General features: G+C 40.9%; 8 protein-coding genes, 1 long non-coding RNA gene and 1 pseudogene across 25 annotated transcripts in view; 6 read left to right on the top strand and 4 right to left on the bottom strand.

Annotated features, from left to right (window-relative positions):
• LOC117469973 (arachidonate 12-lipoxygenase, 12R-type-like) overlaps positions 1-1,511 on the top strand; it is a 2,881-nt gene extending 1,370 nt beyond the window's left edge. The window contains exons 2-4 of the mRNA XM_034114470.1: positions 808-980; positions 1,133-1,276; positions 1,401-1,511. Coding sequence (XP_033970361.1) covers positions 828-980; positions 1,133-1,276; positions 1,401-1,511 — 408 coding nt within the window. The 5' untranslated portion in view covers positions 808-827. The remainder of the gene's footprint in view (positions 1-807; positions 981-1,132; positions 1,277-1,400) is intronic.
• Positions 1,512-2,619: 1,108 nt separating this feature from the next.
• On the top strand, positions 2,620-3,160 carry LOC117470063. Its single transcript, XR_004554648.1, has 3 exons — positions 2,620-2,727; positions 2,843-2,964; positions 3,091-3,160. It is a non-coding gene; the product is annotated as an uncharacterized LOC117470063 (long non-coding RNA).
• Positions 3,161-30,336: 27,176 nt separating this feature from the next.
• LOC117469971 (putative nuclease HARBI1) lies at positions 30,337-31,473 on the bottom strand. Its single transcript, XM_034114469.1, has one exon. The coding sequence runs from the start codon at positions 31,471-31,473 to the stop codon at positions 30,337-30,339; it is 1,137 nt and encodes a 378-aa protein (XP_033970360.1).
• Positions 31,474-34,484: 3,011 nt separating this feature from the next.
• Positions 34,485-50,988, top strand: LOC117470086 (hydroperoxide isomerase ALOXE3-like). Of its 3 annotated transcripts, XM_034114627.1 has the most exons (16): positions 34,485-34,707; positions 38,465-38,544; positions 41,920-42,081; positions 42,650-42,854; positions 42,975-43,056; positions 43,154-43,276; positions 43,428-43,531; positions 43,878-44,050; positions 44,204-44,347; positions 44,475-44,678; positions 48,091-48,177; positions 48,331-48,497; positions 48,613-48,734; positions 48,862-48,962; positions 49,103-49,273; positions 49,373-50,988. In XM_034114627.1, the coding sequence occupies exons 2-16, from the start codon at positions 38,512-38,514 to the stop codon at positions 49,550-49,552; spliced, it is 2,058 nt and encodes a 685-aa protein (XP_033970518.1). In that variant the 5' UTR covers positions 34,485-34,707; positions 38,465-38,511; the 3' UTR covers positions 49,553-50,988. The 3 variants fall into 3 exon arrangements, with proteins under 3 accessions (XP_033970518.1, XP_033970519.1, XP_033970520.1); XM_034114628.1 differs by lacking the exon at positions 38,465-38,544; XM_034114629.1 differs by lacking the exons at positions 34,485-34,707; positions 38,465-38,544 and having other exon boundaries at positions 41,999-42,081; positions 42,654-42,854.
• Positions 50,989-79,428: 28,440 nt separating this feature from the next.
• LOC117469970 lies at positions 79,429-83,140 on the bottom strand (annotated as a pseudogene).
• Positions 83,141-89,609: 6,469 nt separating this feature from the next.
• sh3bgr (SH3 domain binding glutamate-rich protein) lies at positions 89,610-107,844 on the top strand. Of its 13 annotated transcripts, XM_034114415.1 has the most exons (10): positions 89,610-89,893; positions 94,244-94,429; positions 94,885-94,965; positions 96,092-96,175; positions 98,383-98,544; positions 99,098-99,133; positions 100,364-100,390; positions 101,848-101,874; positions 104,385-104,446; positions 107,219-107,844. In XM_034114415.1, exons 1-9 carry the CDS (start codon positions 89,849-89,851, stop codon positions 104,400-104,402), a joined length of 666 nt encoding a protein of 221 aa, XP_033970306.1. In that variant the 5' UTR covers positions 89,610-89,848; the 3' UTR covers positions 104,403-104,446; positions 107,219-107,844. The 13 variants fall into 13 exon arrangements, with proteins under 13 accessions (XP_033970306.1, XP_033970309.1, XP_033970308.1 ...); XM_034114418.1 differs by lacking the exon at positions 100,364-100,390; XM_034114417.1 differs by lacking the exon at positions 100,364-100,390 and having other exon boundaries at positions 98,383-98,559.
• Positions 107,845-109,025: 1,181 nt separating this feature from the next.
• On the top strand, positions 109,026-128,424 carry igsf5b (immunoglobulin superfamily, member 5b). Its single transcript, XM_034114588.1, has 10 exons — positions 109,026-109,111; positions 110,368-110,463; positions 112,520-112,834; positions 115,987-116,114; positions 118,532-118,697; positions 119,710-119,841; positions 124,123-124,150; positions 125,364-125,452; positions 126,282-126,349; positions 127,815-128,424. The coding sequence occupies exons 2-10, from the start codon at positions 110,415-110,417 to the stop codon at positions 127,923-127,925; spliced, it is 1,086 nt and encodes a 361-aa protein (XP_033970479.1). The 5' UTR covers positions 109,026-109,111; positions 110,368-110,414; the 3' UTR covers positions 127,926-128,424.
• Positions 128,425-154,980: 26,556 nt separating this feature from the next.
• Positions 154,981-212,101, top strand: pcp4b (Purkinje cell protein 4b). The gene is made up of 3 exons (XM_034114413.1): positions 154,981-155,180; positions 198,688-198,739; positions 211,464-212,101. The coding sequence occupies exons 1-3, from the start codon at positions 155,172-155,174 to the stop codon at positions 211,592-211,594; spliced, it is 192 nt and encodes a 63-aa protein (XP_033970304.1). The 5' UTR covers positions 154,981-155,171; the 3' UTR covers positions 211,595-212,101.
• LOC117469934 (cytochrome P450 4B1-like) lies at positions 166,344-170,220 on the bottom strand. Its single transcript, XM_034114412.1, has 10 exons — positions 170,175-170,220; positions 169,941-170,068; positions 169,571-169,695; positions 169,324-169,478; positions 169,059-169,165; positions 168,200-168,390; positions 167,985-168,118; positions 167,651-167,715; positions 166,956-167,038; positions 166,344-166,638 (listed from the first exon to the last, which is right to left on the bottom strand). The coding sequence occupies exons 1-10, from the start codon at positions 170,203-170,205 to the stop codon at positions 166,467-166,469; spliced, it is 1,191 nt and encodes a 396-aa protein (XP_033970303.1). The 5' UTR covers positions 170,206-170,220; the 3' UTR covers positions 166,344-166,466.
• Positions 212,102-236,618: 24,517 nt separating the features above from the next.
• Positions 236,619-288,358, bottom strand: part of dscamb (Down syndrome cell adhesion molecule b) — a 148,033-nt gene continuing 96,293 nt past the window's right edge. The window contains exons 11-33 of one of the 3 annotated variants that reach the window (XM_034114646.1): positions 286,852-287,031; positions 275,399-275,595; positions 274,248-274,344; positions 272,848-272,976; positions 271,825-271,992; positions 269,525-269,595; positions 268,938-269,181; positions 267,527-267,673; positions 264,678-264,833; positions 263,906-264,039; positions 263,594-263,747; positions 262,352-262,469; positions 260,425-260,591; positions 260,042-260,140; positions 256,619-256,807; positions 254,978-255,275; positions 251,500-251,669; positions 250,476-250,506; positions 250,120-250,235; positions 249,291-249,440; positions 246,346-246,546; positions 245,564-245,866; positions 236,619-237,889 (exon numbers count right to left, since the gene is read on the bottom strand). In XM_034114646.1, coding sequence (XP_033970537.1) covers positions 237,384-237,889; positions 245,564-245,866; positions 246,346-246,546; positions 249,291-249,440; positions 250,120-250,235; positions 250,476-250,506; positions 251,500-251,669; positions 254,978-255,275; positions 256,619-256,807; positions 260,042-260,140; positions 260,425-260,591; positions 262,352-262,469; positions 263,594-263,747; positions 263,906-264,039; positions 264,678-264,833; positions 267,527-267,673; positions 268,938-269,181; positions 269,525-269,595; positions 271,825-271,992; positions 272,848-272,976; positions 274,248-274,344; positions 275,399-275,595; positions 286,852-287,031 — 4,025 coding nt within the window. In that variant the 3' untranslated portion in view covers positions 236,619-237,383. Of the gene's footprint in view, positions 237,890-245,563; positions 245,867-246,345; positions 246,547-249,290; positions 249,441-250,119; positions 250,236-250,475; positions 250,507-251,499; positions 251,678-254,977; positions 255,276-256,618; positions 256,808-260,041; positions 260,141-260,424; positions 260,592-262,351; positions 262,470-263,593; positions 263,748-263,905; positions 264,040-264,677; positions 264,834-267,526; positions 267,674-268,937; positions 269,182-269,524; positions 269,596-271,824; positions 271,993-272,847; positions 272,977-274,247; positions 274,345-275,398; positions 275,596-286,851; positions 287,032-288,358 lie in introns of those variants that run through there. The other 2 variants (XR_004554649.1, XR_004554650.1) reach the window with 2 other exon arrangements.

Below are 288,358 nucleotides of genomic sequence, written 5' to 3'. Positions count from 1 at the left end.
GCAGACAGGTGTAGACATAACTCCAAACACCAGAGAGGACTGACATCAGTAACAGTGATAAGTCCGCTCTTATCACTGTTACATTTAATATGAAAAATATACATTGTTCATATGGGAAGATTAACAATAATATGTGATGCCTTTTAGTCTACAAGTCTACTCTTTTTCTTATTGCACTGCACCTTTGCGGCTGTGACACCTGTAAATGTCCCAGTTGCGGGACAAATAAAGGATTTCTGATTCTGTTGGAACATCATTAAATTAATAGTACGTGATTAATGTACAATTACAGTATGTGCTTGCTGTTGTTATTCCAAAGGGAACATTCCCATGGCTAAATGCCATAAAAAACAGCCTCCGGGCTGAATGAATCGGTTCCAGACGTTCCGATAGCATGACCTACATTCTCGTTGAAGCATTGAAGACACAAAAAAAAAATTCTGGTTTAAAAAGACAACAATGTCAGGTATTTTCTTTTTATCCCATTAACCAGTTGTCACTGTAACTCACCCCATCTATGTCATGGTTTCATAACAACAGATAGATATTCAGTAGATGTTTTTCCTGTTCTGTAAAATGTTTTGTTTTCTACAAAGTATTTCAGCAAAAGTTAAAATTATTTAAATACCTGACCAACATTCTTGCTTTACAGTCAATGACAATGATGATTATGTTGAACCTGAAACACCCAACAACATTTTAGATAAATGATATTATATTATTTATTAAATGTACCAATTGTTATTCGTTTTAAACCAAATATATAATTATTTTATATTTTGTATATATCAATTGCTATTCTTCCAGAGTATGTTGCAGACCACTGGATGGAAGATGACTGTTATGGATATCAGTTCCTGAATGAACTCAACCCCGGTGTTATAAAGCGCTGCTCAGAGCTTCCCACAAACTTCCCGGTCACAGAGGAAATGGAGAAGCCGTTCCTGGAAGAGGGAAGCTCTCTGCAGAAGGAAATGGAGGTATGAGTGAAGATTAACTTTAAATGGATGGTAATCTTTGTTTCAGAATCACGATTTGTCCATTTACCATCCCTCTGTCATACTTCCTTGACTTATTACAATTCTGCAATACCTCTCGATGTCTTAAACACTTCTTTCTGATGTCTTTCCAGAAAGGCAACATGTTCCTTTATGACCAGAAGAAGATGGATGGAATTCCCCCTGCAGCCTATAATGGTGAACCTCTGCACGTGACTGCTGGTCTCTGTTTGCTCAACGTGAACCCAGAAAACAAACTGATGCCAATTGCAATACAGGTACTGTAAAATCAATTTAAAAGCCAGCATGTAATGTTATGGGTCTTTACCATGGTCAGTCTATGGAAAACCGTCTTTGAGGTATCGTAAAGGGAGGGTTAATCCATTTCTTATCAATTTCCAGTTGAATCAACAACCATCTGAGAAGAACCCCATCTTCCTGCCCAGTGATCCAGAAACGGACTGGCTGCTAGCCAAGATGTTCATTAAAAATGCAGATTGCATGGATCACTAAACAGTCCATCACCTCATGAGAACTCACTGTCTGGCAGAGGTTTTCGCTCTTGCAGCTCTCCGCAGCTTCCCTGTGATTCACCCAATTTACAAGGTATAAGTACTCCACACAACAGAGGTAGTGCAGGTTTTTTGTATTCCCTTGTTCTGAAATAATGCTTATAATTGGTATTGATTGATTTTCAGGTATATTATGTCTATAATAGAGATGGTTGAAAGAAAAGCTGAGACAGGACATTTGTAAAATAAAAAGAGGAATGCTTGCAAACAAGTTTCCTTGATTAAACCCCATTACTTTGGAAGGTTGAATGCAAAGTATGTGACTATGCTGAGATTAACGTAACACAACATGTGAATTCCAAAGGAAACTACAGTACTCTAAGAAAGGCCCTTTTGAAACGCTTGCCAGATGCCAGAAGTGCAAACAGGTTGTGGCTGGGGTGAGAGGTATCCGTGAAGATGTTGCACACATCTAAAACACATCTTTTGAAGCATGAAACACAACTTTCATGTGTGTATTACATGTGTGTCTCACTGTTTTTGTATCTTTGATTGTACTTGAAGATCGTTTTGTTATTTGTCATTCACTGTTTTTTTGGTTACTTACTTTTCATAGATCATCTGTGGATATGGTTTTATGAACCATTATTTTTGCATGTATTGAAGATGTCAAACTTTTAATACAAACATTGTAATTGATTTCAGTTGTGTTTGCTTATAGGTTCCTTCAGTTACACTGATGATGTTCTGCCTGTTGTCTGCTGAATCAAGCATCTTACTTGGACTTTTATATTTGTTTCCTATGTCTGTTCAGCTGCTGTTTCCCCACTTCCGGCACACTCTTCACATAAACATTAGAGCCCGCCTACATTAGGACCTGATGGGGCTCTCACTAATGTAAGGCTTTTTAAAATTGATATATTTATTACAATTATAAATCAAATCAAATGCATAATACACCTTGCAGCTTAGATTAGGCCGTTTTGGATGGTTTCTAATTTGATGTCAATAAACGTGTCTGATGGTATATGTGTATTTTTGATTTGTTAGAGTTCACTTGGATTTGATGGAGTAATTGAGCTCATGAGAAGGGATCTCTCTGAAATGACCTACAGCTCTCTCTGTCTGCCGGAAAACATCGCTGCACGAGGACTGGAGTCTATCCCCAACTTTTACTACAGAGATGATGGCCTGAAGCTGTGGAACATCATCCAAAGGTTTTACCTATTCATAAATATTGTGACTGTCCACAGTGATTCATTGTACAAACACCATTAGAGACTTTCTCAGGCACTCATATTATTAAAACTACAACTGTTTTGTGTATACCAGCTTTGTGAAGGCAGTAGTGGAGCACTAGTATCCCTCAGACTGTGAGGTGCATAGAGACACTGAGCTGCAGGACTGGATCAGTGAGGTCTTCACACATGGCTTCTTAGGAAACAAAGCATCAGGTATTTTTCCCATATTCTGAAGTCATTTGTAAATATAAGACATATTATAATAGTATATTTGAATGCACATAGTGATTGACAATATAAACCCATTATGTGGTTATGAACATATTGTGCTGCCAACAGGGTTTCCAGCAGCCTTTCATACTGTCGAGGAAGTGGTCAAGTTCACAACCATGGTGGTCTTCACAACGACCGTTCAACATGCTGCCGTAAACAGTGGGCAGGTAAAGAGTTGGGGCATTAGAAAATGTACAGATGTAGCACTCCAGATAGGACTCCAGCTTACAGCTTCCTGCCTAAGACCTGCCTAAGACCAACGTCTGGGAATGTTAAGCCCTCCCACTATTTTCCAAGAGGGCATTGCCAGATTTTCAATTTCAGGATTTAACCAGGAGATGGCGCTTCATTCACAAATACAGAAAGACAACTTTTCATGGACTTTCAGTTGTGTTTTGAAGAGCATTTGAACACATCAATATTTTAGATCAAATAAAGTATATCTAATCTTGTAATTCAATAATATATAGTCTTTATATATTAAATAATCATAATAATAATGTAAATGTTTACATTACACTTCTTTATTTGTTATGCTCATACTTTTACCTTTACAATCGTTTGCTTTAATATGCAGTATATTTTTTGTTTGCTTCCTCCTGCTCCCTTTCGGACACATACTGTATGATTTATTATTATTATGAATATGAAGATATTATTAAGATAAGATAAGATAAGATGTTACTTTATCGATTGAACATTTTAGTTTAGAATGTGCTGTCCCACGGTAATTCAGAAGGCTCACAGGTCACATTCCGACCATTATTTAAAACAATAAGTGCTTTCACACTGTCTACAGTTTGATTTGTATAGAGGGAGCTGTGGCTGAATGGCCGGCGATTAGGTGTGGCACATTTATCATTAGGTGATCAGAGCTGCCTGCCTGCCGGCAGATTTCATTTAAAAAACAGGTCTGATTTTAAGACTATTTCTGCGCTCATAAAGAATGATAAGAATAAGAATAATGCGTATTGAACTGGTTTCATTAATTAGTGAGTTTATTTAAGGTAATTAGGTAGAAGCCCTTTTTTATCAGTAACGAATTTAGCAGTTGAACATAAAAGTCAACTAACTGAGTGTCACTTGCAATGACAGTGTTGTGTTTTTATTTTATGAGCCTTTTACATTAAAAATGGTTGTTGAATATATAAATATTATTATGAATATGGATAAATACTAGGCTATTTATTATAAACGTTAGTCCTTAACAACTATCACTGTGTATATCACCATTCTAAATAAATAAGTAATTAGATACCTACCATTACTGCGCTCAAGATAAAAGACCTTTGAAATGTCATATATGAGCTATCGTCCCGCTGTTTTTAGATAAGAATGAACTATTAACAATAGTATTGTAGTGCAGAGAGATAGGAGTCGGAGGCGGTGCATCGAAGGTGCAAAAGGTAACTTTATTGAGCAGCAGAAAAGCACATGTTGCTAGCTTACAGTCCGGGAAGCATACACGTCTCAAATATCCATACAAAAATATTTTGTTATTTTATTTTATTTTAAATAAAATGAAGGACATTATTGAAGTATTCGATGTTCTCGCGCCCAGGAGAGGAGCTTAGAATGAAGAGACTAATGGAGTCTCCGAAAAGGTTCAAATTGGTTGAGTTTAATTAAGTAACGTGGTTAAAGAACAAGCATGGGTAAGGAGAGACAAAGCCGGTGATGTCTTCAGGGTAGGCTGCAGCGAAGAAAAGAGAGCGAGCTGTCCTCTGTCATCCGTTTTTATCCACGTCTCGTTGTCTACCGCTGTGCAGATAGTGGGCCATCCTCCTCGGTCTTCGATGTTCGACATCGCGTAAAACAGAGGACTTCAACATTCTGTATTCCCTGCCTACTTCCTCAAGCCTTTTCTCCTCCTTATCTCTTTCATGACTTTCTATTTAATACCTTATAAACAGCTGTAATCGTTAGTTTAAAACATTGTTCGCGGCATGCTGACCGGATATGAAGGATTTTCAGAATAAAAGCTTGGCATTGAGACTTTGAGAACTTCCGGGTTTTTTCACAATAAAACAGCTTTTAAAACTGACGATATATTTTAGACTAATTATGCTATTAAACATTGATTTTAATTTCTAACAATCCCTCCTTTCACACCTTTTAAGGTGTGAACACAATACTGAAATTAATGAGTTCTTCATCTGTAAACATTGATTTTAAATTTCTAACAATCCCTCCTTTCACACCTTTTAAGGTGTGAACACAATACTGAAATTAATGAGTTCTTCATCTGAACTTTGCATAGTACATAACTCATATCAAAAACATACAATCAGAATGGAATGGTTTAAATAACCGTCATTAAAATACAAAAAATACAACAAATAAAAAAAATATTTTGGCTGGTCTTCAATCATAAAAGTTTTCTTTGTGCATAACTTCTAGTGTTAACATTCAATATCATGAATAGCACCACTTAGCTTGGTATCAGAACATTTCTTACTCCCTCTTTTCACAGAAATCCTTCTCATACTACATTCAGTGTTAAGGCACTTGTTTTTACAAAGTATAAAAGAAACAAACTTTTTTTTTAGAATAGTAAAAAGTAAATAAAAAATACACCATCTTGGAATAGTATAAAGTAATAAAGAATACACCATCTTGGAATAGTATAGTAAATTGCATTGATTCCCTTCATATTAGCATTGTAGCTGGTTCTTCCTTCAAATGATTTTATCATTTGAAGTATCACATCATTTGGACATTCTTTGAACAATCTCATCATTTATCATCCATATCATTTAACATCATTTACACACTGTTATCATTTTCATCAATATCTGTATATGGGTTGGGTCTTCTTGTTCTGCTAGCAATTGAAACTGTTCCCTTATGAGAAATGTACCCTCCCCCCTTTCATACTTTTTAAAGTACGGACTAATTACCTCCAGCATGTTCCCCTAACAGTGGGACTCTGTGTATTTCAGACCTCCAGGGCGGAGACCGTGAAAATCACCCTCCCTCTGCCCGCTCACAGACCCCCAAAGTACGGACTAATTACCTCCAGCATGTTCCCCTAACAGTGGGACTCTGTGTATTTCAGACCTACAGGGCGGAGACTGTGAAAATCACCTCCCTCTGCCCGCTCACAGACCCCCAAAGTACGGACTAATTACCTCCAGCATGTTCCCCTAACAGTGGGACTCTGTGTATTTCAGACCTCCAGGGCGGAGACCGTGAAAATCACCTCCCTCTGCCCGCTCACAGACCCCCAAAGTACGGACTAATTACCTCCAGCATGTTCCCCTAACAGTGGGACTCTGTGTATTTCAGACCTCCAGGGCGGAGACCGTGAAAATCACCTCCCTCTGCCCGCTCACAGACCCCCAAAGTACGGACTAATTACCTCCAGCATGTTCCCCTAACAGTGGGACTCTGTGTATTTCAGACCTCCAGGGCGGAGACCGTGAAAATCACCTCCCTCTGCCCGCTCACAGACCCCCAAAGTACGGACTAATTACCTCCAGCATGTTCCCCTAACAGTGGGACTCTGTGTATTTCAGACCTCCAGGGCGGAGACCGTGAAAATCACCTCCCTCTGCCCGCTCACAGAGCCCCCAAGGACGGACTAGAGACCTCCAGCAGCAGTCCCCAACAGTGGGACTCTGCACCTCCAGGAGAGACCAGGGGGAAATCACCTCTCTCTGCCCGCTCACAGAGCCCCCAAGGACGGACTAGGGACCTCCAGCAGCAGTCCCCAACAGTGGGACTCTGCACCTCCAGGAGAGACCAGGGGGAAATCACCTCTCTCTGCCCGCTCACAGAGCCCCGAAGGACGGACTCATGACCACCAGCATGTCCCCATAACAGTGGCACCTCCATAACCTTGCACTCACTTCACTTGTCTCACACACACCCAGGGGGGTGAAAGAGGACACATTGGAGCACACATTGACCCAGCAGTAAGTGCTTGAAACGTGGGTAAAGGTGTGTTAAACTGTGGGGTAACATGTTTCAAATAACAGCACGGTGCTGCTTGTTGGCAGGCTGACTCAGTTCACTTGTCTCACACACACCCAGGGGGGGAAAGATAACACTTGTACCCAGGAATAAGTGTTTGAAAGGCGGGGAAAAGTTGTTTAAAATAGGCTGATATCTCCAGGGCGCATCACCAAAAATGTACAAGCCAGGGAAGATGCCTGAATCCCGGATACTTTAGGTCTGTCACTTAGGGTGACCGCACCACTCCGACGCTCCCGAGAGTGGACGTCCATTGTTTGTAAGGCACCTAAGAGGGATAAGGGAATGCTCTGGTTTTTGGACAAAATTAACATGGGATCACTCCTGTCACCGGACGTACTTCGTCTCACTGGAATAGTAACGGTCATAGTGAATATAAAATCGTCCCCATGTATCCGGCCAATGACGGGAGAGTTTTGAAAGAGACAAAACACTGTTCCATACATTTAAAAACACTTAAACAATTAAACAATGTTTACCTGCCAACAAGCAGCAGTGTGCTGTCATTTCAAACATGTTACCCCACTGTTTAACACAGTTTTACCTGTGTTTTGAAGACTCTTTCCTGGGTCAATGTGTCCTCTTTCTCCCCCCCTGGGTGTGTGTGAGACAAGTCAAGTGAGTCAGCCTGCCAACCAGCAGCAGTGTGCTGTCATTTCAAACATGTTACCCCACTGTTTAACACAGTTTTACCTGTGTTTTGAAGACTCTTTCCTGGGTCAATGTGTCCTCTTTCTCCCCCCCTGGGTGTGTGTGAGACAAGTCAAGTGAGTCAGGCTGCCAACAAGCAGCAGTGTGCTGTCATTTCAAACATGTTACCCCACTGTTTAACACAGTTTTACCTGTGTTTTGAAGACTCTTTCCTGGGTCAATGTGTCCTCTTTCTCCCCCCCTGGGTGTGTGTGAGACAAGTCAAGTGAGTCAGGCTGCCAACAAGCAGCAGTGTGCTGTCATTTCAAACATGTTACCCCACTGTTTAACACAGTTTTACCTGTGTTTTGAAGACTCTTTCCTGGGTCAATGTGTCCTCTTTCTCCCCCCCTGGGTGTGTGTGAGACAAGTCAAGTGAGTCAGGCTGCCAACAAGCAGCAGTGTGCTGTCATTTCAAACATGTTACCCCACTGTTTAACACAGTTTTACCTGTGTTTTGAAGACTCTTTCCTGGGTCAATGTGTCCTCTTTCTCCCCCCCTGGGTGTGTGTGAGACAAGTCAAGTGAGTCAGGCTGCCAACAAGCAGCAGTGTGCTGTCATTTCAAACATGTTACCCCACTGTTTAACACAGTTTTACCTGTGTTTTGAAGACTCTTTCCTGGGTCAATGTGTCCTCTTTCTCCCCCCCTGGGTGTGTGTGAGACAAGTCAAGTGAGTCAGGCCTGCCAACAAGCAGCAGTGTGCTGTCATTTCAAACATGTTACCCCACTGTTTAACACAGTTTTACCTGTGTTTTGAAGACTCTTTCCTGGGTCAATGTGTCCTCTTTCTCCCCCCCTGGGTGTGTGTGAGACAAGTCAAGTGAGTCAGGCTGCCAACAAGCAGCAGTGTGCTGTCATTTCAAACATGTTACCCCACTGTTTAACACAGTTTTACCTGTGTTTTGAAGACTCTTTCCTGGGTCAATGTGTCCTCTTTCTCCCCCCCTGGGTGTGTGTGAGACAAGTCAAGTGAGTCAGGCTGCCAACAAGCAGCAGTGTGCTGTCATTTCAAACATGTTACCCCACTGTTTAACACAGTTTTACCTGTGTTTTGAAGACTCTTTCCTGGGTCATTGTGTGCTCACCAGGGGCACGAGAATACCCTCCACAGAAGGGGTCGTGGTTCCGTGAAGAAGGCCGAATTTGGGTGCTCATAGGCAGCCTGCTGCAGAGTCATTTTCAGGCTCCTCTCCACAATTGTCCCCCTAAAATGATTTAAAATCATTATTTTTGCATTTAAATGCATTTATTCTATCATTTATATGGTTCCCCAACACAATGCACATAGTCTGGAGCTCACTGGGGTCCTGCATATAATTTAATCAGGCGTTTTAACACTTTTTCCCATGAAAATGATTTTTAATCACTATCATGGGGCTATGAAAATAAAATTCCGGGTAATGCAGAGCACAAGTGCACCTTTTACTATTTAAATGTATTTGTATTATATATATTTGGGCTAGAAAGGTGACCTCTCTGGGTGATTTAGTCAGTTTATGGAGCTTAGCCCACAAATCCTGGATGATCCAGGCCGAATTTGGGTGCTCATAGGCGGCCTGCCAGGCGCCCCCACCCGTGGAAAGCAAAAAAAATTGAAGAAAACGCTTAATTATAACTTAAAATAATCAAAAATGAAGTTTTGAAAAATTGTCAAAAAAATGACAGAGTGCCAACGGGAGAAGGGGCCAGACTATTGGCGCTTCAGGCCGATTTTTCCCCTTCTCCGATGGTTGGTACAACGGAGAAGGGGAAAAAGTCCCTGGGCTTCATTTCCACTTCTCTGTTAAAAAGATTCATCCATACTTTTCAAACTACCGTCTGCACGAAATCGGAAACCCAGTTTTTGGGTGCACTCAGAAAAATAACGGCTGTTGCAAATCATGGAAGAATGTATCCGCTCACCAAGCACTTTGAGTGGGCCTAATTTTGTGGCCTCAAGGACCCCCCAGCCTGGTTCTCTCAATACTTAAAGTTTGACATGGAGGAATGCGAGGGCACTTTGCAGGTGACTCTACCCGATTATGAGACACTATTTTGGGGACGTATTTTTTACATTTCTCTGGTTCTCCAAATAGTTTAAGTTCGACATTTTGAGCCATGGAGGAATGCGAGGGCACTTTGCAGGTGACTCTACCCGATTTTGAGACACTATTTTGGGGCGTATTTTTTACATTTCTCTGGTTCTCCAAATAGTTTAAGTTCGACATTTTGAGCCATGGAGGAATGCGAGGGCACTTTCCAGGTGACTCTACCCGATTTTGAGGCACTATTTTGGGGTATAATTTTTACATTTTGACCCCTTTGCCCGGTTATCACCAAAGTTGAGTTGGATGATTTCGACCATGGAGGAATGTCAGGGGAGTCCGCGGGGGACTCCTGCGGGGTCATGAGGCACTATTTTGGGGTACAATTTTTACATTTTGACCCCTTTTCCCGGTTCTCACCAAAGTTGAGTTGGATGATTTCGACCATGGAGGAATGTCAGGGGAGTCCGCGGGGGACTCCTGCGGGGTCATGAGGCACTATTTTCGGACACTTTTTTCCCATTTTCCCCCCTTTTGCCTGGTTCTTTTTATTTTTATTTTTTTTCCTGTTTTGGCCCGTTTGACCCGGTTCCTTCTGCCGGGGGCACTGCCCGGTCCCGGGTGCCCCCCCCAGGGCTCGCGTACAGCCGTTTCACCCCCCACATTGACGGATTTTGACCCCTTTGCCCGGTTCTCACCAAAGTTGAGTGTGATGATTGCTGAGTCATGATGCACTATTTTGGGGTACATTTCCCCCATTATCAACACGGACTAGAGATGTCTCGGAGATGGCTCGGAGCCCACACCCTGGTTCTATGTAACCCTGGAGGAATGTCACATGAGTCGACAGGGGACTGCTGCTGGCTAATGAAGGACTATTTTGGGGTACATTTCCCCCATTATCAACACGGACTAGAGATGTCTCGGAGATGGCTTGGAGCCCACACCCTGGTTCTATGTAACCCTGGAGGAATGTCACATGAGTCGACAGGGGACTGCTGCTGGCTAATGAAGGACTATTTTGGGGTACATTTCCCCCATTATCAACACGGACTAGAGATGTCTCGGAGATGGCTCGGAGCCCACACCCTGGTTCTATGTAACCCTGGAGGAATGTCACATGAGTCGACAGGGGACTGCTGCTGGCTAATGAAGGACTATTTTGGGGTACTTTTTTTTCATTTTCACCCAAATTTCCCTGGATGAAATATTTTTTAGTTTTTTTAGTTTTTAGCCCAGTTTTGGCCACAGCGTTGCCTGGAGGATAGGACCGAGATATGACAGACTCTCTGGCCGCCTCACAAGTCACTATTGTCGGACACTTTCTTTGCTTTACCCCGGTTCTATCACTCTTTCCTCCTTTGACCATACAACCCGTTTCCTGCTGGGGTGGTGCCTGGTTCCGGGGTACCCCAAACCCTCTCATGGTCGGGGCACCATGTATTGATGCATCGGACCCAATGTTGCCATCACCAGCCCCGCGTTGGTGCGGAAGTGGGACCATCTGACCCGGTGGTAACCCAATACTTCCCTTCGTCCATGCACCATGAATTGATGCATCGGACCCAGTGTCGCAACCACCGCTCACGCTAACGCATATAAACGGAGAACTATAACATAATTTTGATCAAAATCATTATGTGTGTTTCAGGAAGGATGTCATCTGAATGCCCGGTGTGCAGACTCTTCTATCTGGCATTGAACAAACACCTTAAGCACAAGCATGCAGTGCGGAACTTGGAGGAGAGGGGAATCCTCCTGAAAATAGCCAGTGGAAGGATAAATGTTCGGACCAAACCCTGTCCCATCGCTGGGTGTTCGTACGCTGGGAAGAGACTGGACCGTCATGTAAAACATGACCACCCTGAGTTGTCCCGACATAAGGCACATCAGGTCATGGCAAGGCTGAAGCATAGTGTGGCACTGCAGTTGCTCCATGACCTCCGTGAGACTAACCCCATCATTGGAATGGCTACATCATTGGATATAGACAATGAGGAGGAATACCCCGGGCACCCTCCACCCTTCTCCCCACATACCGAGTGTGACAACGAGGACTGCAGGCAGGTGATGCTGGAAAATGTGGCATTGAGGGCTCAGAAGGATGCCCTCAATGATGAGGTGAAGACCCTGCGCTCCAGGCTGAAAAAGGAGCTAAAACCCAGGAAGCAGAGTGCTGCTGTTCTTGAGGAAGAGGACGAATGTATACGATTTAAGGGCCTGGCAATCCCAAATACCTCCGGCATAAACACAGTAGCCTCAGGCAGCAATACCCCTGTGAAGAGCCCGGTGAAGACTGTCATGCAGTCCCCAGTAACCTCCGGTAGCGAGACCCCTGTGAGGAGCCCGGTGAAGACTGTCATGCTTGCAGTAGCCTCCGGTGGGAAGAGACCGGTCAAGAACCCTGTGAAGAGCCCAATGAAGACTGTCATGCTTGCAGTAGCCTCCGGTGGAAAGAGACCGGTCAAGAACCCTGTGAAGAGCCCAGTGAAGACTGTCATATTACCAGTTTCCTCCGGTAGCGAGACCCCTGAGAAGAGCCCGGTGAAGACTGTCATGTTTGCAGTAGCCTCCAGTAGCGAGACCCCTGTGAAGACCCCGGTGAAGACTGTCATGTTTGCAGTAGCCTCCGGTAGCGAGACCCCTGTGAAGACCCCGGTGGAAACTGTCATGTTTGCAGTAGCCTCCGGTAGCGAGACCCCTGTGAAGACCCCGGTGGAAACTGTCATGTTTGCAGTAGCCTCCGGTAGCGAGACCCCTGTGAAGACCCCGGTGGAAACTGTCATGTTTGCAGTAGCCTCCGGTAGCGAGACCCCTGTGAAGACCCCGGTGGAAACTGTCATGTTTGCAGTAGCCTCCGGTAGCGAGACCCCTGTATGCCGGAAGACCCGTGCCTCTAAGCTGGCTAATGACTTGCCCTCTCCCTCAAATTACTGGTCCACTGGGTGTGGACGGGGGAATACCATGCGTGAAATCACGTTGCCTAGAAGCATGGAGGCGTACCTTCAGACATACTTGGATCACTGTTTGGGTGTCGCTCCGACAGTAAAACAGAAAGACAATGTTGTGTCGAAGATCAGCCGGATAAAGAACTTCATAGTATACATGGCCCATGGTGTTAACCGCCTGTCAGACTGGCTGTTCCTAAGAAACATGAAGATGATCCGTGGCTGGAGCGAGTATATTGTAAAGCCGGGCCGGGCAGTCACAACATCAGAGTTCTTCCTGAAGAATGTGCACCAGTTCATGGGGTACATGTCTGAGTCAAAGCCCCGGGGGTGCAAGCTCACCCAGTCTGATATGACCCACATAATGAGAGAGGTGAAAGCCAACATGAAACACTTGAATAAGGCAGTCACTCTACATCAGTTTAAGGTGAAGAGGAACAAACTGGATCGTCTGCCGAGCCAGGCGGAGCTTCTCGCCGCCATGGCGGCCGCTGAGAAGCGCATCCCGGAGCTCCTCGACCTGATGGCCGGCACGCCGACCTCAACCACCCAGAAGCTTCTCTATGGCTATCTCACCCTCCATTGGAGCCTCCTGTATGGCCACCGTACGGGCGTGTACGCAAACATGAAAAACAGTGAGGTCTTAGAGGCAGCCATAAGGGGAACTGCTGAGGGCTACATCATCCATGTGCAGGATCACAAGACGGCCAAGACATATGGCGAAGCACAGCTGGCGCTTACAGTAGAGGAGTTTAGCTGGGTCATGCGGTGGATGGGGATTAAAGAGGCATTGCTGGGTCCTCAGAATGAATTCTTCCTTTTCACAAGGGGGAATCGGGCCTCCAAGAACCTGAACGCTCACTTGAAGAGGGCATGGGCTGATGCTGGGCTAGAAACAGCCGTCACCTTCACAATCCTGCGCACTGCCCTGGCTGACAATATCAAGCATCACCAAGATCCAGAAAGCCGGTCGATTCTCGCCAGGTTTATGTGTCACGACGTAACCACGGCGGACCGGTTCTACGCGAATGCGCCAGGTATAAAGGAGGCATTGAGAATCCGCTCCATGTTCAGGGCGTCATCAGATGCGGCAGCAGCTGCATCATCATCAGAAGGATGTCTACCGCTGTCAGATGGGGAGACCTCCGAAGAGGGCTGCTATAACAGTACAGCTCTATCATCTTCACCTGATGGGTCATTGGAGCGGCAGCAGCAGCGGAAGCGGAAGCGGGAGGGAAAGAGGCCAATGAAGTCGGGACCGGGGCTGGTTGACACTCCTGATGATGGGGCAGGGGCCGTGGACTCAACCTGTTTGCCCTGGTGCACCGTGAGAATTAGACGCCTAATTTGGTCCCCTGAATCCCGCTAAACATTGTGAATATGTATACCGTGTATATAATTATTATTATAATCCTGTGTATACATTTTGTAAATAGTACAATATCTCCAGGGCGCATAACTGCACTTTACAAGCCAGGAAAGGTGCCAGAATCCTGGGCATACATTTTGTTAATAGTGCAACACCTCCAGGGCGCATAACTGCACTTTAAAACGTAGGTTAAGAAATTTAGTAGTACTGTTATAGTAGCAGTAGTACGTGTAAATAGTTTATGTTTTAGCCTCTCTGTACTGTCAACTGTGTTTTTTGTTCAAATAAAATAAAAAAAAAAAAAAAAACAATAACCTTGATGATTACCAGGGGCAGAAAAAGTGCCACTTTCCATCAGCACCGGGGAGGCACTCTCCTTGGTGCTGAACCCTGTGATGAGCGCTCAAGTGTTGGCGGAGGAGGTGTAAGCCAGAGGAGGGTGAACAAAAGTTAAAGTGTTTGAACCTCCAGCCCAGAAGGGGGGGTGATGCCGTGAAGAAAGCCGAATATGGATGCTGATGGGCGGACACAGAAGCACCATAAAACCACCCCCTTGTAAGGTCACCAGGGGCACGAGAATACCCTCCAGCCAGAAGGGGGGGTGATGCCGTGAAGAAGGCCGAATATGGATGCTGATGGGCGGACACAGAAGCACCATAAAACCACCCCCTTGTAAGGTCACCAGGGGCACGAGAATACCCTCCACAGAAGGGGGGGTGATGCCGTGAAGAAGGCCCAATATGGATGCTGATGGGCGGACACAGAAGCACCATAAAACCACCCCCTTGTAAGGTCACCAGGGGCACGAGAATACCCTCCACAGAAGGGGGGGTGATGCCGTGAAGAAGGCCCAATATGGATGCTGATGGGCGGACACAGAAGCACCATAAAACCACCCCCTTGTAAGGTCACCAGGGGCACGAGGTTCTGGTGGGTGTGAATACCTGTGTTTAGTCCGTGGGGGAGTGCTTAACTGTGGGGGCCCGGGGACTCAGGGTGTGCAAGGTTATGGAGGTCCCACTGTTAGGGGCCCATGCTGGAGGTAATTAGTCCGTCCTTGGGGCTCTGTGAGCGGGCAAAAAGAGGTGATTTCCCCCTGGTCTCTGCTGGAGGTGCAGAGTCCCACTGTTAGGGGCCCATGCTGGAGGTAATTAGTCCGTCCTTCGGGGCTCTGTGAGCGGGCAATGAGAGGTGATTTTCCCGGTCTCCGCCCTGGAGGTGTGAAATAAACAGAGTCCCCCTGTTAGGGACTGGTGCTGGAGGTCTCTAGTCCGTCCTTCGGTGCTCTGTGAGCGGGCAAAAAGAGGTGATTTCCCCCTGGTCTCTGCTGGAGGTGCAGAGTCCCACTGTTAGGGGCCCATGCTGGAGGTAATTAGTCCGTCCTTGGGGCTCTGTGAGCGGGCAGAGAGAGGTGATTTCCCCCTGGTCTCTGCTGGAGCTGTGAAAGAAACAGAGTCCCACTGTTATGGGGACATGCTGGAGGTAATTAGTCCGTCCTTGGGGCTCTGTGAGGGGGCAGAGAGAGGTGATTTTCCCCTGGTCTCTGCTGGAGCTGTGAAAGAAACAGAGTCCCACTGTTATGGGGACATGCTGGAGGTAATTAGTCCGTCCTTGGGGCTCTGTGAGGGGGCAGAGAGAGGTGATTTCCCCCTGGTCTCTGCTGGAGGTGCAGAGTCCCACTGTTAGGGGCCCATGCTGGAGGTAATTAGTCCGTCCTTGGGGCTCTGTGAGCGGGCAGAGAGAGGTGATTTTCCCGGTCTCCGCCCTGGAGGTGTGAAATAAACAGAGTCCCCCTGTTAGGGACTGGTGCTGGAGGTCTCTAGTCCGTCCTTCGGTGCTCTGTGAGCGGGCAAAAAGAGGTGATTTCCCCCTGGTCTCTGCTGGAGGTGCAGAGTCCCACTGTTAGGGGCCCATGCTGGAGGTAATTAGTCCGTCCTTGGGGCTCTGTGAGGGGGCAGAGAGAGGTGATTTTCCCCTGGTCTCTGCTGGAGCTGTGAAAGAAACAGAGTCCCACTGTTATGGGGACATGCTGGAGGTAATTAGTCCGTCCTTGGGGCTCTGTGAGGGGGCAGAGAGAGGTGATTTCCCCCTGGTCTCTCCTGGAGGTGTGAAATAAACAGAGTGCTACATTTTGTAAATAGTGCAATATCTCCAGGGCGCATAACTGCACTTTACAAGCCAGAAATAATGTTTAAATGGTCGGGGAAAGTATTTTTAAATGTCTGGAAGAGAGTTTTAGACAGTCATTTTGCACGAAATCATTTAACATAGACGCTCTCCTGAAAATGCACAGAATATGTGCTTTTTCAGGAGACCGTCAATGTTAAATGATTTCGTGCAAAATGACTGGCTAAAACCTCGGAATAAGTGTTTGAAAAGCGGGGAAAAGTTGTTTAAAATAGTCTGATACCTCCAGGGCGCATCACCAAAAATGTACAAGCCAGGGAAGATGCCTGAATCCCGGATACTTTAGGTCTGTCACTTAGGGTGACCGCACCACTCCGACGCTCCCGAGAGTGGACGTCCATTGTTTGTAAGGCACCTAAGAGGGAGAAGGGGAAAAATCGGCCCTGAAGCGCCAATAGTCTGGCCCCTTCTCCCGTTGGCACTCTGTCATTTTTTTGACAATTTTTCAAAACTTTCATTTTTGATTATTTTAAGTTATAATTAAGCGTTTTCTTCAATTTTTTTTGCTTTCCACGGGTGGGGGCGCCTGGCAGGCCGCCTATGAGCACCCAAATTCGGCCTGGATCATCCAGGATTTGTGGGCTAAGCTCCATAAACTGACTAAATCACCCAGAGAGGTCACCTTTCTAGCCCAAATATATATAATACAAATACATTTAAATAGTAAAAGGTGCACTTGTGCTCTGCATTACCCGGAATTTTATTTTCATAGCCCCATGATAGTGATTAAAAATCATTTTCATGGGAAAAAGTGTTAAAAACGCCTGATTAAATTATATGCAGGACCCCAGTGAGCTCCAGACTATGTGCATTGTGTTGGGGAACCATATAAATGATAGAATAAATGCATTTAAATGCAAAAATAATGATTTTAAATCATTTTAGGGGGACAATTGTGGAGAGGAGCCTGAAAATGACTCTGCAGCAGGCTGCCTATGAGCACCCAAATTCGGCCTTCTTCACGGAACCACGACCCCTTCTGTGGAGGGTATTCTCGTGCCCCTGGTGAGCACACAATGACCCAGGAAAGAGTCTTCAAAACACAGGTAAAACTGTGTTAAACAGTGGGGTAACATGTTTGAAATGACAGCACACTGCTGCTTGTTGGCAGGCCTGACTCACTTGACTTGTCTCACACACACCCAGGGGGGGAGAAAGAGGACACATTGACCCAGGAAAGAGTCTTCAAAACACAGGTAAAACTGTGTTAAACAGTGGGGTAACATGTTTCAAATGACAGCACACTGCTGCTTGTTGGCAGGCTGACTCAGTTCACTTGTCTCACACACACCCAGGGGGAAGAAAGAGGACACATTGGAGCACACATTGACCCAGCAGTAAGTCCTCAAAACGTGGGTAAAGCTGTGTCAAACAGTGGGGTAACATGTTTCAAATGACAGCACGGTGCTGCTTGTTGGCAGGCTGACTCACTTCACATGTCTCACACACACCCAGGGGGGAAATATAACACTTGTACCCAGGAATAAGTGTTTGAAAGGCGGGGAAAAGTTGTTTAAAATAGTCTGGTACCTCCAGGGCGCATAACTGCACTTTACAAGCCAGAAATAATGTTTAAATGGTCGGGGAAAGTATTTTTAAATGTCTGGAAGAGAGTTTTAGCCAGTCATTTTGCACGAAATCATTTAACATTGACGGTCTCCTGAAAAAGCACATATTCTGTGCATTTTCAGGAGAGCGTCAATGTTAAATGATTTCGTGCAAAATGACTGTCTAAAACTCCGGAATAAGTGTTTGAAAGGCGGGGAAAAGTTGTTTAAAATAGGCTGATACCTCCAGGACGCATAACATGGGTAAAAAGTGTGTTAAAAGGTCGGGGAACATGTTTCAAATGACAGCAGACTGGTGGTTGTTAGCAGGCTGGCTCAGTTCACTTGTCTCACACACACTATAGTAAAAAGTATTATTTGGAGTCTTAGCTTCAGGCATAGAATGTTTTCTAACAGAAAAACATCGGCCATAATGTCCCTGTACCCGCACCGCACTATAACAGTGCTGCCTGCGGTTCATCACTCTCACCTGCGCACTCCCACTAGCCTCCTCCCTAACGGGAGCTGTAGCTGGGGCGGCGAATGGGGAACTTGTACAGTCATCAACATGTGCAAGTGTATTGTGGAAACAAAGGACACTCAGACTTGGATACAGATCAACACCATCTTTATTTTAAAAGTTTTGACAGAGATCTGGGCATTAAATAGACAGATAACTCCGCGAAGATGGAGTTCCCCACCCGGGTGCTCTGCTGTTGCGGAGCCTGCCTCGGTTGGGCAGCCCCTCCCCGTGATTGCCGGTATGCCGGTGCCACGGGGTGGGCCGTAGAGGTGGAGGGCGCTGCAGCTAAGGGACCCCCGTGCCGGCGCCTCTCCCTCCGCTTCACTGTCGTACTACGCTCCCTCCGCTGCATGGCATGCAAGGGGGGCACGTAGCGGAGCCTGAGGAGGAGCCAGCGATAGCATGCGGCTAAGCTGGACTCTCTCCTCCTCTAGGCGGCTGACTGGGTGACCGAGGAGACCGACCCAAAGAGCCCCTCCGTGGACACGGGGGCTCCGAGGAGATCTCTCGGTCCTTTTTTAGATAGGGCCGTGAGCCCTGGCCACACGTGACGAGACGCCACTGTGGCCAGGGAAATCATCCGCCCTGCTGCGGTGGCCACGCCATAAATCAGATTACTCATCTGACTAACAGCGTGGTCCGAATAATCGCTCTCGTCCTGAGACGGGAGGGCGGGGGCGTCTGCCTGAGGGTGATCAGGAAGACGCCAACACGCCAAGATTATCGGGGCCTTCGTTTTAAATGGCTGCTGCCATGTCGCCTCCACACACCGCCATACCTCTGGCAGCTGGGGCGAAACGAAGGTCGGCTGCGCCGGATGCACCGGGCCATAAACCCCCGATCTCAGGCGGTTTACAGGCCTCGGTGGGCAGCGGTGGGGGGAGCGGTAAACCTACAAGCTCCGCCGCCAGAGTCATCACCGCTGGGAAATCCATCCGCACAGAGCTGAGAGTTGGACCTCCGGATAGCGAGGCGTCCTCGTCGTCGATCATCGGAACCGGGGCCGTCTGGCCCCACGGCAGGGAGAACCGGAACGATGTCCCCTCGCTTCCCGAATTGCCCATGTCAACGACGTCGAGATCCAGCTCCTCCGACGACTCCTGCGGGGCAATCTTCTCCAGGAAGTGCTGCCCACGATGCTCCCTCGTGCGCCGCGGGATCGCCTGACAGGCCGAGCACGCCGACGTCGAGCCCATACCGTTCATCGCGTGGTCGGGCCCCAAACACGTGAAGCAGAGGGGGTGCGGATCGACTCCTGAAATCAGGTTCGGACAATTCGGGCAGGTCCTATGGTCCAGCCATACTCTCTCTCTATTACTTTCACTTCAATACGTCTTACGTCTTCTGTGGAATCACTTCCGCTTAGCTGAAGAGAACAAGGATAGCAGTCAGGAGGCGAGGCCTCCTTTTATACGGTGTGATGCGCGCGCATTCAGGTAGGCCCGCCCTGGGCCGGCTACGTCTATAGAAGTCTCAGTGGGAGAATGCACGCGGGATAAGGTAGTACCCATAGAGTCCAGTAGAGGGCGGAGCCTGTGAGAGATATAACAATATCTTTGCAACTGAAGATAACGAAACTGTTTTTGTTGGGTTTCGTTTGGGTTAATCGAACCATTAATAAAGTCTGGTCAGTGTAACTTCAGTCATATATCAGTGGATGAAGTGTGTAACATGAATGTTACCTTGTGCTTTCAATAAAAAATATCAATGCTTTACTAAATGTGGTTTTCATTTCATATCAATTAGAATATGATAATTTACTCAAGTTTGGTTAAGCTTATTTGAGGTTGTTGTAGGCTACTTGTGTATTTCCATTTTATGCAACATTAAACTAGTACACCACTATGGCAGATATTGTTCTTATTAACTCCATTACAGTTGTTTGACATCATGACGTACATTGCAGGTTCAGATTATTAATAAAAATATAAATCAACATATATCCGAGGATGTATACCCAGCAGTTTTTTTACTTTAACAACTAATACATTTAAGTTATAAACACATTAATCAACAATAGTTATAGATTTATTGCAACCAGAATTATGGAGATAATTTAGTGTTTTTGTTTGTTTGATTTGCACATTTGTACACAAGCTACCTCTCTTAGTATCTCGACAGCTTTCCACTTTCCAGAACAATAGTGCAAATATTTGATTTGATGATTTTGATTACTCTGCAAGAGTATACTGTACGTAGTTCTTTGTTACATCCAGATTTCATGTAAATAATGTTCTATATCGTAACGTATAATCTTAATCTTAATATCGTACTTAAAAAAAAAATGTGTTATCTCTTCTTTAAAGGGGACCTATCATGCAAAATGCACTTTTGAACGTCTTTTATAAATGAATATGTGTCCCCGGTGTTCCAGGGAACTCACCAAGTGTGAGAAAACACAACCCTGTCTATTTTCCTCCATACCCAAATCTCTAAAAAAGGGGCTGCAATGGATCTGATAAAAACTGATCCAGATTTGAACACTTCTATGTCGTCACAGAAGTGGCGCTACGGCTATTGGGCCAACTCTCCACCTATCAGGGGAATGTGGGGTTGGGCCACGGCCGGCCATTGCCGCTCGAAAGTGCTGGAGACGCTGTAGTACATATGCCAGGCCTGTAAGTGGCGCTGTAGTCTGCCACAAAAGCAGTGAAGAAGACTTCCCGCCCATAGTTACCATGGTTACCCTTCTGTTTATTCTCCGCTGTGGCTTTTTTTCTCCCTCCCCGAGGCAAGCGTTTGCTCCCGCTGCTTTAATTCAATGCAATCCCTCCCCGTCGAGGCAAGCACTGTAATTCTCTCCAGTTAGTCCACCAGCAGATGACAAACACCTAAAAAAGGACCACAGGATTACATCTTATTCTTTTAAACTAACAGGGAAACGAGGGAGACGTAGCAAACATTACCAATCTATGCAGAATGTGTTGGATGTCAGCCGTCTGACTGTTTACTGCGGAACTACTGTAACACAAACCACTACACTGAGTCTGAGAATATATTTTATAACAGGAAATATTGCAGTATATTTACATATACTGGGAGATTACTTATGCATGATACGCCAACGTTTTGTTAGCACTCAGTTAGCATAGCATTAGCTTTCTTACCTCTCTCCGGATGCCTCTACAGTTGTCATTAAACCTGTAGATCTGAAGGTGCTGAATCCCCCATTTGTAACCTTCACTTGGGCCTCCGAATAATTAATATTTTTAAATACATTTAATTGGCAGACAGGTGTAGACATAACTCCAAACACCAGAGAGGACTGACATCAGTAACAGTGATAAGTCCGCTCTTATCACTGTTACATTTAATATGAAAAATATACATTGTTCATATGGGAAGATTAACATTAATATGTGATGCCTTTTAGTCTACAAGTCTACTCTTTTTCTTATTGCACTGCACCTTTGCGGCTGTGACACCTGTAAATGTCCCAGTTGCGGGACAAATAAAGGATTTCTGATTCTGTTGGAACATCATTAAATTAATAGTACGTGATTAATGTACAATTACAGTATGTGCTTGCTGTTGTTATTCCAAAGGGAACATTCCCATGGCTAAATGCCATAAAAAACAGCCTCCGGGCTGAATGAATCGGTTCCAGACGTTCCGATAGCATGACCTACATTCTCGTTGAAGCATTGAAGACAGAAAAAAAAAAATGTTGGTTTAAAAAGACAGCAATGTCAGGTATTTTCTTTTTATGCCATTAACCAGTTGTCACTGTAACTCACCCCATCTATGTCATGGTTTCATAACAACAGATAGATATTCAGTAGATGTTTTTCCTGTTCTGTAAAATGTTTTGTTTTCTAGAAAGTATTTCAGCAAAAGTTAAAATTATTTAAATACCTGACCAACATTCTTGCTTTACAGTCCATGACAATGATGATTATGTTGAACCTGAAACACCCAACAACATTTTAGATAAATTATATTATATTATTTATTAAATGTACCAATTGTTATTCGTATTAAACCGAATATATAATTATGTTATATTTTTAATATATCAATTGCTATTCTTCCAGAGTATGTTGCAGACCACTGGATGGAAGATGACTTTTATGGATATCAGTTCCTGAATGGAGTCAACCCCAGTGTTATAAAGCGCTGCTCAGAGCTTCCCACAAACTTCCCAGTCACAGAGGAAATGGTGAAGCCGTTCCTGGAAGAGGGAAGCTCTCTGCAGAAGGAAATGGAGGTATGAGTGAAGATTAACTTTAAATGGATGGTAATCTTTGTTTCAGAATCAGGATTTGTCCATTTACCATCCCTCTGTCATACTTCCTTGACTTATTACAATTCTGCGATACCTCTCGATGTTTTAAACACTTCTTTCTGTTGTCTTTCCAGAAAGGCAATATGTTCCTTTATGACCAGAAGAAGATGGATGGAATTCCCCCTGCAGCCTATAATGGTGAACCTCTGCACGTGACTGCTGGTCTCTGTTTGCTCAACGTGAACCCAGAAAACAAACTGATGCCAATTGCAATACAGGTACTGTAAAATCAATTTAAAAGCCAGCATGTAATGTTATGGGTCTTTACCATGGTCAGTCTATGGAAAACCATCTTTGAGGTATCGTAAAGGGAGAGTTAGTAATCAATTTCTTATCAATTTCCAGGTGAATCAACAACCATCTGAGAAGAACCCCATCTTCCTGCCCAGTGATCCAGAAACTGACTGGCTGCTAGCCAAGATGTTCATTAAAAATGCAGATTGCATGGATCACGAATCAGTCCATCACCTCATGAGAACTCACTTTCTGGCAAAGGTTTTCGCTCTTGCACCTCTCCGCAGCTTCCCTGTGATTCACCCAATTTACAAGGTATAAGTACTCCACACAACAGAGGTAGTGCAGGTTTTTTGTATTCCCTTGTTCTGAAATAATGCTTATAATTTGTATTGATTGATTTTCAGGTATATTATGTCTATAATAGAGATGGTTGATAGAAAAGCTGAGACAGGACATTTTCAAAATAAAAAGAGGAATGCTTGCAAACAAGTTTCCTTGATTAAACCCCATTACTTTGCAAGGTTGAATGCAAAGTATGTGACTATGCTGAGATTAACGTAACACAACATGTGAATTCCAAAGGAAACTACAGTACTCTAAGAAAGGCCCTTTTGAAACGCTTGCCAGAGGCCAGAAGTGCAAACAGGTTGTGGCTGGGGTGAGAGGTATCCGTGAAGATGTTGCACACATCTAAAACACATCTTTTGAAGCATGAAACGGGGGGTTACGTATTGTAACCCTAGTTATATAAACACAGGCGGAGCCCTCTACTGGACTCTATGGGTACTACTCTCTATCATGCTGTGCGTGCTTTCACCTACTGAATTTACGTAAACGTAGCCGGCCAATCGGGGCGAGCCTACCTGAATGCGCGCGCAGGCCCACAGTATATAAGGCGGCTCCAGCCGCCGCCCCACTATCGTATACACTCTTCAGCGAGCGGACTAGGAAAGACAGGGCCTCCAGGTAGAGGGCTCCGCCTGTGTTTATATAACTAGGGTTACAATACGTAACCCCCCGTTATATCTCTCACAGGCTCCGCCCTCTACTGGACTCTATGGGTACAGTGGGCGGAGCCCCGATGTATAAACGCCCCTGTCGTCCAACAACATCGACCCACCACACCGTCCCTGACCGGCTTTTGGCTAATATCCACTGCATCCCCACTTCCTCCCATCCGGTTGTAACCGTGGAGAAGTCGGGGCCGCAACTTGGATAAGGCACACTCACACACGCTTACCTCGTGTAGAGTGTGCATGGAAAAAATTGTGCGGAGACTCCGTCTGGAGCCTACCGCGCACCATGTTCCCCAGGTCCTCAGGAGCATGGGAAAACATAAGTGCACCACATCCCCCACACTCACACACGCTCCGTGTAGAGTGGGCATGGACAATAGTGAGGAAGGCTCTCCCAGCCTGCCCATGGGCAGGCGGGGAGAGTCCTCCAGCCCTGTATGGGGCTGATTGTACACCATGTCTCCCGAGTCCCTCAGGAGCATGGGAAAACACAAGTGTTTTATGTCCAGGGGGGGGGGTCAGATACCTGCTGACCCACAGCCACCCCCCTCTCACCAGTCATGCGTTGCCTCGGCAAGCACCGACGACGAGAAGGAGCCAGACATGTCCAGGGGATAACATTTTATGAAGGGGCCTGGCGTAGACCAAGACGCCGCCGTGCATATATCTTCTACACTCACGCCGCTGAATAAGGCTGTTGACACAGCCACAGCCCGTGTAGAATGTGCACGGACCCCAGTGGGGAGGGCTCTCCCCGCCCGTCCATAGGCATGTGTAATGCACCTGCATAGCCATCCTGTTAGGCGCTTCTTTGAGAGGGCTTTTCCAGCCACACCATCCCCAAAGCACACAAACAGTTGAAAAATGAAAATTGGCATCAACAGCACGAAAACCGGTTGCAACCATGTTGTCAAAGTAGCAGAAAAAGAGCCGATGTGATGTACTGCCCGCTTGTTTGTTTGAGAGCTTGAACAACAACTGACAAGTGAAGAAATGCATGGATGAAATGTTGATGTGTGGTTCAGTTGCCTCTATATGCATTGAATAAAAACTGATGATTATTTGCGATGCATTTATGTGAAGCAGTATTTTATTGGTGTTGCTGGTTAAGATAAGTATGATGTAACTATTTTATAGACTAATATGTAGCTTTATCAATAATGCCGTGCCACATTTTATAAGCTATTTGTTTTGAATGTAAAGTAGTGAAGTGGGAGTTTAAACTAACAGAGATTTCATAAGTAGAGCTACTTCCTTAGGCCCGGGCAGCCGAAAATATGTTTTGTGTGCACAATTTTGGGCCTTTGGGGACTCCGTAGAATCACCGCAGACAATTACATTTCAGGAAGTTACTTTGGAGGTTCCACATGAAACATAAAACAATAAAGGACATCATACATTATATTTACAAGATACATTTACATAGTTATAGACATTTACAAGTGCCCATAGTATCAACGAGCATTTCATTTAGCCTAGTTTTAAAAACATGCAGAGGAATGAGATTGCTCAGTTTCAATTCTTGCTGAAGATTGTTCCAAGCAAGTGGAGCTGCGCACATAAAAGCTGTCTTACCTAAGACAGTCCTTGCTCTTGGCACATGCATACTATAGGACAGTAAACCAACAATATCCTTTAAAACTGGAGAGATTAAAAAATATGGATGAATAAATAAATGTTAACTGATAAAATAAGATATAATTGAACCAGCAAAAATCTTGCCTAGGGCAGCAAATTGGTCAGAACCGGCCCTGGTGTCATCCCCACAGCACCCCCCATTTGAAACATGTTCCCACGGCTATGTTTTCATATTTAAGTTTGTAGCAAGTGGAGGGCTGCTGGCAGGCCCGGACTGGCCATCGGGAGGGCCGGGAGGTTTCCCGATGGCCTAGCGATTTTTTTTTTTTTAATGTAGGCTATTGTGAACGCAACGCTGCGCAAATGTGGGTTTTGCCTCACACAGGGTGACTGTCTGTCTACATGATGTGGCATCTGTTTCATATGGGTGTTTCCATAGATCTAGTCTCTTTATTTCCCCCTCAAAATGCACCAGATTGATGCATTTAACTCCAAAATTAAAAAAATATCTTACCAGGGATTTGAGGTCCACCCCCAAAATATGTTCACATGGATAGGTTCTCAAATACATTTGCAATTTTTAAATAGTAACGCGTGTGTGTGTGTGTGTGTGTGTGTGTGTGTGTGTGTGTGTGTGTGTGTGTGTGTGTGTGTGTGTGTGTGTGTGTGTGTGTGTGGTGTGTGTGTGTGTGTGTGTGTGTGTGTGTGTGTGTGTGTGTGTGTGCAATGGAAGACACTGTTCTCTCAAAAACATTGATAAGAGTAAAGGGGGTAAACTGTGACATGTAAAGAAACGATTTTCACTAACACTGGTACTTCATATTTCTACCAGATGTAAAGTTTTACATACATCAAAATGTAACTGAAAGTATCTTAGTAACACCAAAACAGCAAGAAATCTGTAAAGTAATCAAAAGAAAACTGCAATGTTTCACTGAAAAAGTGTTAAAAATCACAAACTGCCATTAAGGAAACCCCATTCCTTACAAAGTACGTCATATCCTAACAGATGTCAATTTTTACATACATCAAAATGTAACTGAAAGTATCTTAGTAAACACAAACAAATCATTGATGTTAACAAATACTGGATTGTCTTACTGAAAAAGTGTTAAAAATCACAAGCTAACCATTTAGTCACATTCTTAGGCCCCGGCTCCACGAGGACGGAAACTGGTTGAATCCGCATATTTCTCATGCGTATAGCCCTCTAAGCTCCACGACGCCGTAAGGGAAACGTAGAAACAGACCCCGCAAACGACAACGGGTCCAAAGGTGGATAGATCTGGGAACTGAGCGCTCTGGGGGGTCCAACGGGGCCGTGGAGTCGCCTATACGGTCATTCGTTTTCATAGCCCCGCCTCTCCCTGCCTCTCCCCTGCGGGGTTGCTATCGTGCTCCAGTCGCTACTGACCATGCTACAGTTCTTTGTGCAACATCTACAGGAGCTCCTCCTTGAATTCAGATTATTTATCTTTATCTCGATATGGACATAAACGCGAGTGAAGTCTAATCTGACAGGACGGAGACACGCAGCTCCTGCCGCTGTGATGCAGCGGGAGCAAAACACACACTTCAAGTCAGATCATCACCCTTAGCTATTTTAATTACCTCTCAAACTACCTAAACTAGTTATAAATATGTTCATTTTTACTGTCGGGTCACTCATTACAGGATCAGCTGCTGCATGAGACAGACACTGACGCTGTGAGAAGAGAGGAAAAAGAGACAGGCTCCGTGTTTATTTGATGATTATATATCATTATATCGTCGTTATTCATTTGTTTTAAAGCTCAATAAATAACAATGAAGACCTTTGACCGGCACTTTTATAATTTTGTCCGGAAGATTTAAACTTTAACACACGCTGACCGGCGAAAAACTCTGCCCGGTTCTGTCGGCCCCCACCGCGGAGAATACACAGAAGTGCAGCCATGACAACCATTCTTCTTCGCTGCTTTTGTGGAGGAAGTTGCTGCTTTTGTGGAGGAAGTTACAGCGCCACGTACAGGTTCGGCATATGTACTGCAGCTTTTCCAGCGTTTGGATGTAAACGGAGCCGTCTCGTGGAGCTTGACACAATCCGGTGTATATTGCGTGGGGACGGAAGGTTTTTTGCGGTTGCATTTGCGTTACTCCGATGCGTTTTGCCGTATTTGTCCTCGTGGAGCCGGGGCCTTAAAGAACATATATTCAGACAAAGCACTTATTATAAGCGTATCTTATGATCGCGTGCTGCAGTGGAAAAGCACCATTACAGTACCTTGGTGAGAGAATAAAGCAAAAATCAGTAAATGTATCAAAAAAACGACCTTGTTTCACTGCCTTAGGCCCCGGCTCCACGAGGACGAAAACGGCAAAACGCATCGGAGTAACGCAAATGCAACCGCAAAAAACCTTCCGTCCCCACGCAATATACACCGGATTGAGTCAAGCTCCACGAGACGGCTCCGTTTACATCCAAACGCTGTAAAAGCTGCAGTACATATGCCGAACCTGTACGTGGCGCTGTAACTTCATCCACCAAAAGCAGCGAGTATAAGATCCCCCCCGGATGTGTAAGGCACAAACAAACAAACAAACAAACACACAAGGTGGAAGATGGCTGATGTTTGTGCAAGAAAGGAGGTCTTTTCGTGGACTGATGATGAGGTAGAACTTCTACTTCGGGTCACATTAGTGTACAAAACTTCACTAATACAGGACAATGTTGACTGGGAGTCCTGCAAGTTGAAGTATAGCGATATAGACAACTTATTTCAGGCGCAGTATCCGAGGACCGACACAGGGAAGGATTTCCCTCACAGCGTGGGGGCCATTACAAAGGCCCAGCTTGCCGCCAAGCTTAAACAAATCCGCATAAAGTACAGGCATGCGGTGGACACGAAGCGTCGGAGTGGCCAAGGACGTGTTGTGCACATGTTTTTTGAGCTGTGTGAAGAGGTCTGGGGTGGCTCGCCTGCAACGTGCTCCCTTCGCTCGGGCATCGAGACGGTGGACCTGGAAGCGTCGTCTTCCGGACCAAGCTCACCACGGAGTTTGGAGTGTTCCAACGATTCGCCACCGCCAGAGTTGAGCGAATCCAGCTGAAGTCTGCCAGCTGCTGCAGTTGTACAGCATCGCAGGAATCTGCTCCAGGTATGTTCATGATTTCAAGCTTAACGGACTTGCTACATACTACGATACAGTACCTTCCACAGAAAAACTGAACACGTTTAAGCTTTGTAAAAGTAGAATGTATTGAGAGCTGTTGTATTTGTAAAAGTAGAAGCTATTGCACAACATGCCTTTGGTCTTATGTGATCTGGTGGTCCTATTGTGTAATAATAAAAAAATGCTCTGGTTTATTCAAGGTGCAGCTGAACGGCCATAGAAGTGACCGCTTGAAAAAAAAACTTCCTGTTGACCATGCCGTGCAGGAAGACCTCAAACTCAAAAGGAGGATGATGGAGCAAAATCAGACCCGCATCGCAGAAAACTTTGTTCAGATGAATGCCAATATTCGGGAGGGCTTTTCCCTGATGAGGGAATTCATGCATGCTCAACCCCACAGCAGCATTGGTGGACAATTACAGGAACAGTCACCGTACCTGTATAGAGGGCCACAGCCTGGCTACACACCAAGCCCCTCTGCACCACAACGGCACACGAGGACCCCTGACCCCACACGGCAACCATCCCAGTATTCATACAGCCAGTCACTCTTTGAAGACGACTGTTGAAGCACAGAGCTTCAGTTTTTGTTGCACTTTATATGTATATAAAGAAAGTCTGGAAGTGGGTGCAGCAAATGTAACTTTTTTTATTCCAGTGAATATTTTTTGTTGCCAGTCAAGGTGTTCTATTCCTTGTTTTACTGTGAACATGAGGACTGTTAAAGCACAGAGCTTCAGTTTTTGTCCAGTTAAAGTCTGGAAGTGTTTTTAACTTGTTATTCCAGTGAATTTTTTTTGTTGCCAGTCAAGGTGTTATATTCCTTGTTTCACTGTGAACATGTGGACTGAAAGCATTTAACTTTTTATTCCATAAATGTACATATATATCATTATAGCTCTTGCAACTCTGCTTAATAAAAAACATTGCAAAATAACAGTCTTGTCTCTCATGTCAATGTACTCCAATAGCACTCTTCACTGTCTTTCCCTCATTACAGTCAGTGAGATATCTATTGCTGGCCAAGTTGACTGATAAAGCAGTGAGCTTCAGTTTGTGGCGTAGTAAGCCAGTTGTTTAACCCATAAGAACCCGGACCCGTTTCTACTTTTGGGAACATTGAGAACATAATTAAGACATATATAGACCATATTTCTGATAAATAACCCCGCCTAGTGTCATATAACTCATAACTTCAATAATGAGGATGCGTTTTTGGTTTAAATAGGTTAGAACATTGTTTGAACTGAAGAATAAAGGATATATTAACTAAATGTAATTGAATCAGCTAAATGAACTGAGCAGATCATAATCATATTTCTAATATGTATAATATGTCACTCCGGGTTTCCTGTGAAAGTCAGGGTGGAACATCAGTGTAACTTTACAGAACATTAAAGTTCATGTGACACCGTGCCACGTTGGTTCCTTATGGGAAAGTATAAATATACATATGATAATTAAGACATCTATATACTATATTTCTGATAAATAACCCCCCCTAGTGTCAAATATCGGAAATGTCACATGTTGCACTTTTAGTTCAAAGAAAGTCTGGAAGTGGTTGCAGGCAATTTTATTTTAAATTTCACACTTTGAACATTGGAGAATCACATATTTTGTTGCTTAATGTTACATACATTAAGAAGTACTAAGTAAAAACAAAAAAAAATGGTCACTGAAGGAGCTGCACAGTGAATGTAACAAATAATGTTTATCAGATGTTAACACAGTAACCTTCCAAAAAAAAAAAATACAGTCTGTCTTTTATGTAGTCCTACGGGTCAATGTAAGCCGTAAGCACTCTCCTCACTCTCTTTCCCTCCCCCTCATTACAGTCAGTGATACCTATTGCTCTGTGTGGGAGGCTGTAAATCCCTTTCACCTTGCATTGTTCCCAACACAGACTGAACATCCACAGCCTCCTTACTGGCCTCACAAAAATTGTGGAGGACAAAGCAGGAATAAATGACAGGTCAACCAAGTTTATGTCCATAGGCCTTCTAAGTGCAGCAAATCTGTTCTTGAGGCGACCAAAAGCACACTCAATGACCATACGTGCCCTACACAAAGTTAGCCCAAAGTACTGTTCCTGAACTGTGGAGCCACCGGTTGCATATTCCTTCATCAGGTACGGCAGCAGCGGGTAGGCAGGATCACCAAGAAGATAAATTGGTATGGCCTCCTCCTCGTCCACAATCTGTTTTCTCAGAGCAGGGATCTTTCCAGTTTTCAAGTACATGTTTACCTTTGAGTTAGCAAACACCCGTGCATCATGCACACTCCCAGGCCACTTTACCACGACATCCATGAATCGGTACTTGTAATCACAGACGGCCTGTACATTAAGGGAATGTCTGCCTTTCCTGTTGATGTAGTCAGTGGGGTTGTTAGATGGCTGCTTGATTTCGATGTGGGTTCCGTCCACTGCTCCTAAACATTGGGGCATGTGATGAGCATGATCGAAGCCCTCAACCAGATCCGCGGTCTCGGGCTCAGTATAAGGCAGCTTGATATATTTTGGACCCAGGTGGATTGAGATCGCTCTGCACGTCTGCCTAATAATGCGGGACAAAGTCTGGCGCGAAACACCGAAGGCGTTAGCAGTCTTCCGCATCCTTCCCCCATCGCTCAGGTAATACAGTACTAACGCAACCCTTTTCAGTGGATCAATTGGTGCCCTCATGGTTGTTGTTTGCCTTTCAATATATGGGCACAGTTCTTCGGTCAGGGCGACGACAGAGGCTCTGGACATGCGGAAGTTCTCCCTCCATTCCTCATCCACGACAACGCCATTGACAAAATTGTCCCACCAACTGCTGCTTCTGCCCGGTCTTACCCAAAACCTTCTCCTGGTTGCCCTTCGGGTTATTCCCCGCGGTACTCTTAGCAACATGTAGATCATGTTCTCCATGTCCTGTTGTTGCTGATGGATGAGCTCCTGTAGATGTTGCACAAAGAACTGTAGCATGGTCAGTAGCGACTGGAGCACGATAGCAACCCTGCGATCCGCCATTGTTGTTGTTAACGAAACACATCAGCAATGATGCGGGGTACGCGGAGAGGTGGGAAGAGGTGGGAAGAGGTGGGGAGAGGTGCAGAGAGGCGGGGCTATGAAAACGAATGACCGTATAGGCGACTCCACGGCCCCGTTGGACCCCCCAGAGCGCTCCGTTCCCAGATCTATCCACCTTTGGACCCGTTGTCGTTTGCGGGGTCTGTTTCTACGTTTCCCTTACGGCCTCGTGGAGCTTAGAGGGCTATACGCATGAGAAATATGCGGATTCAACCCGTTTTCGTCCTCGTGGAGCCGGGGCCTTAAAATCACAAACTGCCATTTAGAGTCACAGTTTGTGTGTGGGTGTGTTTTTTTGTGTTTGTGTGTGTGTTAGTGTGTGTTGCATGTGTTTTGTGGAGGCGGGACTAAGGTTTATGAGGGTCATAAATCACTCTCTTTGTGTAGTACTTAATCTCATTTTGACAAACAGTTGTCTTTCAACTACAGTCATGCAACGATTCATTCAGCCCGCAGGCTGTTTCTCATGGCATTTATATTACCATGGGAAAGTTCACTTTGGAATAACAACGGCAAGAATGTTTCTCTACATTTAATTAATTAATTTGTATTTTATGAAGGATCATTATTGCCGTGATTGCTCTATTAATTTAATTAAATCAGAATCAGAAATCCTTTATCTGTCCCGCAACTGGGACATTTACAGGTGTTACAGCCGCAAAGGTGCAGTGCAATAAGAAAAAGAGTAGACTTGTAGACTAGCCTGTTAAGCCCCAAGCCTGTTTTTCAGGTCTCAGGCTCGAAAATAAACTTTCCACAACAACTGACAATAACTTCATTTCTAAAAGGGGTAAATTAATAATCTTTTTTCTCAAAGTAATGATAAACCTGTGAGTTGGATGTAGAAAAGTCAGAATCAATATAGATGTTTTTTATTTAAAAAAAAATTCAGATTGAACCAACACATTCTCACTCCCAACTCGGCCTATGTTGACGTCAGGGTCCCTGTCGTCACTTTCCAACGCAAGGGGGGGCCCTTTAGCGTGGAGTTTCAACTATCAGGGAGTCCCATTGACTTGCATAGAGCTCCCTGAACGTTGGTAATAGACGAGTTGGGATCGCGGCGAAATGCTCTCCGCAGATCGATTCTCACAGCGTTTATCAACCTTTTTCTTACTCAATATCAAGCCACACTTATTGTGTTTACTTCTTTATTTTAATTGAATAATTTCTGGCTTTTGTTGCTGTCAGTTAGCGGGAGAGTACGGGGCTCAGAATACTGAAATCTGTATTGTTTCATCGTTTTTTCCTTCGAATTTTGTATTATTTTCTAAACCACACGCTGTTACGCCGCCTACACACGGCGGCGTGCGTTGCCACTTGGCGGTGGGCGTGTCTTGATACTTGTACATTTTGTATTTCTCTGTTATAGACCACACATACATATAGTCCAGGGCTGCCATCTTTAGAGTTCAGCTTGGAGTGAGATGACAATATTCGATTTTGGTACACTGATTAATTTTGTTGCTATTAATTGTGTATTGCACCTATTCCATTAACCTTTACTCTTTTCAGTGAAAATATTATATTTTGTACTGTTGATATGTGTCTATGAACTGTTCATGCTTATCTTTATAGTTGAATGTATTTTAATTACACTTAGACCTGTTTACATCCTACTATCTCGCAACTATAGCCTGTTGTGAATAAAGTTTAATTTCATTTACACCCAGTCTCTGTGGCCTGAAATCGACTATGGAGGATACATCAGTGTACCCTCGGTTAAAGCTCCTCCAGAGAGACTCCTCTCTCCTCTCTCTCCCCTCTATCCCCTCTCTACTCTCTCCTCTACATCAGTGTACCCTCGGTAATAGCTCCTCCAGAGAGACTCCTCTCTCCTCTCCCCTCTAAATCAGTGTATCCTCGGTTACGGCTCCTCCAGAGAGCCTCTGCGATAATCGATCCTTGACGAGCCTTTAGAGACATTTGTTTTCCTTCGAGGCAGCGCGCCGACATCCGTTTCCGGGTCGCTGCCGGAGGACCGAGGAGTCGAGGACGCAAGCATTTGAGAAATGACAAACAGCTCATTTCGGAGCACGTCGCCTTGACGCCGGGACGACCGGCGACCCTCCCCGACAGGCGCACAGACGCGAAGGCCCGCCCACAACTGCGTGCACGTCTGTGACCGCAGTTTTAATTTGGATTACTCTGCAAGAGTATACCGTAGTATTTTGGTCCATCCAGATTACATGTAAATAATTTTCTATATCGTAATTTATAATCTTAATCTTAATGTAGTACTTTTAAAAACAAATGTTTATCTCCTTTAACTGTGTTTTCAGTAACTCACCCAATACAGTCAGAGGAGTAGCCTTAACTTTTTCACTTTAAAAGTATATTTTTCTTGATTCATATGGACAGATGTTCTTGATTCATATGGAAAGATGTCAATAACATGTGCTTGCCTTTTTTATTCGATGTGTAATTCTACTCTTTTTCCTTCTGCACTGTAACTTGGCTGCTGTAACACCCGTAAATGTCCCAGTTGTGGGACACATAAAGGATTTCTGATTCTGTTAGAACATCATTAAAGGTGGGGTAGGTAAGTTTGAGAAACCGGCTCGAGATACACTTTTTGTCATATTCCATGGAATGCTCTTAACATCCCGATAGCAATGAATATCTTAAGTGCTTTGACAAAAAATCCATTAAAAAATGTCATCTGTGGAAGCCGTAGTACGTAGCCCGGCTTAAATAACTGGATGGCCTACCTGCCTGTCAGCCTTCCATCTGTGCACAAACTTATCGTGTGCCCTCATTGGTCATGTGCGCGTTCGTGTGTGTTGGAGGAGGGGCTCTGTAAGGAAGTGGCAGATTTTTTCCGGCTGTGTATTTTCAAATTCTAGCTCACTCAAGCTGGTTTCTCCAAAATTACCTACCCCACCTTTAAATTAATAGTATGTAATTGATGTACAATTACAACAGCAATGTGCTTGCTGTTGTTATTCCAAAGTGAACTTTCCCATGGGAATCTAAATGCCATCAAAAAAAGCCTCCGGGCTGAATGAATCGGTTCCTATAAAACCAGACGTTCCTAGAGCATGACCTACATTCTCGTGGAGGCAGCAACAGGTAAGAAGCTCTTTGTTCCAGTTAGACCCATAAAAAGAATACTAAAAGGATTTGCAAATAATTCGTTTAGAGTTATTATGTTTTTGTTTTGCATTGATTTGAGAAATGCAGTGAAAGTCAAGTGAAGAGAGTGAAAGGTAAATTACTGCTAAAAGGATGTTCTCTTTTATTTTGTTGATGTCATTTATAAGGGTAAACTATCAGAGTCGGCGGAGTTACTTGTACAATGTTACCCATTGCAATTATTTCATAACAAAATACACTATACAGTACATGTACTACTTGCTGAATGTAACCTCATTACTTTCTGTCAGTTTTGGATTAACTCAATATCCAATGCAATGCAAATAAATCCAAGAGAAAAAATGTAAAACTAAGATGTGTTAGGTTCGCTCACCAGCAAAGTGTTGCTTTAACTGCACGCCTTCCTGCTTGGGCCGACACTTGAAGTGTGTGTGTGTGTGTGTGTGTGTGTGTGTGTGTGGTGTGTGTGTGTGTGTGTGGTGTGTGTGTGTGTGTGTGTGTAGTGTGTGTGTGTGTGTGTGTGTGTGTGTGTGTGTGTGTGTGTGTGTGTGTGTGTGTGTGTGTGTAGTGTGTGGTGTGTGTGTGTGGTGTGTGTGTGTGTGTGTGTGGTGTGTGTGTGTGTGTGTGTGTGTGTGGTGTGTGTGTGTGTGTGTGTGTGTGTGTGTGTGTGTGTGTGTGTGTGTGTGTGTGTGTGTGTGGTGTGTGTGTGTGTGTGTGTGTGTGTGTGTGTGTGTGTGTGTGTGTGTGTGTGTGTAGTGTGTGTGTTGTGTGTGGTGTGTGTGTGTGTTGTGTGTGTGTGTGTGGTGTGTGTTGTGTGTGTGTGTGTGGGACCATGGGGACACTGTTCTCTCAAAAACATTGATAAGAGTAAAGGGGTAAACTGTGACATGTAAAGAAACGATTTTTCACTAACACTGGTACTTCATATTTTCTACCAGATGTAAAGTTTTACATACATCAAAATGTAACTGAAAGTATCTTAGTAACACCAAAACAGCAAGAAATCTGTAAAGTAATCAAAAGAAACCTGCAATGTTTCACTGAAAAAGTGTTAAAAATCACAAACTGCCATTAAGGAAACCCCATTCCTTACAAAGTACTTCATATCCTAACAGATGTCAATTTTTACATACATCAAAATGTAACTGAAAGTATCTTAGTAAACACAAACAAATCATTGATGTTAACAAATACTGGATTGTCTTACTGAAAAAGTGTTAAAAATCACAAGCTAACCATTTAGAGTCACATTCTTAAAGAACATATATTCAGACAAAGCACTTATTATAAGCGTATCTTATGATCGCGTGCTGCAGTGGAAAAGCACCATTACAGTACCTTGGTGAGAGAATTAAGCAAAAATCAGTAAATGTATCAAAAAAACGACCTTGTTTCACTGCCTTAAAATCACAAACTGCCATTTAGAGTCACAGTTTGTGTGTGGGTGTGTTTTTTTGTGTTTGTGTGTGTGTTAGTGTGTGTTGCATGTGTTTTGTGGAGGCGGGACTAAGGTTTATGAGGGTCATAAATCACTCTCTTTGTGTAGTACTTAATCTCATTTTGACAAACAGTTGTCTTTCAACTACAGTCATGCAACGATTCATTCAGCCCGCAGGCTGTTTCTCATGGCATTTATATTACCATGGGAAAGTTCACTTTGGAATAACAACGGCAAGAATTTTTCTCTACATTTAATTAATTAATTTGTATTTTATGAAGGATCATTATTGCCGTGATTGCTCTATTAATTTAATGATATTCCAACAGAATCAGAAATCCTTTATCTGTCCCGCAACTGGGACATTTACAGGTGTTACAGCCGCAAAGGTGCAGTGCAATAAGAAAAAGAGTAGACTTGTAGACTAGCCTGTTAAGCCCCAAGCCTGTTTTTCAGGTCTCAGGCTCGAAAATGACCTTTCCACAACAACTGACAATAACTTCATTTCTAAAAGGGGTAAATTAATAATCTTTTTTCTCAAAGTAATGATAAACCTGTGAGTTGGATGTAGAAAAGTCAGAATCAATATAGATGTTTTTTATTTTAAAGAAAATTCAGATTGAACCAACACATTCTCACTCCCAACTCGGCCTATGTTGACGTCAGGGTCCCTGTCGTCACTTTCCAACGCAAGGGGGGGCCCTTTAGCGTGGAGTTTCAACTATCAGGGAGTCCCATTGACTTGCATAGAGCTCCCTGAACGTTGGTAATAGACGAGTTGGGATCGCGGCGAAATGCTCTCCGCAGATCGATTCTCACAGCGTTTATCAACCTTTTTCTTACTCAATTTAGCACATTTTAACATTATTATATGCTTACCTTTAACCTTTGTGTGCTGTTTGGGTCTGTGGGACCCGTTTTCAGTGTTTACTAAAAGAACATGTATGCAATCTAATTATTTTAACCTGCTTTATTTGGGGGTGGTCCTCACCTCCTCTAGGGGGGTCCTCACCTCCTCTAGGGGGGTCCTCACCTCCTCTAGGGGCATGCTCCCCCGGGAAGATTATTTTTAAATGTTGAAGTGAAATGCATCAATCTGGAGCACTTTGAGCACAACATGAATTTATGGATACAGCTCTCAACACTCAGATGAAAGGGAGCTGTATACTTTTCAAAAATCCAAACATCTTTAGAATATGATTACAACCAATAACACATAATTTAAACTTGTTTATTCTTATCTTATGTTACCTAGTTAGCATTCTTTCTTTTTATTTATGCTTATGTTACTAATCACTCCCCTTTCAAATACAATATAGTACACATTGAATGATTTCTTACTTTATCTATATTAAATAGATAAAGGTGTGCTCTCTCTCTCTCTCTCTCTCTCTCTCTCTGTCTCTCTCTCTCTGTCTCGCTCGCTCGCTCGCTCGCTCGCTCGCTCTCAGAGGCTGTGTGCTCCTCCGTGGCGATGACGGCTTGCGTTAAAAAATAATAATAAACATATTTGTAAAGTGGGGGGACACAAACGGGATTTCGAAAAGAGCGGGGGACATTTCCCCCCTGTCCCAGGTGGTAATTAATATATATGCAAGTTGCAACACACAGAGTAACACTCTGCCCCTCATGTGTTGTATAGGCTGGCATGATAGGCTGTTCAATGGGGCTGATGTGTTGTGTAGATTCTGCCAGAAGGAAAATCAGCGGGGAGGTGCCACATTGCTTTTCTTCCCGACTGCAACGCTGGTCCCGCAAATCAAGCAAGAACGTGATTGGTCGATATTCATTGTGGGGGTGGGGGGAGGAGGGATAGAGTTGTAGTAAGTATAGAGTTCGCTATGATTTAGGTTTCGTTTAAGCATAGGGTAGATTCTTTTAATTACATTTCCTTTTTTGTTTTGTGTATTTTATACATTTTGGATTTGCTTGGCAAGCTATTTTCAGAACATGCCCTGCGGGCGACTCACGTTGCCCCTGCGGGCGACTAAGTGCCCGCGGGCACCGTGTTGGCTACCCCTGAACTGAACTCTGGGGCTAACTCCCTCTATCATTTGTTCTTACTTTGGCCATCTTGATTTAAACTAGTTTGTTTATTTTGTTCTAGTTAATTGATTATTTTGTTTGACTGAACCTTTTCTCTTGTGATTTGTTTTATTTTAAGTGTCTATACAAGTTTTTATCATCTTTTGTTCATGAGAACATATTTGATATTGTGTTTGTTTGTTTGTTTGTTATTTGATTTACGTATTTTGCCCCCATTAACTGCGTTTCCCTCTTTGTTTCCCAACGTAGGTACTGAGAGCTGAAGCTGGTGGTTTTCTTCCCTTCTTTTGTGTGTGATGTGCTCCCCCGTCGACCCTATCTCCCCACTGGTAAGCCTCAGCCCCTAATTCATTTTTCCCTTTCTGTTACAGCCCTGTGTGACTGTTTTAAACTGCATTTTAACAATTGACTTGTGCTTAATAAAATTGTATATTTTTGATAAATTGAAACCACGTCTCCTGTGCCCTGTACTACGAAGCCGTTTTTTTTTCCGGTTAGCGAAGGTAACTTCAGGGTTAACTCAGGGTTTCCGGTCCTACGACGCTGGTTCACTTCTTACCGGGGTAGATCTCCATGGTAACTTATGCTGAACACCAAACCTGCTCCAGAGTTCCAGATAAGAGATCAACTCAGTGAAAGCACCGCCTGCTGACCAATCAGAGCTCAGTGTGCGGAGTTTAAAGCGATCAATTCATATTACAGGATAAAATAAATACAGTTTAAACTGCCGTATGCAGGAAAGAGGTCTGGCAAAAATCACCTACTGTGTGAACATGAACATTTACGGTATAGAATATCACCTCCCATCTTCAGAGCAATCTGACTATTATTACATTAGCGTTAAGAAAGCTTACTTAAATATCTGCCACAACATAAGTAACCGGAGCAAAGTAACATTACGTACAGTCCGCGACACTGTGAGTGCAGACATCGATGTGTCCCATTATCATTCATATCAGATCATATCACATCATAATGTATCATATATTTCCTTATCTGAGTCAGCTTCTCGAGCCGTATCTGGCCGTGCAACACTTACATTGTCACATACTCAGTGGCGTTTTTATATGTACAAAAGTGGTGGGGCACAAAAAAATTAGATGTCTATATATAAGCTTCTGCAGTGACGTGCAGTGAGGTTCATGGCTGGTGAGGCACTGGCACTGACTCTTCAGGTTTACAAATATTATATTTTGACCTAAACCAAAATATAATATTATTTTCAAAAGCTTTTTTTGTCTGATGCTTCGATTAATTTTAAACAGACAGTTCAACAAAAGGATACCCAAAAAATGTAATTTTATCATTTAAATATTGAATTGTTCTCTCTTAGTAAGATCCCATTTTCAATAAAATTGCGGTCTTACCTTGACTTGAAGATGAAGTCCATTTTCCTATCCTTCTGGACAAAAATTTCTATAACTTTTTTGTAAAAGTCCTCCTTATCTTCTTGTAGTTTCAAAAGTCTATCATAAATCTAATCCATAGATTTATGATAAAAAAATTATAAAAGTAGGGTAGACATGTGGATATTATCCGGCTAATCAAAACGTGCATTTATCTAACAGGTACGTTTCCCACAGATCTTATTTCGAGCTATTTTCTAAAATCCTCTGGAGAAATCTCATTGCTTTTTTGTGCTTACTTCCTGGTTTTAGGACGCGCCACTGCAGCTCTCTCGTCTCCTCTTCACACAGCACACTTTTCGCGGCACACGTACTTACAGCCAATCAGCTCTGAATGATTTGAGATGACGTATGGTGGGGATGGCAGCTCTGTGCCCCTCTGGTCATTATTTTTTTGCCACACACATTACATTACAAAATACTCTGAGCATGCGCAGTGAAGTTTTTACAGTCACCGTTCACTTCACAGCGAGAGGAAGGGGCATAATCAGGTTTTGTCCCACATGGCTCTAAACAGCTCAATAGGCACACACTGTGACTGTAGACACACTAATTAGAAGAACACAGACTAAAACAGCAATGTACAGACGAATCAGATGATTAAACATGATCTTAAAATATATTTTATATATTTTTTTATTTATTTTTTTGCATTTTTGTAATCATTATTTGTAATACTTTCTGCTGACACTAGGTGGGGCTGTGCCCCACCTGCCCCTAATGACCAGTCGCCACTGCACATACTGTATGCAGAAGTATTATTTAAAACAACACATTAAGTTGAAGAAACACTCGAGTCAAATGTAATTAAAGTCAGATCCACTCGTGTCTTAGACGGGCCAGTGATATCATAAAACTGTTAATGTACGCCAGGGGCGTCGCCTGGACCTGAAAACATTCGGGGCTTAGCCCACAGTGGCAGCGACACTACAGTGGCATTTTTTACTGCAACACTCCCCACACGCACACACACAGTACACCCGCGACTGTTACAATGAAGGCTCGATAATCAGCTCACGGCATATAGGCAGGGGTAAAGTGGTTTTATGAGTGGGGGGCGGACCTAACCTCCTCTAGGGGGGTCCGGGGGGATGCTCTCCCGGGAAGATTTGTTTTTAAATATTGAAGTTAAATGCATCAATCTGGTGCACTTTGAGAGCAAAATGAAGAGATCTATGGATACCTCTCTCAACACCCATATGAAGCAGAACTGTAAACAGATGTACTTTTTCTTCATGGATATTTTACTAATCACTCCCCTTTTAAACTCTATTCTTGTTTTACTGCCATATAGTATTTCATAACTGTTTTTCCTTTATTCTCTTATTTTTTTTATAACTATAAGCCCCGGATGCCCAGGCCAGGCGACGCCACTGATGTACGCATTCAACCAGCTGTTCTTCCTGCACCTTGCAGGTGCAACTATGTTGCTTTTATCCTGGATAAAGTGTTTAAGTCATGGATGTTTAAAGTTTAACTTATTCGTATTTGTCTAACGTGATAGTTTACTTTTCATTCAGGAAGTATGACGCTGCGCTGTCAGTACACTTGTCCCTGTTTGTGATTGGTCAAATGTTGATAACCCCGCCCCTTTCACGTGAACGCGCTCTCAGCCGGAAAGAGAAACCCTGGGTTGATTTACCGAGTTGATAACCAGCGTCGTAGGACCGCTTAGCGAGATGTCGTTTGTTAGGGTTAGTTAAGCCGGGTAACTCAAACATATCCAGGGTCTGTTGAACTGGCTTCGTAGTACAGGGCACTGCTCCATTAGTATTCGAACCTGTGTGTCCTATCTATAACAGAAAACCTGTTCATATTTCCTTGGGTGAAACTCCCAAGGTGGCTTGTCGGAATTGTGAATGGTGTAATCAGTGGCGATCCTAGAGTCGGTGGGGGCCCTAGGCAAACATTGCCCCTCGAACCAGCTTTTCATCACCACGCACAGCTAACAGCAAAACTTTGGGCCCCCTTCTGGTCCGGGGCCCCAAGCAGTTGCCTGCCTTGCCTGTTCACAAGGAGTGCCCCTGGGTGTAATCAAACCAACTTTAAACAAATACATTCACCTATCCTCCCCACTGCGGCTACTGCCACAATAATAAGGTTTTTGGATGCCTGTGGACAAATATTTAGAGTTTCAGAAAACATGTTTTGGGTAAATGCATTGTATCCAACTTCAAATGTTTTCATGAAAGAAGGTTCACAATGCACAGGCAATGTCAGCATTGTTTTGTTTTGCTGCGTATTGGAGCCTTCATTCTGTAAATTAAGAGACTCAAATGTGTTTATTTTTCCAAACAGTCTCCACAGGTGACCATGGCTGAGTACAAGCTAGAGATAACAACGGGTGATCTGCAATATGCAGGAACATCGGACTACATTTATGTCACCTTATTTGGAACTGAGGGGCAGAGTGAGCGAACTTTGATGGACAACTATGGCTTCGACTTTCAAACAGGGGCAGTAAGTGAAACCCAGTTAAACATCTGCACTTGTCTGTACATAACAGATTGCATCATCAAGTAAGCACTTTAGATTTTAAGTCATAATTTAGTGCAAGACTTAGCGCAAATGTATACCACACTAGTTCAACACCTGTAAAATACCGTAAACCCATATTGATCTTTACTACAGTAAGCCACATTTTTGTAATGAGTCGCCAAATCCTTTAACGTGTGATCTATGTGACGTTAACTGCTATAACTCTTATACTCTCAATGTGAAACACTGATATAAACACAATCTAATGGCCTTTTACATTTATGGTACAGTCAAATGATACATTTAACTTTAGTGGTGAGAGTGAGAGGACTCATTTGAAATAAGCCACTATTATAAAAGAAAAAACCTTAATATTAACAGACTGGGCTCTGGTATTCTATACTGTACATTTCAACCCAGCCAGTTGACGTAATGGGCTATCATCACATGTAATACAATGCTGACCACTTTAAAAAGATAATCTGGTTTTGGCTGAGGCTTCTAATAATCTGTATCATAATATAATAATTATTCTTATTCTTATTCCAAGCCAGGGAGCTACACCTTGAAAACCAGTTTTTCTCTGGGCAAACTTCTGCTGGTTAAGGTTGAGAAGGACCAGTATTTATGTCTCCCAGAGGATGAGTGGTACTTCTCCAAAATGGTGGTGACGACTCCAGAAGGAGATGTTATTCTTTACCCCTGTTACAGATGGATTGGCAGGGGAGAAATGGTGGAGCTGAGAGGAGGGAGAGGTCTGCATCAATGTCCCCAAATAACTGATTAATATAGATATTATTATTGTCAGTTTTTTTACATCTTGTTGGCTTTGTACATTTAAATTTGACTGCTATAATGTTCTTTTCATGTCTCAGCAATGAAAGCTTTTGAGGATGATCACCCCCTGTTGATTGACCACCGGAAGAAAGAGCTGATGCTCAAAAAGAGCTTGTTCCTGTAAGTTTCCATGTGTGCAGTAGAGCTGCCGTTTGTCGCCAAAGTTTATCTGGAGAAATGTCTTTGTGCTTTTGGGTAACTTTGTTTGTTTTATTAGATGGAAGAGTATGGGTGAAGGACTACCCCATTTCAACAGTTTCAATGACGTGTCTGAGCTCCCAGCTGAAATCAGCTACTCCGATTCCAGAACAGCTGACATCAATTACTCAAGAAAAAAAATGTGGGTCAATATATGTCATTAAATGTGTATATATTTATTATTATATAGCTCTATTCTTTAGATTTCTATATATTGAGGGAAAGGGTAAATTGCCATTCATTTCTGTATGTTGTTTATTCCTGTGTTCTAATTATTCCTTGTTTTACTTCAGTGCTATTGAACTCAAGGTTAAGGGGCTGCTAGGATCTACTGCAGAATGGGAGAGCATTGAAGACATAAAAAAAATATTCTGTTTTAAAAAGACAACAATATCAGGTATTTTCTTTTTATCCCAGTAACCAGTTGTCAGTGTAACTCACCCCATCTATGTCATGGTTTCATAACAACTGATAGATATTCAGTAGATGTTTTTCCTGTTCTGTAAAATGTTTTGTTTTCTACAAAGTTAAGTATTTCTGTAAAAGTTAAAATTATTTAAATACCTGACCAACATTCTTGCTTTACAGTCAATGACAATGATGATTTTGTTGAACCTGAAACCCCTAAAAACATTTTAGATAAATGATATTATATTATTTATTAAATGTACCAATTGTTATTCTTATTAAACCCAATATATAATTATGTTATATTTTGTATATATCAATTGCTATTCTTCCAGAGTATGTTGCAGACCACTGGATGGAAGATGACTTTTATGGATATCAGTTCCTGAATGGAGTCAACCCCGGTGTTATAAAGCGCTGCTCAGAGCTTCCCACAAACTTCCCGGTCACAGAGGAAATGGTGAAGCCGTTCCTGGAAGAGGGAAGCTCTCTGCAGAAGGAAATGGAGGTATGAGTGAAGATTAACTTTAAATGGATAATAATCTTTGTTTTCAGAATCACGATGTGTCCATTTACCATCCCTCTGTCATACTTCCTTGACTTATTACAATTCTGCGATACCTCTCGATGTTTTAAACACTTCTTTCTGATGTCTTTCCAGAAAGGCAATATGTTCCTTTATGACCAGAAGAAGATGGATGGAATTCCCCCTGCAGCCTATAATGGTGAACCTCTGCACGTGACTGCTGGTCTCTGTTTGCTCAACGTGAACCCAGAAAACAAACTGATGCCAATTGCAATACAGGTACTGTAAAATCAATTTAAAAGCCAGCATGTAATGTTATGGGTCTTTACCATGGTCAGTCTATGGAAAACCGTCTTTGAGGTATCTTAAAGGGAGAGTTAATAATCAATTTCTTATCAATTTCCAGTTGAATCAACAACCATCTGAGAAGAACCCCATCTTCCTGCCCAGTGATCCAGAAACTGACTGGCTGCTAGCCAAGATGTTCATAAAAAATGCAGATTCCATGGATCACGGATCAGTCCATCACTTCATGAGAATTCACCTTCTGGCAGAGGTTTTCGCTCTTGCAGCTCTCCGCAGCTTCCCTGTGATTCACCCAATGTACAAGGTATAAGTACTCCACACAACAGAGGTAGTGCAGGTTTTTTGTATTCCCTTGTTCTGAAATAATGCTTATCATTTTTATTGATTGATTTTCAGGTACTATAATAGAGATGGTTGATAGTAAAGCTGAGACATTTTCAAAATAAAAAGAGAAATGCTTGCAAACAAGTTCCCTTGATTAAACCCAATGACTTTGCGAGGTTGAATGCAACGTATGTGACAATGCTGAGATTAACGTAACACAACATGTGAATTCCAAAGGAAACTACTGTACTCTAAGAAATACCTTTTTGAAATGCTTGCCAGAGGCCAGAAGTGCAAACAGGTTATGGCTGGGGTGAGAGGTATCTGTAAAGATGTTGCACACATCTAAAACACATCTTTTGAAACATGAAACAAGGGGTTACTTATGGTAACCCTTGTTATATAAACACAGGCGGATCCCTCTACTGGACTCTATGGGTACTTCCCCTTGATCCTATCATGCAAGCATTCATCCACTGAGACTTTCTAGGCGTAGCCGGCCCCGGGGCGGGCCTACCTGAATGCCCGAGCATCTCACCGTATAAAAGGAGGCCTCGCCTCCTGACTGTCATCTTACACTTCTCTTCAGCAAGCAGCATAGGACAGACAGGGCCCCTGAGTAGAGGGCTCCGCCTGTGTTTATATAACAAGGGTTACCATACGTAACCCCTCGTTATATCTCTCACAGGCTCCGCCCTCTACTGGACTCTATGGGTACAGTGGGCGGAGCCCCGATGTATACACGCGCTGTCGTCCCACAACAACACTGTTCCATCTCACTGTTTCTGACCGGCTTTCTGGTTAGCAGCCGCTGCGCCTCACTCACCTCTCCCTCGGTCGTAACCGTGGAGAAAATTGAGGCTGCGGCTGACAGAGCACACCCTGACGCGCTTACCCCGCGGAGGTGTGCTATGACGTGGAGGACTCCCCCCCCCCCCCCCCCCCCCATGCCCTTAAGCAGGGGGAAAGAGTCCTCCAGCCCCTATGGGCCCATGTAAGCGCATTACGCCCGGGGAGGGGGTCAGATGCCCACTGACCCACAGCCCCCCTCCCTCCTCACCAGTCCTGCGTTGCCCCAGCAAGCACAGACGATGAAAAGGAGCCAGACATGTCCAAGAGATAAAACTTTATGAAGGGGCCTGGCGTTGACCAAGACGCCGCCGTGCATATGTCCTCCACACTCACTCCGTTAAATAAAGAGGTGATCCGGGGACCCCAGAACCGGAGGTTGCCCTCCACTGAGGGCGGGATGGTCACCAGACACCGTTTGTGTCTCTTGAGATCTAAACGCAGGCTGGAGAACCACCTCTGCAGGCGGCGCATATGCAGTAACCCCAGCGGGACCACAATGTGAGCAGCCGCCATGAGACCCAGGGTCTGCATGATAGTCAAAGCTGTCACTGTTGCCCCCTGTCGCAGTCTGCAAACTGCCCGAAGCAAGGATGCCTGTCTGCTCTCTGACAGGGTGGCGCGTAGCCTGCCTGCATCGAGCACCACTCCCAAATACAACGCCTGTTGGTGAGGTATGGGGGAGCTTTTCTTCCAATTGATCGCAAAACCCAACTTGGTTAGGTGTAGGATCAATTGGGCTGTGTAAAACATTGCCCGTTCCCTGGACCTGGCCATAACTATGAGGTCGTCCAGATAAAAGAAAACTCTCATGCCACGGCCGCGCTGCGGCTGGAGCGCTGTGGCCACACATTTGCTGAACGTGCGTGGGGACAGGGAGTAGCCGAACGGTAGTCTGCTGTACTCGTAGGCCACCCCCTGGAAGGCAACACGCAAATACTTTCTGTGTTTAGGAGCAATCTCGACATGAAAGTAAGCGTCCTTCAGGTCGATGGTTGTAAACCAATCGCCTGGCTGCGCCAGTCCCAGTAACTGTTTTATAGTAAACATCCGGAATTTTCTGCGTGCAATGTGGAGATTCAGACTGCGAAGATCCAGAATGGGCCTGAATTTGCCTGTCTTTTTGGGAACCAGGAAGTACAGGGAATAATGCCCCCCCCCCTCTCTGTCTTGCGTGCGCACAGCAGACACTGCCTGTTTTTGCACCAAGGCCTGAAACTCTGCTGAGAGAAAACCTATCTCCCCTTGGGATGATAGCTTTGCCTCTCTTATGCCTGTGAACAGAGGAGGGATGCTGCAAAACTGGAGTGAATAACCCAGTCTCAGCGTCCTGTCCATCCACTCCGTTAACACGCAGTTGCGCTTCCATTCCCCATAACACTGTGTTAGAGGATGTGCAATCAGCTGTGGGGCCCCAGCGATAAAGCTGTGGTACTCTCTGGCAACCTGTCCCGCCGCAAAACTCCCCGCGAAGGGAAGCTCTGCCCATGGGGGGTCGACACAGAAAGGGCCGACTCTCTAATGAGGACCTTGAACACACCGCGGCGCGCTCTCATGGGAGCCCGCGCTCCGCCATGATGCTTTCACCCAAACAGTGAAATGCATCAAACTGAGTTTTTACACTCTGCGTTAAATGTTTTCTAACCCTGCTACGCCGGCAATAATGTCCCTGTACCCGTATAGCACAGTTTATCACTCTCACCCGCGCATGAAAGGGCGCGGGTGAGACACTCCGTGTCCGAGTGGTCCTGCACTCTGAGGATTCCGGCCCATGTCGCCACCGGAGCCTTCGTTCTCAGTGGCTGTCGCCAAGTGGCCTCCACACACCGCCAGATGTCTGGCAGGGGGGGTTGAAACGAAGAAGCCCTGACGTAGGTGGCTCACCGGCCTCGGTGGCAGCGGTGGGGGGAGCGGCAAGCCTGCACGCTCCGCCGCCATAGTCATCACTCAGTCCTGTTGCGCAGACCTGTGCTGCTGGCCTTCCTGGCGGTCGCCGGGAACATCAGACGACGAGGTGTCGCCATCGTCGTCCCTCTCCCCGACGAGCGGACCCGCCCGGTTCGCTGGTATGGCGAACACGAAGGGCACTCCTTCCTCGAGGTCCTCCATCTCCACCACGTCGAGCTCTGGGTCCCTAGAAAGTCTCAGTGGATGAATGCTTGCATGATAGGATCAAGGGGAAGTACCCATAGAGTCCAGTAGAGGGCGGAGCCTGTGAGAGATATAACACAACTTTAATGTGTGTATTACATGTGTGTCTCACTGTTTTTGTATATTTGATTGTACTTGAAGATCGTTTTGTTATTTGTCATTCACTGTTTTTTTGGTTACTTACTTTTCACAGATCGTCTGAGGAAACTGGTTTTATGAACCATTATTTTTGTATGTATTGAAGAAATCAAACTTTTAATACAAAAATTGTAATTGATTTCAGTTGTGTTTGCTTATAGGTTCCTTCAGTTACCCTGGTGATGTTCTGCCTGTTGTCTGCTGAATCAAGCATCTTATTTGGACTTTTATTTATTTTTTCTCTGTCTGTTCAGCTGCTGTTTCCTCACTTCCGGCACACTCTTTACCCAAACATTAAAGCCCGCCTAACTCTATTCGGACCTGATGGTGTTTTAAGTAAGGTAAGGCTTTTTAAAATTGATATATTTATTACAATTATAAATAAAATAAAATTCATACCACACCTTGCAGCTTAGATTAGGCCGTTTTGGATGGTTTTTAATTTGATGTCAATAAATGTGTCTGATGGTATATGTGTATTTTTGATTTGTTAGAGTTCACTTGGACTTGATGGAATACATGAGCTCATGAGAAGGGATCTCTCTGAAATGACCTACAGCTCTCTCTGTCTGCCGGAGAACATCGCTGCACGAGGACTGGAGTCTATCCCCAACTTTTACTACAGAGATGATGGCCTGAAGCTGTGGAACATCATCCAAAGGTTTTACCTATTCATAGATATTGTGACTGTCCACAGTGATTCATTGTACAAACACCATTAGAGACTTTCTCAGGCACTCATATTATTAAAAATACAACTGTTTTGTGTATACCAGCTTTGTGAAGGCAGTAGTGGAGCACTATTATCCCTCAGACTGTGAGGTGCATAGAGACACTGAGCTGCAGGACTGGATCAGTGAGGTCTTCACACATGGCTTCTTAGGAGACAAAGCGTCAGGTATTTGTCCCATATTCTGAAGTCATTTGTAAATATAAAACATATTATAATAGTATATTTGAATGCACATAGTGATTGACAATAATAAACCCATGATGTGGTTATGAACATATTGTGCTGCCAACAGGGTTTCCAGCAGCCTTTCATACTGTCGAGGAAGTGGTCAAGTTCACAACCATGGTGGTCTTCACAACGACGGTTCAACATGCTGCCGTACACAGTGGGCAGGTAAATAGTTTAAGTTTAGCAGACCAGCCAACTGCTTTCGTTTCCTTTACAATAACCATTTAGTTTGCAGGACATTAGCTGAGCATTACAATGGAGTAAATGTTGCCTTTTCTTCTATAATGTTTTTTTCCATAATTTAGTATGACTACAGCTCCTGGGGCCCCAACGGCACGTTCCTTCTGCGCAAACCTCCTCCGACCACCAAGGGGCAGTCAAGCATGAAGACGGTCCTGGAGACCCTCCCGAATGTTGGCGAGACAGTCAGATTAGCAGCGTTGTTTTGGTTGTTTTCAGACAGATACTCAGACTATGTAAGTTTGGCGTCATAAATACTTACAGAGGATGTCCTATCCTGATGTTTTCTTCTTTTTTACCACAAACTTTCCTTTCTGATTTTATCCTTCTGGCAGATTCCCTTGGGAACATACCCAGAGGAACGATTTGATGAGCCTGAGCCTAAGCAGATGATAAAGGACTTCCAAGCAGCATTGTCGTGCCTCAGTGAAGCAATAACAACAAGAAACGCACATCTTGAACTACCCTACTCATACCTGGACCCTGCGGAGATAGAGAACAGCGTTTCTATTTAAGCAGATCTGCGATTGTATCCATGTATTTCTCATCACCTATTTTACATTCTGGGAGGTCAGTTAGACTTTTGATATAATACATACTGTATAAAAGCTGGGGCAGATAGATGAGGTGTAATGGATAATTCATTAGCAGGGACCACGCCAAAAAAGTGTGATGTTTGTAGGTTTATTGCAAGAAGTAACAAATGAATTGATATGGAGGGGGTGATGAGATATTCTGGTCTGGGAGGACGTGCTATGGGAGACTTAGAGTGGGGGTTCCGTCTCCGGCATGATCTGCTCGGGCTGATTACGGGCCCCCAGACAATTCCTAGAATTAGACATTTTAAAATATACACAAGTTAAATATGAATGGTGACAGGCAGAGGATGTTGGGAAGTAGGGATCAAGGGATGTAGGGATGTAGGGATGAAGGCATGAGGGAAGGGAGGGATGAAGGGATGTTGTGTGGCGCAGTGGATTAGTGCTTTGGTGTTCGGATCAGGGGAGCACAGGTTCAAACCCCACTGCAGTCAGCATGTCGTTGTGTCCCTGGGCAAGACACTTCACCCCAAATTGCTCCTGTGGGGATTGCCCACAGTATCTAGTATGTAAGTCGCTTTGGATAAAAGCGTCTAACAAGTAACATGTAATGTAATGTAATGTTGGGATGAAGGGATGTAGGAATTTGGGATGAGGGAAGGGAGGGATAAAGGGATGAAGGGATGTCTGGATGACGGGATGTATGGATTGAGGGATGAATGGATGTAGAGGTGTATCGCTCAGTAGGAGGTAGAAGGGGAACCGTATGGGTAGATGGTAGGGGGAGGGTGGGTTGAGAGGATGGAGACAAGCTATGGCCGGATGTTTGGCCGGGAATAATTAGAGATGGCCGTGATTAGAGACGGGGTTGGGCATGCTCCTGAACCTAGGTTAACAAGTTAACTTCATTTAGTAAGGTGTTGCTCTGGCCCCTATTTATCGATTACAGGCAAATTGATAACAAAATAGGGTGAATGTTTTCTTTTTTCTCTCTGTGTATTTTGTTGTCTCAGACCTTCTTAACCACTTAAGCCCGATTGCCCCCGCCGGCGGGAAGAAACTCAGCTATAAGTAATGTTTTATTTTTAGACGGAAACTATAATTTAAATGTTTTCACTATGTTCAATCTGAATTGACTTTAAAATAAAAACATCTATATTGATTCTGACACTTCTACAGCCAACTCACAAGTGTATAATTGCTTTGAGAAAAAAGTTTATTAATTTACTTTTAGAAGTTAAGATATAGTCATTTGTTCTGGGCATGTCATTTTCGAGCCTGAGGCCTGAAAAACAGGCTCAGGGTTTAACAGGTTAATGTATATTGAATGCAGCTACTGTGTGTTTAACGTTAGTGAAGGTTCCTCTTTCTTTTTCTCTATTAGCAATTAATAAAAAAGCTATTTAACTTCTGCTTGTCTTTAAAATCATTTTACTCAAACACATACCTATACAGTACATAGTAAAACCAGAGACACTGAAAATGCTGCAGTGGTCTCCAGAGCTGTATGTAGATCTACTGTGAGTTCTATTTGTCGGGTTCACTTTGATTTCGCTGATGTTTGATGCACTTTTATTCTGACAGAGTGGGACTTCATTCTTTCTACCTCCTCTTTGATGCAAACCACACTTTTCAAAACACAGTCCGAGTAATTTTAGACTACACCATACAGTCAATATCCCTTTCTCATTTCTCATTTTTCGACTCCTCGCCTCGCGTCTTAGTCCTGCCCAAAGGAGATGCGATCGGTGGAGTCGAGGAGGGAAATCGAGGAGAGACGAGTGGAAATAACAGGCGTTTAAATAAATTAGAAATCCTGTCCTTTAAGCGGTCATTTTAAAGCGACGTCCATTAAAGATGAAAGGAGGCACAGCAACAGTCAGTCTGATGGGCATAACCATGTTCACCAAAATGTATATATTTACTTTCAATTCATTCACAATGTGGTATAGTGAGACAACAACAGGCTGCAGATTTGGATATATATATATATATATATGATTTCAGAATCAAACGAGTATCAGAGCACTCATAATAACGTGATACTATCAGAGACTGGATATATTTCCCTCACCTCTCTCTGGTCGCTACAAAGGGGAAAACGTAATTACGGGCCAAACGTTTTATTTACAATTATTAACAGTAAGCAGGGGAAACCAACCAACTGAGACCTGTCACATGCACACACACGCACCGACAGCATATCTCAGGCTACAGCTGTTGTGTATTTTATTATGTGAAGTACTAGTGTCTTCCAATTGTTTTTAATTTTATTTCCTACCTATTTAGGGTTAAAAAAACTAAACAAAAAAAAACATCTTGCAATTTAGACTTTTTAAATGTAATTTTAAATGTTACAGTATGTCCACTGTAGAGGACGTCAAGACCATATAAGTGTGAAAAGACAGCCATAATTAACAGATAAACTATGTAACATATTATGCTTATAACGTGATATTAATTCAAGAATACATTCACCTTTATTTAAACAATAAATAAGTAATTGTTCTGAACATTGCTGTATATTTGATCACTATAAAACTAGGTTTTACCTCAATATCAAATGCAATGAAACACATGAGCACATACTACAGTTTAAAAAAGCAGAAATAAAATCTAAGTTTACCGTTTTAGTTTAATACATACAGTTAAGCTCACACACACTATTATACAAACATATAGGTTCAACAAATGAACCAAAGAAAGTGAAAACCATTGTCGAGACGAAAGTCAATATTAAAATAAGGATAATGATATCAGATAAAAACATTGAAGGGCAAATTCTAAATCTGGCTCCAGTCCAGCAGGTGGTGACAGGGAGCCTAAAATCTGTGGTTCCACTACTAGAGATGGCAAATCCGGATCCTTTTACGGACTCAGGGTCTTCTGAGTCAGTCATTGAAAAGATCCGGATCATACGAGTCATTTGAGTCATTTGAGTCAGCATCACCAAGACCGTAGAAATCCTATCGGTGAAACCGAAAAGTTGTTGCATTTCACGAGCATATTATTATTCCATATATTTGAATATATATATATATTTGTATATATATATATATACAAATATAATAATAATATAATAATATATATATATATAATATCTGCATGTATATTTTCTATTTCGACATGTATATTTTATATTTTATATTTTATTTTATTTTTCTTTCTATTCTTGTATATTTTGTAGTTTTGTTTTATTGTAAAATGCCTTTTATGCTGCTGTAACAACAATTTCCCAATTTGGGATCAATAAAGTACTATCTATCTATCTATTAAACTGACGTTATATTAACCTCCGCTACACAGTGTATTTTGCTTTAATAAAAAATGTTGATCACAAAAAAAAGGGTTATTTTGCGATTTGGCAAATCTGAGTCTGCTGTTGACTCGTGCATGAGGACGAGTCTGCTGGATCTCCGGATCAGCTGCTATATACGGCTCCGAGTCCGCACGAGTCTGGATTTGCGAATCTGAGTCTGCTGTGGACTCGTGCATGACGACGAGTCTGCTGGATCTCTGGATCTGCTGCTATATGGTTACGGCTCCGAGTCCGCACGAGTCTGATCCGCTGTGTGTTGCAGCGAGTCAGGATTTGCGAATCTGCGAATCTGCGAGTCTGCTGTTGACTCGTGCATAATATAGCGCGGGAGCCGGGTGCTGGAGGAGGGGCTATGCTTGTGCACATGACGAGTATGGATCTCTGGATCTGCTATGCTATTACGGTTAGGAGCCGTCGGCTCCTCTGAGTCCCCACGAGTCTGCAGGAAGTTTCACTGATCCGCGTCCCCTCCCCTGAGCCAAACGATAACTTCTGGCAGGCAGCTATCCTGTATACTTGCTAAAGGGTAGGCAGATGGACTGGGGTACGTTGTAATGTGATTTTACATGTTATAAAGAGAGTAGCGAGTGACGCAATTTATAGTTTTAATTTGTACGTCACACCAAGTGTGGGACTCAAGGACTCGGGTTAATGGAGAGGGGAGACTCGTCACGACCAGCTCATTTCTAGGATCCGGGTTAATGATCCGGATGAATCAGGACTCGCCCATCTCTATCCACTACAGATGTGGCTCAAAGTAGAGCAAAGAGTCACGTATATAATGAGCCTGATGCAAAGCACCTGGAGATGCACAGCACACTCTCAGCAGAGGACAAAAGGAGAAACAATTCACTGTGAGTGGCAGAAAGGAGAGGATTGACTGGAAAGGATTCACCCAGAGACACTGCTGGTTTTCAACCTAAAACGTCTGAATGAGCAACATGGAAGCTAAATGAAGCTGCATGGAGCTAAAAGAACTCTACAGTATCTCAAATAAAAAGGAAAGACTCAAGACTGAGTTGTCCCGTGTGTCCTTTGGAGTGAACCAGGCCTTTTTTCAAGTTTAGGCAGGAGTCAATCAACCAAACCCAATCAGAACTTGACAACCATAAAGCAGATTTAGGTCGTAGGCGTACAGATTAACACTTGAAGTAGAGCGGTGAAGTGACGCGTCCTAAAACCCAGAAGTAAGCTGCGCATGGGTTCCCTACATCCATGGGCCGTTTCTCAATCGCGAGGATGCTGGCTTGGTAGCACAGCCGAGCCGAGCGTCTTGCTTCAGAAGCAAGGCAAGAATACTTCCTGGCATTCGGAAAACAAAGAGTGGAACAGGCTAGCAAGTGTGGAGGTGTGCGTCATATGAGAGGCCCCGCCTTACATCTTCCGCCACAGATTTGGGGAAATTGGTCCATGCGCAAAGCATTGTGGGGATTTTAAGGACGCGAAGTCTACCCATGTGCAGCCTCGAATTTCCCCCAAACCAAGGACGCGGCCTCGGTGGAATTCCAAGTATGCTGGAGATTGGAACAGTCCTTCGGCGGCACTCGATGACGTAGCATCCTTGCAATATTGGCTATATATATAAGCCAATATTCTCGCGATTGAGAAACGGCCATGGTTCCCCCGACAAAAAAGCAATGGGATTTCTCCATAGGATTTTGGAAAATAGTTCGAAATAAGGTCTGTGGAAAACTAACCTGTTTATAATTTTCTAATCATAAATCTATCGATTAGATTTATGATTAGCTTACTTCCGGGTTTTAGGACGCGTCACTGCCACACTCTAGCCTACAGAACAGTACAGTTTACAGAGAAGAAATACAATCTGACCCCTTAGATTTTTTCTTACATGGGTTGTTTTTTCCCCCCCTAATTTGCAGTTACATGTAATTTGTTACTCCCCAAGCCAGTAAACTAATAGGCTATGCCTTTTACTCACATGCCTATAATCTTGTAATCCAATTTTATTTCACAAGTCTACAAAGTGTCAGCTTGCAGAAAATAAAATTACTGATATTGTGGTGTTACCTTTATTATTTGTGCAGTCAAAACTCACCCAATCATCAGCAGCAGTTTTGGTCATGGATTGTACAGGACCCACCATCAGTCCATCAGGTAAAACAACCACATCATGTAAACATAATTATTATTATCATTAATATTGTTACCAGTTTAAAATGTTCACTTAAAGGGGACCTATCATGCTAAATGCACTTTTGTACGTCTTTTATACATGAATATGTGTCCCCGGTGTTCCAGGGAACTCACCAAGTGTCAGAAAACACAACCCTCTCTATTTTCCTCCATACCCAAATCTCTAAAAAAGGGGCTGCAACGGATCTGATAAAAACTGATCCAGATTTGAACACTGTCCTGACGTCAGGACAGTGGCGCTACGGCTATTGGGCCAACTCCACCAATCAGGAGGAGACAGCCACGGCCATTGCCGTTCGAAAGCGCTGGAGACGCTGTAGTACATATGCCAGGCCTGTAGATGGTGCTGTTCTCACAGAATCAGCCCTTGCAAAAACAGAGCTAACATTTTTCAAATTGAGCGAAATGAGGCATGGCTAAAATGCATGATCTGTTTGGTATTTTGAAAAGAAAAAAGTATAAATATGCCTTATATAGGTATGGTCCTACACTATATTATTCAAATATAGCATGATAGGTCCACTTTAAAGGGAAATAGTAAAATGGTATTTTTTTATTTTCTACACATCAATAAAAAAAAAGTTTAATTTGTATTTTGCTAAATAAGCGTGAATATGCAACCCAAGTCTATAAATAACAACTTTATCACAAAATAATTGCATTGTTAAATGTGATCGAACAGAGAGTATTTGCAAACAATAATGTTTCCTATATTGTTGGGAATTTTAGAGATATATTTATATTTCTGTATTTTTATCTGGACCCAAATATTGTCGTGGCGCATTTTGACCCAAACTGAACCAAAAGGTGCAAAATGTGAACATGGTAAAAGGGTTCGATCAGAGAGTCAAACAAGCTTTCTGATGGGCAGCAGGTCGATAGAAAGGCAGGGGCGCCCCCTCCTGGGTGCTTTAGCAAAGGCTTAAATCCCTGAAGATTTCTCATTTCTCTAATTCCCCTCCTCGACTCCTATCCTCGTGTCTTAGTCCCGCCCACAGGAGATGCGAGCGGAGGAGTCGAGGAGGGGAACCGAGGAGAGAGGAGTGGAAGCAGCAGGCGTTTAGAGTAATGAGAAATCCTCTCCTCTGAACGGTCATTTTAAAGAGACGTCCATTAATGATGACAGGAGGCGGCAGACGCATGCTGATTTGACAGCAACTGCATGTCGTCATCGTCCCACACAAACAAACTAGTAGGAGTTGATGTTTTGGCTGTTCCGGGATCGGCCGGAAGAAGGAAGTGAAGTTGGAGACGCGTGGCAGAAAGTTCACAGAGAATCGGAAATTCGGATACATACAGAAACGGTAGCATTGGACTGTTATTTTGGCGGATTTGCATAAACTGTACATTGAGTGTTTCATCATGTCAACCAGCTCAGATGGTAGCCAAAGACACAATATGGAATGGATGATAGCCAAAGCTGCGAAGAAGAAAAGATCTTTGAGAGACAGAGATAGTTCAGTAAGAGCTCGAAGTTGGTCGGATTGGTCGGGTGAAGCAGACGAGGCTAAGCAAAACAAAAAATCAAGAGTCAGTCAAAATGACAGTCAAGCAATGTTGAATAAAGAAATAGAACACGAGTGGAAAGTGGTAATAGAATTAAATCAGGATGGTGGGCATTACCACCCGATTAAACTTACCAAAGCAATTGAAAAAGAGATTGGAAAAATTAAATTTGCTAAATTCATGAACAATAAGCGGGTATTGATACATGCCAATAACAAACAGCAGCAGGAAAAGATTCTGGGAATGAACTCACTGAATGGGGAGAAAATGAAGGCGCATGTTCCAGGAGCAATGGCGAAACTGAGAGGAGTAATCTCAGGAGTACCATTGGACATGTCAATGGAAGATGTGAAAAGTGAATTAAAAGGAGGCAAAATAGTCACAAGGCTTAAAAGCAAACGGGATGGTACACTCAAAGAAACATTATCAGTTCTCATTCAGTTTGAGAGAATCTTACCTAAGGCAGTACAAATGGGATATTTGAACTTCATGGTTAGGGAGTACATCCCCAAACCTCTCAGGTGCTACGCATGTCAACGAATGGGGCACACAGCGCAGCAGTGTAAAGGACAGCTAAGGTGTGCGAGATGCGGAGGAAAACATGAGTATGGAAAATGTGAAAAGGATGCAAAGGTTAAATGTTGTAACTGCGGAGGAGATCACAGTGCTGCGTTTGGAGGTTGTGAAGTGCAGAGAGAGGCCAGAGAGGTGCAGAGAGTTAAGATTACAAACAAAGTTTCATACGCAGAAGCAATAAAGAAAGTAAGGGGAACAGTAACAATCAATAAGAACCCTAGTGGAATGGAGCAGAGCATTACAATACAAAATGTCAGGAACACACCAAAAAGTAATCTTCAAATCCAACCCCACAGCGCCACCAAGAGTAAAGAGGATGATGATGTTTTAGGAGTGAAAAAGGTGAATTTTGTGGTATTTATATGCCATACTGTAAATGTTGCATTGCAGTTAAAAAAGAAAAGTGATAGAATCAAAGCCATTGTGGAGGCAGCTGGAAAATTCCTTGACATGAAAGATATTAAAGCAGATCAGATACATGCAATGCTAACTATAAATGGAGCTGGGGAAAATGAAAATCAGGATGAGGGTTAGATCCTTAATCATGGTGCTGCACATACTACAGTGGAACGCAAGAAGCCTCATAGCTAATGGTCAAGAATTCAAGAAATATATATATGATCTAGAGGTAGTCCCTGAGGTAATATGTGTGCAAGAAACCTGGTTACGACCTCAATTAGACTTTGTCATTCCAGGATTTAGCTGTATAAGGCATGATAGAGATAATAATCAAAATGGTGGAGGGTGTGCCACATTTCTCAAAGATGGTGTGGCATATAGGGAGGTGCAATCTCCTGATGATATAGAGTGTATTATAGTGGAAATCTGCAACCCTAGGAAACAAGATAACATTAGGATAATCAATTTATACAACCCATGTAAAAATCTAACCACTGATATATTTAAAGAAATAGCAGGCAATAAACATAGGAAGGAAGTTTGGTGTGGTGATTTCAATGCACACAACAGTCTATGGGGCAGCAACCATACAGACAGTAACGGAAATATAGTGGAAGAAATGCTGGAGGAAAGAACACTAGTAGGCCTTAATGATGGACATGGCACAAGAGTAGATGTACACAGGGGGAAAGTTTCATGCCTGGATCTGACATTAGTGTCAAACTGTTTGGTTCATACATGCGAATGGTTTGTTTTGAATAAATCCACAGTAGGAAGTGACCATTATCCAGTGCTTACTAAAATGAATACTAATGTATATATACAGGAAGGAGGTGCAATAACCAGGTGGTGCTTTGCTAAAGCTGATTGGGGGAAATTTAGGATATGGTGTGAGGAGTCGGTACACCTGCTAACATCAGAGGGAAGCATAGAGGTCATTACAAGCCAAATAACGCAACATATTCTAAATGCAGCAGAGAACAGTATACCCAAAACAACAACCAAGGGTAGGAAGAAAGTGGTGCCATGGTGGAATGAGGAATGCAGCAGGGCTATTAAAGAGCGAAATAATGCATTTAGAGAATTAAAGAAAAACATGACACAAAATAATGTTATAGAGTTTCAAAGGAAAAGGGCAGCTGCTCGAAGGACAATCAAATACACAAAAAAAAGAACATGGAGAGAATTTTGTTCTACCATTGGCAGAGGAGTAAAATTAGGTGATGTCTGGTCCATGTTTAAGCGGATGAGTGGGAAAAGGAAATCCATTAAAATTCCAGCTTTGGTTGATGGGGAGAGGCTGGCAGTGACAGATAAAGAGAAGGCAGACATGTTAGGAAGGACACTTGCAGCAGTACATAGCGGGGAACATCTCAGTGATATTCATAGGCAGCAAAAACAGCAGTTACTAGCAGAGAATGAAAACGTGAAGGAGAAGAGACAGGATAATAGGTCAGCTCTTGATGTGGAATTTACAATGTCAGAACTCAAAATAGCCTTACAAGGTACAGGTTATACAGCCCCAGGACAAGACCAGCTATGTTATGCTATGTTTAGACAGTTGCCTATGGAAACTATGACAATGGTGCTGAGTCTTTTCAATAAAATCTGGAGAGAAGGAGATATGCCAAGTTTGTGGAAAACAGCAGTCGTGCTACCATTCAATAAGCCAGGGAAAGATACAGCTAACCCTAGTAACTACAGACCAATAGCTCTTACATCACACCTATGTAAATGGATGGAAAAGATCATTGTCCGTAGGCTCTCACATGTACTGGAGCAGAAAGGGCTGCTGAGTAGTTTTCAGAGCGGATTTCGTAAAGGGCGGTCCACAATAGATGCTTTAGTAAGAGTGAGTAATGATGTGGAAAAAACATTGAAAATGAAAGAGATAATGGCAATAGTGTACTTTGACATTGAAAAGGCGTATGACTGTATGTGGAGGGATGGGTTACTGATCAAATTGAGTAGAATGGGTATTGGAGGGAGAATGTACAATTGGGTAAGGGCCTTTTTAACAGACAGGACATTTAGAGTAAAGGTTGGAGCAGATATTTCCAACTATTTTGAAATAGAAAATGGTATCCCCCAAGGGAGTGCAGTCAGTCCAATATTATTTAACATCATGATCAATGATATATTTACATGTTTAGACACATGCATTCAATCGGCTCTATACGCAGATGATGGGGCTATTTGGATGAGGGGAAGAAATGCCCCATACGTAATGGAGAATATAGCTAGAGCGATTAAAAAAGTGGAGAGGTGGTCATATAACTGGGGATTCAAAATGTCAGAAAGCAAGTCATGCTACATGGTATTCACAAACAAACGCAAGATTGATGGCCAACAGCTAACACTATATGATCGTCCAATGACAAAGGTGAATGAGTTCAAATACCTAGGACTGTGGTTTGATAGCAAATATACATGGAAAATGCATATTAAACAAGTGGAAACAAAATGCAAAAAAGTATTAAATTTATTGCGAGCTGTAGCTGGATGCAACTGGGGCGCAGACAAACAAGCATTAATAGACATTTACAGATCAATTATGAGGTCCACAATAGACTATGGTTGTATAGTGTATGGAGCAGCAGCAAAAACATCGCTTTTAAAAATTGATAGAATACAATATAAAGCATTGCGGTTGTGTATTGGAGCGATAAAGTCATCCCCTATCAATGCAGTTCTGATAGAAGCAGGAGAGACACCTCTGGAGATCAGAAGAGAGAAACTTGCTCTGTCATACTGGGTCAGGCTACAAGGAAGTGGAGAAGGAAATATTTCAAACAGAATATTACAGGATTGCTGGGAATATGCAAAATTCCAGGGACGTGGGTTTGGCTGGACGAGTAAGGAGAGAACGAGGGCATATGGAGTGGACAATATCACGTTTGCTAAAGCAACCCCATTTAGCAGTGTTCCCCCATGGCTTTTCCCAGAAGCTAAAATAGATATGAGTATTGTAGAAAGGAAAAAAGAGTGGCAAGTAAATGAAGTGGGAATTAAAACAAGTATGTATCTGAATGAAAAGTATTACAATTGCCTACAAATTTACACAGATGGTTCTAAGAACAAGGAAGAGTGTGTTGGAATTGGTATATACATCCCAGAATTTAAAATATCTATTGCAAAAAGAGCGTCTGATCAATTATCAGTGTACACAGCAGAAATGCTGGCAGTAATAATAGGATTACAGTGGGTTGAAGAGGTCAGACCAGATAGGGTGGTGATGTGCACAGATTCATTGTCCATATTACAAAGCATACAATCAACAACAACTGCCAGAGAAGACATTCTCATAGAACTGAATCATAGCCTGTTAAGACTGCACAGAGGCGGCATAGATCTGCAGTTCTGCTGGGTGCCTGCACATGAGGGGGTGAAAGGGAACGAGTGTGCTGATAAATTAGCAAAAAGTGCACTACAAAAGGAAATAACATTACCAGTTCAACTTGGAAAAGGAGAAGGAAAAGCAGTAATTAAGAAGAAAGGGATGGAGATCTGGCAGAAAAGGTGGGAGAAAGACCAGAAAGGCAAAGAATATCACAAAGTACAAAAGACAATTACAATTCATATTTATAAAGAAAGAAACAGAAGGGAGGAAATCACGATCGCTAGACTCAGAATAAATCACACAGCATTGAATGGTACGCTGTATGTCATGGGGAAAAGTGACAGTGACAAGTGTGGGAACTGTGGAGTAAAAGAAGATGTAGAACATATCTTGATACATTGTGACATATATAAAGCGGAAAGAGAAAAACTAAAGGCTAAAGTTTTAGAGGCAGAGAGGGAATGGAGTGTGGTTGGTATTTTGGGAACAAAAGGAGAGGGAGTAAGAGCTACCAGAAAGGCACTGTTTACATTCTTGAGTGAAACTGGGGTAGGAAAAATAATTTAACATTAGGTCAAGAAAGAACATAGATTTTTATTTTTGTTTTATTTATTTCATGTTTTGTTTTTTGTTTTTTGTTGATTTATTTATTTATTTTGATTAGATCATAGGTTAAAGAGTTGGTATGATATGATGATTCATACTCATGTACAGTAGGTGGCGGTATGGACCTTTTAAGTTGTTTGCAATCCGCCAAAAAACGAAGAGAAGAAGAAGAAGAAGAAGAAGAATCTGCGTTGCTGCCTCTGTCTGTTGATTCTGTCGCTGAGTATCAAAGAGAAAGCATTCATCAGGTGCTTCGAAACGGAAAATTAAAAAGAAACGAGAGGAAAATACAGCACCAGAGTCAGGTATGTGTGTGAGCATTTAAAACTATTTTAAATTGAAATAATTCTGCATGTACACTACAAGTAGTCTAGTTGCTTAATCCGTATGTCCCGTCTCTCGGCACTACACCAGCTACATTAGCTAACGTTAGTTAAATTAGCTATGTTAGTTCCCTCGTGTATGAGTGTATAACCGGTCCGCAGCTTTGTGAACATTCAATTTCGAAGATTTTCGATGTTACAGTCAACTGAAGTCGACCCAAAACAGCCAAAAATAGCGGACCTTTAGATCGCTAACATTTTAGCATAAGTCAATGGAGTTTAACATAGCGAAAACTAGCCCCACGGCTAACGGACATTTTCTGACTGTTGACGATGATGAGCTAGTTAAGTAATGTAACCACAGTTAGTCTATGTGTTGTAAATTCCCCTTGTTCTCCTTGATCTGCATTATATCGTTCGTGTTTTAGTCAGGCACATTTAGGGACAGCTAATGTAGTGCAGCTATGGGTCCTCGAGCTGGTTACATCCATGGGTTACACATGTGCGTTCAGGACAGGAGATTATTGCGCATCGTCACATGCATAATTACCATCGTCACAGAGAGAATGCGTTCGTGAAGAATGTGAGCATATATGCAGATCTTTAGTGTTGGTAATGTTATAAGATTGTATGCATAGTGTCCTGCTCAGTCAGTGTGTTAATGAGTCTTGATGTCCCGTTTTTAGTTGCTATGTTGTTCAGGAATTGAGCTAATGCTAGCTAGTTAGCTAAGTTAAGCTATTCAGATGAGATGCTAATTTAGCTTTTATTAGCCGTGTGTTTGCAACGTGTCTAATGTGTTTTAGCAACAATTAGTATTGCTGTTGCTTATTATTAATAACCATAGTCTGGTTAGTTATTGTAATTTGAACCTTATTTCTATTTCTGTGTATTTTGCAGAAACCATTCATTCATTCTCTACTCTACGTTATCATTATCATCATACTCATCAACCCATTCAACATCCTGTATGTGATTCCACATCAAGCATGATGTATTCTGTGTTGATGATCAGAACCAAGCTAATATAAAGTCCAAAGACTGTACTTCCTGTCTCCGTGTCAACTCTCTAACCGGAGTGCTGTTTTGAATAAAACGGCTCCAGCACAAACATCACAAAACACATAAGATTCCCCAATACTATGTGTTCTGATGTTAGTAACTATGTAGGCTAACATTAGTTAGGCTATGTGTTGTGGACTAATGCATTCAAGTTAGTTCACATTTTAGTTGTTATTGCCCCTGCTGACAATTGTGTGGATAATATGTAGCCTACAGTCAATGGCATTTCACATTTTGCTCTCCAGTGTATGTTATTTTAATGTTGACCCATAATACTATATATCTATATATTTTACAGGAGCATTGTTGAAATTCATAGGTCGAACTAAGCCTGCAGAACCACAAGTCAAGAGGACAGAGGAGCCAGATCGCAGTGGTGAGGAACGCACTGTCATTTAATTTCACTGTAATTTTACTTTTCACATATCACTTTATTCACTATTCAGCTTAGTTATCCTTGCCATGAAGGAATGAATGGATGAATGTTCTATATTATTTTAATGACAGATTGAACCACAGCAATATTGTTTTAGAGATGTTATATGTTTAACTGCTATGCCTGTCATCTCTGCTCTGTGTCAATGTGTTGTCTCCTGGGTTCTGTAGTGCCTGGAGTCTGTCTTTTTATTTTTTTCCTCCCAAACCCCATCCCCTCAGGACGCCTTTTGCCTCCTGTCAGGTCATCATTGTAATAAGAATTTGTTCTTAATTGATTTTCCTGCCTAAATAAAGGTTCTACTACTATTTATTCAGTTATTTTATTACTGGTACTGCTAATTGCATTATGCGTATTGTTGTATATTGTATATACGTATGTATTTACTACTACTACTTACAAAATCGAGGGTTGTAGCTTTGTGTCAGTACATATTTCAGGGTTTTTCTATGCCTTTGTTAATCTAAATTCTAATACTCATAGTCGACTACCACTCCTGCCGATGCCGAGGCCCAGTTCTCCCTTCCCACCACCCCAGGCTCATTGTGCTAGGTAAAACTCTCATTCAATAAAAGTAGTCTTTTAAAGGTGGGGTAGGTAATTTTGGAGAAACCAGCTCGAGTGCGCTAGAATTTGAAAATACGCACATGACCAATGAGGGCACGAGATAAGTTTGTGCACAGATGGAAGGCTGACAGGCAGGTAGGCCATCCAGTTATTTTAGCCGGGCCGGCTCAGATGATTGGTCGTGCTTTTTACAGTACTACAGCTTCCACAGATGATATTTTTTTATGGATTTTTTGTCAAAGCACTTCAGATATTCATTGCTATCGGGATGTTAAGAGCATTCCATGGAATATAACAAAAAGTGTATCTCGAGCCGGTTTCTCAAACATACCTACCCCACCTTTAAAGATGAATGCAATTACAAAAAGTTTTAAACAGAACTGTTACAGATGCAGATGCTTGGTCCAAATTCCATAAAATATACCAACCAGTAGCGCCACACTCAGACGAAAATGTACAAAGCCTATTCTTCCACTATTTGTATTCCCACATTATTCACCAAGCCAGCCCATGCTTTAATATAGATATTATGGATATTGTTATAATTCCTGCTGTCTTTTGTGAACTTCTAATTATTTGTAATTGTTCTGTTCCACAGATGCTGTAGTAAACCACCATCCAGGGACCAAGACATCAGATATAAGAACATCCATTAACACAAGAATTTGTGAGTAAAGGCACGAAAAAAACAAGATTGACGATCAAATAGGGTACAAGACTGTTTTTTTGGCCCTGTTCCGGACCTTGTTTTAATGAGTGATCAGCTCATGTTTAAAGTTGTCACCAGGTGAAACAAAAAACAAGATTGTTAAATAGGATAACAGACTGCTCTTTTTGGCCCTGTATGAAATAACAATGCATCATTTATTAACTATACCTATACAAAATGTAATACATTTTCCCTTCATTATGTAATAACACCTCCTTTTGTAATAATTTGCCCATTATGTAGTAAACAAGTTCAATGCAAATATGTAATACATGTCGCCACATTTTGAAATATATTATTACATATTGCTGTGGTTATTACAAAATGAGTTGCAAACAATAACATTACAACTGTTTATTTATTTATTCAACCATGAATCATCCTTACTCATAATTTAAAAATACTTCAGTAGAATATCTTTCATTGGCCAAAACTAGATCAAGTGTTACCATATTCATTAGCCAACATGTATATCAACATCAATTTTGGGATATATTTACAGTTTGGTTATGGTTACATAATGAATATTACAGTTTTTTTAAAAGGGCAACTCACGCATTTTGTAATAACCATTGCAAAATGTAATAATTTATTACAAAATGCAGGGACATTTATTTTATATTGCGTTCAGGCTGTTACAGAATGCAGCAGATTATTACAAAATGTGGGTTTTATTACATAATTACATAAAAATGTTCTTGAGCCATGACATAATGTGTTGTTTATAGGCCTTTTCTTTTATTCGTTCCTTGTCCTTCTTTTAATGAGTATTTTGATAACTGTTACACATTGATAGAACAAAACAGATTAAGCTTCTCATTATTCAGACTCAGCTCTCAGCGCTTAAGCTTCTTTTAAATGTTGATAAAACCAAGGTAATGCTCTTTTCAAAAACTAAAAAGACACCAGAGCCTGTTTTAGATATTGTAATTACGCAAGGAATAAAACTTGAAGTGGTTGCCTGTTACAAATACCTTGGTATCTGGCTTGATGATTGTCTCACTTTTAAACTTCATGTCAATAACCTGCTTAAAAAACTGAGGGTGAGGCTAGGTTTCTTCTACAGGAACAAGTCCTGTTTCTCGCTTGAGGCCAGAAAAAGGCTCTGTGACCTTTTTACCTGTACTGGACTATGGTGATCTGATCTTTATGAATGCACCTGCCCATTACCTGATCAAGTTAGATGCCGCCTATCACAGTGCACTGAGATTTGTGACAAACTGTAAAGTATTAACCCATCACCGTACCCTGTATGCAAGGGCAGGTTTGCCTTCACTAACTGTACGGAGGCTCAGTCACTGGTACATTTTTATATAAAAAGCCATGTTAGGGAAACTTCGTTCCTACATCTGCTCCCTGATCTCACGGCGAATTGTAAGTGGCTACTGCCTGAGATCGAATGCTGTGGTTTTATTAAATGTGCCAACTGCTGGGACTGTCTTAGGGAAGATAGCATTTAGATGCGCAGCTCCGCTAACTTGGAACAGTCTGAGCAATTTGGTTCCACTAAATGTTTTTAAAGCAAGGATAGATATTATCCAATCGGAAACTGTTGGAACCTGTAAATGTTACTAGCTATGTAAACTGTAGTCACTGTAAATATGCTGTATGATGTCCTTTTTTGTTTTTCTGTTATGTTTATATGTATTCATGTGGAACCTACTTGCAGCAGGTCACCCTTGAAAAAGAGATCAATGATCTCAATGGGATTCACCTGCATAAATAAAGGTTTGAAATTAAATGAAAGATTTTTTTTATCAGAACATGCATTTCTCCTCATTGTGAACATATATTGCACTCATGTTCAGAATATATGGTACGTACATGGTCTTTTATAAATCTGAATATATATATTGCATACATGTCCCCATATAATTGTGAATATATAGCGCATACATGTCCCCATATAATTGTGAATATATATAGTACATGTCCCCATATAATTGTGAATATATTCTACATACATGTCCCCATATAAATCTGAATATATAGCGCATACATGTCCCCATATAATTGTGAATATATATAGTACATGTCCCCATATAATTGTGAATATATTCTACATATATGTCCCCATATAAAACTGAATATATAGTACATACATGTCCCCATATATTTGTGAATATATATAGTACATGTCCCCATATAAATGTTAATATATAGTAAATGTATGTTCACATATATACACAACCAATATATTATATATATTTACATATATTACTCAATATATGGAAAGCGGCAATTACTGATGTATTATCCCATATATTACAATATATTATCACAATATATTATTCAATATATATATATATTGTAATATATTAACACAATATATTATTCTATATATCTTCAATATATTTTCAATATATTTTGTAGATATGAATAAATATGTTTTTCATGTTGATTATTAATCAGTATCACTTGGTGTAGCCAACAGCAAGATTTCCTTTATTAAATCTTTTCAATTAACCAGTAAATCAGAAAACAAAATAATGCAATATATTGACAGTTAATATATGGGGAAATATATTTTCTTTGCGTAAGGCAAGCTAACAAGCTACCGAGCAGACAGGAACAAAGATAACGGGGGAAAGAAGACTCGCGGCGGCGGTGTGTGTGTGTGTACATCAGTGACGCTTGGTGCAGAGACACTGTTGTTGTTAGCCAACACTGCTCGCCACTGGTGGAATTTATGGTTCTAAAATGCCGTCCTTTTTACCTGCCGAGGGAGTTTACAGCAATTCTTGTGGTGGCTGTTTACCTCCCGCCTAACCCCAGTAGCGAGGGTAAAGAGGAGGCACTCGGTGAACTGTACAGAGCCATGAGTGAGCAACAGACAGCTGGAGACTTCAACCACGCTAAGTTAAAAACTGTGCTGCCTAAAATATATCGGACTACAAACAACCGCCACAGACCTGTGACAGTAATACCTCCCTGCTCAACAACCTCAACGGCTTCTTTGCACGTTTTGAAGCACAGAACAACACACCTGCGCAGAAAACCATCCCCCCCCCACCGACGACCGGGCTTTGCGTCTTTCACCAGCCAGTGTGAGGAGCACACTGCTGAGGATTAACCCCCGCAAGGCTGCAGGACCTGACAAAATTCCTGGTCGTGTGCTGAAGGACTGCGCGGAAGAGCTCACAGATGTCCTCACAGACATTTTTAACATCTCCCTTGTTACCTCGTGTTTCAAGGAAACCACCATCATTCCAGTGCCAAAGAAGTCATCTCCATTCGGCTTCAACGACTACCGCCCCGTCGCACTAACTTCCACCATCATGAAGTGCTTCGAAAGGCTGGTCATGAAGCAGATGAAATCCACCCCCCCCCCTATCGCTGGACCCGTTTCAGTTTGCCTACCGAGCTAAACGGTCCACAGAGGATGCAATCTCCTCCGCTCTCCACCCAGCCCTCACACACCTGGACACTAATGGCGCATTTCCACTAAACGGCCTCGCTCGGTATGGCTAGGCCTCGTTAGGACTGGCTCACTTTATGGCGCATTTCCATTACAGTTTAGGAACTGGGGTAGTATCTATAGTAACGCAGTGTAGGCGGAGCCGTGACGTCATCTTCAATGAGAACCCCAGAAAAACAACACAGCCGTTAGCTGTTAGCACTCGAGAGCTCACAGCTCCTCATATATGTTCAGAAACTAGACAAAAGTTAAACAAGTACAAACCACAGACTGCCTGTGTCATGGCGAATACAGTCGCTGGTTTATTTATGTCTGTATAGGCCGTTGTTGTGAGTGTGGACAGTCGGAGCATATACTGCGTTAGCTTAGCCAATCTCCATTTAGAAAACACGCATTTTAAAAGGTTTTTCGCCTGCCGTCTGTCTGCAGACTTGTCAAAGCATTAATTCATGGTTTTTACTAACCGGTATCAGTATGTTGTTACTTCGGCATCATTTTGAAACGTGTATTACAATTAAATCACGGTCAAATATGTCCATCTTGTTGTAGTTGTAGCCCCCTTGCCAGCGGTTTAGCATACTCAGCCCGACTCAGCCTCGTTGTCTCTGGCCCTAGAACCACGATTTTATGAGGCCAGAAAAACTGTGAATTAGGACCCGCCGGCCGGTACTAGGCCAAGTGGAAACGCAACCAAAAACGGGCCGCTGAACTCTCTCCCCTCCCTCCCTCCCCCTCTCTGACATCTCTCCCCTGAACTCTCCACCCTGCCTCCGACCTTTCTCCCCTGCCCCAAATGGTCCTGGACTCTGGATTTTTTTTAAATATTGAAGTTGAAAGCATCAAAATCTGGTGCACTTTGAGAGCAAAATTAAGAGATCTATGGATACATCTCTCAACACCCATATGAAACAGAACTGTAAACAGATTTTTCTTTATGGATATTTTACAAATCACTCCCCTTTTAAACTGTAGCCTATTCTTGTTTTGTCATATAGTATTCCATAACTGTTTTTCATTTATTCTCTCTGGCTGTCCATCTCATAATATTCACATAGAAACTAGCTGTCAATAGGAATATCATTCAGAAGAATTATAATTTCATTCAAAAATCTGTCACAAAAAGAGGTTACACATTTAAATTCAGGTGTTGTTATGGCAACATCAGTGGCCAAACAGCCACATTTACTGCTGCAAATACGTTCAAACATGCTGTCGACACGTAAAGCAGTGGCAACTATGCCACGATTTCAGCTGACTTTTTCTCAGAAATACTGTCACATAACATCCATATATTTCAGTGCTAGGTTGATGCTTAGCTAAGCTAACTATGAAACACTTTAACTGACAGGACTCCGGATCAACTGTGTACTGTAATGGCGCGTTTCCACTACAGCGCGGAGCACGGTTTAAGAGGGCTGTGACGTCAGCGGCCCGTCTTTGGTTGCGTTTCCACTTGGCCTAGTACCGGCCGGCGGGTCCTAATTCACAGTTTTTCTGGCCTCATAAAATCGCGGGTCTAGGGCCAGAGACAACGAGGCTGAGTCGGGCTGAGTATGCTAAACTAGAGAGAGCATTGCTGGCAAGGGGGCTACAACTACAACAAGATGGACATATTTGACCGTGATTTAATTGTAATACACGTTTCAAAATGATGCCGAAGTAACAACATACTGATACCGGTTAGTAAAAACCATGAATTAATGCTTTGTCAAGTCTGCAGACAGACGGCAGGGGAAAAACCTTTTAAAATGTTTGTTTTCTAAATGGAGATTGGCTAAGCTAACGCAGTATATGCTCCGACCGTCCACACTCACAACAACGGCCTATACAGACATAAATAAAGCAGCGACTGTATTCACCATGACACAGGCAGTCTGTGGTTTGTACTTGTTTAACTTTTGTCTAGTTTCTGAACATATATGAGGAGCTGTGAGCTCTGAGTGCTAACAGCTAACGGCTGTGTTGTTTTTCTGAGGTTCTCTGAAGATCACGTCACGGCTCCGCCTACACTGCGTTACTATAGATACTGCCCCAGTTCCTAAACTGTAATGGAAATGCGCCATAAAGTGAGCCAGTCCTAACGAGGCCCAGCCATACCGAGCGGGGCCGAGCGAGGCCGTGTAGTGGAAACGCGCCATAAGGTAGCTTCTAGCTTCATGTCGAACATTAAGTTAACATTTCCCAGAGAGCTTTCTTTGAAATCACCAGGTAACGTTAAAAAACATAACATTTAGATTGTATGACAAAGTGTTTATTTAATATATCTGGCTAGATATAGCTACTTGCTAACGGTTTAGCTTACCCCCGCGATTCAAAGTAACGTCAACGTAGCTGTAATTTATGCTTTGCTTACATTTTCGCATAACTTGGAAGTTTACTGACACTTATGGCGCGTTTCCACTACAGCGCGGAGCACGGTTTAAGAGGGCTGTGACGTCAGCGGCCCGTTTTTGGTTGCGTTTCCACTTGGCCTAGTACCGGCTAGCGGGTCCTAATTCACAGTTTTTCTGGCCTCATAAAATCGTGGTTCTAGGGCCAGGGACAACCAGGCTGAGTGTGTGACGTCAACACTCTCGACTGCCGATCGGTCCTAGAGAATCGTCACAATCGGCGCGCGATATAATCCCTAGCGTCGCATATATATAGCGAAGCTTGCAGCTTTTTTATAAACAGCATTTTTGTTAACAGAGGAGCTACAACAATGGCAAAGAAAAGCACACCATGGTCGGTCGAGGAAGTGACAACGTTCCTCCATTATATTCAACCTGGTCTCACCAGAATGCGTGACTCCACCACGACTCCTTAACACCGCAGTGCGTGGTGGAGTCACGAACTTTGCTACATTTACGTGTCGGCACAACCCCAATGTAAAGTGAATGAGGCTCCTTTGTCGTGGTGCACACACGCATTTCTACAACGTCCCGCAGTGAGCTTTTATTCTATAAAACGTTTTTAAAATCTACTTTATAGCTTGTAGTAACTCACGGGAGGCTTCTTTTATTTTATTTGTATTCATAATAAAAAAAAAAATTTCGTCAGAATGTATTATGGTGCATTATTCACATTTACACATTTACATTTATTTTAGTTACTTTACAGATTTGGATTAATGATGTGAAATATAAACAACCCTTAAATCAGACTTTAGTTACACCTGAGTAAAATTCAGTGAAGGTGATTGTCAAGTGCCAACAATCAGGCGAGATATTGGGTAGTGGGTGCTTGAGAAGGCTAAATATTTATCTGCAGATCCCTATAAAGTATATTCATTACTCGTTATTCTCTACTAATAGTTAATTAAAAACTGTATATAATGGCTATTTTGCACATCCCTTTCAAGATTTTCTAAGGTTCATTGACATATCATATACACAACTACGGTGTAGTTATGCAATGAATGAAAAACTTGGGTCACAGGTTCATCAACAGTGCATTACAAGACATCTATCGATATCTGTGTACCTCCACCATTAAACATATTCTGCACATTTCTTATACTATCTACATACATCTTATAAGAGTATAATTAATATGTATAATATCAGTTAAAATAAGTGCTTCAACATAGTTAACATTGCAGGAAAGTTCCAAAACAAACCATGCAATATATTTAAGCAATAGCTCACGACAGGCCATGGTATATGCTCATTATATCACAGCTAAGGGGCGTGGTTCGGCCCGACGCGAAGCGGAGGGTCGACAACCCCCTTAGCTGTGATATAATGAGCATATATCACGGCCTGAAGTGAGCTATTGCTTTTATAAAACGGTTACCAAGTGTGGCAATATGAAAGAAAAATACACACTCTAATTTAAATAGTTTTTATTAGTAAATAATGATGTTCAAAATAAAATAGTCCCTCTGTTGCCTTCTGCACGAAACATAGTGCGAGGTGGTTGCTATGCAACAACACTAACAACAGCTAGCGAACATATTAGACAGAGAGCGTTGATCCATTATTTGGCTATTTATTTACATTAATGTGTATGTTGCCGTTTATTGTGCACCCACTGAAAAACTGTCCAGCATCAGTAGCATGGCTTACGTGGTTACTTGTATAGGCTGAGGTTGTTCTAGGCTGTTGCTTGGCGTGGCGAGAATATTGCTCCACTTTCTCCGGTCCCCGAGATTCTGCTTCCAGTAGCTCTGGAGAGAGCTTTCGCACCTGTGGCCACTAACGGTCATAATTTCTCTGCTTTGTTTCAAGACCCGCATCAGAAAGCTTTTGAATGGTGATACTTTTCCAGTTGGTCGACCTGCTCTTCACGTCGCTCTACATGTCGTCGTTTAGGTGCTTTTTGTTCTGGAGATAGGCACTCCTCAATCCACTCCTCCATAGTAAGACCCCCCCGGAGGTCGAAGTTAATCTTAAATGTTTTTGCGGACCTTTTTGATTACAGATTTGAAAACATCGTTGCTCGCTTTAAAAGTAGCACAATTCATTATGTCAAACCTTGGAAAGTATCTAAATATCCCTGCCCTAATGCCAAAGGAACTGCACACTGAATATGTTTTTGATGTCTATGTCTGGACCGTTGCGTAAAAAGGAGGGTTTCTGCCCCGTTACTTCTCCGCTGCTTTCTTGTTCCAGTTTGAAAAGCAAACTGCAGGCAGTTTGCTTTTCAGCCCAACTGTATACTGTTTATCTCAGACGCGGAGGGATACTGACTTGTTGTGAAAAGTAACTTACAATTCTACCCGTGGTATACGCTCAGTATACCACGGCTAAGAACCAATCAGATTGCTTGATTTTACTTGTCCGTTTTATAATAGACGTTAAGTACTTTGTCAGGCTTAATATCTGTAGATACCCCCAAAGCTTTTTTCTTATTTAAAAGAAGACCTTAACCTAAAGTATTCTTTAATGTTTAAATAAAGCCTTATTAGTTTGTCTGTTTTGCACATCCTCCTATCAGGCAATAAACTGTTTTATTGTAGAGATCACTTACAGTATCTTCTTGATATTTTCTATTCTATATTATTTATATCATTGACCTTCCACTTTCCCACTATATTAAGAGTATGTACTCTTAATATTTAAATGTTTTCATCAAATATGACACATTCAAAAGTGCTTTACAAAAATGAAAGACATTAAGAAAAAGGCATTTTAAAACAGTCATTAAAAAGCAACACAATCTACCTGCATTGCAATCACTCTAAACGTGTAATAACGTGCTTTAACCAGTAGGAGGTGCGGGTTAAAAAGCTGTCAAGTTTACAGTGTTAACAAAATAAAATATACTGCTGTTTCTGGTTTAGTTTACGACGGATATATTCTGTTATTGTTTTGATATTTGTAACACAAAAGCGATGTAAAAAACCCCACAGCAACACAGAAAAGATGGTCTTAACATGACCCAGCGGTCGAGTAGTTAATAAAAAACAATAATATCAAAACAAATTATTACTACTAACTTTATTGTGAAATTAAAACCGAACGGTAAAAGAATAGTTTCCGGTCTATTCTGAGTCCCGATCTCTGTAGATAAATAAAGAACTACGACAGATGTGTAATGTTTAATGCAGCCAAACCATTCATTACAATGCATTCATGTGATGACTTTCAAAGAGTAAGCATATTGTGCCTCCTATGTACAAGGTTAACATTGAAAGTGACGATGATATGTCCCAATGCGTCTCAATGTACATGTTACTCCAGCTGCATATCAGTTTACTCCACTCAAATGGCGCAAAACTCGCGTTCCATGGACAGACGTGTAATACACTCAAATTAGATGGAGCTCTAGACTAATTTATAAAATGTGTAAAAAATGTTGTTAACACTCTGGGTGTGTGAGACGAGTGAACCAAAACGTAAAACCTCCGCAATTAAAACAGTTTAATCGAGTTTGAGCACTAATATACCCATGTTTTGAACACTTTAGCGGGGTAAATGTGTTATCTTTTCACCCTGGTCCTGAATTAAAACAGGTCCCCCGACTTTAAACACTAATGTGCCCATGATTCAGACACTTATTCATGGATAAATGTGTTATCTTTTCACCCTGGTCCTGAATTAAAACAGTTCCCCCGACTTTAAACACTAATGTGCCCATGATTCAGACACTTATTCATGGGTCAATGTGTTCTCTTTCCCCCCCTGGGTGTGTGTGAGACAAGTGAACAGAGTCAGCCTGCAAACAAGCAGCAGTCTGCTGTCATTTGAAACATGTTCCCCGACTTTTTAACACACTTTTACCCACGTTTTGAGCACTTATTCCTGGGTCAATGTGTTCTCTTTCCCCCCTGGGTGTGTGTATGTCTGCCTGGAAGTGTGATATGCTACTTAAAGCAGTGATTCTGCTGTTTTTAGTTTATTGTACATTTAATAAATTAAATATGATTAATATGTACATTGTTCTGTCTATACTGACACGTTTATGTCCATAACTCCGTATGTTTATGTCGTCCAATGTCTAAAAACGACAATAACAAGTTAATTAAAACATTTTGGCCGCTCATAGGCGGCCTGCCATGCACACCTTGAGTCCCCGGGCCCCCTGACTTAAGCACACTGCCTTGGACAAAACCCCATGTGCATAACTGCCAGACAAGCGTGCCCTTGGTAACCTAAAAATATGAAAAGTGTCTGAGTGTCAGGAGTCCGCAGTTGGATGCTTAAGGGCGGACGGTAGATCACCACAAAATCCACCCCTTGTTAGTCTTACCAGGGGCACGAGATTCTGGAGGGTGTGAATATCTGGGTTTAGTCCGTGGGGGAGTGCTTAACTGCGGGGGCCCGGGGACTCACGGTGTGCAAGGTTATGGAGGTGCCACTGTTAGGGGGACATGTTGGTGGTCATTAGTCCGTCCTTCGGGGCTCTGTGAGCGGGCAAAGAGAGGTGGTTTTCCCGGTCTCCGCCCTGGAGGTGTGAAATAAACAGAGTCCCACTGTTAGGGACTGGTGCTGGAGGTCTCTAGTCCGTCCTTCAGGGCTCTGTGAGCGGGCAAAGAGACAAAGAGAGGTGGTTTTCCCGGTCTCCGCCCTGGAGGTGTGAAATAAACAGAGTCCCACTGTTAGGGACTGGTGCTGGAGGTCTCTAGTCCGTCCTTCGGGGCTCTGTGAGCGGGCAAAGAGAGGTGGTTTTTCCCGGTCTCCGCCCTGGAGGTGTGAAATAAACAGAGTCCCACTGTTAGGGACTGGTGCTGGAGGTCTCTAGTCCGTCCTTCGGGGCTCTGTGAGCGGGCAAAGAGAGGTGGTTTTCCCGGTCTCCGCCCTGGAGGTGTGAAATAAACAGAGTCCCACTGTTAGGGACTGGTGCTGGAGGTCTCTAGTCCGTCCTTCGGGGCTCTGTGAGCGGGCAGAGAGAGGTGGATTTCCCCCTTGTCTCTCCTGGAGGTGTGAAATAAACAGAGTCCCACTGTTAGGGACACCTCTTGGAGGTCTCTAGGCCGTCCTCATGATGTGTCCTGGGTCTCTGAGACCCTGCTAACAGCAGTGAGTCTGCTGCCTGCATTTAAACAGATTCACCAGTTTATAATATTACTTTAGCCCTGATCAGAGCCCTGTTTTCTGGGTAAGACAGCGAGGTGCTGTACCCTGGGTCTCTGGGTCAATGGGTCTCTGAGACCCTGCTAAAAGCAGTGAGTCTGCTGCCTGCATTTAAACAGATTCACCAATTTATAACATTACTTTAGCCCTGATCAGAGCCCTGTTTTCTGGGTAAGACAGTGAGGTGCTGTACCCTGGGTCTCTGGGTCTATGGGTCTCTGAGACCCTGCTAACAGCAGTGATTCTGCTGTTTTTAGCTCATTGTACATTTAACTAATTAAATATTATGAATATGTACATTATCCCGTCTATACTGACACATTTATGTCCATAACTCTGTATGTTTATTGAGTCCAATGTACACCGTCTAAAAACGACAATTGTGACTGAATTAAAACAGTTTGACAGCATTTTAACACTCATGTAGCCATGTTTGCAGCCCTGTTCCCTGGGTAACAATTGAATTACCCTCTCCTGTTGAATTAAAACATTTCCCACGGCTTTAAACACTAATATACCCATGATTCAGACAATTATTCCTGGGTAAATGTGTTATCTTTTCACCCTGGTCCTGAATTAAAACAGTTCCCCCGACTTTAAACACTAATGTACCCATATTTTGCCCACTTATTACTGGGTTAATATCTCATCTTTTCCCCCTGGGTGTGTGTGGCACCATCTGGTGGAACATTTGTGAATTACACTAAAATCCAAAACTTTAATGTTTTATATCTTAGCGAAATAATGGTTTAATGAACCCAATGTAATGATCATTTATGATTCTGCAGATGTTGTCTACACGTGTATCACAACGGCTTATTTTTAGAGTGATTTGGAAAACTCGGTTAGCGAGGTTTATTTTTGTCAATATGAGATGCAATGTTTTCATGTCCCATGTACATATCTGTACATATGGCCTCACGCACTACCAACATATACTAACGGGGAGATATGCTGTCGGTGCGTAGGTGCGTGTGTGCATGTGACAGGTCTCAGTTGGTTGGTTTCCCCTGCTTACTGTTAATAATTGTAAATAAAACGTTTGGCCCGTAATTACGTTTTCCCCTTTGTAGCGACCAGAGAGAGGTGAGGGAAATATATCCAGTCTCTGATAGTATTACGTTATTATGAATGCTCTGATACTCGTTTGATTCTGAAATCATATATATATATCCAAATCTGCAGCCTGTTGTTGTCTCATTATACCACATTGTGAATGAATTGAAAGTAAATATATACATTTTGATTTTGGTGAACATAGTTATGCCCATCAGACTGACTGTTGCTGTGCCTCCTTTTATCTTTAATGGACGTCGCTTTAAAATGACCGCTCAAAGGACAGGATTTCTAATTTATTTAAACGCCTGTAATTTCCACTCCTCTCTCCTCGATTTCCCTCCTCGACTCCACCGATCGCATCTCCTGTGGGCAGGACTAATGCCCCTTTCACACCAACGCAACTCCGGTTCAAGCTCCGTGCTAGAGCTTTTCTGGTTCAGAACCGGTTCTTCGGTTTAGCGCCAGCTCTTTTCACACCGCTCAGAGCCCGACTGGTGCTGCCGCTGCTGCGTCATGACGTCACAGTTTACGTCGCTGAGTTTCTCCCCAACGCCGGAGCTCACCTCACAACAACAACGGGCCGGGGACTGCGTTGCTTTTAATCATACGAAGCCAGATTAAATTAAATAACGACTTCTCCAACCTTATACTTTTCTCCAGAGTGCCGTGGTTCATTGTTTATTAATGTGTTTCAGCGGCATTTACCGACCGCTGCAGTGCTGGCCGGCTGCTCTTCAACGGGAGTGTATTCTCCCGTTAGCTCCGGGTTAGCTCACACGGCTCTAAAGTATTCACTGTCTGACTGTCACACAAGCAGCTGATACATATCCCCAGTTCCCCTTAAGTGAATGTGTGTCAGTCTGAATTGACGCTGTTTGGTGTCAGTCTGAATTGACGCTGTTTGGCATCACAACGCTGTTATGAAAGTTTCTCTGGTATAACATGGGTGATGTTAGCATAGCAACCGAAGCTAAACTGACTACTTGCTAAGCAGTTTTCTACAGGCACTTTTTACCGACGTATTTTTCATTATGATTCTACTTGTGATAGTCGGACATGACAACCTGTGCAGCCCATGTATTGATTCCATCCGATAGCTGCTATAATAACAAACAAAACGTCTGCCTGCTCTCCACAATGATCAATAACAGCGAACGGATGGTCAAAGTAAGGTACAAATAAACAGAATCACACGTTAGTGTTGCCTGACTTTATAAAGTGTGTTTTTTTTAACAAGTGTGTGGTTGCGTTCTAGTCACTTTGCTCAGCACTACTGCTTGTTACAACTTTTATTTGCCGTACTCGCCTTAAGTGTTAGCTCAGGTTAATCTCGCCCTCCTCCGACGTAAGCGTGACGTATGCGGTTCTTGCTTCTAGACGGACAACTTTTTGGTGCTCGAAACGAACCGGATTCCGGAGCTATGACGCTGCTCCGCTGCGGTGTGAACAGGAAAACCCGGTGCTTTTCAAGCACCAGCACCGAACCGGCCCTGAAACACCGTTGGTGTGAAAGGGGTATAAGACGCGAGGCGAGGAGTCGAGGAGGGGGAAAATGAGAAATGAGAAAGGGATATTGACTGTATGGTGTAGTGTAAAATTACTCGGACTGTGTTTTGAAAAGTGTGGTTTGCATCAAAGAGGAGGTAGAAAGAATGAAGTCCCACTCTGTCAGAATAAAAGTGCATCAAACATCAGCGAAATCAAAGTGAACTCGACAAATAGAACTCACAGTAGATCTACATACAGCTCTGGAGACCACTGCAGCATTTTCAGTGTCTCTGGTTTTACTATGTACTGTATAGGTATGTGTTTGAGTAAAATGATTTTAAAGACAAGCAGAAGTTAAATAGCTTTTTTATTAATTGCTAATAGAGAAAAAGAAAGAGGAACCTTCACTAACGTTAAACACACAGTAGCTGCATTCAATATCCATTAACCTGTTAAACCCTGAGCCTGTTTTTCAGGCCTCAGGCTCGAAAATGACATGCCCAGAACAAATGACTATATCTTAACTTCTAAAAGGGGTAAATTAATAATCTTTTTTCTCAAAGCAATTATACACTTGTGAGTTGGCTGTAGAAGTCAGAATCAATATAGATGTTTTTATTTTAAAGTAAATTCAGATTGAACATAGTAAAAAAAAGTAAATTATAGTTTCCGTCTAAAAATAAAACATTACTTATAGCTGAGTTTCTTCCCGCCGGCGGGGGCAATCGGGCTTAAGTGGTTAAGAAGGTCTGAGACAACAAAATACACAGAAAGAAAAAATAAAATATCTCTAATTATTCCCGGCCAAACATCCGGCCATAGCTTGTCTCCATCCTCTCAACCCACCCTCCCCCTACCATCTACCCATACGGTTCCCCTTCTACCTCATACTGAGCGATACACCTCTACATCCATTCATCCCTTAATCCTTACATCCCGTCATCCAGATATCCCTTCATCCATTCATCCCTCCCTTCCCTCATCCCAACATCCCGTCATCCCAACATCCCTTCATCCCTACATCCCTTCATCCCTCCGTTCCCTCATGCCTTCATCCCTACATCCCAACATCTTCTGCCTGTCACCATTCATATTTAACTTTCATATTTTAAAATGTCTAATTCTAGGAATTATCTGGGGGCCCGTAATCAGCCCGAGCAGATCATGCCGGAGACGGAACCCCCACTCTGAGTCTCCCACAGCACGTCCTCCCAGACCAGAATATCTCATCACCCCCTCCATATCAATTAATTTGTTACTTCGTGCAATAAAACTACAAACATCACACTTTTTTGGCGTGGTCCCTGCTAATGAATTATCCATTACACCTCATCTATCTGCCCCAGCTTTCATACAGTATGTATTATATCAAAAGTATAATTGACCTCCTAGCATGTAAAATAGGTGATGAGAAATACATGGATACAATCGCAGATCTGCTTAAATAGAAACACTGTTCTCTATCTCCGCAGGGTCCAGGTATGAGTAGGGTAGTTCAAGATGTGAGTTTCTTGTTGTTATTGCTTCACTGAGGTACGACAATGCTGCTTGGAATTCCTTTATCATCTGCTTAGGCTCAGGCTCATCAAATCGTTGCTCTGGGTATGTTCCCAAGGGAATCTGCCAGAAGGATGAAATCAGGAAACAAAGTTTGTGGTAAAAAGAACAAAACATCAGGATAGGACATCCTTCTGTAAGTATTTATGACGCCAAATTTACATAGTCTGCGTATCTGTCTGAAAGCAACCAAGTAAATGCTGCTAATCTGACTGTATCGCCAACATTCGGGAGGGTCTCCAGGACCGTCTTCATGCTTGACTGTCCCTTGGTGGTTGGAGGAGGTTTGCGCAGACGGAGCGTGCCGTTGGGGGCCCAGGAACTGTAGTCATACTAAATTATGAAAAAAAACATTATAGAAAAAAAGGCAACCTTTACTCCATTGTAATGCTCAGCTAATGTCCTGCAAACACAATGGTTATTGTAAAGGAAACGAAAGCAGTTGGCTGGTCTGCTAAACTTATACTTGATCAATACATATTCTAATGCCCCAACTCTACCTGCCCACTGTTTACGGCAGCATGTTGAACCGTCGTTGTGAAGACCACCATGGTTGTGAACTTGACCACTTCCTCGACAGTATGAAAGGCTGCTGGAAACCCTGTTGGCAGCACAATATGTTCATAACCACATCATGGGTTTATTATTGTCAATCACTATGTGTATTAAAATATACTATTATAATATGTTTTATATTTACAAATGACTTCAGAATATGGGAAAAATACCTGATGCTTTGTTTCCTAAGAAGCCATGTGTGAAGACCTCACTGATCCAGTCCTGCAGCTCAGTGTCTCTATGCACCTCACAGTCTGAGGGATAATAGTGCTCCACTACTGCCTTCACAAAGCTGGTAAACACAAAACAGTTGTATTTTTAATAATATGAGTGCCTGAGAAAGTCTCTAATGGTTTTTGTACAATGAATCACTGTGGACAGTCACAATATCTATGAATAGGTAAAACCTTTGGATGATGTTCCACAGCTTCAGGCCATCATCTCTGTAGTAAAAGTTGGGGATAGACTCCAGTCCTCGTGCAGCGATGTTCTCCGGCAGACAGAGAGAGCTGTAGGTCATTTCAGAGAGATCCCTTCTCATGAGCTCCATTAGTCCATCAAGTCCAAGTGAACTCTAACAAATCAAAAATACACATATACCATCAGACACATTAATTGACATCAAATTAGAAACCATCCAAAACGGCCTAATCTAAGCTGCAAGGTGTGGTATGAATTTTATTTTATTTATAGTTGTAATAAATATATCAATTTTAAAAAGCCTTACCTTACTTAAAGACCCATCAGGTCCTAGAAGTAGGCGGGCTCTAATGTTTATGTGAAGAGTGTGCCGGAAGTGAGGAAACAGCAGCTGAACAGACAGAGAAAAAATAAATAAAAGTCCAAATAAGATGCTTGATTCAGCAGACAACAGGCAGAACATCATCAGTGTAACTGAAGGAACCTATAAGCAAACACAACTGAAATAAATTACAATTTTTGTATTAAAAGTTTGACTTCTTCAATACATACAAAAATAATGGTTCATAAAACCATATCCACAGACGATCTATGAAAAGTAAGTAACCAAAAAAACAGTGAATGACAAATAACAAAACAATCTTCAAGTACAATCAAATATACAAAAACAGTGAGACACACATGTAATACACACATGAAAGTTGTGTTTCATGCTTCAAAAGATGTGTTTTAGATGTGTGCAACATCTTCACGGATACCTCTCACCCCAGCCACAACCTGTTTGCACTTCTGGCATCTGGCAAGCGTTTCAAAAAGGCCTTTCTTAGAGTACTGTAGTTTCCTTTGGAATTCACATGTTGTGTTACGTTAATCTCAGCATAGTCACATACTTTGCATTCAACCTCGCAAAGTAATGGGGTTTAATCAAGGAAACTTGTTTGCAAGCATTCCTCTTTTTATTGTGAAAATGTCCTGTCTCAGCTTTACTACCAACCATCTCTAGTATAGACATAATGTACCATAAAATCAATCAATACAAATTATAAGCATTATTTCAGAACAAGGGAATACAAAAACCTGCACTACCTCTGTTGTGTGGAGTACTTATACCTTGTACATTGGGTGAATCACAGGGAAGCTGCGGAGAGCTGCAAGAGCGAAAACCTCTGCCAGAAAGTGAGTTCTCATGAGGTGATGGACTGATTAGTGATCCATGCAATCTGCATTTTTAATGAACATCTTGGCTAGCAGCCAGTCAGTTTCTGGATCACTGGGCAGGAAGATGGGGTTCATCTCAGATGGTTGTTGATTCAACTGGAAATTGATAAGAAATTGATTACTAACTCTCCCTTTACGATACCTCAAAGACGGTTTTCCATAGACTGACCATGGTAAAGACCCATAACATTACATGCTGGCTTTTAAATAGATTTTACAGTACCTGTATTGCAATTGGCATCAGTTTGTTTTCTGGGTTCACATTGAGCAAACAGAGACCAGCAGTCACATGCAGAGGTTCACCATTATAGGCTGCGGGGGGAATTCCATCCATCTTCTTCTGGTCATAAAGGAACATGTTGCCTTTCTGGAAAGACATCAGAAAGAAGTGTTTAAAACATCGAGAGGTATCGCAGAATTGTAATAAGTCAAGGAAGTATGACAGAGGGATGGTAAATGGACAAATCGTGATTCAGAAACAAAGATTACCATCCATTTAAAGTTAATCTTCATTCATACCTCCATTTCCTTCTGCAGAGAGCTTCCCTCTTCCAGGAACGGCTTCACCATTTCCTCTGTGACCGGGAAGTTTGTGGGAAGCTCTGAGCAGCGCTTTATAACACCGGGGTTGACTCCATTCAGGAACTGATATCCATAAAAGTCATCTTCCATCCAGTGGTCTGCAACATTTTATTATATTATGATACAGATTATTAGAAGCCTCAGCCAAAACCAGATTATCTTTTCAAAGTGGTCAGCATTGTATTACATGTGATGATAGCCCATTACGTCAACTGGCTGGGTTGATATTTACAGTATAGAATACCAGAGCCCAGTTTGTGAACATTAAGGTTTTTTCTTTTACAATAGTGGCTTATTTCAAATGAGTCCTCTCACTCTGACCACTAATTTGACGTGAACCATAAATGTAAAAGGCCATTAGATTGTGTTTATATCAGTGTTGCACATTGAGAGTAAGAGTTATATAGATCACACGTTAAAGGATTTGGCGACTCATTACAAAAATGTGGCTTACTGTATTACAGATCAATATAGGTTTAAGGTATTTTAAAGGTGTTGAACTAGTGTGGTATGCATTTGCGCAAAGTCTTGCACTAAATTATGACTTAAAATCGAAAGGGCTTACTTGATGATGCAATCTGTTATGTACAGACAAGTGCAGATGTTTAACTGGGTTTCACTTACTGCCCCTGTTTGAAAGTCGAAGCCATAGTTGTCCATCAAAGTTCGCTCACTCTGCCCCTCAGTTCCAAATAAGGTGACATAAATGTAGTCCGATGTTCCTGCATATTCCACGTCACCCGTTGTTATCTCTAGCTTGTACTCAGCCATGGTCACCTGTGGATACTGTTTGGAAAAATAAACTCATTTGAGTCTCTTGATTTACAGAATGAAGGCTCCAATACGCAGCAAAACAAAACAATGCTGACATTGCCTGTGCATTGTGAACCTTCTTTCATGAAAACATTTTAAGTTGGATACAACACATTTACCCCAAACATTTTTTTTTCTGAAACTCGAAATATTTGTCCACAGGCATCCAAAAACCTTATTATTGTGGCAGTAGCCGCAGAGGGGAGGATAGCTGAATGTATTTGTTTAAAGTTGGTTTGATTACACCCAGGGGCGCTCCTTGCGAACAGGCAAGGCAGGCAACTGCTTGGGGCCCCGGACCAGAAGGGGGCCATTAAGAAGGTCCACAGCAACGACAACATGAAACACCCTTTAATTTACAGCAACGACATGTCGGGAAACCCCCTCAAGGCGGCCCCATGCATAGAGCGCCGTAAAATGCTGCTTCTCATCTTAAGTTTTGCTGTCGGCTGTGTGTGGTGATGAAAAGCTGGTTCGAGGGGCCCCCCCGTGAATGTTTGCCTAGGGCACCCTCCAATAAGCAAGGCAAAGCAGGGCTAAGTATCAATATGCTGGCAAATTGCAGAACCTTTCCTGAAGCGAGCAATGTTGGTGTATAGGCTACTGCCTGAATAAGCTTAATGAAAGACAGGTTTTCCTGTAAATTAAATCATGTAAAATTCTTAATATGTTATTTTCTAAGGTCACATTGTTCTGTTGTCTTGCATAATACACTTCAGTAAAAAAACATCTTAGTTTTAAAAAATGTCTCTTGGATTTATTTGCATTGCATTGGATATTGAGTTAATCCAAAACTGACAGAAAGTAATCAGGTTACATGTACTGTATAGTGTATTTTGTTATGAAATAATTGCAATGGGTAACATTGTACAAGTAACTCCCCCAACTCTGATAGTTTACCATTATAAATGACATCAACAAAAATAAAGAGAACATCCTTTTAGCAGTAATTTAGATTTCACTCTCTTCACTTGACTTTCACTGCATTTCTCAAATCAATGCAAAACAAAAACATTACAACTCTAAACGAATCATTTGCAAATCCTTTTAGTATTCTTTGTATGGGTCTAACTGGAACAAAGAGCTTCTTACCTGTTGCTGCCTCTACGAGCTATCATGCTGTCGGAACGTCTGGTTTTATAGGAACCGATTAATTCAGCCCGGAGGCTGTTTTTTATGGCATTTAGCCATGGGGAAGTTCCCTTTGGAATAACAACAGCAAGCACATACTGTAATTTTACATTAATTACTATTAATTTAATGATGTTCCAACAGAATCAGACATCCTTTATTTGTCCCACAACTGGGACATGTACAGGTGTTACAGCTGCAAAGGTGCAGTGCAAAAAGAAAAAGACTTGTAGACTAGTAGAAAAGGCATCACATATTAATGTTAATCTTCCCATATGGACAATATGGGATATCAACAGCGCCCTCTGCGACTGGATCCTGAACTTCCTGACAGGCAGACCCCAGGCAGTGCGGGTGGGAAACATCACATCCTCCACCCTGATTCTTAACACCGGTGCCCCTCAAGGCTGCGTGCTCAGCCCTCTCCTCTACTCCCTGTTCACCCACGACTGCGTGGCCACACACAGCTCCAACACCATCGTGAAGTTTGCTGATGACACGACCGTCATCGGCCAGATCACAGACGATGACGAGACGGCATACAGAGAGGAGGTCGAAAACCTGACATCTTGGTGCCAGGAGAACAACCTCCATCTCAACATCAGCAAAACAAAGGAGCTGATTGTGGATTACAGGAAGCAGCAGGGAGAGGGACACGCCCCCATCGCCATCAATGGGACTACGGTGGAGAGAGTCAAAAGCTTCAGGTTCCTTGGGGTCCACATCACTGAGGACCTGACATGGTCTCTTCACACCACCACCATCACCAAGAAAGCTCGACAGCGGCTCTTCTTCCTCCGCAGGCTGAGGAGGTTCAAAATGGATTCCAGGATACTCTGCAACTTCTACAGGTGCACGATAGAGAGTATCCTCACTGGCAGCATGACGGCCTGGTACGGCAGCTGCACCGACCTCGATCGTAAGGCTTTACAGAGGGTGGTGAAAACTGCACAGCACATCACCAGGACGGAGCTGCCATCCATGGAGGACCTTTACTCCCAGCGGCTCAGGAAGAAATCACTACGGATTATCAAAGACCCCCATCACCCCAGCCACAAACTGTTCTTTCTGTTGCCGTCTGGCAGACGTTACCGCAGCATCCGGGCAAGGACAAGAAGATTCGGAGACAGTTTCTTCCCGCGGGCAGTGAGACTGTTAAACAATTGAACTGTTGAAACAACATCAAACATTCAACTGCTACTCAGTAGTATGTATCTAATACCTAATATATATATATCATTCCAATAACTTGTATATAGACTCATACTGCACTATTCCACATCATAACTTTATTTCATTTTTATAACTATTACTATTTTTGTATTGCTCTTGCTCTTATTGTTATTATGTTATGTTATTATGTTGCATTGTTGGAGAAGCCTGTGACATAAGATTTTCAACTGCATAATTACTCTGTAGCTATGTCAGATTGACAATAAAGAACCTTGAACCTTGAACCTTGAACCTTGAATATATATTTTTCTTTAAGAAAGAGAGGGGACTTATCACTGTTACTGATGTCAGTCCTCTCTGGTGTTTGGAGTTATGTCTACACCTGTCTGCAAATTAAATGTATTTAAGTATTCTGAGGCCCAAGTGAAGGTTACAAATGGGGGATTCAGCACCTTCAGATCTACAGGTTTAATGACAACTGTCGAGGCATCCGGGGAGAGGTAAGAAAGCTAATGCTATGCTAACTGAGTGCTAACAAAACGTTGGCATATCATGCACAAGTAATCTCCCAGTATATGTAAATATACTGTTTAAATTATATTCTCAGTGTAGTAGTTTGTGTTACTGTAGTTCCGCAGTAAACAGTCAGACGGCTGACATCCAACACATTCAGTTGGCAGGGTTGCCAACTTTGGGTACCTGGCTGGAGTGAGATTTTGATATCATAGGTTTAATTACACATATGCGCACTAAATGACTGCTATCGTGTCAGTAGCGGGACCTTAGCATATATATAGGATATATATACAATATATACAAATACACAATATTGGACACAGACTATAAAGGGCACAAAGTTTCATTCACTAATTAAAGTCAAACACATGTTTGTTTTCACTGTTTTATTGTGTGCATAGGCCTGTCGCGATAATCAATTAATTGACTTATCGTACGATAAACAAAAAATGAACTCGATAAATTGCCATTTACATGAGGATGTGACAGTTTGAAAGGATGTACTTGAATTATTATTATATATTATCATTATGTCAGTGGTCTAAAATGGTCATACAACGGTGCCGACAATATTTATCGCAATCATTTCCGGGAAAATGTATCCAACAAAATTAATTATCGTGAGAGGCCTATACATGAAACACACACACACAAACAAATCTACAGACTTACTCCAAACTGCCAAATATATTAATTAACACACTCTCACTCTCATATACTCTTTGACTCTATTTTGGCCTAGTAGAACAATAAGCAGCAGACTTTTACTTTTTTATCATTTCTACTGGATCTTAGATCTGCGCATGCGCAATACGGGTCGGGGATTGACCAACCGGTTCCCACTGCTCTGCTGTCTGTTAACTTTGTTAAGAGTGGTGGGGGCGGGTCATGGGGGCGGGGAGGGAGCGGGGAGGGAGCGGGGAGGGAGCGGGGAGGGAGCGGGGAGGGAGCGGGGAGGGAGCGGGAGGGAGCGGGGAGGGAGCGGGGAGGGAGCGGGGAGGGAGCGGATCGACAGCTTGAGCAGCTGTCAACTCAACATTGAAAATAACCAACCAAAAACGATCGCCGGTTCATCTTGTTTTTGGCGTGAGAATAGTTTGGGCAGCGTGAGAGCGTGAGATTGAGAGTGAAAGCGTGTGTCACACGCCAGATGCGTGAGAGTTGGCAACCCTGCTATTGGTAATGTTTGCTACGTCTCCCTCGTTTCCCTGTTAGTTTAAAATAATTATATGTAATCCTGTGGTTCTTTTTTTTGTTTTGTTCGTTGGTCATTGGATTGGCTGTTAAAGCCAGCGTCATAGCAGTGCCTTCTGGCCATGATTAAAACGATTAAAGTGAAAAAGTTGCAGCTACTCCGCTAACTTTACAGGTTAAGTTAATAGGTTGTGGTCTCTATCCTCCAAAGATGGTCGACTTTACGTTTATGACGTCACATTCCCGTCTACATTGCCTACTAGATGTATTTCCTGTTTTGTCCTCACAGAATGAGTAGAGGATACTTTTATTTTGTTCCATTTTTACACTGTATAAATATAAACAACTATGCTATCATAGTAATACCATGGTTGCGGTCGAATACTCCAAAAAAACAGCTCCTAAGTTCTAACCCTATCGTCTATTCCTTGACCTCTGAGTGAAACGTCACGGGGTTAAGGGATAGTGGATAGGAGAATTCAAAAGGATTTAGGAGAAGAGACTGCGGTACTTTAGAGAATCCGACTGCACTTTCACTATCCAACGTGTTTATGATGCGCCAGCGGAGGTCATAAATGTGCGCCTGCTGCTGTGGGGAAACTATGGAAACTACAGTTTTCTATACAGCGGACTACAACATGGATGTTTAATAAGAACGAGGGACTACTGTAAACTCATCTAGAGACTCTGCACCGTGCTCTGATGATGTTGTTTTATGCTTTATGAACGGGGACAACAGAGAAACATATTCTTCATGACCAAAGTTGGAATTGAAATAAAAAAGGAAAGTGAAACTTATGCTCGTCACCCTCTCCCTCCGGTCCACATTAATACAAATGATCCCAATACGTATGATTGTATGAAAAGACCTTAAAATCAATACAAATGTATTTATTATAAACGTTAGTCCTTAACATCTATCACTGTGTATATCACCATTCAAACATCTTTTAAAAGTTGAACAAACCCCACACAGCTCAGTAAAGACTGTGAAATGTTGACTTTATTTGATCATTTCAGTAAAAACTAACGTTCATATTTCTCTTTTTGATTATAATACTGATGAACGTTCAAAACAAAGCACTTTGGCAACTTACCACATACGTTTTAAAATGCTTAATAAGCACCATAACTTTCATGATATCATTTCTCGTTCATAATCGGTTGTTTCCGTGAACGGCCGACTGTTGTGTGACGGCAAATGCGGCGGCCGCAAGGCATTGTGGGGCAGCATTTTCTCCTCTCCTTTCGGTTAGGGAGGTCCAGTGGTTCCTAGGCTAAAGGAGGTTATAAAGGAAGTTTGAAACCTCCTTTCCTTTTAATTTAGAGAATTCGAACGGCACTTATCATGGCTGCCACTGAGGGACTTCCGGGTCATTTCACTCCGTTAGGAAGGTTCCTAAGCTAAATGGACTATTCGACCGCAACCCATCTCTTTTATCTTCTCCACCTTTCTTCACTCCAGGTAATCAACAGCTAATCAGTACCTGCTGGTGCACCTCACACTGACTGCTGATTGGATCCCCTCACCCTCAGCTAGCCTATCAGCAGCCAGATCCACTCATAAAGGAAGCAATCCAGGAAGTCTTATCTTTCTCAGACCTGGGCCTGCTGCTGACTCCAGAGCCGCTCTTAACTTTCTTATATTTGTTGATTCTTCTGTGAATCTTGGTTGGTTTGGTGATTCCTTAGTGAATCTTGTTACATGTTAAATGTGTGTGTGGTAGGAGGTTGAAGATTTAGGTAATCTTTGGGTACCTGCTACATTTCACCACATCAATTACATTTAGACAGACTAGGTCATTAGATTGTTGCCACCCCCTGTATTGGTTTTGTTAACATAGTAGATCAGATAGTGAGAGCTTTTTATTTGTTTTGTTTCAAAGGATACATTCAGATATAGGCCTTGTTTTGTGTCTTTTAATTTGGCATAATCTCCTTTTGTCTCCTCTTCCCCCTCACTTAAAGAACCTTTGTTGGCATTTTTCATTAATAAAGAATAAAAACACTAGTTTACTTTTATTCTGTCTCTCATTGTATAGGTTGTTGTGTTAGTGTCTCCATTTTCCCCTAGACCCTTTTTTGAGACGTAACACACTGTTTAATACAGGCAGACAAACGCCAATCTAAGCAGCCCCAGTGATTTTTGAAGGTGAAGACCTTACACAGAGGTCACAAATGTTTAGTAACTACGTCAACTAGCCTAAAAAAAGGGGTGCTCTCTTGTTGTGTACAATTTGCACATTTAAAAAAAAGTATTCTACGCAGGCTAACGCAATGTTTTTCCCACTCAACTGTCCTGAGTTTCTGCGTTAGGAAACCAAAGCCTGACAGCCTATAGTGCTGGTCAGTGGTCTATTTCTGTCCATATATGCACTGAGCCCGGAGCTAATAAAACCTCCGTGCCCTGCTCCGACAGACAGCTGCACAGCCCAATCGGTGTGTGCTGCTGCGCCCCTAGGGGCCAACCCGCCAATCCCGCACTAATGGAGCCTGCAGACCAAAATAGCCCCCCAGCAGTGTATGTGTTTATGTGGTGTGTGTGTCTTAGTACTGTGTCCTGGGTGAGCTCTAATAATAGAGGCCCGCCTGCTCCTTTAAGAGCCTACTTGTTGCATATAGCCCGACTCCACAAACTACATTTGAACAAAAATGGTTATCAAAGTTTTCCTCGCCTCTTCGTCGGGATCCACTGCGGTGAGTACTCCTGCAACACGACACATTTCTCATTTAAATTAACTTTCCTGTGTGTAAACCGATCAGGACTTTCCTTTTTAAATGCGCGAAACCTTGAAATGAATGTCACTTGCCTTTTGATTTTGCATGCGTAATTTGGATGTTTACGATGGTGAGTTTTCCCCTGGCAGTGTTTTAATAGTGGATTTTAATTAGCGAGTCGATGTGATTCACATGTGGAGCTTTCGAGAACTCCCTTCACGTCCCCCGATATAGAAACGCTTCACGCCACCACCCGGTGTAGCGTGGGAATTTACCCCGTTCAGAAATAACCTTTTAACACTATTTGGCAACTCATTTACCTTGGAGAAAGTGTTTTAAAAGAGGTATGTGTGATAAACACAGCATGCAGGGAGGGGGCGAATTTAACTTCTTGATCTACTTTTGGCAAAGCTAAATAAGCAGTTTGAAGCAGGGGTGCCATGGTGGCCCAGTTAGCTCGCAGTGTTGTCTTACAGCTGATTGAGCTGGGTGTTATCCTCTGAGTCGATTTTGTTTAGCATGTCCTAATTTTGGCTGTCTTCCATGCAGAGTATCCTGGCACAGATGCAAGGTCCTCATTTGATTAGATTATAAACTTTATTGTCATTGCACATCAGAATCAGGTTTATTGCCAAGTAGGTTCACACATAAGAGGAATTCCTTTGTGTATATGGTGCATACATGAACACAGTTAAAGAAGATACATTGAAATAAAAACAAACTATTGTAAAATTAAAATATAGATAAATATTTACATGAAATATAGATATATAGAGAAGTATAGTATAATATAATAAAACACTCAGAGAAACAAAATAAAATGTGCATTATTGTTACGAGAAAGTGGAAAGCTGTGCAGATATTAAAAGGGGTAGCTTTGTATACAAATGTGCAAAATATTCGGAGGGTTGTGCTGGATTGACAGTATATATGTGAAATAAATAAAAACAAGTTGCATGAGGTTGCAGTATATTCACATTGATAACAGTTGTTGCAAGTGTGAGGCAAAGAACAGATATTTCTTTTTAAAATATGACATTAATATATGTACTGTTAAGGTGCAGGGTTTAGCCTTGTAAACGTTACATAAAGTTGTTATCAGAGGTGGAAGAAGTTATTAGATGTCTTACTTAAGTAAAAGTAACAATACTTTATTGTAAAAGTACTTTGTTACAAGTAAACGTTTAATTTAAAATGTCACTTAAGTGAATATACACAAGTATCAGCATCATTCAGCATTTTTCAAAGTTTATCAAGTGAGTTTTAATGCAACATCTGAAAAGTCGCTAAAGCTTTTCAATAATTTTAGTGGAGTAAAAGTAAAAAGTAGCATTAAATACTTAAGAAAGTACAGGTACCTGCGTAAATGTACTGCGTACCCTCCACCACTAGTTGTATTTAATATTAAAACAGATGTAATAAATATTTCCAAAAGCAGTGGGAGGTCCCTGAGTGTGAGGCGCTGTGAGGACATGTTTTCATCACAGCAGCATGTAAACAAGATGCACAAGAAATAAGCTGTTATTATTGAGGAATCTGATTGTTTTCGCATTTTAAATTTAAGACTAATATGTCAGAAAATAGAGAAAAACAGACAATCATTATTTATATATGAGTCCAAATTGACGTCTTTATTTTTATTTCCTACAAAATGTCCAATCTGCAGTGATGTACTTGGCAGATATGCTTGATAAACTACTTTCACGACTTATCAATTATATAAGTAATTCCTTTCTGGTTAAAGCTCCCATGTCATGCTTTTCCGGTTATTACCCGTCCCTTTGTGTGTTATGAAGGTTTTTATGCATGTAAACGGTGTGCAGAGTCAAAACCCTCAAAGTACACCCTGTAGCGAGTAAAACTCTAACACAGAAAATACCTCCCCAAAACGCCTCGTTGGAGATACGTCACTGCCCATTTGAGTCTTCCATTTAGTTCTGGGTACGGCCTGATGTCATGCGGTACCCGGAACGAAATTGACCAATCCCGAAGAGCTATGGCCACACCCAGCGGCGCTGGCCGCACCCTCTGCCAGCCTAACATTTACTGTTGGAAGCTCTGGTTCAGTTCACAATCGATCCAGTCATGCCACTGCCAAGGACCTGTTTCCTGAAATGTGAGGAGAAATCTGAGCTGTTTGTCCTACCGACGGAAGAACCACGACGAAGTCAGTGGTTGAAATTTCTTTTTAACACTGTTCCTTCAGAGGTTCGAAGAACCGGCATTTCACAGACGAAAGCTTCCAAAACATTGCCCAGTTTGAGGCCGGATATGCACAGCTTGTTTGGACCGTTTGGAGCAGGGGAAGATTCGGGTACACAACCTGTAAGTTTGCATTGTTATTTGTGTATTTATCAAACAAGACTGTTTAAATGTGTAAACTGTTGGACTGCTAAGCCATTGACACAGTGCTAACTGTGCTAACTAAGTTGCTAGCGTTTCCATATATCAACTCTAATATCAGCAGATGGCCTTGCATACATGTATCTCATAGCAGGAGAATGTCTGCATTCACACACAAAATACCTATTGACAGTATACTCCGGGTGATTTGCCGTGCGGTCAGTCGCGAAACGTAATTACATTATAGCTGGCGTAGCGTGTATGCTACCGATCTAACCGACGGAGCTAGACCTAGGTTTGGTCGGAAAAACATTTTTGTTATGCTACGTTGCTAGCGTTTAAATATATCAACTACAATGTCAGCAGATGGCCTTACATGTTTGTCATGGCAGGAGAATGTCTGCAGTCACACACACGAAATACTCATACAGTATACTCCGGGTGATTTACCGTACATTGTGACAGCACATGTACATAGTGCATGTATAGCTAACGAGGCTAGCTGTATGCTAGCGCAAAACAATGTATTCATGCAAGTTACAATGTATGACCGAACGTAGCAGAATACCCGTATAAGATTGCAATTATAAACACGTTATTGCTAGCCTAATATGAACCACTAGCTTTTGTTCATAGTAGTTTTATTACACTACATTATAGTTGCCGTTCCTCCGAGCTAGCGTTCATATCGTGTTAGCTACCAAAGTAAACAATAAAGCTAGGTTAGCATATTAGCTGGCAAGCTGTTCATTAGATAGATCCACACTCCTAACACAACTACTACTAACGAATCTAAAACAACTAAGTTTCTCTAATATTTTGTGATTTGCATTTGATTTCGTCCAGCCAGATCCTGGCGGACAATACATGACGGGGACGGGACTACTACTACTGAGGCCTCGTCCTAAAAGGCACCGGCTGCGCCCAGGCAAGATGCGGGGAGGAATGGATGATATACCGTGTGTATATATGTATATTTATGTTCATTTTGTACATTTCTAAAAATAAAGTTTAATGGAAATACTTAGTAGGCCTATCCTTTCTTCCCTGAATTATTTGCTCCTATAACATATCATTCATATATAGCAAACCATGATTTGATTTCTCATCAAACAGTAGTAGTTTATTACAGGTAAAAATAACTTACTCTTTGTTATGACCGGCTCGTAGGCCACAACGGAAAGACAAGGAGACATACACAAGTTTACAAAACCACGGCACATTTATTGTGGTAAATGCAGAGATAGGTGGTCGAGGGGAGAGAATCGCCGAGCCGCTTTGGAGAGAGACGGGCCGCTGGGCTTAATAGCACCTCGGCTACGGAGGTGTCCGTGATCGCGCTGATTAGCCTCTTCAGCTCCACCCCACCGTAAGACCTGCAACACACCTGCACAAAGGCCCTGGGGCCGTCACACTCTTCTATAACAACAGTTGTAGGTACAGTTCGGTTAGTTAGCGTATAAAATATACGGCTGTACCGACGCCATTATAAGACTGATGTTCCCCGAAAAAAGTGGGCGGAGCCTCTCTGGTGGTTGACTAATCAGAACAGAGTGGCCGAGCTGACCAATCGGAGCACACTAGGCTCACAGGGAGGGGGGGGCAAGAGCTCCAACGAGTCGTTTAGTGGAGAGAGTGAATACTGCTGAATACACATACTTGACAGAGATGCTGTATGCGAAACCAATGTGAGTTTGGAAAATTGCACAGTATAAATCTATTTTAGTATACCTCAACAATGTAATTATGATCAGTGGAAATGGCCATGACATGGGCCCTTTAATACACTAATTGATTGAGGCCTTGTTTATGTTTATTTGGTGGGACAGGGGACCATGGGAAGCGTCATATTTTAATGATGCTCACAAGAAACACAAGAAAATCCCAATTTTCACATTTTTAAAAGATAACTAATTCAGTATTTTTCTTTCTGTGCAATCTTTACATTTTCTTGAAGTTTATGTTGTTGATTTGTTTGCCTCCCAGATCAAGAAGAAGCAGCAGGATGTGGTGGGATTCCTGGAGGCTCTTAAAGTGGAGTACGCTCAGCTGGACATCGCCTGCAGCGAGGAGAACCGCATGTGGATGAGGCAGAACGTCCCGCAGGAGAAGAAGCCCTCCAACGGCATCCCCCTGCCCCCCCAGATCTTCAATGAGGAGGGATACTGCGGGGTGAGTACACACCCTCAGTGCAAACACTCACCTTTATTAACCAGTGTTTGGCCCTTGAGAATAGTAAAGGGCCATTATCGAAGGACTCTTTTCTAGTTAAAATACCGAATTTACATTATATGCCACCATTCCACTGTACAGACCTGCAAGTGCACATGATTAGTTAGTAAGAAAATATCAAATTAAATATGCCCTATTATGCTCTTTTTTTTTAGGTCCATATTTGTTGTGTGTCTCTACTGTGACATGTTCCCATACTTTAATGTTCAAAATGCTCTTTATTTTTCTCATTTTCACCCTCTGTCTGAAACCAGAGCCTGATTGGTTAGCCGGTCAGCTCTGTTGTGATTGGTCGACAGCTTAGAGGTGTCTCGCCCCTGTCATGTACAATGTGTTGTAGCACTAGCCAATAGAAGCGTGAGTGTTACATAATGATGTCACTTTTTTTCTTGCAGGACTATGAGACGTTCTTCGATGCCAAGGAAGACAACGCTGTGTTTGCCTTCCTGGGGCTGCCCCCTCCCCCCGGCTCAAAGGTTGGAAATGTTTTCTGTTTTCTACTGTGGACAAAAAGAAACTGACTTGTAACCAAAATAATTGTATTTCCTTCCCCTTCAAGCCAAGCTGTGAATCTACGATATTGGGACAGCATCAACTGTATATTATGTCGTAAATCAAAGAGCTAATATATTGACATTTTGCCGGTTAATCTCGATTCTGGAATAGCTTCCTGCAAAACGTCTGTGCATGCAAGTCAGTTTGTAAAGATACGTCTTTAGGAGTTTAAATACTTTGGCCAAAATTCAATAAAATCAATAAAACTGTGCCATCAAAATAATTAATTGTTCAAGCAATCATCAGAGTATTAAACAACTTTGACTCCCTGTAATGGGCTTAAAATATAAAAAAGGGTAACTGTTAACAGACATGCCCATAGACATGACTGGGCTTCTGAAATGGTACAATGAATGGGCTCTCCCCAAATCTACTTTACTCATATCATCATGCTCTCTTTTGTAACCTTTTAAGATGTTGAAATCGATACAAGACGGAGCCTTTTATTTCAAATAAACAATTTAAATGTGACAATATAGAGTGGTGCAGCGATGACATATTTCTGTAGTCCGACCCGACACTTAGCATCTCCCTGGTTCCCTCAATAGAAAGCCATTGGGATTTTTCCATTGGATTTTGGACCATTCCGGCAATAATCTCTGTGACAAACAATCGTTTATGATACTTATACGTTTTGTTCAGCAGGGTATCTCCACAAATTAACACCACTTTATGATTTTTTTTAAGTAAAAAGCTAACGCTAGACTATAAAGGAACTACAGCACGGTCACATGACTTCACTTCACCACCGCTAAGCTAAAGGCGGCTAATGTTGGATGTGATGAGGTTTAGTCGTCTCATTTAGTCACTTGTTAGCCACAGACCTTATTTTAAGATAACAACCAAAAACACATTCAGAAAAACATTTGCTTCCAGGCGAGGGAACCAAAAGTGGGAAAATGCCAAGGCATCTCCGGATATTACGACTCATTCCTGCACCACTCTATTGGGAGTTGAACAGATATTGGCTCGGGATCTAAACTGTCATTTCAAGCCCTCCCTCTGTATGACACACACATGTTAAACTTGACTGTTTTATTAACACAGGAAGCAGATCAGGCCGGCATTGTGCAGAACGGGACCCACGCTGAGGAGACTAATGCAGAGAACGGGAACGTTGATGACTCAATAGTAATGCCGTCGTTTCTTTATTCCCCCAGCATTCTGTGTTTCTACTCCCTGTATTATCTTTCCTCTTCATTCAGAGTAACTCGACTTGAACATTGACTCCTCATTCCTCCACTCTGTCGTCACTCTGACTAACCTTTTTGTGTTTTGCATGAGTGACACTTTTCCTAATAACACAACATACAGAGTTGTCATTATAACACTGTGACATGCATTGTTGTGTTCGGACTGTCACAGAGGTGTGAGGCGTCATGTTCCTACAAGTTCAGTACGTTTGATTTGCATTCATTATTTTGGTTTATTCGATGCATACATTTGTTGTGTGTTTTTATACTTCTTGATTCCAGTGACTTTCTAACAATTTCCCTCCAAAAAGAAAATCCCTGCTGGTTTACCTCACTACAGATGACACGCACTTTAGCCATACTTTGAAAATATACTTCATTCACTTTCTGCATGTCCAGGATCAAATCAAATCAAATCAAATCAAGTTTTATTTATAAAGCACATTTAAAAGGGATTTTTGGTCGAGCCAAAGTGCTGTACATGTAATAAAAACACATTACTACAATCACAATAAAAGACAATAAATTACAACAGATATATATATAAAAAGATTAATTAAAAAAAACACAAGGAAAAGTCAGGTGTCATGCTCCGCTCTAACTAGAAGGCCAGGGAGAAGGAGTGTGTTTTTAGTGTAGATTTAAAAAACCCTAGGGTCTGGGCCGACCTCACATCTAGGGGCAGAGTGTTCCAGAGCCTAGGGCCAGGATTCCTCATAAGCATGATTTTCTTTTCTCCTTTGTCATTTAAAGTAACTGGTGTTTAGCACGTGAATAGCATAAAAGACAACTGAATATTTCTGCTTAGTTGAACCTGTGATCTGCCTTTTTTGATATCCTACAGGGTCTAACGCAGTGCTGCATGAACAAGCTGAGTTCATTTACGTTGTCTTTCCTTTCCAGCAAGAGTAAATACTATAGCTAGCATACTAGTCACTTAGCTTAGCACAAAGACTGGTAACAAAAACCATCCAAAGATAACAAAATATGCCCTTCAGCCCCATTATCTCTTTGACAGAATGAAGGGATGATATTGTTAACCCTTAGATGCATAAGTTGGTATTTTTGGACCCGGTGAGGTGGTTTTCTTGAAGTATAGAATATAGAATAGGGAGGGATGAAACCCTCTTTAATGGTCACACATGCAGAGCACACAGCACACACAGTGAAATTTGGCCTCTGCTTTTAACCCATCCTAGTACAAGGAGTCTAGTACTAGGAGCAGTGGGCAGCTATTGTACAGCGCCCGGGGAGCAATGGGAGTGGGGGGGAAGGGGGGTGTCCGGTGCCTTGCTCAAGGGCACCACGGCAGGGCAGGAGGTGAACTGGGACCTCTCCAAGTAGAAGTCCACACTCCATATTTAGGTCTGGTCGGGGACTTGAACCAGCGACCCTACGGCTCCCAGTCCAAGCCCCTACTGACTGAGCCACTGCCGGACTAAAAGGTTGTCAGAAGTAATTTGTAATTACATTTTTTGTATCATTTCATATTCCAGCTATTCCTCAAAAAACATGTTTTGGATATCATGCCATTCAAATTTTAAATGTACATTTTAAGAAATTGTAGTTTTTGTATTACTACCCCAATGCATGCATGCGGGTCAAAAATGACCCGCATGCATTTTCTATGGAATCCTATGGGAAAACGTTTTTTTTGAAAATGTAAAAAAAAATGTCTAAAATTATAAATAGTGAAAAATTAAATATAAAATATTTCTAGTGTGAACCAAAATATAATACTAAATATTATACAAGTGATTTTTCTTAACCAAAATGACAAAAATGGCATAAAAACACATATTATTCTAATACGGGTCCTTTTTGACCCACTTATGGAAGAGTGTAGGGTCCAGTCACTCGTGCATCTAAGGGTTAAGCATGCCTGATTCTCACCTGTCACAAAAGGTGTCTTTCATTCACAATGCATCATTCAAAACTTTGATTTTCCTAAAGAAAGTATTCACTCATCTCCACCTTTTAAACTGCTGCTACTTCTTCCCCTCCTTCATTTCCCCCCAGGATTGCCTAACACCCACCGTTGATGTTTTTAAACCTTTCCTCTTTGTGCTGTAAAAGCAGTACCTGAACAACCATGCCAATAATATTTCTTTAATTATTACATTATATGTTTTACCTCACAATAAGGAGGTTCCAGTGGAGGAGCGAAATGGGAATTCACACTCCGATGAGGAGCAGGCAGCTGGTGAGGAGGAGGAGGGTGAGGAGGAGCTAGCAGAAGAGGATGAAGTCATGGAGGAAGACGAGGACATGGCTGAGGAAGAGGAGGCGGTGGAAGAAACAGACGAGGTCACGGAAGAAACAGTAATTGCCTCTCAACTACAATCCAACCCTCCGTTTCCCCTTGAATGTTTTTTGAGTTGAATGTCTTCTCCTTCACCTTCCCATCATTCCTGGAATGCTCTTTTTCCTTCCTTAAGCACCTTCAATCTCCCTTTTTAATGTTTCCTTCTCTTCCATTTAAGGGTTTGCCTCCTTTTTTGAGTGTCTGTTGTCTTCGTACTGCATTTTCCCGTCAAGTCATCCCTCTGGATTCAGTTATTTCCTAAATACAAATGTCCTGTTCCCTGTGTATTCAGCACCATTGGACATGTAACCTCTTCATTGCATTTCTTTTATTTCCCTCCACGTGTGATTTTATTTTGCTGATGTTACCTCTTGTCTTCCATCCCGCATATCCAATGAATTCTAAATGTCCTGTTTAAAGGGTGTCCCACTCTGTTTGGTTCAATAAGCCTGATCTGTGGATGCTGTTGTGTTTCCGTATGAATATACAGATTGTGTAATGTATTTAGTATTAACGATGCACAGTCTCTAATACTATCTTCTCTTCTGTTAGCAGGCCCCCGCAGAGGAGGAGGAAGAAGAAGAAGAACAGGTACGTTTATCAAACACTTATATCTGCTTGCCAGTGATCTGAAAATATTTGGAATAATGCTAACCAACATGAACTTGTGTGTCTATTAACTGTCAATTATTCTTTTAAAATGCTTACATGAAAGCTGTGTGGTATTGCAAAGTAGAATTTGTGGTTTTAACTCAAACACACAGTACTTTTTTCCTAATACTGTTGTGAGTTAGCCACAATGCTAACCCCTAAAATCCAGTGTGTTGGACAGAAGATGATGTGACTCGAATAACTGTGCACTGTACTTGCAATGCATAACTTCTAATGTTATCTGTTCAACGTCAGTGGGGTATTTTTCTTATATCTGCATCTCTTCAAGTACTTGAATGTTTGAAAAAACTATTTTTGTACTATTTAGTTTCTTCTTAAAACTAATCTTTTCCTCTTCAGCCGTGGGGATGCATGTCATGATCGTCAAACAAATTCAGCAGCCTTACACCACTGAGAGTAACAATGTATAAAAAAGGAGACATTTTGGAAGTGACATTATTCACTCGCAAGATGTAGGGACAAGGGGATGTTGGGAGTGAGGGAAGAGGTTCGAGGGGATGTATGGAGGTTGGGATGAAGGATGTTTGGGAGGGATGCAGGGAGGGAATGTTTATGGGAGTGAGGGATGTTTCAGACACAGTCTCCACCTTCTTCTTCCCGTTGCTGCATGTAAATAATGGCATGTTTCTTCAGTTTGTGTTCCAGTCCATTGAAACCACCTGACTCACTTCACATCAGTTTCAGACGTCCTTCTGCTGGTCTTCACAGCAGTCTTGTTCCTCATGCACGCACCTTACAACATGTTTTAACCCTATTCTTTGCCCTTTTTTTGCTCCATCTCTCGGTTTGCTCCCTCCAGGAGGAAGAGGATTTGCAATCAGAGGTAACATTGCGTCGGTGACCGCCTCCGTGTAGCCTTCATCAGTGTGGGTTTGATGGAGATCAGGGAAGGCTGCTCTGCTGTTCATTCATCTTTAAACTCACTTCATCTTTCTTCATCCCTCTACTCCATGTTTGTTTCCCTCTTTTTCTGCTAACATCCTCGTCCTCATTTCTTCCCAGTTTCTGTAGCTGCTTCCTGACAACTATCCCCATATAGTTTCCATTTCCATTTTTAATCAGAAGACCTTTTATTTTGCATGCCAGTGGTGCTCTTTTGCTCCCTTGCTCCCAATACTAGCTGACCTGCTATCTGTTATTCATTTCTAGGAGGAAGAAGAGCTACTACAGCTTGAGGTAGATTTACGCGTTGTTTTCTTTACCTACCCCTCTCAGTTTCCTTTTCTTGCTTTCTTTGCCACCCCCCTCAAACATTCCTATCACATTTGTATTTCACACTAGTACACAGTAGACCTAACAAAGAGTAAAGAGTCAAATAAAGTGCAAAGACGAAGACAACACTGTTGGCCATACTGAGAGGATTTGCTTGCTGCTTAAGTGTGTATTGTCTTTTTGTCCATTCACATATGCAGTGATGATTAAAGTATGACCACCAGTGCTTGTCAAGAAGCTTTTTTTAAAGACTTAATTATGTAATATACTGAATAACGTAAAGTCACATAGTCCGATTCTAGTATGTGTGCAATTAAATTACAGTATGTTCCCAAGGGTGGACGCTCTTCTGCATCCCTGTTTGCATTCACACAAGCACATCACACAAGAATGTAATTTCCACTTCCCTTTCTTTAAACAATCTTTTTGACCCACGCAGTCACTGAAATCTCGCTAAACAGCATCCTGATGAGAGAATATTGATATACAATTCTTTAGTTATCACATTTTCCTCACTGAAATACATTTTATAAGAAGCAGTGTGTGCTTAGTGGACTTTTTATAACAAGTGCAATATAACATTGTACAGGCTGCTTCTGAAACCAACCGATGCAGTTGCCTGCTAACAGGGTTGGGAGGGTTACTTTAAAGATATAAGCGTTACAATTACTAGTTACCTGTACAAAAATGTAGTTTAAGTATCAAGATATAAAAGTGATTTAACCTGATTACTTTTGGATTGTATCAAATGCAAAGTGAATAAATACAAGAGAAAATAAATATAAAAAATATATTTTGATTCTATTGGCTAGCGCTTCAGCACATTGTACGTGATAGGCTAAGGGGCGGGACATCGCTAAGCGGTTGACCAATCACAAGAGAGCCAGGCAGCTAACCAATCATAGCCTGCTGCAACACAGGCAGTATGAGAAAAATAATAAACATGTCACGTTAGAGGAACAAAATACTAATATGTAGGGCCCCTTGAACTCTGGGTTATCTCCCTCAGTTCAGACTTCACTAGATCCTAGGATTTACAAAAAAAGACATCTGCTTTTCTGAGACATTCCAGCCGCTGCCTGATCTTCTGAATGCTTCCCTGCTGTGCTTTGTCTTCTTTCCTCTATCTTTCCCATCTATTTTGTCCAACCTCTTTTTCAGGCGCAAGACGAACAAGCCACTGAGGTAGTTTGTGGTGTCGTTCCCACTCTCCTTCTTTTGTCTTCCTCTGTGTGCTGCATGGACCATTATTTATCCATTTGTAGATGCCTGATGATGTGCAGCATGATACATACGACAATACTTGGTGGATTTAGTGTAGAATCCAAAAAATGTGGGTCGATATACAGACCATTATTGCGTTTATCTTCACTCATTATTTGTTAAACTCACTAAGTCCCACATGCTTTGATCCTCTATAGGAAGAAGAAGAAGCTGAAGTACAAGAGGTATATTTGACCAACCATGATTTGTGTGTTGTAAACCATTTGAAGATTTGTATGCATGATCTAATTGCATACAAACATTTTGACGGTCTCCTTCCAAGGACAAATTGTGTGTGATGCATTCCAGAGCACATTATGGGATTGTGACTCAGCTCTAAATTTCACTGTTGAGCGTTACTTCAAATATGGCACCATGAAACATTTGTTTGTTAGTTCAGTGTTGTTGGAATTTCTTCTCAGTGTGCCAGCACATTTTGTTGTTGTGATGTCTTGGAGCAGGTGGACAGATTTGTTATTGTTGTCTAACTCTGCCTATGAGCCCCCAAGCATAATGTTGACATGTTTGGTTATGTTGCACGGAGGGGACACTCTGACCTACGGAAGACGATTAGGGCCACATTGTTGTAGTTGCCAGCGATTCTCTCACTAGTTTAGCATACTCGGTTGTTGCCCCGGAAAGAACCTCGATTTTGGAGAGCCAGAAAACTGTGAAAAAGTACCCGCTAGCCGGAACTACGCTTAGTGGAAACGCAACCAAAAAAGTTTAAATGTAAAAAAAAAATCTGATTCTGAGAAAAAAGTCGATTTCTGAGAAAAAACTTGAGTTTTGAGAGGAAAGTTGAATTCGGGTTAGTTAATAATAATTAAAAATAATGCACGTCACCCTAATCCTCTTCCGCATTGACCTGACAGGGGGACACGCATTCTTCTGTTTTTTTAAGTAGTCATGTCTTTTGTATCTTTTTACCAAGAGCACTATGAAATAAGTGCATGTGACATGTTCTATAGAAGATGGAAGAGATTAAGTATTTCTTGATATTAAGAAAGACTTGGAGGAAAAACGTACAGTTACATCAGATGGGAGTGTATCGATGTCCCCAGGGTGCTATATCCCCCAGTTCAATAACCTGTTAGTATGCCCAGTGATGGAAAAAGTCAAAGTACCTATACCAACTTTTACAATACTTTGGTTAAAGTCCTGCATTCAAAATCTTACTTAAGTAAAAGTACATAAATATTAGCATCTAAATATACTTACCATAAGTACTTATTTCAGAATAATATGAAAGGACTGGATCGTGATTATTGATGCATTAATGAGTTGATCCCAGTTTGTAAAGGCGGAGCTACTTTTAATTTTTTTTTACTTTATATACTGCTGCTGGATATCTGAACCTATAATTAATCTAAATGTATTAGTTTGTATAAGCTAATAATCTGAGTCTGTCCTCAAAATTGTACTTGCGTACAGTCCTTGAGTAAATGTTGATAAGTCTAATTGCTAAATAAATTGCTCAGAAATGTTTTTGTCAAGGTCATGGGTTCTAGAAAAGGATCAATGTAATCCATTACTCCCCAAATCTGCTGACAGTGTTCGGCCCTCACTATTTAAAGTAGTAGGATTGGATGTTTACTTCAAGATGGCAGTCATCAAACTGACCTGGTGTATAAGGTGCATCACTTTAAGCACCACTCCTGTGTCACCTCAGGATAAACAGAACACTTGAGGTCATTACTTTAATTAATTCCCCCGCTGTTGTTGACACCGCACCTCTCTCGGGGTTCTTCTTCCACATTTTTAACCCCCCCGTCGCTATAAACACTAACATGTGAAGTCCTTTCGCCCTCCTGTTGCTGCACATGACTTCAAACAACCTCCTTCTAGTTCTAGAACTACTACTACTTCTCTCCTTTTTTAATTTTTAAACGTGGCCAAGGAAGAAAACTTGAAACACCGGTAGTACAGAGTGGCGCAGTAATGTGTCCAAAAACATGGTAATGAGTCAGCATTTACCACTTCCTGTCCCCTGGTGTGGAAGTCAATGGTTTTCTGGATGTGTTTTTGGTTGTTAGCCTCAAATAAGGTATGTGGAAACGCAAGCAGAAGAGATTTTAACATTTTGTCCTACGACACAAAATAATAAAATCTGAATTTGCTTCAAATTGACAAACTACAGTACTAAAATGCTCTTCAGTATAAAAACTGAATATCAAAAGAACCATCATGTAAAACTGGGAAAGGTCTATTAAAAAGTATTTTGATACTTAAAGTGCATTTAGCTGATAATAAAGTATTTACTTTATATTATTCTGAAATAAGCCATTCTGCACAACGAGTATTTTTACTTTTGGTACTTTAAGTATAATTTCATGCCAGTACTTTTACTCAAGTAAACAATCAAACTACTTCTTCCACCTCTGGACACACTGTTGTTTTTTTAATAACAGAGGAACGCTGCTTTGCTTTTTTATACCATCTGTCTGAGGAATCATGGTTTTATTTGTGCAACAAACTAAGCAGATCTAACTGTAATCTTTTTTCCCTAAATCCACTAAGCTTAAAGTCCGCCCAGTGGATCCATGTCATGGAGACAATGAGGCTGATTTTTTCTTTTTGCAACCTAGTGCCAAAATCACATAGCAACTGGACAAAAACCAACTCAAAACACACAGATATTCATTGTTTCCATGTAAGAATTTGTTGTTGATGTATCATTATTTATTTTTTACAGGAGGAAGAGGCTGAGTAGTTGACACCAGGGGGCGTCATCGATGTTAAAATGTTAATATCCAGGTACAAATCTACACTCTTCCTTTGATTCTGTGTTTTCTCTACCACTGGAGGGCAGTAAAACATCATGTGAATATGCAGTAAACACCACCACAACATGAGAAGTTCCCTTTTTATATTTGGCATTTATATAACCAGATTAATTAAACTGTTTTTGTGCCTCTGTGACCTTCTGAATAATAACACACAACCTCTCTGCTTTATCTACATTGTATACTGCGCCTTTGAAGCTGCATTCATATCAATGTAATGTTCTTGCCTTTATATATAAAGATGCATAAATCTCAAACGCTAACCTCGCTTCACCTTAGGGTTTGTTTTCATGCACTCTGAGGTTTTCAGTCTGAGGAAATAAAATAATGCGGCAGTGGATTTCAAAGGGACCCTTCACTAATGGCTGCATCTGCAAACAGAATACTAGGGATCATCTGTGAGGCCAAAAAACTGAAAAACATCCACAATTTCCATTTTCTTTTTGTTCCTCTGAGGCGGTGATGATAATCCTAATCTTCAAAGGATGTGCTGGGTAGGAGGGTAACTTTGAGAACCTATTCTGTTTTAATTACTAGTTACCTGTAAACAAAATGTAATCAGTAACCTAACCTACTTTTAAGAGGCCTTATTTAGCTTTTTGGGGTTTTCCCTCTCCTGTATGTGTGTTATGTAGTGTGTTATATACGCCTAAAACGCCTCCATTGGACTCCTTTGTTTACTTCCGGAACATAGTGACATCACTATGGAACATCTTGCTTCTATTGGCTAGCGCTCCAACACTACAGAATTAAAAAAAAAAAAGAAACAAATGAACCAAAGAAAGTGAAAACCATGAAGCAGATTCAGGCAGTAGGCGTATAGATTCACACTTAAAGGTCCCATGTCATGGCCATTTCTACTGATCATAATTCCATTATTGAGGTATACTAGAATAGATTTAAATTGTGCAATTTTCCAAAATCACATTGGTTTCTCATACATCTCTGTATAGTATGTGTATTCACCGGTATTCACTCTCTGTCCTAAACGGCTTGTTGGAGCTCCTGCCCCCCCTCCCTGTGAGCCCAATAGCCGCGTTCACACCAAGTACTTTGCCGTACTCAGTGCCGGCACTCAGTGCCCCGGCACTTATTACCCCAGGGCACTTAGTACAGATCGCGTTCACACCGGAATAAATTCCCTGAGGGAAGATTACGCAAATGAGCCGCTGACGTCACTTCGTCTTCTTCTGCTTTGGGTTTACTGGCAGGCCGCAAACAACTTCACGGCGTATACTGCCACCCGGCATATACTGCCACCGGGAGTCCCCGGCCGGAAGTCCCCGGAGTTGGGGACTGGCTTCAGTAGAAGCTGCTGGGACTCCCAGCAGCTTCTACTGAAGCCTTCCGAGTAAATCGCCAGAACGCCGACACCTCCTCATCTCCACCTCTCCCATGTTTTATTTTGTGTTGCCATAAGTTAGTCTCTCTGCGTTTGTGCGCTGGGCGAATGCTAATGCTAATAATGCTAATGCGAGGATAATAAAATGGCGGCTCTACAAAACATTTCAGAGTTTTACGGGGCGTGGTTTGCAATTCGCCCAGCCAATCAGAACTGGGGCACTTTTTTCCCCCAGGAAAGCACCTGCTCTCAGCAGGCACTAAAAATGGGGGTAAAAGTTCCCGAGATTAAGTGCTCTTTTTGGTGTGAACGCGACATAAGGGGTACTAACGGAACTAAACGCGAAAAGTACGGTGAAAAGTACTGCGGTGTGAACGCGCCTATTGTGCTCTGATTGGTCGGGACGTTGCGAGGCTCGTTGCTGCGATCTGCTGCGACGAGCGGACAGGTTTCCGGGTCGGCGATACAGCGAAACTCATCCTGAGCACACACAAACACTCACAGCCGAAGTAAAAACAATAAGTGTGGCTTGATATTAAGTAAGAAAAAGGTTTATAACGCTGTGAGAATGGGTCTGCGGAGAGCATTTCTCCGCCATCCCAACTCGTCTATTACCAACGTTCAGGGAGCTCTATGCAAGTCAATGGGGACTCCAGGTTAGTTAGCCAAGGGATCCTGGTGTGTGAGGTGCTCCGCAGATTGGTCCATTTGGGCCAATCCGGTCATTTGTTGTTGATTTGGGTGTTCACACGTCACAGAACCCAGGAAGAAAACAATGGAAAATTAGAAATCTCCAACAAGGCGTTCTGGGGCAGCATAGACAGGTATTTTCTGTGTTAGAGTTTTACTCCCTACAGGGTGTACTTTGAGGGTTTGTGACTCTGCAGACCGTTTACATGCATAAAAACCTTCATAACACACAAGGTGGATGGGTAATAACCGGAAAAGCATGACATGGGCCCTTTAAAATATAAAATATTAGCCTACAGAAAACACTAAACGCTCTTTTAGTTATTTTATTAACATTGTAAAATTGCTAATCCACCATTTTAAGATGTGTAACGGTAATCTGATTACATCTTTTTTTTAAGCAACTGTAAGGGAAATCACTCTCCTTTATTTTGTATCCAGACTATCCCTTTACATCCAATCCATTACTCCAGAAGCCTGTATACGACGCTATGAATTAAGATCCACAGAGTGAGCTTTGATGAAATGCTCGTCTTCTCCCTCACTTGGTAGCTTCCTCCAGACCCTGCGAGCCCCTGTCACGCAGCGTTAGAGGAAGCTGCTAAGTGAGCCTCATGTGCCTCCGGAGCACGTTGGGTGGCACAGGCTCAGCGGTGGTGGCGGCTGCCTCAACTGGGAAATATGTGACCTTGTTTCTTTTTTTTGTTTCAGCCCGAAGGAGCCGTCTCTCCCTGACCCTTTGACGCTTGACCCCCCTCCACCCGTCCCCAAGGACCCCACTGGAAACTGATGGCCATGTGTTTGAAGGCGCCAAGTCAAAAGCTAAAGTCCTGATACGCATATCTCGTTCCCTTTTGACTGCAATGTTGACTTAATTTTTATATTTTGCCTTTTGAGACGTACTGTAATGAAAATGCACAGAGTAGCCAAGTGGTGTCGAGTAGCTTTTGTAAAATGCTATTCAGTTATTTTGGTAAAAATCAAACTTATTTCTCGTATTTCTCGTTTTCTAACAGAGAAGAAGTGGCCTTTACAAAAAATCTTGGCATAGCTTAGATGGTTTTGCCCCACTTCAGATTCAAACTCGCGCTCTAGTGTGTTCTGATCTTTTATCAGTAGTTTTACCAATGTCGTGGATCCTTCGATCAAGTGAATGTACAAATTCAAGACTTCCTAAAGGCCACATGAGGAAAAAATACGCACATACTGCACCACCACTATAGTTGCGTCTGCCAATACTGCTGTCTAATCAATGCACTTTGTTGAATAAGGAGTGAACCATGTGACTAAGACTTGCATGCAATGGAAAATGCAATAAAGTAAACTGGTAAAAACGACTATTTTGTTTTATTTTAAACTCTTTTGTTGGCATATTTATAGATCAGATTGTGCAGTGTCAGAAGTGCTGAGGCAAACAGGAAAACACCAATAAATGCCTCGTCCCAAGAGATGCTTGGAAAAGGAGAGGGGGATGTAAGATACCATAGAAATATGTTTTTCACAGCATTGTAGGTATTTCAAAGTGAATGTGTTGTTACGTGATAAATATACAATAGACTGTTACCAAGAATGAAAAGGAATGTGTTCTTTATTTTCAGCCAAGAGTTCAGAAGCCAAGACTTTGGTGAAACTGTACTTATTATTGCAGGAATTTGGTCGAAAACCAAAGTATAGGACAAAATACAAATTTGTTTCAATATTGGGTCAACATTTTTTACGGTAATCTAGTTGCCAGGGTGCTTCAGTCAATACTACAAATATCAGCCGCATTGCCAGAGATAATGGAATAGTCTGGATATCAAGAAAGTCTGTTGCACATTTCTTAGAAATACACTTATTTTTCAAAACATTTCATTAAAAAAAGCCAGAAATACTGTCAAAGTCATTTGGGTTTATCCGAACACGATTGCATTTCATAACCATCCACATTTTTGGAGATATTTCCATCTTGGCAAACTGATTTGCCAATTCAATATTTTCTTATTCATTCCATTAGCACCGCAAACGAGGTATGATATAGTATTATATGTATCGTTGTATATCCATCGGGCTGATGAGAATTTTATTATTGCATGAAGTTTTTCAAGCACCAAAGTATACAGTATACAACAAGTATACAAATGTCAACTGCATGGCTAGAGCTAAAGAAAAAGTCAGTAAGCAAAGTCGAAGAATAAAATATTTCATAAAAAAAGCCAAAGATACTGACAATTAGGGTTTATCCTCTGGTGAACATGAATGAATTCCTAACCGTCCAAAAGATATTTTCTTCTAGACAATATTGCCAAGCTGCTAGTGTGACTAAAGTTATCAAAGCATGTCATCCTTCTAAAAGATATTCTGTATTTCTGCTGTTTTTATCCTCCTGTGTCCAAACCCATTTCTTTGTAGAGGGTGGAGGTCTGCTTGTAAAGCCCCCTGGGAAATGGAGCCTTACGAGGGGCATTGTTTGCACTCTGAGTCACTCTGTATTTCCATGTGTGTGAAGCACCGGGCAAAGTTCCCTCTGAGTTTCGGGTAATATTTAACAGGAAAGTTTTGGGAAAGCATGAGGAAGGAGCAGCATCGTTGACATGTATCCACGGGTTGTGACACCAGACTGAGGTGAGTCACACCATCACAGTGGGACTTATGGTTATTATTTCACTAAACTTGGGTAATTTATTCAGGATATGATGCTTTCTGCTGTGTGTCGAAAGAAACTGCATGCTGCAAGATATTTATATACAAGATGTCAGGGATTTGACGTAATGATACTCTGACATGAGAAGTTTCACCTGTATTCAAAATTACAATTTGTAGTAAGATTTCCTTAGTTTACTGTCCTATCAAGGCAATTTTCATTTTGACAAAAAGGGTGGGAATTTATGTAAGCTATTATTTTCCAATTTCACTCCTGTGTACAAATATCAAGCATTTGACTGTGACAGTCACCTTTCATTTGAAAAACAAGATATCACATTTTGTTTATAGAGTGGTGCAGAAACAAGTCCTAAAACCCGGAAATAATTATGCTTTTTTACATGTTCCTGATTGGTCTTAATGGTTGTTGTTTTTTGAATGTATTTTTGGTTTTGAGTCTGAAATAAGGTCTGAAGCTGAAGAGATTTTATTGTCATTTCAATTCACTTATAGCTTACAGTAGCATTAGCTTTTTATTTCTGGCAGTTGTGGTGCCAATATTATTATCTTGTGATTAGTTTAGCTCAGAATGAATTCAAATCTTACAATATATGTTTTTTTCCACACTGTCCTCAGCTTTCTTTAGGAGACACTTCACCAAGAACACATTTTATTTCCAGGATATGAATATATATTTAACACTTTATATACGTTTTTTAAAAGGCTACAGCTATGCTAACAGCTCTGTAAACTTAAATGCAATTTGGAGAGACTTCACTTGAGTATTTAATTTTCGGTATTCAGTTTAAAATGTACTTTTTACTACATGTATTTTATTGTTTTGCTTTGAAGATTATGAATGAAACTAAACATAATCCACTTATAATTAAACGTGTATTATTATAGGTTAGGATAAACTTTATTGCAATATCTCACGTTATTTGTAAAGGCTCTTTCTTTAGCTTATGCCTCATTTAATTGATGAACACTGTATAATGTTCATTATATATATGAAAAATATAATAATAATAATAATATTTAGAAATTGGCCACCCTGCTGGAGAATGTCTACTTTTGGCCCTTTAAGTATATTGTTATGCTAATACTTCATTTATTTGATTTGAGAACAATTCTGACTGCAGGACTTTTACTTGCAACAGATGGTTTTACACTGCTTTTCTTAATTCAATTACTTTGTATACCTCCGGCTGAGAATAACTAAATTATTTTTGTTTCAGGTCCATGCAGCATTGAACAATGGATTGACTCGACAGACTGATTAAACATGGACTTCTTTTGTCTGTTACTGCTCCTCCTCTCATGCAGCATTCAAGGTGAGAGTTCAGCTCAGAACAAACAGCAGCTTGTTTGAGTGTCGGTGTGTCACAGCGGACAGTAATGTGCATGTTCGGCTACATCTAGTACATGCTGTGCTTTGTGGCAGCACGTTTTAAAATAAACCCACCCTCTGATTAGAGCCATGTGTGCCTATCTGCACTATATAATTAATTTTCTTCCAAATGGCGGCCTATCTAGTTAACAGTAAGATGTAGCCAGTGGTAAGGGGACTCATGGTCCCAATAGGAGCATGCATTATGCTCATTAGACTGCAATTCTCTGATTGCAAAGAAAATAAATCTCCGTATAGGATGTCCTAGATATTTCTCAGGCCTAATTTCCCAAACGGATGCATAATTTATGATTTGCATGCTGAATGTGAAAGGTAACACAGTTATACATCACCTCACTGTGGTGTAAACATCCACCCGAGTGCAGTGATGCAGGTGTGTGCATGTGTGTGTCGTTGAGGAGTAGGCCCTCACAGTAGTGCATAGTGCTTTTTCTCATGGAGACTTTTTCTATTTTAGCTCTAATCATGTTGTCCTTGTGGCTTTATCAAACTGCAGGGTAGCATAACCTGCAGAATAATGCCTCGCATGCTGCCCACAGTTACAGATTCATTTACACACTCCTATTTTTGTTGGAATTTCTTCCCTAAATCCTGTTCGCCCTCATTCATGCACCCGGGCAAATCACCCGTCTCCATCTGGACAGCCTCAGTAAGAAAGAGATTTAGGTATTGGGCTGTCAATGTCTTTCTTTGTCTCTTTATCCTCCAAGGCTTTATTTCTTCTTTCTTTCTTTCTTTCTTTCTTTCTTCTCTTTCCTCTTTCTCTTTTCATTTTACTCAATGTCTCGAATACACTTGGTCCTCTAACATGGAAAGGTTTAAATGTTAAAACCATTTATGACGAAAAATAACACCTCATATTCACTATGTTCCAACCCCTTAAAACATTAACTCACAATCTAATAAAACAAAGCAAGTATAGCCGCCATTTTGTTCTGGTTGAATACTTCCTTGCTCATTCTCAATGATATGTATAGGTTTCCTTAGACAAACATCACAGGACATTTCAACTCGGATTTCAAGAATGTACTGTACATGCTCTTTGCATACACTGTTAAAAATGTCTCGTAGTGTAAAAAACTGGCAATTCTGTAAAAAATACAATACAAATATAAATGACAGAACAATATGTACAATTTAATTTGTACTTAAAAGTTATTTATAATGTAATGTTTCACATTGAGAGTAATAATCAAATGTCATAATATTGCAACTCTAAAATGCATCTATTACAATTTTAATATCATTTATTTTGAGATAATATTTGAAGAAGTCAGCTTACTTTGCTAAATGTGCACACCGATGCTAATGTCACTTGAGAGAACTGCAGCATGTGACTGTTGTTAAACTGCTTACATTCAGAATATAGGTCACTTGGGTTTCCCTTACTACTGCTGGTTTTCAATAGAGAGGATTTGTATATATCGCCAGCTTCTTAATCATGATTGGCCTCATATTATTTTGTTATGTGTATGGTCTTTTCAAAGGGAGAATATTGTGGAATACAATAACAACTAACCTACAATCTGTTTTTGCTGGCTGCCTCGGTCAGGAAAACATGGGATTCAGCAAGACATTTAGATTTGGCTCCCCTTTGTCTCATGCAGGCTAATTTGGCTGAACAGCACCCCATCTGAGTATCTCTGTATCTCCGACCACAGCTTGCAAACTACTTTTAAAAAGGGGCGCCATATTTTTTCTGCAATCAAATCAGAGCAGATTGGTTTTAGACAGAGGGTGAAAAGAAAAAATAAAGATCTTTTTGAACATTAAAGCATGGAGACATGTCACAGTAGACGCACAACAGTACATACTAATATGAACCTGAAAACAAGATTTTTTTTAAATATATTTGTCTCCACTACTCAAACTCTCACCAAGAAAGCAAATCAGCGCATCAGCTGATGACTTGATTTGTTTTGTTCCACATTGAAAATAAATGTGTTTAACATCTGTTTTTGATTTGGACACTTTATCAGTTGGAGCTGCGATGAAGCTGTCTCCAGAAGCGCTGACCGTCCTGCGGGGGGGGGACGCGCGGTTCACCTGCACTCCCTCCAAGACCAAGTGGACCGTCATGGTGTGGTTGCTGGACGGCACGGCGGTGCTCACCATCTCCAAGGAGTTTGGCGTCCTGCCGTCCGTCCACCCTAACGTGACGGCAGAGAAAGGCAGCGTCTCATCAGGAGACAGCTGGGTGTTTGTGCTGAAGAACACTGAGAGGCGCAACCAGGGACAACTGACCTGTGACCTCCAGGGCAGCGACAGGAGAACCGCCAGCCTGTTTGTACAAGGTATGTGTGTGTGTCAGAGTGTGTGCATGTGTTTGTAACATTGTTTTGTAGCAGTAATACAGAAAGTTAGTGTTTACTTCGGCTGCAGAGAATGTCAAAGGCCTATCTGCAAATGGGAAGTCTCAATTGCAAACTGAGAGATCAGAAACACACTGATTTAACCTTGACGAGACAAAAAGAAGCGTAAAAAAAGAAGGGACTAAGCAAAAATAATGTAGCTGCTTTCATTTTGCATACCCCCACATTGCTGTCTCTGAAACACAAAGAGACAGAGAGCATTTCCCCCCAGTGTTCAAAACGCTTATCTTAATTAAAGTGCCTATATTTTAATTTTCTTTGAAGAGGGGATTCAAGAGTGAGGGTTTTCTGTAAAAGCAAGTGAACAAGTGCCATCTATCGAGGGTGAAAAATCATCTACTGGGTTGTGTGGATGAGTACAGATGCTCAGACATGTTTGTTGATTCCTCTCTGTGACATTGTTTATGACCGCGGGGAGATATAAATACCAGGTGGAAAGCTGGGGACTCCTCGACAGTCAGACTGGTCTGCAGAGCAGGATTTACACACTGCAGCTGAAGCCAGTCACCCTTCTTCTCCTCTCTGTTGCTGGAGAGTCCAGGCTTGATAAGAATCAGTCATTCTCTGCAGTGCTGTTCGTGTTAATATCTCAAGCTTGAGAGCTCTGCAGCATTTTGACACACTTGGGACTCCCTGGTAACCAATACCATTTATTTGTAATACAAATAAATATAGGTGCACCAGATTGATTTATATATATTTTGTAAGAAAAAAAATGTATGCATTTCCCCCCCAAAATTGAATTAAATATCAATATTCTTTTGTTTTGTATAAAGATGATGCGCTTATATAGCTATATGAGTGAAGATAATACAGTACATGCTTTGAACTTCTAGATAAAGCTACTGTATGCAATTTTCTAAGCAGACCGGAGGGCATGCAGCATATGATAGATCGCTCATAACATTCAAAAGATAATCGACATAGACTCTAGATAAAGACTTGACTTTTACTTTATAAAAACGACTTGTAAGCATCTTTGGGTTTAAAGGGGCCCTATAATGTTCATATCTGTGTTTTGTGTCTCTACTGTGACATGTTTGTAAGCTTCAATGTTCTTTTTTTTTTACAAAAGCTACAGCACCTAATTTCACTCTCTGTCTGAAACCAGAGCCCAGTCTGCTCTGATTGGTTAGCTGGCCGGCTCTGTTGTGATCGGTCAACCCCTTAGAGATGTCCCGCCCCTTAGCCTACCACGTACAATATGTTTTGAGTGATAGCCAATAGAAGCACAAGTGTTACATATTGATGTCACTATGTTACGGAAGTAAACAAAGGAGTCAATGGAATATATAAAACAACCCAAAAAACTGAATAGGGCTTCTTTCTGTGTTCTTATTTGCTGATGAGAGGGGAAGTCCAACTTTTTTAAGGAGAGCAGAGAAAGATGTTTGCATGTTTGACCTCATAAAAGGAATGATCAAAGATAGGGACCCATCCCCACTCACTCTGATACGTTTTGTACAGCCTTTTTGTTCAAAGATTGCCATGTTTGGACTCTTTTGACCTTCAGCTTATTTCCACCTGTACAAACCTAACTCAGCAAAAATCAAATCTGCGTGGAAACATCCTCTCTGCAAAAAAGCAAAGGGAAACAAAAACCAATGACCCATCACCTCCAATATATTACGCAGAGAGCCTCCATCGCTGCCAACGCCACAAATCCCCACTGACATATGCAGCCATTAACAGTACTGCATGGTGAATCAGGCCCTCGAGTCTGGACGCACAGGATCACTATGGCCTGACACAGCCTTTGAATTAATTGTGCATCCTGGCACGCCCAGTTAACAGTCAGCAACTCTGCCTGTGATTTGTGTACTGCAGCTTCAGATATACTGCTGGAGCGGAGCCACAAATCCACCGCCGCCTGGCTGCCTCTGCATGCTATCGTCAACACTCCCTGCTTTAATTGTCCAGTATGAGGATGATGTAAATATGACAACACACTCCTGCCTGCTTATTCCTCTCACTCTCTTGCACATTCAATTGACTAAATCAATACGGTTGTACGCACTGTTGAGCAGGTTCTGCAGTGAAGGCTGCAGAAAAGGAGAAGTGTTCAATAAAACTCAAAGAGCGAACATGCCTGTGATGTTTGGTCCGTAGAGGCATAGCGCCCTCCTCATTGGAGTGAATTCACTCCCACACACACAGGCCATGGGTTATCATGCAAACAAGAGTTCTGCAAACAGACATATAAAAGTCTCAATGCAGCAAGTTCCCCTGCAGAAAGTATCAGAGTTATCTGAGGACTCCCTGCCTCTTAAGGACTGCAACAGCAGCTGAAAGTCTTTTCCCTACAGTGATCAACCAACCTTACGAAACCTTATTTCAGGGATCACTTAAATTGGAGCTTAGGGAGAGAGTGCTGATGGCGTTCCTTTCTCTCTATTCAGACGTATCAATCTGCCATGATCGCCCAGAGCTGCTCATCAGTCAATGCAAATGAGGCCCGCCAACCTTTACCCAACAGCTCTGAGTTCACTCTTCCTAGAATTGGACGGTACGATGTTTATGACACCAAAATCAGGCATCAAATAAAAGCTCCTGGAGAAAAGGGACAGCCAATAATGCGTACAAAACATCTGAGGATTTGAACCTAAATCAACACAGACATGTCATCCGCTTAGACAAAGCACCGGAGCTTCTGTAATTATCTTTCTGTCTGTAGCAATTGTCTGTTGCATCTACCGACTTTCGTTCTGCCACACAATAGACTTCACATATGAGATACTATATCTCCCGAGGCCTTAAGTGGCTTATTTGGCTGGCAGGGAAGGAGATGAAGGGGAGAAGAGAGAAGCATTCGTCAGGCAATTGAGACTTGGAGACATGCGATCAATCACCCGGGACGAATGAAATCCGTCTCTTGTAATCGAGCAGGCCATCTGGAGAGGTGTTGCTCATCTTTGGGTACAGAAATATGCATGCAAATAACAGAAAAACATAGATTCCTAACAGCTGTAGGTATACATAAACCTTTAAGGTACATACATATTCATACATGCAAGCACATGCACATGCAAGAACAAATTTACAAGTGTGTAAATGTACTTCTCTTCTGATTGCAGAAAAGGGCAGCGTGAAAGTGATCGGGGACTCTACGCTGGTTTTCAAGGGTCAGTCAGTTCTGTTTGGATGCCACGCTGCGGGATGGTACCCTCTACCCACTCTGCAATGGCATGTGAATAACAAAACAGTGAGTACACGCATCCTCCTCAGTACTGTCTGTCTGAGAACTAACCACAGTATTTCATATTAGAGAACAGCATCAATGTTGCTAATGCAAAGACACACAATTTATTGTGATATTGTAGAAGTGGTGAGCTAAATCAACATGCTAATCCCATTAAATAAAGCGCTAGCAAAGCAGCGGGTGGACGTGTTGAGCTTAAATGCCCAACAGATTGATTAAGAAATAACTAATCAACATACAGTAGGTGTGATGGACCCACACTCTAAAGTAGAAGTTAGTGGGTTTTACTAATATTAGACGTGATGAGAGCGAGCCATTACATAAAGCCCGAACATTTCTGTGGCAGCGTTAGTTAGCTAGCAGTCTTTCTCCTGTAATTGTACATAAGCCAGGCTAACAGGAAACCCCTGAACAAAACTTAAATGTCTTAAAGGGGACCTATCATGCAAAATGCACTTTTGTACGTCTTTTATACATGAATATGTGTCCCCGGTGTTCCAGGGAACTCACCAAGTGTCAGAAAACACAACCCTCTCCATTTTCCTCCATACCCAAATCTCTAAAAAAGGGGCTGCAACGGATCTGATAAAAACTGATCCAGATTTGAACACTGTCCTGACGTCAGGACGGTGGCGCTACGGCTATTGGGCCAACTCCACCAATCAGGAGGAGACCACCACGGCCATTGCCGTTCGAAAGCGCTGGAGACGCTGTAGTACATATGCCAGGCCAGTAGATGGTGCTGTTCTCACAGAATCAACCCTTGCACAAACAGAGCTATAAATTGTCAAATTGAGCAAAATGAGGCATGGCTGAAATGCATGATCTGTTTGGTATTTTGAAAAAAAAAAAGTATAAATATGCCTTATATAGGTATGGTCCTACACTATATTATTCAAATACAGCATGATAGGTCCACTTTAAACTTCTGTCAACTTGAACTTAAATGTTATGTATAATATGTTAAATGAAAAAACGTTGTGGTGAAGTAGGTCTAAAAAAGTAATACAAATGTAATAATATAGTATGTCGAAAACATTATTAAAATGTTGTAGTATAGTAAGTCAATAAAAGTCATAATATAGTTGAATGTTATGTTGAAATGTTGTTTCATAGTCAATACAAAGTCAGAGAAAATGCCATACTCTTGTCGGTCCAAAAAAAAGAAAGACACAAGAACTTCCATCTTTGACAAAACACATACGTTTATTAACACAAGTAAAGGGTGAAACATTCAAGGAAAAGGAACATGAGATAAAAGCTTCTATTCAACCACAGATAATGGTTCATAGTGCATTTGGATTACAGTATTACAAGAGACAGTTTTTTTTTGCCAATTTCTAAATTAAATAACATCACAGACCTCTTTGTGAACATTTGTACTCAAACCACTTTCATTTTAAGTGCCCCTGTAAATAAGTACATGCTGTAATTGTGTGCCTGTGCAGAGCCAGATAAGGTGCATTATAATTTTCAGGCTTTCCGTTTCTCTTCCACACCCTTTAGGAAACTGTCCTCTGCTTTTACAGGGGTCAAAACAACATCAAGTTATTACCATTTATTACATCTGAAAAAGACACCCTGCTGTCAAATGTTCTCAAGTGTAATTGTTTGGTTCTAATGGTATTAAGCCTCATTACACTGGTGGGAACTACAGCCGGTGAATGCACCGTTCAATTGTCTGGATACAAATCTGAAAACAGATGAAACAGATGTGACATCTCCGGGGAGCTCCGCCTTTTTAAAACTCAGCAATTTAACTAAAACATGGTCGCAGCCAAAGATGGAAGACAGATTATTTACTTCAGTAAAAGTAGCAGTAGTTTTTTTTCAAAATCCTGCGCATCAATCAATCAATTAATGTTTATTTATATAGCCCAATATCACAAATGTTACATTTGTCTCAGTGGACTTCACAGTTTGTACAGAATATCAGTATGACAATACGACACCCTCTGTCCTTAGACCCTCACATCGTGCAAGGAAAAACTTCCAGAGAAAAACCCACAGTTTAAAGGGGAACATGGGAGAAACCTCAGGGAGAGCAACAGAGGAGGGATCCCTCTCCCAGGACGGACAGACGTGCAATAGATGCCGTGTGTAAATCGAAGAGATAATACATGTGTTGTCAAGTTGATGAAGATGTATTTCATTTGCATGTGTGTTTTTATATTTGAAGCTGCAGTACGTTTCACCTAATGGAATTGTTTTGGGCCGTTTGTACCTGTCGACAACCATAGAAAGCACTATGTATACAACGTACTTAAAAAAAACACAAAAAAAAACATTTGTTTTATATTTTCCCTTTTGGTCTTATACAGTTTTTTTCACAGAATAACAGATAAATCCTGTCTAGTTAGATGTCCACCATCCAAATGAATAAACAGAATACAAATAAACCAATTATCTCTCTCTCTAAGGTGAGCCGGGGTGATTACAACATCAGCAGTGAAGAGTCGGGGGAGAGCCTCTTCACTGTGAGCAGTAACCTCAGTGTTACAGCAGCAAAGAGCTCTTATGTGGATTGTCTGGCCTCTGTGTCTGCACTCCAAACCCCACTGAGGAGCAGCTTCCGCCTGACAGTGGGTGAGAGGACGCATTCATGTGTTTTTCATTAAATAATAACACAACATATTTTCTCCGTCCTTGCTTCAGGGTTTGAAGGGTTTGTTATAATTGAAATCCGTTACAGGTACCATTTAAAACAAATCAAACCAACTCTGAGTATCACAATATAAAAATAATGTAACCTGATTATATATCAATAAGATGTTTTGTTTTACTTAAAGAGGCCCTATTATGCTTTTGGGGCTTTTCCCTTTCCTGTAGTGTGTGTTCTATAGGTTTGTATGCATGTAAATGGTCTGCAAAGGCTAAAATCCCTGTGTTTCTCTCCCCCCCCCACACCCCCACCGTGACATCACTATGTAACACTCACACGCTCCAACACATTGTACGTGACAGACTAAGGGGCGGGACATCTCTAAGCGGTCGACTAATCACAACACCATCGAATGCAATGCAAATAAATAAAAGAAAATATAAATATCAATGCATTTGATATTGAGGTAATCCAAAAGTAACAAAAAGTAATCAAGTCACATTACTTTTATATTGTGATACTCAGACCAGGGATTACATTTTTTACACGTAACTAGTATTAGTACAGTACATTTTTAAAGTAACCCTCCCAACCCTTTAAATAACATAAATATACAGTGAAGAGTCTCTCTTTGCTCCGTCCTAGTTTGGTTCTCTGTCTCTTCATTTTCACTTTGTTCTTTCCCCCTGTGAAGCATTATTATTGAAGAATAGACTGGAACAGAAAGAAGCCCCCAGATCAAAAACTGCATGAGTTTGCATCAAAGAGCCTCAAATACAAATGCATTATCATCTTATTAATGTTCCATTTGTAATTCTTGTTTTACATTTTTCTTATTTAAATCTACTCTGCAAAAACCCTCATGCACACCACTTCAAATGGAAAGCAAATTGAACAAGGCTTTCTTTACACTGTGTCTGCATCTCTGTGATTGGATTGCAGAGTAACAACACTGCTTCAGCGTTTCTTTAACCCACATGTGACTTCCTCTCTTAGTGGCAGAGGTGGTGCAGCTTGAGGACGGCTGCACGGTGCCTCTGGCAGCGATGGCCTCCCTCTCTGCGATTCTGCTGCTCCTCCTGCTCTGCATCTGCACTGTCCTCTGCTATAGACACAGGAGACAAGCAAGTATGCACTTCTCTTTTACTTCAATTGGTAAAAAAAAAGACAAGACATCACCTCCCCCCACACTTTTTCCAGTTGATTAAAGTATAATGAAGAAAATGGGGCGGTAACACGCTGAGACTCCGCACTACCCCTCGATGGCCTTCACCAAGGGCACGCAGTATATTTTGTGACAGAGGAAGAACATTAGTTGTCAGCACAGAGTATTTGTTCTTCATTTGAAACAGCAGCAGCACAAAGGTTAGAGAAGTGTGTGTACTGCGTGACTTCAGGGTGTGAAATCAAAGGAAAACTAGGACAATTCCAACAGAAGGGCAAAAACTTTTAACCTTAAAACCCACAGGAAACTCAACTCTTTCGAAAGAAATGTGCAAATATATTTCAAAGTTCAAGGTTCAAGGCTTGTATTAGTCATACGTACATAGCAGTGTAGTTATGACGATGAAAATCTTAGGTCACAGTCTCCTCCAACAGTGCAACACAATAAAAACAGAAAAACAGAACAAATAGTTCAAGTAAATACAAAAAGAAACATAGTAAAATTGTGAAATTGTGAAAAAGTGCAATAAGAGTCTATATACAAGTGATTGGAAAATGATATATTAGATAAATAATTTGTAAATTGCAGCCAGATTAATGTTATGGAGTTTGGGAGTTTGGGGCTTGGCGAGTAACAGATTACATGTAGCAGAATTACGTTATCCGGATACATGAAAAGGTAACTGTATTCCCTTATAGTTAAATAAAAGAAGACATGCATTCAACCATGAAGAAACAAACTCGAGTACAAGAATCCTGCAGGTTCACATCCTATCTATAAACCCAACAGGATGAAGTGCTGCTGCATTAGCTTCACTTTGGAAGTGCTACTTACGGAACAGATATACTTTTCTTTTTTATTTGGCCAAAGTGCATTGGAAACAGGAGAATCGTTTGTCTGCAACGGAAGATGTGTAGACTTTCTGCTGTCCTGAAATCAATGTGGAGCTCGTTCCACCATTTTGGGGCCAGGATAGCAAACGGGCCTGTTTTAATTAAGGGGTATGAGTCCCTCTTCGCAGCGAGGGAGTGGCACGCTGATTGGCTGATGAAGATTGAAGTGCACGTGCGGTTTAACCATGTCCTGGATGTAGGAAGGACCAGATCCATCGACAGCATGATAGGCCAGTACCAGTGTCTTGAAGTGGATTTGGGCAGTCAGAGAAGGGAGCAGAGGAGCGGTGCATTGTGGGAAAACGTATGGAGGTTGAAGACCAGTCGGGCTGCTGGTTTCTCGATGAGTTTCTGATGTTGCAGAGAGTGTATCTGCCGAAGTGAGTTGTTGCAGCGATGTTAAAAGTGAAGGACAGTTGGTCAGCTAGCGTCACGCCCAGATTCCTTGAAGTCTGAGTCAGGGAAACAACTGAGGTGCCGATGTTAATAGAAATGTCATGGATAGGAGAGTCCTTACTTTGAAGGAAAAGCAGTTCAGTCTTTTTGCTGAAAATATGTTTTATTAGCAGGCTTCCAATTTTCCAATACATTTTAAAATAAAGAGCGGTATATTAGATAACATATGCACACATTGCGACACTTCTCAAAACACAGAGAGAAATGTGTCTCGAGTGAAACCAGGGATAATATTATCTTATTTTAAAAAGCATTTGCAAGTAAATGTTTTGTATTCTGTTTTGTAGTCCACTATTTGGAATAGGCAGGTAAAAACGTTCAATTAGACCGTTATTGTGAGTAAAGGGGATGGTCATAGGTTTATATCTAAAGTCTGTTCCGATAACGGGCATTGAGATGTGCAGATGAGGTGACCGTTGTTTGGTGGGACGTGGCGACCTTGATCAAGCAATCAACCTGTTTACTAAAAGGATTACAGATGCTGGTACACTCGCTGATACTGTACCTCGGGGAACTTGAGGTCCTGACTCACAGTGGGATCCTGCCAGATGAGTCCGTATGTTAACCGTAAAACATTTAGCTTTTGGCCACGGCTTATTTTCTTTAATTTAAAAAGTCTACTGTGTAGGATTCTGTGGTGAGGTCACAGATTGCATCCAATTGAATGTCCATCAATTATGAAACTGTGGCCTTGAGGTAACATATGACATAGGCCCTCCCTACAGAGTTCTGACCTACGTAGAAACATGCCGGTTCAATATGGCAGAATTGTTATAAGAGGACACTCTCTCTATTTAGATATGTAGATAGATAGATAGATAGATAGATAGATAGATAGATAGATAGATAGATAGATAGATAGATAGATAGATAGATAGACAGACAGACAGACAGACAGACAGACAGACAGACAGACAGACAGACAGACAGACAGACAGACAGACAGACAGACAGACAGACAGACAGGACGACAGACAGACAGACAGACAGACAGGACAGACAGACAGACAGACAGACAGACAGACAGGCAGACAGACAGACAGACAGACAGACAGACAGACAGACAGACAGACAGACAGACAGACAGACAGACAGACAGACAGACAGACAGACAGACAGACAGACAGACAGACAGACAGACAGACAGCAGACAGACAGACAGACAGACAGACAGACAGACAGACAGACAGACAGACAGACAGACAGACAGACAGACAGACAGACAGACAGACAGACAGACAGACAGACAGACAGACAGACAGACAGACAGACAGACAGACAGACAGACAGACAGACAGACAGACAGACAGACAGACAGACAGACAGACAGACAGACAGACAGACAGACAGACAGGACAGACAGACAGACAGACAGACAGACAGACAGACAGACAGACAGACAGACAGACAGACAGACAGACAGACAGACAGACAGACAGACAGACAGACAGACAGACAGACAGACAGACAGACAGACAGACAGAACAGACAGACAGACAGACAGACAGACAGACAGACAGACAGACAGACAGACAGACAGACAGACAGACAGACAGACAGACAGACAGACAGACAGACAGACAGACAGACAGACAGACAGACAGACAGACAGACAGACAGGACAGACAGACAGACAGACAGACAGACAGACAGACAGACAGGACAGACAGACAGACAGACAGACAGACCGACAGACAGACAGGACAGACAGACAGACAGACAGACAGACAGACAGACAGACAGACAGACAGACAGACAGACAGACAGACAGACAGACAGACAGACAGACAGACAGACAGACAGACAGACAGACAGGACAGACAGACAGGACAGACAGACAGACAGACAGACAGACAGACAGACAGACAGACAGACAGACAGACAGACAGACAGACAGACAGACAGACAGACAGGACAGACAGACAGACAGACAGACAGACAGACAGACAGACAGACAGACAGACAGACAGACAGACAGACAGACAGACAGACAGACAGACAGACAGACAGACAGATAGACAGACAGATAGATAGATAGATAGTCGTAGCGCTAAAGTTGTGTGACGTTGTAAAACAGTCTGGCCAGGGAAGAAGAATCTCCAAAGGGGATCGTTGTTCTGTAGCACGAGGAGGCGGAGGAGGCCTGTTTGTGCACGATAACAAAAAAGTGGCCCTAAGTCTCACATTTGGAAGTCAATGTAATCCCCATGACTGATGCAGGACCATTGCGAATCATGGCACTGGTTTAGAGCTAAGGGATTATCATAAAGCAGGTGTGACCTTTCTCCCGCGGCGGCTGGTTCTGCACCTGAGACGTCTGATTCTTCGTCTAAATTAACTTCACGAGGATGTTTCACATGTTAGAGGATGTGACATGCCTCCTAGCCACTAAGCTATTCTTTGAGGAATCCACCTCAATGGGGAGAAATGTATGCTTTGTAATTATTGGGGAAAAGAGGGATCTTATAAAGTCACCCTCAAAGTCTTTGGCCAGCATGACAGCAGGGATTTAAAATATAATGACTAAGGCAATTCCTCTCGCTGCAAAGGAGCAGTTTATACGTCTCCTGAGGCGTGTGCACCATCTGCACCATTGTTATATTGTTGTGTGTTTTCACCGCGGCCAGGAGGATCTTTGGCAAAGCTGTGCGACAAAACTCATTAATACTCAACTCCAGCTTTCTCTGTTGAATTGAAAACTGACTGGAGGCGATGATATTAGTGAAGGATCCAAAACTAATAAACAGAGGGACATTTACAGCTTTCATATTGGTGCAGACGCAGTGAGCAAGCACAATGGTTTTGTGGTCAATGTACTGAGAATAATAAAGTTAAAGCTGCTCACGGCTCGTAATAGTTCTTTAAAGTTAATGCCTCATGTTTTTTACCTTTCAGAGCAGAGCCCACAGGAGGCGGCAATAAGGTAAGATTTAAGAGCTCTGCTTCTTCTGCTTTACGAGGCTGTTTTTAAAACAAAGAAAACATTGGATTTTCTCCACATTTCAAACTAACAAAAATAACTTTAAGATCAATTGTGACCTGAGGAGAAAGCAGCTGCCTATAATCTGTGAAAGAGTCAGAGAATCACATCTGTAATGAGCTCCATTTTTATTCTTCAAATAAGGGAATATGCAGGTTGAAGTAATCGATTACATGTAATAGGATTATGTAATTAGGATTTTAAGAAAGGAATCTTTACTCCCTTACAGTTACATAAAAAAAGAACTAATCGGATTACATTTTTAAAGAATGGTGATTACTGGCAGGTTCCACATTTTAAAATATAGATTAATATATTATAGGTAGACGTACTGCCTGAATATTTTTAAACTATACATATCATTTAAAAGGAGACATTTTTTATACTAAATATTTTGGTTTCTTCTTATAAGATCACATTGTTCTGTTGTCTTACACAGAGTATTTTGTATTTAGTGTCTCTACTGTGACATGTCTCCATGCTTTAATGTTCAAAAAGCTCTTTATTGTTCTCATACTGCCTGCACCTCTTTTCACCCTCTGTCTGAAACCAGAGCCCAGTCTGCTCTGATTGGTTAGCTGGCTGGCTCTGTTGTGATTGGTCAACCGCTTAAAGATGTCCCGCCCCTTAGACTATCACATGTGATCCATAGTGATGTCACTATGTTCCGGAAGTAAACAAAGAAATCCAATGGAGGTTATATTTCTTCTGTATTTTGTAACTTAGAAGAGGTTTCTGATTTGTTTTACATGCAACTAGTAATTGTAATGGATTACATTTCAATAGTATAGTAATGAATGGGCTCTTATTGTTCCTCATTATAAAAGAAAATTGAAGACATGAGTTTGCAATAATCATTACATTTTTTAACAGCTTAATTAAGATTCCGATTTTCCTCGGCTCATTTAAGAAGCAGATATATTATGCCATATTTGTCTAGGCAGCTGAGACACATTTTATAGCTTCCCCTCTAATAACATTCACTGAAAAATGATGATGTACATTTTTTTTATCCATCAAATCACTTTATGACGAAAACAACGCAGAGGCGCCTGATATACTGAAGCTTTGTGAGAAAATAAAATGGTCTGCCTCTGCGTATCTCAGCTAAATGTTTAAATCCTTTCAATTGGACCGCTCATCTGGCCATTTGCAGGTTTGGCCAATCAGTGAGCGGGAGAAGCTTGGTTGCTGAGGCGACAGGGGGGAAGGTCAACCTGGGATACTCGAGTGAGGGCCCCACAGGTGAGAGAGGGAATCATTGCAACCGTCAATTTCAATTTATCACAATGGTTGTAGTCGAATAGTAAAAAATGATCAGCTCGTATGTCTTTTCCTAACCACTATACCTTAGCCTCAGGGTCAGGGGGTTGAGAAAAGAAGTGAACAAGAATATATCAGGGTTGCGGACAAATTGTAGTTATTTCTCAGTAAATGTCCTATGGTGGCCGACAGGGGCAAACACTTACACATAAGGGGAAACTCGCTGCACATTTAAAAATGCAAAAATATAAAAAGACAAATGTGCCAAAACAGATGCAAATAAAGAAACATCTCCACCAACTTGACAACACATGCGCAGCATTTAGGAAACATTCACCAACTTGTATGATGATGAAAAATGCGTAGCGTTTACTTAAAGTGCTGCATAAACAAAATGCTGCACTTACAAAGAACTGCAAGAAGCTCAAAACACAACGGAAACTATGGGACACTAAAAAGTGATGCACACAGCTGGGACTGGAGCGCTTGTTTACTTTCGGGATTATAAAGTTGACCTATATGTCAAAGAGTTGACCGCATCCCAGGACTAACAGTAACAAAATGCTTTAAGGAACTACTTGCAAATGGTCAGTTGAGCAGCCACAAACCCCATTATATGTAGGATTAAAAATCTATCAAATCATATTTAGATATGTTTTAACTCAGACAGAAACAAAAGATGGATTTAGACCCAGGATGCTGAGTTTACTTGACTTCTGAGCCATTACAATGCTTATTTCCTACTATTTAGCTGCTTAACATCCGAATTGTGAGATCAAATCTGGATAAATTGCTGTTTCTCCCCCTGCAGACCCAGCTTACAGCGAGCTAAACCTGGAAACTCGTAGGCAGCAGCAGGACTTTGTCAGCGTTCTCAAGGTAAAAGTAGGTGGGAGGGCAGAGAGAGTGAGAAAGAAATAAAAAGTCACAGAAAGACATCCTAAAGGTCCACTGCAGCAGAAAAATGTTAATTCTGCAGTTGGATTTTCTGCCACCTCCTCCTGTGTTGAGAAGGAAATGCTTTACTGTTGCACCACCGCTGGCCTCCCGTCCTGCTCCCTGACAGGAATGTAGAATATAATGCTTTTTGGCACTTCATTGCACTATTTTTAGCATTCGGGACTCTGTCTCCATCCTAAATTGAGGCCTCACTGAGACGCACTAACAGTTATTAATGTTTTGTCTGTCAATGCTCCTCTTGCCCTGTCATTATTCTAGCTTGTCAAAGATGATGAGCTTAGGGCGGCAGTGGTTCAGTCTGTAGGGGATTGGACTTTGGACCGAAGGGTCACCGGTTCACGTCCCGATCAGACCAAACAATACGGAGTGTGGACTGGTACTGGAGAGGAGCCAGTTCACCTCCTGGGCCACTGCCGAAGTGCCCTTGAGCAAGGCACCTAACCCCCAACAGCTCACTGGCGCCGGCTAGACTGGCTGCCTCCGCTCTGACCTCTCAGCTGCATGTGCATGTGTGCATATAACTGTGTGTGTATTTGTATATATATGTGCATGATGTAAAAAGTGTGTACTGTGTGTATAAACCTGTACCTGTATAAAAAAGCATGTGTGTATACGACAGAGTGGAAACTGAATTTGGGACATGTCTCCATGCTTTAATGTTCAAAAAGCTCTTAATATTTTCATACTGCCTGAGCTGCAGCACCTCTTTTCACCCTCTGTCTGAAACCAGAGCCCAGTCTGCTCTGATTGGTTAGCTGGCCGGCTCTGTTGTGATTGGTCAACCAAGATGTCCCGACCCTTAGCCTATCACCTACAATGTGTTGGTGCGCTAGCCAATAGATGCATGAGTGTTATATGATGTCACTACCTTAAGTTAACAAAGGAGTCCAATGGAGGCGTTTCAGGCAGTTCATTTGCCCCTTGCGTTTTCCTTTGACTGCCTACAGCTGCAAATCCTGAAATCAACAAATACATTGTATTGATTCCGGATACCAAACTGTGTTGCTATCTTTCGTAATTTACTGGTATCAAATACTAATAAATGGAGGTACTGGTTTAGGTTGCCTGTTTTCCAATTACATCTGCTGTTGCTGTTGAGGTCACAAGTTGAGCTCTGATTCACTGTCTGTGCAGTAATGACTCTGAGTTTGGTAATAGGACGATTACCTTATCTGCAGGTAATAAATGTGTCACTTACTTCCTTCTGCGGGGGGGATTGTACACAGCACTATTAGGAAACACAAAATCTTCCACAGTGTCACTGCAGCTCTTTTGTAGGAGAAAGGTTTAAGTACAGGAATCTATATGATTGTCGACGATATGCAACGCTGCAGAAAATGGCCTGTTTTACTGTCACTAAAGGTGAATGTAATGGTGTGTTCAGGTCCCCGATGCGGTGTCCTCCAGCAGCCGCTCTCTGCACGACGACAGCCAGGCACAGGTGTGTCTCTCAGAGGAAACCGCCAAGAACGTCAGGAGAATAACCACAGTTTAATATGTTTACTATTATATTACATGATATAAAAATAATGTATACTTTTGTTCTTAAGTGGACCACTAACAAGTATTTGTTCGGTGTAATGTTTTATGTTTTTTTTATAAAGCTAAAGGCTAATGTTATGTGCCTTTAAATGTGTACAGCACAATTATTTTTGAAGTTACATTTGAACAAACTACTAACGATAAGCTGATGCACAGTTCAACTGACAAAAGAAAAGGTTGCTTGGTCTCCTAACCTAAATATTATAAATATATATATTTGTGTTTGTCTGCTTTAAAATGTAATGGATTGTCCCTCACTATGCAAATGCACCTCTGTTATTATATATCCCTGTGTTAATGTATATAGTGTATTGTATAAAATGTTAAAACATGCATATCAACCATAAAAAAAGGGGATAATGACAACAGAGAGGTTTTTTTTTCATACTGCAGATCCTTTGTAACTGGTAAAATATAACAATTATCTACTGAATAAAGAATTTCAAAACATTTATTATTATTTGTTTACCTTTAGCATGTAATGTATCTTTAAACATTTTAAACAGTTTTTTGGAATAAACACAAAACACTTTTAAATGTCCTTAAGGCTATATTAGGTTGCATTTCAAGAAAAAAATGCAAGCTTATTTGAACTTTGGTCTTGGTTTTGCAGCTTTATGGTTAATATTTAAAGCAATTCAGTTAATTGCTGGAATCTGATATTGCTGTAAGATGATCAAACATTTTCTAGATGAACGTAAATATTTAATTTGAAGGTCATATTATCTGTAGAGTTCCATTATCAAACTGTGGCTGCGCACAGGGCAACTTTTGTGTTTACTTGATTCATTTCGGATACAAAACCGTGCAAAGGTGACCGGTGAAAGCAGATAGATATTGATGATAAAGTTGATGCTATCCCCCAAAGATGGCTGCACTGCTGTTCCCATTCCTTTTTTGTCACTTGTGTTTCTCTCGATACTACTGACCGGCAGTGGCGGCTGGTGGAAAATATTTTAGGTGGGGCTGTGGAAATGGTGATCAAACAATACTAGAGGGGTCCGGGGGGATGCTCCCCCGGTAATCTTTTTGGAGAAAAGACCCCTTAAATCATGACTTCTGGTGATGTTAGAGGGGGGGAGAAGGACAATTTGAGGCTTAAAAATATGAGAAGACTGATCAATACCTCCATAACTTCAGTGTGGTTAGCTATGAATCTTCCAAAACTTCCAAACACCTTGTCCTGGACATAGTTTCTACAGCATAAACTGTGCAACAGTACAGTAGGCCCACACAAACTGCAGAACACCGGGGCTTTGGGAACACTGATTTAATTCCCATTTAACCTGTTAAGGGGCTTTTTTCCCCCGTTTTTTTTCTCACGAAACTGTGTCTCAGGGCTTCTTAAAATGTAATAAACTATTCATGTGTCCTACTCAGAGGAAACGCATCTAACTGATGATATGAACCATGTTTACCGAAACAAAACACAAGTCTCACAAGAAGCGTCTAAATGAGCCCTGAGCGAAAAAATGCTAACGCACTCTAGGTATAAATCAATCGATATACTTATCGGATATGCACAAACAAGCTTACAAGCTGAGATTCCACATATTCTAGAAATATAAGTATCATCACTGAGCGATCAGAACTCGCGACAGGGGAAGCAAATACAGACATCACACGATGTAGCTTTAGGTAGCAAAACATGGAGATATGCTCACCTTTTGCAGAATAACAATTCTGATCAAAAACGAGAAAAACGCAGCTGAAGGTTAATCCATAAATTAATCCAATGTGTCTGTCACTTTGAAAAATGATTGATGATCCATAATTCCATTTTTATGTCAAAAACGGAGTTTTCATTAGCTGCTAAATGGTAGCTTCCAGAGTGTATGACAGCTTCCTGTTTTGTCTCCTTGGATACGAGTCCAAACAACTCACAGACTGCACCGGGCGCTCACGTAGGAGCCCTGTGAGCATCATATTTGACGACGCTGATTGGCTGAAATTATGTTTTCGCGGCATAGTTTACACGTTACAGATAGCAACAGTCAGCTGCTAGTGGCTGCTGCTGCACTGGTTGAGGGCTCCTTTCTTAGCGCCCAGACGAGAGAAGGTACACGGGCAAGGCCAGGCAGGAAACATGTGACTTATCAGTAACTTTAGACATCGTAACACAATTTTAAACGAGATTTTATTGTAGATTATACATGTTACTGATACCAATTATATAATATTTACCTTGTTCATTAAAAAAAAAAATAAAAAAAAAAATATTTTTTAAAATATATTTTTTATTTTTATTTTTATTTTTATTTTTATTTTTTAATATGGGAAGAGGTGGGGCGGCGCCCCTAGCGCCCCTATGGACCGGCCGCCACTGCTGACCGGTAAGGTTTGATGTTCCTTTCTTCCACACAAAGTGTTTGCTGAAGTAGATTAATATTAAATAAATAACATGTTTCTGTTACATGTAAATGTGTCTCTGCACTGAAATCATGATCACTAAGAAAAGAGTCTTCCTCCTACAATACTTCATCATTATCAGAGTCGGCCATCATTTGGATCTAATCCTGTTTCCAGGGAAGCCATAATCCAAGATATGCCTCTTTTTCCATTTCATATGTGGAGCTCAATTAATTCCCCAGTAATGGAAATGAAATGGTTATAAATTACAGTATAAAAATGTAAAGCCTGGAGAGTGTAAATTATCACGGCGCTGCAATGAGAGCGATGTGATGGTGAGGCTCTCCGCAGTTACGCATGGAATAACAGATTTATCTCTGCGGGAAGTGGGTGACATAAGATTTGCATTTTATTATAGTAAAGGACGGAGGGGAGTAGGGTGGTGGAGATGAAGGTATATGAATCTGCCAGACACTATAGTTTCACTGTTATAAAATATGACATGCCTATTGCTGTGGTCCACAGAAGAAAAGAAAGGAGATACACATGAATTGTTTTACACATTTCTCTGGTCCCAGTATCATTCAATTGTTTACCACAGTGGGTTATAATCATTGTTTGATAATGTCACAGCTTCTCCTGGATAAGGCTATAGGACTCTTTTAGCATTTCCACATCATTTGTTACCTCCCATAACTGCACTGACACAAGCTTTGAAAACAGAAATGAGAAATCATGCAATTGTCAGCTTGTGTTTTGTTGCATTGGTTTTCATTTCTGTGAAAGACACTGCAAATTCTGATTGGGCCTTTTAGCTTCAGACGTGATTTATCTCTGCTGGCAACCTGAATAAGAAAAAGCTGAAAATGACTACAAGCCAATAAGAAAAATGGCATGGTGGCTAAGTCTCTGCAAATACAAACGCTACTGGAACTAATGCAGTCATTTGCAGTGTGAAGTTTTATAATTTAATTTAAAAATGTCTTAATTAACCAGTGCAGCTAAAATATAGTCTATGCCATGCTAGCTGTATTGTGAGGCTGTGCTTTGGACTAAATGCTAACATCAGCATGCTAAGACGTTTTAGCACTAAACACAAAGTACAGCTGAGGCTCATGGACATTGTATTGGTTTTGCAGGAATTTGGATATATTCTTACCTATTGGACAAATTAAAATTCATACTTAGGAGGACATAAATGTGACCATTCACCATGAGCCTGAGTCTTCCTCATGTCTTCATCATGAGCCTGAGTCTTCATCATGTCTTCACCATGAGCCTGAGTCTTCATCATGTCTTCATCATGAGCCTGACTCTTCATCATGTCTTCACCATGAGCCTGAGTCTTCATCATGTCTTCACCATGAGCCTGAGTCTTCATCATGTCTTCACCATGAGCCTGAGTCTTCATCATGTCTTCGCCATGAGCCTGAGTCTTCATCATGTCTTCACCATGAGCCTGAGTCTTCATCATGTCTTCACCATGAGCCTGAGTCTTCATCATGTCTTCACCATGAGCCTGAGTCTTCATCATGTCTTCACCTTGAGCCTGAGTCTTCATTGTGAGGGAAACTTCTGAAGCAATTGGAAACAGGACTCAGAGAGACACGAGGAGAGCTGGAACTTTGATGGCAAACACTGATGGTTTATTTGGAGCTTGGGCCGAAGAATTCACAAGACATGTCATGAGCCACGAGTTGACCACACGGTTGAGATGCCAAATAAATTCTGAAGAACTCTTCTGTAGTTCGAGGTTTTAACTAGTTTGGAGTGTAATAATCAACATTCTTCATCAGCGAGACTAAACAAATATGGACCCTGAATCTAACTAGAGCTGTCGTCCATAGAAAAGAATGTGCGCCAGCCGCCAGGGAACCTACGTTCCAGAAAAGAAGGGCCTCTAGATGTCCCTGAACAGTAAACTACCTCATGTCAGCTTGTGCTCGGTTATAAGCTGGCAACAACAATGCGCCCAAGCTGCCCCTCCTTAAGAGAGACAGCAGCAATACCCAAGGCCGTAGACCTATGCCATGGGAAAGGAGACAGTGAAAGGAGAACATTATGAACTGTGTCAAACGTTGAATACACCTAAGCACATTTTTTTAAATAAATATGTATTTATTTTTCTTCTAATATGGTGCAACTGTCATAACAATTTTTTTTCCTGGGATCAATAAAGTATTTTGATTATTTATCAAATTGATTTATCATAGTGGGGCTGGACAAAAAGGTGTGTACACCATTTAATGGAAAACCAACTAATTATTTTTGACATATTTCGTTTTTGACCAAAATGGTTTAATAGACGCACCAAAAGACACTATTGTTCCCGACAAGCCTCGACACTGATGCCACTGTTCACAGGGCTTTCACACTGAATACTTATCACAGCACCCTTCAAATGTGAGGCTATGTTTTTTCTGACACTGCTTCAATGCCAGCTCTCTTTTGGATGGATTTCCAGCATTTTTCAGAGAGAGACAAATAAAGATTTGAAGGAACAGAATAGAAGACATATACAAAAAGGTTGACATTTAACTATAATCTTCCCTTGACTCGTCAGTTATGTAGCAACAGCATGCATGCTTGCATTATTGAAAATGGCATGCTGACATGGTTTCCTGCTATTCTCTGCCACCAGATGGCTGACACAGATCTTCACTTTGCAAATCACATCTCGCCAGTGACTGTGAGGAGGAAAGTGTTTGTCCTCCCTCTCCCCCGCTACGCTTTCATCGCCGCTGCCTTCTGTTTTTCTCGCACGAAACGCCTGGCATTGGAGCGGCTGGCTATTAAATAAATGAGGTTTCCTCCAGTGGGCCTGACAAAGACAGGCCTATTACATGACCTGTTTTAGTGTTTTGTTTTCCAGCTTAACCTTAACCCTCCCCAGGGCTTACTGAGGGCCCTCCATGGGGGTCAGTTACACAAAATGCTGCGCTCATATCCTCTGGAGGCATTTAAAGCTAGGACAGGGTTACTTTAAAATAGTACTCCGTTACAAGTACTAGTAACCTGTAAAAATATGTAATCAGTAACCTAATCTGACTATCACAATATAAAAGTAATGATTACTTTCTGTTCACTGAGACTTGTTTCTCTTTGAGACTCGTGAAGTGGTATAATGTGTGCAAATGCTTTGTATTATATCATTCTGTATTTTCAAATGTTTTGTAAACCTGCTAGTAATCCGCACATTTTAGAAATGTAACAGTAATCTGATTACATCTTTTCTAATATAACTGTAACATAATTCAGAAATGCCTCCATTTTACTTCTTTGTTGACTTCCGGAACATAGTGACATCACTATGGACCACTCGCTCTTCTATTGGCTAGCGCTCCAACACATTGTACGTGAGCATTTTGAACATTAAAGCATGGAGACATGACACCGAATACAACTCTGAAACTGAACATGAGCAGAATAAGGCCTCTTTAAAGGTGGGGTAGGTAATTTTGGAGAAACCAGCTCGAGTGTGCTAGAATTTGAAAATACACAGCCGGAAAAAATCTGCCACTTCCTTACAGAGCCCCTCCTCCAACACACACGACCAATGAGGGCACGAGATAAGTTTGTGCACATATGGAAGGCTGACAGGCAGGTAGGCCATCCAGTTATTTTCGGCTAAAATAACTGGTCGTGCTTTTTACAGTACTACGGCTTCCACAGATGAAATTTGTTTATGGATTTTTTGTCAAAGCACTTAAGATATTCATTGCTATCGGGATGTTAAGAGCATTCCATGGAATATAACAAAAAGTGTGTCTCGAGCCGGTTTCTCAAACTTACCTACCCCACCTTTAAGTGAAAAATACCAAATAATACATTTAAAACAGCAGGTAAGGCCTAGAATGATGCACAATAAGCTCATCATCTTTGACAAGCTAGAATAATGACAGGGCAAGAGGAGCATTGACAGACACAAAATTAATTACTGTGTGTCTCAGTGAAGCCTCAATTTAGGATGGAGACACCTAAAGTGCCCCCGAATGCTAAAAATAGTGCCATGAAGTGCCAAAAAGCATTTTATTCTACATTCCTGTCAGAGAGCATGATGGGAGGCCAGCGGTGGTGCAACAGTAAAGCATTTCCTTCTCAACACAGGGCCGACCAGCTAACCAATCAGAGCAGACTGGGCTCTGGTTTCAGACAGAGGGTGAAAAGAGGTGCTACTACACAGGCAGTATGAGAAAAATAAAGACCTTTTTGAACATTAAAGCATTGAGACATGTCACAGTAGAGGTACAAAATACAAATATTAACCTAAAAATGAACATAATACAGTATGTCTTCTTTAAAAATGCTGATTACATGCCGTAACATGTTCTCCAATACTCCCCAAGCCTGCATTGTAAAAAGCTCCCTCACTCCTTCACCCTCCTAGCTGTAGCTACCAGTCGCTTCTCCTCTGTTCCCCCTGTCTGTCTCGAGCTGATCTCCTCATCACGTCATGGCGTGACTCGTTTACTCTGCACATGCTCAGTCTCCAGTGCAGCTCCAGCTCCAAGACTCTTACGTCGACGTGCAAACTTCTCCAGTCTGCAAGGGACCAGCTGTCAGTACGGCGGGTATCTCCGTACTCATTGCATGCATCACAGAAAATTACCGAGTGGAACACCACCATCAGGGAGGAGGGAGAGGAGTCTGCTGCTAGGGTGCGCCTCCCCAGATTCCCCAACAACTTTTTCTGATGGCAATTAGCAAGAAGCCACTGTACTCTTTTTTTTTTTGGTGTATGGATAAATATATGGAATCCTTGGCTAATGGCCCTCTGGAGTGTAGCATGATGTCTCCAGTGGCTTGTTATATTCTGCTTTCCACTTCCTGTTCGTCATGGTCTATTAGCAGTCCATTCACTGAGCTGGTGTAGGAAGGGAAGAGCAGAGAAAGGACATTAAAACCACACGTTTACAAATATCTGAGCATCCACTGTGTGTTGCTTTTTTGTCAGGTTTCCAAAGTATTGCAATATTCTGTATTTTGTTATTAAGTGCATTTCTCCATCTCCCAATACTCCCCTCCCTTGTCTGTTGCACATAGCTGGTCATTAGTTCCCATTGAAGAGGTACATGTTTAGACACAGCTCAAAAATAAGTCTTTAACACAGCTAGCAAAACCTACTTTAAAAGGCTTATTTTGCTAGTTTGAGATGTGGTAATGTGATCGTCCTTTGTCTTCAACCTTTACATACACGGGGCCACACAGACAGTTCCTGCTCCAACATGAATATGATAATTGAAAATAGGAGAGCACTTAATCATCTGCTTTATAAATATGTATTCATGCACAGCAGACCCCTGTGACACGTTACGTGAACTTTACTTGAATTAAACGGGCACTCTCTGCACTGGTCAGGGCAAATTAAAAGGTCCGTGTTTTGTTTGGGCTCTGGAGGGCAAGCGCTGATATAGCACCGCTGATGTATAACTTAACACATCCCCTCATTATTAAATGCTTTCAAGAGCATCGTTCCACGGGGCTCCCGCTAAATTAAAGGCATTGGAAAGTGACTCTGTGCCACTGTATTATGTGTCGAGGGCCATTACCGGCAACTGAGGCAAAACTCCTTGACCTTGTTAGCATATGAAGGCTAGGGCAATAACGGATTACATGTTACAGGATTACGTTATCAGGATTCCCTTACAGATACAACAAAAAATGGGGATTACTAGCAGGATAACAATGTTACAAAACATTTTACACAACTGTAAATTGTAAATAGAGCTGAGACTTTCTATGACCAATTGCTGAATGTCTTGACAAGTCCATTCTTTTCTATATCAACACATCTAAGAGTGCATTATCGCAATAGGAAAGCTGTGTTCAAATACAGTGGTGCAGTGATGACGTATTGATGTAGGCTGACCTGAAAGTTAGCATCAACAAGGGCTCCCTCACCAAAATCCAATGGGATTTCTCCATTGGATTTTAGGTTATTGCAGAAAATAAGATGTGTGTAAAACAAACGTTTATGATACTAACACGTTTTGCTCAGCAGGATAATCTCCACATGTTGACACCACTTTATGATTTTTGAAGTAAAAAGATAAAGTTAGACGATAAAGGAACTACAGCAGGTCACATGACTTCACGTCCCAACTGCTTAGCTAAAGGCGGCTAATGTTGGGCATGATGATGTTTATACGTGTCATTCAGACACTTGTTAGCAACCGCCATTTTTTTTATTCTCCAGTGGGGTATTTACTGACGTATTTTGTGACATAGACCAAAACGTTAAAATCTCTTCAGCTTGTGTTAACCAAAGACCTTATTTCAGGCAAACAACCAAAACACAGTCAGAAAACCATTGACTTCATGGTACATGTAAGGAATTGGAAGTGGTCAAATGCAAACTAATTTCTGGGTTTTAGGAGTCATTCCTCCACAACTGTATTGTCATCAATTTTTAAGTTTGTCAGTAGTCGTTTTAACCTTTGGTAGAGTTGATTACAGCAGTAAGAGTTAGCATATCTCTTACAAGAAGTTTCACTGCAGTTTGATTACCTAATTTAGATCAATGCTCATACTGTCTTTGTTGTGCCTAATTAATTATGACTTCAGCTTTCTAGGGGAACTGATACCAGTGCTGATCAGGCTCATACTCTTAATGGACAGAGTCCTCGAGTGACTCCCAAAGCGACTCTGCTGAAACTCTTCTTCATGTGTCCCGACCTGCCCATCTGTCACGTCCGGGGCTTAAGATGGCAACGACTCTGGCATCGAGGGGGCAGCAGTCAGCGCTTCTGCAGACCACATCCCCTGATAGCACTGTCCTGATGAATGATACCCACCTGTCACTGAATGGGCACCCAAAGAAGACTTACGCACCGTCTCTTGTAATAGAAAGCACTTCTCGTAAAATCCAGTACTGACTCATTGCTCAATCTGACAACCTGTACAGTGGGCTGCTGAAGCAATACCCGCTGAAACACAGGGGCTTCATCTCTGCCACAACTTATGAAAACTGCTTAATATGATAATACTGTTAATTATACCAAGATAAAAATGGTTGGAAACGTGTTATGAGTGATCCTTGCCTGCAAGCCACCTCGGAGCAAGTTATCTCGAAGAGCATCTTAAATATTCAAAGAACTTCTTCCCAAGGAACATCAGATACTTCCTATTTGTACCAGGGCATCTAAATCTCTGTCTCTATCTACCTAGCTATCTTTGCCGCTGAGCTTTCGTCTTATCTTCATGTTTGAGGGAGTTTCGATCGCTCGGTGGGATCTCTGGGAGATGAAGGGTACTTTAAAACTCTGTTTGAGAGAAACTCACCTCAGGCTCAGGGAGGAAAGCTGCCCACACATCATCTGCTTTACACCTCAAAATAGATGGAGAAAAAAATCAATGGTTTCTTATAAACATATCCACACACACACACACACACACACACACACACACACACACACACACACACACACACACGCATACGCACACACACACACACGCACACGCACACGCACACGCACACGCACACACACACACACACACACACACACACACACACACACACACACACACACACACACACACACAGCTTTTTCTTGAAATTCTGCCTGATAATGGATGCAACTGATTGATGGCCATGCATATCTTTTACAAATAATTAGTGACATGATATGAATATGACAACAAAAAAGTTTTTGGCTGGATGATTATACATATCTGTTGCATGTTTGGCCTTCAAACTGCTGTGTCAGGTGAGGATGTGAGTGGAGGATGTAGCTGGTCCTGTAAGAGGCTTTCAGTTCATCACTACATGCTAGTACAGCTTAGTCCACTGCAGCATTTTATCAAACGACACAGCTGTCATTTTTGGATGATCCCCTTGTACGCCCTCTGCCTGGACATCACATCCCAAAATGAAATGTTTCCACATCTTACAGAAGAGTTCACACAAACTCTTGGTTCTTGAGAATCCTGTAGGCAGGCTTGGTAGAGTTACTTAAAGGGGCCCTATTATACTAATGTTCATGTTTGTATTTATATGTTGTGCCTCTACTGAAACATGTCTCCATGTTTTAATGTTCAAAAAGCTCTTTATTTTTCTTATACTGCCTGTGCTGCAGCACCTCTTTTCACCCTCTGTCTGAAACCAGAGCCCAGTCTGTTCCGATTGGTTAGCTGACCGGCTCTTTCTGTGATTGGTCAATGCTTAGAGATGTCCTGCCCCTTGTCCTATCACGTACAATGTGAGGAAGGCTAGCTCTGTAGTTGGAGTACAACTGGACAATCTGGAGGAGGTGGCAGAGGGGAGGACGAGGAGGAAGCTCGACAGTATCCTAGAGAACCCCTCCCACCCACTCCATGCAGAGCTAGTGAAGATGAGAAGTACGTTCAGCCACAGACTCATCCCTCCACGACACAGCACCAAGCGCCTCGGACAGTCCTTTGTGCCTGTAGCTATCAGGCTGCACAACAAGGGGTCAATAATGTGAAACTATTACTGGACATAAATACACACTGTTTCCACAACCCATATTAATATATCTAATATGTAATATGTGACTCTATATGTATGTCCATTTTAATTTTAATTTTAATTTATTAGTTTATATGACCAAATATGTATATATGCTCATTTTCATTTTTATTTGTATTTTATTCATTTCTTATTTCATAGTTTCTCATTATTATTATTTTTATTTGTATCTTTGATCTTATTTTTGATTTTATTATTCTGTGTGAATCTGTGCTATCCTGTTTTTCACTCTTACCCTGTTGCTGTTTGAACTACTGAAAGGTCCATCTTATCTTATCTTATTGACTATCAGAATTAGAATCAGAAACAGGTTTATTACCAGGTAGGTTTACACGTACGAGAAATTTGACTTGGTGTCGTGGTGCATAAAAACAAGAATTAAAAACACAGATAGAGAACTAGAAAAATATTAAAAATAATAAAAAATATTGTAAAATATAACAGAATTTACATTGCAATGGAATGGAATAGAAGGAATAAAATATGGAATAAAAATCAGCAGTAATACAAAATATTGTTATACATTGTGTGCATTAATGTAATGCATAGAGTCTGCATTGTGGCTGAGGTGAGCCGTGTTCTGCCCTATGTTCTGGAAGTAAACAAAGGAGTCCAACGGAGGTGTTTCAGGCAGGCGGGTAGTGTGTGGGTGAGAAACTACTACTACTACTACTTGCACAAAAACCTATATAACACAGTACAGGATAGGAAAACCCTCAAAAAGCCCAATAGGGCCTCTTTAAAATTATCATCATGTAGCTTAAAGAAATGTTCTGCATGTAAAAAATAAATGTAATGGAATAAAACTCACACGTTGACTGCATAAATCTATAACACAATATCCAATATCCAGCTCACCCTTAGGCAAATGCTTCACAGATTTAAGCAAGTTTGTTAAACAAGTGTTTGTCAAAAGCGGTAAGAATGAAAAATGTGCCAACTTTAAACAAATAAGGCTGCCATTGCTATTTTCCGACCTGCCATCAGTTGTGCAGGGAATACATTTGTCATTTTGCTGTCATTGATCGGTGCGTTACAGAGAAATGCTCAATTGCCTCCTAACAGCCCAGAGCACAGGGCAGTCAATGCACGTAAGAGAAAACAAGAAAAACACAATAATGCAGAGAGGAGAGGAGGGAAAGAAAAATGTCTCATTGATTTCTATAAGGAAAATATGGGTTTGTTCAGAAATATTGAATTTCACGTCTTAAGAAAATGATTTGTCTGAAACACTTAAGTAAAAGTAGCAATAGTTTATTGTGAAAATAGATTATTTAATTGGTCAAATAGTCTAAGAAAAATCAGAATTTTTTTTTAAATATGCCGACCACGACATCATAGTATATAATGTTAAATATGTTTGTATATTCTACTATTTTGTCCTGCAATACATTTCCCCATGTTCAATAAAACCATTAAGACACTGCCCTCATTAATGCTGCCTTAGTCACCACAGAGGCAGTGATGTGTGTTTGGGTCTCTAATTGCATCTTCGCTGCTAAAACAACTAATGATATCTTCATGGTTTATACTTGGTTTTCTTATCTCTCAAGCAACAAACACGCTTTTTGGGCCTCACACTTTCGCTTAAATTCAAATATATGATATCAACAGACATGAGTTTATCTCCCACACTCCTAATCACCGATCAAAGGGGTCGTTCTAAGGAACCCCACTATCCCCAAAGATATGGTGAAATAGTAAAGTAATGCCATAGAGGGCAAACAGTTGACATTAATTTAAAATAACTCTTAAGTCAAATATGTCCCCTGAGTGTACTTGTGTGAATGAGGAGTTATTAATAGGTTTCCAAGCTAATGGGTATTGAGAGGCCTTCAGTAACGTCCCCTCATGCTCTGCCAGAGCCCTTTGTGCTCGAGTTCAGTTGCTCTTCTGCTTCGTTTAGCAATTTCATGTCTCATAAAACACAGCTTCCAGTGATCTTCAGAACCAGTCTCCAATAATGTCGTCAGGAAGTTTGGAGGCTGTGTAGCAATTAAACACTGACTCATCGTGGCTGCTGCTTTATTTGCTGCTGAGTATACAAGCTCTCCTTGAGGGCTACAATTCATTGACATAGAGTTGTGCAGGAATGAGTCCTAAAACCAGAAAATGAGTTAGCCCTTGAAGTCAACGTTTTTTTTAATGTGTTTTCGGTTTTAGCCTGACATAAGGTATTTGGTTAACACAAGGGGAAGAGATTTTACAACATCAAATACATCAGTAAATACCCCACTGGTGAATTTAAAAATGGCGGTTGCTAACAAGTATCTAAAATAAGACGACTAAACGTCATCACGCCCAACATTAGCCGCCTTTAGCTTAGCGGTGGTGAAGTGAAGTCATGTGACCGTGCTGTAGTTCCTTTATAGCCTAAGGTTAGCTTCTCACTTCAAAAATCATAAAGTGGTGTGAGCATGTGGAGATTGTCCTGCATGCTAAACAAAACGTGTAAGTATCATAATTGGTTTGTTTGCCACAGAGATTATTTTCTGCAATAATTGAAAATCCAATGATGAAAACCCATTGGCTTTTTGTCGGCCTACAAAGATACGTCATCACTGCACCACTGTCAGTATCTACAGCTTCTCTGTGTTTCCCGTGAAAGCCGAGGACAGTGGGAAACAACATGATTGCACACCTCATCCCAGTATTTCATTCTTGAGTTTACAGTTTTTATGTGAAGGAAATGAAAGTCAACAATGAATCCTTTATCCAAGGACCACCGAGCCAGCAGGCTGTTTTTTCTCTGCCCTCTCAAGCAGAATAAAGGGTGCACTAACCCGACCCGAGTGTTTGTTTATCTCCAAATAAAACCCTCTGATGTGTCACTGTACTTTCTGATTTAACCTGGCATTTCCAGACTCTGAGTTTTTATTATTTATTTGTTCCAGCGTACAGCTTCCTCTGCCTGTTTACTGTTTGTACTGTATTTGTTTTACAGAGTTGCTGTTTTGTGTGCAGAATGACGAGGTGATAAAAACACTTTAGCGTAATGGAACAGCTGCTTTTAACAGCTCCATAAATGCGATCCCTGTAATGTAAAAAGGCGTTTAAAGGCTCCTGGCATCAAAGTGTAGCACAAATAATGTAGTGTTTTGTAGAATTTGACATTGTTACAGCTCTTTATTGTGACACAAATCTCTCTTTGATATGTTTATGTATCTCTTGAACAGGATGATTGCATACATATGGCAATTAGACTCGAGCTGATCTTCTTCAAGGCACCAGCCTCTGCTTCCATCTCACTTTGTGCCAGCCAAACTGTTATTATATTCATATCAACAGCCATGAAGCAGAGAAGTCATTAATGAAATAAAAATAGGTTTTTGTGGTTATTAAAGAAATATTAGACAAGTCATTCATTGTGTAGTCCTAAGAAGAGCTCTAATGTTGGAGTTATCAAATTGTTAATTTACACGTTGATCAAAGTGACGTCATGTCAGGAAAACATTCATAGTTTTACTTTCTTCAAAGCTAATTCATCCATCCAAGCAATTCATCTTTTAGACAAATTGCTGATTGGTTTGATTCATCTACAAAATGTTGCAGATCCATCCAATATAATGTGATTCAGTGCTTTGATTTTATTTACATATTCCCGTGCATGTAGCTTCCCTTCTGCTGTCATGATACAAAAAGAACTCCCTGCAATACCTCATATCGACTTTGCAATCTAATAACAATTCAAATATCCATAATCTGCCATTGACATACATGATGAGAGGTATTGCTTTCAGATGGATTCAATTACCATTAATGTGTTTCTGACTGATATGAATAAGAAGCAGTTATGCAAATATTCCCAAATGGATGTGCAGGTGCTGACAGTGCACATTGGTTCTGCCCTGCTGCCCTTGTAATACAGTTGGTATTGATCCCATGAGCAGACAAGGAAAGACATATTGAATCCAGAGCTCAACAGGACCCAAAACAACGCTAAATTCACTTTTAGTCGGTGAGTTTGAGTTAATTCACGCTCTCTCAGTGAAGCAACTGGCACATGAAGACAGGCTATCATCACTTTCCTCTGACTGGCAGCAGGAGTAGTAATTAGCGCTAATAACCTGAGACATGAAATGAACTGTCTGTGCTCCACTGGAGATCCCCACTGGGCATGGCAGCTGGAGAGATGCACAGAACGGGAAAAAAGCATGTGTAGAGGGTGAGGAAGAGTGTGTGTGTGTGTGTGTGTGTGTGTGTGTGTGTGTGTGTGTGTGTGTGGATGTAAGGGAAAAAAGTTTGTGTGTTCATTTCGTCATATTCACCTGACTTTAGCTGAGAATCCACATTAGGGTCACATAAGAAACGGCTTCACTAGTGTTTTTGTATTTGAAGGATTTCGTTATATCAGCGCTTTTTGTAAACGCTGTGCAGTTGGTGAATATGTTGCACATTACATTACATGTCACTTGTTAGACTCTTTTTATCCAAAGCGACTTACATACTCAATACTGTGGACAATCCCCACAGGAGCAATTTGGGGTGAAGTGTCTTGCCCAGGGACACAACGACATGCTGACTGCAGTGGGGTTTGAACCTGTGACCCCCTGATTCGAAAACCAACACACAACCCACTGCACCACACTCCTCCCTAGTGCACAATAGTGTTTTTATATTTGCATCATTTTGGAAAATGCAACGCATTTCTCCAAATGTAAGTGTTTTGGGCTGTTGTAATGAATTTTCTGCTTGCTTAGTTAGCTGTTTTCAGTTTTCTATGCTAAGCTATAAGCTAACTAGCTGCTGGGTGTATGTATCCTTATATTTATGGTACAGACGTGACATGAGCTCCCAGGCTCTGGAATTCCCTCCCTCAAGATCTCCGTAATTCGGAGTCCCTCACAGTATTCCAGTCTCGCCTCAAAACTCATCATCTTCTCCTCTTTTTACTCATAGCCCCCCCCCCCCATCAATCCATGTTGCCCGTTGATCGTCTATGTTTTACTCCCCCCACCCCAAACCTCCCTTATATTGTAAAGCGACTTTGAGTCCCAGATAAGCGCTATACAAATATCATTTATTATTATTATGACAGTGGGATAACCTTCTCATTCAGCTCTTTTCTTTCATTTAGCATTTTAAATGATACAAACGTATTTAATAGTAAGACTTTATGATCTTGCATATACAAATAATGTTGTGATCAATCAATCAATCAATCAATCAATGTTTATTTATATAGCCCAATATCACAAATGTTACATTTGTCTCAGTGGACTTCACAGTTTGTACAGAATATCAGTATGACAACACGACACCCTCTGTCCTTAGACCCTGACATCGTACAAGGAAACACTTCTTTATATTAGTGCACCCTTTGGTCCCGAATGTCTTCCAGCGCTGTTTTAGTGTATCCATGTTTTTCTTCTCCTCTCACTAACACACAGTATGCATCTCATTAGTGTGTCTTCGGTGAGCTGTGTGCTAATAGAGGCTGATAGTGCCCAGGAGCTAGCACTTATTATAAAAATGGCTCTGCACACTCTGATGAGAAGCAGCATTTCACCACGGCCTCTGAGTACGCTAAAGAGACAGCGAGAAGATGGACAGGGATGAGGAGTGTGACAGCAGCTTGAAGCCCCGCAGAAGAGGGGATTATAAAACAAGGACATAAAGAGGAAGACAAAGAAAAGCGTAGAAGGGGAGAGGGAGAGAAAGTAGCTCTAGATCTTGAGGAAAAGGATCCCAGGCAGGCGGAGCTGTCAGGCTTTCCCTGTGAGAGTTTTCATTATGCGGCTGTCTCTCCGGCTCTCAGGATTAGATTAAGTTGCCAACCAGTCATACAAATGTGAAGAAAGAAAGTCCCCAGGCTTTTTGTGTCACAGTGTTTGTTCAGAGAGTGTGAGGAGCTGGCGAACACTCACACACTACTAATGGCTGGACACATGTGAGCAAAGGTGGAAGACTGATTGTCTACTCAAAGAGGCCCTATTCTGCTTTTTTGGTTTATTCTTTGAACCTGAAAATGAGCAGAATAGGTAAAAAAAGTAAATTAACGTGCCAAAAGTAAAAGGACTTATTGTACAGAATGGCCCATTATAAGGAACATATATTGTTAAATGATTGTTTTAGGATTATTTAATGTTCATTATTTCAATGTTGCACTGGTGAAAGTGAGGTTTATTAGAATGACGTTATACTTTTGGGTAGTATGATATAAACAACTGTAATGGCATACAGTTACCTTTTGTTGTAGATCCTGCATATGTAATTCCGTTACATGTAATCCGTTACACACTGAGCCTGTAAAATCGAGCACAAGCTGCACAGTTTCAACAAAGCACATCCCTGACCAGAATCATAACAGCTGCACTTGGTATGGGCCGGCTGTGTGGATGTACTTTAATCAAACGTGTCGAGACAAGACATGTAGTAGTGCTGAGGGATTCAATGGCCCGAGGCTTTCAAACAGAACAACTGAAAAAAACAAGAGCAATGAGGCTGCCTCTCCTCTCCTCTCCTCTCCTCTGCACTGCAAACTAACACACTGAGAGTAAGGAAGACGTGTATGGAAGATAGTAGGGCCACTAATGTGGAAATTATTTTGAGATCTGATCGGAAGTTACATTTTTTTTGTTCTGAGATTTTTTTTTAAATCCCTAATTTGGAAAAAAGTATGAAAAATTCATAGTTCTGAAAAAAGTCAGATTTTAAAACTGAAGAAACTAAAGAAATAAAATGCCAAAACTTTTTTAAAACAAGTCAGAATTCTGTAAGTGAGGATTCTGAAAACACTCTTATTTTTGTTGTCATTTGACAGGATAAAAAAATATATATTCTTCACATCGATTTCACGTCTCTTTCTTTCTCTAAATCAGCTCACTCTTCTTCTCAGTCTGACCATATATTTGCATATTTTGTATGTCCTGGATTCCCTAATTGTCATATCCACTTTTTTATTATAATGTATAAATCAGTATCTTCTTCCTAGCTGTCCTCATCTACCTGGAAGTCTCTTCATTCAGTCTCTTTGATCCTCTTCCCCTTCTTCTTCCCCTTCTTCTTCATCTTCTTCTTCTTCATCTTTCCTTGAGGGAGGGGGTTTCCTTTACATCTCACTGCATTCGCTGTGATCTTGCTTGCACCATATGCTCTCTTCCTAATGCTTTCTTTCTTCCTAATGGTTTCGTAAACCTTATGTCATTATAAAGCACTGCGCTAATAGTCTGCAGAATCATTCCTCTTATTTATTTATCATTTAATTAGCTGCAGAAATGAAACCCTGGCTTCACCACGCTCCCGAGATCATATCTGGCTAATTTAAATCCCAAAGGCAACGTTAACAATACTGGAAAAAAGTAGAAATAACTTCCGGTACGTATAGAGCTAATGTGGAAGGATATTATTTATAGATGCCAGTCAAAGCAAACAGCATTATCAGTGTGTAATTGAAAGCCAAGGGCATGTTCTCCGTCATGGTGCCGCAGTGATACATATCTGGGGTCAGACAGCAGCGTGCAACTGCAGCTTCCTTCTGTGCAGTCTGAAATAACATAATGGTAAAGATAAATCACTTTCCTCTGCAGATACAATCATATTGCATGGTACAGTGCCTGAGAACACACAGTGCTATATAATGCTGCAGGGTTGAAGTGAATGAGTGGACTGTTTGTACTGTGTGCTCCACTGTGCATCATATGTCTGTGCCTCGGAGTGCACAGTGACTGAGAATTATACTGTACACTTAGCTCCTGTTGTTCAGACAGTGCAACTGTGTGAGCTGCCCCTGAGTGTGCCGCAGTGTCACAGAGACACATCTGTCCATGGTGTTCAGTGATTAAAGAGGCCCTATTCTGCTTTTTGGGGTTTTACTTTTCCTGTAGTGAGTTCTATAGGTTTGTGTGCATGTAAATGGTCTGCAAAGGCCCAAATCCCTGTGTTCCCTATCCCCCCCCATTGTACTCCTTTAGCCGCTTTCACACCAAGTACTTTGTTGTACTTAGTTCCCAGCACTTAGTTCCCAGTACTTAGTACCCCCATGGAACTAAGAGCCGATCGCGTTCACACCGGAATAAGTTCCTGGGGAAGGATTAGGCAAATGAAGCCGCTGACGTCACTTCTTCTTCTTCTGCTTTGGGTTTACTGGCAGGCCGCAAACAACTTCACGGCGTATACTGCCACCCGAAGTCCCCGGCCGGAAGTCCCCGGAGTTGGGGACTGGCTTCAGTAGAAGCTGCTGGGAGTCCCAGCAGCTTCTACTGAAGCCTTCCGAGTAAATCGCCAGAACGCCGAAACCTCCTCATCTCCACCGCTCCCATGTTTTTTGTTGTGTTGCCATAAGTTATTCTCGCTCCGTTGGTGCGCGGGGCTAATGCTAATGCTAATAATGCTAATACCAGCAAATACAATGGCGGCTTCAAAAAACTTTTCAGAGTTTTACGGGGCGTGATTTGCAATTCGCCCAGCCAATCGAAATTGGTACTTTTTTCTCCCCAGGAAAGTACCACCTCTCTAGCAGGGACTAAAAATGGGGGTAAAAGTTCTCGGAACATAAGTACTCTTTTTGGTGTGAACGCAAAATTCCAGGAACTAACGGAACTAAACAGGAAAAGTACGGGTAAAAGTACTCCAGTGTCAAAGCGCCTTCTGTTTACTTCCAGAACATAGTGACATCACTGTGTAACACTCTGGTTTCAGACAGAGGGTGAAAAGAGGTGCTGCAGCACAGGCAGTATGAGAAGAATAAAGACATTTTTGAACATTAAAGCATGAAAACATTACACAGTAGAGGCACAAAATACTAATTTGAACCTGAACGTTTGCATAATAAGGCCTCTTAAAAGGGGATCCTACTGGATGTGAAACCTAGAGATTTCTGCAAAGAAAACACATCACTTCTTTTTTTTTCACGGACAATCTGAGTCTGGCTGTAGACCGAGATCATATCTGATCCTATCATACTGCTTCAGTTAATTCTGTCAGGACTGTATATGTGGTACATCATGTCCTGTGCTGTTTGTGCACCCCTGCACCGGCCCAGGGACTATACGGGTGGAAAATAGCAATTTGCTAAAACACAGAACATTACATATCTTAATTTTTTAAGTTATAAGGTTACAATCTATGTGCAGAGTCTTTGTTGAAATAAAAAAAAATATGCCAGTCAATGTTAAGGCTTGCAATAAATCTTGAAACCTTAACCCTGTAAAAATAATTAGCACATTAATACGTTTGACCCAAAGTTGCTCCCCTAATTCCAGCGTGGACGTTTACCATGAATCACATGGCAGTGAAAGGACAAAGAAAGCAGAGGAACCAGGACAAGAGACAAGTGTTACACTGACTGGAGACCACTGGACATCGGTAGAACCATCACTACCTCCACCATAACTCCCACAATGCACTGGTTCTTTAGGTGAAAATGGAGGAAAGGCATTTAGCTGAACCATTCTCCAGTTTGTTGAAGTGTCACAGGAGTGAGATAGTGGACAGGGTCTGTAGGAACAGATAGTGCTGCAGATGATAGCAGCAGAGATAATGTGCCCTGTGTAGCGCACATTATACAGGGCAATAGTCTGGGCTCATTTGCACCCTTTAAGTTTATTTATTTATTTGTATTATATATACTATTTTGTATGTTCTTTCCCACTATGATTATGTATGTCATTAAGTATGGTATTCCTGTCATGTTTTTTCTTTATTATTTTATTGTTGGCTGTTCTGTTTGTCTTCTATGTTGGAAAAGAGAAGCATGATTTCCACCCCAAAGAAGTCTGTACTATTACTTACACTTGTGCTTCTTCTCAATACAAATATTTGAAACATTATACAGGGCAATAACAGCCCCCCTCGGAAAAGGATTGGACTTCATGCCAATAATTCAGAAATCTTGTTGTTAAAAAGTAAATACATTCATGTTATTCTGGATATTTATATTTTTCATACTAGTTCTAACTGGGTCTGTGAAGGTGTTTATTTTCATCCACATTTCCCCGCAGTAGGAAGTGCACTGAGGTCACTGTCTTTGTTCCAATCAACCTGCTGCACCGAGGCTCTTCTGACGGACAGAAAGATTAAAGGAAACCCTGTCTCTGTTGCTCCATGAGGGAGAGTAACGCTGTTGAACACTCCCAGTTTGTTACTTCTATAGTTTTAAGATGACACACTTTCCCAAACTGTCTCACTCTCCTGCTTTATTGCCATTGGAAAACTGATTAAAAAAAGCCACACACGTTGAAATAGTCTGTACGACGTAAGGGAGAAAGAAGAAAACCTTAAGGATGGGTTAAGACTCTGACTGTTTTCTTCTTTCATTAATGAACGCCTCGCTGCACATTATCCCGCCTTTCACACGGCTATATTAAATAAACCGACGACTTCACTCACAATATTGATAACTGTCTGTTATATAACTGCACATAGTCCCTTGATCATCCTTAGCAACGGTCTGCTCACCCTTGGCAACGATCAGCTAGCTAAAAATAGTAGACCTCAGGAATGTCCAAATTGGCCAATCAGAATCTAGTTTTTAACTTTGTTGAATAATAACATGAACAAAGAGGTTGATTTATAACAAAAAGCATAAACAAACTACGACCAGGATATTAAAGTCTGCTATTATAGTCAGTCTATTTTGGATTTTGGGACGCACTTGAAAACGAGATGGTACAAATATATATATTTTCCCATTTTAAATAAAGCATCAGTTTTGCCTGCAGGCGTTTGTTGAGCTGAAAGAGCAGAAGCAATATCAGCAACTGGCCAACTATGGATATTTTTTACATTTCAAACGACTCCCTGTGTTTATTTGGAGCTCCCAAACTGAGCAGCTAAATAATTTAAAAAATCTTGGAAGAATCTATGCAAAGTCTCCAAAAGGCCTAGTTAACATACATTTACATGTATGTGGGCAACACATTGACACACACATACACACAGAGTAAAAATAGATTCTGTGCAACTCTCTGAGGGAGGAGTATCTTCAACACAACAAAGCAGAATAAAGATGATTCTAATTTATAAGTCAAAAACGGTGATACAAATATAATAAAACAGCAGAAGTGATATAAATCTAAAATATGTCTGCTTTTTTAAACTGTAGTATGTGCTCATGTGATTCATTGTTGGTTTCCCTATAAATGAAATCATTTTTGATCCTAAATATCTTGGTTTCTTCTTTTCTAAGGACACATTGCTCTTCACACAATCATATTGTTATTTATTTTCTCTTGGATTTATTTGCATTGGAATTGATAATGAGGTAATCCAAAAGTAACAGAAAGTAATCAGGTTACATTAATTTCATATACTGATACTTAGATTAGCTTTTTATGAGTGTACAGACTGCAATGAGACGGTTCACTGCGCCTTCATTCAGGTGTCTTATGAATGATGTAAACTACAAACCTGACATGATTGACTGCAGGGAGGCGGTTATCAATCCTGGAGGAAGAGTCCTGCTGGTTCACATTACAGGGACTTATTTATTCATGCAGCTATTGGTAAGACAGACACGCACACACACACACGCACGCACGCACGCACGCACGCACACACACACACGCACGCACGCACACACATCTCCCGTTATGTGCACCTACACAATATGCATCCTTTGTTCCTTAAACATCACATCATGCCTCCAGGTGGCATTCACTGTCTCCTGTGGGACTACCAGCTGTTTCCCAAAATCTCCGTCAGATGTCTCTCCACCAGTAGCTGTCTGAAAAGAGTCTGATCGTTTTATGCTTCACTGATATCCCTCCCACGGACAAAACTACTGATGTTCTTTTTCATTTGCGCTACTCTAATCATATGCCTTTTAGTTGCTGCTTTACATTTGGTTATGTTACCAAACTTATTTTTTTGTCAATTATACTCGCTTCCTGAAGCTGCACCTTTATTTATTTTATTATTTTTATTTAATCGTTTATTTGGCAGGGACAATGCACAGTAATGAACACTTAAAATATTAAAATATGTCAAGTGTAACAGTGCAGTCCATGTAAACATTTATAAAAAAAACACATACTTTTAAAAGACTTAAAATTGTCAAAAACTTGTGTTTTTCAAGGATGGTACAGTGGTGGTATGAATAAGGCTTTCTGTCAAACACCTTGATAGCTCTCTTGTACAGCTGTTCTATGGGTTTCAGGTTTGTGGCACAAGCTAACGACCAGTTTGTGAAACAGTATTCAATATGGGATAGAATCATACAGTGGAGGTATGACTTTGCAGCATTGACAGTTAAGAAGGGTCTAATTTGTTTAAAATGTTGCAAGTTGAATTTAATGGTATTGGATACTTTCTTAATATGTTTCTTAAAAGTCAAGTTTGAGTCCAGTATGACTTCAAGATACTTGAACTGGGAGACTAGTTCTATTTCTGCTCCGTTTAAAAACACATTGGATCCTTCGATTTTGACTGGTCGTTTACTGAACATCATGCATACTGTTTTTTTTACGTTTAACTGTAAGCAAATGTTGTTCAGCCAGTGTTGAACCTTGTCCAAAGCTTTTGAGAGACAAGATGAGATCATTTCAGTGTTTTTCCCGTGTATAAAGATGACCGCATCATCGGCATACATTTGCACATTCAACTCAGGACATACATTAGGCAAGTCATTAATGTACAGAAAAAACAGTAATGGTCCAAGAATGGAACCTTGTGAAACCCCAACAGGGTTGACAAGGTAGGGCGATTTGGCACCGTTGACCAAAAACACTGTTTTCTGTTCGATAAGTAAGACTTAAACCAATGTATAGAAACTGCAGAAAAATTGAAATACGTCAACTTTGTAAGGAGCACTTGGTGGTCAACAGTGTCAAAAGCCTTCCTGAGATCAAGGAAGACAGCACCTGCATATGGGCTCGTGTCCAACATACATTTAACCTTTTCCACAAAGACACAGTTAGCTGTCTCAGTGGAGTGGTGAGCACGAAAACCAAACTGCATTGGGTGGAGTGGAGCGAAACCTTTATCTAAATGTTTGGTGATTAGTTTTGACACCCATTTCTCAGCTACCTTAGAGACACAGGGGAGGATGCTGATTGGTCTGTAATTGGACATCATTGCCTTATCCCCAGATTTAAAAATCGGTGTCACCGTGGCCACCTTCCAGGACGATGGAACTTCCCTCGTGCTGATAGATTGATTCACTAGCATACTAATTGGTTTTATTAGACCGTTGATATGTGTTTTTATAAAGTTGGTGTCTAAATCATCTGCATCCCTCGCCTTAGAACCTCTTAACCCTGAGATTATATTTTTTACCTCCACCTCTGTGATTTCCTCCAGGTCAAAAACCGGGTGTGTATCCACAGTCGGGCTAGGTGAGACGTCAGATGGCGGGAAGAGCTTTGTGATGTCCAAAGCACTATTTATGAAATACTCATTGAGAGAGTTGGCCAATACAGCAGGGTCTTTTATCAGGGCATCATTGATTTTTAATTCTAAAACATTATTTTCCTGTTTGGTATGTTTACCTAATAGTTTATTTAAGATTTGCCAAACGTTTTGACCGTTACCTTTCGCACCTTCAATTATATTGATGAAGAAGTTCGCTTTGGCCTGTCTTATTGTTTGTGTTACTTTGTTACGAGCATGAGTACATTTCTGTCATAGTCCGGATTTCAAGCTCTGCTTTAATAGTTGGTCTCTAGATTTCATTAAATTCCTGCATTGTAGATTCAGCCAGGGAAGATGATGTTCCTTCCTGTCCCTAAGGCACCCTTTCCTTGAGAAGGAAGACTTTGTATCATTAATTTGAGATATAAATAGATCACTGTTTTCACCAATATCTTCAGAGGACAGAGTGTCCCCCCAATCAATCATTTTCACTGCATCCATAAAACGTTGTTGCAGGTTTTTGGGGATGAAGCGAGAACCCAAGGCAGGGCTTTTAGGTGTGGCCATGAACCTTTTTTTTGTGAGTTTCCAGGTAAAAAGAATAAAATTATGGTCAGAAAGACCAGTCAGGAAGTTGTAGGTTTTAACTATTCTGTCAGCTTTGGAGGTTTTGGTTATTCTAGTCGGTTGATCCATTAGTTGTATTAAGTTGTGTTTATCCGTGATCCGTTTTAAGTTATTTCTATTTTGTTTGTCATTCCAGTTGATGTTAAAGTCTCCTAAAATGATTAGCTCTTTGTTGGAGTTACAGGAATTCAGCAGGAGTTTTACCTGATCATAGAAATCCACCTTAGCGGTGGGTTTTCGATATAGGCAAATCATGGTGAGGGACATTTCCTCAGATAGTGTGATTTCCACACCAACACAAACAAACTCAATATTAGCTGGAAGAGCAATCTCCCTACAAGTAATGGTATTCCTCACATAAAGCAACACACTTTGAGGTTTCTGAGGTCCAACCAATGACCTTTCCACTAAAGAAGCTTGCTTTGCTGTCCATTTGTCTTGCAATGATGCTTTGGCATATTGTATATGCATATATGCTTGTTTTTAAATTGTTTTAATTTAAATTAACACCACTATTGTCTGCAGTTTCTTTGTTTGCAACAACCTACATAAATAAGTGAATACATTGTTTTTAAAAGAAAATAAATAAACAATGTTAGCGTATGGGCCTTCCTTGGTGTTGGCTCAGTGAAATACGATATATATATATATATCTATTTATGTATACTGTATATTATATTGATTAAAAAAATCAAACAAATAAATAAGTAAGTTAATAAATAAATAAGTCAATAAATACATAGGTAAATAAATAAATAAGTCAACAAGTAATTAAATAGATAAACAAATAAATGAATAAATGTGCCTTTTGAGTGCATGCATCGATAAATGCTGTTAACCTTAAAATAGCATTATTTGGCCACCGGTCCTTTGAAGGACAGCATTCGCTCAGCTATAACTCGCTGCAGGCATCATCACCTATTGTTCTGTTATTTCCTTACTTCCAGCTAGGAAGATGAGGAGAGGCCTTTTTTTATTTGCAGAACAGGAAGCCCAGAGCCATTTTTCAGTGAGATCCACTCGTGCTCGTCAGGCAGTTTGACAGCCACCCAGAGACACTCAGGTCAGGTCAGAGCGGCAGAGATGTGAGGATTCATTTGTAATGGCTTTCCTCTCCTCATCCATCAGGACTCCATTGGGACTCCAGTGACGTTCCATAAGGAAGCTGAGCATCCTTCAGGTAGCATCCGTGAATATCGCCACTGTTTCTCTTTGATTGAAACCATTTCCATGTCTATGTGCAGAGAGAGGTTACTCAGGATTGAAGTGGATGCTTGCTATTTGAACGCGCAATTTGACCACTTTCTACAAATGGATGTATGGATTTAGGATAATTAGATACCTGAATCTGTGAAATTGCTGTTGAGAGGGCGATGAAAGGAGGAAATTAATAGAGCTGGATGCAGTAACAGTTTTGCAGAATCATTACACAAGACTGCTGGAAATAGGCAGTATTGGCTGACACAGGAAGAACGCTGCACTTTCAAAAACGATGCAAATGTAAACACACAAATTTGCTTAATCTTCACCAACTTGTCAAAATATGCCCAGCGTTTACTATAAACAACATGTTGCAAATACAAAACGCTGGAAGGAGTTCAAAACACAACAGAGACCAGGGGACACTCAAAAGTGATGCACACATCTGGGACGCTTGTTGTCTTTCGGGGATTATACAGTTGGACGACTGTCACTGTTGTTGGAAACATACTTAATTGTTTTATCGGCTTATTTTAACAATGTGATCACATGATTCCTTCCAATATTATTGCAGATATGCTGTAAAAGGTGGGGTAGGTACGTTTGAGAAACCGGCTCGAGATACACTTTTTGTTATATTCCATGGAATGCTCTTAACATCCCGATAGCAATGAATATCTTAAGTGCTTTGACAAAAAATCCATAAAAAAATGTCATCTGTGGAAGCCGTAGTACTGTAAAAAGCACGACCAATCATTTTAGCCATTGCCCGGCAGACATCATCACAACACATTTCATGAACAAATTAACCATAAAATGTAATGAAGAGCAAAAAAACGAAAAGAAAAGAAAGGCAGATAAAAAGGCATTTCACTTGAGAGCTTCACACTAGTGCACACACTCCTGGGAGTCACAATTCAGTGAAATAATAATAATGTATTTCGTTGTGCATGAAATGCCTCCCAAAGCTCACATTGTCAGCAGCAGAGAAGAGAATCTCCTGATGAAAAGGGCTTACACAGCATATGAATATTGGAGGGAGTTTGGATGGGAGGTGACTTGGGAGACACATTTGCCCACGGCGCTCCGATTGGTTTATTGGTGACGTGATGACACGGAGGAGTTGGGCTTAACACTTTATAAAGCTGCTCTGTCCGCGGCGAGCTACTCTTTTAAAACACCACTGTTGCAGAAACTTCTCCTTCTTACTGGAAGCCGCCGAGAAAACCCTCATCACCGTGCATCATGAGCGAGGTAGGACTGTTTTACGTTTTAGAACAAAGAAACCCATTTTACGCACGATGCCAGCGATACAAAAAAACGTGGATAAGGAGAGATTTATCAGCCAGCCTGCTGTCCACGGACTCCTGATGAGATTTCTGATCCGATATTTCTCTTTGCAGCGCGGGTATAATTCATGTCAGAGTGTCAGATGCTTCACAGCTGCTCTGTCAAAGTGTAGGGCGCATCCCCCAGGAGCGACACTGTAGTGGATTTACGACACAAAGCGATATTTATCTTTCACTACATCGCTTTAGACCTTCTTTACGTGCAGGCATCATTTGATAACTCGCTTTCAGACAAGAACATGTGACGAAAATTGCATGTTTAGCCTCTTTTTGTGACAGAAGTGAACAGTTTTTACTTTATTCCTTTGGAAACCAGTCTCATCGTTTGTGGCTGATGGTGGTTACGCACACCATGCACACTGTAGGGTTTATCTCTCAGTATAAATAACACAGCAGTCCCGGGGATTGAGAGATCTGAGACCACAGGGGGGGTTATGGAAAAGTGCTCTTAGGTTTTTCCACAGCACACTCCCCTCTGACCATAGATGTTGGAGATCCATGCATTCAAAGTGAGGAGGACGGTATTTTTTTAGCTCTTTCTAATGGATAGAAAGTCAAAAATCCTGGAGTATCCTAAAAAAAAGAGACTATTTTTTGTGTAGTTGGGCAGTACATGGTTAAGTTATGGAAAATTGTGTAAATATCTCATGATGCTGTTGCAATGCTGCCAGTGTCTTATGAAGCTTTGATCATTTCTCAAAAGACGTGTCATAAGACTTCTCCGGAAAAGTGCTTTAGGTGTTTCCACAGCTCGCTCCCCATAGATGTTGCAGCTCCATGCATTCAAAAGTGAGGAGGAAGGTATAGATTATTCTGCAGGAACTCTAAAATCCAATACCCTGGAGCATTCGTCTAAAAAAAGGAATTTTTTTGTTGTGTAGTTGGGCATTCATTTGGGAAATATTGTGCATAGAATGTCATGATGTTGTTGCAACATTGACAGGACTACCCAAAGAGCTGATAATATCTTTTGAAGCTTTGATGATTTCTCAAAAGACTGACATTTCTTAATATTGTCAGTTGAGTATCATAAGACTTCTTCGCTGCAGCTTGCGATGGAAAAGTGCTCTTAGGTTTTTCCACAGCTTGCTCCCCTATGACCACAGACGTAGCAGCTTCATGCATTCAGAAGTGAGGAAGAAGGTATTAATAGCTCTTTCTGGAAAATGGGTAGACATTATTCTGCAGGCACTCTTAAATCCAATACCCTGGAGTATTCTTCTTAAAAAAGGACTATTATTTGTGTAGTTGGGCATTCATATGGGAAATATATTGCATGTAAAATGTCAGAAAAGGGTATATTTGACAACATGTCATTGCTGCATGACCCAAAAAGCTGAAAGGCTTTGATGATTTCTCAAAAGACTCACACTTTGTTATCATTTTGCTTGTCAGTTGAGTGTCATGAGACTTCTCCGCTGCAGCTTGCGATGAAAAAGTGCTCTTAGGTTTTCACACAGCTTGCCTCGCTCCCCTCTGACCATAGATGCTGCAGCTACATGCATTGGAAAGTGAAGAGGAAGGTATTAATAGCTCTTTCTGAATGGAAAATGGATAGATGTTATTCTGCAGAAACTCTAAAATACAATACCCTGGAGTGTTCTTCTAAGAAAAGGACAATTTTTTTGTTTAGTTGGGCACTTATTTGGGAAATTGCACATTATTTAATCGCATTGACAGGATTACCCAATAAGATGATGATGTATCGTGAAGCTTTGATCATTTCTCAAAAGACTGACGTTTGAGTGACACTGTTATAAGATTTCTCCGCTGCCAAGTGACACCCTGCCGTCAGGGTTTGGAATATTGTAGGACCTGTCAGCAGATTGTGGGACATCAAAGATGTTCACTTCTCAGTTGCATTAAGTCAGTTTGTGCGTTTTGTGATTTACAATTCACTTCAAATCCAATCTCACCAAAATGTAAAGATACCGAAATCTAACATCAAATGTTTGTGTTTTATATAAAAAGACAAAATGACTTCCTTTAAGTCTTGCAAATTCTGCTTCAAGCACCAAACCAGCCGTTCACGGTGCTGGGAGGAGAGCAGGATGCAGTTTGAATGCAGGTAGAGCTGTGGGAGGATTCCTGTTTGTGCACATACTGTATATGTGGGTACATATTTGCTTTAAATGTTTGAGTATCCCTGTGCATGTGTTGAAGTAGGGAGGAAATAGGCGTTAATGTATGCAAATAGGATAAGTTGTGCACACATTTCTGAGAGTCACTGCAAACTCAGAGGGTATTACAAAGTCCAAAAGCCTTTACCTTATTTGATTAAAATCCTGCAGTAGGCAGCCCCCACATTAGATTGATTAGAATTGATCGGTGGCAGACATCCCCGTACTTTCTCAAGGAGCTGTTTAAACAAGTCATTCGTCTGCCGCCTCACTAAAACATGCACACACAACAGGAGCTATAACAGCTTGTGAATAATTGAATCCGTCGCCTGTGGCGGGATCACCTGAGCCTTTTGTTTGGAACTAATGTGCAAAGTAAAGAGAGGCTGCCGTCTCCTGTTGATTAAAAGAGATGTAATTTAAAGGCCCGGAGCAAATGTGAGGAAGAGGAAGAGGAGGAGGAGGCAGCAGGGAGAGGAGGAGGGGGGGATTATTTTTCTGCTTAGTTTATGTTTTATCAAGAGTTGTGTTCAATCAAAGTCGTTCTGGCGCCACACTTTGTGCAGAGTGAAGTGAGCAGCACTTTCTGGATGGATGAGTCTTGAGTGGTCAGCACTGCATCACCCCCCACCTCTCCCCCCTTGCACTCTCCACCTCCCTTTTTCTCCCCTCTTATCTACACACCCCTGCTCAGAACAAGTACAACACCGTGAGGTAATATTGTTAAACAGATTTACCTCTACATGTTGGATTACTACCTTTTGCTCCTTCTCTCTGTCTCTGGGCTAATGAACCAAAGCTTTAAAGAGTCCCTATTCTGCTGGGTGGGGTTTGGGGTGTTTCCTTTACTGTGGCGTGTTAGGTTTGTGTGCATGTAAATGGTCTGCAAAGGCTAAATTCCCTGTGTTCCCTTCAGAGGGAGTTTCTCTCCCACACAGTCTCACACACTTTGCAAGGAGGCTTGAACTCATGTTGACTCACAGGTGATTTCAGACCGCACAATTGCACTTGCTGTTATTTTCCTGCAGTCACTGAATCATGACTAATCCGTCTTTCAAATCTCAAACCCTCATACTGTACGACTGCAGCCAATCAGAAGTTTGTGCAGCTTAGTGTAGGAATTAAGTTTTGCTGTCACTTGAACATCAGCTAGGCCAGTAAGTGTATGAAAGGTACAAGGTATAATGCAAACAATGACGTATGGTCGTAACACCTTCTTTTCCCAACCTGGTCTCACCAGAATGCGTGACTCCACCACGACTCCTTAACACCGCATTGCGTGGTGGAGTCACGAACTTTGCTACAACCCCAATGTAAAGTGAATGTGGCTCCTTTGTCGTGGTGCACACATGCATTTCTACAACGTCCAGCAGTGAGCTTTTATTCTATAAAACGTTTTTAAAATCTACTTTATAGCTTGTAGTAACTCACGGGAGGCTTCTTTTATTTTAGTTGTATTCATAATAATTTTTATTTTTCGTCAGAATGTATTATGGTGCATTAGTTACGAATTGTTGTTCTCAAAAAACAGTGCATTGTGTGTAATACAACTGTGATTTTTATTAAATTAGTTAGTTTTTAAGGAAGGCCAGAGCTTCAGCTGTGTCAAATAGATTGTTCCCTTTAGTTAACGTTATTTAAAAGATAATTATATTCCTATTTGATCATGTCCCCTTTATTGTATTACGGACGCTGAGAGCAATGTGAGCGTCCATTCCCATTGGATAACGGAGGATTTTACACCCGGAAGTAAGTATTCTCCTTACTGTCGATTGATTTTACAGTGATATCTGCACTACTCATCAACTCAAAAACACCAGATTATCCTTGTTAATTACACAACATTCATTGGTTTAAATTGTGTACAATGCTTTTGTAATTTTCCCCTTCGATTCGGAGAAACAAATATTTGTTCATGGTTTAGGATGGCCGAAGACACTACACTACCCAGAATCCTCAGCTATTGTTCCGCTTTGCCTCAAGCTCTGTGATTGCTTGACCTCCAACTGCATTCCATATGAAAGAAAACGTTTCGTAAAAGATAAAATCATACTTTATTCAGCAGTGCTTGCTTTACTCTTTGAAAGTCATCACATGAATGCATTGTAATGAATGGTTTGGCTGCATTAAACATTACACATCTGTCGTAGTTCTTTATTTATCTACAGAGATCGGGCCTCAGAATAGACCGGAAACTATTCTTTTACCGTTCTGTTTTAATTTCACAATAAAGTTAGTAGTAATAATTTGTTTTGATATTATTGTTTTTTATTAACTACTAGATCGCTGGGTCATGTTAAGACCATCTTTTCTGTGTTGCTGTGGGTTTTTTACATCGCTTTTGTGTTACAATCAAAACAATAACAGAATATATCCGTCGTAAACTAAACCAGAAACAGCAGTATATTTTATTTTGTTAACACTGTAAACTTGACAGCTTTTTAACCCGCACCTCCTACTGGTTAAAGCACGTTATTACACGTTTAGAGTAATGCAATGCAGGAAGATTGTGTTGCTTTTTAATGACTGTTTTAAAATGCCTTTTTCTTAATGTCTTTCATTTTTGTAAAGCACTTTTGAATGTGTTATATTTGATGAAAACATTTAAATATTAAGAGTACATACTCTTAATATAGTGGGAAAGTGGAAGGTCAATGATATAAATAATATAGAATAGAAAATATCAAGAAGATACTGGAAGTGATCTCTACAATAAAACAGTTTAGTGCCTGATAGGAGGATGTGCAAAACAGACAAACTAATAAGGCTTTATTTAAACATTAAAGAATACTTTAGGTTAAGGTCTTCTTTTAAATAAGAAAAAGCTTTGGGGGTATCTACAGATATTAAGCCTGACAAAGTACTTAACGTCTAATATATTGCATGGTTTGTTTTGGAACTTGACAATCAACTTTCCTGCAATGTTAACTATGTTGAAGCACTTATTTTAACTGATATTATACATATTAATTATACTCTTATAAGATGTATGTAGATAGTATAAGAAATGTGCAGAATATGTTTAATGGTGGAGGTACACAGATATCGATAGATGTCTTGTAATGCACTGTTGAGGAACCTGTGACCCAAGTTTTTCATTCATTGCATAACTACACCGTAGTTGTGTATATGATATGTCAATAAACCTTAGAAAATCTTGAAATCTTGAAAGGGATGTGCAAAATAGCCATTATATACAGTTTTTAATTAACTATTAGTAGAGAATAACGAGTAATGAATATGCTTTATAGGGATCTGCAGATAAATATTTAGTCTTCTCAAGCACCCACTACCAAATATCTCGCCTGATTGTTGGCACTTGACAATCACCTTCACTGAATTTTACTCAGGTGTAACTAAAGTCTGATTTAAGGGTTGTTTATATTTCACATTATTAATCCAAATCTGTAAAGTAACTAAAATAAATGTAGTGGAGTAAAAATACCAGGTTAACCTTAAAGAAAGCCCTCAGGATTATAAAAGACCCCCATCACCCCAGCCACAAACTGTTCTGTCTGCTGCCGTCTGGCAGGCGGTACCGCAGCATCCGGACTAAAACCACCAGACTCAGGGACAGCTTCATCCCACAGGCCATAAGACTATTAAACACCTGAACTTAGAAACAACATCCATAACATTCATCTGGCTGCTACTTAGAAATTATTTGTCTAATATATCATATTCCAATCACTTGTATATAGACTCTTATTGCACTATTTCACTTTTTACTATTTTACTATTTTTCTTTTTGTATTTACTTGCACTATTCTTTCTGTGTATCTGTTTTATTGTGTTGCACTGTTGGAGGAGCCTGTGACCTAAGGGGGGGGGGGGGTAGGACACGTTCTAAGCACATGGTGTAGTCCCATAGCTGAAGATTCTGGCTAGTGTAGTGTCTTCTGCCATCCACACACTCTCAAAATATTTGTTTCTCTGAATCGAAAGGGGAAAATACAAAAGCATTGTACACAATTTAAACCAATCAATGTTGTGTAATTTTTGAGTTGATGAGTAGTGCAGATATCACTGTAAAATCAATCGACAGTAAGGAGAATACTTACTTCCGGGTGTAAAATCCTCCGTTATCCAATGGGAATGGACGCTCACATTGCTCTCTGCGTCCGTAATACATCTTTTAAATAACGTTAACTAAAGGGAACAATCTATTTGACACAGCTGAAGCTCTGGCCTTCCTTAAAAACTAACTAATTTAATAAAAATCACAGTTGTATTACTCACAATGCACTGTTTTTTGAGAACAAAAATTGGTAAATAATGCACCATAATACGTTCTGTCGAAAAATAAAAATTATTATGAATACAACTAAAATAAAAGAAGCCTCCCGTGAGTTACTACAAGCTATAAAGTAGATTTTAAAAACGTTTTATAGAATAAAAGCTCACGGCTGGACGTTGTAGAAATGCGTGTGTGCACCACGACAAAGGAGCCTCATTCACTTTACATTGGGGTTGTTTGCGTGGTGCAGACATGTAAATGTAGCAAAGTTCGTGACTCCACCACGCACTGCGGTGTTAAGGAGTCGTGGTGGAGTCACGCATTCTGGTGAGACCAGGTTGTCTTTTCCATGAAGAAGAGTCCGCTCTGACGTCATTAAACCCTAACTGTTATATTAAGGGCCCTTATTATACTTTTTGGGGTTCTCCTTTTCCTGTGGTGTGTTCTATAGGTTTTGGTGCATGTAAATGGTCTGCTAATGCTAAAATCCCAAAGTTCCCTCCAGAGGGAGTTTCTTAGCAGTTGATCAATCACAACAGAGCCGGCCGGCCGGCCAACCAATCAGAGCAGACCATTTACATGAACAAAAACCTACAGTATGTAACACACTAAAGCCCCAAAGTTCCCAAACGTTTCAGCCCCCGACCACCAAAATAACAGTGCGAGAGACTGGCGACCCCCTGTCAACGGGGGGGGGGGGCTAGTGAATTAATTTCAGTTTTCCGCACTTTCGCGGGAATATCTCCGCAATGGAGCGAGTTTAAGTTTCACTTTCGATTGCATTCCCAGCGCAACACCTTCGTCAAACATGTTGCCACTTCTTTGTACCATTTTCAGGCGATTTGTAATCTGTTCTAGAAAAACGATGTGTTTTTTTGGATTTCAAGAAGCATATAGAACAAACAATGGATGTATTTTATGAACATTTATCCATGCGGAAAGTAGATTTAGATGTTTTAGGAGTGAGATAGAGATTATTATCTAATATATGCATCCGATGGAGCATTGCATGAAGTCTGTTGATGATCAGAGGCTGTTGTTGGGGCTGCATAAACGTTTTTTTATTTTTTGTTTTGTAGGCAGACCATGCAGGCCTCAGAGAGTTAAACTTGGGCCTGCGACCATAGTTTTACTGTATTTTGTTTTGAAAATCCACAGCGGAGGTTTGTGTCGTACTATGCGGTGTATTTTGCATATCTCTCAGTAGCCAACGATCTGTGAGTCTGTTGGCCCGGACGTAAACTCCGTAAGAGGTGTAAAACCTGCGAGCATTTTAAATCGCATTTAAACTAAATGCTTATATAATCTGTAGTTGTATTTGTATTGTTGATTTAATGTGTGAACGAGGCGATATAGAGAAGGTTAAGCTGTCATTATTAGGCTGTAATTTGTTATATACTGTTGGAATGGGAAGCAGGCCTATTGTTTTGGGATATTTGTGGAGTTAGGTGGTCCGTGAGTGTTTTTTTATTGGTTAAGTGGTCCTTGGTATGAAAAAGTTTGAGAAACACTGCGCTAGTGGATTGTGAAAGGGGGAGCCTCGTTGCGGGGAAATTATACAGATGGCTAGTCCGCCCCTGAAAAATGTCTATGCACACGTTATTATTAATTATAATAATAAAAAAAAATTGATAAAGAAAATTAATTAATTATTTGTAATTTGTATTTTGTAATCATCTCGCGACCCCCACTTTGGGAACCCCTGTGGTAGCACATGCCTTCCGAGCGTCTTGCTTCAGAAGCGAGGCAAGAATACTTCCTAGCATTTGGAAAACGAAGAGTGGAACAGGCGAGCAAGTGTGCGTCATATGAGAGGCCCCGCCTTACATTTTCCGCCACAGATTTGGGGAAATTGGTCCGTGCGCAAAGCATTGTGGGGATTTTAAGACCGCGGAGTCTACACATGTGCAGCCTCGACATTTTTCCAAACGAAGTACGCCGGGCTCGGTAGATTTCCAAGTATGCTGGACATTGGAACAGTACTTCGGCGGCACTCGATGACGTAGTATGCTTGAAATAGTGGCTCTGGAGCAGCTTTACTCGAGATTGATAAACACCCACTATCTTCTATTATACACAGGGTGCGTACGGGTGCTGGAAATCCTTGAAAATGCTTGAAATTGTACGAGGTGTTTTCAAGGTTTGAAAAGTGCTTGAATTTTGGGAATGGTGCTTGAATTTGGGATAAAGTGCTTGAAATTGTAAATGCTTTACTTCGCTTTTTAGATTAAAAGAAAATAAAGAAGTCGGAGCGCGCTTAATTGCTTCGCTTTTACATAAAACAGCTCCACTCCGGCCTTCCCGCGCAATGCGCGTGACCGGCATGTGTTTTAGTTACGTGTGTGACCTGGGCATTCTGATGAGAGTGATAGATGACAGTATGCCAGGAGGTTGCCGTTTCAACGAGCGTTGGCTAGCAGAAGACAAATACAAGCCATGGCTAAGACGAGGGTCAAGCGAAGCCCAAGAGTAGCCTCCTGCAAAGTGTGCAACAATAACAATGCGAGAGTCTGCGCTGACGAGCCACACACCACACGAAAGGTACGCCATAGTAGAGCATTTTAGATTAGGCTATCGTTGCATGTAAAGTACATGACACTTTTCTCTGTGCGCGGCAAAACAAGCTCGCCAAAATGGCTTCACTAGTCTGGCAGTATTTTAAGTGTCCGAAAATGACAATAAAATAGCGGTATGCAACGTGTGTGAAGCAGAAATCCTGCAGCTCCACCCGCTGTGACGGACCGGTGAGCGGAGCAGAACACACATTAAGAGTTAGACCTAACACACTTACTGTAGCTATTTTATCTACTTCTGGAACAAGCTAAACTAGTTATAAATATATTTATTCTTCACTGTCGGGTCACTCATTACTGGATCAGTGAGCTGCAGGAGATACTGACGGGCTGTCAGGAGAGGGAGAGAGAGGAAAAGAGAGCGCTTCCGCTAATTTCTCCCGTGTTATTATCCCAAGTTAATATAAACTTGAATAATGTACTTCATTTGAATGTAATAATTATGTTGGTTGGTTGGTTTGTGGAAGCGCCAGTGAATGAGCCCCATTAACTGAGTTTTAAACATCACTTTAAATGGAAGATCCCCATAGGCCCCGCCCACTCGATCGGATCGGCGATCGGTATCGGTCGATACTGATTCCGGCGATCGGCCCCAAAATTGGCGATCGGAGCATCCCTAATAATTGTATATGATATGTTTTATAATGATTGATCATGAAAGTGTTATCAAAGCTGGTAAAGTTGCAGCTAGTTTGAATGACTTTGTATACTACAGAGTAGCTTGTGAATTTACTCCAGGTGGAACTAAAGTCTGATTTAACACTTGATTATATTTCACATCATTCATCCACATCTGTAAAGTAAAGGTATTAAATACATGTAGTGGAGTCAAAGTACACCATTTACCTCTGACTTGTGTTTACTGCCAACCTAAAAGTACCTCAAAAATAGTAATCAATAATATATTGAAAAGTTATTTGGCTGATTGTTTTATATTGGCTCAGCCAGGTTATATGAGATGCCCAGTCTACGTACAGATGGGTCACACATTTTGAAATATTAAACTTAGTTTTCTTTTCTAAAATTTTAAATTGTTCATCCTCGTGTAGAATGCTATTATGAAACACACATTTGGTTGTTTATAGCATAAAGAACATCTGATTTAATGTGAGGTAGGGAAATAATCATTTGAGTATAAGTATGTGTATATAAATATGTAATTTACAACAGCTGTAAGATGCTTGAAAAGCTTGAAAATGCACCTTGAAAATGCTTGAAAAGTGCTTGAATTTGACTTTGGAAAAGGTGTAAGAACCCTGTATACAGCTCTGCATTTCATGCTTCATTTGCGTAATACTCCCTCAGGGACTTATTCCGGTGTGAACGCGATTTACTAGATAGTTCCGGGGAAATAAAAGTTCCGGGAACTATTGCTGGGAAAAGTACTGAAGCCAGTCCCCAACTCCGGGGACTTCCGGCCCGGGGACTTTGGGCGGCAGTATACGCCGTGAAGTTGTTTGCGGCCTGCCAGTAAACCCAAAGCAGAAGAAGAAGAAGTGACGTCAGCGGCTTCATTTTCCTAATCCTCCCCCAGGGACTTATTCCGGTGTGAACGCGATCTGTACTTAGTTCATGAGAACTAAAGAGTTCTCATGAACTAAGTTCTGATGAACCTTTGTGGGAAAAGTACTGCAGTGTGAAAGCGCCTATTACACCTGCATTCTTTAAGTACAACAATTTTACAGCATTCTACATTGTCAATTATTTAGATTGTGTTTAAGTAGTAACATAATATTTCGGAGTAGGGATTGCAGCACAGTGACAGCTGATCGTATGACGACTCAAACCCTACACAAAATGAGAGCAAAGGTAAGCTAAATGTTTTTGCATAACTCCAATCCGGTTTTTCCTGAGGTAAACATGTACTAGATGCAATAAGATTGCCTCTGACCTGTTAAAGGTCACACTAACATTTCCATGAACACATTTACATAATGTCAAGGTGCTCTGTACAAAGCTCAGCTAAACCAGTTGAGATGCATTTATAAATGATGAAACGAAAATGTTACTTAGGTTTTCCTTTTGACAATCACAAAAGTAATCTTCCTTTTATTTGTAAAGTGCAATAAATGTCTCATTAAAACAGGTTCCAGTGTGAATAATGATTGGACACTTGATAAAATATTTAACAGTTAATCACTTCATTAGTATCTGTTTATGATTCTTTGTTAGTTTAAAAGTTTAGTCAAATCATAGAAGAAGTTCCCTTTATGAGTCATTTATTTCCCAGGTTTTTTTTCAACAGTTATTTCCATTTTCACTCATGGGTCTACAGGTTTTATTTTGATGTGGAGGCCATTAAGTGAACGAAGCACCAGTCGAGGAATTATCTGTGGTGTTTGCGTCGGGTCCTCGATCAGATGGTATCTCTGCAGTGTCAGCGCTGTGGACACTTTCAGCTCGTTCATGGCAAAGTTCTGACCAATGCAGTTTCTGAGTGAGGAAAACAGCACCAATGAGAGGAATATGGTGACAAATTAAGCTTTAAAGTAACATCATATAGGAAGACAGCACTTGAGGTTATGGAAATCAGATGAACAGTCAATACCAAATGATATATATATTTTTGATTGACATAATATTGGAATAGGTTGGACAAGAAGATATGGCAACAGCCTTTCAGTAAGCCTTTCGTGTTTGCCATATATGTTTTTACTGCAGGGCTATTGTATTGTAATGTGTTGTAAACTTAGCTGTACAGTAGCCCTATTTTTAGTGAGCTAGTCACACGGTATCATATGAGGACAAACCTTGGCCCAGCAGAGAAGGGCACGAATGCGTGAGGAGGCCTCTTGGAAACATTCTCCGGGAGAAAACGCAGTGGGTCAAAGACCTGGGTTGACACAAGATGGAAAAACAAACACCAGTGTGGCATTAATCACACTTTTTCTTAATTTCTCCCATGAACATTTAATGAGTTCATGCTCACGCACACCCCTCATACAGTGAGTGAATAAACCATGCTAGCTCCTAGGAGTCACTCTGTGATATGCTGACATCTCGAACCAATGAGGGCACTATAGGGTTTGCATTAATTGTGCACTAATTTAATGACTTTGTCACTTGTGTGGTGGCCCTGAAGTTGGTCTATTCTCAAAAGAAGAAGTATTTAAGATTGTCGCAGACTGACAGACAAAGAATCATCGTCCAACGTCATGTTTTCTGAAATGCTATGTTTACAAATGTCATGTTCTTATATGAAGATATGTGAGGGACTACGGATGGAAATTAGCTCAAAGCTAAAATCCGGCATATTTACACTTGAGCATTATTTGTCTAAAGTGTTCATTAATGTGCATTGTCCCTATTCAAATAAACGATTAAATGAAAATGAAAAAAATTATTTTAAAACATTTTATGTAGAAGTATCATAGGTTTACTTTTATGGGCACATGTGAGCTTACACATTTAAAAATACTTCCACAGAATGATCTTCTTTACTTACTTCAGGGTTTTCCCAGACAGTTGCATTCCTGTGAAGCGGATACACACTTGTTCCAATTCGACTCCCTACAAATAAGAGCACAACAAAAATGTATTTGTAATAAGATTGTGCAGGGAAAAATAATTCATATATTATGTTTGAGACAATTTTGCAAACCTGCTGCTATAATTCAAACCGTGAAGGTTAACAGGTTCATTTGTGCAAGCTTGACTCAATAAAAATAACTGTTTTCAAAGTTAATCTTTATATTTGACCACAGGGTATAAACGTTTGATGCATGCAACTGTATGGTGTTTTATTCATATTCATCTGCAAATAACCATTAAAGACAAACCTGCAGGCAAAGTCCTTCCATCAAAAAAGGTAATGGTCTTGGTGGTGATTCTGGACATTCCTGGTACCGGAGGGTAAAGGCGGAGGGACTCTTTTATGAACATTGTAGTGTATGGAATTTTACCAAGATCCTCCCTAAAAAGTAAACAGACAAGTGTTAGTTCAACAATTGGCAGCACTGACATACATTTGCATTGTTTCCAAATGTAAGCCTACCACTCCATGGTGTCCTTGCCATCCAGGGCTTGAAGGACCTCATCCCGGCACCTCTTCTGGTACTCTGGGTGGCAGGCCAGAGAGTAGAGGATGAAGGACATGGCACTGGCTGTAGTGTCATGGCCTTCAAACATGAAGGTGTCCACCTCTGCTTGTATATCTTCATCTGACAGACCCTGTTTGTTCTCATCCTTAAATAAAAGGCAAACATTAGTAATCAACATATTATGTCTTAATGTGACACTACTAATCCAAAAACCTATGATTAAAAACCATACAAATTGCAGGCCTATTGGAATTGGCACAGAAACAGCTAATGTCTGTCGGATCCTTTTACAGGTCAACTCTGTTTGGAAAGAAAGGAATCCTTGACATTTTAGTTACTGAGTTACAGAGGTGTCATTGATTAGCTTATTGTGTCATATTGATTATATGTGCACAACAGAAATGTATACATTTTAAGTTGCTGCTCAAGAGTCCCTCATAAGAGTAAAATAACCAGACTGTTGCCTTTGTACCAGTGGCCTCATGCTCAGCATATCAATGCTCATTAGAAAAACCTTCTACGTTTCCTTTTGCCCTAGTGTTTTGCCCCTTGCAGGTTAAGCACACACAGTATAATATTTGCGTCCGATCATCTCAGGTTATAAACATGACACAACTACGCTTTTTAAATGTGCGGCAACTTTAAGACTGTTCATGCTTTAAATATCTCATTACTACAATTCTCACGATTATTAATTCATTATCTCTGTAGAGAGCTTACTGCTTTGACAATTGCAGTTTTTACGTATGTTTTTTTTTTTCATTGATCAGAAGTGTCTCGTTTTGTGAATTCAATACATGGCACATAACATGCTCTCGCTAAGAGAAGGATGTCCAGAAAGTCCACGTTTCTCTTTCCTTGTACGCGATCCAGCTCGTTCTCCTCCTTGAGTGCTTCTTTCCTCTTTCGTATGACTTCCCCTTCAAAATAAGAGAATATAATGAATGAGCATATCCCCAGTAACTCTTAAAATGCAGCAACCATAAACCTACAGTTTAGAGCCTATACAATTTTGATGTATGGGCAAGCTAAATTCAGTTTTAGATTGTCATGAAGGTAATATCTGTGAACATCTTACCTGTGTGACTGTGAGCCACCTTGCATGCTTTTCTTAGTCTGAAGCCATGTGGGCTGAGGTAGAAAATGAGGTCATTGTGGTATGGAAACATACTGAACCGCAGGTTAATCAAATGACTGATCTCATACACTGCCTTGATGTATTCATTTGTTCCGCTGAAATAAGAACGTAGACAAACAGTTCAGACAACTGAGAACATAAACCTGTAATTGTGAATGGCGGCGGGAAAACCTTTGTATGGACTCGCCTCTCGGTCTGACAGTTGCTGTTGTAGCTGAACGCACACTTCATGATGCTGTCCAGTGTCATAAGGCTCACGTGGTTAAACAATTCAAAGGACTCATTGGTTTTTGCATAACTCTCCCATTTGTCCTGACAACAGTGAAAGAACAGATGTGAAGTCTCTGCAGGACGTGGAAAAAACTTCAACACACTTTGACACAAAATAGCTGCAGCATCTGGAAAGCCTAAGCCTATATTTCCTCCACATCACTTCACCATTGACTACTTATTATAGCACTTTACACAAAAGCATTTTCCTTGTACAATATGTGAAATGTAACTTGGCAAAAAAACAGACACTGATTTTATAAACAAAAAAACTGTCATTAACGTACCAGCATGGTTTTAACAGAGTCTGACATCAGATTTACGTAGGGTTTCAAAACTTCATAATGGAAACCTGGGGTCAAGAGCCTTCTGTGGCGAAACCACTTCTGACCTTCAGACACCAATAAGCCATCACCTGAAGACAGACAGAGGCAGTATATGTCAGCGAGGGAAGCAGCTTAACAGGAAATACTGTGCAGTAACCCAAAATATGCTGTAGGAGAAAGTAAAAGCAATCTTACCAATCCAAGGCTTAGTAAAAGTATATACCATATCATCTTTTGGCTCTGTTACGAAACAAACAATTACAGATGATGTTACATTGACCTTTGTTTATTGAAATGCAGATAATAAACCAATATGAGATTACATTAACCATTAGTTGATGATCAACAGATAAGCAACTTTAGTTGACTATCTGTTGATCGTCAACTAATGGTTAATGTAATCTTTAGTTGACATCTTGACTCTCAACAGATTATCAACAGATAGTCGACATGACCCTGTTGACTTTCAACTGACAGATTGATTTTGAGTAGTTTATTGTCAATTTTGAAGATGTTGACACAATCTACAGATAGTAAGGTTGAATATTGGTTAATACGCTGTTGCAAAAAACATGTTGTCGGTTTGAACGGTGCTGTTGAATGTCAACTGATACATGTCAACTGATGCACTGTTGACATGCTACTAAATGTCAACGGATGACTTATAGAGTGTTAACTATGGACTATCAAAATAAAGTGTTACCCAACTGTTCACATTCATAATTAAGTAAAGATAACACCCTTTTCACCCCGGTTACATTTTCCATTTGCCCTGAGAGGCTCAGTGAGGTAAAGGACTGAGTGTTTAGATAGTTCACTTTAGTCTAAGTTATCTCAGTGTGTCTCAAACGGTTTTATCACAATTTATGTAAACAAATATTTCCAAGGCACACCTTTATAATTATTAGGATGAATAAAAACAGGTTTGAAATCATTCCAATGTATACTATAGGACAGTAAACCAACAATATCCTTTAAAACTGGAGAGATGAACAAATATGGATAAATAAATAAATGTTAACTAAGTAAAATAAGATATAAATGAACCAGCAAAAATCTTGCCTAGAGCAGCAAATTGGTCACAGCACCCATTTGAAACATGTTCGAACCCTAACCGTACTTGACAATGAACCTGTTTCTGATCCTATTATTATTAATACATTAGTATTATTACTTGCTTCTTGCACTTGCTTCTGCGTCACTGAGCAGTCATTATACACATTACCTCCTTCAGATGTCCAAAGAGCCAGTGCGACGGTGGTCCTGGAAACAATTCCATACTTTGCATCGCAGCTCTTCTTTGGGCAAGCAAGATTGTCAACTTATAAACAACGGCAACAACACAGAGCACCGCGATCAAGTGGTCGATGTGGGGTAAGCCCAGCTGATACTTCACGTAACCCTCAGTTGACTCCATGCTTGCGACTTCCTTGATGATGAACAGTGATTCACACAACACAGTTTTATGTGTGTGAGTGTGTGGGATGCAACCACCGGAATGTGGGTGGATGATGTGGCCGGAACACTATGCACTACAGCTCCGTCTGTAGTCACACTCACAGCCGAATGAGGCTCCCTTCTTTCGAACTAAAGATGTCCCGATCCGATTTTCAAAAGATCGGAATCGGGGAAAAAAAATCGGGGATCGGGAATTTTTTTTTATTTATATATTTTTTTATAACATTTATTTTTTTATTTAATGTTACAAAACAAAAATGACCATGTTCACGTCTTAAAGTCATCCTGAGGCCTTAGTTTTGGTTTAAAATTACACAACATCATGTATGTGTTGCTTCTTTTGGGCTTGTTTTCATAGACCTGGTTGCTTATTTCTCTCAAATCTGGCAACAGAGTGGGCGCAGTGTCTAATAGTAGCAGTAAGCTAACAAGAGGCTACGTTCAGCTGGTGACTCGGGAGTCGGGACAGAGAAAATGTCAGGAGTTTGGAAGTATTATAAAATTGAAAGCGAAGGCAGTGTAACAGCCAGATGCAATGTTTGCAAGGCGGAGGTTCCACGTGGTGGAAAGAACAGAGCTACGTTCAACACGACCAATCTAATACGCCACCTGAGAAACAAACACCAACAACAACACGACGAGTACACAGCGGCCACTCAGGTAACGGCACTGAAACAACTGACACTTTCAGAGACTTTTAAAAGGAAAGAGAAACTGCCCCAGAACAGTGAAAAGGCCAAAAAAATAACAGCCAAGATAGCTGAATTCATCGCGTTGGATGACCAGCCGTTATCTGTTACCTTTTTTTTCTCTTAATGCATTGCATAAAGATCGGATCGGGAAAAATCGGTATCGGCAGATTGTCAAAATCAAATGATCGGAATCGGATCGGGAGCAAAAAAAGGTGATCGGGACATCCCTATCACACCCGAAAAGAAGGAACTTAATGTCAACTTAAACTTTACTGAAAAACTGTTCATTTGACACAGGACTCAAAGCAGACAGAAATTGTCTTTGAAGCTGGTTTCCCCCTATCCATATTGTGCCCTGTGCTAATTAACATCAAAGGAGCGTTGTTGCGTACTGCTGTAACTTAATGTACTCACACAGATGTGCTGGCTGTGTTTATAAGAAAGTATAGGGAGAGTAATGTGTAAGAGCTGATATGATTTTGTTCCCCACCATTAATGTTATGACCTGCATAATTTTAGAGCAAGTTTGCCCAGCTGGGAATGGACAGAAATTCTAATTAGCTTGATTAAAAGAATTCTCATAAAGTTAGCCTTGATTTGCTGCCAGATCCTTACTACAACTTTAAATGCAGACTTTTAAACGATAAAAAAAAAAAAAAAAAAAGCCTGAGGTTGTGTTGGAAATCAAACACAGTGTTCAAGCTCCTCCGAATTAGCCCTGCCCTTACTTTGAAATCCAACAGCGCCATGGACAGGAAATTTGACAGAAAAAGCTGTTAATCCATTTTAAGCAGAGATTGAAATGTCTCCAAGTGCTTACACTGGAATAACCCGAGCAGGGACGCAGCGATGAGGTCATCACATTTATAGTCAGCACAAATCAGGCAACTCTGAATAACTTCTCAAAACATTTACTTAATTCGCAAAGAAAGCTTTTTGCTCTGAACAACGGTTTGTGGTTAATCGAGAGGCTTGAATATCCCGAACATGTCTATAGCTTTGTCATTTGGGAGTGTGTGGGAGAGAAACTCCCTTTGGAGAGAACACAGGGATTTTAGCCTTTGCAAGACTCAAGGCTTTTATTGTCATTCGTACATAGCTACAGTGTGTACAGTACAGTGTACATTGTGGGGGAAACTTCTGTTGCAATGGAGAGTCAGGACTCTAACCATTATGGCGCGTTTCCACTACAGCGCGGAGCACGGTTTAAGAGGGCTGTGACGTCAGCGGCCCGTTTTTGGTTGCGTTTCCACTTGGCCTAGTACCGGCCGGCGGGTCCTAATTCACAGTTTTTCTGGCCTCATAAAATCGTGGGTCTAGGGCCAGAGACAACGAGGCTGAGTCGGGCTGAGTATGCTAAACTAGAGAGAGAATCGCTGGCAAGGGGGCTACAACTACAACAAGATGGACATATTTGACCGTGATTTAATTGTAATACACGTTTCAAAATGATGCCGAAGTAACAACATACTGATACCGGTTAGTAAAAACCATGAATTAATGCTTTGTCAAGTCTGCAGACAGACGGCAGGCGAAAAACCTTTTAAAATGCGTGTTTTCTAAATGGAGATTGGCTAAGCTAACGCAGTATATGCTCCGACCGTCCACACTCACAACAACGGCCTATACAGACATAAATAAACCAGCGACTGTATTCGCCATGACACAGGCAGTCTGTGGTTTGTACTTGTTTAACTTTTGTCTAGTTTCTGAACATATATGAGGAGCTGTGAGCCAGGCGCGCCGGATTCATTTTAGAAGTGGGGGGGCCAAAAAAGTGCGTGTGTATGGCCCAATCCCAAACTACGCCCGACACACTCCCCCTCCGTGACGGAGTGAACTCCGTGGAGTGACACATGAGGCTCCCTCCTGTCAGATGGAGGGAGACAGCGGCAAGCTTTGGGACAAACTCCCCTCTCTCCGGCAGAAACAGGAAATGCCGTAACTACAACGGTTTCAAATCAGCATCTCTTTGACAAAAAATGTAAATTAATAACTCAAATAAAACTCCAAACATCTTTAATTGTGTTACTTTTTTGTAAAGCTCTTTTAGTTTTAAACCTTATGTTTATAAGCTTATTAGTTTTTGCAACAGTCTGTAAATATACACAACTTTATAATAAAATGCACACAATTACCTTTTTCTAGACTAAACACAGGTAGCCTATGATCCTAAGTTAAAAACATATGAGGTTATCATGAGGTTGTTAACATCGCAGTTTATCAGTGGGTTATTGATTCTGCGTCAGTCTTAGGACAGTCATACATTCCTATGAAGTCTTCATGGACAACATAATCAGCTGATACCCATCGTACAGTCAGAGACAACTGTTCATGGAGGCTTGGGCACTTTTTCCAGTTATTAACTCCGGTATTAACAAAGCTATCATCTCCACATTTTGAGAAAGTTACAAGCCGTTTGACAGCAGCAAATCTGCATATTTCACAGAAGGCCCGTTTAGTGGTTTTGCAAATAATTAACCACTCTCTGTTTTTGTACCATTCTGCGTTGAAGTACCTTTCTCTTTGCCCAGACGATCTAGCGGTCTCCTTTTTTTCGACAGTTAGCTGTACAGCTTTACCCGCCTCAATGTCCCGACAACAAACCTCCATGCAGTCAGAACCAGCCTGTTTCGGTTCAACGATGGCGGTGGGGGTGGCGGCGGCGGTTTTGACCGTCTCTGCGGCCGCAGAGCTGCTGCTTTTGGGTTTATCTATTCTCGCTTCGCTGGTTCTTCTATGATTGATGAAGGTCCAGGCTCCGGAGAAGTGGATGTCAGGGATGTGACCTTCCAGTTGTTAAATGTAAGTTTAGATTAACTGTATTTAGTTTTCTTCTGCGCTGGTTCTTCTGACTTGTTTGCAAGTGTATCTATTCTTTCTATCTGGCTTAACGGCTGACACACACATAACAACGTAACAAATAAAGTAAACAACGTAACAAATAAACAAATCTAAGCTTTTTTATTGGTTGTAATTTACATGGATACATTTGAATGGTGTGACAATGTCCTATTTGATTGGGTTAAAATTTACATATTCTTCCTGTTATGTCTGCCTGCTTTATTTTACCTAATGCAAACCTGCTCCATCGAAATCAGTCGCATTGACGCGAATACACGTTTTGAGTTGTATACACTGTTGGAAAGAGGAGATTCCTAGCTTTCTAATGATATCAGGATAGTTTTTGTACTCCCAAATATTAAGCAAAATATGTCACATTATATAATGACTGTTACAGAGTCATCATTTTGAGAAAAAGGCCTTTAAAGTTTCCTCTTCTCTGGAAGCGGAGCAAATGATCAAAGTAGTAACGGAGGGAAGATATTTTCGTTTGGATTACTGGTCTGGGGGAAGCCCGCGAGTGTGTGTATACGTGTTTGTGTATTTTTGCGTTTGTGTGTGTATTGTGTTTGTTTCCCGGGGAAAACACTCACAAGAAACACCGGCTGTTATGCGTGCTGTGACGTTAAGTTACTCCGGTCTCCGCTTGTAATTATGCCGTTACAAGCTTCAAAGTTGTATTTATCATCTGAATTTGCCGAAACAAGTTTAATATTCTGAAAGCCAAGACTTTGTTTATTTGAAATCAGATACAAACAAACTGTAACGGACCCTGCCGTGTTATATATGATTACTATACGCCTTACATTCATAATTTCAGCAGAGGGAGGGGAAGCGGCGCTGTGGAACAGCAGAGTGGCGAGTGAGAGAGAGGCGAGCTGTCATCTTCCCTTTACAAGCTTAAAAAATGCCTGTAGCTAATGAGATTGAATATAACAATAACAAATAACAAAATATACACAGCTAGATCAGATCGCGTTTTAGATGCAACTTTAGAGTAGAGGGGAATTATTGAAACGGGATTTGTACAGTGTTCTGCGGCATCCGCCGCTGCGAAAATGTAGGGCAGGGCTCAAAAGTGGGGGGGCCAATGGCCCCCTGGCCCCCCCGCTTCCGGCGCCCTTGCTGTGAGCTCTGAGTGCTAACAGCTGACGGCTGTGTTGTTTTTCTGGGGTTCTCATTGAAGATGACGTCACGGCTCCGCCTACACTGCGTTACTATAGATACTACCCCAGTTCCTAAACTGTAATGGAAATGCGCCATAAAGTGAGCCTGTCCTAACGAGGCCTAGCCATACCGAGCGAGGCCGAGCGAGGCCGTGTAGTGGAAATGCGCCAAAAGAGACACGAGGAGAGCTGGAGCTTTGATGGCAAACACTGGTGGTTTATTTGGAGTTACGGCCGGAGAATTGACAAGACAGGTGGTGTGTCACGAGTTGACACAGCGGTTGCCAAACCAATTCTGAAGAACACTTTCTGTAGCTCGAGGTTTTAACTAGTTCAGAGTGTAATAACATTCTTCATCAGTGAGACTAAACAATTATGGACCCTGAATCTAACTAGAGCTGTCGTCCATAGAAAAGAATGTGCGCCAGGGAACCTACGTCCCTGAACAGTAAATTACCTCATGGCGGCTTGTGCTCTGTCATAGACTGGCAACAACAATGCGCCCCTGCTGCCCCTCCTAAAGAGAGATAGCAGCAATACCCAAGGCCGTAGACCTATGCCATGAGAAAGGAGACAGTGAGAGGAGAAAATGATGAACTGTGTCAAAGGTTGAATACCTAAGCAAATTATTCCCTAACAGTTATGTGTATGAACATCTTAGGTCCCAGGCTCCTCCAACAATGCAACACAATAAAACAGATAAAATAGTGCAAGTAAATACAATCATATAGAATAGAAGTAGTGCCATAAGTGTCTATATACAAGTGATACATAATTTGTGAGACCATTAACATGCACACAAACCTATAGAACAATTGAAAACCCCAAAAAGCTGAATTGGGCCCCTTTTTAAGAAGATGCAATTTAAGCAGGAACATACAAAAGTGTTGATGAAATGTGCAAAGGTTACAAAGGTTTTACACGGTATGAAAAAGAGTATTCGATGTTAAGGGATATACTGTATTCCCAAAGATAATGTAGCACATATAGACCGTTGGGAGGATGTGGGAAGGGATGTCAGCGAGGATCAACTTTAGAGACTTTTCTTCCACTCTATTTTTGGTGCTCTCAACACTTTTCATATCAGAGTTCAAGCATTTATTCTCTGTCCTGTTTAAAAAACTGACATCAGCAGGTGCTCAATGCTTCAAATGCACGCTGTGTCTGTGGGGGAAAATCAGCGTTTATGTTCGGTTCAAATATTAAGCAGCTTTGGAGCATGTTCGGCTGGATTAGGGGACTTGTGTGGATTGTGTAAATCTGCTGTGTCACAGCCCCGAATGTTGTCGGCCAGATTCTTGTTAGCCGTCCAACAGGCAGATGGACCTCACTTGGAGAGATTGTTTTTCATGCTAATGCTCGCAGGGTTAAATGGCCTGGCTTTGTAAATGGACTTGCAGGAATAAATACTAAACCCTGGTGTTATTTTATATTTTGTCAGTGTGTCACAGTTGTTGTGCTGGAGTGAAAGCAGAGATTAAAGCAATTGGAATCCATTTACATACGGTGGCCAACAGGTTCAAATGTGCTACAACGGCCCAAAACATTTCCATTAGAAGAAACATGCTGCAGCTTCAGCAATGATGCAAATATACAAACACAAATGTACCTAAACACATGCAAATGAGGAAACATCTTCACCAACTTGACAACACATGCAGCATTTAGAAAACATTCACCAACTTGATGACACATGCACATCGCTTTCTGAAAGTGCTGCATGAACGAAACGCTGCAAATACTAAACGCTGCAAGAAGCTCAAAACATAACAGACACCAGACCCTAAATAGTGACGCACACAGCTGGGACCGAAGCACTTGTTGACGTTCAGAGATTATAAAGTTGGCCAACTGTCACTGTATATACTGTATGTCCATTACTTCATCATTATTAAAAACCATGAGTCACAGTAACATTCCCATCAGCCTAACATTACATTACATGTTACTTGTTAGACGCTTTTATCCAAAGCGACTTACATACTCAATACTGTGGGCAATCCCCACAGGAGCAATTTGGGGTGAAGTGTCTTCCCCAGGGACACAACGACATGCTGACTGCAGTGGGGTTTGAACCTGCGCCACAGCCTAATAAGCTAATATTAGAATGCTAACATTAAGACGAACATTATTCCTGCAACTCTTGAATCTTACATTAAAAAATGAATGTTAAAATCTAATTTAGAGAAAGAAATGTGAAAGTAATCAAGTCATGCTCGCCTCTTTTTACAATGTTGTAAGCAAAAGCTCACTGGTAGGGCTGCTCGATTATGGCAAAAATCATAATCACGATTATTTTTGGTCAATAATTGATATCACGATTATTAAAAACGATTATCCATTTACTTTGAAAACATTTGTATGTTTTTAAAAGTTGATTACCCTGAACTCTAAGTATAATTCAACTGAAAAAAAAAATATATATATATATAAATAAAAAAAAAAGATAATAATAATAATCTTTTTATTTCGATTACGTTGTTTTCGTAATCGTTGCAAGCCAAAATCATAATCGAGATTCAAATATGATTAATTGGACAGCCCTACTCACTGGCATAGCAGTCCCATTGCAAAAAAATTCACTTTTATACATTCTTTTAAAATGTAAAGGGTTTTAAAAGCATCTTTTTGTGGTTAAATTAATTATATTGCTTCCAATGTTCCATCTAATACTATAAGCCTTGTCTTTGTGTTGATTCATATCAGGTTTCCCTTGTGAGTCCAATCAAGAAACACTCCATCAACAAATACAATCTTTATCAACAGCAAAGAAGATATGAATAGCGATTTACTGAGCCGCAGCCTCGTAAATCACTTGGCGTGTGTGTGAGTGAAGACATTACACACCGGGTGGTTAAGTGACGGGAATGAAAACAATTTTCCTGCTGCATGTGTGTGTCTGATTATCATGCAGCCGTAAATCCACCACGAGGCTGACGGGCTCTTGTTTCTGTAGTTTCACGGATAGCGATGTAAAGCCAATCAATAAAATAAATTGACATCTTTATTAAGCTCATTGCTCCAGTGAAGTGCTTTGGAAGGTATTTACCAAGCTCTCTTCGTCCCACGGCTGATGGATGAGCTGCTGTCACACTAAACAGTCCTCTTTAAAGTTCTGCTTTTCACACATTGCAAAATGGTTGTCAAGAAAAAGTAATCAGACCGTAGATCTAAGTAAAACAACCACTCCTTTCATTTGTAAATGAAAATAAAGCTTTATTTTAAATGTCCCCTATTTAGTATTTTTCATCAATATATTATAGGTCTCATATATATACAAAACATGTCTGTGAAGTGTTTGTGTCTGTGGAGACAGTTTCTTCCCGCGGGCAGTGAGACTGTTAAAAAATTGAACTGTTGAAACAACATCAAACATTCAACTGCTACTCAGTAGTATGTATCTAATACCTAATATATATATATCATTCCAATAACTTGTATATAGACTCGTACTGCACTATTCCACATCATAACTTTATTTCATTTTTATAACTATTATTATTTTTGTATTGCTCTTGCTCTTATTGTTATTATGTTATGTTATGTTGCATTGTTGGAGAAGCCTGTGACATAAGATTTTCAACTGCATAATTACTCTGTAGCTATGTCAGATTGACAATAAAGAACATTGAACCTTGAACCTTGTTTGGTTTCATTGTTCACTGTTTCAAAAGTGGTGATTCTGTGTCTGTAGCTTTAAATGCTAATGAGCTGCTGCTGGCCACGCCCCTCTGCAATATATTTGGTTAAAAAGAACACAATGGTGCTCAAGGAAGAGATTCAGGTGATAAGGTGGGCGGGTGTTACCTTAGTTGGTGATTGGCCAATTGTTGCACAACTCAAAAAAACATTGTGACCTCACAAAGTGGCCAAAATCTGATTGAGTGAACATTTTATTTATGTATAAAAGACACGACAAAGTGGATTAATAGGTGACCTTTAAAGTGGACCTATCATGCTATATTTGAATAATATAGTGTAGGACCATACCTATATAAGGCATATTTATACTTTTTTTTTTCAAAATACCAAACAGATCATGCATTTTAGCCATGCCTCATTTTGCTCAATTTGACAATTTATAGCTGTTTGTGCAGGGGCAGATTCAGTGAGAACAGCACCATCTACTGGCCTGGCATATGTACTACAGCATCTCCAGCGCTTTCGAACGGCAATGGCCGTGGCTGTCTCCTCCTGATTGGTGGAGTTGGCCCAATAGCCGTAGCGCCACCGTCCTGACGTCAGGACAGTGTTCAAATCTGGATCAGTTTTTATCAGATCCGTTGCAGCCCCTTTTTTAGAGATTTGGGTATGGAGGAAAATAGAGAGGGTTGTGTTTTCTGACACTTGGTGAGTTCCCTGGAACACCGGGGACACATATTCATGTATAAAAGACGTACAAAAGTGCATTTTGCATGATAGGTCCCCTTTAAGATATTCACGTCAGTTCAAGCGCAAAAAATGTGTAGCTCAAATGCAGAATATGAATATGACGATAAGATGTCAAGTACACCAATAAGTAAAATAGGAAAAAATTAATACAAATTATTGATTTAAAATAAACAAATATAAAAAATGTTAAAAAAAAATAAAACGTTGAAAAAAATGAATGACCAATAAAAGGGGGATTTTCAGAGGGCGAGAAACTCTGGAGGGAACACAGGGATTTTACATGCACAAAAACCTAAAAGACAAAAAGCATAATGGGGCCTCTTTAACATCCAAATTGTAACACAACAGATTGGGAAGTAAAAGGACAGTTTGAAAACGTGTTAATGTATCATAATGGGCGTCATTTCTTTGAAAAAAAAAAAAAACACATCTTCTCCTCATCGCTATGTGCATGAATCGCACTCGTGTAAAAAAAAATCACACATTTCAGCAGTGTCAGCAGCGTTGCACCATGAGAGCGTGCCAGTGTATACGTTTCACTCATTCACCTTAAGGGTGGGGAAGGGCAGAATTAGCAGAGCGACATTACTGCTGTACGCTGCAAATTTACCTCACAAAATCATTACAGCATCACACTCCACGGGAAACACTGCAGGGGTCTGCAGGCTGATGTAAGAAGTGAGAAGGTTACAGAAACACAGTTGTGACTGAGGTTTATATATTGGGGGAAATATGCATGAACCTGTTTATTGTCAGTCATCACTTGCTTTTAGGCAGTTAGAGTTAACTGGAAACCTTATGCGTCACATTACTAAGTTTGACCCAAAGTTGCTCCCTTATCCCTTATGCTTGTCTACCATGAATAGCTTTGCAGTGAAAAGGCAAATAAAGTGGAGGAATCAGCACAAAAAGACATGTGTTACACTGACTGGAGACCACTGGATATCAGTAAGAACCATCACTACCTCGACCATAACTCCCACAATGCACTGGTTGGTGAAATAGAGAACAGGCGTTTGGCTGACTTTACCAGTACTTTGGGATTTTAGCCTTTTCATATCATTTAAATGCACGAAAAGCTATATAACACCCTACAGGAAAGAGAACACTACAAAAAGTATAAAAGGGCCCCTTTAATAATGTGGTAGAACCGTTCATCAGGAATAAATATTCTAGTAGCCAAGTTCAACGTAGGGTTGCAATTGTACTTATTAAATCTGGATTAATTATTTGCTTACTACCAAATTAATGAAAGCTGGTCAAAATGTTGACTATAATTTCCTTTGCCAGTTCTGAATCGTGAACTCTCTTACCGTTTTTCTTTGGCGTAAGAGGAGTACAACACATATTGTCTTTCTATATTGTGCATATAGGAGGTTTGCTCATGTCTTTTACAGCTACTGCAGCTGACTTTGTTCTTCAGCAGTGTTGAATCAGCACATTATTTTACTCCACAGAACATTTTGAACGTTCCTCCTGGCAGGCTTTGTTGCTTAATGTCCTGTGTCTTTATTCAGCCAGTAAAATATTACAAGCTGCGGAGAAGAGGCTGCAAGAGCAAGAAGCTTGTGTCTCCATTTAAAATATGCACACTTTCATAATTTCTTATAAAAAAGTGCACAATGGAGGGACTCATTGCAAATACTTGAAATACAGAATTGATATAAATATGTTTTGTGGGATGAATCTTTTTATATGACTCCTTACAGAGAAGCTCGGGACATTTGCATGGGCTTTCTGCAACACTGCAGCGCCGGTTAGGGTATAACACTGTGGTTTTATTAATGGTTTTCTCTGCTCTTCCCATTATGGACTTAATGGAGCTTAACTGCTGAGCTCGTTTCTAAAAGAGCTCATGTGGAAAAGAAAACCTGCTGCTCAAAGTTAACATTTTGTCTCTTTGGATGTTAGAGTAATGGACACGCTTTGGCACTGAGGATGATTTGTAGCAGCTGGCACCGAGCTGAAATATAGATTAAATGAAAAGTGGACATGAACTGACAATGAACGTCTGTCGACCCATCATGACACTTGAATTGATTTATACCCCAGAATATTGGTAACCAAAATGTATTTGGCATGGCTTAGTGGAATACACGTTTCTGATTGGTCAATTTGGACCTTACAGAATTAGGCTATTTTTCGATAACTCAGACCAAGGGACTATTGTATCGGCAGAAAGAAGTCTGGTCAATTTAACGTCATCTGTGGACAACAAAAATTGGATTCCACCCATCAGCAAACTCAGTAGAATACTTTTTGAATCTTTATTTTTATATTTGAGGAAAACACAAAACCTTGGATTCAGACAGACAGGAAGTAAACACTAACGGGAACAGCAGAAGAAGACAGACAGGAAGTAAACACTAACGGGAACAGCAGCAGAAGAAGACAGACAGGAAGTAAACACTAACGGGAGCAGAAGAAGAAGACAGACAGGAAGTAAACACTAACGGGAGCAGAAGAAGAAGACAGACAGGAAGTAAACACTAACGGGAACAGCAGCAGAAGAAGACAGACAGGAAGTAAACACTAACGGGAGCAGCAGAAGAAGACAGACAGGAAGTAAACACTAACGGGAACAGAAGAAGAAGACAGACAGGAAGTAAACACTAACGGGAACAGCAGAAGAAGACAGTACTACGCTTTGCATCTGGATCCTTACATTAAAACGTCCACATGTATTGTATATTGAGATTCTAACGCTTAATCTCTTAATAAACTGTGTGTTTTTGGACAGATGATGATCTAATATTAAAAAACGTTTCGCCCTGAGTAAGATCAGCACAACTTTCTTTCAAATTCCTGCAGGACCCTTATGTCCCGCAGCTCTTTTCTATCATCGTCTTTCCCTAAAAGCTACTCTGTCAAAAACTGCTCTCGTCTGAGCAGCACACGCCAGAAGCAAACACATGCCCTCTGCAGATGTCACTAGAAATCCACTGCAGCTTTTGAGGAATTGTTTCACAAGACAGTGCCTCAGAAAACACATTTGCACATGAGAGGAGACGCTCAAAGGCAAATGATGTTGAAGGGTTTGATTAGTTCAGCATAGTCCTTAATGGAAGAGATATATAGAAGAAGTATATAGTATACTGCTGCTGGATATCTTCGCCTATTATTGTATTTTTATTTATTGGTCTATTTATATTTTGTATTAGCTTATAATAACAAACTAAAGTTGTTGGAGCCAGTTATTTTTGTTTTTGTAAAATAGGTCAAATAATATTGTCACCTAAAATCCCTGTGTTCCCTCCAACCAACACACTCCATTGGACTCCTTTGTTTACTTCTTGATCAAAGTGACATCACTATGCAACACTTGGGCTTCTATTGGCTAGCGCTCCAACACATTGTACGTGATAGGCTAAGCAGGACATCTCTAAGCAGTTGACTAATCACAACAGAGCCGGCCAGCTAACCAATCAGAGCAGACTGGGCTCTGGTTTCAGACAGAGGGCAGGGTGTCCGCGGGGTCTTAAAAAGTATTAAAAGTTTATAAATCAATTTAGCGAAAATTAAGGCTATTAAAAAGTATTAAACGGCATTTTCCAAGGTATTACATTTTGTAGCTTGTTTTCAATGAGTATATAAATTGTCCAAAGAGGTTGTATTCTACAGTTTGCCTGAATGTAATCATTGCGTAGGTGTGTAGTGTGATTCTGTGTAGTTTATTTATGGCATCCCGTTGGATTTGACGTCATCTGAACAGGACATCGCACGCTCACTGCTTGATAGCGAGCGAAGGTCCGTTTACGCCGGTTGCTAAACAACATCGTTATGGGGAAATGCAAGTTTGCGTCCAAATGGTTGGAAGATAAGGAGGAAGGAGAATCAATACTGTATATAGTAAATGTGAGGTAAAGTGTGTCGCCAATGTAACCGGTTAAAACTCAAAGTGGTGATGAGGTCTTAAAATGTATGGAAAGGGTCTTAAAAAAGGCCTTAAAAGGTATTACATTTGACTTCAAGGGTGAAAAGAGGTGCTGCAGCACAGGCAGTATGAGAAAAATAAAGAGCTTTTTGAACATTAAAACATGGAGACATGTCAGAAGATTAAAGTCATAGTAGAGGCACAAAATACATCTAAGTCGTCTAAGTAAAAATAACAATATTTGCTTCCATAATTTAGTGGAGTAGAAGTAGCATGAAATGGTACTCAAGTACAGGACTTGGTTGAATGTACTATGGTCCATCTGTGCCTAAAGGAAGAGATGGAGTTACGGTCTGATGCTTCCTGCAGCTTTTAGTTAGTTTCCTTGTTGAACCAATGCTTTTGACTCCTGAGCTGGAGTTTCACTTGTTCTCCTCTAACTGAAAAGACAAGCCACTCATTTGTCTCTGCCCAATGCTTTAGGAAAAGAACGAAGGGGAAGAAGAAGAGGCCTTATGTTCTTTCTGCTTCAATTGTCTCTGTCCTACTTCTGCCTTTTTAAATTCTTAATGACCATCGAGTGTGGCAGGGAACTCTTGGACTCTGCAAGCTGCCAAGTCTTAAAATAACCCCAGAAACGAACGAGCAGTTATATTAAATCTGTTCCCCAATTCCTCTCCCTTAATTTCCCTTCCACTACTCCACTTTGATGGAAATTACTAAGCCTCAAACTGTGCGGCATTTAGGAACCCACAAGCATGGACTATGAATTTCTCACATTACATCAAATACCTGGCTCTCTCCTCCCTGGGAAGTTGTTCAATGAGATGTTTCGACTCCACAGTCTCCGGTGGGACGGCACAAGCTCGGACAGATTCATCATTCCTCATAATGAGGGGCTTAATTTGAACACCTTGCTCTTTTGGGTTCATTTGCGAAAGCTACTCTCCTGCTGCTTGGCCCACAAAAGCAGAGTGGATCTGGGTCGCCTTTTTACGTATCGCGAACACATCACGTGGACCCCCCCCCTTGCAGCTGTTGAGCGATTGGCATAAGAGAAACCAAGCCAACAAGCCCAGTCCCTCTGGTCTTAGCGCTCCGGTCCAAAAGTGGTGAGAGTTGCTGAGCCAGATGAAGCAACCGAAGCCAAAACTTCAATCATCGCATTATGCCAGCCGTACTTATGAATCAGCCACTACAGCTTAACAAACTAAGAAGCTTTCAGGATCCACAATATTGATTTTCTCGTTCACGTCATCAGGCCTTGGGAATAACAGATGACATGTAAAAGGATTACGTAATAAGGTTACCAAATGGACGTAATCACATTACTTCAGAAAAATGTAACGCTTAAAAAAATAGTTTATTGTGTCCCAACGGCTGGAAGTACGTCGACTTTACCATTAACCAGTCTGTAAACACTGCCAGAGCCCATACTGTGTTCCCGTTAGTGTTTACTTCCTGTCTGTCTTCTTCTGATGATTTCTTTGACCTCCAGCTCCTCTGGCTTTTAACCTTTTTCCTTCTCTTGTTCTCTTTTTCTTTTCTATACTGGGAACAGTTTAGCCGTCATGAATCCAAAATATCCCGCTCTCTACAAATATAGAATTTCATATTTCTAAAGTCTGAAGGAGGATAATGTTTGTTGTCCAAAGCAGACGTTAAATGGACATGACTGCAGATATAGTGTCTAATCAGAGCGTCCTTAGCGGTCTGCTCTCCTTAGCAACGTTCTGTTAGGTAAAACTATCAGACCTCTAGAATGTCAAAATTGACCAATCAGGATTGAGTATTAAACCTTTTGCGCCTTTTTTTGTTAAAATGTGCTAATGACTGATCATTGGCTGCCTCTCAACCAGCGTTTCTGCCAGGGGGGCTTCTTGGCGTCATTTGACGCCCTTATTCAGCTCGGAATGCCCTGAACTCGAGCCGAGGGCGTCCAAAAAAACTAATAATTTGAGAGAAGATCGAGAGTTTATATCGCTTGAAATGATGAAAAGGCAAAAGGACAAGGACATCCCTCTGTTGGAGGGGCAAAGGAGTCTGTTTTATTCACTGCCAGCAAAGCGCGTTCCTGTGACGAAAAAAACTAAAACACTGCCGCATCTTCCAAGGACCATGCCAGGAGGGGTGTCCCTGTCGGCAGGGAGACGTAGAGAGATAGTATAAGGGACGGCGCAATTAAAAATTGTGTGTGTGTGTGCATACGTAAAGAGATAGTATATAAGGGACGGCTCAATTCTCGGGGTGGACGCCCTCTCAGCCCTGGTCTGGCGGAAACACTGCTCTCAACAAATTCTCAGTAAGAGAGGAAATAAGCCTTTTGCCCAAAATGTTGAACTAATCCTTCAAATCAACTGAAATCTCTCTATTTTCTGTTCCTTGTTGAACAAACAGAGCTTGCTGTAAAAACAAGTGTTGGTATCTCAACTCATTGGCGGATACTGCGATTTAATCGAAAAACAGATGCTCGTTCTCACAATGATTAAATGTTCTTCAACCCACTGCACAGCTTCTGTAAATCAGCCCGCAGATTGGACCGCCTGATCACTGGGAACTCCCTCGTCTATTTACCGGCCTTCTGCTTAGTTTGCTCATTTCATCATCGCAACACGCTCTGTGGCAGCGCACTGCACAATCCCAAAGTGAGGAAACCAATCCCAAGAGATTGGAGACACCCGCACTAATGAAAGCAACGCAGAAAAATGTAATCTCGCCAATTTCAAGGCTCATTAAGTCGGGTAACAGACTGGAGTTTGAAGAAATAATTTGAAGAGGAGCTGTGATGTATTTCTTCTCCATCCTCTCCCTCCTTCCCTTGCTTTGAATCAAAGTATTTTTTTTTACCAAAGCAGCAGCTGTATTAACATAAAAAACTAATGATTTTTTTATTCCAGACATCAGTTGTAGTTTGCAGCCTTTTCTGGGGCATGAAGGCATTAGTACTTTTTGGCTTGATTTCGCCCGCATTATGTGAGCAGAGAGTTTTTACTGCAGCATTGCAAAAATCCCCCCAAAATAAAATGTTAGATTAAAGAGTCAGTGTGTGCGGTTTGTGAGTCAGTGTGAGCGGTTTGATCACAGCTTTTCTGGGGACGGCGCCTTGGTTGCATGACAGCTGGCCTGCTTTTCGCTTAGACTCATAATTTTACCAAAAGCCTTTAACCTCAGAGGAATACAAAGGAAGTAAAAAAACAACCCAGTGTGTGTCTCACATACTGACAAGGCTCTGTGTGGAAGGTGCCTGCAGAAAGACAACAGTGGCTGCAACTGCAAACATATAGTTAAAACAGAAAGTGTTTGCATTTTCTTAAACGTCAGGACCTGACAGCGGTCCGCCTCAGCAGAGTGTCTCCTCAGGACTCCAGCCTGCCACACAGGAAGTGGAAAATGTGCAGCTGAGTTTCTCTGGTTCGCCAGGCAATACTGAGCCATTGTCCAAGTGTCGCCAATCAAACAGCTGATGTCCATGTCAAGCACATTAGCTGTGGTTGCTATCTCCTTGCTGACTCTCGCTTCTTGCCTCTAAGGCTCCTCTGCGGAGAAACACACCGTCTGAATCTGACTTCTAGATGGTAAAAGATACCAATGAACGCATTTTAACGCAGAACAAATGTAGCCCTTGTGTTAAAACTATGTATTATTCCTTTAATATAAACGTAGACGTATTTTTGTTAGCCGACCTGGAAGTTAGCATCTCATGGGCTCCCTCGACAAAAATCCAATGGGATTTCTCCATTAGACTTTGGATTATTGTATTAAATAATCTCTTTGGCAAACAATCGTTTATAATTATAATTAATTGTTTGCTCAGCAGGATAATCCCCACAAACGTTTAGACACCACCTCATGATTTTTGAAGTAAAAAGCTAACGTTAACGCTATAAAGGAAATACAGCACATTCAGAAACCATTGAGTTAGAAACAAGGGAACATGAAAGGGTAAAATACCGACTAATCTCCAGGTTTTAGAACTCATTCCTGCACCTCTCTTATAGCTGAACAGACACTGGAAAATGTTTGAGAGCTCTACAGTATAGCATATCAAGCATTAGTAACATTAAATAGCATCACTGCAGGGGTGCATTTGTGACCTAGGATCTTAGATGCATTTCAACCTTAATTCCTGCTTTTATTTGCCTTTCAAATAGTTTTCTTTATGTTCTAATTACTGTGGTCAAATAACTGTCTGCCTACTCAGAGAAGATATGTCCCAGGGAGAGGCAGTAATTATGTTTCATGGTAATTACTGACCTTTGTGCTGCACTGCAACAGTACGATCCGCCCACTTCCTCTTCACTTTTACCCAGATGTGAACTGGCTGCCCAACAAAGGAAAGAAAATCCTAAAAAAATCTGCAGCAGCGAGTTATTGACCCAGCACTGATTTGGCACGGTTTCAGTATGCCCTGTAGCCTTTTATGACAGTATGGTTTATGTAACTGCCAATGGAGCTCATACAGATGAGTGGTCTGCGCACAACTCTTGTAGTAAAGAGCAAACACACACACACACACACACACACACTCCCACTGCCTGCACGGTGAGGATGAGCAGGCTGATATCTGAAGAGCTGAAGAGGCAGGATGAGAGTGAGGTTAGAGGATCAAAAGGGAAACTGTGTTTCACCGTGCAGGAATTCAGCAGAGCAGCTTCCTCCATACTGAAGTTACGCTGCATTCAAGGGTAGAACATATTGTCTTCAGTGATTTTAATGAGTGTGTTATATGTTGCTTGCTTGTATCTATTCTTTGTATTTGTCCTTGTTGATGTTGCAAATGGGGCTGCTGTGAAACATTTCAGACTTGATCTGACAATGAAGTATTATCGTAACCCATCATTTTGAATCGTATTGTGTCATTTCGTAATCAAGCGTGTAGTATAAAATAGTATCGTATCATATTGAATTGAAACCGTATTGTATCGTATGGCATCACATTTTATTGAATCGCATCGCATCAAATCTTATCCTCATGGTGACCTCTCATAGAATTCATGTATCACAAAGGACTACAGTGAATGCACTTTGTTTTGCCAGCAGCCAGTTAGCTTAGCATGAGTAATGAGTAATGGGTAACACAAACTGCCTATCAGCACTTAGAAATGACCACATTTAACTGGTCTGTTGAATCTATGCACTAGTGAGGGTGATATCGGTCTTGTCATCTAAGCGAAACACATATTTCCAGTAGGTTAAACTATTCCTTTACCGTACATTTATTTGATGAGTACACATGCATGCACACACAATGAATCTATCTTGGTAATGTTGTGCATGTCAGTAAACTAAAGTCAAAAGACATTATAAATACAATAAATTATTTTAAAGAAAATTGGAAAAACATAAATATATCTGTTGTTAATGTAAAAGAGCATACAGCTCCTCATGTGGCATTTTATCAAGGTGTAACCACATTGAGATTACATTTGAGAGTGCAGACCTGATATTTGAATGCACATTCATCTTGACAGCCATTGAATTAGAAATCTTCTGAACACCGGGAATTTAATGAGCGTCATTTTCGATAATCCCAAACTCGAAACGCTTGCCTCGGGCGTCTCCTTCTGCAACCGAGTTAGGATGTGAGCGATGGAAATAAAGACTCGCTCTCAGCAGAATGAAAGGTGGAGGATGTTTTTAAAGAATCTCCCCCAACGGATGTGCCCTCTCTGAGATTAAACATATTTACATTCCTCTGTTTGTGTGTGTGTGTGCCTATATTCATGTCTGCATGCATGTGTGTGTGTTTCTATATGTGTGTGTCTGTGTGTTTATGTTTTCTCCTTGAAGTATCCTAATTGAAAGCCTGGAGGCACAATATGTGATGCAGCCACACTGGAGTTTGCTGGCAGTATGCAGTAGCTGTTTGTGTGTGTATTTCACCTAAAGGCAAACACACACACACACACACACACACACACACACACACACACACACACACACACACACACACACACACACACACACACACACACACACATCAAAACACTGCTTGTTGACCTTGTGTCCCTCTGAGTCGGCTAATGATTATTGAGACGCACAATATGAATCTCTGTGTTCTGCATCTCCCTCGTCAGCGTCACCTAATTGCTGTTTTTCCCTCGCTTGATTGGGTCCTCATCTTTTTTTTCCTTTGTGTATACCCAGATGTAACCAGAGGTGTGCGGATTTGTTTGTGTGTGTGGGTGTGTGTATGTGTGTGCGTGTTATCTGCAGAGTGAGGACAGCCTCTTTCCCCCCCTCGGTAATCTCACTCAGGAGCCGCTGTTATTGCAGTTTAGGAGCTGCTCGGCTGTAATGGTTCCTCCTCCCTCCGCTGCCCTCGGTGATGTTGTGTTTATAGTTTCTCATCACCTCTGCACTGAGCCGAGCTCTCGCGCCATAAACAAAATGACCCCAAGTCACTTCTTGTATTTAAGCCAAGTTGGGGCCTGTTAAACCCCGCAGAGACATACTTTTTTTTCTTGAAGTTGGAGAAGATTAGATTTTCCCTGAACCTCTCTTCAAATGCATTTGGGAAAATGTGGGGCTCACTTTTCCACTTTGTGAAGAGGATAAATGTTTCCGTCATTCCTGATTAAAGTTTAGTTATGCTACCAAGACATGAGGCACAATGCTTCAGTTCTAACGGGCATTCAAATATATTGTATGACTAACATACAATGGGCCAACAAATTACTACTACTACTACTACTACTACTACTACTACTACTACTACTACTACTACTACTACTACTACTACTACTACTACTACTACTACTACTACTACTACTACTACTACTACTACTACTACTACTACTACTACTACTACTACTACTACTACTACTACTACTACTACTACTACTACTACTACTACTACTACTACTACTACCAAAATCAATTGTATGAATTCAGACTGATGCAACTCGTCACATTTTGGCCTTTGAATTGTTGCACAACATCACACACTTGCCTCTGTGCTGCTTCATAAAACATCTTAAAAAGGACATATTCTGCTCATTTTCAGGTCCAGTGACATGTCTCCATGCTTTAATGTTCAAAAAGCTCTTTACTTTTCTCATACTGCCTGTGCTGCAGAACCTCTTTTCACCCTCTGTCTGAAATCTGAGACCATTTACATGCATAAAACCTAAATAACACACATAAATGATGAACAGAAGTATGCCGTGGTATTTACTAAAAACTAAAATAAGAGAAAGGTTCAGGTATGAATTTATCAGTGAGGTCCATAAACCGTAAACCACGCGTATTTTTTTAATGCCCCTGAATCTTCTCATAGGCCCGTGGGAATGTTTAAATGATGCAAAGCCCATACAGTATAGCCTTTCAGCTGGTTTCTGCGTGTAATACAATATTTATATATCTTTTGCAACAGGGCTGCAATGTTTCTTTAACATCATATCTGAAAAGGCAAACATGATATGAGCTTGAGGATGAGTTTTGTTTATGAAGAGAGTTGATGTAGTGCAGAGTGGAGAAACTGGTTTTTTAGAGGGACAGGATTAGGAGGTAACAGATTACATGTAACAGGTCATTATTAGGATTAAAAAAAAGGTAACTTGTATTCCCTTACAGTTACATAAAAAAGACGTAATCAGAGTGCTGTTACATTTCTAATTATTGTGGATTACTAGCAGGATTACAATGTTAGTCAAACTAAAAAGAGCATATAGTGTGTGTTGTAAAAAGATCAGATTGTATTTCTTCTCTGTAAATTGTTCTGTTCTGTAGAATAATACTTTAAATGTGAATCTATTCGTCTACTGCCTGAATCTGCTTCATGGTTTTCACTTTTTTTGGTTCATTTGTTCTGTTTTTATTCAGTAGGTGAACCTATATGTTCATACAATAGTGTGTGTGAGCTTAACCGTGTGTATTAAACTAAAATGGAGTATTTTCTGTCAGCTCAGATTGTATTTCTGCTTTTTTAAACTGTAGTATGTGCTCATGTGTTTCATGTTGGAGTATAGGCTGCTGCCTGAATATGATTAATGAAAGACAACATCTTATTGATATTTATTTTCTCTTGTATGTTTTGCCTTGCATTTGATAATGAAGTTATCCAAAAGTAACGGAAAAGGAAATTGTAACGGGATACATTCTTGAAGTAACCCTCCCGACCCTGAGCTGAGTAAAGCAGGCAGCAGTTCATTTCATGGCCATTACACGAGTCTGATACAGAGCCATGAGCTCTTCTCTTTGAACTGGGATTAGTTACAGGGAGGAACAAAACTGTGCTCTTATCTGGCTGCCTGATATTTGTTTGGAGCTGCAGGGGGCAGGAAGAGAGCTCAGCTGTGTGACTGTAATGTGAAACCACAAAGCAGGTTGATAACTTTTTTCTGACAGACGAATAAGAAAAGATAGCACATGCTCGACAGGTAAAGTGTCGTATGAGTTCAATTTAACGTGTTCTTTCTGGATTTCATCAAAGAATATCCTTAAATTAGACATTTCTCTCCAAAAGGCAGGGTTGTTTTGAGCTTGCAGGAACCCCCCCCCTCTCTCCCCGTGCATCAAAGCGCTGTTTGAAATTCATTGAAAGCATTGGATTAATAATGCAGAAAGAGAGAGGCTCAGAAAAAGAGGACACGGAGCACGATGCCTTCTCGACTCTTGGGCTATTAGAGCACGGAAACCCTTCTGACCGAACGGGGAACCTTTGCACAGGCTTTTTCTGAAAGTAGCCGGAGCTAAGTCTCCAGATACACGCTACCTTAATGAAAACAATTCTCTTCACCAATATTTGCTAAAGCGCCAACTTCCCAGTGCGTCACTTTTACATTTCTTCAAGATGGAATAATAACAAATCAGTCCATATGACATTTTGTTCGAAATACACGCTATTTTCTTTTGCAGATTTCACTGCAAAGACAAACAAGTGCATGGACAGTATAGGAAGTATTACCCAAGTTCACCTGCTCCAATAGAGTGGTGGAGGAATGAGTCCAAAAAAACGTAAATGACTCGGCATAGAAGCCTGAAATTAGGTCTGTGGTTAACACAAGCTGAAGATATTTTGACGGTTTGTTCTACAACATAAAATACGTCAGTAAATACCCCCCTGGTGAATTTATAAACTGCGTCTTAAGTGTCTAAATTAGACTAAACGTCATCACGCCCAACGTTAGCCGCCTTTAGCTTAGCGGTGGTGACGTGAAGTCATGTGACCCTGCTGTAATATGCTTTATAGCCTAACTGTGGTGTACATTTGAATTCCCTTAAGAGAAACTGATACATGATTAATAAACAAGTGTTTATTTTGTTATATTTAATGAAGCAATAAAGAAAGTCCAAATACAATAGTAGAAACAGAGCAACTTCATCCTCGGAGGATAAAGAGGTTCTGCACACAGCTCAGTCCCACCATATGGAATAAAGAAAGCAGCCTGCTAATCCGACCCATAACTTCTTCATGACATTATCTAAACATTCCCAACAGTAAACCATGAAACCCTCCAGTCCTTATCCATTAGCTAATCCACATTTTACACTTGTGGAATGTCCATTCTAAACATACAGCTCTGACAAAATGGAGACCGCTCCAAATTGTTCTTAAATCTCAATCTCGACATCTATGGCAGCCATAACATCTCTGTGTCTGTTCAAATCCAACACAGAGAAATGTTGTCAGTAGTTTATAGAATAAAATAAAACAAATGTTAATTCTGTTCAAACACATACCCATAAATAGTCAAGCCAGAGAAACTGATAATGCTGCAGTGGTCTCCAGAGCTGTATGTCTATTTTTCACACATATGAGATACAAATACAATTGAACTGAGTAAAAGGCAATCAGAGTATAATAAGACATAATATATATATATATGATTATAAATTATTATATGATCATTTCACACGACACTAACGTTAGCTTTTTACTTAAAAAATCATAGACGTGTTAATAAGTGGAGATTATCCTGCTGAACAAAACATGTGAGTATCATAAATGTTTGTTTGCTACGAAGACTATTTTCTGCAATATATCAAAATCCAATGGAAAAATCCCATTGGCTATTCGTCAAAGGAGCCCTTGTGATGCTGCCTTCAGGGTCGGCCTACACAAATACGTCATCACTGTACCACTCTATTCTCTCTGTAGAACAGACAATCCCGCCTCTTCTCAACCAACATCTTCTGTATCTCTTTTCTTAATAAACATCTCGGTTGCAAGTAGGGCTGTGCAATTAATCGTATTTTAATCGCAATTACGATTTTGGCCTGCCACAATTACGAAAACAACATAATCGAAAAAAACGATTATTTTGCTTTGCTAGGTTGTGACAGTGCACTGCAACATATTTGATCAAATGTATTTGTATTTATCATATTTATATATGTTTAGTAGCTTGTTGAAGTGCGCTCCAAAATATTTGTTGATCTTGTTTATTGGTATTTATTATTTTGATATTATTTATTTAAATGTAGATATAAATGTATCATTTATTTTATTTATTTTTGTATTGGTTTTTCAGTTGAATTATAGGCTCAGGGAAATCAACAGTTAAAAAGATACTGTTCAAATTATTATTTGTATTTAAAAGTTCAATAAATGGATGTTTTCAAAGTCATGAATAATCGTATTTAATAATCGTGATATCAATTATTGACCAAAATAATCGTGATTATGATTTTTGCCATAATCGCACAGCCCTACTTGCAAGTGTCTTTTCTCAGATTGTTGACACTGTATGGGAACCAGAGAGGCTTCTGAGTGAAATGTCTTGTAATGTGTTGCCCTCTTTCACCAATTACTAGTTTAATGTCCAAACCACGCAAACGTTTCCATTCCCCGACAGCAATGTAATGGGATGAGTACAGAAATCCCAAAACCTTTTTTCCTAGAAGTCTCAAAGTAAATGAGGTGAATCTGTATGGAATTTGTTGCAAACCAGTGTGCAGCTAAAAACCTGATAGCATCAAATGATCCTGCTGCTCCTCCATATCAGCCCATTGCTAATGAATTCTGCGTTCGCTCTCCCAGTTATAATTGATGTCCCCAGGCCGGTGTTTGGACCGCCTCGGTGGCCCATTTATCTTCAGAGCCACAACCACAGAGCAGGTGGGATTCAGCGGAGAGGAGGAGCGTAAAAACTCTAAAGCCCGACACTCTGTCACTGCCACAAACTCAGCACAGACATCCAGCATGTGCACAGAATTAAAATGAGACTCTGTGGGAATGAAAACTCCCAGAAAGTGAGTTCAAATTGACATTGTTCATTAAATGTTCTGTCATGTTTGTGATTTCGGTCTAAGGTGGAGGAGTTTGAAGGCTTGAGGCACAATCAATGTTTGTCAAGTCAAACCTGGCCGTGTGTGTGCGCGCTCACATGAAATGATTAACGAAATTACAGTGTCACTCTCCTTATCATCACCCTGCACAGTTTATTGCTGGCTGCGAGACGAGCTGTCAGCTCGTGTTTACGTATGCACAAGCTGGGCGGGGGGGCTGTGATGATTATTTTATTCTGTATTGAATAAGGAAGAAGCGATGAAGAGAAGAGAGCAGGATCAATACCTCCCTCTGCAGTTAACACGTACTTATACAAGCTTTGGCATAGGGAAGATAAATGACCAACTGCATGCTTCGCTCTGGAGGAGAAATAAAGAAACTAGAAGAAAGTAAGAAGCAATATTAGGCTTCCAGTGTATGCAGTCAAATATGTTTAGAGAGCTTGAAATGCCTCTAAACTTAAACATAATAATTCTATAGTTTGGAAAATGTGCTGATTAGCTTGACTGCCTACATTCAGAAGAGTCCTTCCACAAATATTGAGATATATGATTAAGATGAAGCGATCTGTCTTTAGAATAAATACTTGAATAAAGGGAGAAACAGCTTGGATCAGTTTTAAAGGTTAAAATAAAGTTGGTTGTTTGGTTGTGAGGTTTTTAAGCAACCAGCATAGATGTCAGTTGATTCCTTTTTAAAGAGTACACGGTATTATGATTTATGATACTTACACGTTTTGTTCAGCAGGATAATCACGCCACATAAACACCATTTTATGATTTATTTATTTTTGGTAAAAAGTTAACCTATAAAGGAACTACAGCACGGTCACATGACTTCGCGTTACCATCGCTTAGCTAAAGGCAGCTAATGTTGGACCTGATGACCTGACGTTAACGTATTTACTGACGTTAAAATCTCTTCAGCTTGTGTTAACCACAGACCACATTTCAGACTAGCAACCAAAAACACATTCAGAAACCCGTTGACTTCCAGCCCAGGGGACAGGAAGTGGTAAAACGTGGATTATTTTCAAAGTCAACTTTAATGTCATTTTCTGTGTGTTTGTACAGACAGACAGAGAGATCGAAATAACGTTTCCAACAATCCCGAATACAAAATACAATAATACAATATGTATACAAATATGTATAAATATGTATATCCTCTATATATACAATCAACAGACACATTTACACATATGCACACATTAAGATAAAACACAACAATCAATATACACAACATAACAGTCACTTCAATATCTTACAATCTCGAATCATTGTAGGAAAGCCTTTCCCCGCCACACGGTGTTAAACATTTTACATTCACAGATTTACAGATAGTTTCCTTTCAAATATATTGCTGAGCCAACATGCAAATGGAGCTGGAGACTAATAAAAGGCGGCATAAAAATGCATCTTTCCAGCAGAACTCGTGTCCCCAGTGCCAGCTTAATGCTGTGTGATTAATAAGGCGCTTACGATGTGATTTCTCACCACATCCATTCCTCCTTAATGCCTCTCCTCGATCCATCTCTGCTCCCCTTTTATTTGCAGTCCTCCGGCTCCTTTATCATTCCCTGTGATATCTCTTGCTCTGCTGCATGTTAAAAGCAGGGCTATAATATGTTTCCACAAATAAATGTTCCTAATCTGCTCATTGTGCTGGAGTGTCACTCCGGTAACGCCTTTTTCACACCTCTAATGCTGTCAGCACCTGCTGAACCCTGCAGCCGCACAGGGATCACATGCTGTATAGCCTCTTTTACTCAAGGACATTTTTAAATGCATCTCTAAATATATATATTTCTTAAAAGCATTAACCAATAACACCCTATTTTCATTTTTATCATCAATTTGACATTCATATCAGACAGTGGACATCTAATTTTGAGGTGAAACTCTTGCTTAGGTGTACATTGACAAACTGGCAGATAATAAGTGTGAAACGTACATTAACACTATTGTTCCTCTGGAGATCAGTTCCTATTTGCACTTTAATGAGGAAATCGTGTTTGTAAAAAAAGTGTGGAAAATATATGGCTTCAGGAAAATGAAAGTCGACATTTAGATAAATGTTGCTTCATAAGAGTATAATGATAACAAAAAAAAACACCTTTTGAATTGTATTCCTTGCTTTATCATCATTGTATTTGTATTGTATTCAGTCCTGTGTTTATGACTTCTGTTGGTATTGGTGTTTTTCATCAATCAGAGGTTTACAGAGTTTTTTGTGTAGCACGTTTTGTTACCTTTTGTATATGAAAAGTGCTACATAAAAAAGTTTGATTTGATTAGTTATATCCGCCATCTCTGTCGTGATTGGCTGACAGTTTAGCTATGTCCCGCCCCTTAGCCTGTCACGTACAATGTTTTGTAGTGCTAGACAATAGGAGCGTGAGTGTTACATAGTGAGGTCACTATGTCACAGAAGTAAACAAAGGAGTCCAATGGGGGTGTTTCAGAGAGAAACTCCCTCTGGAGGAAACACAGGGATTTTAGCCTCTGCAGACCATTTACATGCACCAAAACCTATAAAACACACTACATGGAAGCATTTGACAGCTGACAATTTTAGTTTCCACTTTTTACCCTTCTTTACTCTTTGATATGACCCCCACACTAAACCATAACGTTTGTGGGTCATTTCTGATAGGTCGCTACGTTGCATGTTTATATTTGTCTGACCTCTGTGTTGTCACAGTACCAAACAACACTTGGGGCATCGTTTCTCTCCTGGTTAGATACTGTACATTGACTTTCAGTGTTTTTACTGTCACAGGGCCTGCAGGGGGTCTTCTGCCCGCCTCATGGGGTCAGAGCAGGACCCCCACGGGCTGAAGTGTGGAGGCTGCAGATTAGGGTGAAGCTTTTCGCCTGCAGTAGATGTCGGAAAAATCATGAGGACGAGGCGTAATTACTGAAGGGCGCAGAGCAGTGTTGTGTTCATGTAGATATGATTGTTGGAAATCGTGTGGGTGGATTTTAATAACAAAAATAATGTCAAGTGAAAAGAAATTAATTGAGATTTGTTTGTTTTTGTGTTGCAGAGACAAGGATCTGGAGCAGCTGCTGGCAACAACAAGACGTCTGGAGAACAAGGTAAATACAAATCAGGGTCAAAAATCGACGGCGTTACAGCAGCAAAGGTTATGATAAAAAGGAGAACTAGAAAAACTAGACTGAAGACAACTTAGTAAAATGGGAATAAGTACACCGTGGTCAAAAATAAGTAGGAGTACTTAAGAAAGAGTGAACATATAAGAGTAGGAGCTGGTTATGTTAACAAATGTATAAATATAACAAATTACAGGTTTCTTTGCACATGAGCAGTGGAGTTTACAGGAAGTGGTTTTGCACAACAAGGATGTACAGTATGGTCTGTATAGTCTGACTGCTGCACAAAGTATAACACTTGATAGAATATCATTATCATGATATCAAGTTTTTGTGTGATTAACAAATAGTTTAAAACTGCAACTTCAGGGATTTTTTGAGTAAGATGAAAGCGGGTATACTGTAAATGCTATTATCATGGGTGTCATTCATGCTGGATGTTCTGGAAAATAGCTTGCAGAACAAAATGTAATAAATGAGAACACTTATGGGGCATTTCCACTATGGCGCGGTTTAAGCGTGCCGTGTCGTGCCGGGCCCGTTTTTGGTTGCGCTTCCACTAGGAATAGTTCCGGCCCGGGGGTACTTTTTCACCTCTTTTCTGGCCCGACAAAATCGTGGTTCTATCGGGGCCAACAAACAGGGCTGAGTCGGGCTGAGTATGCTAAACTAGAGAGAGAATCGCTGGCAAGGAGGCTACAACTACAACAAGATGAACATATTTGACCGTGATTTAATTGTAATACACTTTTCAAAATGATGCCGAAGTAACAACATACTGATACCGGTTAGTAAAAACCATGAATTAATGCTTTGACAAGTCTGCAGACAGACGGCAGGCGAAAAACCTTTTAAAATGCGTGTTTTCTAGATGGAGATTGGCTAAGCTAACTCAATATATGCTCCGACCGTCCACACTCACAACAACGGCCTATACAGACATAAATAAAGCAGCGACTGTATTCGCCATGACACAGGCAGTCTGTGGTTTGTACTTGTTTAACTTTTGTCTAGTTTCTGAACATATATAAGGAGCTGTGAGCTCTGAGTGCTAACAGCTAACGGCTGTGTTGTTTTTCTGGGGTTCTCATTGAAAATGACGTCACGGCTCCGCCTACACTGCGTTACTATAGTAACTACCCCAGTTCCTAAACTGTAATGGAAGCGCAGCATGAAGTGAGCCGGCCCTAACAAGGCCCAACGCGGCCTAGCAGTACCGAGCGAGGCCGAGGCCGACCGTGTGGTGGAAATGCGCCATTGGAGAAGAATATATTTGCACAAGAGAACATTCTGTCCATTCAGGTGTATTTCTGGGGGCCCAAGTGGTGTAATTTGTGAAACGCATTATTCAGTATCGGGGTCTTCTTCTTGAGTGATGGGACAATGAAGCTTAAGATGGCCTGCCAAATCGGAGCAGTGGAAGCTTTACTGCAAAGAGCTGAGCAAAAAAAGGCAAAGCTCTCAATCTGTACCCTTGAGCAAGGCACTGGACATCCCCCCCCCACCCCCCCCCCACTCCCATTGCTCCCCGGGCGCTGTACAATAGCTGCGCACTGCTCCTAGTACTAGACTCCTGGTACTAGGATGGGTTAAAAGCAGAGAACAAATGTCACTGTGTGCTGTGTGCTCTGCATGTGTGACCATCAAAGAGGGTTTCATCCTTCCTAAATGATGTGGTCATGAATGGGGGTTCATGACTGAAATAATGAAACTGCTTCTACAAGTGTAACACACTCATTCTGAGGTCTTCGCCAGTCAGTCACAAATTAAGAAAACTTGGCACTTTTTGTATCTACAAGGAGCCCAAATACGACAAACAGTCAGAAAGACAATTACACAATGTCATTGGAGATCGATGATCGCCGTCAATTTGATGAATTATAAAGCAGTAAGGGGTCGATTTCCTTCAATCTAAGTGGCTAACACTTAAACTGGGATTTATTTGGCTTTTCAGAGTTTTATTCTTTAATGCAGAATCCAGTAGTGTCATGGTTCAAGACTAATGTTAACAACCTCTAAATAATACTGTAAACTTGGAACATATTAAAACCAACAACCAGCAAACATACAGTATGATGAGAGGAAAGACGGACAGAGGATGATTGACGAGATGAGAGGCAGCCACAGTTTACAGTACATGTGGGCACAAGATGAGCTTTAAAAGGCACATGATTGACAGTAACATGGTCTGAAGGACAGCTGCCATCAGAGTTCACACACACACACACACACACACACACACACACACACACACACACACACACACACACACACACACACACACACAGACACACACACACTGAACCGCAGGTCTTCCCATCAGCGCTCATCATGATCTGACCATGTCATGTAAGTGATGACATTTCATTTCATAACATTTGAACTAGTTCATTTGTCGTTTCGTCAGGTGTTCTTCATCTCTGTCTTATGTAAAGCACTCAGGACTGTATGAATATAAAACTGTGTGTTTATTCTGAGCGTTCACAGGATGGGTCATCAGTAATGACTCACTGTGCTAAATAAAAACATGGATCAATGCAATGTAGGAACTCTTCGCATGGCTTACAGAAAATCAAGATGGATGGATAATTGGATAGGAAATTATTTATTTGTTCCTTTTTCTTTTACTGTATTTAAAGAAGCCAACGAAATGTCCTTATACCTCAGTATGATGACAATAGAGATATTTGGATTTAAAAACGGGACATATATTAGATATTTTATTAATCATTTTGTGTTTTAAAGGTAATATATCGCACCACTTTACAGATTCCTCTTAAATCTCTTGACGAGCTGTTAAGTGCTGACTCAGCAGGTGAGTAACAGCAGGAGAGTCCTGGGGGAAATAAAGATCTACACCGGGCGCATTACAAATCATGTTTATTGTTGAGCTATCTGTCATTAATCTATCATAGCGAAGCAAATAAAGGCATCAACGTGAAAACTAATATCTCCCCCGCGCTCACCTCCTCTAAATCAAACGGGTGATTTGCTGCGTTGTTCTGACTCAGCAACACTTCACACTTTGAGATGGAAGCATGAGCTGTTTTCACTTTATAATAAAGTGAGCCCTTTGCTTAATGCAATAAATAAAACCACAGTTTATTGATGGAAAGAGGAAATCTAGTAAGTGCAAGACTTAAATGGAGCTTCCTATAAATCTACAGCGTTTGATTGTCTCAAAGTTTTCAATATGCATTGGCTTGGACTTTTCTTCGATGATCATAAAGCTAGTGATTGATCTACAGATTGCACAAATATAATAGAAAAGAATAACTTAACATTCCTTTAATGTCATCTCGCCTGGTAAATTGAAATGTCACAGTTCATTTCAACATATCAAACAATAAATAAATATGAACATATATAAAAACATATATACTTATTTATAAATACATGCATTGACACACAAACATATACATTTATAGATACACATACAATAAATACAATTATGAAAAAAAGACAGGAAGCGATTTTTTGCATTTTTGATCAGTTAATAAATTACGTTATTTCTCTAACTCTCGATGCAATGACTGGACCTGTTTGCTATTTTTGTGTTCAAGTGTGGCTCATTGTTCAAGTATCATAAAGCTAATACGCCATGCATCCAACCAGTCCAATACAAAGTGAGCGACCTTGAACAACGAGCTTTACTGACATGACTTATTGATTCCTCTTTTAGCCTCTTCGTCCTCCAGGGACCCGTGTTAGCTCTGCACCTTCAGAAGAAATGAAGGTTGACCTTCCTGTGGTTATGCCGGTGTTGCTGCTGTGACAGTGGAAATATGGAAGAGATATGGAAGAGAACAAAAATGAAACGACAAAGGTGATCAAATGTTTTAGCTTTAAATTAAAGCAATCACAACTAATACGGTTTCTTTAGTTTTTACCGTCTCAAAGATAAAAAAATACAGAACTTTTTTCATTTACTTTGTTTTATTAAATCAGAAGAAAAATATGTTATGGATATGCAGCTGGACTGAGATGTAATTGTCTTGTAAAAAAAGTTCCAGAGGGAGTTTCTCTTTATAACCCTTAAAACACTTATAATTGTCTCATAAATCTTTAGTGATACTGAAAATAAAGATGCAAACATTATCAATCCCTCTCATATCAGAATTCATATGACTATTGCAACCAGTCAAGCGTTTTATTCTTTAATGCAGCATCCAGTAGTGTTAGGGTGCAAGACTAATGTTAACAACCTCTAAATAACACTGTGAAGTTGGACCATATTTCAAAATGAAAGCAACAACCAGCAAACATACAGTATGATGAGAGGAAAGACGGACAGAGGGTGATTGACGAGATGAGAGGCAGCCACAGTTTACAGTACATGTGGGCACAAGATGAGCTTTAAAAGGCACATGATTGACAGTAACATGGTCTGAAGGACAGCTGCCATCAGAGTTCACACACACACACACACACACACACACACACACACACACACACAAACACACTTCAAAATAAAGAACTTTAGTTATTTTGAATCCAAATTGTGTAGCCCTACGCCCTATGGAACAGCTACACCATCAACATTATTCACCAGCACCAATTTATGGGCTCCAAATGACCTGAGTTGAAACACTCTGCTGCAGAAGACCAATTTCTCAAAGCCTGGAGGAACCAGGTCTGCCTTTCTATTCACTTATTAAAAAGAGGAGAGGAAAGTACACAACACACACACACACACACACACACACACACTGAAACACACAAACACACACACACAAACACACAAAAAGCAATCCTTTGTTGTCTGACCTTGACAATTAATTTGATGCCTGCAAAAACTGCTTTCCCAGCGTGTCGGAAGCATGCTGCCTCTCACTGTGGAGAGATTGGGAGAGCTCTTAGAGTGGGTGATGGGGGGAAGGGGGGGGGTGGTGTGTAACGCTGCTATTGACTCTCGCCCACTCTGCATGCCCCCAGTACACACTCTTCACAGAAAACCTCTCACAGGCTCAAGGACACACACACACACACACACACACACATGCATTCACATTCACCAAATGGAACAGGGTCGGACTGATAGCAGCTCTGACGGAGAGGCTGCAGTGTTTATTGAAGAGATAACAGCTTCAGATTAAATCAAGAGGACACAATTGAATCAAAGTTTTCCCGCCTTTCTGCATCTTGCTGTTGACACAAAATACAAACTGTCCTGCAGACTGTACTCAGAGGGGGTTGTGGTTTAATTTTTATTGAGAAGAGTTGGATGTTATTTAAAAGAATTGTATCTGTAGTGTGAAAATGTACAAGTATGTTTATTTAAATGTTACAGGAGGAAAAGTACGAGCAGGAAATGGATGGAGGGATGGATGGATAATTGGATATAAAGAGGGATGGATATAAAGATGGATGGATAGTACAGCCATGTTTCCGTAAACCCCATAAAACATACAATCCAAATATTCCGCCGTTAGCTTGTCCATTATTAGCCAGTGATCTTTACGTTAGCCATTATAGAGTCGAGGCTTGTATTTCCTTTTCTCCATAAATCTGGACCCAGCTCTCCTCTTTCGTCTCTTCGCTTTACCCTGTGGAGGAAATTCTTAAGAGAAACTGATAAATGATTCATGGACCAAGTTTGTCTGTCTGTTATATTTAATAAAGTAATAAACATACCCATCATCCAATCTGTGTCATTCTCCAGATGTCAGTGGGGATAGCTGTTGTTCCGACCACTATGCTAGCTGTCTTTAGTGCGATTAGCTTCTCCCTGGTGTCAACAAGGCAGCAACTCAACAGCCACAAACACAAACAAAAGCTTTCTCTACAACAAAGTTGAGAGAGGGCACAGCTTTTTAAGTTACTAATAGAAGTTATTAACAGAAAAATAAGAAAGCTGAAAATAGTACGAATCTAGCGAAACAACTGCAACAGGCTGCATGCACGTTTTTCATCACCCTCACTGGCCCAGGGTCAGGGCTAGAAAGTCTTCTTCTGTGACATTTGTTGACGTAGTTGTAGCCCAGATGTTTTTGTGTTTCTGGGCCATATGCTCGACATGTTCACTGACCTCTCGCTGCAGCAGCTGGAGCAGAGAGGCTTACTACAGCTTTACATCAAACACACCGACGGCAGCATTACAGATAAAAACACTCGCTAATCCTCTGCTATGATGCTATCATATGTGAAGAGAATCCTCCGCCTGGTGAAACTGTTCCATTTCTTTATGTAAAAGCTTAGAAAAAGACAATGTGGAAACTGCTTGGCAACAGCACCCCACCCCCCTCTCGTTTCCAAAAGGCTCAGGCCTAATTTCAAATTGGCTCACCTTAGAGATCAAAGTCATTCTTTTTATAATTAGCTCTGAGAAGTGAAGATGACCCATTTTCAAGACACTTTTTAATTAGCTTTACTGTACTCAATTATAGCCGTGTTGAATTTGTCTTATTCTAACAGATATTGTTAGTAAATGCATCGCTGCTTAAGAAGCATCCTTGAAAGAGCTGAAACCACACATTTCCTCTGCAGCTCTTTGAACATCCAACTTTTTATTTTATTTGCAACTGTATTTGAAATGTTTTGTTTGACTTATTTGCTCATTTTCAGGTTCATACTGTATTAGTATTGTGTGTCTCTACTGTGACATGTCTCCATGCTTTAATGTTCAAAAGGTCTTTATTTTTCTCATACTGTGCTGCAGCACCTCTTTTCACCCTCTGTCTGAAACCAGAGCCCAGTCTGCTCTGATTGGTTAGCTGGCCGGCTCTGTTGTGATTGGTTAGCCCCTTAGTCTAACATGTACAATGTATTGGAGCGCTAGCCAATAAAATAGCCTACTGAATTGAGAGACTAAATGAAAAAGAATATTCAGGCAGTACATCTACCTATATATCGATCTTTATTTTAAAACGTATTGTAACATTGTAATCCTGCTAGTAATCCCCATTTTTTTTTTAAATGTACAGTAACAGTATTCTGATTATGTATTTTATGTAACTCTAAGGTAAATTATCATCTTTGTATCCTGATGACGTTATCATGTTACATGTAATGTATGACTCCCCAAGCCTGCATGTAACTTTGTATGTTTGGAGACTTTTCTACATGTAATTCCACCACAGCGACCACATGCAAGTAGGTTACACACACACACACACATCCTCGCCGAAATAAGAGTTGACATGTGGTGAAAAAAAACTGAGGCCACAGTGGCGATCAATACAGCAGTCCTTCATGTGCATGTGTGTATTGATCGCGGTGGTCTCTCCCACGCTTCGCTGCCCCTCTCCCTCCGGTGTTAAAGGCCTGAGGGGTCGCTGAAATTATCCTTTCACTTTGACACACTGGCTTTCAACTATAGACACATGCATGCTCGAAAGCACTTCAATTAAAAACACAAGTGCAAAACAAAGTTAATGTAAAAAGTGCGATAAAAAAAATTAAGACCTTTTTGAACATTAAAGCATGGAACATATATACAGTAGAGGCACAAATGAAACCTGAACATGAGCATAATATGTCCTCTTTAAGTTGCTAGTGTTAAAGTGCAACAAGGGACATGCAGCATCTTCAGCCCTAACATATGTCTACATAAGGTGTCAAATACACTTTACTTTCCACAATCTGTCTTTCTTGTCTCAAGGTCTAAAAGTCCTTCTTTAATGCCTCCATCTTCCACAAATCCTCCTCATGGCTCAACTGATTTTAAGTGGTGAAATCAATAAGACGTCCTGAGCTTCAGAGCGGCTTTTAGAAGACATTTAACAAAGAGTGGTCTTATCATGTCAGATATATTGTTGAACTATAGACAGGGTTGTGAGGGTTTCTGTCAAATATCATCTGTTACAATTACTAGTTACATGTAATAAAAAAAAAAAGAAAAGTGAAATCCATAAAGCAGAGTCAGGCAGTAGGCATACAGTATAGATTCACACTTAAAGTATTATCCTACAGTACAGCTTACAAAGAAGAATTTAAAACTGATCCTACTTCTGTTTGTATCATCATTACGTAGCACTGTCACATGTTATCCGTTACTCCCCAAGCTTTACTATATATAAAGTTGGCATGAGTCAAGAAAGTTAAGTTTAAAGAAAGTAAATCCAGTAAACTAGCAGCATGGAGGCTTCTTTTCCAGCAGTGGCCACACAGCAACACCATAAATAAAAACATTTCTCTCCTCTCGCTGAAGCACGGTCAAGATGATCCAGACTGGCACTCTGACAGCTGATGCTACAGTCCCATTAGCTGAAGACAGGGACAGAAGTGCTGCCAGAGATAATAGGTTTGGTCATCCTGTGTGTGTGTGTGTGTGTGTGTGTGTGTGTGTGTGTGTGTGTGTGGTGTGTGTGTGTGTGTGTGTGTGTGTGTGTGTGTGTGTGTGTGTGTGTGTGTGTGTGTGTGTGTGTGTGTGGTGTGTGTGTGTGTGTGTGTGTGTGTGTGTGTGTGTGTGTGTGTGTGTGTGTGTGTGTGTGTGTGTGTGTGTGTGTGTGTGTGTGTGTGTGTGTGTGTGTGTGTGTGTGTGTGTGTGTGTGTGTGTGTGTGTGTGTGTGTGTGTGTGTGTGTGTGTGTGTGTGTGTGTGTGTGTGTGTGTGTGTGTGTGTGTGTGTTCTCCTTGTCACATCCAGCCTCCCGTCTTGTAAAAACTGATGGAAACTCACAGCCTTTTTCTTAAAGAAGGAGACAGGGTTCTTTCTGATAAATGCTTCCTCTGATGTATCATGTTGGACGTTTTGTGTGGTTAGACGAAACACCGACAGCACATAAATAACTGAGAATTAGGTAGGGGATAATATGCAGAGAGGTGGTTATTAATGAAACAAGAACACCGACAACGTGAGCACGATTCTGACCCAATGTTCATGTCCATATTGCGATTTGAGAAAAAGTCAATTCATTGTACATCCCTAATACCAGTTGTATAATAGTCAGCTTAATCAATGTATTAGAATAGAATATAATTGGGAGGGATGAACCCCTCTGTAATGGTCACACATGCAGAGCACACTCAGTGAAATGTGTTCTCTGCATTTAACCCATCCAAGTACCAGGAGTCTAGTACTAGGAGCAGTGGGCAGCTATTGTACAGCGCCCGGGGAGCAATGGGAGTGAGGGGGGAAGGGGGTTGTCCGGTGCCTTGCTCAAGGGCACCACGGCAGGGCAGGAGGTGAACAGGGACCTCTCCAAGTAGCAGTCCACACTCCATATTTTAGGTCTGGTCGGGGACTTGAACCGGCGACCCTACAGCTCCCAGTCCAAGCCCCTACTGACTGAGCCACTGCCGGACATGGCTTTGTTGAATATTCAATTATGATTGGTCAATTGGGACGTTCCAGACAAGGATGCTCTTATCAAACACTCTGCCCCTCCATGTGAGGTCGGCCCAGACCCTAGGGGTTTTTAAATCCACTCTAAAAACACACTTCTTCTCTCTGGCTTTCTAGTTAGAGCGGAGCACGACTCCTGACTTTTCCTTGTGTTTTTATTTTAATTTTGTTTTTTATATATATCTGTTGTAACTTATTGTCGTTTATTGTGATTGTAGTAATGTGTTTTTATTACATGTACAGCACTTTGGCTCGACCAAAAATCGCTTTTAAATGTGCTATATAAATAAAACCTGATTTGATTTGATTTGAAGGGACTATGTGCATTCCTATCAAACTGCAGAAAGAAGTCCGGTCCATTTAACATCAGCTGTGGACAACAAACATTTGTTTTCCTGCATCGGAAAACGCCGCAAAGAAATCAACAGGAGAAGACATACAGGAAGTAAGCATTGTTGGTAAACAGTGGATCGGACTTCTTTCTTTTAGCGGAAGCAATACGATCATTTTTAAATCGATATTTGTGAGTCAAGTCGTTGGCAGCGAGCGCCATTTTCATTTAATATGGGGGATTTTTGAAAGCTTGTCTCAAACAGCAGAGTCTTTTCTGCTGAATCTTAAGGCCGGGATATTCTGTTACAAATTGTACGATGTATCCTTGGACCATGTAAGAAGGATAACTGTTTCAGACTTGAAGCACACTCAGTCCCCTCAACTATCACCATCTGCTATAATGATAAAAGATTCAATGTTCTCTATCGTCATAATTACCAAATTCCTCCCAGCACATGAAGGCACCATGGATCACATCCTGCGTGTGCCTCCGCTCTGACATCTTAAAAAAAAGCTGTCAGCGGCATGTATTACAACGATTATGAACATGTCTGGTGGTGACATGGCGGAGGGTGCAGCTCAATAGCTACTGCTATGCAGCAGGCATTAGAGCGTGGAAACATTCAATATCAATTAATGCAGGACTCAAAGTCGGGCTTGACACAGCAGTTAGTGTTTCCTCCTTGAACAGCAAGAGAGAGGTATTCAAGCTCAGCCCCGAGGGAACTCAAGGATTAGCTGTATGCTATATAGTCAATATAAGAGTCGCCTCTGCTTTCTGCCTCCAATACTCCTCTCCACCTCCTCTGTCATGTGTAGGCTGGAGGAGGAACGGATTACATGTGACGGTATTACGTAATCAGCATACAAGAAAATGTAACTGTATTCTCCTACAGATACATTAGAAAAGGTGTAATCAGATTTCAGTTTTTTTGAAAATATGGATTTCTAGCAGGATTACAATGTTACAATACATTTTAAAATAAGGAAATATGTTGCAAAGCACATACACACATCACAAACCTTCAGGAGTCTCACAGAGAACCGAGTCCTGGTGAAACCATAGCTAATCTTCCAGTTCATCATCATGGCATCTAGTTCAGAATGATTCACTGGGGGGAAATCTCTCATACTGCCTGTGCTGCAGCACCTCTTTTCACCCTCTGTCTGAAACCAGAGCTCACTCTGCTCTGACTGGTTAGCTGGCCGGCTCTGTTGTGATTGGCCAACCGCTTAGAGAAGTCCCGCCTATCACGGAAAGTAACAGAAAGTATTCAGGTTACATTTCTTTTATATTGTGATACTTGTGAATAACTGTACTGATGATTGTAATGGATTACATCCCAACCCTGATCCTTTGCTGGCATCCTGCAGAGCTGACAAATGGAAAAGCCCCATGCTGATCTTTGTAGAGAAACAATTAGTTAATGTTGACACTAAAAGGTTAAAACTGCTAATTGAAATAATAAGGTTTCATCTCAGTATGAAAGTCATTAAATGTCAGGCAGTGCAGATTGCTAAACGGTGGAACAAAGACTGTTCATGGAAATAATCATACATTAGGCTACAGCATATAAACAACACACTGCAATAATCACCTTGTATATTGCAAAATGTTATTGAGCCATATAACCACTTATTTCCTGATTGTTATTCCAGTGAGGCGTTGCAGAGAGAGGTTCAGGGCCAAAGCGAAACCTGCCTGGGTAAATGTTAGCTTGTCGTGGCCTTTAACATCCTGAATAAACCTGCTTTATTATCGCCTGCAGCTCTCTCCGAGCAGCCGCACATTCCTGCAGCAAAGAACTAACAGCAGATTGTAGCCGTTGAAAGACTAATATCAAGAACACCATATAGCTGTTTATACAATGCACCAAGTTCCTGGCACAATTAGTCTGCAGGGATATCTTAGTTTTGACTCGTGATGCATGAAACTCCTAACCTTTTGTGAAGACCAATGTGCAGCGAGGCGGTCATTATTAAAAAAAAGAACCCCGACAGGGTGAGCAGGATCCTGACGCTTATCACACAGCTACATATTAAATAAACTAATGACTTGGCTCACAATATTGCTTTAGAATAATATTATTTAATAAAAAATTACCGTGTTGCTTCCACTAAGAAAAATGGTTGCTGGAACTGCAGTAACTTAAAATGACGGCAGCACTGATCAAGGTTTTCTGTAACTGTCTGTCACATTTTATCTTCCATTAACCAGTCTTTAAACACTGCAGTGCCCATTCTGTGTTCCTGTTAGTGTTTACTTCCTGGTTAGACAGATGGGAAGTCAAACAAGAGGACCAGCAGAAGAGGACAGGCAGGATCACCTGTCAGAAAAGAGAATTCAACCACAAACTGAACTAAGGAAATAAATGGAGAGCAAGAGAAAAAAATAGGTTAAAAGACAGAGCGCTGGACATCAGAGAAATCAACAGAAGAAGAAGACAAGGAAAGGAGCTTCCTTTATTACAGGAAGTAAAAACTAACGGGAACAGCAGAAGAAGTAGAAATCTGTTGATTCACTGATGTCCATGTCTTCTCTGATAGGTTCAATAATCTGTTGTTTTCCAGGAGATAAAAACACTATTATTTTCTCCTAAATATCGCTAAAACCAGCTTGTATCAGTTTTTTGTCTGGGATTACAGTCATGTCCTCTTGGTCAGTGTTGGCTGAGCTCCTGCCGGGATGAAGGATCGGAGATCAATTCACGGCCAGTAAAACTCCCCAGGCTTCCCCCTAAGAACTCTGCTCTATGATTATAATGAGGGACTGGCTTTAGAAACCAGTTACTGTGTATAAAACGGAATAAGCAGAGTTTCCGTGAACGGCCGAATGTTGTAAATGTTGCTGCCGCAAGGAAATGTGGGACAGCATTTTCTCCTTTCCTTTCGTAAAGACTGCTCCAGTGCATCCGAAGCTAAAGGAGATAATAAAGGAAGCTCCTTTCCTATCTAGAGAGTTCAAACGGCACCTAATAGGCACTTGTCATTTTACTCCATCGGGAACCTTCCTGAGCAAAAATGACAATTCGATTGCATCCCATGTCTTTGTACGCTGCTGTGAGTCATAAATCTCTTCCTTTTCCTTGCAGATGCCTCCAAGACGGACGTCCCAGAGGACTTTGACATCGACATGGAGAACCCGGAGACCGAGAAGGCGGCCGTCGCCATCCAGTCCCAGTTCAGGAAGTTCCAGAAGAAGAAGCGCGTCGACAAGTCCTAGTGAGCGCCGCTCTGCCGCCGCGTGGAGGTCGAGGACGGTGTGATATTTGCATGTTAACAAATTCATACCTGTTGGAACTCCAGGGGTTGTGATTGGGATGGGAGGGGGAGAATGCAATAGCCTGTTTATCATATGACATGTCTGTGAATTTATCATTATCCTATTATTATTATTATTAATTTATTATTCGACTGCTGTATCAATAACTAGAAATTAGAGAGAATATTTCTGTCCTGTTCCATGTATCATGAAGTCTAGCTGGTGTTTGTGTTAGAATATGTTTTTGTACTTACCCCCGCCTCATTGGTTAACATCCCTTTGCTTACCCAGAAACACCTGTGTGTGTGTGAGAAGATGGAGCAAAAGCTGGTGTTAAGATGACGGTTGTTTTTGTGGAGCTTCTCACCCTGAGCAGAATATTTAACCGGAGGCATTTTTCGTACCCGCATGGTTCTATCAAGGTGTGTCAATGTACATTCAATAAATAAAGACTGTGTGTGGATCCTGCGTCTTTGGTCTTTGTACAAATTTGGCAACGCTTCAGCATCCCTTAATATATTGCATTAACACACAGTCTGCAGGGACAGCAGTGGGACTCATATTGTGATGACAATCTATAAATAGAGCTCTCCAGAACGAGCTCTGCTGAATCTATTCCCTCCTCAGCATGATGACCTTCTCCATGTGGAGCCGCACTGATTGACTGCTTCCCACAGAGCTGCTCAGCTGTAGGCTCTCTAAAAACAACCAGCCAATAACACACCACTACATCAATATCTTCACTAGCAGGACTATATGGTGACAGGGATGGGAGGGTTACATGTAAGAAAATGTAACCTAATCTGAGTATGACAATATAAAAGTAATGTCATCTGATTACTTTCTGTTACTTTTGGATAACATCAATATCAAATGCAATGCAAATAAAAAAGGGTTTACTGAAGGGTATTATGGAAGTCGACGGAACAATGTGACCTTAGAAAAAGAAGAAACCAAAATATTTAGGATCCAAAATGATTTCATTTCATGAAGCATATTCAGGCAGTAACCGATACACCAACATTGAAACACATGAGCACATACTACAGTTTAAAAAAGCCGAAATACAATCTGAGCTGACAGAAAATGCTCTGTTTTAGTTTAATACACACAGTTAAGCTCACACACTATTTTATGAACATATAGGTTCAACTACTAAATTAAAAACAGAACAAATGAACCAAAGAAAGTGAAACCATGAATCAGATTCAGGCAGTATCAATAGATTCACAGTTAAAGTATGAACAGTACAGCTTACAAAGAAGAGATAACATCTGATCCTTTTACAACAAACACTATCTGCTCTTTTTAGTTTTTTAATAACATTGTAATCGTGCTAGTAATCCACAATCTTTAGAAAATGTACTGGTTACATGTTTTTTACGTCACTGTTATCTCCCCAGGCCTGATATTTCCCTATGGAGCGATTTCAAAAGGCTATTTCTGTCTTCCTTGTGTCCAAAAAAGTGGTATTTGATTCCTCTGCCTGTGACTATTCCTCGGCTGTCTTTAAATATCTGGACGGATCCGATTTTTGGCCGATAAGAAGCTTTTTGAAGAGTATCACAGAGCTGCAGACAGCTTCCATCATTATACAGTATCCTGCCCGGGCACATTATGTGGTCTCCCTCATTAGGCTGCATGACGAAAAAATGAAAACACACGCACGCACACACACACACACACACACACACACACACACACACACACACACACACACACACACACACAAACACACTGTCAAAGATACTGTGTCGAATCTACTGAAGCCTGGAGTTGAAGCCCTATTTCAAAGGAATAGCAAAGCATAATATATACTTTTCTTGTTTTGTAGCAAGAAATTGATATTTATTTGATGTGTGTTTTTTTGTTAGGACTTCTAGCAGCATAGCTTGTTTGTCTTGTAGGTCCACAACTTTGTTTCAGATAGAGAAAAACTTTTAGATGGATAGCAATGACATTTTGTTCAGACAATCGTGGTCCCCATCTGTCTGATCCCCTGACTTTCCACCCAGCATTACCAGCTGGTCAAACTCTATTAAAATCTACGAGATGGATTTGCAGAAAATATACCGACATTGTTAAATCCAAGATGATGAATCCTGATGTTCCTCCATGAGGGACACATTTGTTATTTTAAGTGAATTGTCTCGGCAGCTATGGGATGGGATGGTTTGCCATGTAATTTTAAATCAAAACAAATGAAACTTGATTTTTCTAGCACTTTAAAGGTAAACAACATTGCTTCACAAACCAACCAAATTCATTATCAAATAAAATGATGTGTTGATATTTATAAAAACACAGGACTAAAATAAACATAAAAAATAAGAATAAAATTAGAACAAAAAGGAATAAGTAAAAAAACAACTGAAGTCAATAAACACAGGACTGAATAAAATACAAATCAAATTAAAAAAAAAGGAATAAATAAGAGCAAAATAAAAAATAATGAATTAAAAACAAAGATAAATCAATAAACCAGGACTGAATGGAACAAGAATAAAAGAAACATAAAGAAATTAACCTTAAAAAAGGTATAAAATAAGAATAAGATAATACAGTAAAAATAAAAGTTCTGAATAAACTAATCAAATATTGGTAATCTTAATTTTAAAAAGTAAAATACTTAATAAAATGTTCATTTCGAAGCCTACTGTAAAAGCAGTTTCTGTAGCGAGTAAAGGTGGATAAAGCTGGCGACGCAAAGTACTAGCAATTACGCTTTAATACCAACACAAAATAAGGCAATATGGAGGCGCCCTAAAGCATGCGAAGCATAATGTGAATACAGGATCACTCCCTCAGGAATGCTGCAGCCAAACAACATAAGTCACAATAACGTTTTTCTCAAGAAGGAGTGGTTTTACGAGACGGGAACTTAAGCTGTCGAGGGTTAAGAAGAGGTTTTCTTAAGATTAGGATCACTGCACAGAGCGGGTCACTGAACGGTCTTATATCAAGGTCAGCGCCGACCTTTGCACCGCGGGGAGTTGATCCTCACAGCAGATGAGCTCTGTAAGCCTGGGAGGATTAAACCACCATGACAAGTTCACTCCTTGATGTCCACAGTCAGATGGTTTCCAGAGCAACAAGTCAAATAAAGTGCAACCATTACATCCTTATAGTTTACATTTCTATTGAACTAAAACTCTATTAATGATATCAATCATTCAATCAAAAAGACTTCATTCATCCCAGGGGAAAAGGAGGTTCCTTGATAGTCCTCCACAGCACAGAGACCCTCTGAAGTCTGGGGCTCATGATGAAGACATGATGAAGACTCAGGCTCATGATGAAGATACGATGAAGACTCAGGTTCATGATGAAGACTCAGACTCATGATGAAGACATGATGAAGACTCAGGCTCATGATGAAGACATGATGAAGACTCAGGCTCATGATGAAGACTCAAACTCATGATGAAGACATGATGAAGACTCAGGCTCATGATGAAGACATGATGAAGACTCAGGCTCATGATGAAGACATGATAAAGACTCAGGCTCATGATGAAGATACAATGAAGACTCAGGCTCATGATGAAGACATGATGAAGACATGATGAAGACATGATGAAGACTCAGGCTCATGATAAAGACATGATGAAGATTCAGGCTCATGATGAAGACTCAGGCTCATGATGAAGACATGATGAAGACATGATGAAGACATGATGAAGACTCAGGCTCATGATGAAGACATGATGAAGACTCAGGCTCATGATGAAGACATGATGAAGACTCAGGCTCATGATGAAGATACGATGAAGACTCAGGATCATGATGAAGATACGATGAAGACTCAGACTCATGATGAAGACATGATGAAGACATGATGAAAACATGATGAAGACCTGATGAAGACTCAGGCTCTTTATGAAGACACGATGAAGACTCAGGCTCATGGTGAAGACATGATGAAGACTCAGGCTCATGATAAAGACATGATGAAGATTCAGGCTCATGATGAAGACATGATGAAGACTCAGGCTCATGATGAAGACTCAGGCTCATGATGACGACTCAGGCTCATGATGAAGACATGATGAAGACTCAGGATCATGATGAAGATACGATGAAGACTCAGGCTCATGGTGAAGACATGATGAAGACATGATGAAAACATGATGAAGACCTGATGAAGACTCAGGCTCTTTATGAAGACATGATGAAGACTCAGGCTCATGGTGAAGACATGATGAAGACTCAGGCTCATGGTGAAGACATGATGAAGACTCAGGCTCATGATAAAGACATGATGAAGATTCAGGCTCATGATGAAGACATGATGAAGACTCAGGCTCATGATGAAGACTCAGGCTCATGATGAAGACTCAGGCTCATGATGAAGATTCAGGCTCATGATGAAGACAAGATGAAGACAAGATGAAGACCCAGGCTCATGTTGAAGACTCAGGCTCATGAGGAAGACAAGATGAAGACTCAGGCTCATGATGAAGACAAGATGAAGACAAGATGAAGACCCAGGCTCATGTTGAAGACTCAGGCTCATGATGAAGACAAGATGAAGACTCAGGCTCATGATGAAGACTCAGGCTCATGATGAAGACTCAGGCTCATGGTGAAGACATGAAGACTCAGGCTCTTGATGAAGACATGATGAAGACTCTCTTGTCATCAGATATATCATGGTGCAGCCATGTTTCCGTAAAGCACAATAAACTACACTCCAGATATTTTGTCTGACTCCTAGCTAATGTCGTTAGCTCGTCCATTATTAGCCAACCCAGTCTCACGGCATTTCGTGTAATAGTCACGAAATTAATTTAATCTATTGATTCGTGTTCACCAACATGATTTTCGCATTTTTTTCGTGTCACACAGAACGATTTTAAAAGCAATGTTAAGCTATTGGTAGTATGTTTCGTGCCTGCACCACGTATTTTTGTCCGGTCGGGTCTTGGAAGACCGGAAGCTTTGTGGTTCATAAAAACATTTCTTACTCAATATCTTACCCTAAGCCTAACCCTATTATTTTTAATTGTATAACGTCTGAGTTTTTTTGCCATCAGTGAGGAAAAGAAATGGGGCTCAGAGCCTCAGAATACTGAAATCTGTATTTTTTGTCATCTTTTTTTCCTTCTAATTTGTTATTATTTGGTGCAGGCACGAAACATACTACCAATAGAAATACATTGCTTCTAAAATCGTTCTGTGTCAGAATACTGAAATCTGTATTTGTTTTAATCTGTTTTTGCTTCTAATTTGTTATTATTTACATTGCTTTTAAAATCGTTTTGTGTGACACCAAAAAAATTGTGAAATCGTGTTGGTGAACACGAATCAATAGATTAATTTCGTGACTATAACACGAAATGCCGTGAGTAGCAGGTGATCTCACACAGCTTATATTTCCTTTATTCCATAAATCGTGACCCAGCTTTCCTCCTTCGTCTCTCAGGTTTACCCAGCATCCTCTGTGTCCTTCTACAGATGTCAGTGGCGATAACAGTTGTTCTGACCAGCATGCTAGCCGCCATTAGCGCCATTAGCTTCTCCATGGTGGAAACAAGGCCGGGGATGCACAAGAGTAGCAACTCAACGGCAAAAAGACAAAAACGAAATGTGTTTCTACAAGAAAGATAAGAGAGCGCACAGCTTAAGAAGTTACTAAATACGTTATTAACAGAAACATAACAAGGATCAAATGAGAAAGTTTAAAATAGTCAAACTGAGCAGGAGCACATGGTGTATGATATTGTGAATTACTAACAGTACTGTATCTCTGAAAAAAATAAATAAAACAAGTTTGGTGATACAGTTTGTTCTGCCTTAAAAGCACAATGACCTTAATGTTTTCAATGAAGGTCATTGCCTCATGGAAATAAAGGTCTCACTGTTTGTTTGCATGCGTGCTTGTTTTATTTTCCACCCAGATGACTAGCCCTACTAAAAAAAGGCATCCTGCCAAGTCAGACCCATGGAGAATAAATCCTCCCGAGGCTCTCCGAGTCTCTTCCTCGTGTTTCTGTGTGTGCTAATGGAATTTAAACTACATCGTTATTAACATATGGAGATTTTCTTCTGATCCTGCACAACACACCTCTCTTGCTCTCCTCGGTGCTGCTCCCAGCTGATGTAGAGAGGCAGGTTGGGAGGCTGAGGGTGAACTGTGTCATCATCATCTTCCTCCCTGGAGTGGGGAGTGTACTCGTCTCAGTGGAGATACTTCACAGCACCACGGTCTCCAGAAAGAATTCAACTCAGTTCAGTGTTTGGGTGGAGTTTTAAAGACGACCTTATACCTTGATTCACAGTCTATTTTTAAATTAATCACATACTTATTATCATGTTATATTGAACCAGGACCATGCCTAAAAATACATTAATCTCAAAAAGAGAAGAGATGCTATATATGCCAGATTATAGTTTAAAGCTAATTTCCATCTGCAGTCCCTCATGGGCAGGTACACACATAACAATCAACAAACATTACACTTTTCCTAGTGCCTTTCACACTTAGAATTCAAACACATCAAATACAGGTGTATACAATATAATACTAGTACATTTGTAAATATAATTTTACAATTCATATACAAACTGCAGCTCGATGTTGGAAGTCCAATCACTAAAGCACTGTAGTAGAAAAGGTACTTTAAGTGAGTATTTCCACATAATGCTACTTAATACTGTTACAGAGGCAGAGTGGTGGCAGTGATGATAATCGTGTATGCTACTTACAAGTTTTGATCAGCAGGATTATCTCCACACATCAACAACACTTTATCAAGTACAAAGCTAATGTTGATGACTTCCTGTCACCACCGCTAAGCTAAAGGCGGCTAATGTTGGGCTTGATGACGGATAGCCTCATTTAGGCTCTTGTAAGCAACCTCTGTTAGTGGGGTATTCACTGAAAATCTCTTCAGCTCGTGTTCACCACAGACCTTATTTCAGGCCAACAACCACAAACATGTTTTAAAAAAAAATATTGAGACGAGGGACCCAGAAGCCTAAATGCTAACCCATTTTCAAGTTTAGGACTCATTCCTGCACCCTACTTCTTCGTCTTAACATTGCGCCTTAACCTTTAACCGTTTCACACTGATTTTCATTTCATTTCATTTTTTATTTGTTCCGCTCATGGTACGCAAAACCCAATGTACAATAATTGGCAACAAAACATGTCTCTATAAGTACACCATTGAGCGAAAAGCAGCAGGGAGAAGAAAACAAATCTTATATTACCTGCCCCTTACTAAAAAAAAAAAAAAAAATAGAAATATGGTCTGTCCTTCATATTTTCTTATCCACAGCCAAACATAACAGTATCTTAGGATACTAAGAGAAACACAAAATATACTTATTTCCCACTTGACGGTTAACGGAAAGAAACAAAACAACAACAACAACAACATATTGGAGGAAAAGTGCTGTGCAAAGGATTGTTGTTCACTATGGCTAATAGAAAAGCATTCTGGCTTGCATACTGCTAAATTCCCCAAGATGCAGTGGGATATCATCGTATTTTTGTCTAACTGCATTTGACACACTATGAAATGAGAAATCTTTTTCTGACATACTAAATAATATGGATGAACAGGTACTGGGACGCCTGGACAGTCTGACTAAAAACAGCAGGGATTTTCTGTAGAGCATTTTAACAACAGATATCAACCCTTCTAGGTTTGATGAGATGTTGATTAATGCACTGAAACTGTATAATGGTGATCACTTACACATGCACTGAGAATGAGATTGTAAAATGAATTGCATGCCATCTGCTCTGCCACATAGAAGAGTAGCCGTCCTGCAGACAGCCGAATAAATCTTCAGCATCCAACATGTAAACAGATATATAGTCAATCAAATTAGTTTCGCTCCACTCCACTTCTGTATACTGTATAAGGCAAATACTGCTTTTCTTTTGCATCTACAGAAAATCAATTTCACACTATGAGGTTATTGATGATAATTAATCATCCGTGTTTTTTATGAAAAAGGACATTTCCATCATTGGTTCACTGCTCACATCCACTCATGCGTAGATTTAAACATATTTCCATGAAAATAATAATATACACATTTGCTCATATTGGCTCTCCTCATGCATATAAGCGTGGAAACAGACCATCCCATGCATTTCTCCTGCGTTATTTGATTTGTTTGACACCGTGCACTCTGCAGATGTGGAGATGGATGATTCCGCTACGTTTGAATCATTACATTTACATTAGCCGCCTGCCAGTAACGTGAAGTTGATCTAATCAATGAGTGTGTGTGTGTGTGTGTGTGTGTGTGTGTGTGTGTGTGTGTGTGTGTGTGTGTGTGTGTGTGTGTGTGTGTGTGTGTGTGTGTGTGTGTGTGTGTGTGTGTGAGAGAGAGAGAGAGAGTGTGTGTGTGTGTGTGTGTGTGTGTGTGTGTGTGTGTGTGTGTGTGTGTGTGTGTGTGGGTGTGGGTGTGGGTGTGTGTGTGCGAGCAGTGTGAGGAATGTCACTGTCAGAAAACACACCTTATACCCTGTGTGATTACAAATGACCAGTGGTGCAAAGTAGCTGAGTACATTTACTCATGTATTGTACTTAAAGAGGCCCTATAATGCGGTTGTGTTTTCCCTTTCCTGTAATGTGTTATAAGATGTGCATGCATGATGTAAATGGTTTGCTAAGGCTAAAATCCCTGGGTTCAAATATGAACCTGAAAATGTATGACACAATAATGTCCTCTTTAAGTACAATTTTGAACCTTACTTGTGTCTCAATTTAATGCTAGTTTATACTTTCACTACACTTCATTTATTTAACAGCTTTAAAATACTTTTCAGAGACTGCATGTGATAAACGTTTAACATAAAGCACCTCTAAAAATGTACTAGTGGACTAACTGTTTAAGGTGCAGCTGCTTTTTATGTGCAGAAGATGGTGTTACTACTTACAGTTTTAATAGTAGCCCATTGCATTTACAGTATAGGGCTGCTGGCGTTCATTGAACAGAGCACACACACACACACACACACACACACACACACACAGACACACACACACACACACACACACACACACACACACACACACACACACACACACACACACACACACACACACACACATTTGGCAGTGTGGTGCAGAAAGCAAAGGCTACAGGTTAAATGTGTGCAATCTGCCTGATTAAACACTGCTGTAAATATACGGCATATTTCTTTATTACTTTCTTCAGCCAGATGATTTCACTTTAGTTATTGTAATTTGAGGGATTACTAGGCTGGAATAATCCAGGAGAGATGCTTGAAATGAGCCCAGCAGCAATCTCTAAGGCATCTATATATCGTCTTGGCTGGATAGGTAGCAATAACAATCCTGTAAATGGTTCATGGCATTTTCCCCAGTACGGATATCTTGAGCCTCAGGGCGAAGCTAGCGTTGAGAAGCAGCTGAGGACCAATGACCCATGACTTTAAGCGGAGATACAGCGGTGACAGCCGCTGCTGCTGCTCCAGTTAGTAATGAGTGAGCAGTAAGTCTGAGCGCCTGCAGGACAGGAAGAGGAAGATGATGATGAGAAGGCACCGGTTTTCTACTCCTTCCTGGCTCAGGCTGGCACGAGAATGTCATCCCAGATAGTGATGATCAAACTAACTTGATGTTTCATGTCACAATATGGAAGATGTTTAAATAGAGTGAAGATTTATACTGCAGGATTCTAACGGGAAGGGTGAAAGAACCCTTCGGCCTTTTTTTTCTTTGAAAACAATGAAACGCTATTAAAAAAATTGTCTCTATTTAATCAATTCATTACAAAGCTTAGTTGAGAGAAAGTCAACTCTAAAGGGAACAGCAGAAGAAGACAGACAGGAAGTAAACACCTAAAATGGAACAACAGAATAAGACAGACATGGGGTGTTTCTCAATCGCGAGTACGCTTGCTTGGTAGCACATGTCTTCCGAGCGTCTTGCTTCAGAAGCGAGGCAAGAATACTTCCTGGCATTCGGAAAACAAAGAGTGGAACAGGCTAGCAAGTGTGCAGGTGTGCGTCATATGAGAGGCCCCGCCTTACATTTTCCGCCACAGATTTGGGGAAATTGGTCCGTGCGCAAAGCATTGTGGGGATTTTAAGACCGCAGAGTCTACACATGTGCAGCCTCGAAATTTCTCCAAACGAAGTACGCCGGGCTCGGTAGAATTCCAAGTATGCTGGAGATTGGAACAGTACTTCGGCGGCACTCAATGACGTAGTATGCTTGAAATAGTGGCTCTGAAGCAGCTTTACTCGCGATTGAGAAACACCCAGGAAGTAAACACTAAAGGGAACAGCAGAAGAAGACAGACAGGAAGTGAACACTAAAGGGAACAGCAGAAGAAGACAGACAGGAAGTGAACACTAAAGGGAACAGCAGAAGAAGACAGACAGGAAGTGAACACTAAAGGGAACAGCAGAAGAAGACAGACAGGAAGTGAACACTAAAGGGAACACGGTGGGCTCTGGCAGTGTCAAGTCGTTCATTATGCAGCTGTGTAATAAGCGGGATAATGTTAGCTTGTGTTGAGATATTGCATCACCCTGAAGGTGATCTTTTTTCATCAATGACCGACTCGCTGCACATTATCTCTTTTACCTATTAGTCCATTCATTCTCTGTGAATTACAGTGGCGAGCCGTGACTTTTATACCTAGGCCCTCTGACCCCCCCCCCCCCCCCCCCCTTCCCTCAAAAAAAGAAAAAAATAAGAGTTATTACGTCACAGCGTATACTTCAAACAACGGACCGGGGTGCAAAACGCATCAATGACAGCGACCCTCTACCACACAAAACAACACCATTTATACCTACACCTATCATGACAGGGCACCCACAGCCAAGTAACAATTACAAATGAATTACGGCGGCACGGCGGCCCACATTGAAAATGACTTAGGCCTACCTTTGATGATCAATTCACTTAAACACAAAGTCCATCCTCCTGTCCTTTTGGATGAAGCACTTGATGGCGGGGTCATGCAGCTGATCCTTTGCCACTCCAATTTACCATTGTAACTCAATCTTGAAAATGACTCGGTTAATAATTTCGCAACGATGTCATCACTATCACTGACATGAGCCATCATGAACGAACTTATGCTAATCATAAATCTATCGATCATAAATCTATCGATTCGATTTATGATTCGAAGATTATAAAAGTAGGGTAAACATGTGGATATTATCCGGCTGAACAAAACGTGCATTTATCTAACAGGTTCGTTTTCCACAGACCTTATTTCGAGCTATTTTCCAAAACCGTATGGAGAAATCCCATTGCTTTTTTGTCGAGGGAACCAGCAGCTTACTTCCGGGTTTTAGGACGCGTCACTGCACCACTTTATACTTAAGCAATAGCTCACGACAGGCCGTGGTATATGGCCATTATATCACAGTTAAGGGGCGTGGTTCGGCCCGACGCAAAGCGGAGGGTCGAACCACGCCCCTTCACTGTGATATAATGGCCATATATCACGGCCTGAAGTGAGCTATTGCTTTTATAAAACGGTTACCAAGTGTGGCAATATGAATGAAAAATACACACTCTAATTTAAATAGTTGTTATTATTAAATAATGATGTTCAAAATAAAATAGTCCCTCCGTTGCCTTCTGCACAAAACATAGTGCGAGGTGGTTGCTATGCAACAACACTAACAACAGCTAGCGAACATATTAGACAGAGAGCGTTGATCCATTATTTGGCTATTTATTTACATTAATGTGTATGTTGCCGTTTATTGTGCACCCACTGAAAAACTGTCCAGCATCAGTAGCATGGCTTACGTGGTTACTTGTATAGGCTGAGGTTGTTCTAGGCTGTTGCTTGGCGTGGCGAGAATATTGCTCCACTTTCTCCGGTCCCCGAGATTCGGCTTCCAGTAGCTCTGGAGAGAGCTTTCGCACCTGTGGCCACTAACGGTCATCATTTCTCTGCTTTGTTTCAAGACCCGCATCAGAAAGCTTTTGAATGGTGATACTTTTCCAGTTGGTCTACCTGCTCTTCACGTAGCTCTACATGTCGTCGTTTAGGTGCTTTTTGTTCTGGAGATAGGCACTCCTCAATCCACTCCTCCATAGTAAGACCCCCCCCCCCCCCCGGAGGTCGAAGTTAATCTTAAATGTTTTTGCGGACCTTTTTGATTACAGATTTGAAAAAATCGTTGCTTACTTTAAAAGTAGCACAATTCATGATGTCAAACCTTGGAAAGTATCTAAATATCCCTGCCCTAATGCCAAAGGAACTGCACACTGAATATGTTTTTGCCGTTTGATGTCTATGTCTGGACCGCTGCGTAAAAAGGAGGGTTTCTGCCCCGTTACTTCTCCGCTGCTTTCTTGTTCCAGTTTGAAAAGCAAACTGCAGGCAGTTTGCTTTTCAGCCCAACTGTATATTGTTTTTCTCAGACGCGGAGGGATACTGACTTGTTGTGAAAAGTAACTTACAATTCTACCCGTGGTATACGGTCAGTATATCACGGCTAAGAACCAATCAGATTGCTTGATTTGTCCGTTTTATAAACATGCATAAACTTCACAGCGGGCGGAACTTGTCATAAAGTCCGCGAAAATAAAGCCCACCCATTTAGAGGGAAGATATGATTGGTCAATTGTACTGTCATTTGCAGTGGCGGCCGGTGGTCTTTTTTTTTGGTGGGGCTCTTGACGTACCGCAAGTGACCTACCCGGGGGGTTTCCCCCCGAATTTTTTTTTCGAGAAATGACCCCTTAAATGATGACTTCTGGTGATGTTAGAGGGGGGGGGAAAGGAGAAATCGAGGCTTAAAAATATGAGAAGACTGATCAATACCTCCATAATCTTCAGTGTGGAAAATATTATTTATCAACCTGAACATCTACTACTTTACCAGGAATTTGTGTTCTCAGAACTGGTCTGTTTTTTTCTTTCTTAAAACTGTTCATGTTTTATGAACCAACACCTTCACCAAGTAGCTTTACAGTGAACTGCATGTGAGATATAAAATTAATAGCATCTTTTCAGTAGCATTAATTATAAATATTTAAGTGGTTCAATACAAGTCACTACAGCATTTCAAACTGAACTGTGAATAAATGCAATTTAAAAAAAATAACCACAGCACAAAATGTCATAAATTGTGTTTTTTCTTTGTTTCTCTGAGGATTATTTACAAACAGGCTTATTTACATATATCAATAACTCAGAAATGAAAAAGCTACATCGTCTAACACGAACAACCAGTTAGCATAATGATAATATATGTGTTATGTACAATGTATCTGGCAAGGCTAGAGCAAGAAAGAACATAAAGTTTGCAAAAGGTTTAAATAACTTCAAGTATCTGTCTTCAGATTACGTGGAGGTTTTAGTCCGATGGGAAGCAGATTTTAAGCGACACCGAAGATAAACCAAAAATGTGGTGGAGCTGCAAACCGTGTAGTGTTGCTGGGACAGAACAGGAGCTATAACCGTTGGAAAATACATCACAGACAATGCAACAAACGTGGAGACAGAACAATCACTTCTGTGATAAATGCCCACTTATTAATAAACTTCTAACAACCATGGGAAACCTCCTCTCTACATATAAAGTGATATCCAAGCATGGGAAACAAAAGACAGCATTTACCTGTTTGCATCCAGCTAGCCAAGCCTTTCTTGTGTACCAGCTACTTGTGAAGCCTCGTGTATAAATGTTGTCTTTTTCACGAGATTGCTGCGATATATTCAAATCGGGTTGGTCCGGTGCAAGGTCTTTAAGCAACAATTTATCTGCCAAACTTCTCCTTTCGAAAGGATTGGAGATTAGCTCTTGAACAGAATTAGGCGCGGACCGAGGTCCGGAGACTCCACCTGCACACGAAGCCATCCTCATCAACTACTGCGTCAACCGGATACGAGTCACTGTCCAAACTACTCACAGACTGCACTGGGCGCTGACATTGGCGCCCGGTGACCGTCATCTTTGACGACGCTAATTGGCTGAAATTATATTTTCGCGGCATAGTTTACACGTTACAGATAGCAACAGTCAGCTGCTGGTGGCTGCTGCTGCACTGGTTGAAGGCTCCTCTCTTAGCGCCCAGACGAGAGAAGGTGCATGGGCAAGGCCAGGCAGGAAACATGTGACTTATCAGTAACTTTAGACATCGTAACACAATTTTAAACGAGATTTTATTGTAGATTATACATTTTACTGATACCAATTATATAATATTTACCTTGTTCATTAAAAATAAAAATAAAAACATATATATTTTTTTAAACATATTTTTTTTTTTTTATTTTAATTTTAATTATTATTTATTTTTATCAATATGGGAAGAGGTGGGGCGGCGCCCCTAGCGCCCCTATGGACCGGCCGCCACTGGTCATTTGACATTACTCTCTCATTGAGTTACTATAGCGGGCCCTCTGTGAATGGACCACCAAGCTCTCCTATCTTCACAGTAACTCGCAGAGACGGCATTTAACCCTTCACATTCCAACAGAAACTGAACAGGCAGATTCGATGGATTTATTTCTTTGGAAATGTTATTTTAAATACAATTAAATCAAGTTATTTTGGTCAAACTGATGAAAAATATTTAAAGAACAAATATTTAAAGAAAATATATTTAATTCTTTTTTTTTTTTTTTATGTTTTCAAATATTATTTTTTAGAATATCTTAGGCCCTAGAGGGCCCTGACGGCTCGCCACTGGTGAATTAAAACTAGAACACCTGGAGTCTCATCTATTTTCGTCTATCTGCCTTCTTACTCTTTCTATGTGATGAAGTGCGATATCTAATTTTATCTACAGAGTTGAACAATGACCTAGAAACCTCCCTCTCCCCCTCTCCCCCCAGCAGTAGTGCTGCTCCACTGACTTTGTGATTGTGAATCAACCCCAGAAACCAGGTGCTATTTTTACCTTACCTTTACTAATGAGACCTCACCTTCACAGCTGCAAATCCCTCCAGGTAACCCTATATTTTGATAGGACTGGTAAATGTTATGGTGTATAACATTCTCTCTCTCTCTCTCTCTCTCTCTCTCTCTCTCTCTCTCTCTCTCTCTCTCTCTCTCTCTCTCTCTCTCTCTCTCTCTCTCTCTCTCTCTCTCGGAGGCTTTCAGCTTCCAAAGGTGATGCTTATTGATGGAAATATTCGACATAACCTTGTAGCTTGTCTGAAAAAATAGTTAATTTTCGAGTATTTGTCCTTCATTGGAAATAGACAATTGAAATACAGACAGGAAACTACAAAACATCCCCAGCTGGATTCCACACCAGGTCCGCATGGCTTTTAAAGAGAACATTATGCGAGTGAAATTGCTCCTTGAGATTAGATTATTTTAGTTTTTGGTTTCCAGAAGCGTGTATCCATGGATCCACTCAGCAGGATGTTTTGAGGTAACGTTCTGGGATTGTTCTGTCTGCAATATATCCTCTCCTCCCCTCCAGTGGATACTTCGAGCAGGATAATAAAACATGTCATCTTCTGAGGAAGGCTTCAGGTCTACGTGACTGCAGTTTACAACGTTGCACTGCACAGATCGTACCCTTACAGAGCACCTCAGGGTGAAACATGTCAGAAAGTACACGATGCTATCGAGTCACCATGGATCAAAACATCCAAAACATTGCTGAATATATTTTCATAAATACAGGCTGGATGCACCGCTCGGTCCTGCAGGGGGTATTTTGTTGCTAATCTCACCGGGAAGAAATCATACTTTGAATGAATAGGAATATATCATTTGAAGGAGCACTTTGAGGGCATTTGTCGGACACAGCAGATTAACCTGGACAGGATAGGTTCCTGAATATTATCTCCAAATAACGTCCAATTTTCCTCCATTATTGTTCAGAATATAATATGCACAGTCGCAGTGGGAATCAAACCGTCGTAGAAGATTGGTCCCTCGAGGTAAATAGCTTGAAATGACAGGACAAGCTGCTAAATAAATACAACTTTGTCATTTTATGGAAATACAATCCTCCCTTCAATGTGGAAATAAGTAGAAAGACAAAAAGAAAATACGAAAAAGGTTCAGGCCAGTACGATTCGATCAATTCACTACAAGAAAATCAAAGGAAAAACCTTAAAGGTCCCCTATTATACTGTTTTCCATCAATATATTATAGGTCTCAGATATATACAAAACATGTCTCTGAAGTGTTTGGCTCCAAATACCAAACAGATCATTGCAGCATCCCATAATCCCCTCTGTTTCAGCCCTGCTTCCAAAGTGCTGATTCTCTGTCTGTTACTTCAGATGAAAATAAGGAGCCCCTCCCCACGCCCCTCTGAGAGATATTTGGTTAAAAAGAACACAATGGTGCTCTAGGAGGAGATTCAGGTGATAAGGTGGGGGGGGGTTACCTTGGTTGGTGATTGGCTAATGATTACACAAGCCAAAAAATCGTTATGACATCACAAAGTGGCCAAAATGTGATCAGCTCATTTTCAGACAGGTTTTTATATAAATGGATCAGGACAAAAAGAGAGAGAATCTTTTCTCCTGAAACTTTCAGAATGTCTTTACGCAGAGGGGGGGGACACATGGTGATGTAGAAGAGACATGAAAAAGTGGATTTTGCATAATATTAAAATGATATGTTTCTGGTCAACAAGAGCACGCATCTTATTGTGTATTGATGATCCACAACCTGCAGTGAAACAACAGAGTGCGTTATTTTGGTTTATAAAATATAATAAAGGAATAACCTTCAATGTTCTAATCTAGCACATTTACAGAAATTAAATGAAAGGAAAATTAAATTAAAATTAAAATATTAAATATAAAAACAATTAAAATACAATTAAAATAAGATTAAATAAAATACAATAAATTGGAATAAAACCCATAAAGTACAAATAATAAAAACAAAATACAAATAAAATATAATAAAGTAGAATAAAATCCAAATGAATAAATAAAAATGTAATAGAATAAAAATAGAAATAAAGTAAAATATAAGAAAGTAAATAAAATAATATAAAAAAACTAATTAAATAAATGTAACAGAATATATTTTTAAAGTTACCCTCCCTACGCTGGTGTTAAGGTAACACAGCGAGCGCACAAACACAGCACGAAGCTGACAACAAGCCTCGCCTGCCATCCATCACTGACTGATGAAACACAACGCAACACTCTGAAAGAGTTGGAGCTACAGTCCTGCAGAACCGTCCCTCCTGAGACAGCAGCTGGGTCACTCTCTGCTGGCAGCTGAGCTCAAATCAGATCAGTTATGTGAGCAGTTGGTGGAAGCTTATCTAAAGCACATTACAATACCAGGAGTGAATACAGCGGCTTTGCAGGGATTCAAACCCTCGGACGCTGGTAGTATTAGAGCCCCGCTCCACACAGCTTTATTAAAGATCAGAGCTAACTCTTTATTATGCAGCATGCTACGACAGGTCTTCTGTGACACATCGCATTCAAAAGACAAAAGTCCTATTATCTGAGACCAATGACACGTTAGCGAGGCGCCTTCAGACATCGACCTCTCTTAATAAGACTCTCCATCATGTAATTGTGGTCATTAATTAGTGAAGACCGTGATCTGTCCGTGCACATCTGTGCTGCAGACGTCAATATTGTGCACATCTGCATGGCGAAATTGTCATTACTGCAATTCTATAATTATCTTTAGATCCATGTATGTGTGCACGATGCATATTAATCAACAGGATGTAATTGGAATGGCACAGTTGATTTAATTCATGTTAAAATAATCAAGTTATGCTTTAAAAACTCTCCTCTCTACTTTCACTCAGAATAATAAGAACATTTGTTGTATGATCACCCATTTTGTTGTTTATTATTAGCTGTGTTTTTCTGTAACTCAAGATGTCTTTGCAAGGATAAGAAATGCAAAAGGCAGCAGAGAGCTCAGGGAAATGTAAATGGGTTACTTTATCTGACCTGAAAGGGAAGGTTTAATAAAAATAGAAATATTTGAAAAGGCTGTCTCACACTAAGCGTAAGCTGTCCTTGCTAATGACTTCCCTTTCCTTCACCATTAATCTCAACTGAAAGTTAAACTCAAGCAATTTAAATGTTAACTAGGGCTGGGTAATATATCAAGACAAGATCTCGGCTTTAATTTTGGAATATAAGTGTTGTCTTTTCCTGGTTTTAACGGCTGGATTACAGGGAAGTGATGTCATTTTAGGTGCAAACGCAACAGCCCAAAACACTGTTATTACACTGCAGCTTCAAAATGTGTGCAAATAAAAAAACCTGCAAATATAGAAAGATCTTATCCAAATTGAGCTTATACTAAATGTGCTGCATACAGAATAAAGCTGCAAGAAGCTCAAAACACAAGGGAAACGAGGGGACACTAAAAAGTGACGCACACAGCTGGGACCGGGAGACTTGGTGATGTTCTGGGATTATTAAATTGGCCAACTGTCACTCTTAAAATTGAGTTTTATTTACTTATTTTAACAATGCAGATCTGCTGTACGCTAGCTAGCTAACGAAGCTAACCTAGTCATTTCAAATACACTGACAAAACCTTACAATTATGAAACAGACTAACTATTCCAACAGTGACAATTTTGACAATTTTATAATACTAAAACATCAACAAGTACATAACTTGTGTCCCCTACCACGTTTTGTATTTGCAGCGTTTTGTTTATGCAGCACTTTTCGTAAAAGCAGCGCATGTTTCATCAAGTTGGTCAAGATGCATATTTTTATTTTTATTGTTCTGAAGCTGCAGCGCGTTTCTCCTAATGTAAATGTTTTGGGCTGTTGTAGCGTGTTTGCACCTGTTGGCCTCCGTAGGTAACAGTTTGTCATTATATCCTTCTTCCTGACCCAAATGACACTGGGTGAATATTGTTTTTGAAAGCACGTACAATATCACTATCGAAGTATTTGGTCAAATATATCACAATATTGGATTGTCTCCATATCGCCTGGCCCCTAACGTCAGATTCTGCAGGACATGCATTATCCTTAATCCATGGGGCAAATAGCTGACATGGTTTCAGTTCACCCTATCTGACAAAAATAATCTCATGGGAAATATTTTTGGACAGAAACAACCTGAAGTCCTTCACTGAGGACAAGGACAGACGGGATCGATGGGGGAATGTGAGACAGGAGGTTTTGAGATGGAGGTCAAAACAACGAGAAGGGAAATAATGATTAGAGGAGTGTTGTGTGAACACAGGGGGAAAGTCTTTCCGTTTCATGCTTTCTAAATTATTCCCCCGTTTCCTGCCAACTCTTCAGGCACCTCATTATGAAACCCAGTAGGGAGGTCTATTCCTAACCTGCTTCTGCACACGTCATGCTAAAAAAAAACTGATTCCCAGAGGAAGGGAACGAGGTGTATGGAAAGAAAGTAGCTCTGCTAGTTCACAAGATGGTAACTACACAGTATATTCACATCAAACCATTTGAAGGGAACATAAAAAACTGCAGGTGTGTGGAGAAAAGATTAAGTGTGTCTGTAAAACACTTAAAGAGGCCCTATTATGGTTGTTGTAGTGTGTTATTTAGGTGTTTGTGCATACAGGACCTTTCCGTCATTTATTTAAAGGGGACCTATCATGCAAAATGCACTTTTGTACGTCTTTTATACATGAATGTGTCCCCGGTGTTCCAGGGAACTCACCAAGTGTCAGAAAACACAACCCTCTCTATTTTCCTCCATACCCAAATCTCTAAAAAAGGGGCTGCAACGGATCTGATAAAAACTGATCCAGATTTGAACACTGTCCTGACGTCAGGACAGTGGCGCTACGGCTATTGGGCCAACTCCACCAATCAGGAGGAGACAGCCACGGCCATTGCCGTTCGAAAGCACTGGATACGCTGTAGTACATATGCCAGGCCTGTAGGTGGTGCTGTTCTCACAGAATCTGCCCTTGCAAAAACAGGGGTAAAAAAGTGCAAATTGAGCGAAATGAGGCATGGCTAAAATGCATGATCTGTTTGGTATTTTGAAAAAAAAAAAGTATAAATATGCCTTATATAGGTATGGTCCTACACTATATTATTATAATATAGCATGATAGGTCCACTTTAAGTTACAAAATGTTTCTAACATAAAACTAATTTCACTTTAAAATAAATCATTAGACGGTCAGACTTTGGAAATAAAATATCAAGAATAAATGAATAAATTCTCAAAGTAATATGGAAGACGATGAGGGCCACTACTTTTTTTGTTTATCTGACCAAAGTGATTTTTGAAATTAAAGTAAGAATTCTGAGAAAAAAGTCAAAATTCTGAGAAAAAAGTCGGAATTCTGAGAAAAAAGTCAAAATTCTTTGAAGAAAGTTCTAATAATTTTGACTTTAATTTCATAACAAAAAAAAGCCTGGCCCTAATTCCTCTTCTGTAAACTATAATTGGTAATCCAGACAAACATAATCATTTTCATGGGGGTTGAATCCTTTTGCAAGCCACTGTAAATAAAATAAAATAACATTAAATGAAATGAAGACGGTGTTCCTGCTGTAAGATATTTTATGTCAGTTTTATAATGTCAAAGGGAAATAAAAACAACCTTAACATTATTTTAAATGTGGAGCATGATAGGTGGTGTGTATAAAAGGTTGCTTAAATTAATCTGACCCTGCTGCGGGGGAAAGAAAAGGTCAGGGTCTATTCTGCAATTTTATAAGATTTAAAACCTCCTCTTCCCATTTTTCTTATCTCAGAGTTCCCCTCTCTCTCCGGCTGCAGAGCGCGGTGGGAGGTGTGATAATGGCCTGCAGCCAGGAGGCGAGTCACACACACACACACACACACACACACACACACACACACACACACACACACACACACACACACACACACACACACACACACACACACACACACACACACACACACACACACACACACACACACACACACACACACACACACACACACACACACACACACACACACACAAGTCTATTAGTGTGTGGGCGAGCCATCTATCACCATTACAATACCTCACACCAGTAAAAGCAGCAGAGGATTATTGCTGCATTGAATTTCATTTTTCTGCCTAGCAACAGATAATTCCACATCATTGATTTCGCTCAAGATTATTATAGTGCTTGTGTTTTTCAGTGCATATTTTACTCTGTTCATGCCATCTTTTAGGCTTTTTAAAGCATAAAACATGTCACAGTAGAGGCACAAAATACAACCAAATGAGCAGTGTATGTCCTCTTTGAGTATGCAGAATGGCGGGCATTTTAACATAATAATAGTGATACTGTAAGTAGTAGAGTACTGTATCTTACCATGCACGCATATCACATGTTTTATTAAAAAGTAACTATGGGTGTTATAAATGTAGTGGAGTAAAACGTACAATAATTGCATCTGAAATGTGTAGAAGTATAAAGTAGCATAAAATGGAAATACTTAAGTCAAATTTGGACAAAACAATACTTAAGTATCCTACTAAGTGTACTTTGTTACCTTCCACCACTGTATCTCTCCTGCTGTCTCATCCATATTCTGGGGCTCGGTAGGGATCAGAATGAGTGTAAACTTGATCCAGGGTCCCGCGTGTCAGCGCTGCCATGAATAATTCACCGTGTTCAGGGCGGTGTGCTCCTTTAGACAGCACACACACACACACACACACACACACACACACACACACACACACACACACACACACACACACACACACACACACACACACACACACACACACACACACACACACACACACACACACACACACACACAACACACACACACACCACACAGGAGCGACCGCTGGGCTGCCCTTGATGTCTCTTTCTGGGTTGGCACAAATATTCTTGGTGCTGAACCATCTTACCTTCCCACTGCTCCAAACCCCTCAAACTCACCTCCTGTTTCACTCAAATCAGTGACTGCACAGCGCCATCTGTTGCTCAAAACCAGCCGCGTCAATGTGAACGTGTTTCAGTGACTTGTTTTAGAGGGTTGTAGTTCATTTTGTGCCATGGCAAGGTTGTTTGTACACCTTCATACCTATCAGGGTATATGCAGGAATCCTGAAGTCAAATGTAATACCTTTTAAGACCCTTTCCATACATTTTAAGACCTCATCGCCACTTTGAGTTCTAACCGGTTACATTGGCGACACACTTTACCTCATATTTACTATATACAGTATTGATTGTCCTTCCTCCTTATCTTCCAACCATTTGGACGCAAACTTGCATTTCCCCATAACGATGTTGTTTAACAACCGGCGTAAACGGACCTTCGCGCGCTATCAAGCAGTGAGCGTGCGATGTCCTGTTCAGATGATGTCAAATCCAACGGGATGCCATAAATAAACTACACAGAATCACACTACACACCTACGCAATGATTACATTCAGGCAAACTGTAGAATACAACCTCTTTGGACAATTTATATACTTATTGAAAACAAGCTACGAAATGTAATACCTTGGAAAATGCCGTTTAATACTTTTTAATAGCCTTCATTTTCGCTAAATTGATTTATCAACTTTTAATACTTTTTAAGACCCCGCGGACATCCTGCCTATCCCTCCTGTATGCCTTCTGTTCTCCATGTGATCTTGGATTACTGCAGAAAATAATCTCTGTGGCAAACTAACATTTGTGATATTTACACGTTTTGTTCAGCAGGATAATCTCCACGTATTAACACCACTTTATGATTTTTTAAGGTCCCATGTCATGGCCATTTCTACTGATCATAATTCCATTGTTGAGGTCTACTAAAATAGATTTATATTGTGCATTTTTCCAAACTCACATTGGTTTCTCATACAGCATCTCTGTAAACTACGTGTATTCACTGAATTTCACTATCTGCCTTTAACGGCTCGTTGTAGCTCCAATAGCTCCAGCCCCCACCCTCCCTGTGAGCACAGTGTGCTCTGATTGGTCGGGACGTTGTGAATCGCGCTGAGCTCCGTGGAGGTGTTGTTTCCTTGTTTAGGATACACAGCGAAACACAGCCAAACTCATCCTGAGCACACACAAACTCACAGCCGAAGTAAAAACAATATGTGTGGCTTGATATTGAGTAAGAAAAAGGTTGATAAACGCTGTGAGAATGGGTCTGCAGAGAGAATTTCGCCGCGATCCCAACTGTCTGTTATCAGCCTGCAGCCAGGGAGGAGAAATCAGCTGAGCTGCCTGTGTGTGAGGAAGTCCGTGGATTGGTCAATTTGGACCAATCAGCGGGGGCTTAACGTAACGGCTCCGCGGACGTAACGTAACGGCTCCACGGATTGGTCCATTTCGTTCCGGGTACGGGGTTACGTCACCCCGTCCCGGAAGAATCAAATAGACAATGACGTATCTCCAACGAGGCGTTTTGGGGAGGTATTTTCTGTGTTAGAGTTTTACTCGCTACAGGGTGTACTTTGAGGGTTTTGACTCTGCAGACCGTTTACATGCAGAAAAACCTTCATAACACACAAGGGGACGGGTAATAACCGGAAAAGCATGACATGGGACCTTTAAGTAAAAAGCTAATGTTAGGCTATAAAGGAACTTGACTTTGCGTCACCACTGCTAAGCTAAAGACGGCTAATGTTGGATCTGATGATGTTTAGTCGTCTCATTTAGACACTTGTTAGCAACCGCCAGTATTTACTGAGGTATTTTATGTTGTAGAACAAAACGTTAAAATCTCTTCAGCTTGTCTTAACCACAGAACTTATTTCAGGATAACAACCAGAAACATGTTCGGAAAACCATTGACCTCCAGACCAGGGGACAGGAAGTGGTCAAATGCTAAGTCATTTCGGGGTTTATTTGATGTTAACAGTGACATACTTGGATGTAAGAAAGAACTACAGCTTACATTTCTTGTCTCGACCTCTGGCTAACATCGGGCGTGCTGTAGATGCTCCTAAAAAATGTAATCGAGTTTCATTAATTAAATCAAGTTAAATAATACAGTACTTCCTTGTTTCCTTCACTTGTATTGCAAACTAGTTATGTATGTTTCTACAAAAGGAGCTTTCTCTTTCATCAATGTTTCTTCACTACTTCATTGAGCTGTGGGAGGTCAGGTTTGAATTCTGACCCTTTGACCCCTTTCCTGTCAAACAGGTTTTTACAGGTCACATATTGTGTTCACATTACCTTAGTTAAGATATTCTCAGAAGTAGTATCTTTGTTCCAAGTAAAAGACCTGCACTCCAAATTCTACTCATAACTTAATCCTCAAAATGAATCATAGCAACCAAACAAGAGGTCACGACAACAACTTGAATGCAGTTAAAAATAAATGAAGGTTGATATTCTTTTTTCTAAATCGGTTTCTGGCACTGAAACGTTTTCCCCGCTTAACTAAATTGAACAATCATATTAAATATTACTTACATGGTCTAGTTAAATACTTGATTCTGATTGATCAATTTGGATGTTTCGCTAGCAGAACGTTGCTAAGGAGAACAGAACGTTGCTAAGGAGGAATCTCTGATTAATGGACATCTGCAGTCATATCAATCCGCAGGAGGAAGTCCGGTCGGTTTAACAAATATTAATTTTTATCCATCAGAAAACATCATGGAATATTTTTTGAATACTTATTTTTATATTTTTAGAGAGCACTAAACTTTGGATTCATGGTGGCTAAATCACTCAATTAATCAATCAATCGATCTGTCATTTTAAGTTACGTTGATTCTGATTGATCAATTTGGAAATTCCAAGGTCTGCTATTTATCGCTAGCAGACCGTTGCTAAGGAGAACAGAACGTTGCTAAGGAGGAATCTCTGATTAATGGACATCTGCTTAACTAAATTGAACAATCGTATTAAATATGACTTATATATACACTGTGTTAAACCATTAACAATAGGGAAACAAGCCAAACAAATATTTGGAATATTGAATTACATTAAATCAAAATTGGGTTCGTAACCAAAGTTGATTTTATATAAAACACATGCCGGGTTTCTGCATGATTCCTTGAAATTAAAGTATTTAAATCCTGACAACAAGAATCACTGAGTTTTCTGAAGTGGAGAAAAAAGGTTTGTGTTGAATACGAATAAGAGTCAGATGTGTGCAAACATGACTAAGGACTTTATTAACCAAATCATTTCCCCCGTAATATCCACAAATAAAAGTGATCTCTTTATATATATTCACATTGTATAATTTCATAGTGTGACAAAAAAATTCTCTTTTTTTTTCATTTTTTTTTTGGATTTCCAGCCATTCCTATTAATTGTCATTTGTTCAGTCGCCATGCAGTCGTCGGAAAGGTTGAAAAACATTACGCTTGGTCAGCATTGGCGCTCGTCTCCTCTGTCGGCTCCTCGTGGTGCTAAAAACCCCCAAATCACAGATTCCATCACACTGCGACAATAAAATAAAAAATAAATTAAGAAAGCAACGATCTCCTGCAGAGTCCTCCTCCTCCCTCTCCCTTCTTCTTGTTTTTTTAAAAGATATTTTCTTTTTTTATATAATAGTAATAATAATAATAATGACTATAATTGTCCTTGATATAAATTCATAGGTAATTTTTTCTCTTTCTCAAATTTTAAATAAATCATTTTGGCAATTCTCATATGTCGTCACTTTAGAATAAAAGAATACTCGAGTAGAAAATAAAAGCTGTGAGAGAAAACTGATCAGGAGAGGAGCGAAGGAGCGAGAGATGAAAAGCAACAGAGAAGAGCGAGAGAGGAATGAAAGAAAAGAGTGAAAGAAAGAAAAGCATCCACTTCAGACGCATGTCGGAAACGGCTCTATGTACAACATGTTCTGTTGCGGTAAACTGTCTCCCTGTGTCTCTGTCTCCGTGTGCAGCAGTCCGTGTGGCCCAGTGTTATACCAGAGTGTAGGACTTGGCGTAGGGGTTGTTGCTCTGTTTCAGGTGTCCTCTGGAGTCCAGCAGGGACTCCTGGGAGGTGCTGAGCTTGGCAGCCTGTGCTTGGGCCAGGTCCCCCGAGGAGGGAGCGTCCGCCCGGACCTCCCCCCGCGCCTCCCCCCTCTCCCGGGCATCCCTGTGGGGGAGGGTGGAGGCGGTTCCTGGCTGCCACTGCTGCACCTCCCTGGGTGACGGCACTTCCATCGGGGTGGGCTCCATGGGCGGGAGCCTCTTCAGGGTGCGGCTCCTCTGGGGCTCCAGGCAGGTCTGGCCCATGGCTCCTCCTCCCACTCCTCTCGTCTCCCCCGATGTACCACTTCCTCCTCCTCCTCCTCCTCCCCCCCCTCCTCCTCCTCCTATGCTGCTGCCGCTGCTGCAGCTGACGCCTCCACCTCGAGGCGGCACGCCCCGGTTCAACAGGAAGTCCATACGGAGGTAAGGAGGCAGGTGGACCAGCTCTCCTGCTGCAGGACACAAAACAGGAGACAAAAGTGTTAAAGGGGCGTTATCCTGCTTTTTGGGGTTATCCCTTTCCTGTAGTGTTCTAGAGGTTTGTCGATGGTCTGTAAAGGCTAAAATCCCTGTGTCCCCCCCCAGCCTGAAACGCCTCCATTGGACTCCTTTGTTTACTTCCGGAACATAGTGACATCACTATATAAAAGTTGCGATTCTACTGGTTAGCGCTCCAACACATTATAAGTGATAGGTTAAGGGGCGGGACATCTATAAGTGGTTGACCAATCACAAGAGAGCCGGGCCAGGTAACCAATCAGAGCAGACTGGGCTCTGGTTTCAGACAGAGGGTGAAAAGAGGTGCTGCAGCACAGGCAGTATGAGAAAAATAAAGAGCTTTTTGAACATTAAAGCATGGAAACTGTGGAGGCACAAAAGTCTTTCAGCGGATATTAACAGACCTCTGAATAATCTAAAATATGAAATGTTCTATTTGCACAATTTAGCAAAAAAACAAAAAACAAACAGGCCTTGATACATTATTTAAAAGGCTTTGAAATAGGATTTTAAGACATATCCCATAAAGTGTGACTGCAAACTAAATATTGCCACTACAGTCTGCTGCTGAGTGATAATGGGGTCAGTTTGGACCCCTGATGATTTTCACCACTCGCCTCCACACACTCCCCGCTGTGTGAGTACGTGCTCCTAACAGCTCAGAGTTTCTCCACATACTCCATTTTATATTCCAGGGTTTAAATTAGCGGTATATATGGTTGAAAATCCATCTTTACCTCACACTCACACTGTAACATTTGCTCACCTCAGGGCTTTATGCGATTATGATTCACATAACTATTATCTGAATGTAATACCAATATCAATATCCCACCAAGTGTGAATCTATTTGACTTAATAGGAAAAATGTGCAGAACATAATGTAATAGGGATCTGAATATCACATCATTCACACATTCATTTCCTGGGAATGATACAAAGATTAAGTTATTGCGTTTTCTCACGGTGAAGAAGCAGAATGATGTCTATAAATCCTACAAAGAAATCTTGCATGAATTGTTAGTTATCAAATCCTTTCTCTGCAGCATGTTTGAGGGGAACAGCAGGAGATGAAGAAATTGAGTCTTATCAGGAAACTTGTAATCGCCTGTAGGTCAGATTGAATATCCTAACTAGGCGATAAAGCTCGATTATAGGCGGTCTCGTCAATCTTTAAGTAATTATCTGAATTGTTAGATCAGATGTAGTTAAAACTTTAACGCTTTGATTCTGTTCAGTGACTTTATGGTTTCTACTGCTATTGTATCTATTTCACTGATGGGAAATTCTGGTGTTAAAGACTCTCTTAAAGTGTAATTATAACTAATCCTAAAGTAATGAAATGTTTGGATGATGACAAATCCCATTAGAGGGGTTTTACAACATCACTCAGACACATTTCTCTGCTGAGTTGATATTATTTGAGTTATATAATTATTTATAACATGGCCTAGTTAAATACTTGATTCTGATTGATCAATTTGGAAATTCCAAGGTCTGCTATTTTTCGCTAGCAGACCGTTGCTAAGGAGAACAGAACGTTGCTAAGGTTGGCTGGAAAAGCTTCATAAGGCTTCATCTCGCCATCACTACTGTAGATGCTCCTAAAAAATGTAATCGAGTTTCATTAATTAAATCAAGTAAAATAATACAGTACTTCCTTGTTTCCTTCACTTGTATTGCAAACTAGTTATGTATGTTTCTACAAAAGGAGCTTTCTCTTTAATAGATGTTTCTTCACTACTTCATTGAGCTGTGGGAGGTCAGGTTTGAATTGTATTGGATCACCACAGTCACCCTTTCAGCGGTCTGACCCTTTGACCCCTTTCCTGTCAAACAGGTTTTTACAGGTCACATATTGTGTCTACTCATGTGTTCCTTAGTTAAGATATTCTCAGAAGTAGTATCTTTGTTACAAGTAAAAGACCTGCACTCCAAATTCTACTCATAACTTAATCCTCAAAATGAATCATAGCAACCAAACAAGAGGTCACGACAACAACTTGAATGCAGTTCAAAATAAATGAAGGTTGATATTCTTTTTTCTAAGTCGGTTTCTGGCACTGAAACGGTTTCCCTGCTTAAAGGTGGGGTAGGTAATTTTGGAGAAACCAGCTCGAGTTCGCTAGAATTTGAAAATACACAGCCGGAAGAAATCTGCCACTTCCTTACAGAGCCCCTCCTCCAACACACACGAACGCGCACATGACCAATGAGGGCACGAGATAAGTTTGTGCACAGATGGAAGGCTGACAGGCAGGTAGGCCATCCAGTTATTTTAGCCAGGCCGGCTAAAATGATTGGTCGTGCTTTTTACAGTATTACGGCTTCCACAGATGACATTTTTTTATGGATCTTTTTTCAAAGCACTTAAGATATTCATTGCTATTGGGATGTTAAGAGCATTCCATGGAATATAACAAAAAGTGTATCTCGAGCCGGTTTCTCAAACTTACCTACCCTACCTTTAACAAAATTGAACAATCGTATTAAATATTACTTACATGGCCTAGTTAAATACTTGATTCTGATTGATCAATTTGGAAATTCCAAGGTCTGCTATTTTTTGCTAGCAGACCGTTGCTAAGGAGAACAGAACGTTGCTAAGGAGGAATCTCTGATTAATGGACATCTGCAGTCATATCAATCCGCAGGAAGAAGTCCGGTCAATTTAACCTCCGCTGTGGATAACAAACATTAGTTTTTATCCATCAGGAAACACCATGGAATATTTTTGGAATAATTATTTTTATATTTTTTAGAGAGCACGAAACTTTGGATTCATGGTGGCTAAATCACTCAATCAATCAATCGATCTGTCATTTTAAGTTACGTTGCTGTCGCCGCAGTTCCAGCTGTTGGCGGGAAGCAATATGATATCATTTTTAAATCAATAAAATATCTAAAAACCAATATTGACAAGTGAAGTCGCTGGTTTATTTAGTATTCAGCTGTTTAATATTATTACTACAAATGGAACAGCGACAGGGTGAGTCCTTCTCCTGCACACTAGATCAACAAGTGTTTACAGGCCAACATGGTATCATTTAAAAATCAATTTTCAGCACGTGCTCTCTCACCCACAGGTGCCAAAGCTTTCAAATGCAGTCGACGCATGCAAAAATGTAAATACATACTGTATGAACGTGCACTCTCTGAGCGATAATGGCAGCGCTGACGTGCAACATGTGACCTTGGAGAATGGATTTCTGGGATCAGGAGGAGAATGAATAATTCACTGTGTTTTATAATAAGCCCTATTAGTGCCAGCGAAGATGATGAATGGCTCAGGGTGTTAATTGAATTAAATATAGATTTAAGTGTTTCTGTAGGAGCTCATTAGAAATGTAGCTTGGAAATTCATCAGCCAGTAAATTGCAGATTGCACAGTTAATGGGACAGACAGTATGTGTAACAGGAATGCAACATTTCGCCAAGCCATTAATCTGTTTAAGTGTCCGTTGCATCTTCAGCTGTAGTGATGTTTGATTGTTTGTTTTCATATTTCTATACTGTGTGCTTCATTAGTATTCAAACATTCTCCTGATGTTTGGATTTATCTGACAAGCGAACTATAGCTCTGTAATAACCAGCACAAGTTTAAGAGCTGACACACAAGCTGTAATGGGATCCAATAGATTTGTTTCTATTAAGAGCCGGAGAGGAATTAATAAATAAACTGTTACTCTCATAGCAGGTTTGTCAGGTGAGGCTGGTCACATGAAACGAGATGAGAGGGACGGCGATAATCGAGAAGCTGCCGGTGACCTCTCTGATGGAGGCGAGGTCGTCAGGTGTAACTGAGACAGAGACGGGGGTTGAAGCCGGGTCATGAACCTCCAGCGACTCAAACTTCCATACACTGTGTTACAGATATATATGCTGTGCTCTGTAGTTTAATGGACTACAAGCCAGTGGAAGAACAATCTAGTTAGCATTTTTATTATGACACTTAGCCACTTTTATATTTTAAGGCACATTATTTGTGTGTATTGTGTGTGAACTGTATGTTGTGCTTTTTTCCTTTTATCCATTTCACTGTAATCTTTTTTAAATGTATGATTATGTAATATGAAAAGTATCAAAAAGTTGATAACCGCAGTTTTTCCCTTTTATTATTTTATTTTATTTAGTTTTCAGATATATTTTAATACCAATTGTAATATGTCTGTTAAAAATAATCAAATGAATGCTGGCTGAATAAGCTGTTTCTTTTGTTGATGCACAAAAATTTGAATTTATTTAATTTAATGAATAATTGGCCAGGTCCTTATTAGGAAATATGGTGTGGATATATAATCCATGATTTTGAAATAAGGTGTAATAATGGCGTACTAGTTGTGTTTTGATGTATTTATTTGTTTCATTCAGAGTTAAAATGGAGGAAATAGTTCACAAGAAATTAACCGCCAACCTTTTCATATGCAAATTCGTACAATGACGATGAATATTGGTAAAAGCAGCTACTTATAGTACAAAGGCTTATTGTGTTTTAAGCCCTTTGAGATCCTGTGATTAAATGAGAACTTGTAAATCCAGCAGTCCCTTATTGTAACTGGGTACTTAAACATTATCAGAGTTGCTGCAGGCCTCTTAGAAAACCACATTCCCATAATTTTACACTTCATTGACTGTGGAGTCTGTGGAGTCAGCTGAAACACATTTCACAGAGCTAAGAAAGCTCAAACTGCTGGCTGTGTGCGAGCAGCTGGTCGGCTTAAAAAAACACATCAACAATGTTTTTGATAAATACTTTCACTGTCAGGAAGCTAGACACAGGTCTGCACTTCAAGTTTATATACTATTTCTAATTTAAGTTTTGAGAGACACCAATTTGGCCATAGATAGCTAGATATAATTAATAGAAATTAGGGGTGGGCGGATCGATCCCAAAATATCGATACTTCCAATATTACGTTACGTTTCAAAATATCGATACTAGAGCCTATAGGATCGATACTTTTATACTTTTTTCCCCCTCTTCTCTACTCGTCAATTTCATCAAAAACTATGTGCAGACGAACACAAGTATGTGCACTCTTTTCTTCTCTCTCCACTGCTGTCCTCCTCTCCTCGAGGCTCGCGCAGCGCGCTCCCTGCCTGAACGCCGATTATCAAGCTGACAGACAGCAGCCAGCAGGGCAGGACAGCAGGGCAGGACAGCAGGGCAGGACAGCAGCAGCCAGCGACTCGCGAGTGCGACACACACACACGCATGATGGCTGAGAGAAAGAGGAGCGTTGTGTGGAGCTATTTCACAACTGTCAATGAAAACTTAGTGAACTTTGATGTGTGCAAGAAGGCAGTTCGCTACTGTGGCCACTTTGTATTGTTATTGTTCATGTTTGCACTTTACATTTGCAAAAGTAAAACGTTTATTTGTCTATGAAAACTGTCCTGTCTTTAATCATGAAAATGAATTCAGATTTAGTCTATTTATGATGCATTCAGCTCAAAAATCATGTCATGCAGCTCTCCCCTATATGAAAGTACATAAGAAGCTTTTCATTTGAAAAAGTATCGGTATCGGTATCGGTATCGGCGATACTGGCCCTGAAATACTTGGCATCGGATCGAATCCAGATTTTGTGGTATCGCCCACCCCTAATAGAAATAGCTAAAATCACTAACTAGCTTTTTAGATAGGTAGCTAATGAAAGCAAGCTAACTAGATAGATATATAGAGAATGTTATCTAGGTAGCTTGTTTATTAGAAACCTTACGTTAGCTAGTTAGTTTGATAGATAGCTTATGTTTGCTAGCCAGCTTGTTAGTTAGATAGCTAACATTCGCTAGTTAGCTAGATAGCTAACATTTGCTAGTTTCATAGCTAAAAAGCATGGTCACAGGTTAACTGAATTCGGTCTCTAGGTCAACTAATTTGAATAAATGTCAACACTGTGGACCTTGTCTACCCTACTGGCAGTGAGAGTTATTATAAAACTGTTGACATGAGCTTCAGTAGGGAATCTGACCATGTTGTTTACAATGCTGCTAATGCTAAACCGGAAAAACTGACACTTATTCGATTGAAGAAGGGATTGGGAAAAGGTGCGAGGCTACATAAGGTGAATAAGAGTGCGACACATTTCTACTCGACAAGCAAGCAGGAAACTGTAGAAGCACAGCTTGATTCTTCTGCCTATAACATTTCCCCCCCAAAAGTAACTGATACCAGAGTCTAGCACTCAGCAACACCACCCCAGCCTAACAGTGTGTTATTACACTGAACTCCACTGTGGCGGTTAAGTGTTTTTTTGTACTGAGTGACAATAGCTGCAGATAAGATTGACAGATAGCCTTCAGTTGCCCTCTCTCCTGTGTGAACTGGTGACAAGTGTCTGCTGCTCTGTGCACAACCATAATGAGGCCTGAAACTTAAGGAGAAGATCTGATGGCCTCATCTGCTCTAACAGAGAGACCGGCAAGGTGTTAGCTTAACACCAAGGTTTAAAAATGTAATCCGTAATACTAGTTACCTGTAAAAGAAATCAGTAACCTGTATGGGATTTTTGTATCCTTAATACGTAATCCTGTTACACACAAACACACGGACCTATTTTTCTGGTCCAACAACCCTAGTAGCCCTAGACACTAAAACATGACAGCAGACAGGTTGATGGATGAGCTGTGTTCACGTGTGTGTCTGTTTGGACGTCTGAGCTCCAGTGTGTGGTCTGCAGCTCTGCCAGAACTCGTAATTGATCTGCAGCGCTGCCCCGAGGAGCAGAGGGTCACGTAAGGTAAGAACACCGCCTAAGAGGAGGACGAGGACACACTGCAGATGTGTGTGAGAGACTTTGGAGACAAAGCCTTTAAGTTGTTTGAAAGTAACATCATTTACCAGCAAGTTTCTTCTTGCAGTGAAAGGCATTCTTGGGGGCGAGTGGATGTTTAATTGTTTGCTTGCTGTCATTGTATAATGTGTTCCTGTTGCACTTTGGATAGCATTGTGATGAAATGTGCTATATAAATAAGCTTTATTTGCCTTACCGAGTGACAGCCAAAGGAGGCTTTAAAAAAAGGTGAAACCCTTATAATAAGTCTTGTGAATTGGGCAAGACACTTCACCTCAAATTGCTCCTGTAGGGATTGTCCACAGTACTGAATGTATGTAAGTCGCTTTGGATAAAAAGCGTCTAACAAGTGACATGTAATGTAATGTAATAAGAGCCCAGGTTTGAAAGATGATTAAGGTTGAATTAAAGTAGAAGTTTCCCATCAATAATGTTGTTTCTTAAGGTTTAATTGATGGGTTTGTGTAAACAGGGTAAAGAACTAGCACTACCTTTGAGTATGAAAAGTGCTCTTTAAATAAAGTTTTTCATCCAAAACTCTGCAGCTCTAGAACTAAGAGGTGAGAACACATTACTCCAGTCCTAGCCGCTCAGCATTGGCTTCCTGTTTACTTTAAGATTGATTTTAAGGTTCTCCTCCTGACATATAAGGCCCTTAATGGGCAAGGTCCAAGCTATATTATGAACTCCCTTGTAAGCTACAATGCCATTTTGTAGTTAACTGGAAATGTCTATGTGAAGCACCTTGAACTGCACTTATTGTATGAATGGTGCTATACAAACAAAGATTATTATTATTATTATTATTATAATTTAGGTAAACCTCCTCACCAGGTCTGTGGGCCTTGGGCACGGCCATGGTCATGACCCGACTGACGTCCTGAGGTTTGGGCGGCGAGGCGGTGAAGCGGCAGATGCCGGACTCGGACGGCGTGCTGGAGGCCACGCTGTCGGTGTAGTCGTTGGTCCCTGCTGTCATCTGCTCGGAGGAAGTGTCGGAGATGAAGCACTCGGTGATGGTGAACTTGGCGTGGCGGAGCTGCTCCTCCATCTTGGCGTGCTCGTAGGCTCTGGCAAGCTCCTCGTAGGTGGAGGACGCGCTCTCTGTGGAAACCATGCTGCTCCTCGCACGATCTGAGGAACACACACGGGACAGTACAGCTTACAAAGAAAACATCTAATCTGATCCTTTTACAACCAACACTATATGCTCAATCAATCAATCAAAGTTTATTTATACAGCCCAAATTTGATATTTGTCTCAGGGGGATTTATAGTTTGTACAGAATATGAATACGACACACATCTGACAAGGAAAAACTTCCAACAAAACCCCAAAGTTAATGGGAAGAAATTAAAGAAACTTTGGGTAGAGCAACATAGCAGGGATCCCTCTCCCAGGATGGACGATACATGTTGTGTGTAAATTAAAAAGACAATACATTTACAACATAGATAGTCCAAATGCTAGAAAAAAATCATTATGTGTCAATATATAAGAAGAAGGTAAAGATGGATCCAGGTGGATGTCAACAATCCTCTGGGTGCTCTTTTTAGTTTTTTTGTGTAATCCTGCTACCAATCCTCAATGGTTAGAAATGTGACCTGATTACCTGTGTCCTGTGAGGGGCTGACGCTGTAGCTGTCGCTCTCCTTGTCCACAGACCCGGTGGCTCGGGGCGTCGGCAGCCTCCAGTCGGTGGTCAGTGTGTGGGAGGAGCTGGTGGGGTGCGGCCGGTTCAGCGTCCACTGGCTGGCGTATCGGCTCCGCGTCGCGGCAGGACCGGCTTTGGCAGTGCGTCTGGCAGTGGGGTCTGGAGAGGAGGGAACAGAGAGCATCATTAGTGACAGAGATAATGACAGATACCCCATGTTTAAATATTATGATTATGAAGTACGACAATTACTTACACTTTTATAGGACTATCATTTGGAAAAAAGGTCAATTTGGATTATTTTGACTGATAATGCAGTGTGGATATGATTCACATTACTGGGGGAATGTAAAATGTTTGCATTAATTATTATTTTTAGTTGAATTCAGAATTTATTAAAAGATCATGGTGTGAATTTATTTAGCAAAGATCTGTAATAAACTTTGACCAACTGGCCACTAACCAGACTTTCCTGTATCTCAACCAAACGATTGTAGGATGGGTAACCTCTGCAACACCAAAATACTTAATTCTGAAAGGTATTTTTTTATTTTATCTGATTATTTGACAGGGACAGTGCAGATTAATAGACATTTCTGTTATTGTGCCAGAGTTAGAAAATAGCTATTGTTCATCTATTGTCCCTGGACAGATGTTGTAAAGTCGTCACCTTAAAAACAAATTCTATTTATAATAACAAGTTTATACAATCAGTAAAAAAATGCAACATCACAATACAGGAAATGCTAATAACTAAAAAACATAAATATTTCATAGCAAGAAGATAGCAACCGGTTAAAGCGGTACAGACAGAAAGAGGACTGTACAGTGCAATAATTGTTTGAGAAATTATTCCTTAAAGAAATATTTCGCTCCTTGTAATTTCAATATTGTAGTAGTCCGTTTTGCGATTTTAAATAAATCATTTGAACTACTCGTTTAATCAGGGACTCCAGCTTCTGATCTGTGAATACATTTGTTTTAGTGCTTGAATGAAACAGTAAATCCTTATTCTGTTCATACATCAGTGTTTACTGAGAGAGTGTAGCTGCTGTGCTGTGGTACAGATTTACAGTTCATCCCTTCACTGAACAGGACCATCCCTCAGCTCCCTGCGGTGACATTACCGTCCATCTTAAGATCTCACTGTCTCCGTATAGACATATAAATAGTATCATATTCAGCCTGACCCAGACAGGCGGCTGCTCTGTGCAGCGACGGGCCAAATAGATCCAGACCCTTTAGAAAAGCCTGGGGCTGGATCTGTGCAGAGAAGAATGGTGCTGGTAACTGTAGGAGGTCACTCAGTAATCCTATCAGCATGGTGGAGGGAGGAAGTGATGGAGGCGTCTGGCCATCAGCAGTCAGCACACTGGGTTCATACCCCACTGGCCAGGCTATAAAAAACAATCACTATATTGTGTTGTAATGCATGTGTGTGTGATATTGTTCTGTGCATTGTATATGTGTTTGTATAATACTGAGCCATGTGTGTGTGTGTGTGTGTGTGTGTGTGTGTGTGTGTGTGTGTGTGTGTGTGTGTGTGTGTGTGTGTGTGTGTGTGTGTGTGTGTGTGTGTGTGTGTGTGTGTGTGTGTCTCAGAAGGATGGCATCGTATTGGAAAAAGGACATTTTTTAAATACAAAAACGCTGCAAATACATAGCGTTGCAAGCAGCTCAAAACATAACGGAAAACAGGGGACACTTCAAAGCTGGGACTGGTGGCTTGTTGACGCTCTGGCCAAGTTGGCCAACTGTCACTGTTGTTGGAAACTTACCTAAAATGTAAGTTTTATCGGATTATTTTAACAATTTGATCACATTATTCCTTACGATATTAGGTTAGCTAACCCTGAACGTCGCCAAGCGCACCGGTCCCGGCTATATGCATCACTTTTTTAGTGTCCTCTGGTTTCCGTTTCTTGCAGCGCTTTTAGTCAACGCTGCGGATGTTTCGTCACGTTGGTGAAGATGTTTTTTTCATTTGCATGTGTTTTGGCACATTTGTGTTTTTATATTTACATCTGCAACATTCTTCTCCAAATGTAAGTGTTATGGGACGTTTGCACCTGTCAGCCAACGTACTGATGACCTGATATGTTTGCTTACGGTTGGTGGTGGCTGTTAAAAAACAGACCTAAAAAGCTTGGCATGTCAATAAAAAAGGCTCCTTTTTGGCTGATTGTTGAAGGGGTTTGCAACTTTACTTTAAAAGTAATGTTTAACATTCAGTAAGCAAAAGATAACCTGGTATTTGTCTCAGCCAATATGTAGGGGGAAATCTACTTTCTGCACTGTCTGCACAAAATAATTGCATTGCACTACTAATCTGTGTGTGTGTGTGTGTGTGTGTGTGTGTGTGTGTGTGGTGTGTGTGTGTGTGTGTGTGTGTGTGTGTGTGTGTGTGTGTGTGTGTGTGTGTGTGTGTGTTGCGTGTGTGTATGTGTGTGTGTGTGTGTGTGTGTGTGTGTGTGTGTGTGTGTGTGTGTGTGTGTGTGTGTGTGTGTGTGTGTATGTGAATGTGTGCTCTCAGGTCCAGCTGGCCAGGTGGAGCAGGGCATTCAGGTGAGGACGTGTCAAGAAGAGGCAGAGAGGTTGCTACTCTTCATCTGTTCTGCTTCAGTGCAGCTCGAGCAGCAGAAGCCCAGAGGCGTTTCTGCAGAGCGGCTGCTGTGTCTCCAGAAATCTCTCTTGATACACTAAGTTAAGACTTGTTAGAAAAACTCTCTATCTCTCATGTAGTTCAGATTAATGTGCAATAAAATGCCATGGGTGCTGAGAAACTTTTCTTAATCAAACAAAAAGACCACAAACATTTCCAACATTATGTTAGTAGCACAACAGTGGTATTGGTGTTAGTAGTAAAGTAATAAATGTTGGGCACTGACGGTGGTGGGACTCACTGGTTCCGGGCCTGGCGTCGGACACGTCCACCAGCGGCCCGGTGGCCTGGGACAGAGACTGATAGTGGACCGTGTGCGTCACCGTGGACGACTTCTGCTTGTTCGTGTCCCCGAAGTCATTGTCTGTCAACAGCACAGTGGACCTGTCATCTGAGACACACAGAGAAGAGGTTAGGAGAAGGAACAACAGGAAGTAAAGCAGAAAACACAAAACGTCAACACCATAACCTAACCGTGAACTTTCTAACTCAGCACTATCCTACTCACATACTTCACTGTATTCAATATGCATTACAACTCATATAATAATTCTGTATGGTCAATTTACGAACATTCTGTGGTCTGCTATTTTTCACTAGCAGACCGTTGCTAAGGAGGATGCTCTGATCAATGTGCAGTCATATCAATCTGCAGAAAGACCTCAACTAATTTGATCGTTTGCTGAAAAATATATTTGTTTTTATGTATCAGAAAACACTGTGAAATACCTTTTATACATTTATTTTTATATTTGTGGGGAGCAGGAAACTTTGGCTGGATGTCAGAGAAATCTACAGAAGATGACAAACAGGAAGTAAAAGTTTAAGGGAACAGCAGGAGAAGACAGACAGGAAGTAAACACTAAAGGGAACATGGTATGGGCTCTGGCAGTGTTTAAAGACTGATTCATGGAAAATAAAGTATCTACTGTAACATTAGTTACTCTTTGAACTTTCTGGTTTTGTCGTGCTTGTACTATACTATGTGCAATAACAATAAAGTGTAATCTAATTGAATCATAAGCATTAATAATATGGTACCCGATGCACATTATTTGTCAGGCTCTTACCGATTGTCTCCATGGTGTCCCGCTCCTCGATGAGCAGCTGGGCTCGGGGGATGTCGATGTGCATCCGTAACGTCTGCTGCTGCTTGTTCACCGTGTCTGGAGTGCGAGTGTTCTTGCTGAGGAGATTAATGAGAACATTTCATTACTTTTCAGCTGTGTTATTCTGCATTGTGTCGCAGAAATGCTAATTCAATTCCATTTAAGTTGATAAGTAGCTGTGAGAAGGCAAGAGCGTACCCTGAGTGCTGGATATTAGATATTTACTGATAGGTACTGTAACTCCGGGCTACATTGTGATTTATGTTCAACCCCTTAAAGAAAAATAGCGGGCACACATTAAAATTAAGCATACGTACCTCATCAGCATTTCTGCCAGGCTCTTGGCATCTGTGAAGTCAGCAAAGAGTTAGTGAATACCATACTAGTACTGTCTTTGCTGATAAGCTACAGCGGTGGAAATAATGTACAATCACAATTCAGCTTAGAAAAAGGCAACGAAGGCATGTTGAAGAGAAAATGAACAGGGCGGAGTTTGACCTGAACACAAAACTGCTGAAGTCTCTTGAATACTGAAGAAAAGTTTAGCCTCCATTTTGGTTTGACCAGTGGCGAGCCGTGACTTTTATACCTAGGCGCTCTGACCCACACCCCTTCCCTCGAAAAAAAAGAGTTATTACATCACAGCGTATACTTCAGCGGAATATCAAAACAACGGACCGGGGTGCAAAACGCATCAATGACAGCGACCCTCTACCACACAAAACAACACCTGTAAACCCAATTTGTGTTCTTTGAAATTGAAAATGATATTGCATTGTGTTTGTTACTTTCGTTGCAGTTGTATGTCTTAAGTGTAATTTGGCATGCTTTTATTTTGAAGGCGAGTTTACGCTGTTGACAGGAAGTTGTTGTTGCTATGGAAACAAGAAAAGTTTCACAGCGGGCGGAACTTGTCATAAAGTCCGCGATAATAAAACCCACCCATTTAGAGGGAAGATATGATTGGTCAATTGTACTGTCACTTGACATTACTCTCTCATTGAGTTACTATAGCTGGCCCTCTGTGAATTTACAGCAGGACCACCAATCAGCTCCTATCTTCACCTCGCAGAGACGAGCTTCTTTCATTTAACCCTTCACATTCAAACAGAAACTGAATAGGCAGATTCGAAGGATTTATTTCTTTGGAAATGTTATTTTAAATACAATTAAATCAAGTTATTTTGGTAAAACTAATGAAAGATATAACTAAAAAAAACATTAAAAAAATATATATTATTATTCTGGCTGTGATGCAGCACCTGTTTTCTTTTTGTTACTTAAAGTGGAATTTTTCAGTTTTCTCATACAATATAATATGTACTTTGATCTTGGACCCACCTCTGAGCCTCTTGAGCCTCTGCTCCCTCCGCCTCCTCTTCAGCACCATGAGCATGATGAAGACGAGCACGACCACCACCAGGACAGACGTGATGGTGACCACCATCTTAAGACCGCCGCTACCCGACATGTTGTCTGAGATGGGGTCTCCTGTTTTCAGCAGGGGGGGGGATGGTACCTGGGTAATAAATATATAATCAGACATTCATGAGGAGACTCCAACAGCATCTTCATCATCTGGAGTTTATTCTTCTTTTTGTCTACTTGGAAGATATGGAGTGACATAGTATTTTTTTTATGTGCAACATTTGTTCAGATCTACTGCTTTGCTTATTCTATGCAACACCAAATACTATTATGCATGCATCAACATAAACACTGTTAAAACAACTGTAAGTCAAACATATTTATAGGGAGAAACATCCTTAATGCAATGACATTTGAATATTGATTTTCCACACGCATGATTTTAATGTACAGAAGGAGGAAATCCCTCAGGCTGTATTTATTCTAGTTGATGTACACAATTAAAGAAGCAGTTGTGGCTGCAGTAAACATACAAGTATTTCAGTTATTTGATTTGCCACTAACTGAAGTGTTAGTAGGCATCTACAGTATGCATTCATTTTAAACAGGGCTGCAGCACACACTGTGTTAATGGTAAGAAGGGCAAATACACTCCATACAGTACAGAAGGATAAACACATGTTTTTAAGTACTGTACTGAAGTTCAATTTTGAAGTGCTTGTTTTTTTACTTTCTATGTCTATTGTATGCTACTCTAAACTTCTACTCCACTGCATTTTAGCAGACAATATTGTACATTTTACTCCACTACATTAATCTGACAGTTTTTTACAGATTCAGATTATTAGCTCAATTTATAAATCAACAATAAACATATTATTATAAGTTCAGATATCCAGCAGCAGTTTATAAAGTGAATAGCATTTGCTCCACCTTTACCAGCTGTGATGTCATAATCGAGTCATTTCATATATATATACTGTATATATCAGGGGTCTCAAACTCAAGGCCCAATACGTTTAATATACGGTTACATGCCACTTTACAGAAGCAGGTTGCCCATAAACTACATGTCCCACAATGCATCTCGTTTTGTGACATGCGCACTGAAGAGACTTATTTGCCCTGGACTTCTGCTTTCAGACGTAGTTAATTACTAAGTTATTATCCTATCCAATAATAATCCAATTCAGAGGCAATAATGTAATATAATACATTATTTTATATATATATTATATATTTATAAAGTTACAACCGGCCCTTTGAGTGCAACCTTCATGCGAATGTGGCCTGCGATGAAATTGAGTTTGACACCCCTGGTATATATGATATTGATATGTGCGTTTAGGCATAACACGTACTTTGACTTTAGGTACTTTAGTCATGAAGACCATTAAATATATACAAACGTTACATAACTATGGTTTATCTATTATATGCAAAAGTCCTGGATTCCAAATGTTACTTCAGTAGCAGTACAGAAGAATGCTTTCCCCTCTGCAATTTCACTTTGCAATGTTTTCTTTATCCTAAGATATTATAGAAAAGACTGTGGCTAATCAAAGCATGGGCACCAGGTTTAGAGACTGCTTATAGTCTGCTGGGATAAGCTATGAACACACACACACACACACACACACACACACACACACACACACACACACACACACACACACACACACACACACACACACACACACACACACACACACACACACACACACACACACACACACACACACACACACACACACACACACACACACACACACACACACAGCTTACTCGTCACAGCAAAACCCTTCAAAGGAAATGAAAGAATAGTGTGGAGTGTACCACAGAGCCTTCATAACCTCCTCTCCTTACAGCTTAGACACTCCCTTTGTGTGTGTCTGACACAATCTGCAGACACATAAAGCCGCACACTGGCCGTGGAGAATCTGAAGACTGTCCCTGTTTTCTTACTCAGCTTATCGGCACAATACCTGTCAATCTGCTCAAAGGCTGACAAAACTCTCCTAACAACAAATCATTTCAAAGCCCACACTGAAGGCAGAGAGTGGCACTTCATGTTGAACAGTTGCATACATGGTGCTGTTAGAGTCATAACAAAGCTAATGAGAAATAAGAGTGCAAATTAATGCGCAAATTAAGGCCCCGCTCACACGGGACCGTTTACGTTTATGCACAGTATGCGTATTCAAAAAAGTCTTCCGTTCACATGCATTTGTTTCATTTAACGTGTCTGTTCAAACGAGGCCGCTGGAAACGCTGTAGTACATATGCTGGGACTGTAAGTGGCGCTGTAACTTCCGCCAAAATACACCAAAAGCCGCGAAGAAGAGCAACCGAGCAGCCCCGCTGCAATGTTGCCATGGCTACCCTTCTGTTTAAGCCCTGAAACTGAAACTGAAACTGAAAGAAACTGAAAGAAACCGAATCTGTGGATATTGCATCCCCCAAGAAGCACGTCTCCGTGGAGAGGACGCGCTCAGAAAGAGAGATATTCTCTACAAACACCGGGTGAGATCCTCCTTTGTCAATATAATGGATCAATGCATGAAATCTGACTCTGTTTATTTTGTTTAAGGAGTATATTGGGCGTTAACAATTCTGGTTTGCCTTTTATAATATTATTTCATTCAAGAACCCCTTGTGCGTTTAATTAACACAGCTATTTTTGATAGTTGCTACAGCAGTGAGCAGGAGAGGCGGGGCTATCGCTATTTTTTCAGGAAATATTCGTATCGAGGTGATTACACGGACTCGGTTGACCCCCCAGAGCGTTTCGTTTGCAAATCTATCCACCTTGGGACCCGTTATTGTTTGTGGGGTCAGTTTCTATCGGCCTCGTGTAAATAATAGGGCTATACGCACGCGAAACTATGCAGATACAAGCAGTTTTCTCCTCGTGTAAACGGCGCCTAAGAGACTCTTTTCCTTGTTTTTTACACTTTTTTCTTGTATCATATAATTCCTGTTATTTTAGGATTTTTGATTTGATGTGATTTATTTCGAACGTATAAAACAATGATAAAACAAAAAATTATAATAATAATGAAATTAAACATGAGAATTCTGATACTGTACAAACTTAAGCAGTATCAAATTGATAAAAAAAATATTATTGACTTACAAATTATATATAAACAAATTATCTACCTAATTACACATCTGAAAAGGGGTGGGAAGAAGTTTAGACTCAATTTAATCCCACCCCTTCTCCCAAAAACAAAATTATAAAACATATATTTTTTTTTTCTTTGAACAAAATGTAACCCTAACCCTACATTTACGATTATAAATAGATTATATCATTATCGTTATGAGTTAACTAACTAGACAAATGACCCTGAGTTTTACCCCCCTGAGTTGCTACTTAAAGTTCTCCTCCACTCTGATGCAGTGATCCTGGTAATCAGTGCAGCTCTGTGACAATCTGTTTAATCCAAACTCACTTCCATCAGCGTTGAGAGTAGCGAAGGTGATCCTCTTTTCCGCTGAGCCGGCGCTGTTGGTGACCTTCATCTGCAGCTCGTACCAGGTGGCCTCCTGCAGGTCGTACAGGACGTAGCTCTTGGTGAGCGAGGTGCGCTGCGCCGTGGTCCAGGTGGCCAGGTCCACGGCGCGGTACTCCAGGATGAAGGAGGTGATCGGACAGCCGCCGTTGTTCCAGCCCACCAGATTGAGCCGGGCCCGGGTGGAGTTAATGCTGGTGAAGAGTTCATGATCTTTGGCAAACTGCGGCTCTGAGGAGGAGATAGAGACAGTGTTGTAGTGAGCTTTTATTTTATATAGAAGTGCTCTGTTAGATGGGTGCAGTAATGAGTCATGAAACCCTGAAAGTATTTACCACTTCCTGTTCCTTGGTCTTGAAGTCAATAGAGTGCCACAGTGACGCGTCCTAAAACCCGGAAGTAAGCTGCGCATGGGTTCCTTCGACAAAAAAGCAATGCAATTTCTCCATAGGATCATAAATCGATCGTTCATACATCTATCGAATAGACACGTGGAGGCGTGTGGCGCAGTGGATAGAGCCTTGGTGTTGGGATCAGAGGGTCACAGGTTCAAACCCCACTGCAGTCAGCATGTTGTTGTGTCCCTGGGCAAGACACTTCACCCCAAATTGGTCCTGTGGGGATTGTCCACAGTATTGAGTATGTAAGTCGCTTTGGATAAAAGCGTCTAACAAGTGGCATGTAATGTAATTTATGATTCGAAAATTATAAAAGTAGGGTAGACATGTGGAGATTATCCGACTGAACAAAACGTGATCCGTCTCTTAAATGTGTGTCAACCAGAGACCTTATTTCGAGGTATTTTCCAAAATCCTATGGAGAAATTGCATTGCTTTTTTGTCGAAGGAACCCATGCGCAACTTACTTCCGGGTTTTAGGACGCGTCACTGTGGCACTCTATGGCTTTTTGAATGTGTTTTTGTTTACCCTGAAATAAGGTATGTGGTTAACACAAGCTGAAGACATTTTAACGTTTTGTTCTACGACATAAAATACGTCAGTAAATACCCCACTGGTGGATTTAAAAACGACGGTTGCTAACAAGTGTCACCCTCTATGGGTCACACTGATGTCTGTCTTTCCAGGACCATTTCCTTGTAGCTGTGAAAACTCCACATTTCTACTAAACTCCTGGATTAAGTGGATTTGGAACGTTCCACCACCGACAAGAGGAACAAGCCACTTGTAAAACTTGTAGAAGATGATCATCATTTCACAGTTTAAGATCAAACTTCGGCAAAATGTCTCAGTGGACCAAAATAAAAGCTGTTTGTGGCCATAAAGAGAGTCACAAATAAATGAATAGTAGCAAGAAGGAATGTGTGTCGCAGAGGAAAAGAATATTTTCCCTCCTGAAATGTGCCACTATTTATTGGGTTTTAAAAGTGTTTGAGTTATGAGTTTTTAGGATCAATAAAAACTGTCAATACATTTCTGTGCCTGAGAAAAAAAAATATTCCCTCACCGAATTGTATCTGTAATTTGAGAAAATTGCAATATATGTTTGCATGACTGCCATGAATGAATGGTAGATGTGATCACAGCTCTGCATTGAGACAAATTCAGCTCCCTACCTTTCCCATGGGTCTTTGCTTCAATGATCTCACTGATGTGCCCCGGCCCCACTGCATTCTGGGCCGTCAGGGTGAATTTATACCAGGTGCCGCACTTCAGGTTCTCCAGGCGGTACGAGCGCTCGCTGGGGCTGATGGGAAAACTGCCCCACTGCTCGCTGTTGTCCTCTGAGTACTGCAGGATGTAGCCTGGGACAGAAGATTTGAATGTCAACTCATTAGACAGGAAAGCATACTTATAAATAAAAATGATGTCTTGGCATGTACGTAGGTGTAGTACGGGTTGTATCATTATTTTTCTACTTGTCTGTGCCTGTTAATTTTTATGCTTTTATGTCTGGTGTGTGCTTAGGGGTTTGTTTAAATGTGCTTTTAATTGTGCTGCAATTTAGCATCAATTGTGCTTATGTGTTTGATTTGTTTGGTGTGGTTTCCATTAGATTTTGTATTTGTTTACCTCAAAGAATTGAATGAAAGTAGGATGTTATCTTTTAAAGGGGGCTATATAATGCTAAATACAAATACAAACACTTTTATAACACACTACAGGAAAGGGCAAACCCCCAAAAGCACCATTGGGCTTCTTAAATGCCATCAACCTGCAGTTCAAAATAACCTTTATACTGTAGTTCAATCTGGCACATTTACAAGATGGACTCAAGGCTCATGTTTATTAATATGCATTGTCCCTTCTTATATAAACAAATGTAAATAATTGCACAAGTCTATTATTGCCTCTGCAGATACTTCTTTATGAATGCATGTATCATTTTGAACACCTTTTTAAAATAATTTTTCAATGTGAGACATTTAGTTTAGACTAAAATGAGACTAAGAACAATCATACAAATCTGTAGCCACTGTGAAACTGTAATTCAGCAGGATATAAAAGTGTTGGCTGTAAAATGGAGAGATAACTTTGCTATTCTTAGATCCTGTGGGAGTCACCAAGGAACATGTATTATTGCCTTAATATATCAGTGTGTTTCATGTCTCTAAAACATACTGATCATGTATCATTTTTATTGTAGAAGATGTTATAGTATTCAGTTTGTTAATGGCTTTCTGGAACTTGGCAAAAAATATGACTTGCACGAACTATGTCTGACAAACATTCCTTTTCCTCCATCAGAAAACACAGTGGAATACTTTTTGAATATCTATTTTGATATTTGTGGAGAAACTTTGTATTCATGTTGGCTGAACTGTCCCCAGTAAAGCAAAGACAGATAGAACAAGAGAAGGAAAGACGTCAGAGAAATCACAAGAAGAAGACAGACAGGAAGTAAACACTAAAGGGAACAACAGAAGAAGACAGACTATTAGACAGAACGGACTATTTTTTCAGAAGCAACACGATCACTTTTAAATCAATATTGTGAGTCAAGTCGTTAGTTATTTAATATGTAGAGGTGAAACACTGATCACCCTCTTGGCGTTTTATTTTTTTCATTATTGACCAAGCACATTATCCCTTACTTAGTTTTACGACTAAAGTTTTGGACCAGCATCGCCTTCCCTACAAGCCCGGCTATAAATAGACGTTGTGTAGGCGTAGGTGTATTTATTTTGTTGATGGATGACGCTGTGAGCAGGGAAGCAAAACAAATATCACACAAAAGGCTTCATGAAGAGCTTTTACAGTGACTGCAGCTCTAACACACCAGCAGATGTGATAAATCACCACAAATAGTCTCAGTGTGATTGCGCTTTCTTTAAGATGGAGCGCTTTAATCTCACCCTTAAACAGACCTAATCTTCCCTGCTGCTTTTTAATCTACCTTTTAGCACTTGAGTATTCTGCTCCAACCACCACGTAATGAGAAACAGGATGTTAGACCAGAGGAAAGGAGGGGGGGGGGCACTGGGATCTGAAGGGAGGTGATTATTTTGATATAAAGGATAATGCATGTCGTAGAAGCACGTTTGTGTACTTGTACATCACATTAGGTTGTGATTAAATTGTTAACTGCAATGATGGATGACAGTGAGTTTCCTTAAAGGGGACCTATCATGCAAAATGCACTTTTGTACTTTTGGTATTTTGAAAACAGAAACGTATAAATATACCTTATTTTATGGCCCTACAATATATCATTTAAATATAGCATGATAGGTCCACTTTAAGTAAAAGTAGAATGTCCTCAGAATACTACATGCAAGTGAAAGTCCTCCAAGTACAGAAGTATTACCATCGAAATGTACTTAAAGGAGAAAAGGACTCGGTATGCAGGATGGCTCTTTTTAAAGTATCATTGTATTACATGATAATATTATTCTGTTTCATTACTGAACAATTGAGGGAATTTTTATTTAATAGTTTGTCAATGCAATATACACTTATATGTACAGTGGCCGACACGTGCAAACCACAAGGGCCCAAACATTTTCAATTAGGAGAAACGTGCTGCAGTTTCAGAAACAATGCAAATATAAAAGCAAGGAGCTTAGATCAGAACGCAAACCAGGGGACACTAAAAAGTGACGCACACAGCTGGGACCGGAGAGCTTGTTGACGTTCGGGGATTATTGAATTGTTTACATATAAACTGTCACCGTTGTTAGAAACCTACTTAAAATGTTTTAACAGCTTATTTTAAAGTGCACCTATCATGCTATTTTTAGGCAATAGCATAGGTCTCAGATATATAAAAATATATAAAAAACATGTCTATGAAGTGTTTTGCTCAAAATACCAAACAGATCACCCATTCTAGCCATGCCTCATATCAGTCTATTTCACTTCCTGTTAAAAAAAGGAGGGGGCTGAGCTCACGCGGGACCCGGCAGCTACTGTCTAAACTAAATACTGCCGTGATGAAACGCCATATCATGGATTATCATGGATTATTTCTGAAACAGTATGGAGCTCAAAGGCTTTCTCTCTTGCCGGTTATACCACAAGGTGAGTTCCTTATTATTTCCTGCTTCTTCACACACATGCTCTCCAGGTTAGCTCTGAGTGTTAGCGATGCTAATGTAAACATGCACCGACCATATTACGTCCAAAACAGTCAAGCATTGTTTCTGATAGCAACGTTTCTCATAGGGCCGTGGGTGTAAAGCCAGCCTACATTTCCGATATTACGTCATATCGGACGCAAATCTGGATCAGCTCTGTTGTAGCCCCGTTTTTAGAGATTTGGGTACGGAGGAAAAGAGAGAGGGTTTTATTTTCTGATGCTGCGTGAGTTCCCCGACACACCGGGGACACATATTTATGTATAAAAGACATCAAAAAGTGCATTTTGCATGATAGGTCCCCTTTAACAACGGATCACACGATTCATTTTGATGTTATGGAAGATCTGCTGTAAGCTAGCTAGCTAACGTTGCTAACCTATTCATTTCAAATATACTGACATAACATTTACAATTATGAAACAGACTAACTCTACCAAACTATCTCTGTGTGTCTCTCACCTCTGATGGAGCTTCCTCCGTTGTCTCCAGGTATCCATGACAACGTGATTGATGTGGTGGTTGTCTTGGTAACAGTGAGGCGTGGCTGGTCAGGAGGCACTGAGGAAAAACAAAGATAACTTTCTGGTTAAAATTTAGATTTAAACCGCCTAATTTTTCTGCTTTTCTATCCATAACAAACAATATGGTGAGTACAGTTTGGAAACACTCAGTGACATTTGTTCAGGGTGTTTGTTCACTGTGTTTTATTTTTACTTTTGGTAGCTAAATTAATGTTTTGGGGGCAGAAAAACCTTTGTGCTCTGAAGTCTTTGGGGCCAACAGATAGAATTGAATACAGTAAAACAGGTTATTAATGTCTCCTGGATGTGCGCTCTACTTGCCTTGGACCTGCAGGTTGAGTGTGATCTCGTCGGACCCCCAGTTGTTGCTGGCAACGCAGCTGTAGTTCCCAGAATCCTCTGCTTTCACCGTGCGGATGATGAAGCTGCCGTTGCCATGGACACTACGGCGACCATCCACAAGGACGAGTGTGGGAGTGCCGTTAGTGCTGGAGACAGAGACAGGGATTATTACTTGGATACCAAAGGTCTTTTTTTTTAAATTGTATTTGTTGATAACACCCTCAGTTTGATATTAAACTAGTTTTTTTATTCACTGTATATTTTAATGTCAGTTTTAATACGTTGAATCCTGTCTTTTGTATGCACCTGTAACTACTAGACTTTTTTGTTTTCTGAAAGCCCTGTAGTGGGATGGGATGTGCTTTTTTTGGATGTTGTTGTGGAAAATGTTGTTAAATAAAGTTTAAAAAATCTCCATCATGCTTTTACAAGAATTAAAAAGGAACAGGAAGTAGCTGCATCTCTTTAAGCCCCTGTCACACTGTCCCGAAATTGACACCAGATGGACACACAAATATGGAATTGTGAATTTCGCACGAAGATGGCCCGAACTTGGTCAACAGCCAAGCAACAGCCGAAGCAAGTACGATGCCTACAGAAGGCCACACGATGGCACCCACACACGAAAATATGGTCGTAGACTTTACTGATGATTTAGAATGTATCCAGACTCAACGTAAGAGCTTGTGCCTCTTCGGGGGGTGCTAACATTTAAACATACACTTTATTCTTTACTTTCTATATGTAGATTAGAAGATATTACTTATCTCTGTCATGTTGTTTCCATAGCAACAACAACTTCCTGTCAACAGCGTAAACTCACCTTCAAAATAAAAGCATCTAAATAAAACAGGAAGTTAACCTAAATTACATTTAAGACATACAACTGCAACGAAAGTAACAAAAACAATGTAATATCCCTTTCAGTTTCACAGAACACAAATTAGGTTATTTACATAATATGTTTACATGATTTTGTTGTGAAATAAATGCAATCTCGATGTCATCGTACTATAATACGGTGGCTACACGACGGCATTGCGAGGTCTTCACGTAGTCGTGTTGCCTTCCTAAGACAATCGAGCAGCTTCTTGTTTCCTTCATATTGTCTTCGTGAGACAAAAAACGCCCGATGGCACCGATGATCACACGAAGTAAAGACGAAGATGACACGATTTGACAAGATGCCCTCACGAGTGCCTAACGAAGAGCAAAATGGACACACAAATTCAACACGAAAATGAACCTTCGCAAGGTCCTTCGGCAATTTTTTGGCATGCCAAAGATTTTGCCACCGCTCACGAAGTTGCTGCCGGAGCCTGAGAAACTCCACCGGCGGTCATACGATGTCTTAAGATGCCCTCACGAATGGCCCGATGTTGTTTTACGATCAGAGCCGAATTTGAACATTTCCTTTATCGTGTGTCCGTCGGGTGTCAATTTCGGGACAGTGTGACAGGGGCTTTACATGTGAGAGAGGCTATTTTCATCTGCTGTCCCTGGACACATTTTGTACAGTCAGTTAAAAAAAAAACTATATTTAAAATAACAAGTTAATAACGATTAAACAAAAAGTACATATTACAAATCAAGACAGACAGCCACAGGTTAAAGCAGTACAGACAGACAGAGAGCTCTACAGTGAAATAGATCAACTGAATCTGGCTTGTTCTCTTATTGTTGCTGGGATTGAGTTCAATAGTTATGCAGCTTTAAAAGAAAATAAAGATTGACCAACATAACTTTTCCAGAGCAGAAATATACAATCTCCTCTTAACCTGTATGCATTTCTGTTCATTTCATGTTTAATTATGTTTTACCCAGCTCAACAAGTTGTATTCTATAAATGTTTGGCAGTGATGAGGATGCGTAGATCATAGATGAGAAACGGGCCATGATTACTTACTTCCCCTTGATCCACTTGATAGTGGGAGGAGGGTCTCCAACAGCCTTGCATGGTAAAACAATGTCCTTCATCCAGGGAGTGGTCACTGTCCCGTTGAAGGTCAGAATCCTGGCTGGAGCTAAAACACACACAGAAACACACACATGACTTTGGGGACCTTGATACCAAGACAGGTTTTGAATTATGTATTTATACGTCAATGACAATACATATTAAAAGAGATATTAGCATCACCTTTTTGAGTAGGTTACTGCTAACTGTTCTACATGTAATACCCACAAACTAAACTAGACACATATTTGGAGAGTTTAGCAGCAAGAAAAGCAACCACAAGGAAATGGCTCAAACCAGACATGAAGCTCAGCGCAAGTTCAACTAGGAAGACCGTCTTTACTAATCCATTTACTATTTCTATGTCACTACTCTCTCTCCTCTCAATAAGTGATGGGGGGCGTCACTCCCCAGCTTAACCAATCACTTCGCTCTATTCTCACAAGCCTATCATAACCCTTTTAAATCTGCTCTCCCCCCTCCGACAGCTGTCATTCCAGGTGACTCGACGCAACCCTCCTCCACCCCCTTTTTCACCTCCCGTCCCTCTGAATCCAGGGTCAAGCTAAGCCCCTCCCCTTCAGACTGACCCCAACTATCCATTCACCACCACCAGTGTCTAGACCCCGGGGGATTTCATCGGATCGGTTCTCCCCTCCAGAATGATACTCCTGCACAATATATTTTTCCAGACGTGGTCATCCTTTGTTTAAATATGTCTTGTAATCTCCAGCTGTATTTCCTTTCTCTTTAAACAGAAAACAACCCATTTCTTGTTTTTATTTTTAAATGTTTTGCTTATTTGTTTTGTATGCTTGGATCACTATGTAGATCAAGTTGTCGATTATGAAGACTGTAGTTTAAATACTACGTGACTCCAGCATTCATGCAGATTAGATGGAACAATGTCCATGACGGCCATTTTACGCCAGTGTTTGTCAAAATCTTTTCAATAATGTACAAGAAACTCCACCGTGCATAGTCCAATCCGCCCCTAATTTCTCATGCTTGATAACCCTGAGGAAATCTACATAGCGATATTGAGTCATAGTCCTAGCGCCACGAATTGCAACAGGAAGCCAGCCTCATGTGACAAACATTATTCCATTGACGTGAAACGTACATTAAGTGGTCAAAACTCGATATACGGCAACAATATCAAAGGTTATTGTTGTGTTAAAGGTGGAGTACCTTTGGCCAGAGGCTCCACGGTGATCTTGTCACTGTTGTTGCCATGACCAGCAGCCGTCACCGCCACCACCCAGATACTGTACTGTCTGTTTCGAGCCAGATTGGGGATCCTGTAGAAATATGCATCTGGAGACGCCTCAAACTCACTCATCACCTGTAAAAAAGACGGGGGGGGGGAGAGAATAATGGTTCAGTGTGAGGCAGCAGGGAAGTCCAGAGGAATGCCATGTAGGCACAGATCCTTAGACTGGCTTTTAAAACCAGAATTTTAAACGAATCCCTGGTAATCTCTGGGTATAAAACTGCTCTTACCATAGGATGCAGGTTGGAGCAGAAGACGATGTATTTCCTGATGATGCCGTTGAGTTTGAGCGGAGGCAGCCAGGAGACGAACACCACGGAGCCGCTGGCGGCCGCGGCCTTCACCCCCGCTGGAGGACCGGGAACTGAGAGGAAGACACCAATTAATAACAAACAATTCCAAAAATGTCCAATCTGCATGATGAGTACTTACTAGTTTTGATACTTCAATTATACTTTGATGCTAAAACCTTTCGTCTTTTCCTTGATTAACATTTTGAATGCAGGACAACTCAAAACGTTTTAGTCGATGGAAGATCATTACATTTTAGTAAACTTTTATTCAAAATGTTTTCTCTCTTAAAATAATTCAGTTAGGCAAATCCAGGTATCTGAAATTGGAATCAAGGTGACAGTATCAAGTGTTGAAATTCGTAAAGCAATATTTCACTCATTTCACACTTTACTTGTGTAATGTGAGTGACGTGTGCAGATTCCCAGAATCCCAACTAATTCAACCAATGACAGGGATGCGTTTCGACAGACAAGACGGACAATTTGGGGAAAATATCCTGCATTTTGAATGTCCGATAGTCCACCATTAACACCTTAGTCCCGTCTCGTCAACGAAAACAAAATATACATTTCGTCATAGTTTTTATTATCAAGAATCTATTTTTAGCTCGTCATCGTCTCGTGTTAGTCATGTAAAAAAGGTTGTGGACGAACATTTTTCGTCATAGTTTTCGTTGACGAAATGAACACTGCACCACTGTGCTCTTACCATCCTCTTTGGTGCGGACGTAGATCTGTTCGCTGCGGACTCCGTCTCCGGCGTTGGTGAAGGCTAACACCTGGATGCTGTAGTTGGTGTACTTCTCCAAGCCGTCCAGCTCCAGAGACGGCTGATTGGTCGTCACATTCCTGATCTCTCCCAGCTCTGAAACAGGAGAGGAGACGCGTTAATGACATAGGTATCAACACCGTTAAGATGGTATCACGATTTCTAAAATACTAAATCAAGAGTTAATCAAGAATTCAGTGTTAAACATCTTTTGGTTTCCTGTTGCAATCAATGTATAAATACTTGTTATTAACCCTTAGATGCATAAGTGGGTATTTTTTGACCCGGTGAGGTGGTTTTCTTGAAGTATCTTTGTAATTACATTATTTTATCATCTCATATTCCAGCTATTCCTCAAAAACCATGTTTTGGATATCATGCCATTCAAATTTTAAATAAAAATTTTAAGAAATTGTAGTTTTTGTATTTCTACCCCAAGCTTCCATAAGTGGGTCAAAAATGACCTGCATGCATTTTCTATGGGATCCTATGGGAACCTTTGATTCTTATCACCTGTTGCTGTCAGGAATACATTCACTGTGGACCACACAGACTACATCACAGGTGACACCTCTCAGGAAGATTATTTTACAAAGCAAGATCTGATACCTGTCAGTATAATAATAATAATAATAATAATAATACATTATATTTTTATAGGGCTTTTGAAGGACTCAAAACCGCTTTACAATATAAGGGAAGGTTAGGGTGGGGGGTATAGGACTATCAAACTTGATCAACCGGCATGGATTGATGTGGGGTGGGCTATGAGTAGACAAGAGGAGAAGAGATGAGTTTTGAAAAGGGACTGGAATACTGTGAGGGTCTCAGAATAGCGGAGATCTTTGCATTAATATGTTCAAAACGTTTTTTTTCAAAATGTAAAATAAATGTCTAAAATTATAAATAGTGAAAAATTAAATATAAAATATTTCTAGTGTGAACCAAAATATAATACTAAATATTATACAAGTGATTTTTCTTAACCAAAATGACAAAAATTGCATAATAACACATATTATTCTAATACGGGTCCTTTTTGACCCACTTATGGAAGAGTGTAGGGTCCAGTCACTCGTGCATCTAAGGGTTAAGATGTGAAGCACTCCTCTGCCTAATCAGTTACAAAACCAACTAAAAAACACATTTTAAAGGAATTTATTTTTCATTATTGCTCTGATCCCTCTCCTCTGCTCCCCTGTGCCCTGTCACTCAGAGCTGGGCCTCACTGAGTTATTGCAGAGTGAATTATTGATGGAGAGAGAGCAGCCACCCTGCAGCAGGGTTCACAATGCAGGGGAAACACAGGAAGCACGTATACAGTTTTCCCTCTGTGCAATGCAGACCTTCCTCTGTTGATCAGCATCAGAAACATCTTATCCTCTTATCCTTCCATTGTGGAAACAGTAGATGTTGTTCATCAAGTGTATACATTGAAATGTGGATCGAATATATAAACTGTGCATTAGAAGTGCAAATAAATGTGTGAAAATGACACTTAAATAATGAAAAAGTCAGATAAACAGAAGATATATAGGGTTTTTAATTTAAATGAATTGTAATTTACTGTAGTATATATAATTGTATTTGTTGTTGTTTGTTATTTGTGTACCTGCATATTAGCTTAAATCTGGCATATATCATTTTTTCTCCTTTCGAGATGAATGTATTTGTATGCATTCAATAAAGACAATAATTCAATAGTTAAGAGGAGAATTTGCTTCAGTCGTCCCCTACTCAGATACAATGCTTTTGGTCATTTACCATGAAATTATTATTTATATCTAAAGATTTCCAAAAATGATATGAAGGAAAACACAAAAGGCAGCTTTAATAATCTTTTTTTTTTTTAAACCCAAATGCACCACCTCTCTTGCATTGTCACATACTGTATGCAGAAGTATCATTTAACACAACACATTAAGTTGATGACACACTCGAGTCAAATGTAATTCAAGTCAGATCCACTCGTGTCTACTCACAACAGCATTTAACAGTCTGACAATACCACAGCTCCCCCTAGTGGAAGAACCACGACCAGCAACAGCAATAACAAACAAGCAGTAATGAGTAATGTAAATGTTGGATTAACTCAGCAGCCATTTAACTATTCCAAAATGTATTTAAGAAATGTTTAACACGAATCATTATATAAGGTAAAAGTGGATAATGTCATGTTTTAATAAATTAACTGTCAATATACTATATTGGAAGTCAGGATTGGACTTAAAGGTCCCCTATTATACTGTTTTTCATCAATATATTATAGGTCTCAGATATATACAAAACATGTCTCTGAAGTGTTTGGCTCCAAACACCAAACAGATCATTGCAGCATTACCCATAATCCCCTCTGTTTTCAGCCCCGTTTCCAAAGTGCTGATTCTCTGTCTGTTACTTTAGATGAAAATAAGGAGCCCCTCCCCACGCCCCTCTGAGAGATATTTGGTTAAAAAGAACACAATGGTGCTCTAGGAGGAGATTCAGGTGATATGGTGGGTGGGGGGGGGGTTACCTTGGTTGGTGATTGGCTATTGGTTACACAAGCCAAACAATCGTTATGACATCATAAAGTGGCCAAAATCTGATCAGCTCATTTTCACACATGTTTTTATATAAATGGATCAGGACAAAAAGTGAGAGAATCTTTGTTCCTGAAACTTTCAGAGTCTCTTTACACAGAGGGGACACATGTTGATGTAGAAGAGACATGAAGAAGTGGATTTTTGCACAATAGGTGACCTTTAAATGAGGGTAAATGAGAGTGTTTGGTGAGTTGAAGTCCATACCTCCGTCGGGCAGGTTGGCCCAGTAGATGACTCTGTATCCCTGTAGGTTCCCGTTGAGATCGTCTCTTTGCAGAGGCATCCAGGAGAGAGAGATCACCTCGGGGGCCTTCGCCACAGCCAGGACGTTTTCAGGGGAGCGAGAGGGAACTGTGAGAAAGGGAGGAGAAAGGGAGGATCTTAAAAGAGGCATGTGAATTAGAACAAGAGGGACTGTATGTGCAGATACGATCATGTGGGCTATACCACAAATAACAAAATATATACTGTATATTACATCTGGAACATCTGTCAAGATACGCTCATCATTTTTGCACCACACATCCTTATTTTTTTATTGAGATAAACAAATCTTAAAACAACCACAAAATACTGAAGTGGAAAGTGGTGTTTAATTCTAAGTTGTGGAATTATTGAGCGGTTGAAATGTGTTTTAAATATGACAACTGCACTCCTAAACCTTCGATTTAACTAGCATGAGTGTAAAGATCTCTTAAAAAATGTGGATTTATATTGAATTCAAACCCATTACATATTATTATAGTCACTAAATCACTTGGTAACAGCGATCACTATGTTTTAAACATGTGGAGCAGGTACATTTAGCTTGAGAGATAATATGATACAATTAGAATTTAAAAATGTTTCATGACAAAAAAACAAAAAGGGACGTTTTACATATATTTAAAAAATCACCCGACATGTCATTTCTTAAGTCTGTTTGTTGGATGTAATTTGACAAATGTCCACTAGAGGGCAGCCTTTCCAAAAGCATGTTGGAGTTGGAGCAAGAGCCATTGCATCAAAAAGGCGTATTTGGGAGACATATGGTTCAAAGTAACAAATCAAACAGCATAAAGTCCACAAAATAAAATAAAAAACAGATATGTAATTTAAGTATTGTACTATATGTAATAGTAGGTACTCCTAATAACTGAAAGCAACAACCAAATCAGGTGTGAGGTTGGGCAGTGTTTTAAATGTATTCACTTAAATCCCAACATGTGCATGTTTTCATTATTTAAATTTGGTTTTAATTAATATATTTTTTTACATTTGGTTTTATTGATTTTGATGCAAGATTTTGAGAAACTGTATTTTTTTACTTCTGTTGTGTTTTTGCATAGTTTTACGTGTTTCTGTTTTGTACAATTTTGGTCTGAGATCAGTGTAATACAGAACAGCTGTAATTAACTGCATCACAATCCCCCACCGCGCAGGACTGGCAAACAGCGGAAAGTGTTTGTGTTTTAAGTGATCACAGACAGTGAGCAGGGAAACCAGAGAAACAAGGAGGAGGTTTGCAACACAGGACAGGAGAGAGAGACACGGTGTTGGACCAGGGTTGGAGTTGTTGGGTTAGAAAAGTCTGAGAGGACGGGACCTGAGAAAGGAGACTTGGTTGTATATTTACCGTCCTCCAGGGTTTTGACGACGACCTGCTGAGAGGACGGCCCAGTGCCCGCCCTGTTGGCCGCCTGCACCACCACGCTGTACTGAGTGAACTTCTTCAGGTTGTCCAGCATGATGCTCTCCATGGTGTCTCCGCTGGTGTCCAGGCTGAGGATGGTGAACTGGTGGCTCCCCCCCGGGCTGTACTCCCTGTAGCCCACCTGGTAGCCGCGGATCACCCCGTTCTGAAGGTGCTTCTGTGGAGGCTGCAGGGCGAGGAAGAGGAGAGGAAAACTGAGCTTATTACTCGGTTTCACCTCAGTGGTGGAAACAAACTCACTAGTTTCCCTACATCAGAAAACACAGTGGAATAGTTTTTGAAGTAAACACTAACAGGAACACAGTATGGGCTCTGCAGTGTGTAAAAACTGGTTAATGTAAAAGAAAATGTGAACAGACTTGGGCAGTTACAGAAAACCTCGATCAGTGCTGCCGTCATTTTAATTTACGTTGCTGTCGCTGCAGTTCTAGACGTTTTTAGGGGAAGCATTACGATCATTTTCAATCGGTAAAATCATTTTACATATGTATTTCAGGGCTGTACTTTACCTTCCAGGAAACTTTGATGCTCTGTGGGGAGGTGGGCTCCAGAAGGACATCCTGTGGGGGGCCGTCAGGAGCTGCAAATAAAGAACATTATTCAATATTACTGCACATTTTTCAAGTTTCACTTTCAAACTTTCGGGACATTTTCAGTGAAATACTTTAAAAGATGTTCATACAGTATAGATAAGTACATAAACAACAGAAAATGAACTGCCGCTGAGGCACCAGCTAGCAAATCGAAAGGGGAAGTGAACCAAAGTCCAGGTTAAAGGACTACTTCAAGGATTATTTCTGAAACAGTATGGAGCTCAAAGGCTTTCTCTCTTGCCAGTTATACCACAAGGTGAGTTCCTTTTTATTTCCTGCTTCTTCACACACATGCTCTCTCCAGTACAGGTTAGCTCTGAGTGTTAGCGATGCTAATGTAAACATGCACCGACCATATTACGTCCAAAACAGTCGGGCATTGTTTCTGATAGCAACGTTTCTGATAGGGCCGTGGGTGTAAAGCCAGCCTACATTTCCCATATTACGTCATATCGGACGCATATCTGTATCAGCTCCGTTGTACCCCCGTTTTTAGAGATTTGGGTACGGAGGAAAAGAGAGAGGGTTTTATTTTCTGACGCTGCGTGAGATCCCCGACACACCGGGGACACATATTTATGTATAAAAGACATCAAAAAGTGCATTTTGCATGATAGGTCCCCTTTAAATAATATTTCTAAATCAATAAACATTTACTTTAAACAAAAACAGCAAGGACTTTTGGGGTTTTTCAGACCATGCACACAAAGCTGTGTAGTACACAGGTCCTCTCTAAATGGAAGAGATGATCATTTTTATCCCGTTCACTAGATGGAGCTGTTGCTTTTGTAATGGATTTTCCTCCATGCTCTTTTTCCTTCAAGTATCTTTACATCTCAACTAAATGTTCATTTTAAAAAAAAAAGAAAAAAAAAAGTGTAACATCATCAACTTTAACCTTTAAAATAATGTGAGGAATGATACATGTTTTATTTAATTTGAAGTTTACGACTCTATTTTAGCGATGAATCCAGTAAGATGGGGCGTTTTAATGTGCTGGTATGCCTGTGGGGGGGGTCATTAGAGGCAATAGAGGATAAGTGAACACTGATGGAGCCGACTAAAAGCAACAGAGAACTGATCTGTTTCCCCAGATAGAAAAAATGATGGCTCCATTTCAAACCACCATAAAATAATGATGTGTTAGATGGCTCAACAGGTTTGAGGGCCAGGAGGAAATGGACACTAAACTAGCATTTAGACAGGAAGTCAATTCTCCTTAGATAATTAAAATAAATTATAGTGACAGTTCAAAGTTATTATTAGCCAGATTACCATTTAAGAGTGATTTGGAGAAAAAGGGTCATTCTTTATATTTGGAGAAAAAATGTGTCCAATTGCAAAGTAGTTAAACTACATACATGAAATAATAATAAATATAATAATAATAATAATAATTAATAAGTATCGTTTTTACATGTGTTTTTATGATTTTTAAAAAAATGTACTGGCACATTAAGAACCTTTATTAGAAGTGCTCTGTTATTAAAATGTATAATTATAATTATTATTATTTATTATACTTATCATTATTAAGATTATTATCATCATCACTATTATTGCCAAATGTATTTTATTTAGTATTAATATTTGTTTATAAGTGTAATTTGTATTGTGAATGTTTATAATAATAATAGTTGTAATTCATATAATAATAATAACAATAATGAAACACTTAAAGGTAGGGTAGGTAAGAATGGAGAAACCAGCTCGAGTGCGCTAGAATTTGAAAAAAATCTGCCCCTTCCTTACAGAGCCCCTCCTCCAACACACACGAACGTGCACATGACCAATGAGGGCACGAGATAAGTTTGTGCACAGATGGAAGGCTGACAGGCAGGTAGGCCATCCAGTTATTTTAGCCGGGCCGGCTCAGATGATTGGTCGTGCTTTTTACAGCGCCACGGCTTCCACAGATGACATTTTTTTATGGATTTGTTGTCAAAGCACTTAAGATATTCATTGCTATCGGGATGTTAAGAGCATTCCATGGAATATAACAAAAAGTGTATCTGAAGTGAATTACCTACCCCACCTTTAATGTATATATCACTGTATAAACATTACATACAAAGCATACAGCAAACATTCACACATGAATGATTAAAAGCAAAATAAATAGATGCAATGAAATGAATATAGAGAAAACACTATAGAGCAGAAAGCAGTTTGTTATTAACTCTCTAAAACAGTTTAAAATGTCATGTGACAGCTACCTGCTTCATCAGTGGTGATGGTGAGCTCGTTGCTGGGGTTACTGTTGCCGATGATGTTCTTGGCGACCATGCGGATGTTGTAGGTGGACGAAGGGTGGAGGTCGATGATTGTGGCCTGGTTGAGCTGAGGGGAAACGTCTTTGGTAACCTGGGCTGATAGCCATGACGCTGGAGGAGAGGGGGGGGGAACAGACTGTTAGGAACACAGACTCATGTTTCAACAATTTCATTACATTATTTCCTGTTTGCTGTGAAGCCACGTTTCAGCAGAAAGCTTTTATTATTAGCAATAATACTGTGTTAAAATACATATATAAATATAGATACAATTATTTGTTCTTATGTTTGTATAAATATCTTTATTTGATATTTTTTGAGTAACTGCCAAAGAACCCAATTTTAATATCTTTATTTTACCTTTTGATTACACATTCTAATCTTACTGTAACTTTGTTATGTTTAAATAACCTCTTACAGTTAGTACAGAGTTTAAATACATACATAGATACAATCATTTGTTCTTATGTTTAGCTAAATATCTTGATTTGATGGTTTTACTGCACAATCTTCTTTTTAAGTAATTTTTTATTTCGTTCAATAATTTAGCAACTGCCACTAAACCCAATTTCCTCGACATAAATGCATTATGTTGTTCTAAATCAATTTATTGTATCCTTTTATCACAAATTCTTACTTTAACTTGTTATTTTTAAAAACATATTTACTTTTAGTCATTTTATTTTGTATTGCATTCTAATATTGAGCAACTGACATAAAACCCAATTTCCAAGAGTTACATAAACTATCCTACTATAGTACTATTTATTTGATCTTTTTATCACACGTTCTTACTGACTTTTTGTGTACAAATGTTTATTTTTCTTTATCTTGTATTGTTTATTTTAATTAGTTCTTATACTGAGCAACTGCCCGCGAGATAAATATTCAGTTTTGATTCTGACACTTCATCCTAGTTTTCATCAAAGAACTGAACACTGTATGATTTCCTGAACCTGTGTCTACCTGATTTGTTCTTGCATTCGATATCATATCCTGTGATGGGGCTGTTCCCATCGAAGCCCATGGTCCAGCGGAGAGCGATGGTCCGGTCCTTCACCTCCCGGATCTCCACCTCCGGAGGGTCGGGGGCTTCTGCGGAGAACCGAGAACACAACATAGTTAAAGCAGGAGTGCTGAAACAGAACTGGACGACAGAGAGATGTATTGGATTTACTCTGTGTGGGATTTCCCCTGAGAACAATTACAGAGAGAGGGAGTCACCCTGTAGAGCAGGGGTGTCAAACTCAAGGCCCGGGGGCCAAATCCGGCCCGTGACTTCATTTTATGTGGCCCCACAAGAGCTTGCAAAGAATATAATATGTTTATTATACGGTTACATGCCGATTTACAGAAGCACGTTGCCCATAAACTACATGTCCCACAATGCATCTCAAATGTAACTTTTTTCTCAGAATGTGACTTTTTGTCTTCAAAATATGCCTTTTTTCTTAGAATTTGCCTTTTTCTCCGAATCTGAGTTTTTTTTTCTCAAAATGTTAATTTTTTTTTGATTTTGACTTTTCTTTTTAATTCATTTTGTTACATTCTCACTGAAGAGACTTGCAATTATTGGCCCTAGACTTCTGCTTTCAGACGTAGTTAATTATGAAGTTATTATTATTATTATTATTATTATTATTATTACCAGAGGAGACTGTGAAGTCGGACCACTTTTGGACAAAATGTACTTTCCATTAAAGGCAGCTCACTCTGGAATAGCCTCCCAACTGAGATACAGGATTGTCCCACTCTCAATAGCTTTAAAGGTCAACTCCAAGAATGGTTGAGAAACAACCAGATGTGCGATCACCGCTAAATGCACTTTAACACAGGGGTACAGTATCTCCTCTTGCACTTTATATGTCGTAGCTGCTACATTGTACTGCCATGTGGTAAATACTTGTATATGCTGCTCTTGCTCTTTTGCATATCATGTATTTATTTTTTGCTATGTTTATAAATGTCATGTTCTTATATGTTGTATGTCAGGGTCTACGGATGGAAATGAGCTCAAAGCTCAAATCCGGCATATTTACACTTGAAGCATTATTTGTCTAAAGTGTTCATTAATGTGCATTGTCCCTGTTCAAATAAACGATTAAATGAAATGAAATGACCCTATCCGATAATCATCCAATGCAGGGGCAATAATATAATATAGTACATTATTTTATATATATTAAATATTTATATATATAATTTTATATAGTCTTATATATAAAACTGGCCCTTTGAGTGCAACCATGATGCTAATGTGGCCCGAGAGGAAATTGAGTTTGACACCCCTGCTGTACAGCAATTAGATACATAAATGAATGAATTAAGTAATAAGAACAAGTGAAAAATCATGAGCTGAGTCTCACCTTGCACTGTCAGCTGTATGATGCCTCGGTCCTCCCCGAAAGAGTTGATGGCGTGACAGGAGAAGAAACCTGAGTCCCCACGAACAGTCGGCATAATCTAAGAGGAGAAACAGAGGGGGGAAATGATGCGTCATGGTGAAGGCAAGGCAAGGCAAGTTTAAGACATTAAGAAACATATTATAAAATATATATCTAGAAACACTCATTTAAAAGCAAAGATAAAAAGCAAAGATAATAAAAGTTACAGTGCAGTTTAAGATATGAATAGTTCAATTAAAAGCAGCGGCAAAAAGAAAAGTCTTCAGCCTGGATTTAGAAGTAGTCAGAGTTGCAGCGGACCTGCAGGTTTCTGGGAGTTTGTTCCAGATATTTGGAGCATAATAACTTTGGAGCTGCTTCTCCATGTTTAGTTCTGACTCTGGGGACAGAAATTATTTAAAAAATAAAAAGGCTTATTTAAAGGCTCATATTCCTTGCAATTTTACAAAATTGCTTTACACATGTACTCGTTCACACGCTGCGTTTTAATAACCATTAAACTGAACTGAGAAGGAGCTCTTTAATATTTTATACTCTACTTTAATATTTTAGGATTTCTTTTTGCACACGTTTTCCCTTAACTTCCTCTCTCTCTCTGCTTTCCATCTGAATAGACAACAGACATATGTACAGGCTGTGGGCTCCTTAAATGAGACAAGGGCTGCCCCCTTATAATAAGGAAAAAGTCCTCAGTCCTGCAACTGAAACCATTTTGTGAAGAAATACTAGGACTGTGCAATTAATCGTATTTTAATCTCGATTACGATTTTGTCTTGCAACGATAACGAAAACAACGTAATCAAAATAAAACGATTATTATTTTTATTTAAAAAAATGTAAAAAAGTAATTGTTTTTATTTTTTATTTATTGGTTTTTCAGTTGAATTATTCTTAAAGTGTTTTCAATAAATGGATAATCGTTTTTAATAATCGTGATATCAATTATTGACCAAAATAATCGTGATTATAATTTTTGCCATAATCGCACAGCCCTAAGAAATACTAATAATATTAACGACTACTCAACGAATCGCCTGAATTGACGACTTCTGGTCTACCAGGAAAGTCTCAGAGGAGGTTAGCCCTGAATGAGAGGGACAAACGTAGCTCACCACCAGCGTGGAGACGACCTCGTCGGCCACCTCCTTGACGGTGACCACGTATCGGCTGGTCTCCGGGTTGATGATGCGCTCTTCTTTCTCCCAGCGCACCATGATGGGTTTCTCCCCGTGAGCGATGCAGCTCATCTTCTTCTCCTCGCCCCGCGTCGCCAGGGTGGTGTTCGGGTAGGAGGTGATCATGGCCGGGACTGAAGAGAGAGGGGAGAGAAGGGAGAGAGAGAACATGTGGATGTTAGTTGAGGAACATCAAATATCACCTTTTTTAACGATACAATAAGCAGGGTTCATACACTTTTTCACCAATGATTTTCAATGACTTCTCCATGACCTTTGCCTAATTTTCCATGACCAAAACAATTACCCTTTCTCAGCGGTACCACTGAAAATTGTTCATTTTAACATGGAACAGGAAAAAAAGGTCTGCATATGAAACATGTTGTGCCTATCTAAAACAAATCAAATAGGCTTAGGCTACTAGCTTCTACACGCTAAAGCCACTAAAATCTCTCACCAGCAAAATACCTCGATAGATAAATGCCATTTTACGATACAGTATGTATTATCATTATAGTATTACTATTTCGGCGATTAGCTCAAATATAAATTATATTTGATGCAACTTTAGTTACATTTCCATGACTTTTCCAAAACTTTGGGAAAAATATTGTTTTCCATAACTTTTCCAGGGCCTGGAATTAGCATTTTGAATTTCCATGACTTTTCCAGGTTTTTAATGACTGTAAAAACCCTGAATAATACTTTACGGCCGATCAAGTCTGAAATGTTTCCTGCATCACAGCAGCTCCATTTGCAACAACAAATATTAAGTCAAGATAAAAGGAAACAGACATTTAACAAACTATTAAAATCACTGAGTGAAGACAATATATATATATATTATATATATTTTTTTGTATTGAGTCAGGCACAAGAGTTACATTTATACGGTCTATATTTTTCCTTTCCCCCCCCCCTCCCGGTCCTAGCTAGTAAAGTAAATAAATACATAGGTAAAAATAAAGTAATGTAAAAGAGAATTAAAATAATATTAATAGATAAGGAAATAAAGAATAATAACAATAATACATATACCCATATACTCACATATGTATACCCACATATACACATATGTACATACCTACACCCATACCCACACATTTACATACACATACACATACATACATGTATATAAAAAACCAAAAAACATACATTCATAGTCCCCCCTTTCTTCCTAACTTAGTGTCTTAAGTTCAGCTACTGTATGTAGGCTATCACAGAGCCCCAGACAGATTCAAACATTTCTGAAGAGCCCCTCAGGTCATATTTAATCTTCTCCAAGTTCAGGTATAACATTAGATCTTTAAGCCATAGAGATGCTTTAGGTGCTATTATCTTTAACACATATTTGACCTGGGATTAACCTCTGCAATTCATTTTAGGATGCACAAGACAGCATATGTTTTCCCTTTGGAGATAATTGCTTGTGTGAATCCTTTCATTCCCAAATAAAAGGCAATAACATGAAAGACACCGCACATATTCATCCATCCTGTCTTCTACTGAGGAAACTCCTTTACTCTTTTTTGATCTGACAATTATGACGATCATTTAAACACTCCAGGGATCATCGTGAACTCGTGTTTGAGTCTACCTGTCTCCCACAATCCTGGAACGCAGCGCTTCAGGTAAGAGCCTGCGCCTGCTTTGATAATGACAGCCAAACGGTAACGTGCTGCTTTGGAAGAAGAAAGGGGTGACTCCTCGCTGAACTCCCAACGGTCTGAGCGAGGAGCCCGTCTGGCTCGAACCGCACACCACGCTCATTAGCAGTGTGTGGGTGCGTGTGCGTGTGCGTGTGTGTGTGTGTGTGTGTGTGTGTGTGTGTGTGTGTGTGTGTGTGTGTGTGTGTGTGTGAATGTCTCTCACCCAGACTACTCACACTCACTGTTCTCGTACTCACACTTTTGTTTCATTCATTGTTTTCTCTCTACTGGCACGAGGCGTTCAGGTGCGATTCACAGTCAAATGATCTCTAAAGTGTGAGACCTTCATATTAACCTCTGTGGTTTGAAGTAGACTTTGAATATTATTTAATATGGAAATATACTACGAAGTGGAAGAGCTGTAATTTCCACTGATCAGAAAAGGTCTGCATCATACAGTATATTTAATGTTCAAAAGAGAAACTCCCTCTGGTAGGAACTTTGGGATTATAGCCTTTGCAGACCATTGACATGCACACAAACACACTACAGGAAATGGAAAACCCCAAATAGCATAATAGGCAGGGGTGCACATAACTGGTACGCATGCGCGGCAAACATCTGAAATGCGTACCGTCACTTGTCTCACTAAGCGCATTTGCGAAGCATTTCCAGAAGGCGTTAACGTCGGTGTGTACAACGGAATTGTGACACAACTTCTGGCGCGAGTTCCACGCGAGTGCTCCACTAGCGCCCACCCCCACCCCTCCCGTCGACGTTCAATACAACACCCCCAGCCACACCCCTCCCGTCGACGTTCAATACCACACCCCCAGCCACACCCCTCCCGTCGACGTTCGCGAAACAGAGGGGCTGAACACATAACCTTGCGTACCAAACATTGTCTCCTGGTACTCATTTGAGTAACTCACTAAGAAAGTTATGTGCACCCCTGATAATAGGGCTCTTCAGGATGACACATTATTATACTAAATATCTTGGTTTCGTCGTAAATGTACATAGTTCTCCTGTCCTATATAAATATTGATGTTTATTTTTCACAGAGAGTTATCAGGTTACTCTAACACAGTATATATATGAACTGATATTAGGTTACTGATTACAAAATGTTTCCACATAACTAGTCATTGTAATGGAATACATGTTTAAAGTAGCCTTCCCAACCCTGCATTCAACCCTTATTTACATCAGAAAGGCTAATGTGTATGTGAAGGTCACCAGCGTATGTAAATATGTGCTGCACTGTGTCATTGAGAGAGGACAGCTCCATGTGCAGCAGAGGTCGGAGAACCCTCTCCTCCAGGAAAGAGATGTGTGTGTGTTTGAGTCAGTGTGTGCATGTCTGTACACTCCTGAATAATGTGCCTGTGTGTATGAGTGCTAGTGCATATGTATGAGTGTGTGTGTGCATGTGTCTGGGGGAGCTAAGTGGGCGAGCACAGAGAGCAGAAAGACTTGTGCTCATGACACATCTCAGCCGCGCTACACGACGGCGGAGAGAGGGAGAGCATGTTCCCCTGCAGCGCTAACTATGATCCCTCTGCCTCACCCTCTCCCCCCCCCCCCACTCCATCTCCTCCTCAGGCTCCCACCAGGACAGCGATGATTTAATGATGAGAGAGACCACTTTGATTATTCATACGCAGCAGACAAGTCCGCTGGCCGTGCTGTTGTCTCCCGCAGACACACACGCATTGGAAACATGTATAACCATGCACGAATAACCACAGATACACACGCAGAAATACACAAACAAAGACACACAGGCCTTGCTTACTCAGTACAGTGTAGAAACCAAAACATACGGAGGAAATGGTACATACAAACAACTGAAAACACAATTTAAAAAATACACACATGCCTCCTCAAACACACTCAGTATCCCCGCGGGTCAAAACTGTTTTTTGTGTATAACTTTGTAATCGCTTGTCTTCACACACTGGTACAGTTTGTTCGTACGAGGAGTGCCAGGAAGGTTAGACAATCACAAGTCAATTAAAGCACTTGAATTTATAATGAATAATTTATTACTCCGTACTTGTGTGAATGGCAAATGACCCTGATGTGTTTAAACCTCGACCATTCTGCAGGCAGAGAAGTGATTCTGCGATGTCTTTATTATTTCAGTTATACAGTTTGAGCACACATTTGTATATAGAGCCAGACTGAGTTTTTAAAGAGGTCCTATTTAGCTTTTTGTGGTTTTCCCTTCCCTGTAGAGCAGGGATGGGCAACTTGGATGGTGGTGGGGGCCACATAATGTATGTACTGGCCACCAGGGGGCCGCAGATTCACTTGGAACACACACACACACAAATTCCATGTGTTGTATGTAATTATTAACAAATATACTAAGTCTGACATCTTCATTGACATTTGACAATCTTTCAGGGAACATCCTCTAATAAGCTCACTAAACAAATATCAGTTCACAGAAATGTTATTTAGTTTTTACAAGTGGCATGTTTGTGTTGAACAGGTTATTTAACAGTGGAATAAAACTATTTTAAACTATTGGAAAGCACGGAAAATGTGTGTGCATTAAGATTAACCATTAAGATGACATAAACATGAAGTCATGAACACTACCCATTAGTTGTCTAACTTGAACCTAAGACACTTGTAGCCTCTGCTGACGCACAATAAGGGGAATGTCAACACAGACACCTGTCAACCCGCTCTCTGCTGTTCCTCAGCGCCGCTCCCCCTCCCTCCCGCTGAAATTATGAATGAAAAGCGTATAGTAATCATAGATAACACGGCAGGGTCCGTGACAGTTTGTTTCCATCTGATTTTAAAAAAAACATAGTTTTGGTTTTTAGAATATTAAACTTGTTTCGCCAAATTCGACGATAAATACAACTTTGAAGCTTGTAACGGCATCATTACAAGCGGTAACTTAACGTCACAGCAGGCATAACAACAGTCGGTGTTTTTTGTGAGTGTTTCCCCGGGAAACAAACACAATACACACGAACAGATTATTTTGCGGTATTTGGCTGCCGAACAAAATCATGTACGCAGCTCACGACGTAACTAGGAGTCTAGTGGACGGTATCAGGCCGCCATTTGCCCATCCCTGCTGTAGTGTGTTATACAGGTTTTGGTGCATGTAAATGGTCTGCGAATGCTAAAATCCCTGTGTTCCCTCCACACACTCCCAACAAATATGAACCTGAGAATGAGCAGAGTATGTCCTCTTTTAAGCTATGCACGTCAATAACATCCACCATCGCATAATAATGTAGCCTTGTGTAAGTGCACTCTGATTCTCTTAGCGCCACAGTTGTCTTTTGCTATTAAGTCTCCTTCACACCTTCTTTGACCTTGTTCAGTTTTCCATCAAGGTCAAGTAAAAGTAGTTAGGAAAGATATCCTTCAGACCGCAGCATAGAGTCTTAAGCTACTCAAGCATAGAGTCTTAAGCTATGTCCTTGGGCACAGAGATGCTTTGTGCTAGCACGCTCACAATTACCATGCTAACATGATTCCTGTCTCTGGAATGAGTCTACCAGTACATCTGTGTTATCTAAAAATAACACCAGCCATGTAACTGTCGGTGTGTAATTTATATCCGAGTAGGCTACTGTAAATTGATATCAAGTTTAAGAGCGCTTGCACAAACACAAATCCCACACACCCTCCACACAAACAAATAAACACACAGGAGCAGACTTCTTCAACATGTTTCCCACTTTTTTTTTCTCACAGAACATTTCCTTCTTTGATGAAGCCAACACAAATCTAAAAGGGGTGCTACTTGTGTGTGTGTGTGTGTGTGTGTGTGTGTGTGTGTGTGTGTGCGTGTGTGTGTGTGTGTGTGTGTGTGTGTGTGTGTGTGTGTGTGTGTGTGTGTGTGTGTGTGTGTGTGTGTGTTCGTGCACCCTCAACCCCCGCCCACCCCCGACATGATCAAATGTGTCAGGCCTGGGACTGCCAACGTTTAAACCTCATCTCTTATTCACTCGCAGCCCCTCCCTCTCCCTCGCTCCCCGCACCATCATCCCCTTTCCCACTGCCCCCGCGCAGGAAATCGCTGATTTATTTGCATAGCAACTATGAATTTTAAGTGAGTCCTATTAAAAGAGTCTTCTCAGCCCCTTCTCTAAATGTTATTGCTCCTTAACAGGGGCTATTTTCTCCGACTAAATCTGTGGCCTTGGCAGAGGAAGTTAACATCGACAGAGCTCGTGTTTGCTAAGAACATAATGACAGCAAGCAATGTGTGTGTTAATGTGTGTATAAAATCATATGAGCATTACAATATTGTCTGCTTTTGTTCATATGTATGAGCACATTCTTGGATGAATATGCATATCTGAATTCATCTGAGATGTTTCGTGACCTTGTATGTTGATTTGTGAGACGTGTGTGAATGAAACAGACTAAGTGTTTGTGTATTCAAGACCTACACCATGTGATGTAGACAGCAGTATCTAAAATGTTCTACAATCTTCCCAGATCTCGGTCGTGCTTGAGTGGCCCGAGCCGCTGTGAGGCTACTCGCTCGCTCCCCCCCTAATCTCATCTCCATGCAGCTACCGTGCAGCAGTCGCAGGGCCCGGGGCTAAACCTATTCTTTTTGATGGCCCATAATTGCTCGGTTGATGTATATTTTTTAATATCCAGCGATATTACAGGGGCCTGGTAATAAAACGCGGGCGGGTAGAGGAGAAAGTGTGAGTGGGTAGAGGGGAGACAAGGGAGAAAGAGAAAGCTGTGGGGTGAGAGAGGGAGGGAGAGGTAAGGGGAACAAAGACAGAAAGGTGCAGACAGGAAGTGAGGATGTGTGGAGGAGGCTTCAATCTTATAAAAATGGGTTTTCAGAGACATGCATTATGGGGGATTTTCTGTCTGAAATTGAGCCGTTGGTGGTTTCAAAAACATCTTTTACATGCAAACTGGTACTTTTCAAAGCCACGTTACCTAATGATCCGGCAGTGGCTCAGTCAGTAGGGGCTTGGACTGGGAGCTGTAGGGTCGCTGGTTCAAGTCCCCGACCAGACCTAAATATGGACTTCTACTTGGAGAGGTCCCAGTTCACCTCCTGCCCTGCCGTGGTGCCCTTGAGCAAGGCACCGGACACCCCCCTTCCCCCCTCACTCCCATTGCTCCCCGGGCGCTGTACAATAGCTGCCCACTGCTCCTAGTACTAGACTCCTGGTACTAGGATGGGTTAAAAGCAGAGGCCACATTTCACTGTGTGTGCTGTGTGCTCTGCATGTGTGACCATTAAAGAGGGTTTCATCCCTCCCTATTCTATTCTATCTTAGTTGTGAACTGTCTACGCATCAGCTAAAATAATAAGACGATTAAAGAGGGAGGCAAAATTCATTTGAAACAATTTGACTGTCAATTAATCGTTACAGTCATTTTTCAAGCCAACAGCTTCTTCTTTTTTCTAACAACCCATAACAGCGGTAAACAAAAGCAGCTACTCATTTGTAGAAGCCTATGGTTGCAACTAACATATTTTTGTTATTTGTATTGTTTATGGCGCTTGGAGGCACTTGGAGGGCACACACAGCTGCAGGCAAAACGAACAAGAATATAAAATGAAACAAATAATGTGTAATCTTTTTAATCTTCCTCACATTGCTGGAAACAAAGACAGCCAGAGAGTGCAAATAAAGCAGAGAAACACGCGGACTGCTCTTCCCTTGAGCCTTTTTCGCCGGCTTCTAATTGAAGTATTGACGGATTTAAATGAGGCTGAAATGCACTCAAGAATTCCAGCGTCTCCTAACATGCGCACACACACCACACACACACACACACACACACACACACACACACACACAATCGCACACGATGCATGCAAGCAGAATGAACACAATGCACCATGAACGGTTACACAAATAAAAACAGATGTGATTGCAAAAACACAAGAAGTGAAACCCGCCTCAGTAAGAAGTAAAATATATTTGTACATACACACACACACACACACACACACACACACACACACACCACACACACACACACACACACACACACACACACACACACACACACACACACACACACACACACACACACACACACACACACACACACACACACACACACACACACACACACACACACACACACACACACACACACACCATGTATACATCACTTCATGGGGACCTCCATTTTGTCCCCATAAGGGAGGCGAGTCCCTACACGTGACTGTGTAAACAGATTTAGGTCCCCACAAGTATAGTAATGCTAGTCCACACACACACACACACACACACACACACACATACCATGTATACATCACTTCATGGGGACCTCCATTTTGTCCCCATAAGGGAGGCGAGTCCCCACACGTGACTGTGTAAACAGATTTAGGTCCCCACAAGTATAGTAATGCTAGGCCACACACACACACACACACACACACACACACACACACACACACACACACACACACACACACACACACACACACACACACACACACACACACACACACACACACACACACAGAGAGAGAAATGGACATGATGGTGTGCACAGTAATGGTCTCTCCTTTTCAAACCAGTCATGCGAGTAAGTACACTTTTACAGAAAGCGTCTTGAGTGTACGAGTACAGTTTGGGGTTTAAAGGGCATGAAATGTGATCTGTTGATGAGTGACAAGCGTGTGGCTGAGCCAGCATGTGCGGTCATGACCGAGCAGCCAATGGCAGCACACAGGTTTATCATAGGCCCAGATAACTCGCAGCAGTTTCCTGTAATGTGAGTTATTCCAGCTGTGAAGATGACACGTCAATGCTAACCGAGTTATAAGTGACTGAGAGGTTTGAAATGACACTGCAAGAGACATTTAATTCAGGAGTAAATGGGCAGAGTGTAGAAAGAGACTCGCATGTTTTTGATCCATATTCAGTGAAACCACAGTCTTAGCTTCACTATCTATTAGGGTTGCACTATTTGGAAAAAATTGCGATATGATTCACGATACAGAAGCGTTGATCATTTTCATTTGTTTTCTTATTATCATTGAAAAATATATTACAGTAAATGATTATGGTTTGATTTTTTCAAGAGTTTCTGAACCAAACCAGTATGTTTTGTTGAGTCTGAAGTATTCGTTTTTTCAGACAGAGGGTGAAAACAGGTGCTGCAACAAAAGCAGTATGAGACAAATAAATGTTTCCATGCTACAAGTTACAGTAGAGGCACACAACATACTAATATGAACCTGAACATGAGCATGAAATGTCCTCTTTAACAGCCCAGTTATATAAGCACTGTATTACACAAGACTTTGCATGTTTGTACTTTTCTTTAGTTGGAATGATAAATTATTTATAATATCAATTATTGTATTATTATATTATCAAAGACCCCCATTACCCCCAGCCACAAACTGTTCTGTCTGCTGCCGTCTGGAAGGCGGTACCGCAGCATCCGGACTAAAACCACCAGACTCAGGGACAGCTTCATCCCACAAGCCAGAAGACTGCTAAACACCTGAACTTTGAAACAACATCCATAACATTCATCTGCTACTTAGTAATTATTTATCTATTTCTCTAATATATCATATTCCAATAACTTGCATATAGATTCTTATTGCACTATTTCACTTTTTTAAACATTTCATTACATTACATGTTACTTGTTAGACTCTTTTATCCGAAGCGACTTACAGTACATACTCAATACTGTGGACAATCCCCACAGGAGCAATTTGGGGTGAAGTGCCTCAGGGACACAACGACATGCTGACTGCAGTGGGGTTTGAACCTGTGCTCCCCTGATCCGAACACCAACGCACTAGTCCACTGCGCCACACGCCTCCGCCTAAACTATTTTTCTTTTTGTATTTACTATTTACTTGCACTATATGTTTCTGTTTATCTGTGTTATTGTGTTGCACTGTTGGAGGAGCCTGTTACCTAATATTTTCATCGGCATAACTACACTGTAGCTATGTTCGTATGACAAAATAAAGAATAAAGATAAAGAAAATAAAGAATGAATAAAACATGTCTTAAAAATCAATGCTGGAGTTGGATATGCTGCTGAGAGTGGAGTGTTGTGTAGCTGCAGCCTCAGTGTTTGCTCTCGCTTGGTGGAAAATGGAAGAAAAAAAGGTTAGCACAGCCATAGGTCAACTCGCTGCATAGCAACTGGGAGCCACAGTCAGCAGACTGACCTATGAAAACACAGCGAGCGTGTTTTTCTCTGGAGCTGCAGCACTGACGGCTTCACACAGTTCCCATCCTCGTACACTGCGAGGCTTAATTACAGTGACACATGGATATCCACGGCATGCCAGCTGATATTAATGATAACAAGTGTACATTTCTCTAGAAGGAATTTATTTTTTGTTGGATTCCTTTTTTTTACAGAAAGGTCAGAAGTCAGGGACAGTTAGCTACTTTCCACCCCATCACTTTGAAGTTTGTGTCCCTTGTAAATGTCAGGTTCTGTACATGTTTAACACAGTTGTGTTCTACATATGAGCCTTTCGGCAGAGAGACAGAAGAAGAAGAGATAGAGAGAGGTGTGCCTGTCAGCGGGGCTCCTCGTGCTCCAGTTTGAAAACAGTAGCTCAGGGAGAATAAGCCCCTCTCGCATCTAAGAGCCATGAACATAAGGAGACACTCGTAGTGCTATAGGGGAGCTACATGCTAATGCTCACTAGAGGCAGGAGACCTTCAGTCAGGGACAATTACATGCCTACAACTGACACAAAAACACACTGAGTAACAGGACAATAAGCAGTCTGAATAGGGATATGTTTCCACTTTTCTGTCCTACACTGTTTGTTGATTTGTTGACATTTCACTTATGAATAAGTCAGTTTCATAACCCCTTTAATACGTTTCCTTTAAGGGGACATATTATGAATACATATTTTAAAGCTTGTGCACATATATATATATATCTGGTGTTCCTACAAACAAACGAGGTATGAAATAAGACAACCGAGTCATTAATTGTAGTTATATGTCGGCTGCCTAGGTAAAAAAACAAACAAAAAAACCATGGCATTTAAAAAAGGACATAATATGCTGAAGTTCATATTAATACTTAGTGTCTCTACTGTGACGTGTCTCCAAGCTTTAATGTTCAAAAAGGTCTTTATTTGTCTCATACTGCCTGTGCTGCAGCACCTCTTTTCACCCTCTGTCTGAAACCAGAGCCCAGTCTGCTCTGATTGGTTAGCTGGCCGGCTCTGTTGTGATTGGTCAACCACTTAGAGATGTCCACCCTATCATGTACAATGTGTTGGAGCGCTAGCCAATAGACGGAGTTGGAGTGTTACAAAGTGATGTCACTATGTTCCGTAAGTAAACAAAGGAGTCCAATGGAGGTGTTTCAGGCAGGGGGGGGGGGGGGGGGGGGGGAGTGTTTTTAAGAGGGGGTATTAAAGATCCAGGAGCTTAAAAGCAGAGAACATTTCACCAAGTAAATGGTTCATCATCACAATATATTTAGGTCAGTGAAAGTAAGACAGACTGTGCCAGAATCTGTACCTCTCAGACTCAGTTTGTTCCACATTTGCACAGCTTGTGTGTTGAATGTGCATCTCTCTTCCTTCTCGACTTTAACAAGTTCAATCTCGGGCCGATCAACTTTACGAGGAGTACAGATATGTGTAAAACCAGAGAGCTGGGAACTACTCGCGCGCTGCACCAACCCCCAGACATTAAAATACACAATGATTACTTCCCATCAGCTGTTATTGATCGTGCATCAGACGCAGGCTCTTACTTTTGACGGTGAGGTACATGGACTTGCTGACATCAGCTCCCACGTCGTTGCTGACCTTACACAGGTAGAAGCCGCTGTCGTCCTCCAGCACGTGTTTGATCAGCAGAGAGCCGTTGCTCAGCAGCGTCACTCGAGAGCCGCTGTTCAGAGGGATGGGCTGGAACTGAGGGACACCCGCACCTGGGACAGAAGCAAGAAACAAAACATTTTTAACATAAATAATGACATAATAAGCATTTAAACAGAGTATACTATCGAAGTCTTGATAAAGTCCGTACAGCCTATGTAGAGCGGTAAAATGCTAACACATTTCATTCTTATACCAGTCTATACAAATCCGTAATTTTCAGTATAGAAAAACTATGTATAACACTAACACGGTATACAGTGCTTGTGGGTAAGCAGTGTGTCAGTGTGTGTTTGTGTGTACATTCATTTGACCATGCGTTTGTGTTTACAGATTTTATGACAAAGCCCGTCAGATTAAGCGAGGATTGTAAACATGTTTCTTAACACCAGGCCTAAATCCTTAAACCGCCAAGCAGCTGCTGAGCACAGGGAAACAGGCCGAGCTGCTGCTGTGATGCAATCACTACAGACATAATGCTCATGTTCAACAAGACAGCAGATTGGTGCAGAGGAACACCTGGTAGAGAGCACAGAGGCCTCTCATAGCTGCTGGCCTTCAGCACTGAGAGCCTCAGAGATGTAGCGAGTCGGTATTTATTTTGACCATTTATCCCTGTGTGTCTGGGTTTATTCTTCTTATTTGTGTTATAACGACTGCATATATGGCCTTGGACGAGGACAGACTAATCCTTAAGGCCTGGATATGATGACGATAATACTTCATTGTCAGATCAAGTTGCTTGCATCACAGCCGCTACATTTGCAACAGCAACAAAGACAAATATGAAGACAAGATACAAGGAAACAAAGATTTAACAATCTATTACCATCACTGAAGACAGTGTGTTGAAGATTAAGGCAAAGTGGGAAAAGTGTTTGTGATTTGACCACTTTAATCTCAGAATTTAGACTTTTTCCTCAGAATTCAGACATAAACATCACTTTTGGTCGGATCCAACACTCTAACCCCTAGATTCCACCGGGTCCGTCGACGGCGCGTTACGGGCGCGTTACGGCTGCGCCGCGGTGCTCACGGCGATCGCGGCCACTCTAGTCAATGGGTGTTATTCCACCACACGCGGCGCGTTACGGCTCAGAAGTGTCCCAGAAGCGGCTCGGCGCAGGGCTCCTCTAAAATTAGGATCGAATCCTATTTTTGTCGCGGCGCAGCCGTAAAGTAAGGTCGGGCAGGCAGGAAGTGGAACTTTCAGAGCATATATAGCATATATATATAGATATATACACACACACAAACTAATTTGGCAGACCCTATCCCTCCGTAGTCTTTCAAGTAGGAGGAGAAATGCCAGCGTTCTCCTCCTGTTTACAGGCACTGTGTACATTATATATATAGAATAATTATGATGATGAATGCATT

The sequence above is a fragment of the Trematomus bernacchii genome, unplaced genomic scaffold (assembly GCF_902827165.1).
Source record: "Trematomus bernacchii unplaced genomic scaffold, fTreBer1.1, whole genome shotgun sequence".
Lineage (NCBI taxonomy): Eukaryota > Metazoa > Chordata > Actinopteri > Perciformes > Nototheniidae > Trematomus > Trematomus bernacchii.
The sequence above is the reverse complement of the archived record's forward strand: the minus strand, read 5'-3'. Positions and strand labels throughout refer to the sequence as shown.

What these genes read in the sequence shown, in the direction of transcription:
- LOC117470086 (XM_034114627.1), top strand. Translation starts at nt 38,512, where the DNA reads ATGTGCTCCCCCGTCGACCCTATCTCCCCACTG. An exon ending in TAAAAAGACAACAATATCAG is followed by an intron (nt 43,532 to 43,877) that starts GTATTTTCTTTT and finishes CTATTCTTCCAG; the next exon opens with AGTATGTTGCAGACCACTGG. An exon ending in TGATTCACCCAATGTACAAG is followed by an intron (nt 44,679 to 48,090) that starts GTATAAGTACTC and finishes CTGTCTGTTCAG; the next exon opens with CTGCTGTTTCCTCACTTCCG.
- pcp4b (XM_034114413.1), top strand. An exon ending in CAAGACGTCTGGAGAACAAG is followed by an intron (nt 198,740 to 211,463) that starts GTAAATACAAAT and finishes TTTTCCTTGCAG; the next exon opens with ATGCCTCCAAGACGGACGTC.
- LOC117469934 (XM_034114412.1), bottom strand. Translation starts at nt 170,205, where the DNA reads ATGGTATATACTTTTACTAAGCCTTGGATTG. An exon ending in AGCAACTGTCAGACCGAGAG is followed by an intron (nt 169,479 to 169,570) that starts GCGAGTCCATAC and finishes TTCTTATTTCAG; the next exon opens with CGGAACAAATGAATACATCA. An exon ending in CTGTCTGGGAAAACCCTGAA is followed by an intron (nt 167,039 to 167,650) that starts GTAAGTAAAGAA and finishes GTGTCAACCCAG; the next exon opens with GTCTTTGACCCACTGCGTTT.
- sh3bgr (XM_034114415.1), top strand. Translation starts at nt 89,849, where the DNA reads ATGGTTATCAAAGTTTTCCTCGCCTCTTCGTCGGGATCCACTGCG. An exon ending in ATGAGGAGGGATACTGCGGG is followed by an intron (nt 94,430 to 94,884) that starts GTGAGTACACAC and finishes TTTTTCTTGCAG; the next exon opens with GACTATGAGACGTTCTTCGA. An exon ending in GGAACGTTGATGACTCAATA is followed by an intron (nt 96,176 to 98,382) that starts GTAATGCCGTCG and finishes CCTCACAATAAG; the next exon opens with GAGGTTCCAGTGGAGGAGCG.
- LOC117469971 (XM_034114469.1), bottom strand. Translation starts at nt 31,473, where the DNA reads ATGGAGAACATGATCTACATGTTGCTAAGAGTACCGCGGGGAATAACC.
- igsf5b (XM_034114588.1), top strand. Translation starts at nt 110,415, where the DNA reads ATGGACTTCTTTTGTCTGTTACTGCTCCTCCTCTCATGCAGCATTCAA. An exon ending in CGCCAGCCTGTTTGTACAAG is followed by an intron (nt 112,835 to 115,986) that starts GTATGTGTGTGT and finishes TTCTGATTGCAG; the next exon opens with AAAAGGGCAGCGTGAAAGTG. An exon ending in CTCGAGTGAGGGCCCCACAG is followed by an intron (nt 125,453 to 126,281) that starts GTGAGAGAGGGA and finishes CTCCCCCTGCAG; the next exon opens with ACCCAGCTTACAGCGAGCTA.